Source organism: Anthonomus grandis, chromosome 13 (assembly GCF_022605725.1).
Source record: "Anthonomus grandis grandis chromosome 13, icAntGran1.3, whole genome shotgun sequence".
In the NCBI taxonomy this organism is placed as follows: Eukaryota; Metazoa; Arthropoda; class Insecta; order Coleoptera; family Curculionidae; genus Anthonomus; species Anthonomus grandis.
Window position 1 is genome coordinate 15,160,116 of NC_065558.1, and position 260,565 is coordinate 15,420,680.

The following is a 260,565-nucleotide window of genomic DNA, read 5'->3' on the forward strand; positions in this document are numbered from 1 at the left end:
GGTTATAATGAGTTTCGAGAAAAACTAAGGGAATTATAGCACTTTGAAAATGCGAAAAATCGATTTTCTTTAAACCCGAAAATAGCTATAGAAACCTCTATCAGCGGCTTATTCCTATCACCCACATTACGAAAACACCGGATTATAACAGAATTCGACCAGAACAAGTGGAATTATAGCACTTTGAAAATTCGGAAAAAAGTCAATTTTCGACCCCGTTTTTGAGCCCAAAAATTGGCCACAAAAATGCGAGATCTCAGCTAATATGGGAGCTACGACCTTGCGGATGGTCTCGTTGGATTCAGGAGGACGAAACTAAGTCAAAACCGTTGGAATTTTCCTGATAGGGCCCATAGAAGCCGAGATATGGACCTCCAAAGTTTGAGATTTTTCATTTTTAGGGTATACCCCCCCGTATCGAATTTTTCACCAAAAATTGAATTTTTTTAAAATATGAAATAACTTTACCAGCGGCTTGTTCCCATCACCTACAACACGAAAACACCGGGTTATAATGAGTTTCGAGAAAAACTAAGGAAATTATAGCACTTTGAAAATGCGAAAAATCGATTTTCTTTAAACCCGAAAATAGCTATAGAAACCTCTATCAGCGGCTTATTCCCATCACCCACATTACGAAAACACCGGATTATAACAGAATTCGACCAGAACAAGTGGAATTATAGCACTTTGAAAATTCGGAAAAAAGTCAATTTTCGACCCCGTTTTTGAGCCCAAAAATGGGCCACAAAAATGCGAGATCTCAGCTAATATGGGAGCTACGACCTTACGGATGGTCTCGTTGGATTCAGGAGGACGAAACTAAGTCAAAACCGTTGGAATTTTGCCGATAGGGCCCATAGAAGCCGAGATATGGACCTCCAAAGTTTGAGATTTTTCATTTTTAGGGTATACCGCCCCGTATCGAATTTTTCACCAAAAATTGAATTTTTTTAAAATATGAACTAACTATACCAGCGGCTTGTTCCCATCACCTACAACACGAAAACACCGGGTTATAATGAGTTTCGAGAAAAACTAAGGGAATTATAGCACTTTGAAAATGCGAAAAATCGATTTTCTTTAAACCCGAAAATAGCTATAGAAACCTCTATCAGCGGCTTATTCCTATCACCCACATTACGAAAACACCGGATTATAACAGAATTCGACCAGAACAAGTGGAATTATAGCACTTTGAAAATTCGGAAAAAAGTCAATTTTCGACCCCGTTTTTGAGCCCAAAAATTGGCCACAAAAATGCGAGATCTCAGCTAATATGGGAGCTACGACCTTGCGGATGGTCTCGTTGGATTCAGGAGGACGAAACTAAGTCAAAACCGTTGGAATTTTCCTGATAGGGCCCATAGAAGCCGAGATATGGACCTCCAAAGTTTGAGATTTTTCATTTTTAGGGTATACCCCCCCCGTATCGAATTTTTCACCAAAAATTGAATTTTTTTAAAATATGAACTAACTATACCAGCGGCTTGTTCCCATCACCTACAACACGAAAACACCGGGTTATAATGAGTTTCGAGAAAAACTAAGGAAATTATAGCACTTTGAAAATGCGAAAAATCGATTTTCTTTAAACCCGAAAATAGCTATAGAAACCTCTATCAGCGGCTTATTCCCATCACCCACATTACGAAAACACCGGATTATAACAGAATTCGACCAGAACAAGTGGAATTATAGCACTTTGAAAATTCGGAAAAAAGTCAATTTTCGACCCCCGTTTTTGAGCCCAAAAATGGGCCACAAAAATGCGAGATCTCAGCTAATATGGGAGCTACGACCTTGCGGATGGTCTCGTTGGATTCAGGAGGACGAAACTAAGTCAAAACCGTTGGAATTTTCCCGATAGGGCCCATAGAAGCCGAGATATGGACCTCCAAAGTTTGAGATTTTTCATTTTTAGGGTATACCCCCCCGTATCGAATTTTTCACCAAAAATTGAATTTTTTTAAAATATGAACTAACTATACCAGCGGCTTGTTCTTATCATCTACAACACGAAAACACCGGGTTATAATGAGTTTCGAGAAAAACTAAGGGAATTATAGCACTTTGAAAATGCGAAAAATCAATTTTCTTTAAACCCGAAAATAGCTATAGAAACCTCTATCAGCGGCTTATTCCCATCACCCACATTACGAAAACACCGGATTATAACAGAATTCGACCAGAACAAGTGGAATTATAGCACTTTGAAAATTCGGAAAAAAGTCAATTTTCGACCCCGTTTTTGAGCCCAAAAATTGGCCACAAAAATGCGAGATCTCAGCTAATATGGGAGCTACGACCTTGCGGATGGTCTCGTTGGATTCAGGAGGACGAAACTAAGTCAAAACCGTTGTAATTTTCCCGATAGGGCCCATAGAAGCCGAGATATGGACCTCCAAAGTTTGAGATTTTTCATTTTTAGGGTATACCCCCCCGTATCGAATTTTTCACCAAAAATTGAATTTTTTTAAAATATGAACTAACTATACCAGCGGCTTGTTCCCATCACCTACAACACGAAAACACCGGGTTATAATGAGTTTCGAGAAAAACTAAGGAAATTATAGCACTTTGAAAATGCGAAAAATCGATTTTCTTTAAACCCGAAAATAGCTATAGAAACCTCTATCAGCGGCTTATTCCCATCACCCACATTACGAAAACACCGGATTATAACAGAATTCGACCAGAACAAGTGGAATTATAGCACTTTGAAAATTCGGAAAAAAGTCAATTTTCGACCCCGTTTTTGAGCCCAAAAATGGGCCACAAAAATGCGAGATCTCAGCTAATATGGGAGCTACGACCTTGCGGATGGTCTCGTTGGATTCAGGAGGACGAAACTAAGTCAAAACCGTTGGAATTTTCCCGATAGGGCCCATAGAAGCCGAGATATGGACCTCCAAAGTTTGAGATTTTTCATTTTTAGGGTATACCCCCCCGTATCGAATTTTTCACCAAAAATTGAATTTTTTTAAAATATGAACTAACTATACCAGCGGCTTGTTCCCATCACCTACAACACGAAAACACCGGGTTATAATGAGTTTCGAGAAAAACTAAGGAAATTATAGCACTTTGAAAATGCGAAAAATCGATTTTCTTTAAACCCGAAAATAGCTATAGAAACCTCTATCAGCGGCTTATTCCCATCACCCACATTACGAAAACACCGGATTATAACAGAATTCGACCAGAACAAGTGGAATTATAGCACTTTGAAAATTCGGAAAAAAGTCAATTTTCGACCCCGTTTTTGAGCCCAAAAATGGGCCACAAAAATGCGAGATCTCAGCTAATATGGGAGCTACGACCTTGCGGATGGTCTCGTTGGATTCAGGAGGACGAAACTAAGTCAAAACCGTTGGAATTTTCCCGATAGGGCCCATAGAAGCCGAGATATGGACCTCCAAAGTTTGAGATTTTTCATTTTTAGGGTATACCCCCCCGTATCGAATTTTTCACCAAAAATTGAATTTTTTTTAAATATGAACTAACTATACCAGCGGCTTGTTCCCATCACCTACAACACGAAAACACCGGGTTATAATGAGTTTCGAGAAAAACTAAGGAAATTATAGCACTTTGAAAATGCGAAAAATCGATTTTCTTTAAACCCGAAAATAGCTATAGAAACCTCTATCAGCGGCTTATTCCCATCACCCACATTACGAAAACACCGGATTATAACAGAATTCGACCAGAACAAGTGGAATTATAGCACTTTGAAAATTCGGAAAAAAGTCAATTTTCGACCCCGTTTTTGAGCCCAAAAATGGGCCACAAAAATGCGAGATCTCAGCTAATATGGGAGCTACGACCTTGCGGATGGTCTCGTTGGATTCAGGAGGACGAAACTAAGTCAAAACCGTTGGCATTTTCCCGATAGGGCCCATAAAAGCCGAGATATGGACCTCCAAAGTTTGAGATTTTTCATTTTTAGGGTATACCCCCCCGTATCGAATTTTTCACCAAAAATTGATTTTTTTAAAATATGAACTAACTATACCAGCGGCTTGTTCCCATCACCTACAACACGAAAACACCGGGTTTTAATGAGTTTCGAGAAAAACTAAGGGAATTATAGCACTTTGAAAATGCGAAAAATCGATTTTCTTTAAACCCGAAAATAGCTATAGAAACCTCTATCAGCGGCTTATTCCTATCACCCACATTACGAAAACACCGGATTATAACAGAATTCGACCAGAACAAGTGGAATTATAGCACTTTGAAAATTCGGAAAAAAGTCAATTTTCGACCCCGTTTTTGAGCCCAAAAATGGGCCACAAAAATGCGAGATCTCAGCTAATATGGGAGCTACGACCTTGCGGATGGTCTCGTTGGATTCAGGAGGACGAAACTAAGTCAAAACCGTTGGAATTTTCCCGATAGGGCCCATAGAAGCCGAGATATGGACCTCCAAAGTTTGAGATTTTTCATTTTTAGGGTATACCCCCCCGTATCGAATTTTTCCACCAAAAATTGAATTTTTTAAAAATATGAACTAACTATACCAGCGGCTTGTTCCCATCATCTACAACACGAAAACACCGGGTTATAATGAGTTTCGAGAAAAAGTAAGGGAATTATAGCACTTTGAAAATGCGAAAAATCAATTTTCTTTAAACCCGAAAATAGCTATAGAAACCTCTATCAGCGGCTTATTCCCATCACCCACATTACGAAAACACCGGATTATAACAGAATTCGGTCAGAACAAGTGGAATTATAGCACTTTGAAAATTCGGAAAAAAGTCAATTTTCGACCCCGTTTTTGAGCCCAAAAATGGGCCACAAAAATGCGAGATCTCAGCTAATATGGGAGCTACGACCTTGCGGATGGTCTCGTTGGATTCAGGAGGACGAAACTAAGTCAAAACCGTTGGAATTTTCCCGATAGGGCCCATAGAAGCCGAGATATGGACCTCCAAAGTTTGAGATTTTTCATTTTTAGGGTATACCCCCCCGTATCGAATTTTTCACCAAAAATTGATTTTTTTTAAATATGAACTAACTATACCAGCGGCTTGTTCTCATCACCTACAACACGAAAACACCGGGTTAAAATGAGTTTCGAGAAAAACTAAGGGAATTATAGCACTTTGAAAATGCGAAAAATCGATTTTCTTTAAACCCGAAAATAGCTATAGAAACCTCTATCAGCGGCTTATTCCCATCACCCACATTACGAAAACACCGGATTATAACAGAATTCGACCAGAACAAGTGGAATTATAGCACTTTGAAAATTCGGAAAAAAGTCAATTTTCGACCCCGTTTTTGAGCCCAAAAATGGGCCACAAAAATGCGAGATCTCAGCTAATATGGGAGCTACGACCTTGCGGATGGTCTCGTTGGATTCAGGAGGACAAAACTAAGACAAAACCGTTGGAATTTTCCCGATAGGGCCCATAGAAGCCGAGATATGGGCCTCCAAAGTTTGAGATTTTTCATTTTTAGGGTATACCCCCCCGTATCGAATTTTTCACCAAAAATTGAATTTTTTTAAAATATGAACTAACTATACCAGCGGCTTGTTCCCATCATCTACAACACGAAAACACCGGGTTATAATGAGTTTCGAGAAAAACTAAGGGAATTATAGCACTTTGAAAATGCGAAAAATCGATTTTCTTTAAACCCGAAAATAGCTATAGAAACCTCTATCAGCGGCTTATTCCCATCACCCACATTACGAAAACACCGGATTATAACAGAATTCGACCAGAACAAGTGGAATTATAGCACTTTGAAAATTCGGAAAAAAGTCAATTTTCGACCCCGTTTTTGAGCCCAAAAATGGGCCACAAAAATGCGAGATCTCAGCTAATATGGGAGCTACGACCTTGCGGATGGTCTCGTTGGATTCAGGAGGACAAAACTAAGTCAAAACCGTTGGAATTTTCCCGATAGGGCCCATAGAAGCCGAGATATGGACCTCCAAAGTTTGAGATTTTTCATTTTTAGGGTATACCCCCCCGTATCGAATTTTTCACCAAAAATTGATTTTTTTAAAATATGAACTAACTATACCAGCGGCTTGTTCACTCTCACGAGATGTGTAAAACACCGGGTTATAATGAGTTTCGAGAAAAACTAAGGAAATTATAGCTCTTTGAAAATGCGAAAAATCGATTTTCTTTAAACCCGAAAATAGCTATAGAAACCTCTATCAGCGGCTTATTCCCATCACCCACATTACGAAAACACCGGATTATAACAGAATTCGACCAGAACAAGTGGAATTATAGCACTTTGAAAATTCGGAAAAAAGTCAATTTTCGACCCCGTTTTTGAGCCCAAAAATGGGCCACAAAAATGCGAGATCTCAGCTAATATGGGAGCTACGACCTTGCGGATGGTCTCGTTGGATTCAGGAGGACGAAACTAAGTCAAAACCGTTGGAATTTTTCCGATAGGGCCCATAGAAGCCGAGATATGGACCTCCAAAGTTTGAGATTTTTCATTTTTAGGGTATACCCCCCCGTATCGAATTTTTCACAAAAAATTGAATTTTTTTAAAATATGAACTAACTATACCAGCGGCTTGTTCCCATCACCTACAACACGAAAACACCGGGTTATAATGAGTTTCGAGAAAAACTAAGGGAATTATAGCACTTTGAAAATGCGAAAAATCGATTTTCTTTAAACCCGAAAATAGCTATAGAAACCTCTATCAGCGGCTTATTCCCATCACCCACATTACGAAAACACCGGATTATAACAGAATTCGACCAGAACAAGTGGAATTATAGCACTTTGAAAATTCGGAAAAAAGTCAATTTTCGACCCCGTTTTTGAGCCCAAAAATGGGCCACAAAAATGCGAGATCTCAGCTAATATGGGAGCTACGACCTTGCGGATGGTCTCGTTGGATTCAGGAGGACAAAACTAAGTCAAAACCGTTGGAATTTTCCCGATAGGGTCCATAGAAGCCGAGATATGGACCTCCAAAGTTTGAGATTTTTTATTTTTAGGGTATACCCCCCCGTATCGAATTTTTCACCAAAAATTGATTTTTTTAAAATATGAACTAACTATACCAGCGGCTTGTTCCCATCACCTACAACACGAAAACACCGGGTTATAATGAGTTTCGAGAAAAACTAAGGGAATTATAGCACTTTGAAAATGCGAAAAATCGATTTTCTTTAAACCCGAAAATAGCTATAGAAACCTCTATCAGCGGCTTATTCCCATCACCCACATTACGAAAACACCGGATTATAACAGAATTCGACCAGAACAAGTGGAATTATAGCACTTTGAAAATTCGGAAAAAAGTCAATTTTCGACCCCGTTTTTGAGCCCAAAAATGGGCCACAAAAATGCGAGATCTCAGCTAATATGGGAGCTACGACCTTGCGGATGGTCTCGTTGGATTCAGGAGGACGAAACTAAGTCAAAACCGTTGGAATTTTCCCGATAGGGCCCATAGAAGCCGAGATATGGACCTCCAAAGTTAGAGATTTTTCATTTTTAGGGTATACCCCCCCGTATCGAATTTTTCACCAAAAATTGAATTTTTTTAAAATATGAACTAACTATACCAGCGGCTTGTTCCCATCATCTACAACACGAAAACACCGGGTTATAATGAGTTTCGAGAAAAACTAAGGGAATTATAGCACTTTGAAAATGCGAAAAATCGATTTTCTTTAAACCCGAAAATAGCTATAGAAACCTCTATCAGCGGCTTATTCCCATCACCCACATTACGAAAACACCGGATTATAACAGAATTCGACCAGAACAAGTGGAATTATAGCACTTTGAAAATTCGGAAAAAAGTCAATTTTCGACCCCGTTTTTGAGCCCAAAAATGGGCCACAAAAATGCGAGATCTCAGCTAATATGGGAGCTACGACCTTGCGGATGGTCTCGTTGGATTCAGGAGGACGAAACTAAGTCAAAACCGTTGGAATTTTTCCGATAGGGCCCATAGAAGCCGAGATATGGACCTCCAAAGTTTGAGATTTTTCATTTTTAGGGTATACCCCCCCGTATCGAATTTTTCACAAAAAATTGAATTTTTTTAAAATATGAACTAACTATACCAGCGGCTTGTTCCCATCACCTACAACACGAAAACACCGGGTTATAATGAGTTTCGAGAAAAACTAAGGGAATTATAGCACTTTGAAAATGCGAAAAATCGATTTTCTTTAAACCCGAAAATAGCTATAGAAACCTCTATCAGCGGCTTATTCCCATCACCCACATTACGAAAACACCGGATTATAACAGAATTCGACCAGAACAAGTGGAATTATAGCACTTTGAAAATTCGGAAAAAAGTCAATTTTCGACCCCGTTTTTGAGCCCAAAAATGGGCCACAAAAATGCGAGATCTCAGCTAATATGGGAGCTACGACCTTGCGGATGGTCTCGTTGGATTCAGGAGGACAAAACTGAGTCAAAACCGTTGGAATTTTCCCGATAGGGCCCATAGAAGCCGAGATATGGACCTCCAAAGTTTGAGATTTTTCATTTTTAGGGTATACCCCCCAGTATCGAATTTTTCACCAAAAATTGATTTTTTTAAAATATGAACTAACTATACCAGCGGCTTGTTCCCATCACCTACAACACGAAAACACCGGGTTATAATGAGTTTCGAGAAAAACTAAGGAAATTATAGCTCTTTGAAAATGCGAAAAATCGATTTTCTTTAAACCCGAAAATAGCTATAGAAACCTCTATCAGCGGCTTATTCCCATCACCCACATTACGAAAACACCGGATTATAACAGAATTCGACCAGAACAAGTGGAATTATAGCACTTTGAAAATTCGGAAAAAAGTCAATTTTCGACCCCGTTTTTGAGCCCAAAAATGGGCCACAAAAATGCGAGATCTCAGCTAATATGGGAGCTACGACCTTGCGGATGGTCTCGTTGGATTCAGGAGGACGAAACTAAGTCAAAACCGTTGGAATTTTTCCGATAGGGCCCATAGAAGCCGAGATATGGACCTCCAAAGTTTGAGATTTTTCATTTTTAGGGTATACCCCCCCGTATCGAATTTTTCACAAAAAATTGAATTTTTTTAAAATATGAACTAACTATACCAGCGGCTTGTTCCCATCATCTACAACACGAAAACACCGGGTTATAATGAGTTTCGAGAAAAACTAAGGGAATTATAGCACTTTGAAAATGCGAAAAATCGATTTTCTTTAAACCCGAAAATAGCTATAGAAACCTCTATCAGCGGCTTATTCCCATCACCCACATTACGAAAACACCGGATTATAACAGAATTCGACCAGAACAAGTGGAATTATAGCACTTTGAAAATTCGGAAAAAAGTCAATTTTCGACCCCGTTTTTGAGCCCAAAAATGGGCCACAAAAATGCGAGATCTCAGCTAATATGGGAGCTACGACCTTGCGGATGGTCTCGTTGGATTCAGGAGGACAAAACTAAGTCAAAACCGTTGGAATTTTCCCGATAGGGCCCATAGAAGCCGAGATATGGACCTCCAAAGTTTGAGATTTTTCATTTTTAGGGTATACCCCCCCGTATCGAATTTTTCACCAAAAATTGATTTTTTTAAAATATGAACTAACTATACCAGCGGCTTGTTCCCATCACCTACAACACGAAAACACCGGGTTATAATGAGTTTCGAGAAAAACTAAGGGAATTATAGCACTTTGAAAATGCGAAAAATCGATTTTCTTTAAACCCGAAAATAGCTATAGAAACCTCTATCAGCGGCTTATTCCCATCACCCACATTACGAAAACACCGGATTATAACAGAATTCGACCAGAACAAGTGGAATTATAGCACTTTGAAAATTCGGAAAAAAGTCAATTTTCGACCCCGTTTTTGAGCCCAAAAATGGGCCACAAAAATGCGAGATCTCAGCTAATATGGGAGCTACGACCTTGCGGATGGTCTCGTTGGATTCAGGAGGACGAAACTAAGTCAAAACCGTTGGAATTTTCCCGATAGGGCCCATAGAAGCCGAGATATGGACCTCCAAAGTTAGAGATTTTTCATTTTTAGGGTATACCCCCCCGTATCGAATTTTTCACCAAAAATTGAATTTTTTTAAAATATGAACTAACTATACCAGCGGCTTGTTCCCATCATCTACAACACGAAAACACCGGGTTATAATGAGTTTCGAGAAAAACTAAGGGAATTATAGCACTTTGAAAATGCGAAAAATCGATTTTCTTTAAACCCGAAAATAGCTATAGAAACCTCTATCAGCGGCTTATTCCCATCACCCACATTACGAAAACACCGGATTATAACAGAATTCGACCAGAACAAGTGGAATTATAGCGCTTTGAAAATTCGGAAAAAAGTCAATTTTCGACCCCGTTTTTGAGCCCAAAAATGGGCCACAAAAATGCGAGATCTCAGCTAATATGGGAGCTACGACCTTGCGGATGGTCTCGTTGGATTCAGGAGGACGAAACTAAGTCAAAACCGTTGGCATTTTCCCGATAGGGCCCATAAAAGCCGAGATATGGACCTCCAAAGTTTGAGATTTTTCATTTTTAGGGTATACCCCCCCGTATCGAATTTTTCACCAAAAATTGATTTTTTTAAAATATGAACTAACTATACCAGCGGCTTGTTCCCATCACCTACAACACGAAAACACCGGGTTATAATGAGTTTCGAGAAAAACTAAGGAAATTATAGCTCTTTGAAAATGCGAAAAATCGATTTTCTTTAAACCCGAAAATAGCTATAGAAACCTCTATCAGCGGCTTATTCCCATCACCCACATTACGAAAACACCGGATTATAACAGAATTCGACCAGAACAAGTGGAATTATAGCACTTTGAAAATTCGGAAAAAAGTCAATTTTCGACCCCGTTTTTGAGCCCAAAAATGGGCCACAAAAATGCGAGATCTCAGCTAATATGGGAGCTACGACCTTGCGGATGGTCTCGTTGGATTCAGGAGGACGAAACTAAGTCAAAACCGTTGGAATTTTCCCGATAGGGCCCATAGAAGCCGAGATATGGACCTCCAAAGTTTGAGATTTTTCATTTTTAGGGTATACCCCCCCGTATCGAATTTTTCACAAAAAATTGATTTTTTTTAAAATATGAACTAATTATACCAGCGGCTTGTTCCCATCATCTACAACACGAAAACACCGGGTTATAATGAGTTTCGAGAAAAACTAAGGGAATTATAGCACTTTGAAAATGCGAAAAATCGATTTTCTTTAAACCCGAAAATAGCTATAGAAACCTCTATCAGCGGCTTATTCCCATCACCCACATTACGAAAACACCGGATTATAACAGAATTCGACCAGAACAAGTGGAATTATAGCACTTTGAAAATTCGGAAAAAAGTCAATTTTCGACCCCGTTTTTGAGCCCAAAAATGGGCCACAAAAATGCGAGATCTCAGCTAATATGGGAGCTACGACCTTGCGGATGGTCTCGTTGGATTCAGAAGGACGAAACTAAGTCAAAACCGTTGGAATTTTCCCGATAGGGCCCATAGAAGCCGAGATATGGACCTCCAAAGTTTGAGATTTTTTATTTTTAGGGTATACCCCCCCGTATCGAATTTTTCACCAAAAATTGATTTTTTTTAAATATGAACTAACTATACCAGCGGCTTGTTCTCATCACCTACAACACGAAAACACCGGGTTATAATGAGTTTCAAGAAAAACTAAGGAAATTATAGCACCTTGAAAATGCGAAAAATCGATTTTCTTTAAACCCGAAAATAGCTATAGAAACCTCTATCAGCGGCTTATTCCCATCACCCACATTACGAAAACACCGGATTATAATAGAATTCGACCAGAACAAGTGGAATTATAGCACTTTGAAAATTCGGAAAAAAGTCAATTTTCGACCCCGTTTTTGAGCCCAAAAATGGGCCACAAAAATGCGAGATCTCAGCTAATATGGGAGCTACGACCTTGCGGATGGTCTCGTTGGATTCAGGAGGACGAAACTAAGTCAAAACCGTTGGAATTTTCCCGATAGGGCCCATAGAAGCCGAGATATGGACCTCCAAAGTTTGAGATTTTTCATTTTTAGGGTATACCCCCCCGTATCGAATTTTTCACAAAAAATTGAATTTTTTTAAAATATGAACTAACTATACCAGCGGCTTGTTCCCATCATCTACAACACGAAAACACCGGGTTATAATGAGTTTCGAGAAAAACTAAGGGAATTATAGCACTTTGAAAATGCGAAAAATCGATTTTCTTTAAACCCGAAAATAGCTATAGAAACCTCTATCAGCGGCTTATTCCCATCACCCACATTACGAAAACACCGGATTATAACAGAATTCGACCAGAACAAGTGGAATTATAGCACTTTGAAAATTCGGAAAAAAGTCAATTTTCGACCCCGTTTTTGAGCCCAAAAATGGGCCACAAAAATGCGAGATCTCAGCTAATATGGGAGCTACGACCTTGCGGATGGTCTCGTTGGATTCAGGAGGACGAAACTAAGTCAAAACCGTTGGAATTTTTCCGATAGGGCCCATAGAAGCCGAGAAATGGACCTCCAAAGTTTGAGATTTTTCATTTTTAGGGTATACCCCCCCGTATCGAATTTTTCACAAAAAATTGAATTTTTTTAAAATATGAACTAACTATACCAGCGGCTTGTTCCCATCATCTACAACACGAAAACACCGGGTTATAATGAGTTTCGAGAAAAACTAAGGGAATTATAGCACTTTGAAAATGCGAAAAATCGATTTTCTTTAAACCCGAAAATAGCTATAGAAACCTCTATCAGCGGCTTATTCCCATCACCCACATTACGAAAACACCGGATTATAACAGAATTCGACCAGAACAAGTGGAATTATAGCACTTTGAAAATTCGGAAAAAAGTCAATTTTCGACCCCGTTTTTGAGCCCAAAAATGGGCCACAAAAATGCGAGATCTCAGCTAATATGGGAGCTACGACCTTGCGGATGGTCTCGTTGGATTCAGGAGGACAAAACTAAGTCAAAACCGTTGGAATTTTCCCGATAGGGCCCATAGAAGCCGAGATATGGACCTCCAAAGTTTGAGATTTTTCATTTTTAGGGTATACCCCCCCGTATCGAATTTTTCACCAAAAATTGATTTTTTTAAAATATGAACTAACTATACCAGCGGCTTGTTCCCATCACCTACAACACGAAAACACCGGGTTATAATGAGTTTCGAGAAAAACTAAGGGAATTATAGCACTTTGAAAATGCGAAAAATCGATTTTCTTTAAACCCGAAAATAGCTATAGAAACCTCTATCAGCGGCTTATTCCCATCACCCACATTACGAAAACACCGGATTATAACAGAATTCGACCAGAACAAGTGGAATTATAGCACTTTGAAAATTCGGAAAAAAGTCAATTTTCGACCCCGTTTTTGAGCCCAAAAATGGGCCACAAAAATGCGAGATCTCAGCTAATATGGGAGCTACGACCTTGCGGATGGTCTCGTTGGATTCAGGAGGACGAAACTAAGTCAAAACCGTTGGAATTTTCCCGATAGGGCCCATAGAAGCCGAGATATGGACCTCCAAAGTTAGAGATTTTTCATTTTTAGGGTATACCCCCCCGTATCGAATTTTTCACCAAAAATTGAATTTTTTTAAAATATGAACTAACTATACCAGCGGCTTGTTCCCATCATCTACAACACGAAAACACCGGGTTATAATGAGTTTCGAGAAAAACTAAGGGAATTATAGCACTTTGAAAATGCGAAAAATCGATTTTCTTTAAACCCGAAAATAGCTATAGAAACCTCTATCAGCGGCTTATTCCCATCACCCACATTACGAAAACACCGGATTATAACAGAATTCGACCAGAACAAGTGGAATTATAGCGCTTTGAAAATTCGGAAAAAAGTCAATTTTCGACCCCGTTTTTGAGCCCAAAAATGGGCCACAAAAATGCGAGATCTCAGCTAATATGGGAGCTACGACCTTGCGGATGGTCTCGTTGGATTCAGGAGGACGAAACTAAGTCAAAACCGTTGGCATTTTCCCGATAGGGCCCATAAAAGCCGAGATATGGACCTCCAAAGTTTGAGATTTTTCATTTTTAGGGTATACCCCCCCGTATCGAATTTTTCACCAAAAATTGATTTTTTTAAAATATGAACTAACTATACCAGCGGCTTGTTCCCATCACCTACAACACGAAAACACCGGGTTATAATGAGTTTCGAGAAAAACTAAGGAAATTATAGCTCTTTGAAAATGCGAAAAATCGATTTTCTTTAAACCCGAAAATAGCTATAGAAACCTCTATCAGCGGCTTATTCCCATCACCCACATTACGAAAACACCGGATTATAACAGAATTCGACCAGAACAAGTGGAATTATAGCACTTTGAAAATTCGGAAAAAAGTCAATTTTCGACCCCGTTTTTGAGCCCAAAAATGGGCCACAAAAATGCGAGATCTCAGCTAATATGGGAGCTACGACCTTGCGGATGGTCTCGTTGGATTCAGGAGGACGAAACTAAGTCAAAACCGTTGGAATTTTCCCGATAGGGCCCATAGAAGCCGAGATATGGACCTCCAAAGTTTGAGATTTTTCATTTTTAGGGTATACCCCCCCGTATCGAATTTTTCACAAAAAATTGATTTTTTTTAAAATATGAACTAATTATACCAGCGGCTTGTTCCCATCATCTACAACACGAAAACACCGGGTTATAATGAGTTTCGAGAAAAACTAAGGGAATTATAGCACTTTGAAAATGCGAAAAATCGATTTTCTTTAAACCCGAAAATAGCTATAGAAACCTCTATCAGCGGCTTATTCCCATCACCCACATTACGAAAACACCGGATTATAACAGAATTCGACCAGAACAAGTGGAATTATAGCACTTTGAAAATTCGGAAAAAAGTCAATTTTCGACCCCGTTTTTGAGCCCAAAAATGGGCCACAAAAATGCGAGATCTCAGCTAATATGGGAGCTACGACCTTGCGGATGGTCTCGTTGGATTCAGAAGGACGAAACTAAGTCAAAACCGTTGGAATTTTCCCGATAGGGCCCATAGAAGCCGAGATATGGACCTCCAAAGTTTGAGATTTTTTATTTTTAGGGTATACCCCCCCGTATCGAATTTTTCACCAAAAATTGATTTTTTTTAAATATGAACTAACTATACCAGCGGCTTGTTCTCATCACCTACAACACGAAAACACCGGGTTATAATGAGTTTCAAGAAAAACTAAGGGAATTATAGCACCTTGAAAATGCGAAAAATCGATTTTCTTTAAACCCGAAAATAGCTATAGAAACCTCTATCAGCGGCTTATTCCCATCACCCACATTACGAAAACACCGGATTATAATAGAATTCGACCAGAACAAGTGGAATTATAGCACTTTGAAAATTCGGAAAAAAGTCAATTTTCGACCCCGTTTTTGAGCCCAAAAATGGGCCACAAAAATGCGAGATCTCAGCTAATATGGGAGCTACGACCTTGCGGATGGTCTCGTTGGATTCAGGAGGACGAAACTAAGTCAAAACCGTTGGAATTTTCCCGATAGGGCCCATAGAAGCCGAGATATGGACCTCCAAAGTTTGAGATTTTTCATTTTTAGGGTATACCCCCCCGTATCGAATTTTTCACAAAAAATTGAATTTTTTTAAAATATGAACTAACTATACCAGCGGCTTGTTCCCATCATCTACAACACGAAAACACCGGGTTATAATGAGTTTCGAGAAAAACTAAGGGAATTATAGCACTTTGAAAATGCGAAAAATCGATTTTCTTTAAACCCGAAAATAGCTATAGAAACCTCTATCAGCGGCTTATTCCCATCACCCACATTACGAAAACACCGGATTATAACAGAATTCGACCAGAACAAGTGGAATTATAGCACTTTGAAAATTCGGAAAAAAGTCAATTTTCGACCCCGTTTTTGAGCCCAAAAATGGGCCACAAAAATGCGAGATCTCAGCTAATATGGGAGCTACGACCTTGCGGATGGTCTCGTTGGATTCAGGAGGACGAAACTAAGTCAAAACCGTTGGAATTTTCCCGATAGGGCCCATAGAAGCCGAGATATGGACCTCCAAAGTTTGAGATTTTTTATTTTTAGGGTATACCCCCCAGTATCGAATTTTTCACCAAAAATTGATTTTTTTTAAATATGAACTAACTATACCAGCGGCTTGTTCTCATCACCTACAACACGAAAACACCGGGTTATAATGAGTTTCGAGAAAAACTAAGGGAATTATAGCACTTTGAAAATGCGAAAAATCGATTTTCTTTAAACCCGAAAATAGCTATAGAAACCTCTATCAGCGGCTTATTCCCATCACCCACATTACGAAAACACCGGATTATAACAGAATTCGACCAGAACAAGTGGAATTATAGCACTTTGAAAATTCGGAAAAAAGTCAATTTTCGACCCCGTTTTTGAGCCCAAAAATGGGCCACAAAAATGCGAGATCTCAGCTAATATGGGAGCTACGACCTTGCGGATGGTCTCGTTGGATTCAGGAGGACAAAACTAAGTCAAAACCGTTGGAATTTTCCCGATAGGGCCCATAGAAGCCGAGATATGGACCTCCAAAGTTTGAGATTTTTCATTTTTAGGGTATACCCCCCCGTATCGAATTTTTCACCAAAAATTGATTTTTTTTAAATATGAACTAACTATACCAGCGGCTTGTTCCCATCACCTACAACACGAAAACACCGGGTTATAATGAGTTTCGAGAAAAACTAAGGGAATTATAGCACTTTGAAAATGCGAAAAATCGATTTTCTTTAAACCCGAAAATAGCTATAGAAACCTCTATCAGCGGCTTATTCCCATCACCCACATTACGAAAACACCGGATTATAACAGAATTCGACCAGAACAAGTGGAATTATAGCACTTTGAAAATTCGGAAAAAAGTCAATTTTCGACCCCGTTTTTGAGCCCAAAAATGGGCCACAAAAATGCGAGATCTCAGCTAATATGGGAGCTACGACCTTGCGGATGGTCTCGTTGGATTCAGGAGGACAAAACTAAGTCAAAACCGTTGGAATTTTCCCGATAGGGCCCATAGAAGCCGAGATATGGACCTCCAAAGTTTGAGATTTTTCATTTTTAGGGTATACCCCCCCGTATCGAATTTTTCACCAAAAATTGATTTTTTTAAAATATGAACTAACTATACCAGCGGCTTGTTCCCATCACCTACAACACGAAAACACCGGGTTATAATGAGTTTCGAGAAAAACTAAGGGAATTATAGCACTTTGAAAATGCGAAAAATCGATTTTCTTTAAACCCGAAAATAGCTATAGAAACCTCTATCAGCGGCTTATTCCCATCACCCACATTACGAAAACACCGGATTATAACAGAATTCGACCAGAACAAGTGGAATTATAGCACTTTGAAAATTCGGAAAAAAGTCAATTTTCGACCCCGTTTTTGAGCCCAAAAATGGGCCACAAAAATGCGAGATCTCAGCTAATATGGGAGCTACGACCTTGCGGATGGTCTCGTTGGATTCAGGAGGACAAAACTAAGTCAAAACCGTTGGAATTTTCCCGATAGGGCCCATAGAAGCCGAGATATGGACCTCCAAAGTTTGAGATTTTTCATTTTTAGGGTATACCCCCCCGTATCGAATTTTTCACCAAAAATTGATTTTTTTTAAATATGAACTAACTATACCAGCGGCTTGTTCCCATCACCTACAACACGAAAACACCGGGTTATAATGAGTTTCGAGAAAAACTAAGGGAATTATAGCACTTTGAAAATGCGAAAAATCGATTTTCTTTAAACCCGAAAATAGCTATAGAAACCTCTATCAGCGGCTTATTCCCATCACCCACATTACGAAAACACCGGATTATAACAGAATTCGACCAGAACAAGTGGAATTATAGCACTTTGAAAATTCGGAAAAAAGTCAATTTTCGACCCCGTTTTTGAGCCCAAAAATGGGCCACAAAAATGCGAGATCTCAGCTAATATGGGAGCTACGACCTTGCGGATGGTCTCGTTGGATTCAGGAGGACAAAACTAAGTCAAAACCGTTGGAATTTTCCCGATAGGGCCCATAGAAGCCGAGATATGGACCTCCAAAGTTTGAGATTTTTCATTTTTAGGGTATACCCCCCCGTATCGAATTTTTCACCAAAAATTGATTTTTTTTAAATATGAACTAACTATACCAGCGGCTTGTTCCCATCACCTACAACACGAAAACACCGGGTTATAATGAGTTTCGAGAAAAACTAAGGGAATTATAGCACTTTGAAAATGCGAAAAATCGATTTTCTTTAAACCCGAAAATAGCTATAGAAACCTCTATCAGCGGCTTATTCCCATCACCCACATTACGAAAACACCGGATTATAACAGAATTCGACCAGAACAAGTGGAATTATAGCACTTTGAAAATTCGGAAAAAAGTCAATTTTCGACCCCGTTTTTGAGCCCAAAAATGGGCCACAAAAATGCGAGATCTCAGCTAATATGGGAGCTACGACCTTGCGGATGGTCTCGTTGGATTCAGGAGGACAAAACTAAGTCAAAACCGTTGGAATTTTCCCGATAGGGTCCATAGAAGCCGAGATATGGACCTCCAAAGTTTGAGATTTTTTATTTTTAGGGTATACCCCCCCGTATCGAATTTTTCACCAAAAATTGATTTTTTTAAAATATGAACTAACTATACCAGCGGCTTGTTCCCATCACCTACAACACGAAAACACCGGGTTATAATGAGTTTCGAGAAAAACTAAGGGAATTATAGCACTTTGAAAATGCGAAAAATCGATTTTCTTTAAACCCGAAAATAGCTATAGAAACCTCTATCAGCGGCTTATTCCCATCACCCACATTACGAAAACACCGGATTATAACAGAATTCGACCAGAACAAGTGGAATTATAGCACTTTGAAAATTCGGAAAAAAGTCAATTTTCGACCCCGTTTTTGAGCCCAAAAATGGGCCACAAAAATGCGAGATCTCAGCTAATATGGGAGCTACGACCTTGCGGATGGTCTCGTTGGATTCAGGAGGACGAAACTAAGTCAAAACCGTTGGAATTTTCCCGATAGGGCCCATAGAAGCCGAGATATGGACCTCCAAAGTTTGAGATTTTTCATTTTTAGGGTATACCCCCCCGTATCGAATTTTTCACCAAAAATTGATTTTTTTTAAATATGAACTAACTATACCAGCGGCTTGTTCTCATCACCTACAACACGAAAACACCGGGTTATAATGAGTTTCGAGAAAAACTAAGGGAATTATAGCACTTTGAAAATGCGAAAAATCGATTTTCTTTAAACCCGAAAATAGCTATAGAAACCTCTATCAGCGGCTTATTCCCATCACCCACATTACGAAAACACCGGATTATAACAGAATTCGACCAGAACAAGTGGAATTATAGCACTTTGAAAATTCGGAAAAAAGTCAATTTTCGACCCCGTTTTTGAGCCCAAAAATGGGCCACAAAAATGCGAGATCTCAGCTAATATGGGAGCTACGACCTTGCGGATGGTCTCGTTGGATTCAGGAGGACGAAACTAAGTCAAAACCGTTGGAATTTTCCCGATAGGGCCCATAGAAGCCGAGATATGGACCTCCAAAGTTTGAGATTTTTCATTTTTAGGGTATACCCCCCCGTATCGAATTTTTCACCAAAAATTGATTTTTTTTAAATATGAACTAACTATACCAGCGGCTTGTTCTCATCACCTACAACACGAAAACACCGGGTTATAATGAGTTTCGAGAACAACTAAGGGAATTATAGCACTTTGAAAATGCGAAAAATCGATTTTCTTTAAACCCGAAAATAGCTATAGAAACCTCTATCAGCGGCTTATTCCCATCACCCACATTACGAAAACACCGGATTATAACAGAATTCGACCAGAACAAGTGGAATTATAGCACTTTGAAAATTCGGAAAAAAGTCAATCTTCGACCCCGTTTTTGAGCCCAAAAATGGGCCACAAAAATGCGAGATCTCAGCTAATATGGGAGCTACGACCTTGCGGATGGTCTCGTTGGATTCAGGAGGACAAAACTAAGTCAAAACCGTTGGAATTTTCCCGATAGGGCCCATAGAAGCCGAGATATGGACCTTTAAAATTTGAGATTTTTCATTTTTAGGGTATACCCCCCCGTATCGAATTTTTCACCAAAAATTGATTTTTTTAAAATATGAACTAACTATACCAGCGGCTTGTTCCCATCACCTACAACACGAAAACACCGGGTTATAATGAGTTTCGAGAACAACTAAGGGAATTATAGCACTTTGAAAATGCGAAAAATCGATTTTCTTTAAACCCGAAAATAGCTATAGAAACCTCTATCAGCGGCTTATTCCCATCACCCACATTACGAAAACACCGGATTATAACAGAATTCGACCAGAACAAGTGGAATTATAGCACTTTGAAAATTCGGAAAAAAGTCAATTTTCGACCCCGTTTTTGAGCCCAAAAATGGGCCACAAAAATGCGAGATCTCAGCTAATATGGGAGCTACGACCTTGCGGATGGTCTCGTTGGATTCAGGAGGACGAAACTAAGTCAAAACCGTTGGAATTTTCCCGATAGGGCCCATAGAAGCCGAGATATGGACCTCCAAAGTTAGAGATTTTTCATTTTTAGGGTATACCCCCCCGTATCGAATTTTTCACCAAAAATTGAATTTTTTTAAAATATGAACTAACTATACCAGCGGCTTGTTCCCATCACCTACAACACGAAAACACCGGGTTATAATGAGTTTCGAGAAAAACTAAGGGAATTATAGCACTTTGAAAATGCGAAAAATCGATTTTCTTTAAACCCGAAAATAGCTATAGAAACCTCTATCAGCGGCTTATTCCCATCACCCACATTACGAAAACACCGGATTATAACAGAATTCGACCAGAACAAGTGGAATTATAGCACTTTGAAAATTCGGAATAAAGTCAATTTTCGACCCCGTTTTTGAGCCCAAAAATGGGCCACAAAAATGCGAGATCTCAGCTAATATGGGAGCTACGACCTTGCGGATGGTCTCGTTGGATTCAGGAGGACAAAACTAAGTCAAAACCGTTGGAATTTTCCCGATAGGGCCCATAGAAGCCGAGATATGGACCTCCAAAGTTTGAGATTTTTCATTTTTAGGGTATACCCCCCCGTATCGAATTTTTCACCAAAAATTGAATTTTTTTAAAATATGAACTAACTATACCAGCGGCTTGTTCCCATCATCTACAACACGAAAACACTGGGTTATAATGAGTTTCGAGAAAAACTAAGGGAATTATAGCACTTTGAAAATGCGAAAAATCGATTTTCTTTAAACCCGAAAATAGCTATAGAAACCTCTATCAGCGGCTTATTCCCATCACCCACATTACGAAAACACCGGATTATAACAGAATTCGACCAGAACAAGTGGAATTATAGCGCTTTGAAAATTCGGAAAAAAGTCAATTTTCGACCCCGTTTTTGAGCCCAAAAATGGGCCACAAAAATGCGAGATCTCAGCTAATATGGGAGCTACGACCTTGCGGATGGTCTCGTTGGATTCAGGAGGACGAAACTAAGTCAAAACCGTTGGCATTTTCCCGATAGGGCCCATAAAAGCCGAGATATGGACCTCCAAAGTTTGAGATTTTTCATTTTTAGGGTATACCCCCCCGTATCGAATTTTTCACCAAAAATTGATTTTTTTAAAATATGAACTAACTATACCAGCGGCTTGTTCCCATCACCTACAACACGAAAACACCGGGTTATAATGAGTTTCGAGAAAAACTAAGGAAATTATAGCTCTTTGAAAATGCGAAAAATCGATTTTCTTTAAACCCGAAAATAGCTATAGAAACCTCTATCAGCGGCTTATTCCCATCACCCACATTACGAAAACACCGGATTATAACAGAATTCGACCAGAACAAGTGGAATTATAGCACTTTGAAAATTCGGAAAAAAGTCAATTTTCGACCCCGTTTTTGAGCCCAAAAATGGGCCACAAAAATGCGAGATCTCAGCTAATATGGGAGCTACGACCTTGCGGATGGTCTCGTTGGATTCAGGAGGACGAAACTAAGTCAAAACCGTTGGAATTTTCCCGATAGGGCCCATAGAAGCCGAGATATGGACCTCCAAAGTTTGAGATTTTTCATTTTTAGGGTATACCCCCCCGTATCGAATTTTTCACAAAAAATTGATTTTTTTTAAAATATGAACTAATTATACCAGCGGCTTGTTCCCATCATCTACAACACGAAAACACCGGGTTATAATGAGTTTCGAGAAAAACTAAGGGAATTATAGCACTTTGAAAATGCGAAAAATCGATTTTCTTTAAACCCGAAAATAGCTATAGAAACCTCTATCAGCGGCTTATTCCCATCACCCACATTACGAAAACACCGGATTATAACAGAATTCGACCAGAACAAGTGGAATTATAGCACTTTGAAAATTCGGAAAAAAGTCAATTTTCGACCCCGTTTTTGAGCCCAAAAATGGGCCACAAAAATGCGAGATCTCAGCTAATATGGGAGCTACGACCTTGCGGATGGTCTCGTTGGATTCAGAAGGACGAAACTAAGTCAAAACCGTTGGAATTTTCCCGATAGGGCCCATAGAAGCCGAGATATGGACCTCCAAAGTTTGAGATTTTTTATTTTTAGGGTATACCCCCCCGTATCGAATTTTTCACCAAAAATTGATTTTTTTTAAATATGAACTAACTATACCAGCGGCTTGTTCTCATCACCTACAACACGAAAACACCGGGTTATAATGAGTTTCAAGAAAAACTAAGGGAATTATAGCACCTTGAAAATGCGAAAAATCGATTTTCTTTAAACCCGAAAATAGCTATAGAAACCTCTATCAGCGGCTTATTCCCATCACCCACATTACGAAAACACCGGATTATAATAGAATTCGACCAGAACAAGTGGAATTATAGCACTTTGAAAATTCGGAAAAAAGTCAATTTTCGACCCCGTTTTTGAGCCCAAAAATGGGCCACAAAAATGCGAGATCTCAGCTAATATGGGAGCTACGACCTTGCGGATGGTCTCGTTGGATTCAGGAGGACGAAACTAAGTCAAAACCGTTGGAATTTTCCCGATAGGGCCCATAGAAGCCGAGATATGGACCTCCAAAGTTTGAGATTTTTCATTTTTAGGGTATACCCCCCCGTATCGAATTTTTCACAAAAAATTGAATTTTTTTAAAATATGAACTAACTATACCAGCGGCTTGTTCCCATCATCTACAACACGAAAACACCGGGTTATAATGAGTTTCGAGAAAAACTAAGGGAATTATAGCACTTTGAAAATGCGAAAAATCGATTTTCTTTAAACCCGAAAATAGCTATAGAAACCTCTATCAGCGGCTTATTCCCATCACCCACATTACGAAAACACCGGATTATAACAGAATTCGACCAGAACAAGTGGAATTATAGCACTTTGAAAATTCGGAAAAAAGTCAATTTTCGACCCCGTTTTTGAGCCCAAAAATGGGCCACAAAAATGCGAGATCTCAGCTAATATGGGAGCTACGACCTTGCGGATGGTCTCGTTGGATTCAGGAGGACGAAACTAAGTCAAAACCGTTGGAATTTTCCCGATAGGGCCCATAGAAGCCGAGATATGGACCTCCAAAGTTTGAGATTTTTTATTTTTAGGGTATACCCCCCAGTATCGAATTTTTCACCAAAAATTGATTTTTTTTAAATATGAACTAACTATACCAGCGGCTTGTTCTCATCACCTACAACACGAAAACACCGGGTTATAATGAGTTTCGAGAAAAACTAAGGGAATTATAGCACTTTGAAAATGCGAAAAATCGATTTTCTTTAAACCCGAAAATAGCTATAGAAACCTCTATCAGCGGCTTATTCCCATCACCCACATTACGAAAACACCGGATTATAACAGAATTCGACCAGAACAAGTGGAATTATAGCACTTTGAAAATTCGGAAAAAAGTCAATTTTCGACCCCGTTTTTGAGCCCAAAAATGGGCCACAAAAATGCGAGATCTCAGCTAATATGGGAGCTACGACCTTGCGGATGGTCTCGTTGGATTCAGGAGGACAAAACTAAGTCAAAACCGTTGGAATTTTCCCGATAGGGCCCATAGAAGCCGAGATATGGACCTCCAAAGTTTGAGATTTTTCATTTTTAGGGTATACCCCCCCGTATCGAATTTTTCACCAAAAATTGATTTTTTTTAAATATGAACTAACTATACCAGCGGCTTGTTCCCATCACCTACAACACGAAAACACCGGGTTATAATGAGTTTCGAGAAAAACTAAGGGAATTATAGCACTTTGAAAATGCGAAAAATCGATTTTCTTTAAACCCGAAAATAGCTATAGAAACCTCTATCAGCGGCTTATTCCCATCACCCACATTACGAAAACACCGGATTATAACAGAATTCGACCAGAACAAGTGGAATTATAGCACTTTGAAAATTCGGAAAAAAGTCAATTTTCGACCCCGTTTTTGAGCCCAAAAATGGGCCACAAAAATGCGAGATCTCAGCTAATATGGGAGCTACGACCTTGCGGATGGTCTCGTTGGATTCAGGAGGACAAAACTAAGTCAAAACCGTTGGAATTTTCCCGATAGGGCCCATAGAAGCCGAGATATGGACCTCCAAAGTTTGAGATTTTTCATTTTTAGGGTATACCCCCCCGTATCGAATTTTTCACCAAAAATTGATTTTTTTAAAATATGAACTAACTATACCAGCGGCTTGTTCCCATCACCTACAACACGAAAACACCGGGTTATAATGAGTTTCGAGAAAAACTAAGGGAATTATAGCACTTTGAAAATGCGAAAAATCGATTTTCTTTAAACCCGAAAATAGCTATAGAAACCTCTATCAGCGGCTTATTCCCATCACCCACATTACGAAAACACCGGATTATAACAGAATTCGACCAGAACAAGTGGAATTATAGCACTTTGAAAATTCGGAAAAAAGTCAATTTTCGACCCCGTTTTTGAGCCCAAAAATGGGCCACAAAAATGCGAGATCTCAGCTAATATGGGAGCTACGACCTTGCGGATGGTCTCGTTGGATTCAGGAGGACAAAACTAAGTCAAAACCGTTGGAATTTTCCCGATAGGGCCCATAGAAGCCGAGATATGGACCTCCAAAGTTTGAGATTTTTCATTTTTAGGGTATACCCCCCCGTATCGAATTTTTCACCAAAAATTGATTTTTTTAAAATATGAACTAACTATACCAGCGGCTTGTTCCCATCACCTACAACACGAAAACACCGGGTTATAATGAGTTTCGAGAAAAACTAAGGGAATTATAGCACTTTGAAAATGCGAAAAATCGATTTTCTTTAAACCCGAAAATAGCTATAGAAACCTCTATCAGCGGCTTATTCCCATCACCCACATTACGAAAACACCGGATTATAACAGAATTCGACCAGAACAAGTGGAATTATAGCACTTTGAAAATTCGGAAAAAAGTCAATTTTCGACCCCGTTTTTAAGCCCAAAAATGGGCCACAAAAATGCGAGATCTCAGCTAATATGGGAGCTACGACCTTGCGGATGGTCTCGTTGGATTCAGGAGGACGAAACTAAGTCAAAACCGTTGGAATTTTCCCGATAGTGCCCATAGAAGCCGAGATATGGACCTCCAAAGTTTCAGATTTTTCATTTTTAGGGTATACCCCCCCGTATCGAATTTTTCACCAAAAATTGAATTTTTTAAAAATATGAACTAACTATACCAGCGGCTTGTTCCCATCACCTACAACACGAAAACACCGGGTTATAATGAGTTTCGAGAAAAACTAAGGGAATTATAGCACTTTGAAAATGCGAAAAATCGATTTTCTTTAAACCCGAAAATAGCTATAGAAACCTCTATCAGCGGCTTATTCCCATCACCCACATTACGAAAACACCGGATTATAACAGAATTCGACCAGAACAAGTGGAATTATAGCACTTTGAAAATTCGGAAAAAAGTCAATTTTCGACCCCGTTTTTGAGCCCAAAAATGGGTCACAAAAATGCGAGATCTCAGCTAATATGTGAGCTACGACCTTGCGGATGGTCTCGTTGGATTCAGGAGGACAAAACTAAGTCAAAACCGTTCGAATTTTCCCGATAGGGCCCATAGAAGCCGAGATATGGACCTCCAAAGTTTGAGATTTTTTATTTTTAGGGTATACCCCCCAGTATCGAATTTTTCACCAAAAATTGATTTTTTTTAAATATGAACTAACTATACCAGCGGCTTGTTCTCATCACCTACAACACGAAAACACCGGGTTATAATGAGTTTCGAGAAAAACTAAGGGAATTATAGCACTTTGAAAATGCGAAAAACCGATTTTCTTTAAACCCGAAAATAGCTATAGAAACCTCTATCAGCGGCTTATTCCCATCACCCACATTACGAAAACACCGGATTATAACAGAATTCGACCAGAACAAGTGGAATTATAGCACTTTGAAAATTCGGAAAAAAGTCAATTTTCGACCCCGTTTTTGAGCCCAAAAATGGGCTACAAAAATGCGAGATCTCAGCTAATATGGGAGCTACGACCTTGCGGATGGTCTCGTTGGATTCAGGAGAACAAAACTAAGTCAAAACCGTTGGAATTTTCCCGATAGGGCCCATAGAAGCCGAGATATGGACCTCCAAAGTTTGAGATTTTTCATTTTTAGGATATACCCCCCCGTATCGAATTTTTCACCAAAAATTGATTTTTTTAAAATATGAACTAACTATACCAGCGGCTTGTTCCCATCACCTACAACACGAAAACACTGGGTTATAATGAGTTTCGAGAAAAACTAAGGGAATTATAGCACTTTGAAAATGCGAAAAATCGATTTTCTTTAAACCCGAAAATAGCTATAGAAACCTCTATCAGCGGCTTATTCCCATCACCCACATTACGAAAACACCGGATTATAACAGAATTCGACCAGAACAAGTGGAATTATAGCACTTTGAAAATTCGGAAAAAAGTCAATTTTCGACCCCGTTTTTGAGCCCAAAAATGGGCTACAAAAATGCGAGATCTCAGCTAATATGGGAGCTACGACCTTGCGGATGGTCTCGTTGGATTCAGGAGAACAAAACTAAGTCAAAACCGTTGGAATTTTCCCGATAGGGCCCATAGAAGCCGAGATATGGACCTCCAAAGTTTGAGATTTTTCATTTTTAGGGTATACCCCCCCGTATCGAATTTTTCACCAAAAATTGATTTTTTTTAAATATGAACTAACTATACCAGCGGCTTGTTCCCATCACCTACAACACGAAAACACCGGGTTATAATGAGTTTCGAGAAAAACTAAGGGAATTATAGCACTTTGAAAATGCGAAAAATCGATTTTCTTTAAACCCGAAAATAGCTATAGAAACCTCTATCAGCGGCTTATTTCCATCACCCACATTACGAAAACACCGGATTATAACAGAATTCGACCAGAACAAGTGGAATTATAGCACTTTGAAAATTCGGAAAAAAGTCAATTTTCGACCCCGTTTTTGAGCCCAAAAATGGGCCACAAAAATGCGAGATCTCAGCTAATATGGGAGCTACGACCTTGCGGATGGTCTCGTTGGATTCAGGAGGACAAAACTAAGTCAAAACCGTTGGAATTTTCCCGATAGGGCCCATAGAAGCCGAGATATGGACCTCCAAAGTTTGAGATTTTTCATTTTTAGGGTATACCCCCCCGTATCGAATTTTTCACCAAAAATTGATTTTTTTTAAATATGAACTAACTATACCAGCGGCTTGTTCTCATCACCTACAACACGAAAACACCGGGTTATAATGAGTTTCGAGAAAAACTAAGGGAATTATAGCACTTTGAAAATGCGAAAAATCGATTTTCTTTAAACCCGAAAATAGCTATAGAAACCTCTATCAGCGGCTTATTCCCATCACCCACATTACGAAAACACCGGATTATAACAGAATTCGACCAGAACAAGTGGAATTATAGCACTTTGAAAATTCGGAAAAAAGTCAATTTTCGACCCCGTTTTTGAGCCCAAAAATGGGCCACAAAAATGCGAGATCTCAGCTAATATGGGAGCTACGACCTTGCGGATGGTCTCGTTGGATTCAGGAGGACGAAACTAAGTCAAAACCGTTGGAATTTTCCCGATAGGGCCCATAGAAGCCGAGATATGGACCTCCAAAGTTTGAGATTTTTCATTTTTAGGGTATACCCCCCCGTATCGAATTTTTCACCAAAAATTGATTTTTTTTAAATATGAACTAACTATACCAGCGGCTTGTTCTCATCACCTACAACACGAAAACACCGGGTTATAATGAGTTTCGAGAAAAACTAAGGGAATTATAGCACTTTGAAAATGCGAAAAATCGATTTTCTTTAAACCCGAAAATAGCTATAGAAACCTCTATCAGCGGCTTATTCCCATCACCCACATTACGAAAACACCGGATTATAACAGAATTCGACCAGAACAAGTGGAATTATAGCACTTTGAAAATTCGGAAAAAAGTCAATCTTCGACCCCGTTTTTGAGCCCAAAAATGGGCCACAAAAATGCGAGATCTCAGCTAATATGGGAGCTACGACCTTGCGGATGGTCTCGTTGGATTCAGGAGGACAAAACTAAGTCAAAACCGTTGGAATTTTCCCGATAGGGCCCATAGAAGCCGAGATATGGACCTTTAAAATTTGAGATTTTTCATTTTTAGGGTATACCCCCCCGTATCGAATTTTTCACCAAAAATTGATTTTTTTAAAATATGAACTAACTATACCAGCGGCTTGTTCCCATCACCTACAACACGAAAACACCGGGTTATAATGAGTTTCGAGAACAACTAAGGGAATTATAGCACTTTGAAAATGCGAAAAATCGATTTTCTTTAAACCCGAAAATAGCTATAGAAACCTCTATCAGCGGCTTATTCCCATCACCCACATTACGAAAACACCGGATTATAACAGAATTCGACCAGAACAAGTGGAATTATAGCACTTTGAAAATTCGGAAAAAAGTCAATTTTCGACCCCGTTTTTGAGCCCAAAAATGGGCCACAAAAATGCGAGATCTCAGCTAATATGGGAGCTACGACCTTGCGGATGGTCTCGTTGGATTCAGGAGGACGAAACTAAGTCAAAACCGTTGGAATTTTCCCGATAGGGCCCATAAAAGCCGAGATATGGACCTCCAAAGTTTGAGATTTTTCATTTTTAGGGTATACCCCCCCGTATCGAATTTTTCACCAAAAATTGATTTTTTTTAAATATGAACTAACTATACCAGCGGCTTGTTCTCATCACCTACAACACGAAAACACCGGGTTATAATGAGTTTCGAGAAAAACTAAGGGAATTATAGCACTTTGAAAATGCGAAAAATCGATTTTCTTTAAACCCGAAAATAGCTATAGAAACCTCTATCAGCGGCTTATTCCCATCACCCACATTACGAAAACACCGGATTATAACAGAATTCGACCAGAACAAGTGGAATTATAGCACTTTGAAAATTCGGAAAAAAGTCAATTTTCGACCCCGTTTTTGAGCCCAAAAATGGGCTACAAAAATGCGAGATCTCAGCTAATATGGGAGCTACGACCTTGCGGATGGTCTCGTTGGATTCAGGAGAACAAAACTAAGTCAAAACCGTTGGAATTTTCCCGATAGGGCCCATAGAAGCCGAGATATGGACCTCCAAAGTTTGAGATTTTTCATTTTTAGGGTATACCCCCCCGTATCGAATTTTTCACCAAAAATTGATTTTTTTAAAATATGAACTAACTATACCAGCGGCTTGTTCCCATCACCTACAACACGAAAACACTGGGTTATAATGAGTTTCAAGAAAAACTAAGGGAATTATAGCACTTTGAAAATGCGAAAAATCGATTTTCTTTAAACCCGAAAATAGCTATAGAAACCTCTATCAGCGGCTTATTCCCATCACCCACATTACGAAAACACCGGATTATAACAGAATTCGACCAGAACAAGTGGAATTATAGCACTTTGAAAATTCGGAAAAAAAGTCAATTTTCGACCTCGTTTTTGAGCCCAAAAATGGGCCACAAAAATGCGAGATCTCAGCTAATATGGGAGCTACGACCTTGCGGATGGTCTCGTTGGATTCAGGAGGACAAAACTAAGTCAAAACCGTTGGAATTTTCCCGATAGGGCCCATAGAAGCCGAGATATGGACCTCCAAAGTTTGAGATTTTTCATTTTTAGGGTATACCCCCCCGTATCGAATTTTTCACCAAAAATTGATTTTTTTAAAATATGAACTAACTATACCAGCGGCTTGTTCCCATCACCTACAACACGAAAACACCGGGTTATAATGAGTTTCGAGAAAAACTAAGGGAATTATAGCACTTTGAAAATGCGAAAAATCGATTTTCTTTAAACCCGAAAATAGCTATAGAAACCTCTATCAGCGGCTTATTCCCATCACCCACATTACGAAAACACCGGATTATAACAGAATTCGACCAGAACAAGTGGAATTATAGCACTTTGAAAATTCGGAAAAAAGTCAATTTTCGACCCCGTTTTTGAGCCCAAAAAATGGGCTACAAAAATGCGAGATCTCAGCTAATATGGGAGCTACGACCTTGCGGATGGTCTCGTTGGATTCAGGAGAACAAAACTAAGTCAAAACCGTTGGAATTTTCCCGATAGGGCCCATAGAAGCCGAGATATGGACCTCCAAAGTTTGAGATTTTTCATTTTTAGGGTATACCCCCCCGTATCGAATTTTTCACCAAAAATTGATTTTTTTTAAAATATGAACTAACTATACCAGCGGCTTGTTCCCATCACCTACAACACGAAAACACTGGGTTATAATGAGTTTCGAGAAAAACTAAGGGAATTATAGCACTTTGAAAATGCGAAAAATCGATTTTCTTTAAACCCGAAAATAGCTATAGAAACCTCTATCAGCGGCTTATTCCCATCACCCCACATTACGAAAACACCGGATTATAACAGAATTCGACCAGAACAAGTGGAATTATAGCACTTTGAAAATTCGGAAAAAAGTCAATTTTCGACCCCGTTTTTGAGCCCAAAAATGGGCCACAAAAATGCGAGATCTCAGCTAATATGGGAGCTACGACCTTGCGGATGGTCTCGTTGGATTCAGGAGGACGAAACTAAGTCAAAACCGTTGGAATTTTCCCGATAGGGCCCATAGAAGCCGAGATATGGACCTCCAAAGTTAGAGATTTTTCATTTTTAGGGTATACCCCCCCGTATCGAATTTTTCACCAAAAATTGAATTTTTTTAAAATATGAACTAACTATACCAGCGGCTTGTTCCCATCACCTACAACACGAAAACACCGGGTTATAATGAGTTTCGAGAAAAACTAAGGGAATTATATCACTTTGAAAATGCGAAAAATCGATTTTCTTTAAACCCGAAAATAGCTATAGAAACCTCTATCAGCGGCTTATTCCCATCACCCACATTACGAAAACACCGGATTATAACAGAATTCGACCAGAACAAGTGGAATTATAGCACTTTGAAAATTCGGAAAAAAAGTCAATTTTCGACCCCGTTTTTGAGCCCAAAAATGGGCCACAAAAATGCGAGATCTCAGCTAATATGGGAGCTACGACCTTGCGGATGGTCTCGTTGGATTCAGGAGGACGAAACTAAGTCAAAACCGTTGGCATTTTCCCGATAGGGCCCATAAAAGCCGAGATATGGACCTCCAAAGTTTGAGATTTTTCATTTTTAGGGTATACCCCCCCGTATCGAATTTTTCACCAAAAATTGATTTTTTTAAAATATGAACTAACTATACCAGCGGCTTGTTCCCATCACCTACAACACGAAAACACCGGGTTATAATGAGTTTCGAGAAAAACTAAGGAAATTATAGCTCTTTAAAAATGCGAAAAATCGATTTTCTTTAAACCCGAAAATAGCTATAGAAACCTCTATCAGCAGCTTATTCCCATCACCCACATTACGAAAACACCGGATTATAACAGAATTCGACCAGAACAAGTGGAATTATAGCACTTTGAAAATTCGGAAAAAAGTCAATTTTCGACCCCGTTTTTGAGCCCAAAAATGGGCCACAAAAATGCGAGATCTCAGCTAATATGGGAGCTACGACCTTGCGGATGGTCTCGTTGGATTCAGGAGGACGAAACTAAGTCAAAACCGTTGGAATTTTCCCGATAGGGCCCATAGAAGCCGAGATATGGACCTCCAAAGTTTGAGATTTTTTATTTTTAGGGTATACCCCCCCGTATCGAATTTTTCACCAAAAATTGATTTTTTTAAAATATGAACTAACTATACCAGCGGCTTGTTCTCATCACCTACAACACGAAAACACCGGGTTATAATGAGTTTCGAGAAAAACTAAGGGAATTATAGCACTTTGAAAATGCGAAAAATCGATTTTCTTTAAACCCGAAAATAGCTATAGAAACCTCTATCAGCGGCTTATTCCCATCACCCACATTACGAAAACACCGGATTATAACAGAATTCGACCAGAACAAGTGGAATTATAGCACTTTGAAAATTCGGAAAAAAGTCAATTTTCGACCCCGTTTTTGAGCCCAAAAATGGGCCACAAAAATGCAAGATCTCAGCTAATATGGGAGCTACGACCTTGCGGATGGTCTCGTTGGATTCAGGAGGACGAAACTAAGTCAAAACCGTTGGAATTTTCCCGATAGGGCCCATAGAAGCCGAGATATGGACCTCCAAAGTTTGAGATTTTTCATTTTTAGGGTATACCCCCCCGTATCGAATTTTTCACCAAAAATTGATTTTTTTTTAATATGAACTAACTATACCAGCGGCTTGTTCTCATCACCTACAACACGAAAACACCGGGTTATAATGAGTTTCGAGAAAAACTAAGGGAATTATAGCACTTTGAAAATGCGAAAAATCGATTTTCTTTAAACCCGAAAATAGCTATAGAAACCTCTATCAGCGGCTTATTCCCATCACCCACATTACGAAAACACCGGATTATAACAGAATTCGACCAGAACAAGTGGAATTATAGCACTTTGAAAATTCGGAAAAAAGTCAATTTTCGACCCCGTTTTTGAGCCCAAAAATGGGCCACAAAAATGCGAGATCTCAGCTAATATGGGAGCTACGACCTTGCGGATGGTCTCGTTGGATTCAGGAGGACGAAACTAAGTCAAAACCGTTGGAATTTTCCCGATAGGGCCCATAGAAGCCGAGATATGGACCTCCAAAGTTAGAGATTTTTCATTTTTAGGGTATACCCCCCCGTATCGAATTTTTCACCAAAAATTGAATTTTTTTAAAATATGAACTAACTATACCAGCGGCTTGTTCCCATCACCTACAACACGAAAACACCGGGTTATAATGAGTTTCGAGAAAAACTAAGGGAATTATATCACTTTGAAAATGCGAAAAATCGATTTTCTTTAAACCCGAAAATAGCTATAGAAACCTCTATCAGCGGCTTATTCCCATCACCCACATTACGAAAACACCGGATTATAACAGAATTCGACCAGAACAAGTGGAATTATAGCACTTTGAAAATTCGGAAAAAAGTCAATTTTCGACCCCGTTTTTGAGCCCAAAAATGGGCCACAAAAATGCGAGATCTCAGCTAATATGGGAGCTACGACCTTGCGGATGGTCTCGTTGGATTCAGGAGGACGAAACTAAGTCAAAACCGTTGGAATTTTCCCGATAGGGCCCATAGAAGCCGAGATATGGACCTCCAAAGTTTGAGATTTTTCATTTTTAGGGTATACCCCCCCGTATCGAATTTTTCACAAAAAATTGAATTTTTTTAAAATATGAACTAACTATACCAGCGGCTTGTTCCCATCATCTACAACACGAAAACACCGGGTTATAATGAGTTTCGAGAAAAACTAAGGGAATTATAGCACTTTGAAAATGCGAAAAATCGATTTTCTTTAAACCCGAAAATAGCTATAGAAACCTCTATCAGCGGCTTATTCCCATCACCCACATTACGAAAACACCGGATTATAACAGAATTCGACCAGAACAAGTGGAATTATAGCACTTTGAAAATTCGGAAAAGTCAATTTTCGACCCCGTTTTTGAGCCCAAAAATGGGCCACAAAAATGCGAGATCTCAGCTAATATGGGAGCTACGACCTTGCGGATGGTCTCGTTGGATTCAGGAGGACGAAACTAAGTCAAAACCGTTGGCATTTTCCCGATAGGGCCCATAAAAGCCGAGATATGGACCTCCAAAGTTTGAGATTTTTCATTTTTAGGGTATACCCCCCCGTATCGAATTTTTCACCAAAAATTGATTTTTTTAAAATATGAACTAACTATACCAGCGGCTTGTTCCCATCACCTACAACACGAAAACACCGGGTTATAATGAGTTTCGAGAAAAACTAAGGGAATTATAGCACTTTGAAAATGCGAAAAAACGATTTTCTTTAAACCCGAAAATAGCTATAGAAACCTCTATCAGCGGCTTATTCCCATCACCCACATTACGAAAACACCGGATTATAACAGAATTCGACCAGAACAAGTAGAATTATAGCACTTTGAAAATTCGGAAAAAAGTCAATTTTCGACCCCGTTTTTGAGCCCAAAAATGGGCCACAAAAATGCGAGATCTCAGCTAATATGGGAGCTACGACCTTGCGGATGGTCTCGTTGGATTCAGGAGGACGAAGCTAAGTCAAAACCGTTGGCATTTTCCCGATAGGGCCCATAAAAGCCGAGATATGGACCTCCAAAGTTTGAGATTTTTCATTTTTAGGGTATACCCCCCCGTATCGAATTTTTCACCAAAAATTAATTTTTTTAAAATATGAACTAACTATACCAGCGGCTTGTTCCCATCACCTACAACACGAAAACACCGGGTTATAATGAGTTTCGAGAAAAACTAAGGAAATTATAGCTCTTTGAAAATGCGAAAAATCGATTTTCTTTAAACCCGAAAATAGCTATAGAAACCTCTATCAGCGGCTTATTCCCATCACCCACATTACGAAAACACCGGATTATAACAGAATTCGACCAGAACAAGTGGAATTATAGCACTTTGAAAATTCGGAAAAAAGTCAATTTTCGACCCCGTTTTTGAGCCCAAAAATGGGCCACAAAAATGCGAGATCTCAGCTAATATGGGAGCTACGACCTTGCGGATGGTCTCGTTGGATTCAGGAGGACGAAACTAAGTCAAAACCGTTGGCATTTTCCCGATAGGGCCCATAAAAGCCGAGATATGGACCTCCAAAGTTTGAGATTTTTCATTTTTAGGGTATACCCCCCCGTATCGAATTTTTCACCAAAAATTGATTTTTTTAAAATATGAACTAACTATACCAGCGGCTTGTTCCCATCACCTACAACACGAAAACACCGGGTTATAATGAGTTTCGAGAAAAACTAAGGAAATTATAGCTCTTTAAAAATGCGAAAAATCGATTTTCTTTAAACCCGAAAATAGCTATAGAAACCTCTATCAGCAGCTTATTCCCATCACCCACATTACGAAAACACCGGATTATAACAGAATTCGACCAGAACAAGTGGAATTATAGCACTTTGAAAATTCGGAAAAAAGTCAATTTTCGACCCCGTTTTTGAGCCCAAAAATGGGCCACAAAAATGCGAGATCTCAGCTAATATGGGAGCTACGACCTTGCGGATGGTCTCGTTGGATTCAGGAGGACGAAACTAAGTCAAAACCGTTGGAATTTTCCCGATAGGGCCCATAGAAGCCGAGATATGGACCTCCAAAGTTTGAGATTTTTTATTTTTAGGGTATACCCCCCCGTATCGAATTTTTCACCAAAAATTGATTTTTTTTAAATATGAACTAACTATACCAGCGGCTTGTTCTCATCACCTACAACACGAAAACACCGGGTTATAATGAGTTTCGAGAAAAACTAAGGGAATTATAGCACTTTGAAAATGCGAAAAATCGATTTTCTTTAAACCCGAAAATAGCTATAGAAACCTCTATCAGCGGCTTATTCCCATCACCCACATTACGAAAACACCGGATTATAACAGAATTCGACCAGAACAAGTGGAATTATAGCACTTTGAAAATTCGGAAAAAAGTCAATTTTCGACCCCGTTTTTGAGCCCAAAAATGGGCCACAAAAATGCAAGATCTCAGCTAATATGGGAGCTACGACCTTGCGGATGGTCTCGTTGGATTCAGGAGGACGAAACTAAGTCAAAACCGTTGGAATTTTCCCGATAGGGCCCATAGAAGCCGAGATATGGACCTCCAAAGTTTGAGATTTTTCATTTTTAGGGTATACCCCCCCGTATCGAATTTTTCACCAAAAATTGATTTTTTTTTAATATGAACTAACTATACCAGCGGCTTGTTCTCATCACCTACAACACGAAAACACCGGGTTATAATGAGTTTCGAGAAAAACTAAGGGAATTATAGCACTTTGAAAATGCGAAAAATCGATTTTCTTTAAACCCGAAAATAGCTATAGAAACCTCTATCAGCGGCTTATTCCCATCACCCACATTACGAAAACACCGGATTATAACAGAATTCGACCAGAACAAGTGGAATTATAGCACTTTGAAAATTCGGAAAAAAGTCAATTTTCGACCCCGTTTTTGAGCCCAAAAATGGGCCACAAAAATGCGAGATCTCAGCTAATATGGGAGCTACGACCTTGCGGATGGTCTCGTTGGATTCAGGAGGACGAAACTAAGTCAAAACCGTTGGAATTTTCCCGATAGGGCCCATAGAAGCCGAGATATGGACCTCCAAAGTTAGAGATTTTTCATTTTTAGGGTATACCCCCCCGTATCGAATTTTTCACCAAAAATTGAATTTTTTTAAAATATGAACTAACTATACCAGCGGCTTGTTCCCATCACCTACAACACGAAAACACCGGGTTATAATGAGTTTCGAGAAAAACTAAGGGAATTATATCACTTTGAAAATGCGAAAAATCGATTTTCTTTAAACCCGAAAATAGCTATAGAAACCTCTATCAGCGGCTTATTCCCATCACCCACATTACGAAAACACCGGATTATAACAGAATTCGACCAGAACAAGTGGAATTATAGCACTTTGAAAATTCGGAAAAAAGTCAATTTTCGACCCCGTTTTTGAGCCCAAAAATGGGCCACAAAAATGCGAGATCTCAGCTAATATGGGAGCTACGACCTTGCGGATGGTCTCGTTGGATTCAGGAGGACAAAACTAAGTCAAAACCGTTGGAATTTTCCCGATAGGGCCCATAGAAGCCGAGATATGGACCTCCAAAGTTTGAGATTTTTCATTTTTAGGGTATACCCCCCCGTATCGAATTTTTCACCAAAAATTGATTTTTTTTAAATATGAACTAACTATACCAGCGGCTTGTTCCCATCACCTACAACACGAAAACACCGGGTTATAATGAGTTTCGAGAAAAACTAAGGGAATTATAGCACTTTGAAAATGCGAAAAATCGATTTTCTTTAAACCCGAAAATAGCTATAGAAACCTCTATCAGCGGCTTATTCCCATCACCCACATTACGAAAACACCGGATTATAACAGAATTCGACCAGAACAAGTGGAATTATAGCACTTTGAAAATTCGGAAAAAAGTCAATTTTCGACCCCGTTTTTAAGCCCAAAAATGGGCCACAAAAATGCGAGATCTCAGCTAATATGGGAGCTACGACCTTGCGGATGGTCTCGTTGGATTCAGGAGGACGAAACTAAGTCAAAACCGTTGGTATTTTCCCGATAGGGCCCATAGAAGCCGAGATATGGACCTCCAAAGTTTCAGATTTTTCATTTTTAGGGTATACCCCCCCGTATCGAATTTTTCACCAAAAATTGAATTTTTTAAAAATATGAACTAACTATACCAGCGGCTTGTTCCCATCATCTACAACACGAAAACAACGGGTTATAATGAGTTTCGAGAAAAACTAAGGGAATTATAGCACTTTGAAAATGCGAAAAATCAATTTTCTTTAAACCCGAAAATAGCTATAGAAACCTCTATCAGCGGCTTATTCCCATCACCCACATTACGAAAACACCGGATTATAACAGAATTCGACCAGAACAAGTGGAATTATAGCACTTTGAAAATTCGGAAAAAAGTCAATTTTCGACCCCGTTTTTGAGCCCAAAAATGGGCCACAAAAATGCGAGATCTCAGCTAATATGTGAGCTACGACCTTGCGGATGGTCTCGTTGGATTCAGGAGGACAAAACTAAGTCAAACCCGTTGGAATTTTCCCGATAGGGCCCATAGAAGCCGAGATATGGACCTCCAAAGTTTGAGATTTTTTATTTTTAGGGTATACCCCCCCGTATCGAATTTTTCACCAAAAATTGATTTTTTTTAAATATGAACTAACTATACCAGCGGCTTGTTCCCATCACCTACAACACGAAAACACCGGGTTATAATGAGTTTCGAGAAAAACTAAGGGAATTATAGCACTTTGAAAATGCGAAAAATCGATTTTCTTTAAACCCGAAAATAGCTATAGAAACCTCTATCAGCGGCTTATTCCCATCACCCACATTACGAAAACACCGGATTATAACAGAATTCGACCAGAACAAGTGGAATTATAGCACTTTGAAAATTCGGAAAAAAGTCAATTTTCGACCCCGTTTTTGAGCCCAAAAATGGGCCACAAAAATGCGAGATCTCAGCTAATATGGGAGCTACGACCTTGCGGATGGTCTCGTTGGATTCAGGAGGACGAAACTAAGTCAAAACCGTTGGATTTTTCCCGATAGGGCCCATAGAAGCCGAGATATGGACCTCCAAAGTTTGAGATTTTTTATTTTTAGGGTATACCCCCCCGTATCGAATTTTTCACCAAAAATTGATTTTTTTTAAATATGAACTAACTATACCAGCGGCTTGTTCTCATCACCTACAACACGAAAACACCGGGTTATAATGAGTTTCGAGAAAAACTAAGGGAATTATAGCACTTTGAAAATGCGAAAAATCGATTTTCTTTAAACCCGAAAATAGCTATAGAAACCTCTATCAGCGGCTTATTCCCATCACCCACATTACGAAAACACCGGATTATAACAGAATTCGACCAGAACAAGTGGAATTATAGCACTTTGAAAATTCGGAAAAAAGTCAATTTTCGACCCCGTTTTTGAGCCCAAAAATGGGCCACAAAAATGCGAGATCTCAGCTAATATGGGAGCTACGACCTTGCGGATGGTCTCGTTGGATTCAGGAGGACAAAACTAAGTCAAAACCGTTGGAATTTTCCCGATAGGGCCCATAGAAGCCGAGATATGGACCTCCAAAGTTTGAGATTTTTCATTTTTAGGGTATACCCCCCCGTATCGAATTTTTCACCAAAAATTGATTTTTTTTAAATATGAACTAACTATACCAGCGGCTTGTTCCCATCACCTACAACACGAAAACACCGGGTTATAATGAGTTTCGAGAAAAACTAAGGGAATTATAGCACTTTGAAAATGCGAAAAATCGATTTTCTTTAAACCCGAAAATAGCTATAGAAACCTCTATCAGCGGCTTATTCCCATCACCCACATTACGAAAACACCGGATTATAACAGAATTCGACCAGAACAAGTGGAATTATAGCACTTTGAAAATTCGGAAAAAAGTCAATTTTCGACCCCGTTTTTAAGCCCAAAAATGGGCCACAAAAATGCGAGATCTCAGCTAATATGGGAGCTACGACCTTGCGGATGGTCTCGTTGGATTCAGGAGGACGAAACTAAGTCAAAACCGTTGGAATTTTCCCGATAGGGCCCATAAAAGCCGAGATATGGACCTCCAAAGTTTCAGATTTTTCATTTTTAGGGTATACCCCCCCGTATCGAATTTTTCACCAAAAATTGAATTTTTTAAAAATATGAACTAACTATACCAGCGGCTTGTTCCCATCATCTACAACACGAAAACACCGGGTTATAATGAGTTTCGAGAAAAACTAAGGGAATTATAGCACTTTGAAAATGCGAAAAAATCAATTTTCTTTAAACCCGAAAATAGCTATAGAAACCTCTATCAGCGGCTTATTCCCATCACCCACATTACGAAAACACCGGATTATAACAGAATTCGACCAGAACAAGTGGAATTATAGCACTTTGAAAATTCGGAAAAAAAGTCAATTTTCGACCCCGTTTTTGAGCCCAAAAAATGGGCCACAAAAATGCGAGATCTCAGCTAATATGGGAGCTACGACCTTGCGGATGGTCTCGTTGGATTCAGGAGGACAAAACTAAGTCAAAACCGTTGGAATTTTCCCGATAGGGCCCATAGAAGCCGAGATATGGACCTCCAAAGTTTGAGATTTTTCATTTTTAGGGTATACCCCCCCGTATCGAATTTTTCACCAAAAATTGATTTTTTTAAAATATGAACTAACTATACCAGCGGCTTGTTCCCATCACCTACAACACGAAAACACTGGGTTATAATGAGTTTCGAGAAAAACTAAGGGAATTATAGCACTTTGAAAATGCGAAAAATCGATTTTCTTTAAACCCGAAAATAGCTATAGAAACCTCTATCAGCGGCTTATTTCCATCACCCACATTACGAAAACACCGGATTATAACAGAATTCGACCAGAACAAGTGGAATTATAGCACTTTGAAAATTCGGAAAAAAGTCAATTTTCGACCCCGTTTTTGAGCCCAAAAATGGGCCACAAAAATGCGAGATCTCAGCTAATATGGGAGCTACGACCTTGCGGATGGTCTCGTTGGATTCAGGAGGACAAAACTAAGTCAAAACCGTTGGAATTTTCCCGATAGGGCCCATAGAAGCCGAGATATGGACCTCCAAAGTTTGAGATTTTTCATTTTTAGGGTATACCCCCCCGTATCGAATTTTTCACCAAAAATTGATTTTTTTTAAATATGAACTAACTATACCAGCGGCTTGTTCTCATCACCTACAACACGAAAACACCGGGTTATAATGAGTTTCGAGAAAAACTAAGGGAATTATAGCACTTTGAAAATGCGAAAAATCGATTTTCTTTAAACCCGAAAATAGCTATAGAAACCTCTATCAGCGGCTTATTCCCATCACCCACATTACGAAAACACCGGATTATAACAGAATTCGACCAGAACAAGTGGAATTATAGCACTTTGAAAATTCGGAAAAAAGTCAATTTTCGACCCCGTTTTTTGAGCCCAAAAATGGGCCACAAAAATGCGAGATCTCAGCTAATATGGGAGCTACGACCTTGCGGATGGTCTCGTTGGATTCAGGAGGACAAAACTAAGTCAAAACCGTTGGAATTTTCCCGATAGGGCCCATAGAAGCCGAGATATGGACCTCCAAAGTTTGAGATTTTTCATTTTTAGGGTATACCCCCCCGTATCGAATTTTTCACCAAAAATTGATTTTTTTAAAATATGAACTAACTATACCAGCGGCTTGTTCCCATCACCTACAACACGAAAACACTGGGTTATAATGAGTTTCGAGAAAAACTAAGGGAATTATAGCACTTTGAAAATGCGAAAAATCGATTTTCTTTAAACCCGAAAATAGCTATAGAAACCTCTATCAGCGGCTTATTTCCATCACCCACATTACGAAAACACCGGATTATAACAGAATTCGACCAGAACAAGTGGAATTATAGCACTTTGAAAATTCGGAAAAAAGTCAATTTTCGACCCCGTTTTTGAGCCCAAAAATGGGCCACAAAAATGCGAGATCTCAGCTAATATGGGAGCTACGACCTTGCGGATGGTCTCGTTGGATTCAGGAGGACAAAACTAAGTCAAAACCGTTGGAATTTTCCCGATAGGGCCCATAGAAGCCGAGATATGGACCTCCAAAGTTTGAGATTTTTCATTTTTAGGGTATACCCCCCCGTATCGAATTTTTCACCAAAAATTGATTTTTTTTAAATATGAACTAACTATACCAGCGGCTTGTTCTCATCACCTACAACACGAAAACACCGGGTTATAATGAGTTTCGAGAAAAACTAAGGGAATTATAGCACTTTGAAAATGCGAAAAATCGATTTTCTTTAAACCCGAAAATAGCTATAGAAACCTCTATCAGCGGCTTATTCCCATCACCCACATTACGAAAACACCGGATTATAACAGAATTCGACCAGAACAAGTGGAATTATAGCACTTTGAAAATTCGGAAAAAAAGTCAATTTTCGACCCCGTTTTTGAGCCCAAAAATGGGCCACAAAAATGCGAGATCTCAGCTAATATGGGAGCTACGACCTTGCGGATGGTCTCGTTGGATTCAGGAGGACGAAACTAAGTCAAAACCGTTGGATTTTTCCCGATAGGGCCCATAGAAGCCGAGATATGGACCTCCAAAGTTTGAGATTTTTCATTTTTAGGGTATACCCCCCCGTATCGAATTTTTCACCAAAAATTGATTTTTTTTTAAATATGAACTAACTATACCAGCGGCTTGTTCTCATCACCTACAACACGAAAACACCGGGTTATAATGAGTTTCGAGAAAAACTAAGGGAATTATAGCACTTTGAAAATGCGAAAAATCGATTTTCTTTAAACCCGAAAATAGCTATAGAAACCTCTATCAGCGGCTTATTCCCATCACCCACATTACGAAAACACCGGATTATAACAGAATTCGACCAGAACAAGTGGAATTATAGCACTTTGAAAATTCGGAAAAAAGTCAATTTTCGACCCCGTTTTTGAGCCCAAAAATGGGCTACAAAAATGCGAGATCTCAGCTAATATGGGAGCTACGACCTTGCACTCTCACGAGATGTGTGAACAAAACTAAGTCAAAACCGTTGGAATTTTCCCGATAGGGCCCATAGAAGCCGAGATATGGACCTCCAAAGTTTGAGATTTTTCATTTTTAGGGTATACCCCCCCGTATCGAATTTTTCACCAAAAATTGATTTTTTTAAAATATGAACTAACTATACCAGCGGCTTGTTCCCATCACCTACAACACGAAAACACTGGGTTATAATGAGTTTCAAGAAAAACTAAGGGAATTATAGCACTTTGAAAATGCGAAAAATCGATTTTCTTTAAACCCGAAAATAGCTATAGAAACCTCTATCAGCGGCTTATTCCCATCACCCACATTACGAAAACACCGGATTATAACAGAATTCGACCAGAACAAGTGGAATTATAGCACTTTGAAAATTCGGAAAAAAGTCAATCTTCGACCCCGTTTTTGAGCCCAAAAATGGGCCACAAAAATGCGAGATCTCAGCTAATATGGAAGCTACGACCTTGCGGATGGTCTCGTTGGATTCAGGAGGACAAAACTAAGTCAAAACCGTTGGAATTTTCCCGATAGGGCCCATAGAAGCCGAGATATGGACCTTTAAAATTTGAGATTTTTCATTTTTAGGGTATACCCCCCCGTATCGAATTTTTCACCAAAAATTGATTTTTTTAAAATATGAACTAACTATACCAGCGGCTTGTTCCCATCACCTACAACACGAAAACACCGGGTTATAATGAGTTTCGAGAAAAACTAAGGGAATTATAGCACTTTGAAAATGCGAAAAATCGATTTTCTTTAAACCCGAAAATAGCTATAGAAACCTCTATCAGCGGCTTATTCCCATCACCCACATTACGAAAACACCGGATTATAACAGAATTCGACCAGAACAAGTGGAATTATAGCACTTTGAAAATTCGGAAAAAAGTCAATTTTCGACCCCGTTTTTGAGCCCAAAAATGGGCCACAAAAATGCGAGATCTCAGCTAATATGGGAGCTACGACCTTGCGGATGGTCTCGTTGGATTCAGGAGGACAAAACTAAGTCAAAACCGTTGGAATTTTCCCGATAGGGCCCATAGAAGCCGAGATATGGACCTCCAAAGTTTGAGATTTTTCATTTTTAGGGTATACCCCCCCGTATCGAATTTTTCACCAAAAATTGATTTTTTTAAAATATGAACTAACTATACCAGCGGCTTGTTCCCATCACCTACAACACGAAAACACTGGGTTATAATGAGTTTCGAGAAAAACTAAGGGAATTATAGCACTTTGAAAATGCGAAAAATCGATTTTCTTTAAACCCGAAAATAGCTATAGAAACCTCTATCAGCGGCTTATTTCCATCACCCACATTACGAAAACACCGGATTATAACAGAATTCGACCAGAACAAGTGGAATTATAGCACTTTGAAAATTCGGAAAAAAGTCAATTTTCGACCCCGTTTTTGAGCCCAAAAATGGGCCACAAAAATGCGAGATCTCAGCTAATATGGGAGCTACGACCTTGCGGATGGTCTCGTTGGATTCAGGAGGACAAAACTAAGTCAAAACCGTTGGAATTTTCCCGATAGGGCCCATAGAAGCCGAGATATGGACCTCCAAAGTTTGAGATTTTTCATTTTTAGGGTATACCCCCCCGTATCGAATTTTTCACCAAAAATTGATTTTTTTTAAATATGAACTAACTATACCAGCGGCTTGTTCTCATCACCTACAACACGAAAACACCGGGTTATAATGAGTTTCGAGAAAAACTAAGGGAATTATAGCACTTTGAAAATGCGAAAAATCGATTTTCTTTAAACCCGAAAATAGCTATAGAAACCTCTATCAGCGGCTTATTCCCATCACCCACATTACGAAAACACCGGATTATAACAGAATTCGACCAGAACAAGTGGAATTATAGCACTTTGAAAATTCGGAAAAAAGTCAATTTTCGACCCCGTTTTTGAGCCCAAAAATGGGCCACAAAAATGCGAGATCTCAGCTAATATGGGAGCTACGACCTTGCGGATGGTCTCGTTGGATTCAGGAGGACAAAACTAAGTCAAAACCGTTGGAATTTTCCCGATAGGGCCCATAGAAGCCGAGATATGGACCTCCAAAGTTTGAGATTTTTCATTTTTAGGGTATACCCCCCCGTATCGAATTTTTCACCAAAAATTGATTTTTTTTAAATATGAACTAACTATACCAGCGGCTTGTTCCCATCACCTACAACACGAAAACACCGGGTTATAATGAGTTTCGAGAAAAACTAAGGGAATTATAGCACTTTGAAAATGCGAAAAATCGATTTTCTTTAAACCCGAAAATAGCTATAGAAACCTCTATCAGCGGCTTATTCCCATCACCCACATTACGAAAACACCGGATTATAACAGAATTCGACCAGAACAAGTGGAATTATAGCACTTTGAAAATTCGGAAAAAAGTCAATTTTCGACCCCGTTTTTGAGCCCAAAAATGGGCCACAAAAATGCGAGATCTCAGCTAATATGGGAGCTACGACCTTGCGGATGGTCTCGTTGGATTCAGGAGGACAAAACTAAGTCAAAACCGTTGGAATTTTCCCGATAGGGCCCATAGAAGCCGAGATATGGACCTCCAAAGTTTGAGATTTTTCATTTTTAGGGTATACCCCCCCGTATCGAATTTTTCACCAAAAATTGATTTTTTTAAAATATTCACGAGATGTGTCAGCGGCTTGTTCCCATCACCTACAACACGAAAACACCGGGTTATAATGAGTTTCGAGAAAAACTAAGGGAATTATAGCACTTTGAAAATGCGAAAAATCGATTTTCTTTAAACCCGAAAATAGCTATAGAAACCTCTATCAGCGGCTTATTCCCATCACCCACATTACGAAAACACCGGATTATAACAGAATTCGACCAGAACAAGTGGAATTATAGCACTTTGAAAATTCGGAAAAAAGTCAATTTTCGACCCCGTTTTTAAGCCCAAAAATGGGCCACAAAAATGCGAGATCTCAGCTAATATGGGAGCTACGACCTTGCGGATGGTCTCGTTGGATTCAGGAGGACGAAACTAAGTCAAAACCGTTGGAATTTTCCCGATAGTGCCCATAGAAGCCGAGATATGGACCTCCAAAGTTTCAGATTTTTCATTTTTAGGGTATACCCCCCCGTATCGAATTTTTCACCAAAAATTGAATTTTTTAAAAATATGAACTAACTATACCAGCGGCTTGTTCCCATCACCTACAACACGAAAACACCGGGTTATAATGAGTTTCGAGAAAAACTAAGGGAATTATAGCACTTTGAAAATGCGAAAAATCGATTTTCTTTAAACCCGAAAATAGCTATAGAAACCTCTATCAGCGGCTTATTCCCATCACCCACATTACGAAAACACCGGATTATAACAGAATTCGACCAGAACAAGTGGAATTATAGCACTTTGAAAATTCGGAAAAAAGTCAATTTTCGACCCCGTTTTTGAGCCCAAAAATGGGTCACAAAAATGCGAGATCTCAGCTAATATGTGAGCTACGACCTTGCGGATGGTCTCGTTGGATTCAGGAGGACAAAACTAAGTCAAAACCGTTCGAATTTTCCCGATAGGGCCCATAGAAGCCGAGATATGGACCTCCAAAGTTTGAGATTTTTTATTTTTAGGGTATACCCCCCAGTATCGAATTTTTCACCAAAAATTGATTTTTTTTAAATATGAACTAACTATACCAGCGGCTTGTTCTCATCACCTACAACACGAAAACACCGGGTTATAATGAGTTTCGAGAAAAACTAAGGGAATTATAGCACTTTGAAAATGCGAAAAACCGATTTTCTTTAAACCCGAAAATAGCTATAGAAACCTCTATCAGCGGCTTATTCCCATCACCCACATTACGAAAACACCGGATTATAACAGAATTCGACCAGAACAAGTGGAATTATAGCACTTTGAAAATTCGGAAAAAAGTCAATTTTCGACCCCGTTTTTGAGCCCAAAAATGGGCCACAAAAATGCGAGATCTCAGCTAATATGGGAGCTACGACCTTGCGGATGGTCTCGTTGGATTCAGGAGGACGAAACTAAGTCAAAACCGTTGGAATTTTCCCGATAGGTCCCATAGAAGCCGAGATATGGACCTCTAAAGTTTGAGATTTTTCATTTTTAGGGTATACCCCCCCGTATCGAATTTTTCACCAAAAATTGATTTTTTTTAAATATGAACTAACTATACCAGCGGCTTGTTCTCATCACCTACAACACGAAAACACCGGGTTATAATGAGTTTCGAGAAAAACTAAGGGAATTATAGCACTTTGAAAATGCGAAAAATCGATTTTCTTTAAACCCGAAAATAGCTATAGAAACCTCTATCAGCGGCTTATTCCCATCACCCACATTACGAAAACACCGGATTATAACAGAATTCGACCAGAACAAGTGGAATTATAGCACTTTGAAAATTCGGAAAAAAGTCAATTTTCGACCCCGTTTTTGAGCCCAAAAATGGGCTACAAAAATGCGAGATCTCAGCTAATATGGGAGCTACGACCTTGCGGATGGTCTCGTTGGATTCAGGAGAACAAAACTAAGTCAAAACCGTTGGAATTTTCCCGATAGGGCCCATAGAAGCCGAGATATGGACCTCCAAAGTTTGAGATTTTTCATTTTTAGGATATACCCCCCCGTATCGAATTTTTCACCAAAAATTGATTTTTTTAAAATATGAACTAACTATACCAGCGGCTTGTTCCCATCACCTACAACACGAAAACACTGGGTTATAATGAGTTTCGAGAAAAACTAAGGGAATTATAGCACTTTGAAAATGCGAAAAATCGATTTTCTTTAAACCCGAAAATAGCTATAGAAACCTCTATCAGCGGCTTATTCCCATCACCCACATTACGAAAACACCGGATTATAACAGAATTCGACCAGAACAAGTGGAATTATAGCACTTTGAAAATTCGGAAAAAAGTCAATTTTCGACCCCGTTTTTGAGCCCAAAAATGGGCTACAAAAATGCGAGATCTCAGCTAATATGGGAGCTACGACCTTGCGGATGGTCTCGTTGGATTCAGGAGAACAAAACTAAGTCAAAACCGTTGGAATTTTCCCGATAGGGCCCATAGAAGCCGAGATATGGACCTCCAAAGTTTGAGATTTTTCATTTTTAGGGTATACCCCCCCGTATCGAATTTTTCACCAAAAATTGATTTTTTTTAAATATGAACTAACTATACCAGCGGCTTGTTCCCATCACCTACAACACGAAAACACCGGGTTATAATGAGTTTCGAGAAAAACTAAGGGAATTATAGCACTTTGAAAATGCGAAAAATCGATTTTCTTTAAACCCGAAAATAGCTATAGAAACCTCTATCAGCGGCTTATTTCCATCACCCACATTACGAAAACACCGGATTATAACAGAATTCGACCAGAACAAGTGGAATTATAGCACTTTGAAAATTCGGAAAAAAGTCAATTTTCGACCCCGTTTTTGAGCCCAAAAATGGGCCACAAAAATGCGAGATCTCAGCTAATATGGGAGCTACGACCTTGCGGATGGTCTCGTTGGATTCAGGAGGACAAAACTAAGTCAAAACCGTTGGAATTTTCCCGATAGGGCCCATAGAAGCCGAGATATGGACCTCCAAAGTTTGAGATTTTTCATTTTTAGGGTATACCCCCCCGTATCGAATTTTTCACCAAAAATTGATTTTTTTTAAATATGAACTAACTATACCAGCGGCTTGTTCTCATCACCTACAACACGAAAACACCGGGTTATAATGAGTTTCGAGAAAAACTAAGGGAATTATAGCACTTTGAAAATGCGAAAAATCGATTTTCTTTAAACCCGAAAATAGCTATAGAAACCTCTATCAGCGGCTTATTCCCATCACCCACATTACGAAAACACCGGATTATAACAGAATTCGACCAGAACAAGTGGAATTATAGCACTTTGAAAATTCGGAAAAAAGTCAATTTTCGACCCCGTTTTTGAGCCCAAAAATGGGCCACAAAAATGCGAGATCTCAGCTAATATGGGAGCTACGACCTTGCGGATGGTCTCGTTGGATTCAGGAGGACGAAACTAAGTCAAAACCGTTGGAATTTTCCCGATAGGGCCCATAGAAGCCGAGATATGGACCTCCAAAGTTTGAGATTTTTCATTTTTAGGGTATACCCCCCCGTATCGAATTTTTCACCAAAAATTGATTTTTTTTAAATATGAACTAACTATACCAGCGGCTTGTTCTCATCACCTACAACACGAAAACACCGGGTTATAATGAGTTTCGAGAAAAACTAAGGGAATTATAGCACTTTGAAAATGCGAAAAATCGATTTTCTTTAAACCCGAAAATAGCTATAGAAACCTCTATCAGCGGCTTATTCCCATCACCCACATTACGAAAACACCGGATTATAACAGAATTCGACCAGAACAAGTGGAATTATAGCACTTTGAAAATTCGGAAAAAAGTCAATCTTCGACCCCGTTTTTGAGCCCAAAAATGGGCCACAAAAATGCGAGATCTCAGCTAATATGGGAGCTACGACCTTGCGGATGGTCTCGTTGGATTCAGGAGGACAAAACTAAGTCAAAACCGTTGGAATTTTCCCGATAGGGCCCATAGAAGCCGAGATATGGACCTTTAAAATTTGAGATTTTTCATTTTTAGGGTATACCCCCCCGTATCGAATTTTTCACCAAAAATTGATTTTTTTAAAATATGAACTAACTATACCAGCGGCTTGTTCCCATCACCTACAACACGAAAACACCGGGTTATAATGAGTTTCGAGAACAACTAAGGGAATTATAGCACTTTGAAAATGCGAAAAATCGATTTTCTTTAAACCCGAAAATAGCTATAGAAACCTCTATCAGCGGCTTATTCCCATCACCCACATTACGAAAACACCGGATTATAACAGAATTCGACCAGAACAAGTGGAATTATAGCACTTTGAAAATTCGGAAAAAAGTCAATTTTCGACCCCGTTTTTGAGCCCAAAAATGGGCCACAAAAATGCGAGATCTCAGCTAATATGGGAGCTACGACCTTGCGGATGGTCTCGTTGGATTCAGGAGGACGAAACTAAGTCAAAACCGTTGGAATTTTCCCGATAGGGCCCATAAAAGCCGAGATATGGACCTCCAAAGTTTGAGATTTTTCATTTTTAGGGTATACCCCCCCGTATCGAATTTTTCACCAAAAATTGATTTTTTTTAAATATGAACTAACTATACCAGCGGCTTGTTCTCATCACCTACAACACGAAAACACCGGGTTATAATGAGTTTCGAGAAAAACTAAGGGAATTATAGCACTTTGAAAATGCGAAAAATCGATTTTCTTTAAACCCGAAAATAGCTATAGAAACCTCTATCAGCGGCTTATTCCCATCACCCACATTACGAAAACACCGGATTATAACAGAATTCGACCAGAACAAGTGGAATTATAGCACTTTGAAAATTCGGAAAAAAGTCAATTTTCGACCCCGTTTTTGAGCCCAAAAATGGGCTACAAAAATGCGAGATCTCAGCTAATATGGGAGCTACGACCTTGCGGATGGTCTCGTTGGATTCAGGAGAACAAAACTAAGTCAAAACCGTTGGAATTTTCCCGATAGGGCCCATAGAAGCCGAGATATGGACCTCCAAAGTTTGAGATTTTTCATTTTTAGGGTATACCCCCCCGTATCGAATTTTTCACCAAAAATTGATTTTTTTAAAATATGAACTAACTATACCAGCGGCTTGTTCCCATCACCTACAACACGAAAACACTGGGTTATAATGAGTTTCAAGAAAAACTAAGGGAATTATAGCACTTTGAAAATGCGAAAAATCGATTTTCTTTAAACCCGAAAATAGCTATAGAAACCTCTATCAGCGGCTTATTCCCATCACCCACATTACGAAAACACCGGATTATAACAGAATTCGACCAGAACAAGTGGAATTATAGCACTTTGAAAATTCGGAAAAAAGTCAATTTTCGACCTCGTTTTTGAGCCCAAAAATGGGCCACAAAAATGCGAGATCTCAGCTAATATGGGAGCTACGACCTTGCGGATGGTCTCGTTGGATTCAGGAGGACAAAACTAAGTCAAAACCGTTGGAATTTTCCCGATAGGGCCCATAGAAGCCGAGATATGGACCTCCAAAGTTTGAGATTTTTCATTTTTAGGGTATACCCCCCCGTATCGAATTTTTCACCAAAAATTGATTTTTTTAAAATATGAACTAACTATACCAGCGGCTTGTTCCCATCACCTACAACACGAAAACACCGGGTTATAATGAGTTTCGAGAAAAACTAAGGGAATTATAGCACTTTGAAAATGCGAAAAATCGATTTTCTTTAAACCCGAAAATAGCTATAGAAACCTCTATCAGCGGCTTATTCCCATCACCCACATTACGAAAACACCGGATTATAACAGAATTCGACCAGAACAAGTGGAATTATAGCACTTTGAAAATTCGGAAAAAAGTCAATTTTCGACCCCGTTTTTGAGCCCAAAAATGGGCTACAAAAATGCGAGATCTCAGCTAATATGGGAGCTACGACCTTGCGGATGGTCTCGTTGGATTCAGGAGAACAAAACTAAGTCAAAACCGTTGGAATTTTCCCGATAGGGCCCATAGAAGCCGAGATATGGACCTCCAAAGTTTGAGATTTTTCATTTTTAGGGTATACCCCCCCGTATCGAATTTTTCACCAAAAATTGATTTTTTTAAAATATGAACTAACTATACCAGTGGCTTGTTCCCATCACCTACAACACGAAAACACTGGGTTATAATGAGTTTCGAGAAAAACTAAGGGAATTATAGCACTTTGAAAATGCGAAAAATCGATTTTCTTTAAACCCGAAAATAGCTATAGAAACCTCTATCAGCGGCTTATTCCCATCACCCACATTACGAAAACACCGGATTATAACAGAATTCGACCAGAACAAGTGGAATTATAGCACTTTGAAAATTCGGAAAAAAGTCAATTTTCGACCCCGTTTTTGAGCCCAAAAATGGGCCACAAAAATGCGAGATCTCAGCTAATATGGGAGCTACGACCTTGCGGATGGTCTCGTTGGATTCAGGAGGACGAAACTAAGTCAAAACCGTTGGAATTTTCCCGATAGGGCCCATAGAAGCCGAGATATGGACCTCCAAAGTTAGAGATTTTTCATTTTTAGGGTATACCCCCCCGTATCGAATTTTTCACCAAAAATTGAATTTTTTTAAAATATGAACTAACTATACCAGCGGCTTGTTCCCATCACCTACAACACGAAAACACCGGGTTATAATGAGTTTCGAGAAAAACTAAGGGAATTATATCACTTTGAAAATGCGAAAAATCGATTTTCTTTAAACCCGAAAATAGCTATAGAAACCTCTATCAGCGGCTTATTCCCATCACCCACATTACGAAAACACCGGATTATAACAGAATTCGACCAGAACAAGTGGAATTATAGCACTTTGAAAATTCGGAAAAAAGTCAATTTTCGACCCCGTTTTTGAGCCCAAAAATGGGCCACAAAAATGCGAGATCTCAGCTAATATGGGAGCTACGACCTTGCGGATGGTCTCGTTGGATTCAGGAGGACGAAACTAAGTCAAAACCGTTGGAATTTTCCCGATAGGGCCCATAGAAGCCGAGATATGGACCTCCAAAGTTTGAGATTTTTCATTTTTAGGGTATACCCCCCCGTATCGAATTTTTCACCAAAAATTGAATTTTTTTAAAATATGAACTAACTATACCAGCGGCTTGTTCCCATCATCTACAACACGAAAACACCGGGTTATAATGAGTTTCGAGAAAAACTAAGGGAATTATAGCACTTTGAAAATGCGAAAAAACGATTTTCTTTAAACCCGAAAATAGCTATAGAAACCTCTATCAGCGGCTTATTCCCATCACCCACATTACGAAAACACCGGATTATAACAGAATTCGACCAGAACAAGTAGAATTATAGCACTTTGAAAATTCGGAAAAAAGTCAATTTTCGACCCCGTTTTTGAGCCCAAAAATGGGCCACAAAAATGCGAGATCTCAGCTAATATGGGAGCTACGACCTTGCGGATGGTCTCGTTGGATTCAGGAGGACGAAACTAAGTCAAAACCGTTGGCATTTTCCCGATAGGGCCCATAAAAGCCGAGATATGGACCTCCAAAGTTTGAGATTTTTCATTTTTAGGGTATACCCCCCCGTATCGAATTTTTCACCAAAAATTAATTTTTTTAAAATATGAACTAACTATACCAGCGGCTTGTTCCCATCACCTACAACACGAAAACACCGGGTTATAATGAGTTTCGAGAAAAACTAAGGAAATTATAGCTCTTTGAAAATGCGAAAAATCGATTTTCTTTAAACCCGAAAATAGCTATAGAAACCTCTATCAGCGGCTTATTCCCATCACCCACATTACGAAAACACCGGATTATAACAGAATTCGACCAGAACAAGTGGAATTATAGCACTTTGAAAATTCGGAAAAAAGTCAATTTTCGACCCCGTTTTTGAGCCCAAAAATGGGCCACAAAAATGCGAGATCTCAGCTAATATGGGAGCTACGACCTTGCGGATGGTCTCGTTGGATTCAGGAGGACGAAACTAAGTCAAAACCGTTGGCATTTTCCCGATAGGGCCCATAAAAGCCGAGATATGGACCTCCAAAGTTTGAGATTTTTCATTTTTAGGGTATACCCCCCCGTATCGAATTTTTCACCAAAAATTAATTTTTTTAAAATATGAACTAACTATACCAGCGGCTTGTTCCCATCACCTACAACACGAAAACACCGGGTTATAATGAGTTTCGAGAAAAACTAAGGAAATTATAGCTCTTTGAAAATGCGAAAAATCGATTTTCTTTAAACCCGAAAATAGCTATAGAAACCTCTATCAGCGGCTTATTCCCATCACCCACATTACGAAAACACCGGATTATAACAGAATTCGACCAGAACAAGTGGAATTATAGCACTTTGAAAATTCGGAAAAAAGTCAATTTTCGACCCCGTTTTTGAGCCCAAAAATGGGCCACAAAAATGCGAGATCTCAGCTAATATGGGAGCTACGACCTTGCGGATGGTCTCGTTGGATTCAGGAGGACGAAACTAAGTCAAAACCGTTGGAATTTTCCCGATAGGGCCCATAGAAGCCGAGATATGGACCTCCAAAGTTTGAGATTTTTCATTTTTAGGGTATACCCCCCCGTATCGAATTTTTCACAAAAAATTGAATTTTTTTAAAATATGAACTAACTATACCAGCGGCTTGTTCCCATCATCTACAACACGAAAACACCGGGTTATAATGAGTTTCGAGAAAAACTAAGGGAATTATAGCACTTTGAAAATGCGAAAAATCGATTTTCTTTAAACCCGAAAATAGCTATAGAAACCTCTATCAGCGGCTTATTCCCATCACCCACATTACGAAAACACCGGATTATAACAGAATTCGACCAGAACAAGTGGAATTATAGCACTTTGAAAATTCGGAAAAAAGTCAATTTTCGACCCCGTTTTTGAGCCCAAAAATGGGCCACAAAAATGCGAGATCTCAGCTAATATGGGAGCTACGACCTTGCGGATGGTCTCGTTGGATTCAGGAGGACGAAACTAAGTCAAAACCGTTGGAATTTTCCCGATAGGGCCCATAGAAGCCGAGATATGGACCTCCAAAGTTTGAGATTTTTCATTTTTAGGGTATACCCCCCCGTATCGAATTTTTCACCAAAAATTGAATTTTTTTAAAATATGAACTAACTATACCAGCGGCTTGTTCCCATCATCTACAACACGAAAACACCGGGTTATAATGAGTTTCGAGAAAAACTAAGGGAATTATAGCACTTTGAAAATGCGAAAAAACGATTTTCTTTAAACCCGAAAATAGCTATAGAAACCTCTATCAGACTCTCACGAGATGTGCCCACATTACGAAAACACCGGATTATAACAGAATTCGACCAGAACAAGTAGAATTATAGCACTTTGAAAATTCGGAAAAAAGTCAATTTTCGACCCCGTTTTTGAGCCCAAAAATGGGCCACAAAAATGCGAGATCTCAGCTAATATGGGAGCTACGACCTTGCGGATGGTCTCGTTGGATTCAGGAGGACGAAACTAAGTCAAAACCGTTGGAATTTTCCCGATAGGGCCCATAGAAGCCGAGATATGGACCTCCAAAGTTTGAGATTTTTTATTTTTAGGGTATACCCCCCCGTATCGAATTTTTCACCAAAAATTGATTTTTTTTAAATATGAACTAACTATACCAGCGGCTTGTTCTCATCACCTACAACACGAAAACACCGGGTTATAATGAGTTTCGAGAAAAACTAAGGGAATTATAGCACTTTGAAAATGCGAAAAATCGATTTTCTTTAAACCCGAAAATAGCTATAGAAACCTCTATCAGCGGCTTATTCCCATCACCCACATTACGAAAACACCGGATTATAACAGAATTCGACCAGAACAAGTGGAATTATAGCACTTTGAAAATTCGGAAAAAAGTCAATTTTCGACCCCGTTTTTGAGCCCAAAAATGGGCCACAAAAATGCAAGATCTCAGCTAATATGGGAGCTACGACCTTGCGGATGGTCTCGTTGGATTCAGGAGGACGAAACTAAGTCAAAACCGTTGGAATTTTCCCGATAGGGCCCATAGAAGCCGAGATATGGACCTCCAAAGTTTGAGATTTTTCATTTTTAGGGTATACCCCCCCGTATCGAATTTTTCACCAAAAATTGATTTTTTTTTTAATATGAACTAACTATACCAGCGGCTTGTTCTCATCACCTACAACACGAAAACACCGGGTTATAATGAGTTTCGAGAAAAACTAAGGGAATTATAGCACTTTGAAAATGCGAAAAATCAATTTTCTTTAAACCCGAAAATAGCTATAGAAACCTCTATCAGCGGCTTATTCCCATCACCCACATTACGAAAACACCGGATTATAACAGAATTCGACCAGAACAAGTGGAATTATAGCACTTTGAAAATTCGGAAAAAAGTCAATTTTCGACCCCGTTTTTAAGCCCAAAAATGGGCCACAAAAATGCGAGATCTCAGCTAATATGGGAGCTACGACCTTGCGGATGGTCTCGTTGGATTCAGGAGGACGAAACTAAGTCAAAACCGTTGGTATTTTCCCGATAGGGCCCATAGAAGCCGAGATATGGACCTCCAAAGTTTCAGATTTTTCATTTTTAGGGTATACCCCCCCGTATCGAATTTTTCACCAAAAATTGAATTTTTTAAAAATATGAACTAACTATACCAGCGGCTTGTTCCCATCATCTACAACACGAAAACAACGGGTTATAATGAGTTTCGAGAAAAACTAAGGGAATTATAGCACTTTGAAAATGCGAAAAATCAATTTTCTTTAAACCCGAAAATAGCTATAGAAACCTCTATCAGCGGCTTATTCCCATCACCCACATTACGAAAACACCGGATTATAACAGAATTCGACCAGAACAAGTGGAATTATAGCACTTTGAAAATTCGGAAAAAAGTCAATTTTCGACCCCGTTTTTGAGCCCAAAAATGGGCCACAAAAATGCGAGATCTCAGCTAATATGTGAGCTACGACCTTGCGGATGGTCTCGTTGGATTCAGGAGGACAAAACTAAGTCAAACCCGTTGGAATTTTCCCGATAGGGCCCATAGAAGCCGAGATATGGACCTCCAAAGTTTGAGATTTTTTATTTTTAGGGTATACCCCCCCGTATCGAATTTTTCACCAAAAATTGATTTTTTTTAAATATGAACTAACTATACCAGCGGCTTGTTCCCATCACCTACAACACGAAAACACCGGGTTATAATGAGTTTCGAGAAAAACTAAGGGAATTATAGCACTTTGAAAATGCGAAAAATCGATTTTCTTTAAACCCGAAAATAGCTATAGAAACCTCTATCAGCGGCTTATTCCCATCACCCACATTACGAAAACACCGGATTATAACAGAATTCGACCAGAACAAGTGGAATTATAGCACTTTGAAAATTCGGAAAAAAGTCAATTTTCGACCCCGTTTTTGAGCCCAAAAATGGGCCACAAAAATGCGAGATCTCAGCTAATATGGGAGCTACGACCTTGCGGATGGTCTCGTTGGATTCAGGAGGACGAAACTAAGTCAAAACCGTTGGAATTTTCCCGATAGGGCCCATAGAAGCCGAGATATGGACCTCCAAAGTTTGAGATTTTTTATTTTTAGGGTATACCCCCCCGTATCGAATTTTTCACCAAAAATTGATTTTTTTTAAATATGAACTAACTATACCAGCGGCTTGTTCTCATCACCTACAACACGAAAACACCGGGTTATAATGAGTTTCGAGAAAAACTAAGGGAATTATAGCACTTTGAAAATGCGAAAAATCGATTTTCTTTAAACCCGAAAATAGCTATAGAAACCTCTATCAGCGGCTTATTCCCATCACCCACATTACGAAAACACCGGATTATAACAGAATTCGACCAGAACAAGTGGAATTATAGCACTTTGAAAATTCGGAAAAAAGTCAATTTTCGACCCCGTTTTTGAGCCCAAAAATGGGCCACAAAAATGCGAGATCTCAGCTAATATGGGAGCTACGACCTTGCGGATGGTCTCGTTGGATTCAGGAGGACGAAACTAAGTCAAAACCGTTGGAATTTTCCCGATAGGGCCCATAGAAGCCGAGATATGGACCTCCAAAGTTTGAGATTTTTTATTTTTAGGGTATACCCCCCCGTATCGAATTTTTCACCAAAAATTGATTTTTTTTTAAATATGAACTAACTATACCAGCGGCTTGTTCTCATCACCTACAATACGAAAACACCGGGTTATAATGAGTTTCGAGAAAAACTAAGGGAATTATAGCACTTTGAAAATGCGAAAAATCGATTTTCTTTAAACCCGAAAATAGCTATAGAAACCTCTATCAGCGGCTTATTCCCATCACCCACATTACGAAAACACCGGATTATAACAGAATTCGACCAGAACAAGTGGAATTATAGCACTTTGAAAATTCGGAAAAAAGTCAATTTTCGACCCCGTTTTTGAGCCCAAAAATGGGCCACAAAAATGCGAGATCTCAGCTAATATGGGAGCTACGACCTTGCGGATGGTCTCGTTGGATTCAGGAGGACGAAACTAAGTCAAAACCGTTGGAATTTTCCCGATAGGGCCCATAGAAGCCGAGATATGGACCTCCAAAGTTTGAGATTTTTTATTTTTAGGGTATACCCCCCCGTATCGAATTTTTCACCAAAAATTGATTTTTTTTAAATATGAACTAACTATACCAGCGGCTTGTTCTCATCACCTACAACACGAAAACACCGGGTTATAATGAGTTTCGAGAAAAACTAAGGGAATTATAGCACTTTGAAAATGCGAAAAATCGATTTTCTTTAAACCCGAAAATAGCTATAGAAACCTCTATCAGCGGCTTATTCCCATCACCCACATTACGAAAACACCGGATTATAACAGAATTCGACCAGAACAAGTGGAATTATAGCACTTTGAAAATTCGGAAAAAAGTCAATTTTCGACCCCGTTTTTGAGCCCAAAAATGGGCCACAAAAATGCGAGATCTCAGCTAATATGGGAGCTACGACCTTGCGGATGGTCTCGTTGGATTCAGGAGGACGAAACTAAGTCAAAACCGTTGGAATTTTCCCGATAGGGCCCATAGAAGCCGAGATATGGACCTCCAAAGTTTGAGATTTTTTATTTTTAGGGTATACCCCCCCGTATCGAATTTTTCACCAAAAATTGATTTTTTTTAAATATGAACTAACTATACCAGCGGCTTGTTCTCATCACCTACAACACGAAAACACCGGGTTATAATGAGTTTCGAGAAAAACTAAGGGAATTATAGCACTTTGAAAATGCGAAAAATCGATTTTCTTTAAACCCGAAAATAGCTATAGAAACCTCTATCAGCGGCTTATTCCCATCACCCACATTACGAAAACACCGGATTATAACAGAATTCGACCAGAACAAGTGGAATTATAGCACTTTGAAAATTCGGAAAAAAGTCAATTTTCGACCCCGTTTTTGAGCCCAAAAATGGGCCACAAAAATGCAAGATCTCAGCTAATATGGGAGCTACGACCTTGCGGATGGTCTCGTTGGATTCAGGAGGACGAAACTAAGTCAAAACCGTTGGAATTTTCCCGATAGGGCCCATAGAAGCCGAGATATGGACCTCCAAAGTTTGAGATTTTTCATTTTTAGGGTATACCCCCCCGTATCGAATTTTTCACCAAAAATTGATTTTTTTTAAATATGAACTAACTATACCAGCGGCTTGTTCTCATCACCTACAACACGAAAACACCGGGTTATAATGAGTTTCGAGAAAAACTAAGGGAATTATAGCACTTTGAAAATGCGAAAAATCGATTTTCTTTAAACCCGAAAATAGCTATAGAAACCTCTATCAGCGGCTTATTCCCATCACCCACATTACGAAAACACCGGATTATAACAGAATTCGACCAGAACAAGTGGAATTATAGCACTTTGAAAATTCGGAAAAAAGTCAATTTTCGACCCCGTTTTTGAGCCCAAAAATGGGCCACAAAAATGCGAGATCTCAGCTAATATGGGAGCTACGACCTTGCGGATGGTCTCGTTGGATTCAGAAGGACGAAACTAAGTCAAAACCGTTGGAATTTTCCCGATAGGGCCCATAGAAGCCGAGATATGGACCTCCAAAGTTAGAGATTTTTCATTTTTAGGGTATACCCCCCCGTATCGAATTTTTCACCAAAAATTGAATTTTTTTAAAATATGAACTAACTATACCAGCGGCTTGTTCCCATCACCTACAACACGAAAACACACTCTCACGAGATGTGTCGAGAAAAACTAAGGGAATTATAGCACTTTGAAAATGCGAAAAATCGATTTTCTTTAAACCCGAAAATAGCTATAGAAACCTCTATCAGCGGCTTATTCCCATCACCCACATTACGAAAACACCGGATTATAACAGAATTCGACCAGAACAAGTGGAATTATAGCACTTTGAAAATTCGGAAAAAAGTCAATTTTCGACCCCGTTTTTGAGCCCAAAAATGGGCCACAAAAATGCGAGATCTCAGCTAATATGGGAGCTACGACCTTGCGGATGGTCTCGTTGGATTCAGGAGGACGAAACTAAGTCAAAACCGTTGGAATTTTCCCGATAGGGCCCATAGAAGCCGAGATATGGACCTCCAAAGTTTGAGATTTTTCATTTTTAGGGTATACCCCCCCGTATCGAATTTTTCACCAAAAATTGAATTTTTTTAAAATATGAACTAACTATACCAGCGGCTTGTTCCCATCATCCACAACACGAAAACACCGGGTTATAATGAGTTTCGAGAAAAACTAAGGGAATTATAGCACTTTGAAAATGCGAAAAATCGATTTTCTTTAAACCCGAAAATAGCTATAGAAACCTCTATCAGCGGCTTATTCCCATCACCCACATTACGAAAACACCGGATTATAACAGAATTCGACCAGAACAAGTGGAATTATAGCACTTTGAAAATTCGGAAAAAAGTCAATTTTCGACCCCGTTTTTGAGCCCAAAAATAGGCCACAAAAATGCGAGATCTCAGCTAATATGGGAGCTACGACCTTGCGGATGGTCTCGTTGGATTCAGGAGGACGAAACTAAGTCAAAACCGTTGGAATTTTCCCGATAGGGCCTATAGAAGCCGAGATATGGACCTCCAAAGTTTGAGATTTTTCATTTTTAGGGTATACCCCCCCGTATCGAATTTTTCACCAAAAATTGAATTTTTTTAAAATATGAACTAACTATACCAGCGGCTTGTTCCCATCATCTACAACACGAAAACACCGGGTTATAATGAGTTTCGAGAAAAACTAAGGGAATTATAGCACTTTGAAAATGCGAAAAATCGATTTTCTTTAAACCCGAAAATAGCTATAGAAACCTCTATCAGCGGCTTATTCCCATCACCCACATTACGAAAACACCGGATTATAACAGAATTCGACCAGAACAAGTGGAATTATAGCACTTTGAAAATTCGGAAAAAAGTCAATTTTTGACCCCGTTTTTGAGCCCAAAAATGGGCCACAAAAATGCGAGATCTCAGCTAATATGGGAGCTACGACCTTGCGGATGGTCTCGTTGGATTCAGGAGGACGAAACTAAGTCAAAACCGATGGAATTTTCCCGATAGGGCCCATAGAAGCCGAGATATGGACCTCCAAAGTTTGAGATTTTTCATTTTTAGGGTATACCCCCCCGTATCGAATTTTTCACCAAAAATTGAATTTTTTTATAATATGAACTAACTATACCAGCGGCTTGTTCCCATCATCTACAACACGAAAACACCGGGTTATAATGAGTTTCGAGAAAAACTAAGGGAATTATAGCACTTTGAAAATGCGAAAAATCGATTTTCTTTAAACCCGAAAATAGCTATAGAAACCTCTATCAGCGGCTTATTCCCATCACCCACATTACGAAAACACCGGATTATAACAGAATTCGACCAGAACAAGTGGAATTATAGCACTTTGAAAATTCGGAAAAAAGTCAATTTTCGACCCCGTTTTTGAGCCCAAAAATGGGCCACAAAAATGCGAGATCTCAGCTAATATGGGAGCTACGACCTTGCGGATGGTCTCGTTGGATTCAGGAGGACGAAACTAAGTCAAAACCGTTGGCATTTTCCCGATAGGGCCCATAAAAGCCAAGATATGGACCTCCAAAGTTTGAGATTTTTCATTTTTAGGGTATACCCCCCCGTATCGAATTTTTCACCAAAAATTGATTTTTTTAAAATATGATTTAACTATACCAGCGGCTTGTTCCCATCACCTACAACACGAAAACACCGGGTTATAATGAGTTTCGAGAAAAACTAAGGGAATTATAGCACTTTGAAAATGCGAAAAATCGATTTTCTTTAAACCCGAAAATAGCTATAGAAACCTCTATCAGCGGCTTATTTCCATCACCCACATTACGAAAACACCAGATTATAACAGAATTCGACCAGAACAAGTGGAATTATAGCACTTTGAAAATTCGGAAAAAAGTCAATTTTCGACCCCGTTTTTGAGCCCAAAAATGGGCCACAAAAATGCGAGATCTCAGCTAATATGGGAGCTACGACCTTGCGGATGGTCTCGTTGGATTCAGGAGGACGAAACTAAGTCAAAACCGATGGAATTTTCCCGATAGGGCCCATAGAAGCCGAGATATGGACCTCCAAAGTTTGAGATTTTTCATTTTTAGGGTATACCCCCCCCGTATCGAATTTTTCACCAAAAATTGATTTTTTTAAAATATGAACTAACTATACCAGCGGCTTGTTCCCATCACCTACAACACGAAAACACCGGGTTATAATAAGTTTCGAGAAAAACTAAGGAAATTATAGCACTTTGAAAATGCGAAAAATCGATTTTCTTTAAACCCGAAAATAGCTATAGAAACCTCTATCAGCGGCTTATTCCCATCACCCACATTACGAAAACACCGGATTATAACAGAATTCGACCAGAACAAGTGGAATTATAGCACTTTGAAAATTCGGAAAAAAGTCAATTTTCGACCCCGTTTTTGAGCCCAAAAATGGGCCACAAAAATGCGAGATCTCAGCTAATATGGGAGCTACGACCTTGCGGATGGTCTCGTTGGATTCAGTAGGACGAAACTAAGTCAAAACCGATGGAATTTTCCCGATAGGGCCCATAAAAGCCGAGATATGGACCTCCAAAATTTGAGATTTTTCATTTTTAGGGTATACCCCCCCGTATCGAATTTTTCACCAAAAATTGATTTTTTTAAAATATGATTTAACTATACCAGCGGCTTGTTCCCATCACCTACAACACGAAAACACCGGGTTATAATGAGTTTCGAGAAAAACTAAGGGAATTATAGCACTTTGAAAATGCGAAAAATCGATTTTCTTTAAACCCGAAAATAGCTATAGAAACCTCTATCAGCGGCTTATTCATATTACCCACATTACGAAAACACCGGATTATATCAGAATTCGACCAGAACAAGTGGAATTATAGCACTTTGAAAATTCGGAAAAAAGTCAATTTTCGACCCCGTTTTTGAGCCCAAAAATGGGCCACAAAAATGCGAGATCTCAGCTAATATGGGAGCTACGACCTTGCGGATGGTCTCGTTGGATTCAGGAGGACGAAACTAAGTCAAAACCTTACTAAGTCAAACCATAGAAGCCGAGATATGGACCTCCAAAGTTTGAGATTTTTCATTTTTAGGGTATACCTCTCCGTATCGAATTTTTCACCAAAAATTGTTTTTTTTAAAATATGATTTAACTATACCAGCGGCTTGTTCCCATCACCTACAATACGAAAACACCGGGTTATAATGAGTTTCGAGAAAAACTAAGGGAATTATAGCACTTTGAAAATGCGAAAAATCGATTTTCTTTAAACCCGAAAATAGCTATAGAAACCTCTATCAGCGGCTTATTCGAACAAGTGGAATTATAGCACTTTGAAAATTCGGAAAAAAGTCAATTTTCGACCCCGTTTTTGAGCCCAAAAATGGGCCACAAAAATGCGAGATCTCAGCTAATATGGGAGCTACGACCTTGCGGATGGTCTCGTTGGATTCAGGAGGACGAAACTAAGTCAAAACCGTTGGAATTTTCCCGATAGGGCCCATAGAAGCCGAGATATGGACCTCCAAAGGTTGAGATTTTTCATTTTTAGGGTATACCCCCCCGTATCGAATTTTTCACCAAAAATTGATTTTTTTAAAATATGATTTAACTATACCAGCGGCTTGTTCCCATCACCTACAACACGAAAACACCGGGTTATAATGAGTTTCGAGAAAAACTAAGGGAATTATAGCACTTTGAAAATGCGAAAAATCGATTTTCTTTAAACCTGAAAATGGCTATAGAAACCTCTATCAGCGGCTTATTCCCATCACCCACATTACGAAAACACCGGATTATAACAGAATTCGACCAGAACAAGTGGAATTATAGCACTTTGAAAATTCGGAAAAAAGTCAATTTTCGACCCCGTTTTTGAGCCCAAAAATGGGCCACAAAAATGCGAGATCTCAGCTAATATGGGAGCTACGACCTTGCGGATGGTCTCGTTGGATTCAGGAGGACGAAACTAAGTCAAAACCGATGGAATTTTCCCGATAGGGCCCATAGAAGCTGAGATATGGACCTCCAAAATTTGAGATTTTTCATTTTTAGGGTATACCCCCCCGTATCGAATTTTTCACCAAAAATTGATTTTTTTTTAATATGAACTAACTATACCAGCGGCTTGTTCCCATCACCTACAACACGAAAACACCGGGTTATAATGAGTTTCGAGAAAAACTAAGGGAATTATAGCACTTTGAAAATGCGAAAAATCGATTTTCTTTAAACCAGAAAATAGCTATAGAAACCTCTATCAGCGGCTTATTCCCATCACCCACATTACGAAATCACCGGATTATAACAGAATTCGACCAGAACAAGTGGAATTATAGCACTTTGAAAATTCGGAAAAAAGTCAATTTTCGACCCCGTTTTTGAGCCCAAAAATGGGCCACAAAAATGCGAGATCTCAGCTAATATGGGAGCTACGACCTTGCGGATGGTCTCGTTGGATTCAGGAGGACGAAACTAAGTCAAAACCGTTGGAATTTTCCCGATAGGGCCCATAGAAGCCGAGATATGAACCTCCAAAGTTTGAAATTTTTCATTTTTAGGGTATACCCCCCCGTATCGAATTTTTCACCAAAAATTGATTTTTTTAAAATATGATTTAACTATACCAGCGGCTTGTTCCCATCACCTACAACACGAAAACACCGGGTTATAATGAGTTTCGAGAAAAACTAAGGGAATTATAGCACTTTGAAAATGCGAAAAATCGATTTTCTTTAAACCCGAAAATAGCTATAGAAACCTCTATCAGCGGCTTATTCCCATCACCCATATTACGAAAACACCGGATTGTAACAGAATTCGACCGGAACAAGTAGAATTATAGCACTTTGAAAATTTGGAAAAAAGTCAATTTTCGACCCTGTTTTTGAGCCCAAAAATGGGCCACAAAAATGCGAGATCTCAGCTAATATGGGAGCTAAGACCTTGCGGATGGTCTCGTTGGATTCAGGAGGACGAAACTAAGTCAAAACCGATGGAATTTTCCCGATAGGGCCCATAGAAGCCGAGATATGGACCTCCAAAGTTTGAGATTTTTCATTTTTAGGGTATACCCCCCCGTATCGAATTTTTCACCAAAAATTGATTTTTTTAAAATATGAACTAACTATACCAGCGGCTTGTTCCCATCACCTACAATACGAAAACACCGGGTTATAATGAGTTTCGAGAAAAACTAAGGGAATTATAGCACTTTGAAAATGCGAAAAATCGATTTTCTTTAAACCTGAAAATGGCTATAGAAACCTCTATCAGCGGCTTATTCCCATCACCCACATTACGAAAACACCGGATTATAACAGAATTCGACCAGAACAAGTGGAATTATAGCACTTTGAAAATTCGGAAAAAAGTCAATTTTCGACCCCGTTTTTGAGCCCAAAAATGGGCCACAAAAATGCGAGATCTCAGCTAATATGGGAGCTACGACCTTGCGGATGGTCTCGTTGGATTCAGGAGGACGAAACTAAGTCAAAACCGATGGAATTTTCCCGATAGGGCCCATAGAAGCCGAGATATGAACCTCCAAAGTTTGAGATTTTTCATTTTTAGGGTATACCCCGTATCGAATTTTTCACCAAAAATTGATTTTTTTAAAATATGATTTAACTATACCAGCGGCTTGTTCCCATCACCTACAACACGAAAACACCGGGTTATAATGAGTTTCGAGAAAAACTAAGGGAATTATAGCACTTTGAAAATGCGAAAAATCGATTTTCTTTAAACCCGAAAATAGCGATAGAAACCTTTATCAGCGGCTTATTCCCATCACCCACATTACGAAAACACCGGATTATAACAGAATTCGACCGGAACAAGTGGAATTATAGCACTTTGAAAATTCGGAAAAAAGTCAATTTTCGACCCTGTTTTTGAGCCCAAAAATGGGCCACAAAAATGCGAGATCTCAGCTAATATGGGAGCTACGACCTTGCGGATGGTCTCGTTGGATTCAGGAGGACGAAACTAAGTCAAAACCGTTGGAATTTTCCCGATAGGGCCCATAGAAGCCGAGATATGGACCTCCAAAGTTTGAGATTTTTCATTTTTAGGGTATACCCCCCGTATCGAATTTTTCACCAAAAATTGATTTTTTTAAAATATGAACTAACTATACCAGCGGCTTGTTCCCATCACCTACAACACGAAAACACCGGGTTATAATGAGTTTCGAGAAAAACTAAGGGAATTATAGCACTTTGAAAATGCAAAAAATCGATTTTCTTTAAACCCGAAAATAGCTATAGAAACCTCTATCAGCGGCTTATTTCCATCACCCACATTACGAAAACACCAGATTATAACAGAATTCGACCAGAACAAGTGGAATTATAGCACTTTGAAAATTCGGAAAAAAGTCAATTTTCGACCCCGTTTTTGAGCCCAAAAATGGGCCACAAAAATGCGAGATCTCAGCTAATATGGGAGCTACGACCTTGCGGATGGTCTCGTTGGATTCAGGAGGACGAAACTAAGTCAAAACCGATGGAATTTTCCCGATAGGGCCCATAGAAGCCGAGATATGGACCTCCAAAGTTTGAGATTTTTCATTTTTAGGGTATACCCCCCCGTATCGAATTTTTCACCAAAAATTGATTTTTTTAAAATATGAACTAACTATACCAGCGGCTTGTTCCCATCACCTACAACACGAAAACACCGGGTTATAATAAGTTTCGAGAAAAACTAAGGAAATTATAGCACTTTGAAAATGCGAAAAATCGATTTTCTTTAAACCCGAAAATAGCTATAGAAACCTCTATCAGCGGCTTATTCCCATCACCCACATTACGAAAACACCGGATTATAACAGAATTCGACCAGAACAAGTGGAATTATAGCACTTTGAAAATTCGGAAAAAAGTCAATTTTCGACCCCGTTTTTGAGCCCAAAAATGGGCCACAAAAATGCGAGATCTCAGCTAATATGGGAGCTACGACCTTGCGGATGGTCTCGTTGAATTCAGGAGGACGAAACTAAGTCAAAACCGATGGAATTTTCCCGATAGGGCCCATAGAAGCCGAGATATGGACCTCCAAAGTTTGAGATTTTTCATTTTTAGGGTATACCCCCCCGTATCGAATTTTTCACCAAAAATTGATTTTTTTAAAATATGAACTAACTATACCAGCGGCTTGTTCCCATCACCTACAACACGAAAACACCGGATTATAACAGAATTCGACCAGAACAAGTGAAATAATAGCACTTTGAAAATTCGGAAAAAAGTCAATTTTCGACCCCGTTTTTGAGCCCAAAAATGGGCCACAAAAATGCGAGATCTCAGCTAATATGGGAGCTACGACCTTGCGGATGGTCTTGTTGGATTCAGGAGGACGAAACTAAGTCAAAACCGATGGAATTTTGCCGATAGGGCCCATAGAAGCCGAGATATGGACTTCCAAAGTTTGAGATTTTTCATTTTTAGGGTATACCCCCCCGTATCGAATTTTTCACCAAAAATTGATTTTTTTAAAATATGATTTAACTATACCAGCGGCTTGTTCCCATCACCTACAACACGAAAACACCGGGTTATAATGAGTTTCGAGAAAAACTAAGGGAATTATAGCACTTTGAAAATGCGAAAAATCGATTTTCTTTAAACCCGAAAATAGCTATAGAAACCTCTATCAGCGGCTTATTCCCATTACCCACATTACGAAAACACCGGATTAAAACAGAATTCGACCAGAACAAGTGGAATTATAGCACTTTGAAAATTCGGAAAAAAGTCAATTTTCGACCCCGTTTTTGAGCCCAAAAATGGGCCACAAAAATGCGAGATCTCAGCTAATATGGGAGCTACGACCTTGCGGATGGTCTCGTTGGATTCAGGAGGACGAAACTAAGTCAAAACCTTACTAAGTCAAACCATAGAAGCCGAGATATGGACCTCCAAAGTTTGAGATTTTTCATTTTTAGGGTATACCTCTCCGTATCGAATTTTTCACCAAAAATTGTTTTTTTTAAAATATGATTTAACTATACCAGCGGCTTGTTCCCATCACCTACAACACGAAAACACCGGGTTATAATGAGTTTCGAGAAAAACTAAAGGAATTATAGCACTTTGAAAATGCGAAAAATCGATTTTCTTTAAACCCGAAAATAGCTATAGAAACCTCTATCAGCGGCTTATTCATATTACCCACATTACGAAAACACCGGATTATATCAGAATTCGACCAGAACAAGTGGAATTATAGCACTTTGAAAATTCGGAAAAAAGTCAATTTTCGACCCCGTTTTTGAGCCCAAAAATGGGCCACAAAAATGCGAGATCTCAGCTAATATGGGAGCTACGACCTTGCGGATGGTCTCGTTGGATTCAGGAGGACGAAACTAAGTCAAAACCGTTGGAATTTTCCCGATAGGGCCCATAGAAGCCGAGATATGGACCTCCAAAGGTTGAGATTTTTCATTTTTAGGGTATACCCCCCCGTATCGAATTTTTCACCAAAAATTGATTTTTTTAAAATATGATTTAACTATACCAGCGGCTTGTTCCCATCACCTACAACACGAAAACACCGGGTTATAATGAGTTTCGAGAAAAACTAAGGGAATTATAGCACTTTGAAAATGCGAAAAATCGATTTTCTTTAAACCCGAAAATAGCTATAGAAACCTCTATCAGCGGCTTATTCCCATCACCCATATTACGAAAACACCGGATTATAACAGAATTCGACCGGAACAAGTAGAATTATAGCACTTTGAAAATTCGGAAAAAAGTCAATTTTCGACCCTGTTTTTGAGCCCAAAAATGGGCCACAAAAATGCGAGATCTCAGCTAATATGGGAGCTAAGACCTTGCAGATGGTCTCGTTGGATTCAGGAGGACGAAACTAAGTCAAAACCGATGGAATTTTCCCGATAGGGCCCATAGAAGCCGAGATATGGACCTCCAAAGTTTGAGATTTTTCATTTTTAGGGTATACCCCCCCGTATCGAATTTTTCACCAAAAATTGATTTTTTTTTAATATGAACTAACTATACCAGCGGCTTGTTCCCATCACCTACAACACGAAAACACCGGGTTATAATGAGTTTCGAGAAAAACTAAGGGAATTATAGCACTTTGAAAATGCGAAAAATCGATTTTCTTTAAACCAGAAAATAGCTATAGAAACCTCTATCAGCGGCTTATTCCCATCACCCACATTACGAAATCACCGGATTATAACAGAATTCGACCAGAACAAGTGGAATTATAGCACTTTGAAAATTCGGAAAAAAGTCAATTTTCGACCCCGTTTTTGAGCCCAAAAATGGGCCACAAAAATGCGAGATCTCAGCTAATATGGGAGCTACGACCTTGCGGATGGTCTCGTTGGATTCAGGAGGACGAAACTAAGTCAAAACCGTTGGTATTTTCCCGATAGGGCCCATAGAAGCCGAGATATGAACCTCCAAAGTTTGAAATTTTTCATTTTTAGGGTATACCCCCCCGTATCGAATTTTTCACCAAAAATTGATTTTTTTAAAATATGATTTAACTATACCAGCGGCTTGTTCCCATCACCTACAACACGAAAACACCGGGTTATAATGAGTTTCGAGAAAAACTAAGGGAATTATAGCACTTTGAAAATGCGAAAAATCGATTTTCTTTAAACCCGAAAATAGCTATAGAAACCTCTATCAGCGGCTTATTCCCATCACCCATATTACGAAAACACCGGATTGTAACAGAATTCGACCGGAACAAGTAGAATTATAGCACTTTGAAAATTCGGAAAAAAGTCAATTTTCGACCCTGTTTTTGAGCCCAAAAATGGGCCACAAAAATGCGAGATCTCAGCTAATATGGGAGCTAAGACCTTGCGGATGGTCTCGTTGGATTCAGGAGGACGAAACTAAGTCAAAACCGATGGAATTTTCCCGATAGGGCCCATAGAAGCCGAGATATGGACCTCCAAAGTTTGAGATTTTTCATTTTTAGGGTATACCCCCCCGTATCGAATTTTTCACCAAAAATTGATTTTTTTAAAATATGAACTAACTATACCAGCGGCTTGTTCCCATCACCTACAACACGAAAACACCGGGTTATAATGAGTTTCGAGAAAAACTAAGGGAATTATAGCACTTTGAAAATGCGAAAAATCGATTTTCTTTAAACCTGAAAATGGCTATAGAAACCTCTATCAGCGGCTTATTCCCATCACCCACATTACGAAAACACCGGATTATAACAGAATTCGACCAGAACAAGTGGAATTATAGCACTTTGAAAATTCGGAAAAAAGTCAATTTTCGACCCCGTTTTTGAGCCCAAAAATGGGCCACAAAAATGCGAGATCTCAGCTAATATGGGAGCTACGACCTTGCGGATGGTCTCGTTGGATTCAGGAGGACGAAACTAAGTCAAAACCGATGGAATTTTCCCGATAGGGCCCATAGAAGCCGAGATATGAACCTCCAAAGTTTGAGATTTTTCATTTTTAGGGTATACCCCGTATCGAATTTTTCACCAAAAATTGATTTTTTTAAAATATGATTTAACTACACCAGCGGCTTGTTCCCATCACCTACAACACGAAAACACCGGGTTATAATGAGTTTCGAGAAAAACTAAGGGAATTATAGCACTTTGAAAATGCGAAAAATCGATTTTCTTTAAACCCGAAAATAGCGATAGAAACCTTTATCAGCGGCTTATTCCCATCACCCACATTACGAAAACACCGGATTATAACAGAATTCGACCGGAACAAGTGGAATTATAGCACTTTGAAAATTCGGAAAAAAGTCAATTTTCGACCCTGTTTTTGAGCCCAAAAATGGGCCACAAAAATGCGAGATCTCAGCTAATATGGGAGCTACGACCTTGCGGATGGTCTCGTTGGATTCAGGAGGACGAAACTAAGTCAAAACCGTTGGAATTTTCCCGATAGGGCCCATAGAAGCCGAGATATGGACCTCCAAAGTTTGAGATTTTTCATTTTTAGGGTATACCCCCCCGTATCGAATTTTTCACCAAAAATTGATTTTTTTAAAATATGATTTAACTATACCAGCGGCTTGTTCCCATCACCTACAACACGAAAACACCGGGTTATAATGAGTTTCGAGAAAAACTAAGGGAATTATAGCACTTTGAAAATGCGAAAAATCGATTTTCTTTAAACCCGAAAATAGCTATAGAAACCTCTATCAGCGGCTTATTCCCATCACCCATATTACGAAAACACCGGATTATAACAGAATTCGACCGGAACAAGTAGAATTATAGCACTTTGAAAATTCGGAAAAAAGTCAATTTTCGACCCTGTTTTTGAGCCCAAAAATGGGCCACAAAAATGCGAGATCTCAGCTAATATGGGAGCTAAGACCTTGCAGATGGTCTCGTTGGATTCAGGAGGACGAAACTAAGTCAAAACCGATGGAATTTTCCCGATAGGGCCCATAGAAGCCGAGATATGGACCTCCAAAGTTTGAGATTTTTCATTTTTAGGGTATACCCCCCCGTATCGAATTTTTCACCAAAAATTGATTTTTTTAAAATATGAACTAACTATACCAGCGGCTTGTTCCCATCACCTACAACACGAAAACACCGGGTTATAATGAGTTTCGAGAAAAACTAAGGGAATTATAGCACTTTGAAAATGCGAAAAATCGATTTTCTTTAAACCTGAAAATGGCTATAGAAACCTCTATCAGCGGCTTATTCCCATCACCCACATTACGAAAACACCGGATTATAACAGAATTCGACCAGAACAAGTGGAATTATAGCACTTTGAAAATTCGGAAAAAAGTCAATTTTCGACCCCGTTTTTGAGCCCAAAAATGGGCCACAAAAATGCGAGATCTCAGCTAATATGGGAGCTACGACCTTGCGGATGGTCTCGTTGGATTCAGGAGGACGAAACTAAGTCAAAACCGATGGAATTTTCCCGATAGGGCCCATAGAAGCTGAGATATGGACCTCCAAAATTTGAGATTTTTCATTTTTAGGGTATACCCCCCCGTATCGAATTTTTCACCAAAAATTGATTTTTTTTTAATATGAACTAACTATACCAGCGACTTGTTCCCATCACCTACAACACGAAAACACCGGGTTATAATGAGTTTCGAGAAAAACTAAGGGAATTATAGCACTTTGAAAATGCGAAAAATCGATTTTCTTTAAACCCGAAAATAGCTATAGAAACCTCTATCAGCGGCTTATTCCCATCACCCACATTACGAAAACACCGGATTATAACAGAATTCGACCAGAACAAGTGGAATTATAGCACTTTGAAAATTCGGAAAAAAGTCAATTTTCGACCCCGTTTTTGAGCCCAAAAATGGGCCACAAAAATGCGAGATCTCAGCTAATATGGGAGCTACGACCTTGCGGATGGTCTCGTTGGATTCAGGAGGACGAAACTAAGTCAAAACCGTTGGAATTTTCCCGATAGGGCCCATAGAAGCCGAGATATGGACCTCCAAAGTTTGAGATTTTTCATTTTTAGGGTATACCCCCCCGTATCGAATTTTTCACCAAAAATTGATTTTTTTAAAATATGAACTAACTATACCAGCGGCTTGTTCCCATCACCTACAACACGAAAACACCGGGTTATAATGAGTTTCGAGAAAAACTAAGGGAATTATAGCACTTTGAAAATGCAAAAAATCGATTTTCTTTAAACCCGAAAATAGCTATAGAAACCTCTATCAGCGGCTTATTCCCATCACCCATATTACGAAAACACCGGATTATAACAGAATTCGACCGGAACAAGTAGAATTATAGCACTTTGAAAATTCGGAAAAAAGTCAATTTTCGACCCTGTTTTTGAGCCCAAAAATGGGCCACAAAAATGCGAGATCTCAGCTAATATGGGAGCTAAGACCTTGCAGATGGTCTCGTTGGATTCAGGAGGACGAAACTAAGTCAAAACCGATGGAATTTTCCCGATAGGGCCCATAGAAGCCGAGATATGGACCTCCAAAGTTTGAGATTTTTCATTTTTAGGGTATACCCCCCCGTATCGAATTTTTCACCAAAAATTGATTTTTTTAAAATATGAACTAACTATACCAGCGGCTTGTTCCCATCACCTACAACACGAAAACACCGGGTTATAATGAGTTTCGAGAAAAACTAAGGGAATTATAGCACTTTGAAAATGCGAAAAATCGATTTTCTTTAAACCTGAAAATGGCTATAGAAACCTCTATCAGCGGCTTATTCCCATCACCCACATTACGAAAACACCGGATTATAACAGAATTCGACCAGAACAAGTGGAATTATAGCACTTTGAAAATTCGGAAAAAAGTCAATTTTCGACCCCGTTTTTGAGCCCAAAAATGGGCCACAAAAATGCGAGATCTCAGCTAATATGGGAGCTACGACCTTGCGGATGGTCTCGTTGGATTCAGGAGGACGAAACTAAGTCAAAACCGATGGAATTTTCCCGATAGGGCCCATAGAAGCTGAGATATGGACCTCCAAAATTTGAGATTTTTCATTTTTAGGGTATACCCCCCCGTATCGAATTTTTCACCAAAAATTGATTTTTTTTTAATATGAACTAACTATACCAGCGACTTGTTCCCATCACCTACAACACGAAAACACCGGGTTATAATGAGTTTCGAGAAAAACTAAGGGAATTATAGCACTTTGAAAATGCGAAAAATCGATTTTCTTTAAACCCGAAAATAGCTATAGAAACCTCTATCAGCGGCTTATTCCCATCACCCACATTACGAAAACACCGGATTATAACAGAATTCGACCAGAACAAGTGGAATTATAGCACTTTGAAAATTCGGAAAAAAGTCAATTTTCGACCCCGTTTTTGAGCCCAAAAATGGGCCACAAAAATGCGAGATCTCAGCTAATATGGGAGCTACGACCTTGCGGATGGTCTCGTTGGATTCAGGAGGACGAAACTAAGTCAAAACCGTTGGAATTTTCCCGATAGGGCCCATAGAAGCCGAGATATGGACCTCCAAAGTTTGAGATTTTTCATTTTTAGGGTATACCCCCCCGTATCGAATTTTTCACCAAAAATTGATTTTTTTAAAATATGAACTAACTATACCAGCGGCTTGTTCCCATCACCTACAACACGAAAACACCGGGTTATAATGAGTTTCGAGAAAAACTAAGGGAATTATAGCACTTTGAAAATGCAAAAAATCGATTTTCTTTAAACCCGAAAATAGCTATAGAAACCTTTATCAGCGGCTTATTCCCATCACCCACATTACGAAAACACCGGATTATAACAGAATTCGACCGGAACAAGTGGAATTATAGTACTTTGAAAATTCGGAAAAAAGTCAATTTTCGACCCCGTTTTTGAGCCCAAAAATGGGCCACAAAAATGCGAGATCTCAGCTAATATGGGAGCTACGACCTTGCGGGTGGTCTCGTTGGATTCAGGAGGACGAAATTAAGTCAAAACCGTTGGAATTTTCCCGATAGGGCCCATAGAAGCCGAGATATGGACTTCCAAAGTTTGAGATTTTTCATTTTTAGGGTATACCCCCCCGTATCGAATTTTTCACCAAAAATTGATTTTTTTAAAATATAAACTAACTATACCAGCGGCTTGTTCCCATCACCTACAACACGAAAACACCGGGTTATAATGAGTTTCGAGAAAAACTAAGGGAATTATAGCACTTTGAAAATGCAAAAAATCGATTTTCTTTAAACCCGAAAATAGCTATAGAAACCTCTATCAGCGGCTTATTTCCATCACCCACATTACGAAAATACCGGATTATAACAGAATTCGACCAGAACAAGTGGAATTATAGCACTTTGAAAATTCGGAAAAAAGTCAATTTTCGACCCCGTTTTTGAGCCCAAAAATGGGCCACAAAAATGCGAGATCTCAGCTAATATGGGAGCTACGACCTTGCGGATGGTCTCGTTGGATTCAGGAGGACGAAACTAAGTCAAAACCGTTGGAATTTTCCCGATAGGGCCCATAGAAGCCGAGATATGGACCTCCAAAGTTTGAGATTTTTCATTTTTAGGGTATACCCCCCCGTATCGAATTTTTCACCAAAAATTGATTTTTTTAAAATATGAACTAACTATACCAGCGGCTTGTTCCCATCACCTACAACACAAAAACACCGGGTTATAATGAGTTTTGAGAAAAACTAAGGGAATTATAGCACTTTGAAAATGCAAAAAATCGATTTTCTTTAAACCCGAAAATAGCTATAGAAACCTCTATCAGCGGCTTATTCCCATCACCCACATTACGAAAACACCGGATTATAACAGAATTCGACCAGAACAAGTGGAATTATAGCACTTTGAAAATTCGGAAAAAAGTCAATTTTCGACCCCGTTTTTGAGCCCAAAAATGGGCCACAAAAATGCGAGATCTCAGCTAATATGGGAGCTACGACCTTGCGGATAGTCTCGTTGAATTCAGGAGGACGAAACTAAGTCAAAACCGATGGAATTTTCCCGATAGGGCCCATAGAAGCCGAGATATGGACCTCCAAAGTTTGAGATTTTTCATTTTTAGGGTATACCCCCCCGTATCGAATTTTTCACCAAAAATTGATTTTTTTTAAATATGAACTAACTATACCAGCGACTTGTTCCCATCACCTACAACACGAAAACACCGGGTTATAATGAGTTTCGAGAAAAACTAAGGGAATTATAGCACTTTGAAAATGCGAAAAATCGATTTTCTTTAAACCCGAAAATAGCTATAGAAACCTCTATCAGCGGCTTATTCCCATCACCCACATTACGAAAACACCGGATTATAACAGAATTCGACCAGAACAAGTGGAATTATAGCACTTTGAAAATTCGGAAAAAAGTCAATTTTCGACCCCGTTTTTGAGCCCAAAAATGGGCCACAAAAATGCGAGATCTCAGCTAATATGGGAGCTACGACCTTGCGGATGGTCTCGTTGGATTCAGGAGGACGAAACTAAGTCAAAACCGTTGGAATTTTCCCGATAGGGCCCATAGAAGCCGAGATATGGACCTCCAAAGTTTGAGATTTTTCATTTTTAGGGTATACCCCCCCGTATCGAATTTTTCACCAAAAATTGATTTTTTTAAAATATGATTTAACTATCCCAGCGGCTTGTTCCCATCACCTACAACACGAAAACACCGGGTTATAATGAGTTTCGAGAAAATCTAAGGGAATTATAGCACTTTGAAAATGCGAAAAATCGATTTTCTTTAAACCCGAAAATAGCTATAGAAACCTTTATCAGCGGCTTATTCCCATCACCCACATTACGAAAACACCGGATTATAACAGAATTCGACCGGAACAAGTGGAATTATAGCACTTTGAAAATTCGGAAAAAAGTCAATTTTCGACCCTGTTTTTGAGCCCAAAAATGGGCCACAAAAATGCGAGATCTCAGCTAATATGGGAGCTACGACCTTGCGGATAGTCTCGTTGGATTCAGGAGGACGAAACTAAGTCAAAACCGTTGGAATTTTCCCGATAGGGCCCATAGAAGCCGAGATATGGACCTCCAAAGTTTGAGATTTTTCATTTTTAGGGTATACCCCCCCGTATCGAATTTTTCACCAAAAATTGATTTTTTTAAAATATGAACTAACTATACCAGCGGCTTGTTCCCATCACCTACAACACGAAAACACCGGGTTATAATGAGTTTCGAGAAAAACTAAGGGAATTATAGCACTTTGAAAATGCAAAAAATCGATTTTCTTTAAACCCGAAAATACCTATAGAAACCTCTATCAGCGGCTTATTCCCATCACCCACATTACGAAAACACCGGATTATAACAGAATTCGACCAGAACAAGTGGAATTATAGCACTTTGAAAATTCGGAAAAAAGTCAATTTTCGACCCCGTTTTTGAGCCCAAAAATGGGCCACAAAAATGCGAGATCTCAGCTAATATGGGAGCTACGACCTTGCGGATAGTCTCGTTGGATTCAGGAGGACGAAACTAAGTCAAAACCGATGAAATTTTCCCGATAGGGCCCATAGAAGCCGAGATATGGACCTCCAAAGTTTGAGATTTTTCATTTTTAGGGTATACCCCCCCGTATCGAATTTTTCACCAAAAATTGATTTTTTTAAAATATGAACTAACTATACCAGCGGCTTGTTCCCATCACCTACAACACGAAAACACCGGGTTATAATGAGTTTCGAGAAAAACTAAGGGAATTATAGCACTTTGAAAATGCAAAAAATCGATTTTCTTTAAACCCGAAAATAGCTATAGAAACCTCTATCAGCGGCTTATTCCCATCACCCACATTACGAAAACACCGGATTATAACAGAATTCGACCAGAACAAGTGGAATTATAGCACTTTGAAAATTCGGAAAAAAGTCAATTTTCGACCCCGTTTTTGAGCCCAAAAATGGGCCACAAAAATGCGAGATCTCAGCTAATATGGGAGCTACGACCTTGCGGATGGTCTCGTTGGATTCAGGAGGACGAAACTAAGTCAAAACCGTTGGAATTTTCCCGATAGGGCCCATAGAAGCCGAGATATGGACCTCCAAAGTTTGAGATTTTTCATTTTTAGGGTATACCCCCCCGTATCGAATTTTTCACCAAAAATTGATTTTTTTAAAATATGAACTAACTATACCAGCGGCTTGTTCCCATCACCTACAACACGAAAACACCGGGTTATAATGAGTTTTGAGAAAAACTAAGGGAATTATAGCACTTTGAAAATGCAAAAAATCGATTTTCTTTAAACCCGAAAATAGCTATAGAAACCTCTATCAGCGGCTTATTCCCATCACCCACATTACGAAAACACCGGATTATAACAGAATTCGACCAGAACAAGTGGAATTATAGCACTTTGAAAATTCGGAAAAAAGTCAATTTTCGACCCCGTTTTTGAGCCCAAAAATGGGCCACAAAAATGCGAGATCTCAGCTAATATGGGAGCTACGACCTTGCGGATAGTCTCGTTGAATTCAGGAGGACGAAACTAAGTCAAAACCGATGGAATTTTCCCGATAGGGCCCATAGAAGCCGAGATATGGACCTCCAAAGTTTGAGATTTTTCATTTTTAGGGTATACCCCCCCGTATCGAATTTTTCACCAAAAATTTAATTTTTTTAAAATATGAACTAACTATACCAGCGGCTTGTTCCCATCACCTACAACACGAAAACACCGGGTTATAATGAGTTTCGAGAAAAACTAAGGGAATTATAGCACTTTAAAAATGCAAAAAATCGATTTTCTTTAAACCCGAAAATAGCTATAGAAACCTCTATCAGCGGCTTATTCCCATCACCCACATTACGAAAACACCGGATTATAACAGAATTCGACCAGAACAAGTGGAATTATAGCACTTTGAAAATTCGGAAAAAAGTCAATTTTCGACCCCGTTTTTGAGCCCAAAAATGGGCCACAAAAATGCGAGATCTCAGCTAATATGGGAGCTACGACCTTGCGGATGGTCTCGTTGGATTCAGGAGGACGAAACTAAAACAAAACCGTTGGAATTTTCCCGATAGGGCCCATAGAAGCCAAGATATGGACCTCCAAAGTTTAAGATTTTTCATTTTTAGGGTATACCCCCCCGTATCGAATTTTTCACCAAAAATTGATTTTTTTAAAATATGATTTAACTATACCAGCGGCTTGTTCCCATCACCTACAACACGAAAACACCGGGTTATAATGAGTTTCGAGAAAAACTAAGGGAATTATAGCACTTTGAAAATGCGAAAAATCGATTTTCTTTAAACCCGAAAATAGCTATAGAAACCTCTATCAGCGGCTTATTCCCATCACCCACATTACGAAAACACCGGATTATAACAGAATTCGACCGGAACAAGTGGAATTATAGCACTTTGAAAATTCGGAAAAAAGTCAATTTTCGACCCTGTTTTTGAGCCCAAAAATGGGCCACAAAAATGCGAGATCTCAGCTAATATGGGAGCTACGACCTTGCGGATGGTCTCGTTGGATTCAGGAGGACGAAACTAAGTCAAAACCGTTGGAATTTTCCCGATAGGGCCCATAGAAGCCGAGATATGGACCTCCAAAGTTTGAGATTTTTCATTTTTAGGGTATACCCCCCCGTATCGAATTTTTCACCAAAAATTGATTTTTTTAAAATATGAACTAACTATACCAGCGGCTTGTTCCCATCACCTACAACACGAAAACACCGGGTTATAATGAGTTTCGAGAAAAACTAAGGGAATTATAGCACTTTGAAAATGCGAAAAATCGATTTTCTTTAAACCCGAAAATAGCTATAGAAACCTCTATCAGCGGCTTATTCCCATCACCCACATTACGAAAACACCGGATTATAACAGAATTCGACCAGAACAAGTGGAATTATAGCACTTTGAAAATTCGGAAAAATATCAATTTTCGACCCCGTTTTTGAGCCCAAAAATGGGCCACAAAAATGCGAGATCTCAGCTAATATGGGAGCTACGACCTTGCGGATGGTCTCGTTGGATTCAGGAGGACGAAACTAAGTCAAAACCGATGGAATTTTCCCGATAGGGCCCATAGAAGCCGAGATATGGACCTCCAAAATTTGAGATTTTTCATTTTTAGGGTATACCCCCCCGTATCGAATTTTTCACCAAAAATTGATTTTTTTAAAATATGATTTAACTATACCAGCGGCTTGTTCCCATCACCTACAACACGAAAACACCGGGTTATAATGAGTTTCGAGAAAAACTAAGGGAATTATAGCACTTTGAAAATGCGAAAAATCGATTTTCTTTAAACCCGAAAATAGCTATAGAAACCTCTATCAGCGGCTTATTCCCATCACCCACATTACGAAAACACCGGATTATAACAGAATTCGACCGGAACAAGTGGAATTATAGCACTTTGAAAATTCGGAAAAAAGTCAATTTTCGACCCTGTTTTTGAGCCCAAAAATGGGCCACAAAAATGCGAGATCTCAGCTAATATGGGAGCTACGACCTTGCGGATGGTCTCGTTGGATTCAGGAGGACGAAACTATGTCAAAACCGTTGGAATTTTCCCGATAGGGCCCATAGAAGCCGAGATATGGACCTCCAAAGTTTGAGATTTTTCATTTTTAGGGTATACCCCCCCGTATCGAATTTTTCACCAAAAATTGATTTTTTTAAAATATGATTTAACTATACCAGCGGCTTGTTCCCATCACCTACAACACGAAAACACCGGGTTATAATGAGTTTCGAGAAAAACTAAGGGAATTATAGCACTTTGAAAATGCGAAAAATCGATTTTCTTTAAACCCGAAAATAGCGATAGAAACCTTTATCAGCGGCTTATTCCCATCACCCACATTACGAAAACACCGGATTATAACAGAATTCGACCGGAACAAGTGGAATTATAGCACTTTGAAAATTCGGAAAAAAGTCAATTTTCGACCCTGTTTTTGAGCCCAAAAATGGGCCACAAAAATGCGAGATCTCAGCTAATATGGGAGCTACGACCTTGCGGATGGTCTCGTTGGATTCAAGAGGACGAAACTAAGTCAAAACCGTTGGAATTTTCCCGATAGGGCCCATAGAAGCCGAGATATGGACCTCCAAAGTTTGAGATTTTTCATTTTTAGGGTATACCCCCCCGTATCGAATTTTTCACCAAAAATTGATTTTTTTAAAATATGAACTAACTATACCAGCGGCTTGTTCCCATCACCTACAACACGAAAACACCGGGTTATAATGAGTTTTGAGAAAAACTAAGGGAATTATAGCACTTTGAAAATGCAAAAAATCGATTTTCTTTAAACCCGAAAATAGCTATAGAAACCTCTATCAGCGGCTTATTCCCATCACCCACATTACGAAAACACCGGATTATAACAGAATTCGACCAGAACAAGTGGAATTATAGCACTTTGAAAATTCGGAAAAAAGTCAATTTTCGACCCCGTTTTTGAGCCCAAAAATGGGCCACAAAAATGCGAGATCTCAGCTAATATGGGAGCTACGACCTTGCGGATGGTCTCGTTGGATTCAGGAGGACGAAACTAAGTCAAAACCGATGGAATTTTCCCGATAGGGCCCATAGAAGCCGAGATATGGACCTCCAAAATTTGAGATTTTTCATTTTTAGGGTATACCCCCCCGTATCAAATTTTTCACCAAAAATTGATTTTTTTAAAATATGATTTAACTATACCAGCGGCTTGTTCCCATCACCTACAACACGAAAACACCGGGTTATAATGAGTTTCGAGAAAAACTAAGGGAATTATAGCACTTTGAAAATGCGAAAAATCGATTTTCTTTAAACCCGAAAATAGCTATAGAAACCTCTATCAGCGGCTTATTCCCATCACCCACATTACGAAAACACCGGATTATAACAGAATTCGACCAGAACAAGTGGAATTATAGCACTTTGAAAATTCGGAAAAATATCAATTTTCGACCCCGTTTTTGAGCCCAAAAATGGGCCACAAAAATGCGAGATCTCAGCTAATATGGGAGCTACGACCTTGCGGATAGTCTCGTTGGATTCAGGAGGACGAAACTAAGTCAAAACCGATGGAATTTTCCCGATAGGGCCCATAGAAGCCGAGATATGGACCTCCAAAATTTGAGATTTTTCATTTTTAGGGTATACCCCCCCGTATCGAATTTTTCACCAAAAATTGATTTTTTTAAAATATGAACTAACTATACCAGCGGCTTGTTCCCATCACCTACAACACGAAAACACCGGGTTATAATGAGTTTCGAGAAAAACTAAGGGAATTATAGCACTTTGAAAATGCAAAAAATCGATTTTCTTTAAACCCGAAAATAGCTATAGAAACCTCTATTAGCGGCTTATTCCCATCACCCACATTACGAAAACACCGGATTATAACAGAATTCGACCAGAACAAGTGGAATTATAGCACTTTGAAAATTCGGAAAAAAGTCAATTTTCGACCCCGTTTTTGAGCCCAAAAATGGGCCACAAAAATGCGAGATCTCAGCTAATATGGGAGCTACGACCTTGCGGGTGGTCTCGTTGGATTCAGGAGGACGAAACTAAGTCAAAACCGTTGGAATTTTCCCGATAGGGCCCATAGAAGCCGAGATATGGACCTCCAAAGTTTGAGATTTTTCATTTTTAGGGTATACCCCCCCGTATCGAATTTTTCACCAAAAATTGATTTTTTTTTAATATGAACTAACTATACCAGCGGCTTGTTCCCATCACCTACAACACGAAAACACCGGGTTATAATGAGTTTCGAGAAAAACTAAGGAAATTATAGCACTTTGAAAATGCGAAAAATCGATTTTCTTTAAACCCGAAAATAGCTATAGAAACCTCTATCAGCGGCTTATTCCCATCACCCACATTACGAAAACACCGGATTATAACAGAATTCGACCAGAACAAGTGGAATTATAGCACTTTGAAAATTCGAAAAAAAAGTCAATTTTCGACCCCGTTTTTGAGCCCAAAAATGGGCCACAAAAATGCGAGATCTCAGCTAATATGGGAGCTACGACCTTGCGGATGGTCTCGTTGGATTCAGGAGGACGAAACTAAGTCAAAACCGTTGGAATTTTCCCGATAGGTCCCATAGAAGCCGAGATATGGACCTCCAAAGTTTGAGATTTTTCATTTTTAGGGTATACCCCCCCGTATCGAATTTTTCACCAAAAATTGATTTTTTTAAAATATGAACTAACTATACCAGCGGCTTGTTCCCATCACCTACAACACGAAAACACCGGGTTATAATGAGTTTCGAGAAAAACTAAGGGAATTATAGCACTTTGAAAATGCGAAAAATCGATTTTCTTTAAACCCGAAAATAGCTATAGAAACCTCTATCAGCGGCTTATTCCCATCACCCACATTACGAAAACACCGGATTATAACAGAATTCGACCAGAACAAGTGGAATTATAGCACTTTGAAAATTCGAAAAAAAAGTCAATTTTCGACCCCGTTTTTGAGCCCAAAAATGGGCCACAAAAATGCGAGATCTCAGCTAATATGGGAGCTACGACCTTGCGGATGGTCTCGTTGGATTCAGGAGGACGAAACTAAGTCAAAACCGATGGAATTTTCCCGATAGGGCCCACAGAAGCCGAGATATGGACCTCCAAAGTTTGAGATTTTTCATTTTTAGGGTATACCCCCCCGTATCGAATTTTTCACCAAAAATTGATTTTTTTTTAATATGAACTAACTATACCAACGGCTTGTTCCCATCACCTACAACACGAAAACACCGGGTTATAATGAGTTTCGAGAAAAACTAAGGAAATTATAGCACTTTGAAAATGCGAAAAATCGATTTTCTTTAAACCCGAAAATAGCTATAGAAACCTCTATCAGCGGCTTATTCCCATCACCCACATTACGAAAACTCCGGATTATAACAGAATTCGACCAGAACAAGTGGAATTATAGCACTTTGAAAATTCGGAAAAAAGTCAATTTTCGACCCAGTTTTTGAGCCCAAAAATGGGCCACAAAAATGCGAGATCTCAGCTAATATGGGAGCTACGACCTTGCGGATGGTCTCGTTGGATTCAGGAGGACGAAACTAAGTCAAAACCGATGGAATTTTCCCGATAGGGCCCACAGAAGCCGAGATATGGACCTCCAAAGTTTGAGATTTTTCATTTTTAGGGTATACCCCCCCGTATCGAATTTTTCACCAAAAATTGATTTTTTTTTAATATGAACTAACTATACCAGCGGCTTGTTCCCATCACCTACAACACGAAAACACCGGGTTATAATGAGTTTCGAGAAAAACTAAGGAAATTATAGCACTTTGAAAATGCGAAAAATCGATTTTCTTTAAACCCGAAAATAGCTATAGAAACCTCTATCAGCGGCTTATTCCCATCACCCACATTACGAAAACTCCGGATTATAACAGAATTCGACCAGAACAAGTGGAATTATAGTACTTTGAAAATTCGGAAAAAAGTCAATTTTCGACCCCGTTTTTGAGCCCAAAAATGGGCCACAAAAATGCGAGATCTCAGCTAATATGGGAGCTACGACCTTGCGGATGGTCTCGTTGGATTCAGGAGGACGAAACTAAGTCAAAACCGATGGAATTTTCCCGATAGGGCCCATAGAAGCCGAGATATGGACCTCCAAAGTTTGAGATTTTTCATTTTTAGGGTATACCCCCCCGTATCGAATTTTTCACCAAAAATTGATTTTTTTAAAATATGAACTAACTATACCAGCGGCTTGTTCCCATCACCTACAACACGAAAACACCGGGTTATAATGAGTTTCGAGAAAAACTAAGGGAATTATAGCACTTTGAAAATGCGAAAAATCGATTTTCTTTAAACCCGAAAATAGCTATAGAAACCTCTATCAGCGGCTTATTCCCATCACCCACATTACGAAAACACCGGATTATAACAGAATTCGACCAGAACAAGTGGAATTATAGCACTTTGAAAATTCGGAAAAAATTCAATTTTCGACCCAGTTTTTGAGCCCAAAAATGGGCCACAAAAATGCGAGATCTCAGCTAATATGGGAGCTACGACCTTGCGGATGGTCTCGTTGGATTCAGGAGGACGAAACTAAGTCAAAACCGATGGAATTTTCCCGATAGGGCCCATAGAAGCCGAGATATGGACCTCCAAAGTTTGAGATTTTTCATTTTTAGGGTATACCCCCCCGTATCGAATTTTTCACCAAAAATTGATTTTTTTAAAATATGATTTAACTATACCAGCGGCTTGTTCCCATCACCTACAACACGAAAACACCGGGTTATAATGAGTTTCGAGAAAAACTAAGGGAATTATAGCACTTTGAAAATGCGAAAAATCGATTTTCTTTAAACCCGAAAATAGCTATAGAAACCTCTATCAGCGGCTTATTCCCATCACCCACATTACGAAAACACCGGATTATAACAGAATTCGACCGGAACAAGTGGAATTATAGCACTTTGAAAATTCGGTAAAAAGTCAATTTTCGACCCTGTTTTTGAGCCCAAAAATGGGCCACAAAAATGCGAGATCTCAGCTAATATGGGAGCTACGACCTTGCGGATGGTCTCGTTGAATTCAGGAGGACGAAACTAAGTCAAAACCGTTGGAATTTTCCCGATAGGGCCCATAGAAGCCGAGATATGGACCTCCAAAGTTTGAGATTTTTCATTTTTAGGGTATACCCCCCCGTATCGAATTTTTCACCAAAAATTGATTTTTTTTTAATATGAACTAACTATACCAGCGGCTTGTTCCCATCACCTACAACACGAAAACACCGGGTTATAATGAGTTTCGAGAAAAACTAAGGAAATTATAGCACTTTGAAAATGCGAAAAATCGATTTTCTTTAAACCCGAAAATAGCTATAGAAACCTCTATCAGCGGCTTATTCCCATCACCCACATTACGAAAACACCGGATTATAACAGAATTCGACCAGAACAAGTGGAATTATAGCACTTTGAAAATTCGAAAAAAAAGTCAATTTTCGACCCCGTTTTTGAGCCCAAAAATGGGCCACAAAAATGCGAGATCTCAGCTAATATGGGAGCTACGACCTTGCGGATGGTCTCGTTGGATTCAGGAGGACGAAACTAAGTCAAAACCGTTGGAATTTTCCCGATAGGGCCCATAGAAGCCGAGATATGGACCTCCAAAGTTTGAGATTTTTCATTTTTAGGGTATACCCCCCCGTATCGAATTTTTCATCAAAAACTGATTTTTTTAAAATATGATTTAACTATACCAGCGGCTTGTTCCCATCACCTACAACACGAAAACACCGGGTTATAATGAGTTTCGAGAAAAACTAAGGGAATTATAGCACTTTGAAAATGCGAAAAATCGATTTTCTTTAAACCCGAAAATAGCTATAGAAACCTCTATCAGCGGCTTATTCCCATCACCCACATTACGAAAACTCCGGATTATAACAGAATTCGACCAGAACAAGTGGAATTATAGCACTTTGAAAATTCGGAAAAAAGTCAATTTTCGACCCAGTTTTTGAGCCCAAAAATGGGCCACAAAAATGCGAGATCTCAGCTAATATGGGAGCTACGACCTTGCGGATGGTCTCGTTGGATTCAGGAGGACGAAACTAAGTCAAAACCGATGGAATTTTCCCGATAGGGCCCACAGAAGCCGAGATATGGACCTCCAAAGTTTGAGATTTTTCATTTTTAGGGTATACCCCCCCGTATCGAATTTTTCACCAAAAATTGATTTTTTTTTAATATGAACTAACTATACCAGCGGCTTGTTCCCATCACCTACAACACGAAAACACCGGGTTATAATGAGTTTCGAGAAAAACTAAGGAAATTATAGCACTTTGAAAATGCGAAAAATCGATTTTCTTTAAACCCGAAAATAGCTATAGAAACCTCTATCAGCGGCTTATTCCCATCACCCACATTACGAAAACTCCGGATTATAACAGAATTCGACCAGAACAAGTGGAATTATAGTACTTTGAAAATTCGGAAAAAAGTCAATTTTCGACCCCGTTTTTGAGCCCAAAAATGGGCCACAAAAATGCGAGATCTCAGCTAATATGGGAGCTACGACCTTGCGGATGGTCTCGTTGGATTCAGGAGGACGAAACTAAGTCAAAACCGATGGAATTTTCCCGATAGGGCCCATAGAAGCCGAGATATGGACCTCCAAAGTTTGAGATTTTTCATTTTTAGGGTATACCCCCCCGTATCGAATTTTTCACCAAAAATTGATTTTTTTAAAATATGAACTAACTATACCAGCGGCTTGTTCCCATCACCTACAACACGAAAACACCGGGTTATAATGAGTTTCGAGAAAAACTAAGGGAATTATAGCACTTTGAAAATGCGAAAAATCGATTTTCTTTAAACCCGAAAATAGCTATAGAAACCTCTATCAGCGGCTTATTCCCATCACCCACATTACGAAAACACCGGATTATAACAGAATTCGACCAGAACAAGTGGAATTATAGCACTTTGAAAATTCGGAAAAAATTCAATTTTCGACCCAGTTTTTGAGCCCAAAAATGGGCCACAAAAATGCGAGATCTCAGCTAATATGGGAGCTACGACCTTGCGGATGGTCTCGTTGGATTCAGGAGGACGAAACTAAGTCAAAACCGATGGAATTTTCCCGATAGGGCCCATAGAAGCCGAGATATGGACCTCCAAAGTTTGAGATTTTTCATTTTTAGGGTATACCCCCCCGTATCGAATTTTTCACCAAAAATTGATTTTTTTAAAATATGATTTAACTATACCAGCGGCTTGTTCCCATCACCTACAACACGAAAACACCGGGTTATAATGAGTTTCGAGAAAAACTAAGGGAATTATAGCACTTTGAAAATGCGAAAAATCGATTTTCTTTAAACCCGAAAATAGCTATAGAAACCTCTATCAGCGGCTTATTCCCATCACCCACATTACGAAAACACCGGATTATAACAGAATTCGACCGGAACAAGTGGAATTATAGCACTTTGAAAATTCGGTAAAAAGTCAATTTTCGACCCTGTTTTTGAGCCCAAAAATGGGCCACAAAAATGCGAGATCTCAGCTAATATGGGAGCTACGACCTTGCGGATGGTCTCGTTGAATTCAGGAGGACGAAACTAAGTCAAAACCGTTGGAATTTTCCCGATAGGGCCCATAGAAGCCGAGATATGGACCTCCAAAGTTTGAGATTTTTCATTTTTAGGGTATACCCCCCCGTATCGAATTTTTCACCAAAAATTGATTTTTTTTTAATATGAACTAACTATACCAGCGGCTTGTTCCCATCACCTACAACACGAAAACACCGGGTTATAATGAGTTTCGAGAAAAACTAAGGAAATTATAGCACTTTGAAAATGCGAAAAATCGATTTTCTTTAAACCCGAAAATAGCTATAGAAACCTCTATCAGCGGCTTATTCCCATCACCCACATTACGAAAACACCGGATTATAACAGAATTCGACCAGAACAAGTGGAATTATAGCACTTTGAAAATTCGAAAAAAAAGTCAATTTTCGACCCCGTTTTTGAGCCCAAAAATGGGCCACAAAAATGCGAGATCTCAGCTAATATGGGAGCTACGACCTTGCGGATGGTCTCGTTGGATTCAGGAGGACGAAACTAAGTCAAAACCGTTGGAATTTTCCCGATAGGGCCCATAGAAGCCGAGATATGGACCTCCAAAGTTTGAGATTTTTCATTTTTAGGGTATACCCCCCCGTATCGAATTTTTCATCAAAAACTGATTTTTTTAAAATATGATTTAACTATACCAGCGGCTTGTTCCCATCACCTACAACACGAAAACACCGGGTTATAATGAGTTTCGAGAAAAACTAAGGGAATTATAGCACTTTGAAAATGCGAAAAATCGATTTTCTTTAAACCCGAAAATAGCTATAGAAACCTCTATCAGCGGCTTATTCCCATCACCCACATTACGAAATCACCGGATTATAACAGAATTCGACCAGAACAAGTGGAATTATAGCATTTTAAAAATTCGGAAAAAAGTCAATTTTCGACCCCGTTTTTGAGCCCAAAAATGGGCCACAAAAATGCGAGATCTCAGCTAATATGGGAGCTACGACCTTGCGGATGGTCTCGTTGGATTCAGGAGGACGAAACTAAGTCAAAACCGTTGGAATTTTGCCGATAGGGCCCATAGAAGCCGAGATATGGACCTCCAAAGTTTGAGATTTTTCATTTTTAGGGTATACCCCCCCGTATCGAATTTTTCACCAAAAATTGATTTTTTTAAAATATGAACTAACTATACCAGCGGCTTGTTCCCATCACCTACAACACGAAAACACCGGGTTAATTTTCCCGATAGGGCCCATAGAAGCCGAGATATGGACCTCCAAAGTTTGAGATTTTTCATTTTTAGGGTATACCCCCCCGTATCGAATTTTTCACCAAAAATTGATTTTTTTAAAATATGATTTAACTATACCAGCGGCTTGTTCCCATCACCTACAACACGAAAACACCGGGTTATAATGAGTTTCGAGAAAAACTAAGGGAATTATAGCACTTTGAAAATGCGAAAAATCGATTTTCTTTAAACCCGAAAATAGCGATAGAAACCTTTATCAGCGGCTTATTCCCATCACCCACATTACGAAAACACCGGATTATAACAGAATTCGACCGGAACAAGTGGAATTATAGCACTTTGAAAATTCGGAAAAAAGTCAATTTTCGACCCTGTTTTTGAGCCCAAAAATGGGCCACAAAAATGCGAGATCTCAGCTAATATGGGAGCTACGACCTTGCGGATGGTCTCGTTGGATTCAGGAGGACGAAACTAAGTCAAAACCGTTGGAATTTTCCCGATAGGGCCCATAGAAGCCGAGATATGGACCTCCAAAGTTTGAGATTTTTCATTTTTAGGGTATACCCCCCTGTATCGAATTTTTCACCAAAAATTGATTTTTTTTAAATATGAACTAACTATACCAGCGGCTTGTTCCCATCACCTACAACACGAAAACACCGGGTTATAATGAGTTTCGAGAAAAACTAAGGGAATTATAGCACTTTGAAAATGCGAAAAATCGATTTTCTTTAAACCCGAAAATAGCTATAGAAACCTCTATCAGTGGCTTATTCCCATCACCCACATTACGAAAACACCGGATTATAACAGAATTCGACCAGAACAAGTGAAATTATAGCACTTTGAAAATTCGGAAAAAAGTCAATTTTCGACCCTGTTTTTGAGCCCAAAAATGGGCCACAAAAATGCGAGATCTCAGCTAATATGGGAGCTACGACCTTGCGGATGGTCTCGTTGGATTCAGGAGGACGAAACTATGTCAAAACCGTTGGAATTTTCCCGATAGGGCCCATAGAAGCCGAGATATGGACCTCCAAAGTTTGAGATTTTTCATTTTTAGGGTATACCCCCCCGTATCGAATTTTTCACCAAAAATTGATTTTTTTAAAATATGATTTAACTATACCAGCGGCTTGTTCCCATCACCTACAACACGAAAACACCGGGTTATAATGAGTTTCGAGAAAAACTAAGGGAATTATAGCACTTTGAAAATGCGAAAAATCGATTTTCTTTAAACCCGAAAATAGCGATAGAAACCTTTATCAGCGGCTTATTCCCATCACCCACATTACGAAAACACCGGATTATAACAGAATTCGACCGGAACAAGTGGAATTATAGCACTTTGAAAATTCGGAAAAAAGTCAATTTTCGACCCTGTTTTTGAGCCCAAAAATGGGCCACAAAAATGCGAGATCTCAGCTAATATGGGAGCTACGACCTTGCGGATGGTCTCGTTGGATTCAGGAGGACGAAACTAAGTCAAAACCGTTGGAATTTTCCCGATAGGGCCCATAGAAGCCGAGATATGGACCTCCAAAGTTTGAGATTTTTCATTTTTAGGGTATACCCCCCTGTATCGAATTTTTCACCAAAAATTGATTTTTTTTAAATATGAACTAACTATACCAGCGGCTTGTTCCCATCACCTACAACACGAAAACACCGGGTTATAATGAGTTTCGAGAAAAACTAAGGGAATTATAGCACTTTGAAAATGCGAAAAATCGATTTTCTTTAAACCCGAAAATAGCTATAGAAACCTCTATCAGTGGCTTATTCCCATCACCCACATTACGAAAACACCGGATTATAACAGAATTCGACCAGAACAAGTGAAATTATAGCACTTTGAAAATTCGGAAAAAAGTCAATTTTCGACCCCGTTTTTGAGCCCAAAAATGGGCCACAAAAATGCGAGATCTCAGCTAATATGGGAGCTACGACCTTGCGGATGGTCTCGTTGGATTCAGGAGGACGAAACTAAGTCAAAACCGTTGGAATTTTCCCGATAGGGCCCATAGAAGCCGAGATATGGACCTCCAAAGTTTGAGATTTTTCATTTTTAGGGTATACCCCCCTGTATCGAATTTTTCACCAAAAATTGATTTTTTTTAAATATGAACTAACTATACCAGCGGCTTGTTCCCATCACCTACAACACGAAAACACCGGGTTATAATGAGTTTCGAGAAAAACTAAGGGAATTATAGCACTTTGAAAATGCGAAAAATCGATTTTCTTTAAACCCGAAAATAGCTATAGAAACCTCTATCAGCGGCTTATTCCCATCACCCACATTACGAAAACACCGGATTATAACAGAATTCGACCAGAACAAGTGGAATTATAGCACTTTGAAAATTCGGAAAAAAGTCAATTTTCGACCCCGTTTTTGAGCCCAAAAATGGGCCACAAAAATGCGAGATCTCAGCTAATATGGGAGCTATGACCTTGCGGATGGTCTCGTTGGATTCAGGAGGACGAAACTAAGTCAAAACCGTTGGAATTTTCCCGATAGGGCCCATAGAAGCCGAGATATGGACCTCCAAAGTTTGAGATTTTTCATTTTTAGGGTATACCCCCCCGTATCGAATTTTTCACCAAAAATTGATTTTTTTAAAATATGAACTAACTATACCAGCGGCTTGTTCCCATCACCTACAACACGAAAACACCGGGTTATAATGAGTTTCGAGAAAAACTAAGGGAATTATAGCACTTTGAAAATGCGAAAAATCGATTTTCTTTAAACCCGAAAATAGCTATAGAAACCTCTATCAGCGGCTTATTCCCATCACCCACATTACGAAAACACCGGATTATAACAGAATTCGACCAGAACAAGTGGAATTATAGCACTTTGAAAATTCGGAAAAAAGTCAATTTTCGACCCCGTTTTTGAGCCCAAAAATGGGCCACAAAAATGCGAGATCTCAGCTAATATGGGAGCTATGACCTTGCGGATGGTCTCGTTGGATTCAGGAGGACGAAACTAAGTCAAAACCGTTGGAATTTTCCCGATAGGGCCCATAGAAGCCGAGATATGGACCTCCAAAGTTTGAGATTTTTCATTTTTAGGGTATACCCCCCCGTATCGAATTTTTCACCAAAAATTGATTTTTTTAAAATATGAACTAACTATACCAGCGGCTTGTTCCCATCACCTACAACACGAAAACACCGGGTTATAATGAGTTTCGAGAAAAACTAAGGGAATTATAGCACTTTGAAAATGCAAAAAATCGATTTTCTTTAAACCCGAAAATAGCTATAGAAACCTCTATCAGCGGCTTATTCCCATCACCCACATTACGAAAACACCGGATTATAACAGAATTCGACCAGAACAAGTGGAATTATAGCACTTTGAAAATTCGGAAAAAAGTCAATTTTCGACCCCGTTTTTGAGCCCAAAAATGGGCCACAAAAATGTGAGATCTCAGCTAATATGGGAGCTACGACCTTGCGGATAGTCTCGTTGGATTCAGGAGGACGAAACTAAGTCAAAACCGATGGAATTTTCCCGATAGGGCCCATAGAAGCCGAGATATGGACCTCCAAAGTTTAAGATTTTTCATTTTTAGGGTATACCCCCCCGTATCGAATTTTTCACCAAAAATTGATTTTTTTTTAAATATGAACTAACTATACCAGCGGCTTGTTCCCATCACCTACAACACGAAAACACCGGGTTATAATGAGTTTCGAGAAAAACTAAGGGAATTATAGCACTTTGAAAATGCGAAAAATCGATTTTCTTTAAACCCGAAAATAGCTATAGAAACCTCTATCAGCGGCTTATTCCCATCACCCACATTACGAAAACACCGGATTATAACAGAATTCGACCAGAACAAGTGGAATTATAGCACTTTGAAAATTCGGAAAAATATCAATTTTCGACCCCGTTTTTGAGCCCAAAAATGAGCCACAAAAATGCGAGATCTCAGCTAATATGGGAGCTACGACCTTGCGGATGGTCTCGTTGGATTCAGGAGGACGAAACTAAGTCAAAACCGATGGAATTTTCCCGATAGGGCCCATAGAAGCCGAGATATGGACCTCCAAAGTTTGAGATTTTTCATTTTTAGGGTATACCCCCCCGTATCGAATTTTTCACCAAAAATTGATTTTTTTTTAATATGAACTAACTATACCAGCGGCTTGTTCCCATCACCTACAACACGAAAACACCGGGTTATAATGAGTTTCGAGAAAAACTAAGGGAATTATAGCACTTTGAAAATGCGAAAAATCGATTTTCTTTAAACCCGAAAATAGCTATAGAAACCTCTATCAGCGGCTTATTCCCATCACCCACATTACGAAAACTCCGGATTATAACAGAATTCGACCAGAACAAGTGGAATTATAGTACTTTGAAAATTCGGAAAAAAGTCAATTTTCGACCCCGTTTTTGAGCCCAAAAATGGGCCACAAAAATGCGAGATCTCAGCTAATATGGGAGCTACGACCTTGCGGATGGTCTCGTTGGATTCAGGAGGACGAAACTAAGTCAAAACCGATGGAATTTTCCCGATAGGGCCCATAGAAGCCGAGATATGGACCTCCAAAGTTTGAGATTTTTCATTTTTAGGGTATACCCCCCCGTATCGAATTTTTCACCAAAAATTGATTTTTTTAAAATATGATTTAACTATACCAGCGGCTTGTTCCCATCACCTACAACACGAAAACACCGGGTTATAATGAGTTTCGAGAAAAACTAAGGGAATTATAGCACTTTGAAAATGCGAAAAATCGATTTTCTTTAAACCCGAAAATAGCTATAGAAACCTCTATCAGCGGCTTATTCCCATCACCCACATTACGAAAACACCGGATTATAACAGAATTCGACCGGAACAAGTGGAATTATAGCACTTTGAAAATTCGGTAAAAAGTCAATTTTCGACCCTGTTTTTGAGCCCAAAAATGGGCCACAAAAATGCGAGATCTCAGCTAATATGGGAGCTACGACCTTGCGGATGGTCTCGTTGAATTCAGGAGGACGAAACTAAGTCAAAACCGTTGGAATTTTCCCGATAGGGCCCATAGAAGCCGAGATATGGACCTCCAAAGTTTGAGATTTTTCATTTTTAGGGTATACCCCCCCGTATCGAATTTTTCACCAAAAATTGATTTTTTTTTAATATGAACTAACTATACCAGCGGCTTGTTCCCATCACCTACAACACGAAAACACCGGGTTATAATGAGTTTCGAGAAAAACTAAGGAAATTATAGCACTTTGAAAATGCGAAAAATCGATTTTCTTTAAACCCGAAAATAGCTATAGAAACCTCTATCAGCGGCTTATTCCCATCACCCACATTACGAAAACACCGGATTATAACAGAATTCGACCAGAACAAGTGGAATTATAGCACTTTGAAAATTCGAAAAAAAAGTCAATTTTCGACCCCGTTTTTGAGCCCAAAAATGGGCCACAAAAATGCGAGATCTCAGCTAATATGGGAGCTACGACCTTGCGGATGGTCTCGTTGGATTCAGGAGGACGAAACTAAGTCAAAACCGTTGGAATTTTCCCGATAGGGCCCATAGAAGCCGAGATATGGACCTCCAAAGTTTGAGATTTTTCATTTTTAGGGTATACCCCCCCGTATCGAATTTTTCATCAAAAACTGATTTTTTTAAAATATGATTTAACTATACCAGCGGCTTGTTCCCATCACCTACAACACGAAAACACCGGGTTATAATGAGTTTCGAGAAAAACTAAGGGAATTATAGCACTTTGAAAATGCGAAAAATCGATTTTCTTTAAACCCGAAAATAGCTATAGAAACCTCTATCAGCGGCTTATTCCCATCACCCACATTACGAAATCACCGGATTATAACAGAATTCGACCAGAACAAGTGGAATTATAGCATTTTAAAAATTCGGAAAAAAGTCAATTTTCGACCCCGTTTTTGAGCCCAAAAATGGGCCACAAAAATGCGAGATCTCAGCTAATATGGGAGCTACGACCTTGCGGATGGTCTCGTTGGATTCAGGAGGACGAAACTAAGTCAAAACCGTTGGAATTTTGCCGATAGGGCCCATAGAAGCCGAGATATGGACCTCCAAAGTTTGAGATTTTTCATTTTTAGGGTATACCCCCCCGTATCGAATTTTTCACCAAAAATTGATTTTTTTAAAATATGAACTAACTATACCAGCGGCTTGTTCCCATCACCTACAACACGAAAACACCGGGTTAATTTTCCCGATAGGGCCCATAGAAGCCGAGATATGGACCTCCAAAGTTTGAGATTTTTCATTTTTAGGGTATACCCCCCCGTATCGAATTTTTCATCAAAAATTGATTTTTTTAAAATATGATTTAACTATACCAGCGGCTTGTTCCCATCACCTACAACACGAAAACACCGGGTTATAATGAGTTTCGAGAAAAACTAAGGGAATTATAGCACTTTGAAAATGCGAAAAATCGATTTTCTTTAAACCCGAAAATAGCTATAGAAACCTCTATCAGCGGCTTATTCCCATCACCCACATTACGAAAACACCAGATTATAACAGAATTCGACCGGAACAAGTGGAATTATAGCACTTTGAAAATTCGGAAAAAAGTCAATTTTCGACCCTGTTTTTGAGCCCAAAAATGGGCCACAAAAATGCGAGATCTCAGCTAATATGGGAGCTACGACCTTGCGGATGGTCTCGTTGGATTCAGGAGGACGAAACTATGTCAAAACCGTTGGAATTTTCCCGATAGGGCCCATAGAAGCCGAGATATGGACCTCCAAAGTTTGAGATTTTTCATTTTTAGGGTATACCCCCCCGTATCGAATTTTTCACCAAAAATTGATTTTTTTAAAATATGATTTAACTATACCAGCGGCTTGTTCCCATCACCTACAACACAAAAACACCGGGTTATAATGAGTTTCGAGAAAAACTAAGGGAATTATAGCACTTTGAAAATGCGAAAAATCGATTTTCTTTAAACCCGAAAATAGCGATAGAAACCTTTATCAGCGGCTTATTCCCATCACCCACATTACGAAAACACCGGATTATAACAGAATTCGACCGGAACAAGTGGAATTATAGCACTTTGAAAATTCGGAAAAAAGTCAATTTTCGACCCTGTTTTTGAGCCCAAAAATGGGCCACAAAAATGCGAGATCTCAGCTAATATGGGAGCTACGACCTTGCGGATAGTCTCGTTGGATTCAGGAGGACGAAACTAAGTCAAAACCGATGGAATTTTCCCGATAGGGCCCATAGAAGCCGAGATATGGACCTCCAAAGTTTGAGATTTTTCATTTTTAGGGTATACCCCCCCGTATCGAATTTTTCACCAAAAATTGATTTTTTTAAAATATGAACTAACTATACCAGCGGCTTGTTCCCATCACCTACAACACGAAAACACCGGGTTATAATGAGTTTCGAGAAAAACTAAGGGAATTATAGCACTTTGAAAATGCAAAAAATCGATTTTCTTTAAACCCGAAAATAGCTATAGAAACCTCTATCAGCGGCTTATTCCCATCACCCACATTACGAAAACACCGGATTATAACAGAATTCGACCAGAACAAGTGGAATTATAGCACTTTGAAAATTCGGAAAAAAGTCAATTTTCGACCCCGTTTTTGAGCCCAAAAATGGGCCACAAAAATGTGAGATCTCAGCTAATATGGGAGCTACGACCTTGCGGATAGTCTCGTTGGATTCAGGAGGACGAAACTAAGTCAAAACCGATGGAATTTTCCCGATAGGGCCCATAGAAGCCGAGATATGGACCTCCAAAGTTTAAGATTTTTCATTTTTAGGGTATACCCCCCCGTATCGAATTTTTCACCAAAAATTGATTTTTTTTTAAATATGAACTAACTATACCAGCGGCTTGTTCCCATCACCTACAACACGAAAACACCGGGTTATAATGAGTTTCGAGAAAAACTAAGGGAATTATAGCACTTTGAAAATGCGAAAAATCGATTTTCTTTAAACCCGAAAATAGCTATAGAAACCTCTATCAGCGGCTTATTCCCATCACCCACATTACGAAAACACCGGATTATAACAGAATTCGACCAGAACAAGTGGAATTATAGCACTTTGAAAATTCGGAAAAATATCAATTTTCGACCCCGTTTTTGAGCCCAAAAATGAGCCACAAAAATGCGAGATCTCAGCTAATATGGGAGCTACGACCTTGCGGATGGTCTCGTTGGATTCAGGAGGACGAAACTAAGTCAAAACCGATGGAATTTTCCCGATAGGGCCCATAGAAGCCGAGATATGGACCTCCAAAATTTGAGATTTTTCATTTTTAGGGTATACCCCCTGTATCGAATTTTTCACCAAAAATTGATTTTTTTAAAATATGATTTAACTATACCAGCGGCTTGTTCCCATCACCTACAACACGAAAGCACCGGGTTATAATGAGTTTTGAGAAAAACTAAGGGAATTATAGCACTTTGAAAATGCGAAAAATCGATTTTCTTTAAACCCGAAAATAGCTATAGAAACATTTATCAGCGGCTTATTCCCATCACCCACATTACGAAAACACCGGATTATAACAGAATTCGACCAGAACAAGTGGAATTATAGCACTTTGAAAATTCGGAAAAAAGTCAATTTTCGACCCCGTTTTTGAGCCCAAAAATGGGCCACAAAAATGCGAGATCTCAGCTAATATGGGAGCTACGACCTTGCGGATGGTCTCGTTGGATTCAGGAGGACGAAACTAAGTCAAAACCGTTGGAATTTTGCCGATAGGGCCCATAGAAGCCGAGATATGGACCTCCAAAGTTTGAGATTTTTCATTTTTAGGGTATACCCCCCCCGTATCGAATTTTTCACCAAAAATTGATTTTTTTAAAATATGAACTAACTATACCAGCGGCTTGTTCCCATCACCTACAACACGAAAACACCGGGTTATAATGAGTTTCGAGAAAAACTAAGGGAATTATAGCACTTTGAAAATGCGAAAAATCGATTTTCTTTAAACCCGAAAATAGCTATAGAAACCTCTATCAGCGGCTTATTCCCATCACCCACATTACGAAAACACCGGATTATAACAGAATTCGACCAGAACAAGTGGAATTATAGCACTTTGAAAATTCGGAAAAAAGTCAATTTTCGACCCAGTTTTTGAGCCCAAAAATGGGCCACAAAAATGCGAGATCTCAGCTAATATGGGAGCTACGACCTTGCGGATGGTCTCGTTGGATTCAGGAGGACGAAACTAAGTCAAAACCGATGGAATTTTCCCGATAGGGCCCATAGAAGCCGAGATATGGACCTCCAAAGTTTGAGATTTTTCATTTTTAGGGTATACCCCCCCGTATCGAATTTTTCACCAAAAATTGATTTTTTTTTAATATGAACTAACTATACCAGCGGCTTGTTCCCATCACCTACAACACGAAAACACCGGGTTATAATGAGTTTCGAGAAAAACTAAGGGAATTATAGCACTTTGAAAATGCGAAAAATCGATTTTCTTTAAACCCGAAAATAGCTATAGAAACCTCTATCAGCGGCTTATTCCCATCACCCACATTACGAAAACTCCGGATTATAACAGAATTCGACCAGAACAAGTGGAATTATAGTACTTTGAAAATTCGGAAAAAAGTCAATTTTCGACCCCGTTTTTGAGCCCAAAAATGGGCCACAAAAATGCGAGATCTCAGCTAATATGGGAGCTACGACCTTGCGGATGGTCTCGTTGGATTCAGGAGGACGAAACTAAGTCAAAACCGATGGAATTTTCCCGATAGGGCCCATAGAAGCCGAGATATGGACCTCCAAAGTTTGAGATTTTTCATTTTTAGGGTATACCCCCCTGTATCGAATTTTTCACCAAAAATTGATTTTTTTTTAAATATGAACTAACTATACCAGCGGCTTGTTCCCATCACCTACAACACGAAAACACCGGGTTATAATGAGTTTCGAGAAAAACTAAGGGAATTATAGCACTTTGAAAATGCGAAAAATCGATTTTCTTTAAACCCGAAAATAGCTATAGAAACCTCTATCAGCGGCTTATTCCCATCACCCACATTACGAAAACACCGGATTATAACAGAATTCGACCAGAACAAGTGGAATTATAGCACTTTGAAAATTCGAAAAAAAAGTCAATTTTCGACCCCGTTTTTGAGCCCAAAAATGGGCCACAAAAATGCGAGATCTCAGCTAATATGGGAGCTACGACCTTGCGGATGGTCTCGTTGGATTCAGGAGGACGAAACTAAGTCAAAACCGTTGGAATTTTCCCGATAGGGCCCATAGAAGCCGAGATATGGACCTCCAAAGTTTGAGATTTTTCATTTTTAGGGTATACCCCCCCGTATCGAATTTTTCATCAAAAACTGATTTTTTTAAAATATGATTTAACTATACCAGCGGCTTGTTCCCATCACCTACAACACGAAAACACCGGGTTATAATGAGTTTCGAGAAAAACTAAGGGAATTATAGCACTTTGAAAATGCGAAAAATCGATTTTCTTTAAACCCGAAAATAGCTATAGAAACCTCTATCAGCGGCTTATTCCCATCACCCACATTACGAAATCACCGGATTATAACAGAATTCGACCAGAACAAGTGGAATTATAGCATTTTAAAAATTCGGAAAAAAGTCAATTTTCGACCCCGTTTTTGAGCCCAAAAATGGGCCACAAAAATGCGAGATCTCAGCTAATATGGGAGCTACGACCTTGCGGATGGTCTCGTTGGATTCAGGAGGACGAAACTAAGTCAAAACCGTTGGAATTTTGCCGATAGGGCCCATAGAAGCCGAGATATGGACCTCCAAAGTTTGAGATTTTTCATTTTTAGGGTATACCCCCCCGTATCGAATTTTTCACCAAAAATTGATTTTTTTAAAATATGAACTAACTATACCAGCGGCTTGTTCCCATCACCTACAACACGAAAACACCGGGTTAATTTTCCCGATAGGGCCCATAGAAGCCGAGATATGGACCTCCAAAGTTTGAGATTTTTCATTTTTAGGGTATACCCCCCCGTATCGAATTTTTCATCAAAAATTGATTTTTTTTAAATATGATTTAACTATACCAGCGGCTTGTTCCCATCACCTACAACACGAAAACACCGGGTTATAATGAGTTTCGAGAAAAACTAAGGGAATTATAGCACTTTGAAAATGCGAAAAATCGATTTTCTTTAAACCCGAAAATAGCTATAGAAACCTCTATCAGCGGCTTATTCCCATCACCCACATTACGAAAACACCGGATTATAACAGAATTCGACCAGAACAAGTGGAATTATAGCACTTTGAAAATTCGAAAAAAAAGTCAATTTTCGACCCCGTTTTTGAGCCCAAAAATGGGCCACAAAAATGCGAGATCTCAGCTAATATGGGAGCTACGACCTTGCGGATGGTCTCGTTGGATTCAGGAGGACGAAACTAAGTCAAAACCGTTGGAATTTTCCCGATAGGGCCCATAGAAGCCGAGATATGGACCTCCAAAGTTTGAGATTTTTCATTTTTAGGGTATACCCCCCCGTATCGAATTTTTCATCAAAAACTGATTTTTTTAAAATATGATTTAACTATACCAGCGGCTTGTTCCCATCACCTACAACACGAAAACACCGGGTTATAATGAGTTTCGAGAAAAACTAAGGGAATTATAGCACTTTGAAAATGCGAAAAATCGATTTTCTTTAAACCCGAAAATAGCTATAGAAACCTCTATCAGCGGCTTATTCCCATCACCCACATTACGAAATCACCGGATTATAACAGAATTCGACCAGAACAAGTGGAATTATAGCATTTTAAAAATTCGGAAAAAAGTCAATTTTCGACCCCGTTTTTGAGCCCAAAAATGGGCCACAAAAATGCGAGATCTCAGCTAATATGGGAGCTACGACCTTGCGGATGGTCTCGTTGGATTCAGGAGGACGAAACTAAGTCAAAACCGTTGGAATTTTGCCGATAGGGCCCATAGAAGCCGAGATATGGACCTCCAAAGTTTGAGATTTTTCATTTTTAGGGTATACCCCCCCGTATCGAATTTTTCACCAAAAATTGATTTTTTTAAAATATGAACTAACTATACCAGCGGCTTGTTCCCATCACCTACAACACGAAAACACCGGGTTAATTTTCCCGATAGGGCCCATAGAAGCCGAGATATGGACCTCCAAAGTTTGAGATTTTTCATTTTTAGGGTATACCCCCCCGTATCGAATTTTTCATCAAAAATTGATTTTTTTTAAATATGATTTAACTATACCAGCGGCTTGTTCCCATCACCTACAACACGAAAACACCGGGTTATAATGAGTTTCGAGAAAAACTAAGGGAATTATAGCACTTTGAAAATGCGAAAAATCGATTTTCTTTAAACCCGAAAATAGCTATAGAAACCTCTATCAGCGGCTTATTCCCATCACCCACATTACGAAAACACCGGATTATAACAGAATTCGACCGGAACAAGTGGAATTATAGCACTTTGAAAATTCGGAAAAAAGTCAATTTTCGACCCTGTTTTTGAGCCCAAAAATGGGCCACAAAAATGCGAGATCTCAGCTAATATGGGAGCTACGACCTTGCGGATGGTCTCGTTGGATTCAGGAGGACGAAACTATGTCAAAACCGTTGGAATTTTCCCGATAGGGCCCATAGAAGCCGAGATATGGACCTCCAAAGTTTGAGATTTTTCATTTTTAGGGTATACCCCCCCGTATCGAATTTTTCACCAAAAATTGATTTTTTTAAAATATGATTTAACTATACCAGCGGCTTGTTCCCATCACCTACAACACGAAAACACCGGGTTATAATGAGTTTCGAGAAAAACTAAGGGAATTATAGCACTTTGAAAATGCGAAAAATCGATTTTCTTTAAACCCGAAAATAGCGATAGAAACCTTTATCAGCGGCTTATTCCCATCACCCACATTACGAAAACACCGGATTATAACAGAATTCGACCGGAACAAGTGGAATTATAGCACTTTGAAAATTCGGAAAAAAGTCAATTTTCGACCCTGTTTTTGAGCCCAAAAATGGGCCACAAAAATGCGAGATCTCAGCTAATATGGGAGCTACGACCTTGCGGATGGTCTCGTTGGATTCAGGAGGACGAAACTAAGTCAAAACCGTTGGAATTTTCCCGATAGGGCCCATAGAAGCCGAGATATGGACCTCCAAAGTTTGAGATTTTTCATTTTTAGGGTATACCCCCCTGTATCGAATTTTTCACCAAAAATTGATTTTTTTTAAATATGAACTAACTATACCAGCGGCTTGTTCCCATCACCTACAACACGAAAACACCGGGTTATAATGAGTTTCGAGAAAAACTAAGGGAATTATAGCACTTTGAAAATGCGAAAAATCGATTTTCTTTAAACCCGAAAATAGCTATAGAAACCTCTATCAGTGGCTTATTCCCATCACCCACATTACGAAAACACCGGATTATAACAGAATTCGACCAGAACAAGTGAAATTATAGCACTTTGAAAATTCGGAAAAAAGTCAATTTTCGACCCTGTTTTTGAGCCCAAAAATGGGCCACAAAAATGCGAGATCTCAGCTAATATGGGAGCTACGACCTTGCGGATGGTCTCGTTGGATTCAGGAGGACGAAACTATGTCAAAACCGTTGGAATTTTCCCGATAGGGCCCATAGAAGCCGAGATATGGACCTCCAAAGTTTGAGATTTTTCATTTTTAGGGTATACCCCCCCGTATCGAATTTTTCACCAAAAATTGATTTTTTTAAAATATGATTTAACTATACCAGCGGCTTGTTCCCATCACCTACAACACGAAAACACCGGGTTATAATGAGTTTCGAGAAAAACTAAGGGAATTATAGCACTTTGAAAATGCGAAAAATCGATTTTCTTTAAACCCGAAAATAGCGATAGAAACCTTTATCAGCGGCTTATTCCCATCACCCACATTACGAAAACACCGGATTATAACAGAATTCGACCGGAACAAGTGGAATTATAGCACTTTGAAAATTCGGAAAAAAGTCAATTTTCGACCCTGTTTTTGAGCCCAAAAATGGGCCACAAAAATGCGAGATCTCAGCTAATATGGGAGCTACGACCTTGCGGATGGTCTCGTTGGATTCAGGAGGACGAAACTAAGTCAAAACCGTTGGAATTTTCCCGATAGGGCCCATAGAAGCCGAGATATGGACCTCCAAAGTTTGAGATTTTTCATTTTTAGGGTATACCCCCCTGTATCGAATTTTTCACCAAAAATTGATTTTTTTTAAATATGAACTAACTATACCAGCGGCTTGTTCCCATCACCTACAACACGAAAACACCGGGTTATAATGAGTTTCGAGAAAAACTAAGGGAATTATAGCACTTTGAAAATGCGAAAAATCGATTTTCTTTAAACCCGAAAATAGCTATAGAAACCTCTATCAGTGGCTTATTCCCATCACCCACATTACGAAAACACCGGATTATAACAGAATTCGACCAGAACAAGTGAAATTATAGCACTTTGAAAATTCGGAAAAAAGTCAATTTTCGACCCCGTTTTTGAGCCCAAAAATGGGCCACAAAAATGCGAGATCTCAGCTAATATGGGAGCTACGACCTTGCGGATGGTCTCGTTGGATTCAGGAGGACGAAACTAAGTCAAAACCGTTGGAATTTTCCCGATAGGGCCCATAGAAGCCGAGATATGGACCTCCAAAGTTTGAGATTTTTCATTTTTAGGGTATACCCCCCTGTATCGAATTTTTCACCAAAAATTGATTTTTTTTAAATATGAACTAACTATACCAGCGGCTTGTTCCCATCACCTACAACACGAAAACACCGGGTTATAATGAGTTTCGAGAAAAACTAAGGGAATTATAGCACTTTGAAAATGCGAAAAATCGATTTTCTTTAAACCCGAAAATAGCTATAGAAACCTCTATCAGCGGCTTATTCCCATCACCCACATTACGAAAACACCGGATTATAACAGAATTCGACCAGAACAAGTGGAATTATAGCACTTTGAAAATTCGGAAAAAAGTCAATTTTCGACCCCGTTTTTGAGCCCAAAAATGGGCCACAAAAATGCGAGATCTCAGCTAATATGGGAGCTATGACCTTGCGGATGGTCTCGTTGGATTCAGGAGGACGAAACTAAGTCAAAACCGTTGGAATTTTCCCGATAGGGCCCATAGAAGCCGAGATATGGACCTCCAAAGTTTGAGATTTTTCATTTTTAGGGTATACCCCCCCGTATCGAATTTTTCACCAAAAATTGATTTTTTTAAAATATGAACTAACTATACCAGCGGCTTGTTCCCATCACCTACAACACGAAAACACCGGGTTATAATGAGTTTCGAGAAAAACTAAGGGAATTATAGCACTTTGAAAATGCGAAAAATCGATTTTCTTTAAACCCGAAAATAGCTATAGAAACCTCTATCAGCGGCTTATTCCCATCACCCACATTACGAAAACACCGGATTATAACAGAATTCGACCAGAACAAGTGGAATTATAGCACTTTGAAAATTCGGAAAAAAGTCAATTTTCGACCCCGTTTTTGAGCCCAAAAATGGGCCACAAAAATGCGAGATCTCAGCTAATATGGGAGCTATGACCTTGCGGATGGTCTCGTTGGATTCAGGAGGACGAAACTAAGTCAAAACCGTTGGAATTTTCCCGATAGGGCCCATAGAAGCCGAGATATGGACCTCCAAAGTTTGAGATTTTTCATTTTTAGGGTATACCCCCCCGTATCGAATTTTTCACCAAAAATTGATTTTTTTAAAATATGAACTAACTATACCAGCGGCTTGTTCCCATCACCTACAACACGAAAACACCGGGTTATAATGAGTTTCGAGAAAAACTAAGGGAATTATAGCACTTTGAAAATGCAAAAAATCGATTTTCTTTAAACCCGAAAATAGCTATAGAAACCTCTATCAGCGGCTTATTCCCATCACCCACATTACGAAAACACCGGATTATAACAGAATTCGACCAGAACAAGTGGAATTATAGCACTTTGAAAATTCGGAAAAAAGTCAATTTTCGACCCCGTTTTTGAGCCCAAAAATGGGCCACAAAAATGTGAGATCTCAGCTAATATGGGAGCTACGACCTTGCGGATAGTCTCGTTGGATTCAGGAGGACGAAACTAAGTCAAAACCGATGGAATTTTCCCGATAGGGCCCATAGAAGCCGAGATATGGACCTCCAAAGTTTAAGATTTTTCATTTTTAGGGTATACCCCCCCGTATCGAATTTTTCACCAAAAATTGATTTTTTTTTAAATATGAACTAACTATACCAGCGGCTTGTTCCCATCACCTACAACACGAAAACACCGGGTTATAATGAGTTTCGAGAAAAACTAAGGGAATTATAGCACTTTGAAAATGCGAAAAATCGATTTTCTTTAAACCCGAAAATAGCTATAGAAACCTCTATCAGCGGCTTATTCCCATCACCCACATTACGAAAACACCGGATTATAACAGAATTCGACCAGAACAAGTGGAATTATAGCACTTTGAAAATTCGGAAAAATATCAATTTTCGACCCCGTTTTTGAGCCCAAAAATGAGCCACAAAAATGCGAGATCTCAGCTAATATGGGAGCTACGACCTTGCGGATGGTCTCGTTGGATTCAGGAGGACGAAACTAAGTCAAAACCGATGGAATTTTCCCGATAGGGCCCATAGAAGCCGAGATATGGACCTCCAAAGTTTGAGATTTTTCATTTTTAGGGTATACCCCCCCGTATCGAATTTTTCACCAAAAATTGATTTTTTTTTAATATGAACTAACTATACCAGCGGCTTGTTCCCATCACCTACAACACGAAAACACCGGGTTATAATGAGTTTCGAGAAAAACTAAGGGAATTATAGCACTTTGAAAATGCGAAAAATCGATTTTCTTTAAACCCGAAAATAGCTATAGAAACCTCTATCAGCGGCTTATTCCCATCACCCACATTACGAAAACTCCGGATTATAACAGAATTCGACCAGAACAAGTGGAATTATAGTACTTTGAAAATTCGGAAAAAAGTCAATTTTCGACCCCGTTTTTGAGCCCAAAAATGGGCCACAAAAATGCGAGATCTCAGCTAATATGGGAGCTACGACCTTGCGGATGGTCTCGTTGGATTCAGGAGGACGAAACTAAGTCAAAACCGATGGAATTTTCCCGATAGGGCCCATAGAAGCCGAGATATGGACCTCCAAAGTTTGAGATTTTTCATTTTTAGGGTATACCCCCCCGTATCGAATTTTTCACCAAAAATTGATTTTTTTAAAATATGATTTAACTATACCAGCGGCTTGTTCCCATCACCTACAACACGAAAACACCGGGTTATAATGAGTTTCGAGAAAAACTAAGGGAATTATAGCACTTTGAAAATGCGAAAAATCGATTTTCTTTAAACCCGAAAATAGCTATAGAAACCTCTATCAGCGGCTTATTCCCATCACCCACATTACGAAAACACCGGATTATAACAGAATTCGACCGGAACAAGTGGAATTATAGCACTTTGAAAATTCGGTAAAAAGTCAATTTTCGACCCTGTTTTTGAGCCCAAAAATGGGCCACAAAAATGCGAGATCTCAGCTAATATGGGAGCTACGACCTTGCGGATGGTCTCGTTGAATTCAGGAGGACGAAACTAAGTCAAAACCGTTGGAATTTTCCCGATAGGGCCCATAGAAGCCGAGATATGGACCTCCAAAGTTTGAGATTTTTCATTTTTAGGGTATACCCCCCCGTATCGAATTTTTCACCAAAAATTGATTTTTTTTTAATATGAACTAACTATACCAGCGGCTTGTTCCCATCACCTACAACACGAAAACACCGGGTTATAATGAGTTTCGAGAAAAACTAAGGAAATTATAGCACTTTGAAAATGCGAAAAATCGATTTTCTTTAAACCCGAAAATAGCTATAGAAACCTCTATCAGCGGCTTATTCCCATCACCCACATTACGAAAACACCGGATTATAACAGAATTCGACCAGAACAAGTGGAATTATAGCACTTTGAAAATTCGAAAAAAAAGTCAATTTTCGACCCCGTTTTTGAGCCCAAAAATGGGCCACAAAAATGCGAGATCTCAGCTAATATGGGAGCTACGACCTTGCGGATGGTCTCGTTGGATTCAGGAGGACGAAACTAAGTCAAAACCGTTGGAATTTTCCCGATAGGGCCCATAGAAGCCGAGATATGGACCTCCAAAGTTTGAGATTTTTCATTTTTAGGGTATACCCCCCCGTATCGAATTTTTCATCAAAAACTGATTTTTTTAAAATATGATTTAACTATACCAGCGGCTTGTTCCCATCACCTACAACACGAAAACACCGGGTTATAATGAGTTTCGAGAAAAACTAAGGGAATTATAGCACTTTGAAAATGCGAAAAATCGATTTTCTTTAAACCCGAAAATAGCTATAGAAACCTCTATCAGCGGCTTATTCCCATCACCCACATTACGAAATCACCGGATTATAACAGAATTCGACCAGAACAAGTGGAATTATAGCATTTTAAAAATTCGGAAAAAAGTCAATTTTCGACCCCGTTTTTGAGCCCAAAAATGGGCCACAAAAATGCGAGATCTCAGCTAATATGGGAGCTACGACCTTGCGGATGGTCTCGTTGGATTCAGGAGGACGAAACTAAGTCAAAACCGTTGGAATTTTGCCGATAGGGCCCATAGAAGCCGAGATATGGACCTCCAAAGTTTGAGATTTTTCATTTTTAGGGTATACCCCCCCGTATCGAATTTTTCACCAAAAATTGATTTTTTTAAAATATGAACTAACTATACCAGCGGCTTGTTCCCATCACCTACAACACGAAAACACCGGGTTAATTTTCCCGATAGGGCCCATAGAAGCCGAGATATGGACCTCCAAAGTTTGAGATTTTTCATTTTTAGGGTATACCCCCCCGTATCGAATTTTTCATCAAAAATTGATTTTTTTAAAATATGATTTAACTATACCAGCGGCTTGTTCCCATCACCTACAACACGAAAACACCGGGTTATAATGAGTTTCGAGAAAAACTAAGGGAATTATAGCACTTTGAAAATGCGAAAAATCGATTTTCTTTAAACCCGAAAATAGCTATAGAAACCTCTATCAGCGGCTTATTCCCATCACCCACATTACGAAAACACCAGATTATAACAGAATTCGACCGGAACAAGTGGAATTATAGCACTTTGAAAATTCGGAAAAAAGTCAATTTTCGACCCTGTTTTTGAGCCCAAAAATGGGCCACAAAAATGCGAGATCTCAGCTAATATGGGAGCTACGACCTTGCGGATGGTCTCGTTGGATTCAGGAGGACGAAACTATGTCAAAACCGTTGGAATTTTCCCGATAGGGCCCATAGAAGCCGAGATATGGACCTCCAAAGTTTGAGATTTTTCATTTTTAGGGTATACCCCCCCGTATCGAATTTTTCACCAAAAATTGATTTTTTTAAAATATGATTTAACTATACCAGCGGCTTGTTCCCATCACCTACAACACAAAAACACCGGGTTATAATGAGTTTCGAGAAAAACTAAGGGAATTATAGCACTTTGAAAATGCGAAAAATCGATTTTCTTTAAACCCGAAAATAGCGATAGAAACCTTTATCAGCGGCTTATTCCCATCACCCACATTACGAAAACACCGGATTATAACAGAATTCGACCGGAACAAGTGGAATTATAGCACTTTGAAAATTCGGAAAAAAGTCAATTTTCGACCCTGTTTTTGAGCCCAAAAATGGGCCACAAAAATGCGAGATCTCAGCTAATATGGGAGCTACGACCTTGCGGATAGTCTCGTTGGATTCAGGAGGACGAAACTAAGTCAAAACCGATGGAATTTTCCCGATAGGGCCCATAGAAGCCGAGATATGGACCTCCAAAGTTTGAGATTTTTCATTTTTAGGGTATACCCCCCCGTATCGAATTTTTCACCAAAAATTGATTTTTTTAAAATATGAACTAACTATACCAGCGGCTTGTTCCCATCACCTACAACACGAAAACACCGGGTTATAATGAGTTTCGAGAAAAACTAAGGGAATTATAGCACTTTGAAAATGCAAAAAATCGATTTTCTTTAAACCCGAAAATAGCTATAGAAACCTCTATCAGCGGCTTATTCCCATCACCCACATTACGAAAACACCGGATTATAACAGAATTCGACCAGAACAAGTGGAATTATAGCACTTTGAAAATTCGGAAAAAAGTCAATTTTCGACCCCGTTTTTGAGCCCAAAAATGGGCCACAAAAATGTGAGATCTCAGCTAATATGGGAGCTACGACCTTGCGGATAGTCTCGTTGGATTCAGGAGGACGAAACTAAGTCAAAACCGATGGAATTTTCCCGATAGGGCCCATAGAAGCCGAGATATGGACCTCCAAAGTTTAAGATTTTTCATTTTTAGGGTATACCCCCCCGTATCGAATTTTTCACCAAAAATTGATTTTTTTTTAAATATGAACTAACTATACCAGCGGCTTGTTCCCATCACCTACAACACGAAAACACCGGGTTATAATGAGTTTCGAGAAAAACTAAGGGAATTATAGCACTTTGAAAATGCGAAAAATCGATTTTCTTTAAACCCGAAAATAGCTATAGAAACCTCTATCAGCGGCTTATTCCCATCACCCACATTACGAAAACACCGGATTATAACAGAATTCGACCAGAACAAGTGGAATTATAGCACTTTGAAAATTCGGAAAAATATCAATTTTCGACCCCGTTTTTGAGCCCAAAAATGAGCCACAAAAATGCGAGATCTCAGCTAATATGGGAGCTACGACCTTGCGGATGGTCTCGTTGGATTCAGGAGGACGAAACTAAGTCAAAACCGATGGAATTTTCCCGATAGGGCCCATAGAAGCCGAGATATGGACCTCCAAAATTTGAGATTTTTCATTTTTAGGGTATACCCCCTGTATCGAATTTTTCACCAAAAATTGATTTTTTTAAAATATGATTTAACTATACCAGCGGCTTGTTCCCATCACCTACAACACGAAAGCACCGGGTTATAATGAGTTTTGAGAAAAACTAAGGGAATTATAGCACTTTGAAAATGCGAAAAATCGATTTTCTTTAAACCCGAAAATAGCTATAGAAACATTTATCAGCGGCTTATTCCCATCACCCACATTACGAAAACACCGGATTATAACAGAATTCGACCAGAACAAGTGGAATTATAGCACTTTGAAAATTCGGAAAAAAGTCAATTTTCGACCCCGTTTTTGAGCCCAAAAATGGGCCACAAAAATGCGAGATCTCAGCTAATATGGGAGCTACGACCTTGCGGATGGTCTCGTTGGATTCAGGAGGACGAAACTAAGTCAAAACCGTTGGAATTTTGCCGATAGGGCCCATAGAAGCCGAGATATGGACCTCCAAAGTTTGAGATTTTTCATTTTTAGGGTATACCCCCCCCGTATCGAATTTTTCACCAAAAATTGATTTTTTTAAAATATGAACTAACTATACCAGCGGCTTGTTCCCATCACCTACAACACGAAAACACCGGGTTATAATGAGTTTCGAGAAAAACTAAGGGAATTATAGCACTTTGAAAATGCGAAAAATCGATTTTCTTTAAACCCGAAAATAGCTATAGAAACCTCTATCAGCGGCTTATTCCCATCACCCACATTACGAAAACACCGGATTATAACAGAATTCGACCAGAACAAGTGGAATTATAGCACTTTGAAAATTCGGAAAAAAGTCAATTTTCGACCCAGTTTTTGAGCCCAAAAATGGGCCACAAAAATGCGAGATCTCAGCTAATATGGGAGCTACGACCTTGCGGATGGTCTCGTTGGATTCAGGAGGACGAAACTAAGTCAAAACCGATGGAATTTTCCCGATAGGGCCCATAGAAGCCGAGATATGGACCTCCAAAGTTTGAGATTTTTCATTTTTAGGGTATACCCCCCCGTATCGAATTTTTCACCAAAAATTGATTTTTTTTTAATATGAACTAACTATACCAGCGGCTTGTTCCCATCACCTACAACACGAAAACACCGGGTTATAATGAGTTTCGAGAAAAACTAAGGGAATTATAGCACTTTGAAAATGCGAAAAATCGATTTTCTTTAAACCCGAAAATAGCTATAGAAACCTCTATCAGCGGCTTATTCCCATCACCCACATTACGAAAACTCCGGATTATAACAGAATTCGACCAGAACAAGTGGAATTATAGTACTTTGAAAATTCGGAAAAAAGTCAATTTTCGACCCCGTTTTTGAGCCCAAAAATGGGCCACAAAAATGCGAGATCTCAGCTAATATGGGAGCTACGACCTTGCGGATGGTCTCGTTGGATTCAGGAGGACGAAACTAAGTCAAAACCGATGGAATTTTCCCGATAGGGCCCATAGAAGCCGAGATATGGACCTCCAAAGTTTGAGATTTTTCATTTTTAGGGTATACCCCCCCGTATCGAATTTTTCACCAAAAATTGATTTTTTTAAAATATGATTTAACTATACCAGCGGCTTGTTCCCATCACCTACAACACGAAAACACCGGGTTATAATGAGTTTCGAGAAAAACTAAGGGAATTATAGCACTTTGAAAATGCGAAAAATCGATTTTCTTTAAACCCGAAAATAGCTATAGAAACCTCTATCAGCGGCTTATTCCCATCACCCACATTACGAAAACACCGGATTATAACAGAATTCGACCGGAACAAGTGGAATTATAGCACTTTGAAAATTCGGTAAAAAGTCAATTTTCGACCCTGTTTTTGAGCCCAAAAATGGGCCACAAAAATGCGAGATCTCAGCTAATATGGGAGCTACGACCTTGCGGATGGTCTCGTTGAATTCAGGAGGACGAAACTAAGTCAAAACCGTTGGAATTTTCCCGATAGGGCCCATAGAAGCCGAGATATGGACCTCCAAAGTTTGAGATTTTTCATTTTTAGGGTATACCCCCCCGTATCGAATTTTTCACCAAAAATTGATTTTTTTTTAATATGAACTAACTATACCAGCGGCTTGTTCCCATCACCTACAACACGAAAACACCGGGTTATAATGAGTTTCGAGAAAAACTAAGGGAATTATAGCACTTTGAAAATGCGAAAAATCGATTTTCTTTAAACCCGAAAATAGCTATAGAAACCTCTATCAGCGGCTTATTCCCATCACCCACATTACGAAATCACCGGATTATAACAGAATTCGACCAGAACAAGTGGAATTATAGCACTTTAAAAATTCGGAAAAAAGTCAATTTTCGACCCCGTTTTTGAGCCCAAAAATGGGCCACAAAAATGCGAGATCTCAGCTAATATGGGAGCTACGACCTTGCGGATGGTCTCGTTGGATTCAGGAGGACGAAACTAAGTCAAAACCGTTGGAATTTTCCCGATAGGGCCCATAGAAGCCGAGATATGGACCTCCAAAGTTTGAGATTTTTCATTTTTAGGGTATACCCCCCCGTATCGAATTTTTCATCAAAAACTGATTTTTTTAAAATATGATTTAACTATACCAGCGGCTTGTTCCCATCACCTACAACACGAAAACACCGGGTTATAATGAGTTTCGAGAAAAACTAAGGGAATTATAGCACTTTGAAAATGCGAAAAATCGATTTTCTTTAAACCCGAAAATAGCTATAGAAACCTCTATCAGCGGCTTATTCCCATCACCCACATTACGAAATCACCGGATTATAACAGAATTCGACCAGAACAAGTGGAATTATAGCACTTTAAAAATTCGGAAAAAAGTCAATTTTCGACCCCGTTTTTGAGCCCAAAAATGGGCCACAAAAATGCGAGATCTCAGCTAATATGGGAGCTACGACCTTGCGGATGGTCTCGTTGGATTCAGGAGGACGAAACTAAGTCAAAACCGTTGGAATTTTGCCGATAGGGCCCATAGAAGCCGAGATATGGACCTCCAAAGTTTGAGATTTTTCATTTTTAGGGTATACCCCCCCGTATCGAATTTTTCACCAAAAATTGATTTTTTTAAAATATGAACTAACTATACCAGCGGCTTGTTCCCATCACCTACAACACGAAAACACCGGGTTAATTTTCCCGATAGGGCCCATAGAAGCCGAGATATGGACCTCCAAAGTTTGAGATTTTTCATTTTTAGGGTATACCCCCCCGTATCGAATTTTTCATCAAAAACTGATTTTTTTAAAATATGATTTAACTATACCAGCGGCTTGTTCCCATCACCTACAACACGAAAACACCGGGTTATAATGAGTTTCGAGAAAAACTAAGGGAATTATAGCACTTTGAAAATGCGAAAAATCGATTTTCTTTAAACCCGAAAATAGCTATAGAAACCTCTATCAGCGGCTTATTCCCATCACCCACATTACGAAAACACCGGATTATAACAGAATTCGACCGGAACAAGTGGAATTATAGCACTTTGAAAATTCGGAAAAAAGTCAATTTTCGACCCTGTTTTTGAGCCCAAAAATGGGCCACAAAAATGCGAGATCTCAGCTAATATGGGAGCTACGACCTTGCGGATGGTCTCGTTGAATTCAGGAGGACGAAACTAAGTCAAAACCGTTGGAATTTTCCCGATAGGGCCCATAGAAGCCGAGATATGGACCTCCAAAGTTTGAGATTTTTCATTTTTAGGGTATACCCCCCCGTATCGAATTTTTCACCAAAAATTGATTTTTTTTTAATATGAACTAACTATACCAGCGGCTTGTTCCCATCACCTACAACACGAAAACACCGGGTTATAATGAGTTTCGAGAAAAACTAAGGGAATTATAGCACTTTGAAAATGCGAAAAATCGATTTTCTTTAAACCCGAAAATAGCTATAGAAACCTCTATCAGCGGCTTATTCCCATCACCCACATTACGAAATCACCGGATTATAACAGAATTCGACCAGAACAAGTGGAATTATAGCACTTTAAAAATTCGGAAAAAAGTCAATTTTCGACCCCGTTTTTGAGCCCAAAAATGGGCCACAAAAATGCGAGATCTCAGCTAATATGGGAGCTACGACCTTGCGGATGGTCTCGTTGGATTCAGGAGGACGAAACTAAGTCAAAACCGTTGGAATTTTCCCGATAGGGCCCATAGAAGCCGAGATATGGACCTCCAAAGTTTGAGATTTTTCATTTTTAGGGTATACCCCCCCGTATCGAATTTTTCATCAAAAACTGATTTTTTTAAAATATGATTTAACTATACCAGCGGCTTGTTCCCATCACCTACAACACGAAAACACCGGGTTATAATGAGTTTCGAGAAAAACTAAGGGAATTATAGCACTTTGAAAATGCGAAAAATCGATTTTCTTTAAACCCGAAAATAGCTATAGAAACCTCTATCAGCGGCTTATTCCCATCACCCACATTACGAAATCACCGGATTATAACAGAATTCGACCAGAACAAGTGGAATTATAGCACTTTAAAAATTCGGAAAAAAGTCAATTTTCGACCCCGTTTTTGAGCCCAAAAATGGGCCACAAAAATGCGAGATCTCAGCTAATATGGGAGCTACGACCTTGCGGATGGTCTCGTTGGATTCAGGAGGACGAAACTAAGTCAAAACCGTTGGAATTTTGCCGATAGGGCCCATAGAAGCCGAGATATGGACCTCCAAAGTTTGAGATTTTTCATTTTTAGGGTATACCCCCCCGTATCGAATTTTTCACCAAAAATTGATTTTTTTAAAATATGAACTAACTATACCAGCGGCTTGTTCCCATCACCTACAACACGAAAACACCGGGTTAATTTTCCCGATAGGGCCCATAGAAGCCGAGATATGGACCTCCAAAGTTTGAGATTTTTCATTTTTAGGGTATACCCCCCCGTATCGAATTTTTCATCAAAAACTGATTTTTTTAAAATATGATTTAACTATACCAGCGGCTTGTTCCCATCACCTACAACACGAAAACACCGGGTTATAATGAGTTTCGAGAAAAACTAAGGGAATTATAGCACTTTGAAAATGCGAAAAATCGATTTTCTTTAAACCCGAAAATAGCTATAGAAACCTCTATCAGCGGCTTATTCCCATCACCCACATTACGAAAACACCGGATTATAACAGAATTCGACCGGAACAAGTGGAATTATAGCACTTTGAAAATTCGGAAAAAAGTCAATTTTCGACCCTGTTTTTGAGCCCAAAAATGGGCCACAAAAATGCGAGATCTCAGCTAATATGGGAGCTACGACCTTGCGGATGGTCTCGTTGGATTCAGGAGGACGAAACTAAGTCAAAACCGTTGGAATTTTCCCGATAGGGCCCATAGAAGCCGAGATATGGACCTCCAAAGTTTGAGATTTTTCATTTTTAGGGTATACCCCCCTGTATCGAATTTTTCACCAAAAATTGATTTTTTTTAAATATGAACTAACTATACCAGCGGCTTGTTCCCATCACCTACAACACGAAAACACCGGGTTATAATGAGTTTCGAGAAAAACTAAGGGAATTATAGCACTTTGAAAATGCGAAAAATCGATTTTCTTTAAACCCGAAAATAGCTATAGAAACCTCTATCAGTGGCTTATTCCCATCACCCACATTACGAAAACACCGGATTATAACAGAATTCGACCAGAACAAGTGAAATTATAGCACTTTGAAAATTCGGAAAAAAGTCAATTTTCGACCCCGTTTTTGAGCCCAAAAATGGGCCACAAAAATGCGAGATCTCAGCTTATATGGGAGCTACGACCTTGCGGATGGTCTCGTTGGATTCAGGAGGACGAAACTAAGTCAAAACCGTTGGAATTTTCCCGATAGGGCCCATAGAAGCCGAGATATGGACCTCCAAAGTTTGAGATTTTTCATTTTTAGGGTATACCCCCCCGTATCGAATTTTTCATCAAAAATTGATTTTTTTAAAATATGAACTAACTATACCAGCGGCTTGTTCCCATCACCTACAACACGAAAACACCGGGTTATAATGAGTTTCGAGAAAAACTAAGGGAATTATAGCACTTTGAAAATGCGAAAAATCGATTTTCTTTAAACGCGAAAATAGCTATAGAAACCTCTATCAGCGGCTTATTCCCATCACCCACATTACGAAAACACCGGATTATAACAGAATTCGACCAGAACAAGTGAAATTATAGCACTTTGAAAATTCGGAAAAAAGTCAATTTTCGACCCCGTTTTTGAGCCCAAAAATGGGCCACAAAAATGCGAGATCTCAGCTAATATGGGAGCTATGACCTTGCGGATGGTCTCGTTGGATTCAGGAGGACGAAACTAAGTCAAAACCGTTGGAATTTTCCCGATAGGGCCCATAGAAGCCGAGATATGGACCTCCAAAGTTTGAGATTTTTCATTTTTAGGATATACCCCCCCGTATCGAATTTTTTACCAAAAATTAATTTTTTTAAAATATGAACTAACTATACCAGCGGCTTGTTCCCATCACCATTTCCATTTTGACTTTTTTGACAGTAAATTTAAAATATCTGTAAAAATGTGAATTTTTTGTTTTGTAATTGTATTGCGGTCTTCTGTAAAATGTAAGCAATAATTATAGTAATTTTTAAGCAATATTACTAAAGATTTACTGTAGTCTTGTACTTTTACAATGGTTTTAATGTAACGATTGAATGAAAAATCATTGGAAACGTATATGCAAATTATTGCAGCCTAACTTAGCGAATATGCTAAAACCAAAAGATCCACTTTTTGTATCCAAACAAGTAGCCATATGTGTGTTTAAATACTGCAGTTGTGCAGAATATAGAGTAGTGGGCTCGGTATTCTGGATCCACAAATCCACAGTAAAAAAATGTGTATTCAATGTAACAGAGGCAATCATTACTCTCATGCTGGCAAGCTATCTATATATGCCAAATTTCCTTGAAGCCGAAGAAATTGCCTCACATTTTGAGAAATATCGTCCATTAAATTTCATGTTACTATCTTGCATTTCAAAATTCAAAACAAGAAATATAATAATCAAGATATCATGTAAGCAAATTTTGAATTTGAAGGTTATATTGCACCTGACTTAAAATATTCGCGTGAAATTTAAATTTAATGCTTCAATAAAGTCCGAAGTGTTTACCACGTAAATAATAAATTTAATCTACCCTATGCAGGAAGGACCAAATTGGAGGACTAAAATTTAATCCACTAGTGTTTACATCGATTAAAAAATACTAATCTACACTCTTCCAAGCCTCAAAAATTGTTTTACAAACTTTACCTTACTTTAGCTCGGACTCGAATAATGATGGAGTGGCTGAGAGGATTTTTTTACGCCAGGGTCAATTGAAAGATGGTTTACTTCAGCTCTTCTAAACATACAGTCAGTCAGAAATAAGGTGGATGAGTTGAGTTTGTTTTTTGTTGAAGAGAATAATCCTGATATTGTTATTTTAACCGAGCATTGGCTCAAGCCAAATGAACTTTTTTTCATGGAGGGCTACATTTTGGTGTCCATCTTTTCTCGCAGTCAGTATAATCATGGTGGAATACCGATAAGGTGCAGGAATTACTTTTATCATGACTTCCGTTTTGTTAATGTTGATAAGTTTGATTCTTTTTTGGATGAAAAGGCTTGTCAATTTTCCATTGTATACTGCAAGAAAATTAACTGGTACATCCTAAGTTTCTACAGATTTCCTTCTGCAAATGTTAAAGTATTTATTGTTAGAGTGTATTTTGAGTGAAATATCAATCAGCGCCTCAATAGTTCTCACTAGTGACCTAGATGTGGATTTATTAGACTCTGGTTCCTCTGAGACTAGCTTGGCCTTGAGTGGGATGTTTAAATCTTCTAATCTTATACTATGTACGTGGATCGGCCCACCCATCTCACAGCTCAGTCAGAAACACTTTTAGACTATGTTTGCTGAACTTATGGTAACACAAAGGTTATTTCTAATGTGCTAAATCCTGGGCTACCCGAGCACTATGCTGTGTTGTGCTCCTTTCTGGAAAACACCAATCATTCTGTGGGCATAGATAGGGTAGGAAGATTGTACACTAGAAAAAATTTTCATAATTTTAAAGAACTTTGTAATGCAGCAGACTGGGAAAATTTAATGTTGGAGGATAGTAATGAACCCCCTTATAAAATTTCACAATAAGTTGGTACATTTTTTCGATTTAGCTTTCCCCTTAGTTAAAATTAAGAAAAAAAAGAAATCTCTGGTACACTAAAAGACTGCTAACTTCGGGTAAAAATCTCAAATCGTTGCATTACATTAGAAAATTTGCAATTGGTAATGCACATTTTGGGTCTTATGTTAATAAGTACCACAGGATTTACCGAAACTCTATTAAGCTGGCAAACAACCTATATTACTCTAAAAGAATTGAACGATCATCCAACAAATCTCCTTTGACTTGGAAAATTGTTGACAACATGAGGGGTAGTGTACAATGTGATCCTGTTTCTGAAGCTTTATCAGCTAAGTCCCTTAACACTTATTATCAGGGTATTTCCTTGTATCTCTCTGAGCATTTACCCCAGTGTAATGTCGATCTAGTCCCTTACTAGCATTCAAGTCCCTGAAACATTTTTCCTTGGACCTACAGATCCAAATGAGATTAAAGATGTCCTGCGTGACATAAAGAGTAAGAATTCTGGTGAGTGGGATGGAGTTTTGGTGAGAGTACTTGCTGCATTGCCACAAACCTCACCCTTTGCACTTTCTGAAGTAATCAATATTTCTTTTTCATCTGGATCTTTTCCTTATTCTCTTAAAGAGGCTTTGGTGATTCCATTGTACAAAAGAGGTGACCACCACAGTCTATCAAATTTTAGGCCAATAGCTCTGCTTCCCACTCTTGGCAGGGTAATTGAGAGACTGGTTAAAACTCGTGTGATGGACTTTCTTAGAAGGCATGGACTTCTTAGCGTCTATCAGTTTAGTTTTCGGGAGAAAGTCGACACGGGCGATGCTATTTTCAACCTTTTGGAGAGTCTCTACTTGGGGTGAATTCTGGTGAGTGTGCGGCAACAGTTTTCTGTGACTTTTAATTGTGTAAGTCACAGAATTCTGCTGCGGAAGCTCGAGATCTATGGTTTCGGTCCTATCTTTCCCGTAGAACATAGAGAGTGCTCTTTGGCGACACTAAGTCTGGTATTCATTGATGCTGGTGTGCCTCAGGGCTTTGTCCTCGGCCCCATTTTGTTCTTGTTATACGTCACTAGTCCGCCTCTGGTCCCTGTTTCTGGAAAGCTTACACTTTTTGCCGATGATCACTATACTTTGGCATTATATTAGCCCTGAAAGAATGAGAGTTACCTTTTAACATCGCTAAAAACAAAATTCTATCCTTTAGGTCTGGTCTAGAGGCAGTTATACTTTGCATAATAATTTAATCAGTCCATCTGTCGCAAGCAAATTTTTGGGTGTGACGATCGATAAGTTTTTAAAGTTTGAAGACCACAACTCTTGCAAAAAAAAATTGTGATCTAACTGTTATGCAATTAGTGTAATTCCTAATTCCCTTAATTCCCTTTGTTGTAGCCAAAAATGCTTAACATGCATCTCATTTAATCCCATCTTATGTATGGAATTGTCTTCTGGGGAGTTTGTTCCCAGTATCTGTTTAATTCTTTATTTGTTATGCAGAAGAAGGTAATTCGCTATATGTGCCATCCTAACCTTGCCCTCCTTATTTATAATGGAAACAGCTTGTATTGTTCATAAAAAATACAAACATGAGCTTAATTCTCCACCTGAGTACAATCTTCCTAACACATTTTCTCTGCCTCTTCCTATTCCAAGATCTGAGAGGGTAAGGGCCTCGTTTGTATATGGTGGCAGCAGGAAGCTTTTTAATCATTTATAAATTTATTCATTCGTAAATTTAGGAAAGAATTAAAGACATTTTGACAAAGTGAAGCTTTTACTCATTGGATGAATTTTACGCCAGACATTTTTATTTACTGACTTGATACAGGTATTTTATAAGTTTTAAACAACTTTAATAACTTTTAGGATTATAACAATAAAGTGATTTTTGAATTTGAATTGATGACGTCTTTTGATCCAAGCACCAAATATTTGATACTTCCGGTGTAAACTAGGCGATTATTGATTAAGCACTCACAAAAAATGATCAAAATAGCATTTTTGCCAAAATAAGTGAGGCGAGTTCCAAATTGCCTAGAGGCGGTGAGAGTTCAAATCCGACACTATTTATTTAAGATTTTACTTTTTTTTTTAAACTCATTTTTGACTGACTAGTCCAAAATCATTTATTTACTTTTGCAACTGCCCTCGTATTTGGGCCACGCACAGATGCAATTGACACTTACCAAATCTATCTACGGTACCAACCTAAGAAACTCACATAAGCCCAGTTAATTGCCCTTTTTGTCCTAATTAGGCACAAATAATGAGCTAAACCTTATAAAGACACTTAAATATAAGTTATTTACGTATATATCTGTAATAAACTGAGCAAATTTTAATAAAAAAAAGTTAAGTCTGACTAATAATTAAGCATCTTAGGTTGGCGACCCTGTCGGAAAAAAATGGCAGTAAACAGGTGTCGGTCAAAAATTGAAGCCAAGAAGTGGCGATGGCATAAAATTAAAAAAAAATAGTAGGGGGAGGATAAACAGAACAGAGCACACAACAACAGATGGATTTTTCTCACGTAGCGCGGTTCCCGTGGAACTGATAATTCAATTCGCTGTCACCGATGCTCTCGGAAAGTCTATCCTACTTAATTCCCTGTGTATGTGTTTATATTGATAAAAAATGTGCGCCCCATAAAACTAACCCCTAAGATGCCTCATCAGTACGGTTTGCCGGGTATCGCCCATGCCCAATCACCCCCAACGCCTCCGCCCCAACATGGGGCTATGTATCCACGATTCGCGGGGGCAGTAGTCCCAGGGGGCTATAGGGGCGAAGACCAACGTCTCACCAGAGAAGCCATGGAGAAGTACTTACGTGAGAGATCTGATATGGTAATAGTGATTTTACATGCCAAAGTGGCCCAAAAGAGTTATGGAAATGAAAAAAGATTCTTCTGCCCTCCACCTTGTATTTATTTGTTCGGTGACGGTTGGAGGTTGAGGCAAGAAAAAATGCTTAGAGAGGGTGAATCTGAACAGGCAGCACAATTATGTGCTTTTATCGGAATAGGGAATTCAGACCAGGACATGCAGCAGCTTGATTTGAATAATGGAAAACAGTATTGTGCTGCAAAGACTCTGTATATATCAGATTCTGATAAGAGAAAACATTTTATGTTGTCAGTGAAAATGTTTTATGGTTCCGGGCATGATATTGGTGTGTTTCACAGTAAAAGAATTAAAGTGATATCAAAACCTTCAAAGAAGAAGCAGAGTTTAAAGAATGCAGATTTGTGTATAGCTAGTGGTACTAAAGTGGCTCTATTTAATAGGTTAAGGTCTCAAACTGTCTCGACTAGGTACTTGCATGTAGAAAATGGACATTTTCATGCCAGTTCCACGCAATGGGGCGCTTTCACCATTCATTTGCTAGATGATAATGAATCTGAGAGTGAGGAGTTTCAGGTGCGAGATGGCTACATACACTATGGATCTACTGTTAAATTAGTTTGTTCAGTTACGGGTATGGCTTTACCAAGATTAATTATAAGAAAGGTTAGTAAAATTTCTAATATAGGTATGTATTTTTAATTTTTATTTATCAATACAAAGAAAAAATAACTATAAATAAGTTACATATAATACAGAAAAGTTGTAACAAAAAAGAGGTTAGTAATATGAGTAAGTATTACATAAAATGCATTATTTTTTCTCTTATATTATGAATTTATTCAAAACAAGTTATCCTTCCACAATAAAGAAATATTTCCACAATACCGAAAATGATTGAAAAATATTAGTCTGTTAGCGGTTATAAAATAATTTTATTTTAATTTGAACTATAACCTCAATACACCACTAAATTCTAAAGTCTTGGTCCTTAGTGTGGTACTTACAGATGATTTGATTTTCCCCTTGTAGCACTATTCTGAAATATAATCCTTAATTACCACCTCATACTAATATTCCACACTAGAAGAGGTCTGTACCTTATAATTTATAAAATAACTATTAATTGCAATATACAATTATTCCGAAATACTTATTTCAATTCACTTGTGTCTTCAATAATATTAATAGTAGTATATATAAGTAGAGGCTACATGATTTTTATTTATGTTCAGAGTTAATATAAAGATATTAAGAAAGTTGTGAATTTGTCCAAAGCCAATTATCAGCTTTTCACTCAGTTACTCCCAAGGTTGAAAAACTTGGAAAATCATCTGCATAGGCTGTGAATTTTTTCTGATATTTTTATTTCTTTAATTCAAAAGGTATTAAATTTTTTTCCTCATGATAGTTTTGGTTCCCATTAGTCCAAAAAATTCAATTCCATTCAAGATACCCTCAAATGGGTCAAAAATGTATGAAAAACCATGTACTGTACTAATAGGGTACTGTACAAAAATAAAATTTTTTTTATTTGCATCAAAAACTAATACAAAGTTTCAGAGTTTGAAAAATATAAATTATCTTATTAAATTTTACAATTAAGTTAACAATTATGACATGAACTTACATTATTAAATAAATAATGTCTTTTATTATATTAGAGAGATCCATAAGAAAAATACAAATAGAGATTGAATTAGCCTTGTTCATCCCTCATTGAATTGTTGTTCAAACCACTCTCAGGTACTTGATATGAGTACCAAGACTTAGTTATAGATAATAATCATATTGTACATTTACAACTTATAAAATATTAGAATAAAAACTGAAAAAAAAACAACAATAATCTCTTTTTGTACTTAAATTTATTAATACTCAGTTGTCCTGTTATTAAGAATTAAAAATGTTTTGTACATTTTAAATAAATAGTAGATTCTTGGTTCCAGGTTTTTTTGTTTCGATTCTGTGAAGATTTAATTTGGGTTTTGCTTTTAAAGAGCATTAATAATAAATTTTGTTATTAAAAGTGAGTGATTATATGTAATACTTTAGCATAATGACAAAACAAACTCTGTATAAAATTACAGCTTAAACAGCATTTTATACTGAATAATAAAATAAAATTCAGTAATTTGAATGAATGGCTAGTTTATAAAAGTTTATAAGATAAATTTTAGTATCTAACAGGATAAATTTATTTTTCTCTGTAACCTTTTCATAGGGGTGTAACAAACGATTCATGGGTGTAACATCTTCTTAAGGAGTCAATGGAAAACTCAAAATATTCAATTTCTTCCCTGAACTTTTCTCTTATTGTTGCCAATATTACATATTCTTTTCTGGCGTACATAGAATAAATTGTGTCCCGAATTCTATGTTTCAAATATGTTGTAATTTTGGTTTTTGCTGTCTTTTGCTTGGAAGATATACGGGCTGCATAATCCTGATCTGATTTTATCCCATTCTTCTTTATATTTGCAATCGTTGTTGTGCTCAATTTTGTTGCATCTGCGGCTTGCTCTATAACATTCTCAATTTGAAGTGCAATTCCGTTTTGGACCGGTTATTTATGTCCCATTATTTATGATTAATTATAATAATATTTGTTAATTGTTAAGTTTGTTAATAATACAATACATACTACAAGATTTTTTTAAATTTTTTGGGAATGAAAGTATATACACGAATATAAAAATATAATAATATGCTGCTAAAATAAATCATTTGTTAATTTCTAAACATATAAAAATACATAGCAGACTATTAATTTCTGAAGGCGATGGTAAAGTTTCTAACCTAATATTGATTGGCAAAAATATCTACGCCATACGTTTTTTCTCACCTGGATGACGTAACTACAAATGGGTATAATTTCGACTTTAATAATAGAATATTCTCAGTCAAAAATTCTTGCCGAGAGTTTTCTAAACTATCATCTATTTTTTTTGTTCTTTAATTACTTCACATTTACAGAAGCCGAAATAAATATAGAAATTAAAGAAGAGGGCATATCAGACAAATTATTATAATCTAAAAATATAATTCATGGAAATAAATATAGTTATAATTTATGCAAATATTTACAAAATTAACACACAATTTATTGAAGTAAAGCAAATTTTGCTACAAAACTTGTTAGGTCACAATTTCAAATTTTAAAAGTTAACTATTGTAGTCAACATTTATAATTATTTAATATCATTATTCCTTGTTTAACTATACTAAAATACCACCATTTTAGGTTGACAAACAACAAGCACTCCTAGAAGCAGATGATCCAGTCTCCCAGCTTCATAAGTGTGCCTTTTACATGAAAGACACTGAAAGAATGTACTTGTGTCTCTCCCAAGAGAGAATCATCCAGTTCCAAGCCACTCCTTGTCCCAAAGAACCAAACAAGGAGATGATTAATGACGGAGCCTGTTGGACCATCATTTCCACTGATAAGGCTGAATATCAGTTTTATGAAGGGATGGGTCCTGTTAGATCTCCAGTAACACCTGTACCAATAGTCCACAGTCTTCATTTGAATGGTGGCGGTGATGTGGCAATGCTGGAACTGACTGGAGATAATTTTTCTCCCTCTTTGCAAGTTTGGTTTGGGGATGTGGAGGCTGAGACCATGTACAGGTGTCAGGAGAGCATGTTGTGTGTTGTACCTGATATTTCTCAGTTTAGAGGAGAGTGGTTGTGGGTAAGTTAATGATCATTATTTTCAAATTAATTTGAAATTGAATATTATATGTAAGGATATAGTAAAGAACTGAAATACAGAACAATTTTATCTAAATATAGAATGTTTTTAAAAAATCAGTATTCTGTATCAAATTCTTTACATAATTCATGTGACATACATTTTCATATCTTTTTTAATAACGTTTTTACAGAAAAGGAGACTTTACGAAAAGAAATATATATTTGATTAAGAATTATTGAAACTGCCTAAACTATTAACTTCTTCTATTTATTTAAAAATTATTATATAACATCAAATTTTTTACATGTTAAAACAACAAAATTGTATCTTTCAATATGTTTTGTTTATAGCAAATTTGATTTACCCATACAAATAGTTGATTCATGCTATAACAAATTACAGTTTTACACACATATCACAAGAAGATTTATGTAAAGAACATTAAAATATGTACTAATAGAAATATTTCAAATCATACAAAAAATTTATAGAAATACTTTTATTTATTTAATGAATGCGACCTTATTTATATTATAGTCTATTTAAAATGAATTCGAACGGCGCTAAAATTGGGGAACGGTCAAGAATCCACAACAAGGTACTAAAAAAAATAAACAAAATATATGGGAACCGTCCTGGTATACTTTAGGCTGTCTGGCCCCGGAATCACCAGGCTCCGGACCGTTCAACGATCAATTTTTTGGCAGAGAGAGATACGACGATGAGAGCGCAATATCGCGTAAAAGACGAGGAAAAAGACTGCGAAGTCGAGTTTGAGGGTTAGATTATTGGACGGGCCGTGGTTTTACATGTGCGGGCGGCTGGGGATGATATTTTATTTCTAATTTCTATTATTTTATATTTAAATATCTGTTTGGCAGGTACTTAAAAGTGTGCTCCCTTATTGTCGTTTCTTTATCGCTTTATTTAGTAGTTTTTGGCAGTTCTTTTTATAAGCTGTTTTTTGTTCTGTTTTTGCTGTTGTTGTTGTTGTTGCTGCTGTGTTGCTGTTTTTGTTGTTGTTGCTGTGTTGCTGTTTTTGTTGCTAAATGCGTTTTTTATCGTTAATTTTCGTAAATTATACGACCAAGATGGCATTGTGGACACCCTTTGATGTGTCAGATAACGAAGCTGAAAGGTTCGGAACATAACGAATTTTTAAATAAAGACCTACATGTTCAATCACAGCGGCTAATATTAAATATTTTTAATTGCTTGAAAAGTGAAATGCCTGAAGCCTCACAAAATCAAATTTTAACAAGAATTTGTGAGCTTACTAAGCTGGCTCGTACCACCGTTTACAGTGTGATAAAAGCAGGAAATGTCATTGATCATTCTGTAAAACGAAATGTGATAAAAAACTTAAAAAAATTGATGATAGCGACAAAAATGTTATTCGTCGATCTATTTATCAATTTTATAGTGAAAACAAAGTTCCATCATTAGAAGACATTCAAAGAAAGCTACTAATGGATTATCTCGACTAAAAATATAAAAGTCTTGCTACATTACGTTGTGTATTAGTAGAATGTGGATTTAAATATAAAAAGTTAGATAAAAGGATGGTTATTATGGAATCTCCTCGAATTGTAACATGGCGACAGGAATATTTAGAAAAAATAAAGGAATACCGTCAATTAAACAGGAACATAGTTTACCTAGATGAAACTTGGTATGATACTCATGATGTCGTTAAGTATGGTTGGCTGGACGACACTAAAAAGTGCTCACTAAGTGGACCAAGTTCTCGCGGTAAACGTGTTATAATTTTACACGCAGGTGGTGATAACGGCTTCATCCCCAATGCGTTGTTGTTGTCGACCAAAAATATAAAGGATTCGTCGGCTGATTACCATAAGGACATGGCAGCCAATCTATTTGAAAAATGGTTTGCTGAGCAATTGATTCCCAATTTACCTGAAAACTCGGTGATTGTGATGGACAACGCGTCGTACCATTCGCGTTTATATCAAAAAATCCCAAATAATTCCACAAAAAAGGATGAAATTCTTAAATTTATGGGAAGCAAAAATATAAGCATTCCACAAAAAGCCACAAAGAAAATTTTATTAGAATCCATAAAAAATGAGCATTTAAAAAAAAAATATGTTATCGATAAACTCTGCGAGGCAAATGGCCACACCGTATTCGTCTACCGCCGTACTACTGTATTTTTAATCCCATAGAGATGATTGGGGCTACTTTAAAGGACCGAATTAGAAAATATAATCAATCTCCAACTAACGATACATTTGTATTAGAAACTATAAGGGCAGTTGTAGAAGAAATTAATAAAACAGACATATATGGAGAAATTGTGTTCGGAGTGTTATTGAAAAAGAGAATGAGTATGGTATTTCACCTCATGTTAACCCCATTGTTATAAATCCAAGTTTAGACTCCAGTTCCGAAGATTGAAACAGTGATTTTTGAGTTTTTTTTATAAACATTTTAATTACTAAGTATAATGAATAATAATAAATATAATAAGTTTATAAATCCTCGTATAAATCATTTGAATTACATTATCGCTTACTTTTACTGAATATAACTAGTTTTTATCTATACAAGGTACCTATTCGAATTTAAGTTCAATATGTTATAACAAAACTACTAAAAAAAGTATATAAAATATTAGCTAAATAATAAAACATGCGTAACATTACAGGCAATAACTATCCTAAAATAGAGTGATTAAAATTTTATTAAATATAACCAATTAATGGATTTTTAAAATATTTTAGGAAATAATAGCTCTGCATTTTTTGCACCCCATGCTTTATAAAGAAGATGCCGTTTATTCATTGTGAATTGGTTTTTTTGCTGTTTGAATTCATTTTAAATAGACTATACAGACAAGGAACTCAGACTCAAAGACAAAAAATGTTTAAAAAAGATAGTTAGTGGAAGATATTAAAAGGTAACTTATGAAAGAATTTCATACCTATATAATCAAGCCTAGATTGTAGCAACAGAATACTGGCTTTACATCTTCCATGCAACTGTGTGTTTGAAACTGCATTATATTTTCTTTAACATTCACAAATAAAACGGCTCGAAAAGTGAGAATCTCCAAATCCTTAAAAGCCTATTGGCAATTTTCCCTATAATAAAAGCCACTTCATATATAAGCTTATTTATTTAAATTAAGTTTCATGTTAAATCTACTTTTTCACATAGAAAGAAGAAAGAAAGAAAGAAAATGTGCTATATTACGTAAGAATAATCTTGTGTACAAGCATCCTACAAGCTAAAAAAACAAAACAAAAATACAATTTCAAAAATTGACAAAACAATGAACAAAATTAAACACAAGAAGACAAAACTTTTTGAACATACTTGAATTAAAGATAACTAAATAAAACAATCAATTACTAAATAAAGGTAAACTTGTTGACAAAACTAGAGAAGAAAAAAGGAAAAAAAACTTTCCAAGAATTTCTTAACTTAGCAGAACACAGGTGATTAATTTAATTTAACTGCCTTTTTTTGAATAACAAAGACAATGTTAAGTAGCCCCTTATTGGTTAAACCCCAAAAAGGCAAGCCATAGCGAATATGAGATTCAATAAGTGAAAAGTACACTGAGCGTGCAACCACCCCTCCCAGCTCTTGTTTTGCCATTCTTACTGCAAAACATCCAGAAGATAATTTCCCAGCTAAATGCAAAATATGATCTTCAAACCGATGGCGACCATCAATGGTAATTCCTAGGAATTTGCAGCACTCTTTATTCTGCAAGAGGGAATTTTCATCAAACATCAGACCCTGAACATCGCACTTAAACCCCATAATAGACGTCTTTCTTACATTAAACACAAGCCTGTTGGAAGCACACCACCCTGATAAAATCTGAAGGTCATCAAGGATACAAGTCTTAATATAATCAGAATTTTTATGGCTCCATAGTATGATGGTATCATCAGAAAACTGAACGACCTTGCCCTGCAGTTTCAATGAACTCAAGTCATCCACATACAGTAAAAATAACAGTGGTCCCAACACTGAACCCTGGGGAACGCCGCATTTTAGGGATCTAGAAGCGGACAAACGCCCAGACACTGTAGCCTTCTGAGTACGATTTGATAGATAGGACTCAAGCCATCGCAACGCTGCGCCCCTAAAACCATATTTATCGAGCTTAGATAACAGTATTCCATGATCCACACAGTCAAATGCTTTGGATAGATCACAAAACACTGCCGCCGATGACTCTCCAGAATTCAAGGACACATAGATGCTCTTCAAAAAGCTAAACACAGCATCATGAGTCCCTTTATCGGCTTGAAATCCAAACTGATTTGCAGACAAAATGCCATTATGATGTAAAAAGGACAAAATTCTGCTTTTTGCAAGTTTTTCAATTATCTTAGAGAGGGTAGACAAAATAGAAATGGGACGGAAATTACAAGGCTGATCCAAATCTCCACTCTTATGAAGAGGGATAACTACTGCCTCTTTTAAACATGAAGGAAAAATGCCAATATGTAAAGAATCTTTTGTGGCAGAAACTAAAGCATTTAAGGCTGAATCAGGCAAAAAGAGTAACAACCTCGAAGATATCCCATCAGCTCCAGATGATTTATGGTTTTTTAGGCGTTTGATTTCATTTTTTACTTCGGTAAGTTCGACAGGATGAAAGAAAAATGAATGCTCAACCGACACTTGTTGAAGATAGTGTAAGGGATCAATGTTACTATGAATGCCCTTGAGCAAGATATTAGGTATATCACAATAATAGTCGTTTAAAATGTCAGGTCTTAACTCCGGTTCAGATACTTTTCTAGTATGCATATTATATTTCTTTTAGTGCAAAAAATGATAAAGGATGCACTAGAATTTTTTTTTTAATTTAACAAAAATATTTTTATTATATTTTAGAATTATTGATTATAAAATTTTATTTATTATTAAAGTGTACTAATCACCTATCAAAATATTTAACATTTTTGTTACCTAAATCAACTTTTTAATTAAATATTTCATCATTCATTCCATCAGTGGTATAAAACTTACATCTGATGTTAGTATTTCTTTTTTTCAAATTATCACATTTTTGTATTCTATATACTTTATTTTCAACAACTACAACGTTTGAAGTCTAATATGTATGCATCTCTTATTTTATAATATCTTATTTTAACATTTATGTACTTATCTCCAAAATCTCAAAAAATATTATTTAACAATTAATACAATATCAAACTTAAGTGACAAGCTCACTTGAGTGACATTTATAAAACATTTATAATTTATGAATTATTGCTTGCACATTTAATCTCCAGACTGGGCTATGTGACCAGTTATATTGCCTTAGTATTATTAAAATCAGTATGTTCTTTTACATTCAATTTTATTAATGTTTTCTGTGTTTTAGGGTTACTTAATTGGGTATTTAAATTTTAATGATATGACATACATATTATATTTTAGTAAAATAAGTATAGTAGTGTGACCTTATTTATTTACTGACATTGACAAGTTCTAATTCTATATCTAGTTAAAAGATTTGAGTTGTGATGAAATTGAATTTTCTTAAAGTCATACATATTTGCAAATATTCTTGGTATGAGTATGCGGTTTATTTATGTATGTCCAATTTAACTTCTTGTTAGAATCTTCTTGCCAGTTCTTGGTTCGAATAATTTATTTTCAGTTTGATATTTAGTTAATTGTGAATTATTTACTGGAAGTATCTATTAAGTCCCTTATTCTTTTATTTCCTTCTCGTGCTGTAAGTTTATATGTTGCAAATATAGTGATTACTTTTATACAGTATAATTTGATAGAATCTGAATAATCTGAATATAGTGTAAAAAGGTCATAACTTTACCAGTCTAAAATCTAAAAAACTTTTGAATTTTCATAACAATGACTTTTTCTTCTCATAAATCTTCACAACTAAAGTATGACTGCATCATGCCTCATGCCTCATGCCTTCCAACGTTGCCAAATACTTTCCCTGGTGACGCTATCATATGCCTGGAAACTTGAAGCAGTTGGTGGACCTCTCTGTTAAACTTCTACTCCTTTCCTCTTGGCGCTGTCTTATTGTGAATATTTGATCTGTTGTTCATGTCTTCGGTCGGAACCCGCATTGGTAGTCTTCTAAGTTGCCTTCTGCATATAGGGGATATGCGTCCTCTTAGTACATTTGATAGCACCTTGTATGTTATATTTAGCAGGGTTATTCCCCTATAGTTTGTTCGGGTCAGCCGGTATCCTTTCTCATGAATGGGGATGATTAAGGATAAAATTCCTCTTCTTTGGTAGGGTTCACAGGAATATCCATTTTTAGTCGTTGATTTGAACAATATTTGCGATGATAAGGCGTACATCCAGTGCTGCCACTTAAGTCATATCTTCCTGCCTTTAACTTTTTTTTATGTCATACATCCTAGGTTTACGGTTAAATGACCTTACAATTTCTTTTTTGTTGCAGGTAAGACAACCGACACAAGTACCAGTATCCCTGGTAAGAAACGATGGTATAATTTACGCGACCGGTTTAACGTTCACGTATACGCCAGAACCGGGCCCGAGACCGCATTGCGACACCGCGGACGAAATTATGAGGCAGCAACAGGGCCGGACTCAGCAGCCTCAAGTAGCGCAGGCGCAAACTAGTCACCCCGCGGCAATTTCCGATTCCGCTTGGATGCACTGAATGCTGTAAGTACGCGTTTAATGAACATTATTTAAGATGTTTGTTTTTCTTTATTTTTTAATTGATAGTGTGTAAGAGTGGGGTTGTATAAACTGTAAAATACTCAAAAATTACGATACTAATAGCAATAATATTCGTCACTACGTTTGTAATTTGATGAACAACGACACTGTAAATATTTGTTTGTAATTTTTTCACAAGACGGATTTTTATATTTTTATGTGTGAGTAGCTGTTTAGAATGTACAGCGAAATGTATTGTCTCAATATATTTAATGTATTTTATAAAAAAACATACATTTGTTGTCTTTTTTCAACCTTTCTTACGTAGTTAATTACTGGGTCTTATAAATGATAAGGTTATAATTGGGATTTCCGAACAATCATACAAAAGTAACGAAATTGTTAAAAATCGTTTTTATTTCTCTATGGCTTTGTTTAAAAACCAATATACCTGATTTCATAAAGGCACTTTTGGCTACCATCAACATTTTTGGTCAAATCACCACTATATTTTTTTAAACGTCTTGCTTATCCTTTTTACTGCCAGGTAGGAATGGACAAAAATACACAGGTATTTAATATTTAGGTATAATTCTTCATAAGGATGGGTCAGAATGTGCAGTCATGAATTATAGGCCAATTTCTACATTAGTGTAAAAACATAGTGGAGCAGTTCAACTCGCCGCGCAGCTATGTTAAATCAATCTAGCCAAGCAACTAGACGTGCATCATGCCGGATCCAAGCAATCAAAATAATTTGTTCTTTCGTCAAGCAGTTGCCTGAAAGTAGCTTTTTGATTGGCCCTCTCAAGGTCACACATTGTGAAGCACATGGCGGCGAAATCGTCTGACGTTTAGACTTTGAGTATAAATAATACACGCGGAATATTTCTTTTAATATGGACAAAGAACAATTAATTAGTGCTGTTTATCGAAAACCCGAAATATGGGATCAGCGTCACAAATCTCATCACAACAGATATGTTTTGGATAAGTGCTGGGCACAAGTCGCTGTGAGTTGTGGAATTACAGGTAGGCATAAAGAAATTACGATAAAAACGTATAGTTTATTGGTATTTTTTATATTTATGATAATAATTATGTGAAACTAGTCCAATGTGAATTATTTTATGTGCATCTAATGTCCTAATGACCATATTTCTGAAAGTCTTAACCTAAGAAATGTAAACAGACTTAATAACATAATATCAAATATTATTTTTGTTAACAAAATATTCCTTAAATGAATTTCTGACCGAAACAGCCTCTGTTGTGGAACGATTGTTTCTTCTTGTTGCTTGGACATCTTGCAGCACCCCACTTATTTTGTCCTCCGCAAAGTCATTAAATATTATGTGTTCTTTGTCAATTATAGTATTGTGGAGAATACATATAGCCTTAATAATTGCATCAGCGGTGTCAGGATGAGTTTCAATAGCTTTGGTTAATATTCTCCATTTCATTGTTATAATTCCAAAGCTACAATTCAATTGTTTTTCGTGCTCGAGAAAGTCTTTTGTTAAATAGCTCATTTTCTTCATTTAGTTGGTTTCTACAGTATGGCTTCATTAAATTCTTCAACAAAGGGTACGCTTCATCGCCTATAAAAACAAAAGGCGCCTTAATATTTGAACATGGAATGTATGCTTCAGCAGGTATGTTCAGCCTTTGCCTTTCCATTAATTTATACAGTTTAGAACTCCGAAACGTTCCTCCATCGCTCTGTTTGCCATATGCCTCAATTTCAATAAATAAAAACTTACAGTTAGCATCACTGACTGCTTGTAATACAATTGAAAAATATTGCTTATAGTTGTAAAACATTGTTCCTGACCGAGTTGAGTTGAGTTGGGTTGGGTTGGGCATTTGATTCGAACATGTTTACCATCCATTGCATCTAGACATTGTGGGAAATTCCATTTGTAATAGAAACCATTGGCAATTTCTTTGAACTGTTCTTCAGTGGGTTGCTTCATATGTAAAGGCTGCAAAACTTCCCATAATAAAACAGTGATTTCTCGTACAATACTCGCAATAGTAGAGGCTCCCAATCGAAATGAAAATGTGAAACTTCTAAAAGAATTTCCACTTGCTAAGTACCTGAAACAAATTAAAAAAAGAATATTGTCTGCCAGTTAGATTTAAAATAACTTTTTTTAATAATTTATCCGAAAATAAAAATTAAAAGACAGTCCTCTTTTGGGCCTTTTTACATTATAGTTTTAAGTAACCTGTAAAATATTTGTTTTTTGCAGTTGAATCAGCTAAAAAGACGTGGAAAGTGCTAAGACAACGGTTCAAAGTGCATTTTGATAAACTTCCACCCCAGCCAGTTGCCAGCCTTTTGAAAAAAGGCTGGCAATTGGAAATTTAGATGCAGAAACTCAGGACGTTGAGGATCATAGTAATGAAACTAACAATACTATTACTGAAGATAACACACCACACGAAACTGATAGTATGTTAGCAACCACTTTTACACCTTTTTCAGAAACCTCAACTTCAGCTTCAACAAAAGCTACACCTTCGACATCATCTGCACATACAAATTTGGGGTACAGAAAAAGATTTGTCCCGAAGGACTCCATAGGACAAGGATTGCTAGAACTAGAGAGGGAGAAATTAGAAATAAAAAAACAAAAAAAGATTTCAATAAAGATGAGGACGTGGCCTTCTTTACTTCGTTATTACCTCATGTCAAAAAACTGCCTCCTGCTGAAAAGCTGCATTTTCGACTTCAGGCTCAACAAATACTGATGGAAATGGCGTATGGTTATGGGAACAGCAAAAATAAATGTTTACAACCAAAGCCAATTCCATCAACGTTACGCTCACAAGAGATTCCTGTGGAACAGCAGAACACATATTTTGATGGAGATAAATTTTATACAATTATGAAATCTCTTTAGCAAGCTCTACAAATTTAAAGGATATGTATTTGTCTCGTTTAACTCAATAAAAATGTAAAAAATGTCTGTACCTGAGTGTTACTACTAATCTTTCCTCTGCGCTAACAGGTTGTTTATGTATGTTGGTATACCTACACCTTTTCAATTCTAGCTGTAGAATATAACTAAATGTCGACTGAGACATTCGCAAATATCCGTAGAACCTATCCGGAAAACTTTTAAGACGTTGATTCAATGTATAGAATTCACCAAGTTTAGTACGTTCTTTGTTCAATGGATGCACACCCCATTTTCTGAATCTTCTTCTGGAAAGCAACCACCAGTTTACACCATTTACTTATGGAATCACTGTCACTATCGGAGCTTGAAAACATTTTTAATAAGAATTTGATGGTATAACCTTCAACAGACTGACAGCTCACTCAGGCCATGGTGGGAATTCCTCGCGAAATTCTTTCACTATGTTTTAAGCAGGCGAGTATAAATGCGCGGCGAGTTGCGATGTAAGCTGCATGGCAATTTATATATTTGTTTAAAGTGAAATTAAAGGAGTGGAGTCTAACTCAATCTAGAGATTATATTGAATATATCACCTAGACTCTAAAACTAAGTAGATGTATACATGTTTTTACAAAATTGCCAGCAGAAGCATAAATAAACCCTAATTTATTATTATTCCTGATTTAGACACAAAACTCAATTTTACAGATATCACTACTTATTTTCATCGTTAGACTTCCAAGACTTTATCAATTTTTTATTGCACAATATATATATATATTAACAATAACAATCAATAACAATATATATATATATATATATATATATAAATTGTTATTTGAATGTATTTTAGCATTGGTTAGCATTAAAATTTCGAATACAAGAAGTACATGTTATCATTATTAGTGTAATAAGTTTGATAGCACCAAATTAAGAATTTTGTTTAAACTTTTTTATTTAAAAAACTACTTTGTTTAAATTATTACTCTGTTTATTTCATAAACCCCTGACAAGGTTAACCTTTTGGGTGTTTTGTTTATTCAGACATTTTAATTTTAAACTTTATTTTACTGTATTTTGTTGAATAAACTTATTATTATTAACAAATATAATAATAATAATAAATATATTCTCCTAAAGCTTTGCCACTACATTAGAGGGCTGATATCTTCTCTTCGCCATAAGAATGATTTTGACCATAAACTCTGCTTGTCTTGGAAATCAGGTTTTTTAGATCTCTTTTGCCATTATTCATATTTGTTGCAACCCCACATATATGCACTCTATAGCACCAATTATCTGGCTTTAAATTAGATTGTTGTGAATTTTGCCTTCATGAATTTCAAGAAAAACTATTACCGACTTTTGAACATACTAATTTTTTATATGCTATTTTTTATGAGTTATATTTTAATTATATTTTAATGAATACATGGTTTATTTACCCACCCTTTTCTGGCGGATAAGTCTTTATCCACCTCTATTAAACATTAAACCAACCATACTTCCTGATTGTAGGTAAAATGTAGGTTTTAATCTCGCCTGGGTCTGTTAAAACATAAATAAACTGTGGAATCTGCTTTTGAGAGTTAACAACGTATGTTTGCAGAATATTTATTGCTTACATGTTGTGAGCTTTCCCTCCTCATCTTAACATAATGGCAACTCCTTTACGTTACTTTATCTTTTTGTTAATAATAGTACAGACAAATTCATTTCATCATTCATTAGTAACTACGGGCAGTATGCTGGAGCCATAGAAATACTCCCATGGTCACTTTTGGGTACTTCTCTCCTTTTATAAGATAACCACAATATTTGTCGATAAAGTGAAAGTGCTATATAATTTTAAAATCATATCTAATAGTAATGTTCATTGTATGCTACCTATCTATCTTAAATATTGTTAAATAAAGTCAATTAAAAATGGCTTTGCCACCTCACCAAACATAGCACATGTTCAGAAGAACCTGTGCAATAAATTGGTAAATTTAATAGAGTCAACAAGTCTTAGGTGGTACAACGAACTATATGTGAAATGAGACACAAAACTATAGTTGAACTTGATCTCATTTTATCAAAAGGCTTTGAAAGTGTGTTCAAAGGTTTAGGTCTGGGAATGGACTAACAAAGATAAGATACATTAAAAAATCCTTTGGGAAATCTGTAAGATAAGTTTATTTAAAAAAAAATCTAGATAAGGAATCAGGGTTCTATGAGATTGCAGTAAGAAATATATAGGGCAAACTAGATCAAACCAGGTTTGAGATACCAGGTTTATTTTACCATGTGAAATATGGTCGGATGGCAAAGTTAAGTTTTGATACTCATCTCTTAAATAGTGGCCATTCCATAGAAAATAAAAATTTAAAGTTGTTAAGACTCCTTAGTAATAATAGAAAAATAGGAGCATATCACAGTTTAGTATATATGTTACGGTTAATGTAATAAAGTGGTTATTATGTATATTCTGGTAATATATATAATCATCAGACAGTAGTAAATTTGAAAAATATCAATATATTTATTACTTTCACCGGTCATTCTATATATTTTCCAAAGGGTATTGGGTTGGGTTGGGTTAGAAACGAACGGTTAATGTAGCAAATTTGTATTAATACAAACGAATTTATTACATTCGCCAAACTTGTTGGCTAAAATGAATATTTTCCGGTTATTCTATACAATCTCCCGATTAATTACATTAGCCGTAACATAAGAATAAAAAATGTTTAGATTTTTGAAAAGTGTTTTGGTAAAGTGGTAATATTTTAGGTATGTTGTAATATTTTAGTATGTTGTAGTATCCAAAATTCTGAATAAAAATATTCAGATAAACAGGAGACATGTGTAATCTCAATAGTTGCTAAGATACAACTATTTGCAGTTGGTCTAGCATAGCAGAAGGAAATTGATCATACGTGATTAAGTAGGCGGTGAATGACAAATGTCGTCGTGGGTGACAGTTGGATTCATCAGTTAGCATTTACAGTATTGTCATCGCAAACTGTCAAAGTGTTAAAAATGCCGCGGATCTTTATGCACGCAGGTGCCTGCAACGGAACTGCCGAAGCATCTTCTAGAGAATATGAGGTTCGTTCGACCAGAAAACCGGTCATCGTACTGTCACGCGTTTGCGCAAAAGTTATAATACGTTCTAAGAGGCCGTTTACTGAACGATCCTAAATGCGATCCAAGCGAATCTAGGACCCTTCAGAAATTGGTTTCTGAATGGACATTTCGATACATCCCTTACTTTTAAGTTTTACTGTGTGCGAGTTTTAAGTTAATTAAATTTAAAATTTAAATTTAAACGTTAAGATAAAATCAAGGTATTTCCCACTGTCAACAAAACAATCCAAGATAACAAACACGCCGGGAAAACTAGTTTGAGGTTATACTAACTTTACCAATGAGTTCCAAGCACGTTCGTTTCTCGTAACGACACGAAACCGTACAAAATTTGCGCATGTGTATAAAACTGATCCATGCGATTTCATGATGATTCAATGAATGGTGCATATCTGGTCGCTTGGAACAAACCTATGGTCGATGATTTTCGAACAAACGACTACTGAGTCCAGGAGTATTTACTCGTGTCTTCGTCAAACTGCGTGAGACTGGTAGTGTACCCAGCAGGTTTAAATATGAACGTGCAAATCAAAAAAGACTTGGATGAATTAGAACAGATCTTTCAATCGGTGGAACGTACTCCTGGTACGAGTACACGGTGAATTGCTGTACGCATCGGTGATCCTCACCTAAAGGTATGGCAGACGTTACATGAGCAAAGTTTGAATTCATTTCATGTACCACGGGTACAACACCTGGAACCCAGTGATCTCGCTAGTAGACTGGAATTTTGTCATTGGGTAAATGCTCACCCTCAATCAATTTCATCTATATTATTCACTGATAAATCAACTTTCACTCGCGACGGTATTAACAACCATAACTGACATCAGTGGTTTGATGAAAATCCACATCAGCTGCTGCTGAATCGAATTTTTAGATGTGAAATTATTGACAGAACGTTGCTTGGACCCGTTTTATTACCACAGCGTATATAGGAACTTAAACCCACGTCGGAGCTTGCGCACATTACCGCCGTCAGTTGGCCACCAAGGTCGCCTGACCTTATTGCCCTAGATTTTGGATTGTGCGGATGGCTCAAAAATGAAGTTTATCAAGACAAAATAAATACGCGAGACGAGTTAATCGTTTTTACAAACTTCAACCTATCCTAAAGCCTGGCATATAAGTAAAGTCATTCCAATATTAAAAAAAGTGCCAGGAATGAAGTAATAAATTATCGACGTCTTAGAACTCTGTATCTAAATTATTTGAAATTGTATTGTTTGATAGACTATATGATGAAGTAAAATATACTATATCGGAAAATCAACATGGTTTTTTACCAAAAAAGATGACATTGACTAACCTAATAACATTTTGCCAATGTGTACATAATGCCTTCAATAACAAAAAGCAAGTTGATGTAATTTATACTGATATGGAGAAGACTTTTGACAGAGTGAAACATAGTCACATAGTAAAATCTCTCTATAAAAGTAATGTTACAAATATTTTAATAAAATTAATAATTTCTTATTTAACCGATAGGCAGCAATATGTTGAAGTCGGGGGTGCAAAGTCTAATATCTATACTAGTACCTCTGGGGTTCCCCCAGGATCCAATTTGGGACCCTTTTTGTTTTTAATATGCTATAAATGCCATATTGTATGCTATAGGTCTTATGTTTTGCTGATGACTTTAAAATTTATATGGAAATTAGTACACTAGAGGATTGTCATGTTTTGCAAAGAAATTTACAAGTGTTGTAGACTGGTGTAACTTAAATGATTTTAGTTTTAACGAAAAAAAGTGTTGTTCTATGTCTCTAACTCTTAATAAAAATATGTTTAAATATGCGTATAGCATTAATGGTACACTAGTCCAAGACCGTAAGCATGAGAAAGACTTGGGTATTATTGTGGACTGTAATTTGACTTTTACAGATGACATTGTTGAGTTTGTAAATAAAGCACATAGAACAATGGGATTTATCGTCAGGTCTACCAAGGGTTTTAGTGTTGAGTGTTGTCATTATATATTTGTAGCATTATATGGTCACCACAATATGAGGTGTGAACTAAAACTATAAAACGTGTACAACGTAAATTTCTGAAATACATGTTTTTCAAAAAGTATGGATATTATTCAAGTCAGGGCTATAACCATTTATTGTTATTGCAGGAATTTAATAGGCTCTCCCTGGAAAATAGACACCAAAAAATTTGCCTTGTATATATGTATAAAATCTTAACAAATAAAATTAACTCTCCAGAAATACTTTCAATGCTTCCATTTTTTGTCAATGCTGGGAACACTAGACAAAGAAAGACTTTCAATTTGGATTTTTCAAGGACAAATATTTTTAAAAGCTTACCAATATATAAAATGTGCAATTCTTTTAATATTCATGCTAGTGACTTGGACATAGATTTGATAAGCTTAAAAAGTTTTACTAGAATTATAAATGATAGGTTGTATGCTTCTCAGATACAGGATTTAAATAGTTTATAACGTTAGTTCCTGTGCTAGTAGGTATTTAGATAATTTTCTAAGAGCTATGTAGAATTTTGTATTGTTTGCTTAGTGCTTTTAATTATTTTGAATTTATTAGCTATAGGTAATTTCGGTATCTGTAATTGGCTATTTGGCTGTTGATGCTGTAATAATAAATAAATAAATAAATTAAGATTATGCATTGTGCTGTCCGCATTAAGGAATGTCATGGTGCACTCCAAAGAACTACACGTGAAGTTATTCCTAGAGTTGAGTTTGTTGAAGTTTGCGATGGGATTTTTGAACAATTCCGCTGAACTATTAACAGCAAGTTTTGATTGAGATTAGGATACATGTTTATATGAACTTTTTTATTCAGAATTCTGGATACTACAACATACCACTATTCCTCCCGAAACACCCTGTATAATACACGATAATACATTTCATAATAATAACTCCTAATTATCGAGGAACAACATGTCGCTTTCTTAAAGCACTATTGATTCCAACTTGTTAGCTTACTCAGAATATGAATGTAATGGTTGACAAACTGGAGATAGATTTTAATAAGTCATTTGAGGACATTGATCATGATAATGTTGGTCATAATTTATTGTCAATAGTTCACATTACGTTCCGTATAAATGGGACACCAGTCCTCCACTTTTCAAGTAACCTCGGGTACACCTCAAGGATCACAATTAGCACCACTACTTTTTGTGATTTATTTGATCGATTTTATATATATATTTTTTTCATTTACGAAACAACGGCGAAAATTACGGCTTTGAAATTATTTCAACCTACCTTAAGCAAGATCAATTATTTTATCTTGAAATTCGGCGCTCTGACACTGACGTATGTTTAAATTAATTAATAATTAACATCATAGTTTCGCCCCATTTATTGTCATATATAGATTTTCACATTCCCTAACGCAACTTTAGTAATTCTTAATTATTTTCCCGTGATTAGAATCAATATAGTTAAGAATTTATCATACAAAATTATCATATATCTTTCTTATTCCAACTCCACTTTTAGCAGTAAAGATTTATTTTGTACTTTCCATATTTAAGAAAGGTGTTAATATTATCTAATGACTTTATCTGTTTTATTGGTTTACATGACATTTTTTAATTTAGCTATACTCTATAAATTGTTGCTTGTGGCTGTTGTGGTCTAGACTAATCTAAAAGTACCATTATAAAGATAGGGATAAAGTGACAATAAAAATGTGACATTATATAAGGAAATTTGAAAAGTTTAAAAACAAATCTTCGTAAGTTTTGAACCATTTTCGAATCCCTTGCAGTTACCGGAATCCCAACGATGATCCTTGAATTTGTAATAGTCTGTACATATATTTGGCTAATTCTTTGATTTTCCAGATATACATGAACATATACATGAACGTTTTTATAAGAAATGTAAATAACTAGAATTTATTCTTGTAAAAATAGAATACGAATGAAAACAATTTTCTCCAAAAAATAGTTCCAAAAACATTAAATATTTTTTTCGGTTATTCTGAACCTAACTGAACCAATTTGTTTTGTAGTCCTATAAAATATAAAATTTTCTATACTTTGAAAAAGACATACACCATTTTCACAACTTGACCTAGGTATAATGTGGGTCAACTCTTAAACCTATTAAATGAAACAAACAATTTCCAACTTAAAAATAGAAAATATATGTATTTTCTTAGCATGAGAACGGGAGCGACTAATTAATATACGGCAGGAAGGTAATTATACATAAAAAATAATACTATTGTTTCGAAAGTGTTCCCACATTCAGCGGGCCTCAAATTGCTATCCTTAAAATGCGAGATTTCATTTTAATTTAACGTGGGAACGGAACTGAATTATGATCGTGCGAAAAATCTTCGACTTCCTTATGGTGCACTTTGAACTGTTGTACATTCAAGAAAGGCCATTCATATAAAACGGATGTTTTGATTTTTAAGTTATTTGACTTGAAGAGTTTTTAACAATTTCTCAGCAGTAAAGTTTATTTCGAACAACGTGCTTTTACGAATGTAAGTTAAAAGATTAATTTGAATTGCCTAGTAGTGGATCTTCCAAAGAAAAATAAGGGTTTCATTTTCTAGGAACAAAATTTAGTACTGAAAAAATGTACAAATTAGGTCATATTCTAAATTTAGACGTTATAATTTTTTTCTTACAAAAATGTAACGTATCAAAATAATTGGCAGAACACATTTTTGCAAAGCAAAAGCTGACTATCTCAAAAATTGCTTCAAAATATTACGCTTTAAGAGAGGTAATGGTAAAAAGTATATCGTTCTCAGAAAGTAAAGTCCAAGACCGCGATGCTTAAAAATATTAAGCACTGTTTAGTGTCCGACAATGTGATTGCCTAGAATTCCCGCCTATGCGTTAAGGTTTAAAGGACGCTGGGTATGTACACGGATTAAATAAGGGTTACTGTCGCTTCAGTACCTGCAGTTGTGACGGTTTACTTCTCAATTTAAGCAAAACATCGCTTTGCCAGAAAAGAAAATAATGACAAGTCATTGGTCACAGGTTGTTCAATTTTTCCGAAATATTTTCACAAAACTCTACTCTGCGATCAAAGTCATCTTCGTTCATTTCGTCAACCAACTGATATGATATTTAATGAATAATATTTTTGATCGTCTGATTGTTTGATTATCAGATTTTTATTTAAATGTTTGAAATAAATTTTATTGATTAATTTTAAGGGAAAGTGGTTGTTAGAAGCAATTTGTTTTATAGTATTTAATCCATTTTTTTATCCAATCCCCCTTTTGGGGTACGATTTCATACCAAATCAAAAACATATTTAATTCGTATATCGATACTAGCTTTCAAACTAAACATACATTAAGATCTTTTGTTATCAACTGTAAGGACAAAATCCCGTCAGAACAAAAATGAGGAGTCTATTAGATGGGGTGCTCGAGTGAGAATTGCAATGCATTTTACATTAGACAGACCGGTAGAAGGTTTTCTACACGTATCAATAAACATTGTAGAGAGATTGAGAAGAGCAAGAACCGAAATATTTGTCCTACAAGCATTAAATCTAACTTTGCAAGAAATGTTTATACTAACAACCAGTTTTAATCCAGCTACTAACTTAAAGCTTTTACATTTCTGCCGGAAAAGTAATAAACTTGATCTGTTGGAAATACTCGAAATAAATAAAGCTACACAAAACAACCACCATTACTGCGGTAATGATCAAGTAAATCATTCTTGTACTTACTTTTTTAACTCACTGTGTCTTAACTCTTCATAGTCTTAATACATCGTTCTTACGCTTTACAATTTTTTTTTATTAGTACTTATCCGTTGTTTTCCTTCTTCACAACGTACGAATCATTATGTTAACCGCACCGTCTAAATGTTCTCTTAATTTTTAATAACTAAATGTTTAATAAATAAGTGGAGAAAGACTGCAGGATTTTCATTTTACCTTAACCTACGACTCCACTGCAAGTATGGACTATTTATTCACAACTGATATTTGTATGGTCGAAGCTTATGTGATGTTAAAATTCGACGAACGCTGCTTCGGGATACGTCTGAAACTGTAGCTGTTTCTCTGAGGGAGTTAGTTGGACATAGCAACAAGGCCAACGACTGCGGCTTTAGCCTTTTCATTTCGTACAAGTCGTACTCTTTCACGTTTTTTGTTGGCAACTGATCCGGTTTCTGTAAATTTTCTCCACAATTCTAACATTCTTTTATGAGTCAAAGAATGTTCAGGATGAATTTCATTAAAACTTGCAGCTTAGCTGTCGCGCTATTATTGTTTCTAAGGTAAAAAACAAGAATTTCGATTCTTTCTTGTGACGTAAACGTCGTTTTGGAAATTGTTAAAAAACTTTGTGTTTAGGACTTCAATGTACGAAATGTAATCTACCAAACGTATAAATGATTGATAGGTACTAAAAAAAACGGTATTTAACATTCTTTTTTGTTATTTTTGTTATTGTTTGTAAAGAAATGATCTGAATAAATTTTACCTGAATAATAAATTCTATTTTAGCTAATTTTTTTAATTTTTGTAAATTAAGGTATCAGTTAGCATTCGGTCGTCTTTTTATATACAATTTGTAAGAAGGAATTTTTTTAATTTGACAAGCAATGAATGGAGCAAATAATTTTACAAGGAATGACAGTAGACGCTTTAAACTTCGGGTCCGAACTTTTTTCTTATTGGGAGGATAGGCAGTTATTTGAGGTGGATAGTTTTAGTTGGGTCACCCCAACTTTCTTGCTAAAGCAGAAAACATAAGGAGAAATAATAATGCAAGAACTGTGGAGCAGTTCTAGTGTGGAGACTCTATATAGGCAAAACTAAATGTCCCTTGAACATCGAAAATTGATTAGATAGGTTAGGTTTACTGTAAGTGGTCGATTTACAGCGACTAACTGGTTTATTGCGGCTCATACCTATTTAGGTTGTGGAGTGAATTCTTTTAACATTTTTGTGAGGTTCTAATATGATATACTTAGTATATATCATATTATTATAATAATTCAGAATGAAAGACTCTCGTAAACGACCAACACTGGAGAAAGAGACAGTTCATAGCAACCTACATATCGCCAAACACATCCAAACATTCAGAAGTCTTCAGCCAACAAATTGTAAACATCCCAACATTACGAAGAGGTTCCTGTAAAATATAGCGAAGTATATTCAGAGTTGACGTGAATATACAGACCACTGCCCACACCTAGAATATATTAGGCTTGAATAGAATAGAATTAGAATAGCTTGACAATGTTTGATGCGTCAAGATAGTTGCTAACCGAAAAAACGTTGTTTACCTTGGAAAATAAAAATCCGACAGTCAGCTGCAAACATTTAAATAACAAATTTCCAAAAAAACTTATAATAAGGGAACTGCGAAAACGATTTCCATTCAAACTCCAGCTTCCCGAATTTTCGTGATTAAGACGTTAGTGACAGAAGATCATGATTAAGTAGGATATATCATTGAATTCTGCATGAACCACGTGCTTTATTTTTTTATCCAGTTCATAAATAAACATGTGATAACTTTTCAAATATGAATTGACGGATAAATCTTACCTTTTTATAGGGGGATCCTAAAAATGGACTTGGACTTTCTGATGTAAGCATGAGTAAATATAGTTTTATTATTTGTTTGAATTTACTAATTTTATTTATCTTATACAGTTCTTAAAATCATATCAATAGAAGCTCAAAAGTCAAAGGATTGATTGCTGAATAAAAGGAAATAAAACACAGTCTTAAAATCGCTAACAATTTTATTGCCTGCTATTTACATTGTAAAATATAGTGATGTAAACGTTATATACAGGATATATAAATAGGGACGTCTAAAAATAGAGATTCTTACATTACCACAACAAGTTTCAAATAAATATAAAATTTGTTCTCACGATCTACCATAAAATACTGACAGAATCTCGCCTTTTAATTTATAAAATATAATAATTAAAATATCTACGGACTTTAAGTGTACACCTCGTAGTTAGCAGCCCCAACGCCAATCAGCGGTTGCGGTTTCAGTAATTTGCAACGTGGCAGTGCTACAGAGGATATTCGAAAAGTCATTTTAATTAAAACTATTTAATTCGTATGCTCCTCTGTTTATTCATGTTGGTTAACATTAGGGATATGTAGGAGGTGAGCAAATCATCCATTTTGTACCCTAGAGAGGTTTCGCACAACAGTTTTGATCCTCTAACCAAATTGCCAATGGTCATGTGGAAGTAGGTGTTGCCGGAGGACCAGTTAGATATTCTGGTAAATGGATTTGTAACCAATATGTCCTGTAAATTACATTAATTACAGCTGTATATTTAACATCAGATTACAACATTATTATTGCATTTATGTCTGTTTTACAATATCATTACTGTTGATTAGAAAGCAAAATTTTAATAACAGTTATTAACTTTGTAGAATTAATACGCCGTAATGAATAGAGTTCCCACGAGGTAAATCGTTTCCTGTTTTTTAAATTATAATCAGAACATTATATAACGCGGCTAATTATTATTAAAAAAACAACTTACCTTCGTCTGCGGATGAATCAAACTGACTCCGTGCTTATTAATGGCGATAAGCAACATTTCGGGATAATTCGGATCAGTGGTTTGTTTAACTTCGAAAAATGCAGATCCAAAAGTGGGCCACCGGTAAACCACTTTTAAAAAGCTGATTTTTGCGTCGTCCGGGGACATTCCTGCATCCTGATTGTACGCTGCCACGATCGCACGTTTCCAGTCGTTTCCTGATTGGATTTTTACTAGGTCCGCTGGGATTAGTTCCCGTAACATTTGTCTAAAAAACACCCCAACAATTTTAAAGAACATAATTACACCCGTTAATTCTGTTGTAATAGCTATCTTAAGAATGGGTAAAAGATATGGAATTAAATAGTGGTACTATTCTTTTGGCAAGAGAATTTTCTCCAATATCATTAAAGCGTTGAATTACCAACAAATTGAATACCTAACTGAGGGTCTATTTAAATAGCATTTTTAGTATTTAAGACATTTATTATACAGGGTGTCCGAAAAATGGACGTCCAAACGAAAGAGGCGATTGCAATCAAAACAATTATATACAGGGTGTTACAAAATTCGGTGCACATATTTTCAGAGCGTATTATTGGAGTCAAAATAAGATCCAAAATTATTGTTTTCTGCATTTTTTCGAATCAATTAATTTTATTTGGCAAAAATTAAAGCAGTCACGGCCCACTTCGTTTTTTTCTTATTTGGTAGTTTAATTGGGCTTAATAATGCTCCTCTTTCGTTTACCAGCGATTTTCCCAAAAACCGTTTTTTTTTTTCTTTTGGGTAAACTTGGTTTGTAAACTTGGTTGGGTAAGCTTTCCCTGAATCTGGGTTTACACCATTTTTGAGACGGAAAATACCAAAAGCATTAAAAAAACCCAAAAAAAGCCGACTGAGTATTTTAAATAATCGATTTTCTTTAAGCAATTTGCGCGAGGTGTAGCTCTGAGAGGGAGCATTTTAGGACATGTTTATATGAAAAAAAGGACTTATTTTGATTCCAACAATACGCTCTTAAATTGTTTGCACTGAATTTTGTCACACCCTGTATATTATTATCCGTACAAAATTTATAGCAAGAATATCATAATTTATTTGTTTGTTAATTGGCACGAGTGTGGCCCTAAAGAGTGCACCACTTCATAAATATGATTTGGATTCGTAATTGATTCTTTCAGTAGTAAGAAAAACATTTTTGCTCAATATGCTTCATTTTATCATAAAATTATTTGCGTTTCAAGTGACGCCGGCAGAAATAAATTTGCTATAAAAAGTTAACAACTATTAGAAAAGATTATTTATTTAATGAAGATTTTTATATAAAGAAATACTTTCAAGTAAGTGATACAAGTCTTTTTTCATTTACATTTTATTAAGCTAATCGTTTCTAGACAAAATCAGTTACCCTACAACTAATTCTAAATACCATAAAAAAGAAATTTTATTGATGCAGTTTAATAGCACATTTATTGTGATATTTCACAATAAAGGTGCGTATTTTCAATGGCCTTTCAATATTCTAAGATATGAACCACCTGCCCTAATACACAAGGAAGGCTCTTTCATCGTTGGTAATAACATTGGCCGCTTCTGTTATTTTTCTTCGCAGTTCTAGTTTAGTTTGGCTTTCATTGATGAAAATAGTTCTTTGAATTATCCCCATAGGAAAAAGTCTATGTGGTTCAGGTCAGTAGAGCGCGGCGCCCATTGGATGGTTCCTCCCTATCAAGTCCATCAATTATTAAAAGTAGTATCGAGATGTTGCCTTATGATTCAGGCAGAGAAATTGAGGGTTTTGTCTATTACAATGCAGTATTTCCCGACAAAACTAAATTCTTTTTTCATAGTCAGTGGCCAGCAGTGCTTGTACACATTGGAAATGATAAGCATATAACAGACTCCTTTGTAAAATTCGATGAATAGTAGATTTGGAAAGTCCCGAACCGCTTGATATGCGACGAACGCTTGTTATTCGATTCTCTGTTGTAATATTTACAATATCTTCTTTATTGTTATCATTCCTAGGCCTTCCTACTTTCCGCGGCTCACCAGGAATGTTGCCTTCCAAGTAACACTGATGAACATTTATGAATATTGCCCACATATTCGCGAGAAGTATAAGCCGTTTGTGAAGGTTTACTTGTAATAGTAGCAAAGGACTGAACAAACACCAAAAAGAGAAACAACCTAAAGTGTAAGAAATTTGACAGAAGGTAAAACTACTTTTAACAAAACATGAAGCAACTCACTATCCACGCGACGAAACATGGTTGGTTTTAAAAATTATTTGAAAAACCATCTTTATTTTTCTTAATGTCAAATGTTTGACCATAATAGGTCAATCATATTATCATATCATAATCTGTATTAAATAAGGTAACTTTTTCTAAAAAATGTTAATTTTTCGTACATGTGCTTCAAAGCAGCATCAATTCAAACGCAAAAATTTGTATGTAAGACTTAAACACATTGAACATTATATTACACAAGATTACAAATATTTTTGTAAGTAGTGAAAACAGCAATTATGCATGCAATTAATACTTATAAAAAGGTACACTCTTCAAGCCAACATTCGTAACAAATACAAAGCAAATACGTGAGGGCATTCTTTCTATAATTTTAAACACAAAACCAGTAGTAAATTTTTAAACCATCAACAACTGGATAATAATACATATGGTTGTTTTGGTTGCAACTGAGTTTCTCTATCTCCTCCTTTCGTTTGGACATCTACTTTTGGGACACCCTTTATAAGAGAATATTAAATTCAAATATTCTACAATTATTATATCAATGAACGTAATAGAACATCCTCTAAACCTGCTATAAGGGTTCTATAAAGAGTTTTTTTGTATTCTTACGGTATCGCCTGCAGCTCCTGTTTACTTTCCCCAAACCGAACCCGATAAATGAGGGCGGCCAACTTAACTGCCTCCTCTTTGCTGCACTTATGATAACCCCGGATTAGTTTTGGTAACTCCTGATGGAAATGGAATATCAAGTCGGCATTCCTGTCTTTACCCGGCACGGTGTTTGTCCATAGTTTTTTCATGAAGAACACTTGATAGGAAAATTGCGGAGTAACACCATCGCGGCTGGGGCGCGCTTTTCTGATCCAATCGGTCAAATGACGTACGAAGTCGAAGAAAAAGTCACCTTCGGGTACGGAAATGACCTAAATAAATTTAATTTTACAACACATCAAAGTGGAAAAAAAAATTAGAGCATACCTTATCAGCAATTTTCACGAATAAACTGAACCCTTCACTAGAGCGCAAGCTTAACCTCTGACTGATATTCTGGCAAAAGTCTTTGGCTCTTGTGCTTGAGTCAACCTCAAAGGCCTCATCCGTATCATCTGGAAAATAGACTTTATGGAAGATCTGGGTGGTTTTGTGTTGGATGGCCTCCACCTCCACTTGGTGCGGTGGGTATTTTCTTTGCCCATTTCTCAAGGTTTTTTGGAGCCGCTGAAGGGAATCTTGGGAGATCGGGTGACGTCTGCTTCGGAGAAAAGCTGTCAACTCCTTTAAAAGGCTTTGGGAGCATGTGAATAATCCTAAAAAGTTGTTTTTATTAAGAAGTGACTTTCAAAGCTTTATAGGAAACCAGCAATGAATGTTTCGGTAATCCTTCATTTAAGGTTAGGTTAGTTTTTATTTAATTTTTAATAAATAATAAAAAGAATATTCTGCAAGTCAGGAGTAGAACAAATAAGGATACTACTTGCCGATATTGTGGGTGCTTATTGGCCTCTTTAGGACAAAGCAACCAGAAAGAAAAAACCAACAATAGAAAAAAATATATAAGATATCACATATTTGAGATCTACTCGGTACGCGCTTTCGGAAAACGCTTGTTAATGGATTAGAAGTTTGTACCTGTTGCTAGCCACATAAGTTCCCATCCTCGCTCTTCAGAAATCCGATTCCTATTATCGGTCAACTGCTTCATGATCTGGCAATAAATCTCGTCCCGTAAAATTTCATGCTTCAACGGGCCATCGAATATATGATCGGTGTATTCGTTACCAAGTCTCGGTCGTTTGCTTGGCAAATCGCCCATGTATTTTAAGATGGCGCTGAAAGCGAAGCATGCTTCTTCAGCCAGTTCTTCTTTCGTCAGCAGTTTCTTTAGCAAGGGTTGTTTAATAGGGTCTCTTGAATGCTTCCAAAGTTCATCAGTGACCGTTCTTCTTCCACCACTTAAAGTGAGTGCTTTCGATACGGTTCTTTTCAATGGCGGTCGGAAATGGTCTATGGCATACTCTATTAATGTGTGAGGTCGATCTTTGGTTTCTACGCCGTTTAGTGAGTGATGACTGAGGCGTCTCTGGTGATCATGGACACCTAAATGAAACTCATAAGAAAACAGGAAAAAAAGCCATTCCGTTGTATTACCTTCGACAGAAAACAATTGTAAAATATCAGCTGGAGGTTTGCTCATGCAAGGTAACACGTAAACGGTTTCGGCAGGAAAATCGCCCTTTTCTTGCGTGCGCTCACATCTAAAAACGAAGCAAGACATATACATGCATGCAGAAGCCTTAAAAAAACGCCTGCTACATACCTGCCGACGCACCAACCGGAATTAAGGACTGTTTCTCCCGTGCTGTCTTCTTCTAAGATGATCAAATCGCCTTTTTGGAAGGTGAGAAAACTGGAACCTTCGCCGGGCGCTTTGTAGTCCTGTAGAGCTATGACGTATTTTGAACGTTTTTTCAGACCCTCTGTAAATAGATTATTTATATCAGAATTGAAAGATTATAGTGCATCGGATGATTAATTCATGTTCAATACAGAGTTTTCTATACATCTTTATTATTTATGAAATAAGGGGTATTTAAGAGAGCGAACATATATCGTTCGTGGCTTAGCGGGCGTTGATGTTTCGAACTTTGAAACATTTTCCTGGAATATAATATTTAAAATGGTATAGATGGTATATCTAAAACTTTTTTAAATATACCATCAACGATTATTGCAACACGTGATCTTGGGTTAACGATATTGGCAATGAGACCAGTTTTGGATACAGAAATGTTTTTGTTAATTTTATTAAAAGCAAAACATTTACTATTCTTAAAATTAGCTTTATGAAATGAGTGGAATATATTTAAAAAGGTTTTAGTAAAGGAAAGAGCCAGTCATAAATGTTTCTTGTAAGTACCTAAACAACTTTCTTAGTTAAAGATAGTTTTTATCCACATGTTTCAAGAAGCACCAAATCGGAAGTACTTAAGCGAATCAACATCAAGATTTTTATTGATAATATATACATATTACTCGATATAATCGGATATAAATTAGTAGGCTAAATCAAATCTTTAACTAAACTTAAAAACATAATTATGAGTTACGAACTTATAATAGTGGTAAAACTTGACATATTCAGTAAACATTCAATTTGCTGATTCACATAATTCCCTAAATTCAAATTCAAATATGCTTTATTGTTTTCAACAAAAAAAAATTTATAAACAAAGCCTTATTGTGTCTAATAAAATAAAATAATACTAAAATTAAAAAAGCCACAATATACAAAAGTCATACATTAAATATGCACATATATACTAAATACTATTCTTTTAACATTAGCATTTCTCCACTAGTTAGCTACATTATGAGTGTCCTTGAAATATTCAAGCGCTGAATAGTAAGCCCGAGTACATAAGAATTTTTTTAATAGTAATTTAAATTGTTTAGGTGATCTTGCCTCCCTAATGCTTCTCGGCAAATGGTTAAAAATTTATATATCTTTATAAAAAACTGATCTATTGACTAAAGCAGATGTTGGCATAGGAAGACGTAAATTACCATGTTGGCGAGTAACATATTTCAGATTTTGGGTGACAAACTTATGTTGATTTAGGAAAATCAGGCATGCTACTTCCTGTATGTAGAAACAGTAGATAGTAAGACTCTTTCATAAAGCATGGCCGACAAGATTCTGTAGGTGATATCCCGCATATATATATCACAGCACGTTTCTGAAGAAGAAACAAAATTTGCAGAATGTAGTTACTAGCGCTCCCCCAAAAGCGGATGCCATGCTTGAGGTGGCATCTGCTTTTGGGAAAAGTATACTGTCCTTTCAATTTCTCCTCCAATCTTTTGACAAGCCACTCTAGCAGCAAAACAGCCGGCAGAAACTCGATTGTTGAGGGACAGTAAATATTTCCCAATTTTAAGATCCTTGTCAATAACTAGACCCAGAAATTTATTGACACAGTACTGCTGGACGGGACAGTTGGTAACAAGAATGTTATCAAGGCTATGGTTATTTGTGAAATATAATAGCTTAGTCTTCGGTAGATTCAAAGATAGTAAATTTGCCCTAAACCACTCAAATATAAATTTAAGATCAATCATTATGGCTCTCCGTAGGGAGTCGATATCAAAAGCATGCCAGAGAATGGTCGTGTCATCCGCAAACAATGTAATTTTTTTCTGGATACAGAGTTGGGTAAGGTCATTTATATATAGGAGAAATAGTATTGATCCCAATATAGACCCCTGAGAGACAGTTTTATATTTAAAAAACTTAGACCCCACACACACTCGTTGACAGCGACCTTTTAGATATGAAAAAAACTAGGTTGCCATAACGCTCCTGAAGCCATAGTGGAAGAGCATCCGCAGAAGAATCTCGTGACTGACGCAGTCGAAAGCTTTCGATAAGTCACAAAACGCGGCAGCAGAAATTCCTCCACTGTTGATCTGACAGTAAAAATCGTTTAAAAGATTGTACATTGCATCTTAAGTGCTTTTATTGAAAGCCAAACTGGGAAGCACTAAGACTATTTGAATAAGTTTGAATCCTCCAAATAGGACTCCTTAGTACCCAAGTGTACTTTGGCCTCCTTGTAGACCTAGTAGTGGACTGTATATTTTTTAACCGTTACCAAACACCGTGAAATAAAACACTCCCGGTGAATTGTTTAACACAGTTTATTAACCCTTAAACTCGTATTAAACAATCACACTGCAAACAGAAACTTATGAAACTAAAAATTTAACAAAAAACATTTAGATTTAGCCACATGCAATTTTTTTAGAGCCTGAGTGCAATTACATGTTCTTACTATCGGCGAGTCAACAGACAGACTGACTATTTTTTAATAATACATCTTTTATTTTGGCGGTCTGCAGGCGGGGTGGCGCACGGATGAAGATGAGATACGGATCGGCAAGCTTCAAACGACGCGGTTTTTTTAATACGAACTACGCAGTGAGTAAACATGCCAACTTTGTTGATTCCAAGAACACTGAATTCAAAAAAATGAAATAGGTAAAATTAATTGGCGCTCTAACACTATTCTTGGATTCTAAAAAAGACAGCACATGACTGCTAACCACCTTGTTAATGATTTTTGAAACCGTGGACAAGAGCGAATGTGTCTAAAGTTTGATGGTTTATCAAGAAGTCTTATGAACTGGGATAACCTTAGTGGATTTTAAGCAAGGCGGAAAAGTTCCCACAACCCATGATGCATTAATAGCTTCAACGAGGACATTTAAAGTTGTATCTGGCATATTAAGAAATATTTTAGCAGCTTGAAATATTCGCATACATTTGAACATCTATAGGATGCTTGTTAGGTTCCTCGTAAACATTTCATTTTGGTGTATGTTTAAGAAATATACTCTGAATCCTTCCTAAAATTTTATATACACCATTTTTGGGACGGAAATGTCAAAAGCATCCAAAACAATGGGAACTTTTCAGAAAAAAGCAAGTTTTCAGAAAACGCACTAGTCACGGTTCCAAATAATCAATTTTCTTCAAAAGACATTTGCGGGTGTACCTCTGAGGCTGTGCATTTTAGGACCCATGTTTATAAGAAAAAAAGTCTTATTTTGACTCCAAAAATACGCTCTTAAAATATTTACACAAAACTTTGTAACCCTGTATGTGAATGGTTTAAGGTGATAAATATTAAGGCCTTTCTTTAGTTTCGTTGATATTCCATCGTGCCCTGAGGCACTGTTATTTTTTAGGGTATTTAAATGTTTTATTATGGACATTATGATTTTGGATAGTTTAATATTGTTATTTTCCTGTTTTTTATATTTCATATATTGTTTTTTGCTATTTCATATATTCTCTTTAAATTCTTTTTATAGTTATCATTTTTTTCTCTTATAATATAAATTTTTTGCCTGATTAATAACTTTTTTTAAATATTGCGGTTGGTTTCATATTCTATTTCATTTTCCTCGGTGAAATGACGAGTTTATCTCGTTTTATTGGTGTAATAATTAAGTTTGATATTCTAAGTTTAATTTTTTTGTACTGTACGTAATATAATAGTTTAAAATTTTATAATATATAAGTCTGAAATTTTGCCAAAAAAGAAAACTGAGTTATTCACAGCAATAACATCATTCCAAGTTGGTTCAAATAAATAATTTAGTTTTGCAATATTAACGTTTATTTTGAGTATATATTTTTTTGTTAGTTGGAAAAGTTCAGCATTATTCGAGATTGGTCTGTAATGTTGTAACTAGCTATTATATAAGAATCTGGCAGAAATTACTAATTTTTAGATTATTCTTAACAAAGGAGTTATATCTAAACAGCCTCCAAATTCCAATCTAGTTATTGCATTTAGTTATTTAATGAGTCATTATTTAATTATTTTAGTTATTATATTTTTGTATAAGTTTATTATTATGATTATTCTTTCTTAGACCAGGACCATCTTGCAATATGAAAATGCTTTGCAATAAGTTTAAATTTTATTTATTTTTCGTCATTAAATGGAAAATTGTATTATTAAAGAAAATCATATATGACGATTTTTGTTGCTTCGTTAGTGCACATTTGAATATTATTATCCTTTACAGACGACTAACAATATAGAAAATTAACGTGATTTTAATTTACATGATACTTACTGCAATTCAATCAATACTAATCCCCATCAGAGCCGTAGGAATAAATATTATAATATTATAGTGCAAGTGGGTTATAATGAATACCATTATCGTTGATTGAAAAGGGAAAAGATGCGCAAATACTGTATAAAATTTCGTGACCGCGGCAGCCAGCCGTTCTTTGCTTTATCTAGCAATTTAGAAGCTAAGAGGTGGCGCCCCCATACGTAGGAATGATGAAACTCGCTTGGCAGCATTGGTATAAAAAATTACGAGACATAATATCGCAGAGAAATGGGAGTTTTCGCATTGCGCTATTTCTGTTTGAGGACATATTGGCATATTCCATAGTATAAATTTGGGAGAAAATATTGAAAGGTTTAGTTTCGTATTTTGTTTTTTTTTTCTAATTTTTAAGTATAAAATCTAATAAGTAATATAAGTAATATAATTTTGCTTATTTTTAAAAGTACAGTATATTATAGAGTTTGTCTACATTTCGGCAGAACCAGAGGCTGTTATTTTTTATACAAGGTGCAAAAATATACATATGGTAAAGTGTTTTAAGCTTTTGGGCCTACGGCTTATAAATTAAAAAAAAATACCTTGAAAAAAAATTAACCTTAAAAACATATACAGGGTGTTCCGTTGATTATGTTACAAACTTCTATGGCAGATAGAAAACGTCAAAAGAAAAACAAAAGTTCATATAAACATAAGTCCGGAAAAGCTTCCTCAGTGAGCTAGATCTCTTTGAAAATAACCTTTAAAAACTAGTTTTTTTTTTAATAGCTCTGGAACTACTTTAGCTACCGCAACCAATTTTGGGAATTAAATTATTGTTAGTACGTTTAATCTTTTAAACCTACTAAATAAAAAAATATTTACCAGGGGCTTCAGAATCAGGGGAGTATTTGGTAAATTTGGGCCCATTTCTTTAAGACTTTAATTTCTGCCCGTTTGGGTATTAGATTATGATGTTCCTATGCTTTTTACATAAAAAAGGTGCTCTTAGTAAAAGTCGGTAAATGATAAATATCACCGTTTTTGTGAAAATTGACGAAAAGCAAGTTATGAGATCCAAAAATGAATTATCTATTATTATTAATAAACAATTAAAAAAAAATCTGGCGTAAATATAAAATAAATGTTTAAAAAAAGTTAAGGTAGCCACTTTATTAAATTGGTACTCAAATTAATTAACTGTCACTTTAATTACCTTGAGGCATAAAATGTTTAAATGATTTTAAGTGTACCAAAAAATCAACAAATTAACAATTTTAGAAACCTAAACAAATTTTATTAAAAATTGGTATTACAAAAATAAACTTAAAATATTAATTGCTCAAAATGCCGGCCGCCTCGATCGATACATTTATTGCATCTACGCACCATATTAAGGTTGACGTGGTTAAAAATATCAGGCGTGGTTTGGATTACTTCAGCAGCTGCGGAAATTCTGGCCGCCAGGGCTTCTTCTGACTCGACTGGAGTTTCATATACGAAACTTTTCATATGCCCCCAAAGAAAAAAATCTAAGGGTGTTAAATCTGGTGAGCGCGCTGGCCAGGTGACAGGGCCTCCGCGGCCAATCCAGTGCCTTCCAAAATTTTCATTTATAAACTCGCGGACAATAAGTGAAAAATGAGCTGGCGCTCCATCGTGTTGTAGCCATAAGTTCTGTCGTATATTTAGGGGCAGATCATCTAAAAGTTCTGGCAGTACATTTCTTAAAAAAAATAAATAAATATTTCGTTAAACGAGGAGGCAACATAATTGAACCAATTAAGCGTTCTCCAACAATGCCGGCCCACAAATGACCGAAAACTTGTGTTGATAGCTGCTAAAATGAATACCATGGGTATTCATCTCGCCTCTTCAATCAACGCCATTATGCTATCGACTAGTAAGGGTTGTAAGTGGCGTAATTATCGAACGGATTTATCCAATTTTTAAGTGTTTTCGGATTCTAAATGAATAATATGTATATTATGTGCCTTAGGTAATCAAATCCACCGCTAATTTGTTACTAGAATCTGTAGCAATATTGCGCGAAAATGATGCCACTTCAAAATATAAAAAATCAGAACTGATAATCCGTTAAATTTACCGTACACGAGTGAGTTTATATTATGTATACCAATATTTTTAGGAATTATTTTACTCACCCAAAAAGTACACAACCAAATCCCTGATATCCTCGGCATTGGGACTCTGAAACGTAAACTCCTCTCCCCTCACCGTACTCAAACTGAAAGTCTGCGTGAACACTTTATTAGTTTTCTGACTAGAAACCATTGTAATCTCGGGAAAAGACAATTCCAAAAGCACCTGCTCCTGATCATCGACTACGTACACCCCTGTCCAGTTGACCGCAATAATAACATCGTTCTTCGGCAAGTTCGGCCCGGAATTTCTGTACGCTTCGTAGAACCGCGAAAATAACAAGGGCCACTTAAACTTGGCATAACTGACTACATCCTCTTTCACCCTTAACGTGTTTACTTTTTCTTTGATGTAGTAGCTCTTCTTGTATGCCTGGACCACCAAGGCCGCCCATCGATCTACAGCTTTTTCTATTCCGGTTAAACAATAGTCCGGGATGTAATTGGGCAGTAGAGTTAACAATCGTTCTACGTTCATATCTGTGTTGTATTCGATGTAGTATTGTTGAGCTGCTATCATTGCTAAGTCTTCTTCTTTGTCACATCTGTAAATAAATGTATATTCAGTAGGAGTAATGGAAGAGTCATACATATATATGTGAAGGATGTTACATAAACAGGGACAAGCGTCTCAAGGGCAAATAAGGGGGAAGATTAATTGAGTCAGATTGAAGTTTAAGGAAATTGGGAAGAAAACAAATATAAAACAGCATACTATACATGAATGGACAAATAAAGAGTATAAATCTAATAATACAGTGTATGTTTTCAAAGTAGAGAATTACTTCTACGATATCACGATACGACAACTCTTTTGCCCTATCCATCCATTCGGAAACTCATTATTTAGATGTTCATAAACTTCTCATTTTTAAACTTTTAAAATGTGGTGGAGCCTTATCATGTTCTGACCTTATGTATCATGTTCTAACCTTATTCTATTCACCCCATATTCTGTCTCATATTTAGAAGAATATCTTCTAATAATTGTAGCAGTTTGTGTCGAAGAAACCTCAATAAATTTGACCGGTCAGTGGAGGTGGAAAAAAGTCGGATCGAATAAGAATGCCATCCATTTACCATGCCAGACCAAACATTAATTTGATAAAAATCTATGTTAAAAATAATATGTTTTTACCGAATGCGGATTTTCTACTGCCCAAACATGATTGTAGTTAAAATTTTGCATTCCATCTCGTGTAAATGTAGCCTCGTCTGTGCACAAAATTAATTTTGTAAAATCTTCATTTCTGCCAAACTGTTCTAAAAGCTACTGTCAAAATACAACTATTCTAGGATGATCTTCAGGTTGTAACGCTTGTACCCCTTGATAATCTTAGGGGTAATACTGTTCTTGCTGTATTGTCTTTTACACTTTACTATGAGAAACTTTAACTTGAGCTGCTATGGCGCTAGTACAGATTGTTGGGTCGTCTTCGACCATTTCTAAAATGTCTTTCCTCAATTGATTTTTTTAAATTTAGTTATAAACAGGCAAAGCCCAATTACAATTCTGTCAAAGTTTTAAATTCACAACAGTTATACATAATATACAGAAATAAAAAAATCATTAAGTAATAATAATTAATAATATCTAACCTAAGTTTACTAAAACTTGACGCAGGCATTTGTTATAAGTTTCAAAAAGGTCAATATCATGATATTGGTTTGCTAATCTCATTGTTCTAGTGAGGAAGTTATTAAGACCATAGTTAGTACGGTGGATTGAGTAATGAAAGCTATCAGTGGCTCTAGTTGTTCTTAGCTGAGAATGAATATTGATTTTTTGGAGTAGCTCTGAAGCTCCAGATTTCCCATGTAGGATATTGTAAAAATTAATAAGATCCCTTCTCTTATGGCGGATAGTGATGGGAGCCATATGTAGCATATCAAGTATATCTGCATCATTGTAAATTTCTTAATTAGTTTAAAAAATGTGTGTTCAACTAGTGGAAGAGCATCAATATGTATAATCAATATATACCCCATAGAAAGGAGACCACACACAGGAGGCATACTTCAGATTAGGATGGACCAGGGCACAGTAGAGTGTTTTCAAAGCGGCAATACTTGTGAAGTCTTGAGTACATCTCCCAACAAAACCAAGCATTCGGAAAGCTTTATTGATAACACTATTTAAGTGATGAGAAAATTGTAAGCTTGTATCGAAAGTGACACCCAAATGCTTAAAAAGAAGAGCTCTTTAAAGGGTATAGCGACCGATCTTGTAGTCGAAATTAATAGTAATTCTAGAACGACAAAAAGTCATTATTTTACGTTTTAGCTGGATTAAGTTCCATAGCTTTTCCTTCACACCAAACTACCAAATTATTTAGATCATATTGTAATTTGTCACAATCATCAGGGGACTCGGTTATACAACTCAATTTCAGATAATCGGCAAGCAACAAAAATAGGCAGCTTGTCAAGCATTCATCTATATCATTGATAAAAATATTAAAAATAAGTGGGCCGAGATGACAGCCTTCAGGCACTCCAGATGGAACCTGAATAGTTTTAGAAAGAAAATTACCAATTTTAACAATTAGTCTACGATCAGATAAATAGCTCTTGAACCAGGATAATAAAAGTTCATCAATATATATATGCAACAAAATATTGTGAGTTACCCTGTCGAATGCCTTGGAGAAATCTGTGTATATTGTATCTACTTGATATCGCTTCTCCAAGGCATCCAACAAAAAGTTCACTTGAGTAAGAAGGTTCAACTCCGTAGATTTGCGTGGTCTAAATCCAAATTGCCGATCAGTTAATAGCGGTTCAAGAAGGGGGGTGATGATGTTACATACTAAGCTTTCAAAAACTTTGGGAACTGCACTTTGAGTATAGTGACAGGCCGGTAGTTGGTAGTACTGGTTTTGTCGCCCGACTTATGAATAGGAATATATATTTTAGGAAACTCTCTTTCCAATAGTCTGGGAACATTCCAGTTCGATGTATTATTGTATTATTATAATTTGTATTATTTCAGGTAAAGCAACTCTTCCAGCGTAGCCTTCTCGTTGTTGTAATATAAACAAGCAAGTAAAGGCACTAGGAGCACTATGGGAAATGTAAAGAATATGAATGACAAACAAAATCAAATTTGAAATGCAGATGCAAAATGAAAGACTGAAGTTGAATGGAGAAAATTAAAAATGCATAATAGGAGGGCGAGTGGAAGGAGTGACGTGAACAGGAAGAGAGAGTGGAGGAAAAAATTGGTAGTTCTAGTATAGAATAAATAAAGAATTCTTTACAATAGTCAAGAGGAAACGTACTAAATCTATTAAAAAAATAATAAGAATTAACAGTAGAATCGGGAAGGACCTATAGCAGCCAGAGTTATAGCCAAGCCGCAAAGGCCATCTTCCCCTAATTTTGTCAAAAAAAATAAATGGAAAGATAGGTAAATTCATGAATAAATAAAAAAAGGAAATTTGGGAAGCAAAAAAGGAGATCATTAGAACAAAAAAAGGAGACGCAGCAGTATGATCTGAAGCTAAACGAAGAAATTAGGTAATTAATATAGTAAGGGAATAGGATAACTACCGGTACCGGGCACGACTATGAATAGTGTGTGGGGATAGTATAGGTAGGAATTATTATGTAAAGAAATATTGGGCTATATGGTCAAATAGAAAAGACCCCATCATTTTCCCTATTTTTCTCATTATTTCTTTCTTCTCTTCAATATTTCTCTTTTTCATTTTGATACCGCTAGGCTAGTTTCTATCATTTTTAGGCTAATATGGTTAATATTTCTTAGTTTATAAAGAACACATGAAATCTTACCTATATTCTCCAAACTTGACTCCCCTAACAACTTGCTGATAAATCAAATTAGTGGCCACCTGATCCTCGGTCGGTTCATGCCAAGGAGCAAAAATCTCCTTCCTAAAGAACAACCTCCAAGGAGCGTTTCGCTCCTGAGCTCCTTGTTCCTTCGCGTACTGTTCGCACTGCGAAATCGCATCCATCACATGATCTCCTCCACTACCCAAAGAGGACACCTTATCAAACAACGCGATATACAAGGAAAATCCAAATTGGTCCTTCAATCCGATCTTGTCGGATAACTGATTGCATAACTCCCTCGCGGTGGTTGCGGAATCGGCCAATAAAGTCTTGGTGTTTCCGTCCATGAATGTGATGGGCAACATGATAGGTTTCTTGGACTTGGTCGCTTGTAATTCGAGCCAGCTGGGCGGTTGGTTCCTGGTGCCATTGTTGAAGGTGCGCTTCAGACGGTCCTCGCAGTAGGGGGCGTAGCCCGGGGGGCCCTCGCGAATAAACGCCCGTAGATAATTGACGAATTTTTCGGAGGGGGCGAAACAACCGACGCAGAGGGACAGTAGGATCCAGCCTGGAAAAGATTGAAAGTGATTTTTTTATTATATTAATGAAAAGAACTATAATGACAGTTTTAATTATCAATTTGACATTTTATCTAAAAATCAGATATAGAGGACAGAATTGGGAGGATTAACGAAGAAACGCAGCAGTGCGTAGATATTTTTGGGCAAAATTACGTCGCAAAGAAATGTCCATTCAAATCTCAAAAAATCCAAGATATGGCGCTCGTAGCGTCAAAGAAAAATATTTTTTAGTTGCCAGCACTATTAACTATAGAAAACGATGAAAGTTTCAGCTTCAACCTTTTACGTAGTACCATTTCTATTGTCGATTAAACTAGCAAATTATATTTGTTTATAACAATGAAGAAAGGCCAGTTGAACGGTGATTAAACATTTTTATTTTAAAGTTGAGATGGTTGCAGTTCGTGGCACACCTGCTTGGGATTGCAACTGTTTAAAATTGGATAAATGTGGCCGTTCATCCACAAAAGATGAACATCCTTCAAGACATCCAGTGGAATTGATTACTCGCTTCAATTTTCTACACTCGCTTTAATTTTGTATGAAAAATTGTCTTTAAAAATGTTGGCAAGATGGATGCCGCGTTTGTTGACAGAGGAGAATAAGCGCAATCCTGTAGTTGAATCTGAGGCTGTTTTGGCGCTCTTCCGTGACAATCCAAACAAACAAGTTTCTTCAGAACTGTGAATCAAACATGGATTTACTACTACATTCCAGAGACGAAGAGACAGTCACCACAATGGATTTTCGGATTTTCCTACATACGGGCTCTGAAGAATGCGAAAACGATGAAATCGGCCGGCAAGGAGATGGTTACATTCTTTTGGAATAGACCCGGCATCATTTTCATTCATCGATTATTTGGGAAAAGAAAGCACGATAGAAGTGTATTATGTGTCGCTATTGCACCCGTTGAGTGAAAAAATAAAAAAAGTGTCGATATTTAAGGAAAAAACAGAAGAGAAAAAAACAGATCAGGCAACACGTGCGAAATTAGCGTCTGGAAGAGAATCAGGTGTTCAATTAAAGAAAGCAATAGAAATAGCAACCTGGAATATCCAAGGCTTATTAGATTATAGCAACCAAGAAAACTACATATAGTAGAAGAAGTTGTAACACAGCACATAGACTCTCGGAGACCCATTGGAAAGGACAAGCCATTTCCGAACGGCGGATAATGTTATATACAGATTGAGATCAATTAACACAGAAAGGAATGGAGTTGCTATTATGGAGACTAAACAATTTTCACAGTATGTCCATCATTATCAACCAATAAACAATAGACTAATCAAAATAACCTTATTTGTATCTCCAAACAAAATACACATTCTCTAAGTTCACATGCCAACCTCAGACGCATCAAACAATGAAGCGGAAGACGTATACTGCTCTATAAGAGATGTAGAAAGAAATATTCCATTTAAAGAACCACTCATAATCTTAGGTAGAGATATAAGGTAGGAGACACAAGAAACGATAACATCCAAAATGTAGGTAAATATGGGTTAGGCACTAGAAACAGCCGAGCATAACGTCTAATAGATTTTGTAACCGAAACAATTTGAACTTTGCTAACATCATGCCCGCCGTTTATCGACGTGGACGAGCCTATATGGATAATACAAGAACAGAATTGACTACATATTGATTAGAAACAGATGGAAGATATGCTTTACAAACGTAAAACCAAGATCAAGAGCATAATGTAGATCCGATCATATATTATTATAGGCTTACTTTAAGTTGAAACTAAAAAGAATCAAGCCGCATCAGACCCACAGATAATTTAGTATTTTAGAGATATAAGACAGTCCTGAGGAAATGTAGAAAGTATTCAGAAATGTCATAAAAACTTCTGTAGAAAAAAACAGAAAGGAGGTTTGGAGAATACTGAATGACAAAGACTGTATGCAGGTGATGCTCAGGATACAAATCACGACGAGTTCACTAGAGAGAGAGAACCCAACATTCTATAGTCAGAAGTAGTAAAAGCAATTAGAAAGCTAAAGTATCGAAAATCAGATCACAGCAGAGGTTTTAAAAGAGGTAGGAGAGGTTGGAGTAAATGTTATATACCTGATCTGCAAAAACATTTGAAAGACTGGCGAGTGGCCCGACGATTGGGCAACGTCCACTTTCATCCCTAAATTAAACAAAAAGGAACTCTGCTAAATTGCAACAGCTACAGAATAGTAGTTCTGGTAGTAGAATGGTTAGGTTATAGAACAAGCGGGATTTGTCCCCGAAACTAATAAGTGGACAGTAAAAATAAACAACACGTATTCCAATAATTTCAAATCAGACGCCAGTGTCAGGCAGGGCTGCATAATCCCTTTAACTTTATTTTATTAAAGCTATTAGATGGATGGAGGGGTGGAATATCAGTTGGTCAGAAAACCAGTGATCTCAAATATGCCGACGACACATTGATTATCTCTTCAAAAAGAAAGGGAAAACGTAATGAGAAATAGGAGAACAGCAAAGAGTATCGGCTAAAGCTTAATAGAAGTGAGACAAAAATCATGATAATTGACAGAGCACAGAACAGTCTTCAACACATTAAAGAAATTGGAGCCTTCGAAGTAGAAAATAGTTTCATATATCTAGAGTCTGTTCTCTTATAGAGGACTTACTATTCCAAGAACAGCTATGATGAAACTGGTACCAATTTGGAAAAATTCAAATATAACAATACACGCGAACCCTGAAGAAAGCAGATAAAAATAAAATAAAGGCTTTTGAGATGTGGGTATACTGCCACATGTCAAGAATATCCTTGGTTGAACATCGAACAAATGTATCAATACTACAACAAATCAAAGTAAAAAATAGACTTCTTAAACGAATACAAAAAAGTATTTGCAGTATTTTAGACAGATTAGAAAAAGACCTAGGGGAAGATCTCCAAGTCGTTGGATGGATCAAATAAAAATACTGATTAATCGAGGAATTATGAAAGAATTGTATAAATATGATGGTGTCACCACATCACTAAACGGGATTAGGACCGAGGAGGAGGACAGACTTATTAAACGACTCTCATACTATTTAAATTTCATGTTATAGGATAATTTAGACTTAAGGAAAGTTCAAACTAGTTAACTTCAGGGCATACTTTTAAATTATTTCTCACTTATATCGAATGTTTTGGAAACTATCAAAAGCGGTTAGTTTATTGAACGAAAAAACTAACTGCTGATGATAACCTAATATAGACCGAAACTTCGGTGAAAAAAGTTTTTCCTTAAAAATAAACTACCTGCTATTTTCTATAATGACAAGTTATACAAATGCTGAAATAATGAATAAGTGGCATTATAACAACAACAAGTGGCACTGTGTACTCGTTATCTTATCCCTTTGAAATATCCAAGAGATGCAAATTTTTATGAACAAGTTAAATGGAACCATGGTATGGTCTTCCATCATGTATTTTGTTTTCATGGTCAAGAGTATCAGCATTCCTTCTTACTACTAGACAATTAGTTGGCTACAACTGTAGCTTAATGTTAGAGACCATTAAGGTATAGTATATAAGGTAATGTTAGAGACCAATAGGTATCATTATAAATAGGTAACCATGTTTAAAAATAAAGAATTTTTTAACATCCTCAACGTATAGAAAACTACAACGCCTCTAAGTGTTACAAAAATTATCGTTTAACCTTCCAAAAGTTACAAACTGTAGACTGGATCTTCAAACTAGTTGCAATGGGTTATACCAAAAAATGAAAAATAAAAATATTGCAATATACATATAATTTTATTAAATATATTTATTTATTTTTAATTTTTCTGGTACTGTAGGAACACTAGCAACGTAATTTTTAGCCCATTTATACCATTATTTAAAGTTTTTTGAAAACATGGTTTATTTATTTTGTTCAGGTTCTTAAAAAGTTGATGTTTTGATCCACATAACTTTAAAAATTTATTCGCTTATGTATATTTTAATTTTCTACTTTATGACTGTATTTGTGCTCTCTATACTTCCAAAAAAACACTAGCTTGGTCAAATAAAAATAAAATCAGATCATTACAGTATGTTCCTATCTATCATCCTTATCGTTTAACATAGTTTCTGCTAAATATCCTAAACTTAGTACTTTTTCTACTGGGATTAATAACTTTTCTTACCTCTTGCATGTGAAGATTTAGAAGGATTATTCGACAACTGTTTACATATTTGACAATAAATCTCATCCCTTAATTCGGCTCTTAATATTCCATGTCCGATAATAAAATGCAACTTTTCCAAATTACTTGTCGGCCGAGACTCGAGCCACGACTGGTAACTGTCCGCCGTATACTCCTCCTCTTGTAACTTCCTCCTGACATCCTCTCCTAGTTTGTTTTTGCGTTTTAGTGTAAGGGAAACCAGTTTATTTCTTATTGACCTAAAAAAATGTCAAAAGTAGTTACAATGGTATATTAAGTAATAGGTTCATTACCTGGGTTTCTGTTTAGTAAAGGATTCAGGATCCATTCCCATCAGTTGTGCCTCCTGAAACTCTTTACTTTTAATGAAATTTCTTCCTAAGGTTGCTGTTACTTTGGACATGACTGACGTGGTATCCCGTTCCATCGAATGGTACCTGGGTTCCGGTAAATCACCGGTAAAACGAAGTATGGTGATCCAAAGTGCTTGCGCAGCCTATTAAAAAAATATTATTATAACTTGCAGATTTTTATTAGTCATATAGTATGGTATTTAGGAGGAAATTATCACTCATTTATAACTAGATGAATAATTTCTTCAGTCTACATGTTCTTTATTTCAGGTCAAACAAGTAGGTTCAAGAACTCACTCCAAATGTTAAAGAATAAAAGTTTGATTATCAATATTAGCTAAGTAATGATACTCTTTACTGTTTTTTATTATTACCCAATTAAATAAAATCAAATCTAGAATCTCTTATCTACTTTCCACATGTTCCTAATCCATATTTTATGTTTAATTGCAATATATCATTTTACTCTAAAACTACCTGGAAAATCGTTACAAATCTTTGGACTGTTTGCTAAGTAATAGATATGCCTTTGTAAGATAGATGACCTAACTTGGGGTAATGCAACATTCTATCGATTTACATTTCACGTATCTAAGTTGTATTGTAAATCACTGTAAACTTTTTAAAACAACTACGTCGACGTGGAGTACGAGTATACAACTTAATGAACTCCACTGCATTACAACAGAACCCATCAAAATAAAAAAAAGCATATTTCAAGGAGACGAACTGAGTCTATTATAGTTCTGCCTGGCAATGAACCATTTGTCAACAAGATTAAACTCCATATGGATGTAACATGTAAAACTCTTGGCAGGCACTAAACATTAACTTTAGCAATAACTAGGAACTGCAGATGAGTTACCAACTGAAATAAGGATACATTTTGGGATGGATAAGTATCAAACATTAAGCATTCAAAAAGAAAACGTATACCATGGGAACAGATTGAATTGATACAAGCAGAAGAGACCTACACGTATTTAGGTATAAGGCAAGCACAAAAAAAAGATCAACGGACAATGAAAAAAGTAATAACATCCAAATTTGATAAAAATGTAAAACAGTTTTTAAAAAATGGACTGAATAGAAAAAACCTGTCTAAGGCTATTAACACATATGCCTGCTTAGTGCTGGTGTAATCATTTGGCATTATCGCATAGAGCCAACGCCATATTAATCACCTCCAAAGGAAAATTAGGAAACTGTTTACTAACCACAAAAATCTTGCTTCCGCGATATAAGGGTGAAAGAGGACCTGCAAACTTACTAACTAAATCGACGAATTACTAATCTAAGAAGTTATTTTTACAGAAAGCCTGCTGAATCACCTCTATACAAGTTGATGAATTCACCCCACTCAGGTTAAAAGATTCATGATATTCAAATACATCACCAAATCACAGCTGAAAAAGTACAGAGCTGAAAACAAAAACGCCTACATGGAAGACATATTAAAGGGGTCATGCAAGAACATGCTGTCAAAGTCGCATCAAACTATTGGCCTCGAGGTCAAATGTTTCCTGAAACAGGGGCTATTAGTTACACAAGATCAATTAAATCGTACTCATAACTATTTAAAATGTATAGCAAAAGATACAGATGTTTTTGTATCTTTTTGATTGAAACCATCCAGTATGTAACAGGAGAATGTCAAATATTTGCACTTACTGATTATAAAGAAAGACATGATGCGGTAGCGAAAATTATACACCAGGAGCCTTGCTTTAAAATTAAATCTTTTGTAGGGTAAGAAATCTCCATAGGTCTCTCCCTGAAACTATTTTAGAAAACGATAACTACAAACACTGGAATCGCACCATCTTGACTGATCAAACAGTTAGACTAACAGTTCTGACATAGCGCTAGTGGGTATAAAGAATAGGAAGATATGATAGGGGTTGACTTTTTTGGAAGGAAGACGTTGATTGAGATGATTTGAGGCAAATACAATCTGCTTCAAAAACATGCAGAGAAACTTTGTAAATACTGCAATCTAGAATTTATCTACAGCGACAATAGCAAATGGCGAAAGTTAGGACTGTCCCAATCATATTGTCAACCACAGAAATTGTACCAAAAAACCTTATAACAGAAAAGAGCTAGGACTCAATCAGCATTTCTATAAAGAGTTACGGAAAGCGGTGCTACTGTCTACAGGTAGGATCGTTCAATTTTTGGGATCCAATATCGTCGATCGTCCCCATGGGCCCGATAATTTGAAAAAGGCTCTCTAAAGTAATGTAAACAAAGTGTTTCATCAAACTATGAAATTAAATGATTCAGTAAACACAATGTAGAGATTGGGAATACTTTTTGCTTAATTTGTCTGTAGAGTAATGTGACAAAAAATAAAAAAATATTAATTTATTCAGAATATATATTGCAGAAAATATTCAATATCTACGAACCAAGATGATGCAGACGGAAAAATGACTAATTTAAATACAGGAAACATTCTTATAAGTGTTTAAGACTAAATTAGTCTCTTACCAATTGATCTCCTTGAGTATGCAAAGGCAACAAAGGATGCTTCAACGGCTTTCTAGAATACTGGTGTCCCACATTACCCTGGAAATAAGTCGCTGCAAACTTTTGAAATTTGAACTCGCTTAAGTCCTCCTCATCATCCGATACAGTTTGCATCGGACTAATAATTTCGTTTTCATTGGTTTGCGTTGGTAAGTCATTAAACACAGAAGTTTCTCTGCCAGGACCCGGTGCCTCGCTCGAACTGTCCGGAAGAAAATCGAACATGGCCTCGACCAATTTTGAGTCGTCCACCGGTTCATCCGCTTTTCTCGCCGCGTCGTTAATAATATTTTTTTTGATTTCCACTCGTTTTCGCTCTTCCAGCTCCAACTCCATTTCTTTCCTTTCCATTTCGTACATGCGTTCGCGATAGTTTTGTTCGGCGATCTCTTTCGCTCTCTTATTGCCCGCATCTTTTAACTGTCGTTCCTCTTTTTGTTTCAATTTTAGCGCTTCGACGTGTTTCTTATGTTCAAATTTCAGTTTTTTGTATTTACGTTGTGCGATCATTCTGCGTACGTGTGATTGGATTTTGATTATCGCCCACATCTTATGACCGTATTCGCGACGTACCAGGAAACCTCTGGCATGGGCCTAGAAAGAAATTTAGAAGAAACATTATTTTGATATGTATAGGAGCTTAGAAAATTAAAAGGCCCTTCAATGTTCTAAGTATAGGAGTTTAAATGATTATAGGAGTGTATATCAATATACTGAAATACTAGAAGTTATTAAGTAAACACGAACTGATAAATTGGGAAGATATGTTGGTCAAAGAATAATGCGAGTATTTAATTTATAACAAGATGATATTTCTATTAGAAATTATTGCTCAGACCTCAAACTAGTCATTCAGTAATATCTTGTAGCGTATAAGCAGATATCGAGTTTAGTGTTGTTAGGTTATCCTAACAACAGCGTATGGTGTGTAAGATTCAGCACGAAAATAGCTGGGAACATTGTTAATAGAGTAAGGCGAATCTCTGTACCACCTGAAAAAGAAATACGTACTTCACGAAACTATTATGTGATCCAGGGGTCAATCCTCGAAGCATGTTTTATTTACGTATTAAACTAAGAGACACTGATGCTCTCGTGTGTAAGCATGAAGTGCGAGCAAAGAAGTGAAAGATGTCGTGGTTGAAATTTAAGCGAACCATTCAAATAGAAATTTTACACAAATTTAGAAATATAAATACACATTTGTAAATAGGTTTCTTACCTGTAATCCAACAATATGCCCTCTCAAATGCCTAAACCGATGAGACAACACCCTTGCCCTGATCAAAGCCTGCAACCTCATGTATCCCACTTTCATCTTCTTATATCGCTGCCGTTGAGCATACCCCTTCCAATACTTCTGCACGATCACTGTGGCTGCCTTCAATCTTAAAAACCTTCTGCGATAGACCCAACCTCGGATATTTCGTTGCAAAATTAGTATTTTCTTAGTTAAAACTCTATCGCGTTCCTGCTCCAAAAATAAATCGTGCGCATCCTTAAGGAACACTTTGGTGTTTCCGAATTGATAGTCGGATCGGCCCAAGACAATTTGACATATGCGAGTAGTGGCCGCTCTACAATCGGTTTTATGCGCCGGTGGCACTCCAGATATTAAAAATCTATAGCGGTCGACAAACTCTCCGAAAGTGTGTCTTATGGGGTATCCAGCTCGTCTAATACGAATAGTTTCCATCATTCCAGAGTACCTCAACTGCCTGCAGCATAACGTTCTATCAAAGACCATGGGTCTTTTTAGTTCATTTGGTTTAATGCATCTTATAAAGAACGGTTGGCAATTCGATAAAGTCCTCATAAGTAAGTCCAAAGATCGTTTAAACTGAGTTGATAAAGTCGGAGCGCGTTTCCTAGTCTCCGACCCCATACCAATCTCGTCGTGGAACAATTGTTGCAAAAACTTATCGCCACTGATCGCCACAAGCTGCAACAGATCGGCACTAAAAGTATCCCGGTTTTTTTCCAAAAAACTTCTGGTATCATAAAACACGATGCCGGCAAAATGGTTTAGGCCAAAACTGGTGTTTATATCTGATTTGGGTTTTAAATAGTTGCGATGCGCGCCGTGCTGCTTGTGAAGTTTCGCGAGCATCGTTTGGTCGGTGCCTTTGGGAAATTTGCTTTCTTCATCGATCAGAGCCATGATGTTCAGCTGTTTGATGGCTATTAGGTCCAGGGCATCTTGGTTGTCCACGAATTCGATGTGTTGCCAATTGATACCTAAATGATAAAATAAATTAATTAGACAAAAATGTCAATGGTAAGATCGGTAAGGTTAATATTATTAAGTGAGATCAACACTATCAGCAGATACTTCTATTTTAAGTATGAAACTATAATTTTTATGAAGAATAAAATATAGGTTGGGGAATTGAAGATTACGCATTATCCAAATTAATGGCACACTGCTTCCTCTCGTTGATGAGCGGTCGTCTGACAGGCATTTGCTGTTTATATTTTTTACAGTGTAACAATAATAATATCGGCGCTATTATTTTTCTCTCAACTTATTATGACTAGTAGTATAAACATACTCCTTTCGACAAAAATGTTCAAATTATTAAGTAACTTTATGGAGGAAATTCGGCAGTACAATGCATTTGTATGGGATTCGCCTTCAACTACATTTAAAAATAGATTGTTTCCTTGCGACAAACAATTTTAAATATTATTTCGAATTTTGAGACACTAAAGTACAAGAACCTTCTATCAAAAAGGCCTAGAAGAAATACTTTAATTTTCATTATGCGCAGTATGCAACATATTAAATATTTTGATCTATGATTCTATGTGGGTTGTACATTGATGTATATAAAGTATGTATGTATGTATGTTTTAAAGCGCTTATCAGAAACCTATTTTAGAAAATTTTGCGAAATTTTATTGCCAGTCACCCACACCATAATGGTACAAAGGCGCTTACCAATGTCGTACTGAAAAACAAAGACGTAGCAGAGCAAAATGCTCACGTAGGAGTTGCTATATTTCGCTGTTAAGTACTTCTCTATGCATAATGATCAATTTTCCAACCTGTATGTTAACTCCTAGTTATAAAGCGTATTTTAAGCATCTATCCGAAATTGTCTACTCCTCTTGTAAGCTGTAAAATCTATTTTACGTAAATATATAAATTAATAGAAATCGTACTGAGAAACGCCTCCGTTTTGATGTAAAAAAACCAAACATTTGGCTTATTTAAATATTAGCAGAACATTTGTATCACCATAAATGTTGCACCCCATATCACCCTCAATACTTCTCCGTGCTATCAGAGTAGTTTTAGCCTTTTTAAAATATGTTATTTTAAAGTTTTTATAATTGGTAGCTTTAATAAGCTAAAAACCCAGTTTTTAATATTTTGAGTTGTTTAGATTCTTCTAATTCAGTGGTCAAGAGGAGACATATCTGCTGATTTTATAGATATTGTCAAAAAAAAGAAAAAAAAATGGAAATTTGAGTTTATGCTGTATCTTTTATTTACTTTTTTGAGGGTTTTCAAATCCGAAAAAATATCAACTCGAATATAGTATAAATGTATATAGCACAATTGGTTTTTGTTAAATCATTATCAATTGGTTTATCTCTTATGGTTGCCATGTCGAAATTATAAAGACAAAAAAAACAAATTCTTATTAACTTTTGTAACGCTAATTGAAAAGAGTAGGAGGAGGACTTTTCAATCAATGGATAGTATACAATCTAGCCTCCCTCAAAAATTTGATCGCGTGTCCATCTAATTACATCTTACATGGCTGTTTGCAGTGGTTCTGGATTGGTTATAGAAGTATGACAGAGTAGACCTGAGCATACCTGAGTAGACCTGAGCTAAACCTACAGCAATTTTGTCAGGTATATATATAAAGTACAAAATACCACTGAGAAATTCAATGTGAATTTTAAAATGCTTCTGATAAATAAATGTCCGACAACTTCGTCAACGACTGGATTGGATAGGAATTGTGTGTTTGAAGGAACTTTTCTGTTACATTATAAAAATACATTAATGAAGTCACTTTATTCTTTTGTTACTTATAGCTATTATTGCTTATGTACGGCGAAAATTATAGGCAATACTTAAAATTTCAAATATTTTTTTTAAATAAAAGTAACTCATGCGACACCATTTTGAAGGTTTATTAATCATTAATTTAATCCTCAAATTTGGAAGCATTTGGTTTTTGAATTTGGTCACTGGACTTGGCATGCCTTTGATGCCTTCTATGGGGTAACGTCAATCCTCAACTTCATAAAATTGTTCCAGATTCTCGCAATGAATCAATGTATTATTATCACTGTGTTTGCATGAATAACCACTGCAACTCACCATAATGATAGTATTGAAAGAGTTACATACGCACTCGGTAATCTAACCATCAAATCCCCTGCAATTTGATACCCCATGAGCAAAATTATCTAAACAGTTTTAGATGACGGATCCTATATAATGAAAATGATAATGTATCCGGTGATGTATGTAATTATTCTTAAAAAAAATACGAATATTCTTAACAAAACCAAACCCCCTTACCTTCCAAATTGTACTCCTCCTGCTCCAACTTAAAAATGTGTCTAACGAAAAACTGTTGCAAGTTCTCATTGGCATAATTAATACAAAATTGTTCGAAACTATTATGATTGAAATTTTCAAATCCGAAAATATCCAAGACCCCAATTGAACTCCTTTGCCTCTCTTTCGGTCTGTATATGGCCGCATTGATCTTTTTTACAATAAACACGAACAACCTGCCATAAATCCCTTTAACGAATGCATCTCGTACATCAACGCTCTGCTCTCTAGACAGCGTTGAAACAACCGTTTCGCCATGGGCAATAAGAGTTTTTCTTGTCAAGGCGTTTATTAAAGGTTGAACTGGTACACCTAAAAAATATTTACAAATTATAACAAACCTACTAAATATTCTTCCAATGCAAACCCAGCAAGTTGGCAACGCGATGCACGTTGGTTGGATCAGGAATTTCAGTCGCGTCTAAATTGTCCACCACGGTAGCCTTGTATTTAATGTTACCGATGTGCAAGAGGGCCGCCAAGAGTTTCATGATTTCCCAAATTTCTTGATCGGAAAATAGTAAAACTTTCATGGCGCTTCGGATGTCTGCGAATTCGGCAGTGTCATCTCGGCCTTCACACGTTATACTACCACCCTGGGTAAGAACATTTATAGTAAAGATTAAAAAAAAAAGACACATAATTTAGTAAATGTTAAAGTCAAATTAAGGGTTCTTCGGATTAAGAGAATTTTAATGCAGTTTTTAAAAGTTCATTTTTTTAAATTTCTTGTTGCTATGGATTATACTATATAAGTAGCTAGAGGTCTGGGAATTAGCAAAAGATGCACTACCTTTCTGAATTCTCCATAATAAATTCCAGGGTTTCTATTGATATACTTTTATAATTATTGGAAATACTTTGAATAAAAGCCGCTGTGAAAATATCTTACTATATTTAGACGGTTTCGCTAAGACATATTCACCACATGAAATTATGATTTATATGTCTTATGGATATTTTCATGTAATATCAAATAAAAAATTCCAATCTATCCTTAGACATATCGGCCTAACTCTTATGATATATAAACTATCGAAAAGTTTGATAATTACATCATAACAAGAAATAGGGGTTTACAAAGATACATTGTTCCTCTTCTACATTTTAGTCACAAACTTAAAAAAAAAAACACAAAATTTTGGATAAAAAATGGATCTATATAAATTTTAAATCAAAGATGTGTAAGGAAATAAGCTAGTTATAGAATGTTAATTATTTTGAAATAATAAACTATGCATATTATTTGTATAAAGAAAAATATAGATTTTACTGTTTCTTTTTTATCTATTTTTAATTTGTTGTATACATATAAGTAATATCTATTTTTTTTTGTTAATTATTTATGTTTTTAGAGTAAATAAGTGACAAACATACATGGAACACATTATGTTGTACCTAGCAGTATTTGGAATTTTGCAAGTACTAATATAAAGTATACTGAAACATACATACATGCTGTGTCAAAAGTGTGTTGACATGAAACATATTTTTTTAAATAGAACAATTTCTATCTCGAATTGTTATTAAAGAAAAAGTTAAAAATTGTTAATTTAGCAAGTAATATACAGTGAGGACGCGCAGGTTGGCACAAATTTATTTAAAATGGAGAGGTGTGTTCGAAAAAAAACGCTCGGACATTTTTTTGATGATGAATTCATGTATACAGGGTGAACCAAAAATAAGCAACGACCATCAACTTCAATTTTTTAAATGGAAAGACCTATTTTTTATTCCATTTTTTAATTCTGCATAGAATTTTAAGTATATTTTGTATACCATGTCTTATACCTAATACTTACATTATTAATAAATTTGCAACTGTTGGGGTCATAGTTTTTTAACAGGTTTATTTGATTGTTAACACCTTGTCACCATTTAATCGCATGGAAATAGTATGTATTACTTTACGTAAATGTTAGTAAGTGTCAAGTGCAGTTGCAAAGTTTAAAATTATGGCACGTTTAACTGAAAAACATAGAATTGAAATTTTGATGATGGTAGGATATAGCGACAAAACTCGAACACAGGCCGAAGCCTGCGATCTGTTTAACAATAAGTACCCGGAGAGGCCTATTACATGTTCGGTAGTAAGCAAAATTGAAAAAAAGAGCTTAGAGATTTTGGTCATGTTAAAGACAAATATGACCTTGACCGTCACACGCTCCCAGAAACAGACAATTAGATATTTTGCTCGATTTACAAGAAAATCCACATAAATCAACTCGACAAGATGCTGCAGATCAGTCGGTTAGTAAATCCTGTGTTCTAAAATATTTGCATAGGAATAAATAGCATCCATATAAAATTCATTTAATTCAGGAGCTTATTGAAAATGATCACATCCGCAGAATAGAGTTTTGTGAAATAATGATGAATAAATGTAATGCAAACCCACAATTCTTAAGTAAGATTGGGCACCAGAAAATCCACATTGGAGTATGAAAAGTCACACACAATTTCCCAAGAAGTTAAACGTATGGGCAGGAATTGTGGGCACGTCAATTGTGGGTCCCTATTTTATTGAAAGCGCACTTACCTCTGAAAAATATTTAGAGTTGCTTCAAAATCAGATAGTAACTAGTTTAATAATTGCACTTTATCGAAATGGTGAAAACTCATTTATACCGGCAGATTCGATATGATTTCAACAGGATGGCGCCCCTCCACACTATTCGCGAACAGTACGAGATTACCTTACCAACATTTTCCCAAATAGATGGATTGGAAGGGGGGGAGTTTTATTGAATGGCCAGCAAGGTCGCCAGATTTAACCCCATTGGATTTTTATCTATTGGGGAATCTAAAATCTAAAGTTTATTTTGATAAACCTGAAAGTTTAGAAAAATTAAAAAATAGAATTAGAGCCAAAATACAACAAATCCGGCCTCAAACAATAAGTAAAGTATTACAAGAATTTGAATATCGACTTGGTTACTGTCAGGAAGTTAATGGTCAACAATTTGAACATTTATTTTAATTTTTTTGTTTTATTTTCTTTATAAACTGTTCTAAAAATTCATGGTTTTTATAAAAAATTTAATCGCAAATTTCTTCATAAATATTGAGGTTAGGTATAGGACATGGTATATACAAAATATACTTAGAATTTTGTACAGAATTAAACAATAAAATAAATAATGGGTGTTTCTATTTAAAGAAAGTTGATAGTCGTAGCTCATTTTTGGTCCACCCTGTATACATGAATTCATCATCAAAAAATCGCTGTTCCAACTTGCGCATCCTCACTGTATAAAATAAAAAAAAAAACAAGTAAACTTGGCAGGTACTATTCATAATTCTCTACGGTTATAATTGATTTTCTGTGGTTTATAATTATATAACATTGGTACCAGAAGAATGGCCAGCAAGATTTCCAGATCTTACACTGCTGAATTTTTCTCTCGGGTTATTTAAAATTAATTAAAAAATAAGTGTATAAGAAAACATGGGCAACTTCAAAAAAATCGAATTTGTTGAAATACTATTAATAATATGTTGGAACAATTTATAAATAAATTAGCAAGTTAAGTATTGTCAAAACTGGCTGGCGTGTTCAACACATGATAAAATTATTTTGAATCGAATTTATGCTTTTATTTTATATTTTTCTTTAAATCTGTTAAAGATATACAAATTATATGTACCAACCAGAATACTTTATTTTGATGTACCAAGAATATTCCCAAACTGGACTATATATATCTGTATATGTATGCACCTTTTATTTTTTGTCAGTCGTTAGTGGTATATGAGGAAAGCTTAATGAAAACTTTTTCTTTAATTTTTTTAAAGTTAGATTTTCTTGTTCTTTTAATATTTAATCAATATACCCATCAAATGTTTGATAATGAAAATTTAGTGTAAGTTTTCCTTGAATATTTCAACTGTTTTAAGAATATTCTTGGAAATTAATGAATAAATCAGTACATCAGTTTATTCGATGTGTATTCGCGTCCCGTAGTTTAACGGCTGAATGGATTTTTTTAAACCTACAATTTAAAACTACAATATAAATTTAAAACTATTTGTTTAAAGTACCAAAGTAGATGTGTATGATATAGATATGTATGTCCAATGTATGATATATAAATCGCTAACTGCAGAAAGGCTACATTTCCATTTTTTTAATAAATCAATATTTACATATATTGCGATTCCAATATTGTAAATACATCAGTTACTGCAGAAATCGGACATCGCTTTACAGTATCAGCATAGTTACGCCTGATATTGTAAAGCGATTTAATTCTTACTTCAGTGCAATCAGATGAAGTTGCGTGCAATACATTGGCTAGGCTAGTGCGAATTGAAAGTATTGTTATCTCATTTTAGTACTATGTCATAAAAAAGATACAAATATACTCAAACGGCATTAACTTTGTCAATCTGTGTACAATACTGCGTGTCATTCAGTACACAAGACAAAATTCAACACAAACAATCAAACAACTTGGAATATTGTACGAAAATAAAAAATGAGTTCCAGTTCAGAAAGTGAAGTAGAAGTTTCGAAGAAACAAAAAAAAGGTATTGTTAATATTGATGAACATTAAAGAAATATAATAAAGAAGGCAAAAGTGCAAGTGTGGTTGTTGATCAATGGTAATTTGTAGCTACATTTTGAAGTCGATATTGCTAAAACTATTTCTGTTAGTTGCTTCAAAAAATGTTTAAACTATGTGAGTGAAGAGGAAAAACAAGGAATGTTTAATTTTTTTTGTTTTTTTTTTACTGCCAACAATTCTTGTACATCTAAGATCTCTATTATTTTAGCTTACTGTTTATACTTTTGAAATTCATAATTTGAAATCTTAAAATATTGCTTGATACGTCTACCATGACGGAGAGGGTATTAACAGTGCAAATGAAGTATGTTCTTTCCTTAAGCATTACTTAAATCAAAAAGTCACAAAAGATTTTTACCACTACCAAAACTCTTTATTTTACTCTCGACACGCGTTTCGCTAACGAGGTTAGCATCTTCGGGAGCAGATTAAAACTGTTAAACTGTTTTGTGATTTAAGAGTCACTCCAAAAGTTCCAACCATAGGAGTATTACATCAAGAAGGTTTGCAAAACTATATAAAGCTTCATAGTTTTTGCAACAACTGCAATGGGTAGAATAAAAACAACAGAGTGTAAGATTATAATTGTTGGTGGTCACAGTTTTACAAAAAAACCTGCCTGACTGATGAATGTTACGGAAAAAGTGTGCTATGATCTCAAATGAAAACCTTTTCTATTGCCTCCTTCCATCATTTGACTATTTCTACCACAACTGAAGTAGTTTGCCGTGAATTTATAAACTGTCCTATTATTTGACATTTACCAGCTCAAGAATGGCAATAAGAATTTTTCTTAATGTTCAAGAAAAGTCTACTCCGAGACGATACCTATTAACAGTAAAATTCGTTCCCAAGGATTTTTTGAAATTTTGGAGGAGTATTGCAGCATTATTTTATTGAGGGTGGCTCCTAATATATTCCAATTTTCCAATCAGGCTTTGGAAATTTCAGGGCAGGTGGATGTTGTGTATACTGATTTGCTTATATCTATCTGCATCTGATTGGTACAGCGACTGACAGGGTTTATTATGAGATTCTTCGTAGGAGAAGGATCACATCTGTAGAAAGCCCCTCATCTACTCATTAACACATTTATTAATGAAGTGATATATAAAATCTGGTAATGAATACCCTCTTTATGCAGATTTCATGTTTATTTATAGTATATACGTGACTTTGATTATTAGGAATGCAGAATGATCTTAACATATTGTATATAACTAAGCATATTGAAATATGAGTAATGTGCTGGATGGAACTACATACAGAAATATATACAATATTTTAATTGTCATCAAATGATATATAAAAATAGGAATATTTTATTACAAATTAAATAAATCTGGAAAAAGTAATATTTATGTGGTAATTTCACATTTAATCTTATTATTCGTGTTTTAAGAATTTTAACTTTATTTTGGTTGAGGATTTTGTATTATATTTTTATCAGGATATTCTTGAATATGTAAATCCCATATAAAAAGTGAAAGCGAAAAATGATTTGGATTTTTTTGTAAATTTGAGGCTCTTTAGTCTCAATGGAAAAACTTTAATTAGTAATATTGTATTTTAGTTAAGGTGTTTTTCTTAAATTTATATGATAGTTTTAATCGGAAATCGCCAACAAATATTTTATTTTAGAAATCACTTAGATATGCATCTACTTCATAGACCACATATTGTGAATGCATCCTATGAACCTACTTTCAAAAATTTCCTGTGGTATACGTGGAAATTAGTCCTAACAGGTAGAATTTACGTCAATACCACCTATAATATTCCAAAGGGGGTATTGCGTAGGTGCATTTTATATTAGGTTCCATTTCGGCTTTCAATCTTTACAAAAATCCGTTAAAATTTTAACATGCTTACCCCGGTTAAATATCGATACTGTCCGGCATCTCCTAACTCCAGCTTTCGCTTCTCCTCCCTACTAAGCCCGGCCAACAAACAATAGAAAATATGATAATTCCGCTCCTCTTGATTCTGTGACACTATTCGACTCTTTTCTAGTAAATATTGTTCGATTTTGGCTCCCTCTATGACACCGTTAGCATTGAAGTGGATGTCGATGTACTTTCCAAATCTGGAACTGTTGTCGTTGCGCACGGTTTTAGCATTACCTATAAAATTTAAAATAGTTTAAGGGGTCGAATAGTTTTTAGAGGTACTTACCAAAGGCTTCTAGTATGGGGTTTGCTTCGAGGATCTGCTGCTCGATCCAGGAATGTTTGCCACTTATGGCCGCCAAATATTGTAAAATTAATTTGGTGCTTTCGGTTTTGCCTGCGCCAGACTCTCCTGAGATTACTATGCATTGGTCTTGGCCATACCTAAAAAGGAAATAACGAGAATTTTTATATTCTTTTAACTCTTATTTCTGCGAAAGAATTATTTATGAGTTTTTAATATTTTGCATTGGCATTGATTTACCATTTGCGTAGGATTATCCGATAAATGAAAGTTTCTAAGCTGGGTTTTTATGACACTTTATTATTTTGCGTTTTTTATTTCATTTTTAGTTGGTAGTTGGATTATAGATTTACAGTTTTTATAAAAAGGAAAAACGACGTTTAATTACAAAGTTTCATGTTTAATTTTTTTTGTATTGCCCATTAAGTTTAAGGGTAATTTACTCTTTTGCTAATATTTTATGACAGAGAGTTGTTTGACAAAAAATATGAAAATTTTGATTTTAGCTTTTTCATATATTTTTTGTGGAGTATTTTTTATTAATTTTTTTGAATGATTGATAGTATATCTTGGAAATAAATACTCCTCAAATATGTGACTAAGAGATTAATGCAGATTGATTATCCAGAAACCGCATTGTATATACTACAAGAAAAAAAATCTAAAAATTCAAGACTATACTAAAAGCAATAGGAGCAACTCAGCCAGCAGACCATTTCTGATTCCTCCAATAGTCCATGCACCTCTTTGTAGCCATTTGAAAGTTAATACCAACGATGGTTTTGCGTATGATGTATTGTACAGAGATTTTAGAACAGCAGATTATCGTGCAATTAATCAGTTGTTGTTCCTTCTCAAGAAATATCCAATTTTATCAGTCATATCTATTCTTACCATATTATGATTTCAAACATAATCAGGAAGCTATCTTCTCTCAAATCAAAATTTAAATCTCTCTCTTCAAACAGGGGTGTATACAGATACAGTACACTCTGTAGTATTATTCCTAATTATAGTTCCCGGTACTACAATTTTTAAAAATTTGGTCTATTCCAATCCCACTGTTATTATTGTTGTTATATTTGTTGTCATTATTGTTGCAGCAATAAATTGAATTTAGACCTTATAAATCTTATAAGAGTTATTATAATTTAAACAGAGAGACTAAATATTGATTTAGATAATTTATACATATGGGTAGCAATCAAAATCTTAAATTAAATACTGCCAAATCTAAAATTTTAATTTTATCATCTAAGTCAAACCTCTCGCCAGACATGGAAAATACGCTGCATATTATTTATATATGTTTTACTTCACATGTTCAAATCAAACAGACGACTGTTACTACAATAAACATATTTTAAAATTTTGAACATTAGACCCAACTCGTAAAACAATGACTCTGTCCTACCTATGCACAAGACTGAGGCCTTTAACCGTTTTTTTAAATAAGCTAAAGAAACGGAAAGTATGGGTTCATAATTTGATACTCTTTAACAATTTAATTTTTTTACACAATTTTTTAATGTTGACATACATGTGTATAGGGCATTCAGTAGCCAACTTTGTTATTGGTATAATTTATATCTAAGTGTATTTGATTTGTTACGTCTTCTGGATATATTTATTTGATTTCTTATATCTTCTATTTTTATAGATTCCAGGCTATTAGTAAGGGCTAATATGGGGTATTAAAGTTACCCGCTTCCTTCCTTACAAATTAATCCACCAATAACCCAAAAAAAAATAAAAAAATTTAACAGAAGCACTGAAATTAAATACACTATCTCAAGTGTGATTCAATTAAATGGAAAATAAGTAGTTCTTGCAATAGTGCAGTACCAAGTTGTCGGAGAACTTGTACATTCTAACATGCTGAAGCCATTCTTTTATATAATAAAATAAAATGAAACCTAAATTTTAATTCGTAATGTACAAAAACATTACGAATTAAAATTTAGGTTCAAATCAATATATTTCAAAGCTTTAACACCTTTAAAATTTAAGCTACTATGCTAAATGGTAACATTCCTCAGGTCCATATATCTAGAGATGCTTATTCTATTCTATTATACAGGCTGTTCCGTTGATCATGTTACAAACTTCTAGGGCAGATAGAAAACGTCAAAAGAAAAACAAAAGTTCATATAAACATGGGTCCGGAAAAGCTTCCTCAGGGAGCTAGAGCCCTTTGAAAATAACCTTTAAAAACTAGTTTTTTTTTAATAGCTCCGGAACTACTTTAGCTACCGCAACCAATTTTGGGAGGTAAATTATTGTTAGTACGTTTATTCTTTTGAACCTACTAAATAAAAAAATATTTACCAGGGGCTTCAGAATCAGGGGGGTATTTGGTAAATTTAGGCCTATTTCTTTAAGACTTTAATTTCTGCCCGTTTGGGCATTAGATTATGATGATCCTATGCTTTTTACATAAAAGATGCTCTTAGTAAAAGTCGGTAAATATCACCGTTTTTGTGGAAATTGACCGAAACCAAACTAAGATACAGCACCTGAATTAATTATTTTAATAATAATAATGCTAATTCATTGCCACTCTCAGTATTTTTTAAATTTGTCACTGTCGGTATTTTTTACATAATATTAATTCCCTTTTTATTACGGTTAAGTAATGGAAGATTACACTTTTGCTGAATACGCCGATATGCTTTTAATTTATGGGGAAGTTCGATGTAATGGTAGAGCTGCTTCTCGACTATATGAAGAGCGGTTTCCCGAAAGGCGAATCCCAGCTCACACACTTTTTGAAAGGGTCAATCAACGGCTCAGGGAGACTGGCTCCGTTGAAATAAAACGCCAAGATAATGGCGCGCAAAGGAACATCCGAATCCCGGATTTTGAGGAAGAAGTGCTTCAGCGATTTGAAGATAGCCCATCAGTAAGTACTCGAGCAGTAGCTGATGCGATGCATGTAAATCATGTTAGGGTATGGAACGTTGTTAAGCAACAGCTTCTTCGGCCCTACCACCTGCAAAAGGTGCAATCATTAGGACGCATTTATGCCCCGCGTGAATTTTTGCCAGTGGTTTCTTGACCGGTGTACAGAAGAATCTCAATTTCCAAAATATGTCCTTTTTACTGACGACGCTTTATTTACAAAAGAAGGCATTTTTAATTCTAAGAATAATCATGTGTGGAGTGAGGAAAACCCTTATGGTATTCATTTTAGGAGCTATCAACATATTCATTTTAGGAGCAGTCAATATGTGGGCCGGCATTGTTGGAGAACGCTTAATTGGTCCAATTATGTTGCCTCCTCATTGAACGGGAAATATTTAATTAAATTTTTTAACAAATGTACTGCCAGAACTATTATGAACTATATGATCGGCCCCTAAATATACGACAGAACTTATGGCTACAACACGATGGAGCGCCAGCTCAGTTTTCACTTATTGTCCGCGAGTTTATAAATGAAAATTTTGGAAGGCGCTGGATTGGCCGCGGAGGCCCTGTCACCTGGCCAGCGCGCTCACCAGATTTGACACCCTTAGATTTTTTTCTTTGGGGGCATATGAAAAGTCTCGTATATGAAACTCCAGTCAAGTCAGAAGAAAACCTGGTGGCCAGAATTTCCGCAGCTGGTAAGCAAGTAATCCAAACCACGCCTGATATTTTTAACCACGTCAACCTTAATATGGTGCGTAGATACAACAAATGTATCGATCGAGGCGGCAGGCATTTTGAGCAATTAATATTTTAAGTTTATTTTTGTAATACCAATCTTTAATAAAATTTGTTTACGTTTCTAAGATTGTTAATTTCTTGGTTTTTTATTACACTTAAAATCATTTAAACATTTTATGCATCAAGGTAATTAAAGTGACAGTTAATTAATTTGAGTACCAATTTAATAAAGTGGCTACCTTAATTTTTTTTAAACATTTATTTTTTATTTACGCCAGATTTTTTTTTTAATTGTTTATTAATAATAATAAGTAATTCATTTTTGTATCTCATAACTGGCTTTTAGTCAATTTTCACAAAAACGGTGATATTTACCATTTACCGACTTTTACTAAGAGCACCTTTTTTATGTAAAAAGCATAGGAACATCATAATCTAATGCCCAAACGGGCAGAAATTAAAGTCTTAAAGAAATGGGCCTAAATTTACCAAATACTCCCCTGATTCTGAAGCCCCTGGTAAATATTTTTTTTATTTAGTAGGTTCAAAAGAATAAACGTACTAACAATAATTTACCTCCCAAAATTGGTTGCGGTAGCTAAAGTAGTTCCGGAGCTATTAAAAAACTAGTTTTTAAAGGTTATTTTTAAAGAGCTCTAGCTCCCTGAGGAAGCTTTTCCGGACCCATGTTTATATGAACTTTTGTTTTTCTTTTGACGTTTTCTATCTGCCCTGGAAGTTTGTAACATAATCAACGGAACACCCTGTATATTATCATATCTCTAGAGATTGCTCTAAAGATAAATATTTAGCAAGTATTGATCAAAATGAAGAAGTGTTGGCCCTTTCAGACACTTGATGCATGCCATTAGAAATGATTTGTTAATCTGATCTTTTATAGAGACCTTTCTGAGCTCTTTTAGAGAGCTATGAGTTAAAATAAATTCAAATTCAATATATTACTTAAAATTGTACAGTATTGTTACAAAGTTAGTGTTTGTGCCCTAAGTCAGATTCTTGGCCCCACATAAGATATATGACGTTGACAAATTGTAAAATCAACCTTAGTCAAAAACACATGTTCTCTCGTGACAGATCTAGTAATATTAAGGCGTTGGGGTAGAATCTTATAAATGTTTTTATTCTTCATAAAGTTAAGGGTGCTCTTCAGGTAAAGTTCTCTTACAGTGAGAGCACCACTTTCCAAAAACAAATTGGATATCTTTTTGGTTTTTTATTTATTATTTTTAGTATATATTTTTGAGTGATAACCAGGTTTGTTAACATTGTGCTACACGCACTACCCCAAATTCTTATACCATAATTTAGAATGGATTCAGCCAGGGCCTGATAGACCACTTCCAACAACTCACGAGGCATAAATTGACGTAGTTAATAAAACTTATAAATTGTTTTCCTTATCTTTTTAGTTATGTAATCAATTTGCATATTGTATCTTAAATTTCTATCAATATAGACGCCATGGTATATTGTGTACGAAACTGAAGAAATCTTAGAATCACAATTTTCCATTTGATTTGCAAAACAAGATAAGTATGTATTGTTAGTTTCACAGATTCCTCTTGTTGATTAGTGTTATAAATCGAGAAATTTATAAAGTGGGTTTTATTACTATTTAGAGTTAGAAGATGCTGGTCCGTCCAAAGTTTAATTAATGTGATTTCTTTTTACTTAAAGCTTGACAAGAGCTGTATTCTGTGATTCAACTGAATGCTTTTGACAGGTCACTGAATATTGCTGCAGAATACTTTCCATTTAGATATTTCTCATTAGCAGTGCTTTTAGTCTTAAAAGTCAAAGTGTTTACAGGTTTGGAGTTAGTAAGCATGACGCGTATATATTCCAGGCGATTACATTAGATAGGCTAAAAAGTAATGAAATAGATCTTATTAGGAAAAAAACTGCCTCGTTTATGTACGAGTATAATAGTACAAACTTTAAGGAAAAAGAAAGAAACTCTTAAGTGAAGGAGGAATTCACAGCAAAGGCGAATGGGAAAAAAAAGAATTGATATAAATTGTTTTTCACCTTCAGAATAATGTTATAACCCTCTCCCCCCTTCACCAACAAAAAGAAAACCTAGATCCGTGCCCTTCGCTATTGGAGCCATTTGATATTTTATTTCTAATTTAATAATATTTATTTTATTCATTTTTCCAGAAGAAGTAATTTAGATCCTTCCTTGTTTGCTACACTAGCTCCATTAACCTTATTAACTAACTCTTCTAACTCATGCATTTCGATCCTGTGTAGATTGGATCCAGTTTCCTGCAATCCGTTTTATTTGCTCAATGTGTGGGTGGTCTGCCTCTACATTTAAAAGCTTCGGATCTTGGTCACCACTCTTACTCTATATTCTTTTTCGTCCATTTACCATGCCTTATTCTTGTTAAGTGGCCGATATGGTTCGATTAGTCATTTTATAAGAATGTTTCATTCCTAGCTTTGCTCTTTCCATTTTTCGTTGCCTCATTTATATTTTTGTGAGCCTTCTTCTTCGTTAATGTTAGAGTTTCCTGTATATGTCAATACAGGGATGACACACTGCTTGAAGACTTTTCTCTTAAGACATATTGGCAACATGAACTTTAGTACTGTGCTTGTCAAAAGCCGCCCATCTTAAACTTATCCTTCGCAGAATCTCGTGTGTATGGTTGCTTTGTCCAATATAAATCTCTTTGTGTCCTAAATATTTATATACGTATGTTCGTTCTATATTTTCGTTATTAATTTTTAATTTGTCACTTAGTACCAGATTGATCATTAACTGTGTCATTTTTTTAAATTTATCTTTTTTGTCTCGTTCTTTAGCCTTTCTAGCTTTATTTGACCTTGGATTTATTAACACGACGTCATCTGCGAAGGATAGGTGATTTAGTCTTTCTCCATCTATGTTTGTGCCTCTGTTTTTTCAGTTTATTTTATTTATATATATCTAAATACATACTTTGATTAAAAATGCTCAATTCTTTGTTTTCCTCTCTCTTTTTCTGGTTTTTTGGGCATATTTTTCTTTTTTGTTGGACAGTACCTTGCTCACAATATATTCGACAAGTATGGATTTGCACTACAGCCTACACATAAACTTCAAAAGAAATAAATATGCCAGTCATATACTCAAAATACGCATTTTCCACTTACGAGTACCTATAGCCAATCTCTTTGATGATTTTTCCCGTTACAGTTTTAGGCAACAACTAAATAACATTATTTATAGTAGGAATTTTCATTGAATAACAATAAATTCATTTATAATAACACAGAAGAGGTAACATATCGACTTCACAACCTGTCATTACCGCATTGCATCGCGAGCTCATTGTGCCACTTATCCACTTCTTTAAACAAGATTAATAAATTATAAGTCTTCGGCGTGTGGAAATTTATTTCATTCATTAATTTTATTTTATTACATGAAACAGGTTACGGTATTTGCATTCTTTTATCAATGCGGTTTAATCACTTACCTTCTCATGTTTCCATAAGCATTATCCCCTATGGCAAATATATGCGGAGGTAACTCTCCAATCTTCCTCTCCTTATAAAGCTTAATCTGTTCAGCAGTGTATATGGGTAATATTTGATACGGATTAACCGCCACAAGAATAGACCCTGTGTAAGTCTAAAAACCACGATTTAATTGCAAACATATTAAAATAAAATAACCAGGCACACTTACATAAATGAGATTCTCATTGTAACGGATAAGGAGATTCCTTAATATTCCAGCTTCGTGGAGGTCTCCCAAGCCGATCATATCCTCCACCCCATGAGCGGAGGTCGCGTGCATCGCCTTGATCCGCCTGTCGTGGGCCAACCATTGTTCGTTACCATCATCATCACGCACGAAGACTCGCCTACCTTCTGCCTGGATAACTCTGGCTCCGATTGCCACATCGAATTCACCATTGGCGGTCGGTTCGATCCAGATATAATCACCCTAGAATAGAGAAAAGAGATTTTTAATTTAGGAATCTTTTTTTGAATTGAAAAACTAGTCTCTTGTCTTGGTGGTAAATAAAAAAGGTGAGGTTGTTCGAAAAAGTGGGATGTCGAAGAGATAGTTTTTAAGTAAATTGGTAATCCTTACTCCTTACTTTATCCCAAGTGTTATCTGAAAAAATATTGCTCTGTCGTCGGCATAAGATATTACAAATCCGTTCACAATTTTTAGATCTGGTAGTGAATTAATATACAAAAGAAGAGTAATGATCCGAGTACGGTTCCTTGAGGAATCCCAATCTTCACTTTCAGGTGATCACTCAAAATATTTTCTATTTTTAAAAATTGTTGTCTACTTGTTAAATAGTTTCTCAATAAATTGAAGACCGTGCCCCTCATACCGGACCTGGACAACATATCAAGAAGTCGGTCATGGGACACGGTATCAAAGGCCTTTGCCAGATCTAAGAATACCCCAATACACTTTTTATTATCGTCGAGTGAATTTGTAATTTATTTAGTAAGCTGACAGAGGGCGTCTATGGTACTAGATCCACTAAGAAAACCATATTGGTGTTTGGATATTAGGTTTTTTTTCTTTAAATATGTTAATAATCTGTCTTTAAGGCACTTTTCAAAGATTTTTGAACAATTATTTATTACGCTAATAGGTCAATAATTGATGATATTTGCCTTGTCTCCGGATTTAAAATTAGGCGAAACAACTGAAACATTAAATTGTTCAGGGACTTTACCTGTGCCAAAAGTTAGGTTAATAATGTGAACTAGGGGACGAGTTAAAGATTGATGTACCTTCTTAATAAATCTAGATGTAAAATTATCAATTCCAGGAGAACTATCATTCTTAAGATTATTTATTTGTATGATTACTTCGTTTTCATTTCAAATAAGGTAAACTACTCAATCAAGTTTTTGAGACAGCATGTCCTCTTAGAAAAGAAAGTGCCCGCAAGGTACCATGGTATAACAAGGCTCTCAATAGCCTCTTAAAGGTAGAAGATCGCTGGACAAGCACGAAAGAGAAGACACTAAAGCATCTCCTCGTGACTCACTTCCCAGAAGAGTGTGATGCGGTTACGAACCTCTTTGAGAACTATCAGCAACTTGATTGCCTAAACAAATAGTTACCGACACGGCTATCAAACGGGCAGTGAGTAAGTTTTGTCCATACAAGGCAGCTGGGCCAGACAGAATATTCTCAGAAATGCTGCAGTCGGGGCTAGACATAATCCTTCTTTAACTGAAGGATACCGAAGATCTGAAGAGCGGCAAATGTGGTCTTTGTCTTCAAAACGGGCAAAAAGGACTACTGCCTAGCCAAGTCTTGTAGGCCCATCAGTTTAACGTCCTTTCTAATGAAAGCCTTAGAGAGGATAGTTGACAAACATTTATCTGAGGTAATTCTGAAGGCAAATCCACTCCATGGGTCCGCGTATCCCAAAGGGCGAGGTACTGAAGCTGCTAGTTCAAAAAACCGATCAACAAAAAGGCGGTTGTACGAAAAATCTTTCAGGGCTAAGATCACAATTAATGTACCAGAAACCTCTGCAAATCAAGCAAGAGGTCAAGTACTTAAGCGTGTACCTGGACAGGAAGCTAACGTGGAGTAAGCACGTCACAGAGGTGGTTCACAAAGGAATTGCCATTTTGTGGCAAGTTCAAAGGGTAGTTCAAAGGGTAGGAAGTGGGGTATGAAGATTAACATCCTATATTGGCTATATACTGGTGTGATCTAGAATAATGTATGGCTCGGTGGTCTGGTGGACGGTAACAAAAAAGGCCTCAAATGCTCAAAAATTGGCTAAGCTGCAAAGGCTTGCCAGTTTCGGCATTATAGGTGCGATGAGAACCACACTAGATGCAGCGCTGAACATCCTCCTGAGTTTGCCGGAACTCCCATTGTGGATTCAGAGGGAGGCGCTGGCATCCTATGTAAGGATGAAGGATAACGCCATTTGGCAGCATTAACTCGGGGTATACATCAATCACGAACTGGTGAAGAAAAAAAATGCTTATTCTGCTACCTCTCAATGCAGAGGACATTGTATGGCTAGGAGGTTCCTTTCAGGTTGACCTAGCAAGCATGGAAGAATGGCCTAATAAAGGGTGGGCCATCTATTGGTCCGATTTTGACAGCCTGTCGATAGTGGCACTGTTGTTGATTATAGGTAAGTTCTATCCTTCCTGAACAAATATGAACCGGTTTTCTTTAGAACAACGCTTTAAAATACTGAAAACTTATTTTAAATGTCTCTCATGAGTGAAACAGTGCGAAAATTGCGTACAAAATTTGGAAGAAATCAAGCGCCCATCGCCCGTGCTATTGGAAAATTGGTGCGTAAAGTTCGTGAAACTAGGACGTGTACCGCATACACGTCCAGTGCGTACAGCTAAAGCAATCGCTGCAGTGACCGAAAGTGTTCGTCAAAACCCCAGAACATCGACCCGGCGCAGAAGTCAACAAGTGGCCATTTCACGAACCACTCTGAGGAGGATTTTGCACAAAGACCTCGGTATGTTTGCGTACAAAATCCAACTCATTCAGGAATTGAAACCGAATGACCTTCCACAACGTTTACGCTTCGCAGAGTGAACTTTAAATGAGTTGAACGATGACCCAAATTTCGCACGAAAAAATCATCTTTTCTGACGAAGCGCATTTTGATTTCGGCGGCTACGTTAACAAACAAAATTGCAGAATTTGGGGAACGGACAATCCACACGTCGTCGTACAAAAGCCAATGCAGCCAGCCCGAGTCACTGACGTGTGGTGTGGATTTTAGAGTGGTGGCGTGATTGGTCCTTTCTTTTTCGAAAATGCGGAAGGTCGCGCCGTGACAGTCGATGGTGAACGTTATCGCAACATGATAACTGACTTCTTGTGGCAAGAATTGGACGATATCGATCTCGACGAATTATGGTTTCAACAAGATGGCGCAACTTGTCATACCGCCGGGCATAGCATCAACCTTCTGCACAAGATTCAACAACCATGTGATTATCCGTTTCGGCGATGTCCATTGGCCTGCTCGCAGCTGCAATTTGACGCCGCTAGACTTTTTTCTGTGGGGTGCATTGAAGAGTGCAGTTCATGCCAACAATCCCCAAACAATTAATCACTTGAAACAGAATATTCGTGCCGAAATTGCCCAAATTGACCTGGAAACAGTGGACAAAGTGCTTGAAAATTGGTGTTCCAGGATGACCTAGTGCCGAGCCAGCCGTGGCCAACATTTCAATGAAATCATTTTCCATGGTTAGTCGGAAGAAACACTGCATCAAATAAAGCGAAATTTGTCGAAAAAAAATCAACTTTTGTCTATTTAATAATCTAATCAAAATGGGACCAATAGATGGCCCACCCTTTACAAAGGCTCGGTTTCGAAAGGTTTGCAAATGTGGTACACAGGCGGTACCAGAATGGTCCATAGAGTGTTGTCAAAAGTGTATCGTAGCGACACCGATCGAGGACAATTACTTACGCTTATTCGCTTGAAAGATATTCGATAGTTTTTCAACCGGAGGTATTGGTATTCGTCATTCTTGGAGATGTCTACAGGGAAATATATTAGACACGGCCGGGAAACGGAAATATTCATTAACTCGGAGAGCCAGGCTGCCTTAAAGGCCGTCCAAGCACCCGGGATCAATTTCAAACTAGTCCAAGGGTGCAGGGCACCTTAGGTAGGAGAAAAACAGTTCGACTGTGGTGGGCTCCGGGACACAGCCGAGTGGAGGGATTGGTATTACGTCACTTATAGAAAAAATCAATTTATACTCTATTTCAGAAGTGTGTAGAGCAATAAAACCTCATTAGGTATGCAAAAGTGGTACCTGGTGATCCACCAATATTTTATGCCACTACCTTAGTTGGGTATTAGTTTCAATGTAAAATTCTTTCTTTTCGTTGATTGCAGGTAGTGCCACCCGGTTTTGGGTCAATTTATGAGTTTTGCCCATTGTTACCCACTGATAAACATTGAAAACGGTTCGCCAAAGGCGTGCAACTGGGACTTGTTTTTTACCTTATAATTAATGTACTTAAATGCTATTTTATTTTAGAAAGTTACTTTTGTTTAAATGGAATAATATATTTTTTTCACAAATTTATTGAACATAATATGTAGAGTAAAACAGTTGAAAATGTCACTTTTGGATCTGGCACTTTTTGAACAGTGTATAACAATTTTAAATTATAATAGATTGTAGTCTTCTTCGTCATCTGACGAACTGTCATCACCTCTTGACATTATAATTAAAGGATCGACTGTCTGATCGATGAGGTTGTCAAGATCCCACATTTTGTCCTCTTGCTTAATTACATGCTGGACTGCTTTTCGCCAATTCTCTGGTGTCGCTTCCGTAATGGCTTGATCAAACAGTAGCTTAACATCTTTCATTTTAAAAGTCGTGTTTTGTCTTGCTACAAATCCTTTTACCTGCGCCCATATCAGTTCTATAGGATTTAGTTCGCAATGATATGGCGGTAAGCGCAGTACAGTTATATTATATTTTTCGGCTATATCTTCCACGGCGTATTTCATGAAACGAGTTTTGTGTAAGTTTGCTATTGCCAGCAGTTCTTTTTTTATCAAATTTGCTTCAAACGCAATACCTTTTGCAGTCAGCCAATCGATAATTTCTTGCTTTCTCCAACTTGAAGTTGGCGTCTTCTCTATTCGCCGTGAATGATAGCTTGCGTTATCCATAACCACCACCGAATTAGCCGGAAGAAATTTTATCATTTCACCAAAATAGTCCTCGAAAACGTCTGAGTTCATGTCTTCATGGTAATCTCCTGTGCGAGTCGACTCAAAGGTTAGCAGACCTTCTTTTAAAAATCCCTCTTCGCTTCCAATATGTGTGATTATAAGTCTTTTTCCTTTTCCCGAAGGTACTTTAATACCCGTAGACAGGCCTTCTATGAAAGCTTGGCGAGCACTGGTTATATTTTTGTCTTGCCACATTTTTTGGACTATATAACCTTCGTTAATCCACGTCTCATCAAGATAAAAAACTTTCTTTTGCTCCCTGCGGTACTGCTTGATACTTCTCAAGTATTGTCGTCTCCAACAAACAATTTCGTCGCTCTCCAGTAAAAGTGCTTTGCGGTTATGCTTTTCCCAGGCAAAATCCATATTTTTTAAAGTTTTCCATAAAAGTTTTCTACTTATCAACGGAATACTGTCATCTCGGCCAAGCTCCATTAAAATTTTGTCTAGGGTGGGTATTTCCTTTTTAAAATAAAAAGAGTGAACTTTTCTTCGAATTATACATTTAGCATTTTCATCAAGGACTTTTGTAGGTCGTCCTGGCTTTTGCTTGGGAGATTCCACTTGACCTGCTACTTTTCTTTCCCGCAACAATTTGAAAATGGTGGACTTTCCAATTCCACTCATTCGAGAACATTCTTCAACAATTTCTTGCATAGTAAAACTAGGGTAATCGTGTTTTATGCAATCATGTACATTTAAAATAATAACTTTTTCACCCAGCGATAGTGGAGAATTTTTAGTACATCTTTTCGTTGGACTGAATACCTCCATTTTTTAAATATTGGGATAATAATATTGTGATTACACTACAGCGTAGCAGTGACTACTAACGTTTAAAATATGATTTAAAAGTATTTATAGTCTGTATATATTACCTGACCCCATTTTATTTAGTATTTAATCTCTTTCAAAATAAAGGCATATAATCCGTGAAAATTAAATTCATAAATATTATAAGTACCTGCGCCTATGAACTACCACGAAATGTAGCCAAACAGAACGGAATTCCCCAGTTTATTGCTCTATACACTTCTGAAATAGAGTATAGAAATTACTATCTCACAAGCTCAAAAATTGAAAAGAAGAAGAAAATAGACTTATTCACGTATTTAAAAGAAATATGAACTCAAATCTGTAATGATACCGTTCGATATACTTAATTTAATTTAAGTTCAATAAGTTTTAAATACAATAATTTACTATAATAACAATAATAATTTATGATAAAAATACTTTGTCAAACTATTAATAAACCGTGAAATCATATAAAAAAAGTATTTTCGAATTAGGAAGGAGTTTTGATGGTATTATATAGCTGAAGATTTGCAAGATGGGTATATTGTGTTTATATTTTTAATTTAATTTAATTTTACTTTAATTTACTTTGATAACGGTAGTACATATAACTACCGAAACGTTGGTTCAAAATAGGTATTTTTTTAAAAAGTAGGTCTTCTCGTTGTTTTTATCGTTTTTTAATCTTAATATTCATAACAAAGTTAGGTAGGATATTGAAAAGAAGAAACGAGCTCAGAGATTAATAGAAATTAAACCTCAGCTCCTAAGTAAATAAAAAAATCTATTATACCTCAAGTAAATTATTGTATTTAAAACTTATTGAACCTAAATTAAATTAAGTATATCGAACGGTATCATTACAGATTTGAGTTCATATTTCTTTTAAATACATGAATAAGTCTATTTTCTTCTTTTTTTCAATTTGTTGAGCCTGTGAGATAGCAATTTCTAAATTGATTTTTGCTATACGTGACGTAATACCCAATAAAATAAGTATCTCCTGTTGTGCCCTAGTTGTGGCGTGGCAGAGGAAAAGGCATATCATTTTATAGGATAATGCAAGTGATGGTGTAGGATTAAGAGAGAAACTGGGAACATTAACGAGAGTAATATTTAAACAATTTTTAATCCTTTTAGATAATCTATAATATGGTGTTCTTAAGTTAGATGGAACGCGGGTGGAAATTCCACATGATGAAGCCGTTTTGTGATTGGAACGATTTGCATAAATCTCTAATAATATATAAAAAATCAATGCTGAAGACATTATTCTTAAGAGAGGAAAGATGTAACAACATGACTCTAATGTTCCCAAGTGTATGATAATTCGTTTAGTCTTGTTTTTAGTTTGTGAATTTTGTCAGCATTTTATAGCGGACTATTTGCACAAAACCAGTCTAGGGTCCGCTCATTGGCTAATAAAATCACAAAATTTAAATCGGGCTTAGATTTTCCCTTAAAAATCAGTGCAGAAGTAAAGCGCTATAAATATGATGGTAAGTCATTGATATATAAGTATGAAAAAGGAGCGCACCCAAAACGGATTCCTGAAGCACCCCATGCCGCTGTGGTAACGAATTTGAGAATTCATTATTAACTAAAACTCTCTGCTTTCTATCAAAGAGATAAAAAGTAGAGAGTGAAATTTGTACATAAAGTTGTAAAAGATGTTGAAAAAAGAAGACTGAATAATTTCTCATTGAGAGATATTACAAATGCCGGAAGCGATTTAAACAGCCCAGGGGGCTCAGATGGTTTACCGATTTGATCTCTTGTACTTGCTTTTCTCGTTGATTCAAAATGATCGTCGTAATGCCCTGAAATTCTTTTAACAACAACTTTTTAGCCGAAATTGGCGTTTTTTTTGTTCAGGAAAAATTCATAAAAAATTACTTTTAATGGATTTCTGCGTAACTGTTGTGTGCCTCTATTATGTCTATATTAACCCATTTAAACTGAAACAACCGTTAAAGCAATAAAACAATAATCGTAATTTCAAAGTTACACTTGAACTTTACAATCCAAGGCGAAAAGGTATACGACAGGTGACTGATGAATAACAGATGCTCTTGGAAGAAGTGGGCTTGGCACTTTGTTGAATATTTTAATAATAAATAAATATTGATTGGCCGCGGTAAAGAGAAAATTAAAATTCCCAGCCACGTTCAGGTTTCTTTTGCGTGCAGGTATTTAAACAAATTTGTCACATTAGAAGAATCAATGGACTGCAAGATTTTTATGGTTAACTCTTTGTTGATATTGTTACTATGGTGAACCTTAACAGGTTTTAGAGAATTACAGAAACATTTTTTAACAACAAATTGTAAAAAAAATGCATATCTACAGTAAAAAGCTATTTCGAGTGAATTTTAATTTTTTATGAATGTACAAAAATTAATTATTAATATCTTTAAAAAGGAAATTAATCATAATAAAATAACACGCTATTCGATTCAAATACAGGAATGAAAATAAATAGATAATATACAGAGTGGCATAAAAGACGCGCATAATGCATATCGTATACGAAAAAGGGACTTGATGAATGCTGTTTAGAAAAATAATCCCCACATTTCTATTTGCTTGAATTTTTTCATGTCATTTCTGCTTTCATGGCCTTTGAGACCAACTATTGTATTTTTTAGTGACTCTTGAACAGTAATAACATTACTTAAACAATATATCTACCTATGTAACTCTGTTTCATTTTAACTTTGCCGCTCTATGGATAGGATTGTGGACTATCTTGTCAGTTACTATATTTAAAATGTACTTCTTTTTTTTATTTACATTATTTATTATATTATTTATTGATTTGTATAGGTGTTGTTTTTTAGACAATTATTTTTTTATTATTTTCTTTTTTTTGTTGACTTTAAACTTTATGTTTCTACGATATTACTTAATTTTTTTTTGTATTTCCTGTAATTATTATATATAATATACTGTTTAAATATATCCCTATTTATATAGTACCCTTAATACTTTTATTATAGAGAAGCTGAAGAGCCAGTTAGGACATTTTCGCTACCTTAAGATGAGCTATAGTGTAAATAAATTTAAAATCTTCAAAAGAAAATTAATCAGGAACTCAAAATAGGCACCTCTTACTTAAGTCACTGTCAAGAAAACATCTTGACTTAAATGGTAAGTAGGTAGTAAAAGAGATTTCTGCTCTCTAGTTCGTAGTTCTCTATTGTCTTGAAAATAGTTAAAAATAAGTGAAAATTTTAAATACAAATAAAGTTGTCCCAGTAATGTAACCAAACCATGACAGAACAAATTCATGCAGGTAGAAATAAGGGGAATAATTTACTGAACAGTTTTTATAAATAAAGGTCACTTTTTCGTATACCAGTAAATTAAAAAAATTACAGTGAATATGCGGACTTTTAGCCAGTCTGTACTTAAGATGAACTAATCTGTTTTTGAAGGTGGTAGACAATGGTACAGTGAAAACATCTTGTCGGACTTGCATTGTCTTATTTATTTATTGTAACACGACGTTTCGGTTGGTAAGTATCTCCAACCGTTATCAAGTGTAAACTGAAAGCAAACTATTATTCTATAGGCTTATATACTAGATGTGTGCAGCGATATGGAAGGGAAGGGAAGGGAGGGAAAGTCATCCGTGAAAAAGAGTTGGAGGGGGGAAGGACACGCGTCTCTCTAGATCCTACACTGTCCTGAGAGTAGAGGCTTCCAGATGTTGGGTATATCGACGCTTGGCTGGCTGAAGATCCTCTGATTCTGTGAAATGAAAGCTGCCTCTACGAACTTCCTCTTCCGCCAGTGCTGTTCCTTGTGCAGAATCTTGGCTTCTGACCAATGGATATTGTGTCCATTATGCCACGCGTGCTCTGCTATCCCGGATTTGGAAACCTCTCCTCTTTGGGTCCAGCTGCGATGTTCCTTCGCTCTGATTTCTAGGGGGCGCTTCGTTTCACCTATGTATGAGTCACCGCACTCACATGGGATCCGGTAGACGCAATTTTTGGTATCCACCATGCCATCTGGTTTGGTCTTTGAAACCACGCTTCTGATAGTGGTGCTAGATCTAAAGGCAGTTCTAATATTGTACTTGCTGGCAATGCGTCGGATTTGTTCCGATGTACCCCTAATGTAAGGTATGGGTAGAAGTCTGGTTGTCGTGGTGGCCTCGTCTCTGATTTGATTTGGACGCGTCCTTTGGATGGTCCTACTTATTAGCTTCTTTGGATATCCATTCTGTTGTAGGTCTTTGTAGATGGTATCCACTTCAGTCTTGAGATCCTCGTCGTTTCTACAGATGGTTCGAGCTCTATTGTAGAGGGATCTTATGATGCCTACTTTGGTGGTTGCAGGATGGTTGGACTCATAGTGCAGATACTGGCCCGTGTGTGTTGGTTTTCTATAAACTGAAGTTCGTAGATTTCCGCCGACCTTTTTAACGAGAACATCTAGAAAAGGTAGAGCTGAGTCCTTTTCTGTCTCCATCGTGAATTTGATTGTTGGTCTGAAACTGTTGAGGTGAAGCAGAAACTCCTGAAGTGCTTTTTCCTCTTTGTCCCAGATGATGAAGGTGTCGTCCACATATCGAAGCCAGAGCTTCGGTTTGCACCGGGAGGCATCTATTGCATGTTCCTCAAACCATTCCATGAAGATGTTTGCTATTACTGGGGAAAGAGATGAACCCATCGGAAGTCCTTCGTCTTGGGCGTAGAATCTATCCTTGACCTGAAAGTAAGAATTACGAAGACAGATCTCCAAAAGTTCCATCACCCCGTCCAGAGGCAGTGTGGTCCGAGTTGAGAAAGCTGCATCCTTGCTTAGTTTGTCTCGGATGATGTTAAGAGACTCTCCTATGGGTACATTGGTGTAGAGACTTTCGACATCAAAACTCACCAATCTGTCATTGGTCTCGACTTCGATCCCTCCAAGAAGGTCTACAAAGTGGGCAGAGTTACGCACGAAAGACGCTGCATTTCCCTGGATCGGTCTAATGATCTCCAAAAGGAATTTCGAGAGTTCTGATGTCGGCGAATTTCTAGAGCTCGTGATGGGCCGCAGAGGCATTTGCTCCTTATGAATCTTGGGTAGTCCGTATAGGTGTGGAGGTTTGCTATAATGTGGTGTCAGCCTAAAGCGTACCGCATCCGACAATGTTGAGGAGTACTTTTTAAGTGCTCTGTAAATTCGACCTTCTATGGTTGTCGTCGGATCCTTAGATAGTAGCCTGTATTCGCCTTTGTTCAAAACTTCCTCAACTTTGTTTTCGTAGGTTTCCAGGTCCATAATCACAGTTGCATTGCCCTTATCTGCAGGAAGAATTTTGATGTTCTTTTCACTTCTGAGGTTCCTGAGAGCTGTTTCCTCTTCTTTGCTGATGTTCTGCAAAGGTTTCTGTTTTTTAAGTGAGTCTAGAGCAACCCTTACCTCGTGTCGAAATTCATCGGCCACAGGACGTGGTAGGTGGATTGATTCTACTGAGGACACTATGTCTATAAAGGATGGTTTTGAGGATATAGCGAAGTTTAATCCTCTGTTTAACACCTTCTGTTCAGCATCGGTAAGGGTTCTTTTTGACACATTAACGATGGTGGCGGGGAGGTTAGAGGTTGGTGCTGGTTGAGTCCTGTTGGTTCGTCTGGATTTAAGGTTTTGGAGTTTTGAAAGGTGGCTTGCTCTTAGCTTTTCTCTTAGTTTTTGGCAAGTGAAGTCTATTTTGTCAAAGATTGGTTGATAGTCTTCCTCCAATGTAACTTCTTTGATTTCTTCGAATCGCTGAATGCATTCGATTTCTATTTTTGCTTTCTTCCAACGGTGGTAGCTAAGTTGAGATCGCAGCAGCTCCATACTAGCACGTTCAAGAATACGTTCTGATCTTCTACCTGGTATAGCGGTTTTGAGACGTAGACCAGTAGGAATGACATTGGCGTCTCTTGTCTCTCGCAGGAAGCTGATGTGTTCCTCCTCCTTGGTCATCTTTATCTTGGTTTTCTCAAAGCCTCTAAATAGGTTGCTGGTTCCGGGTCCGTACCGGTTATCCAATCTGTTTTTGAAGGTGGTAGACAATGGTACAGTGAAAACATCTTGTCGGACTTGCATTGTCTTATTTATTTATTGTAACACGACGTTTCGGTTGGTAAGTATCTCCAACCGTTATCAAGTGTAAACTGAAAGCAAACTATTATTCTATAGGCTTATATACTAGATGTGTGCAGCGATATGGAAGGGAAGGGAAGGGAGGGAAAGTCATCCGTGAAAAAGAGTTGGAGGGGGGAAGGACACGCGTCTCTCTAGATCCTACACTGTCCTGAGAGTAGAGGCTTCCAGATGTTGGGTATATCGACGCTTGGCTGGCTGAAGATCCTCTGATTCTGTGAAATGAAAGCTGCCTCTACGAACTTCCTCTTCCGCCAGTGCTGTTCCTTGTGCAGAATCTTGGCTTCTGACCAATGGATATTGTGTCCATTATGCCACGCGTGCTCTGCTATCCCGGATTTGGAAACCTCTCCTCTTTGGGTCCAGCTGCGATGTTCCTTCGCTCTGATTTCTAGGGGGCGCTTCGTTTCACCTATGTATGAGTCACCGCACTCACATGGGATCCGGTAGACGCAATTTTTGGTATCCACCATGCCATCTGGTTTGGTCTTTGAAACCACGCTTCTGATAGTGGTGCTAGATCTAAAGGCAGTTCTAATATTGTACTTGCTGGCAATGCGTCGGATTTGTTCCGATGTACCCCTAATGTAAGGTATGGGTAGAAGTCTGGTTGTCGTGGTGGCCTCGTCTCTGATTTGATTTGGACGCGTCCTTTGGATGGTCCTACTTATTAGCTTCTTTGGATATCCATTCTGTTGTAGGTCTTTGTAGATGGTATCCACTTCAGTCTTGAGATCCTCGTCGTTTCTACAGATGGTTCGAGCTCTATTGTAGAGGGATCTTATGATGCCTACTTTGGTGGTTGCAGGATGGTTGGACTCATAGTGCAGATACTGGCCCGTGTGTGTTGGTTTTCTATAAACTGAAGTTCGTAGATTTCCGCCGACCTTTTTAACGAGAACATCTAGAAAAGGTAGAGCTGAGTCCTTTTCTGTCTCCATCGTGAATTTGATTGTTGGTCTGAAACTGTTGAGGTGAAGCAGAAACTCCTGAAGTGCTTTTTCCTCTTTGTCCCAGATGATGAAGGTGTCGTCCACATATCGAAGCCAGAGCTTCGGTTTGCACCGGGAGGCATCTATTGCATGTTCCTCAAACCATTCCATGAAGATGTTTGCTATTACTGGGGAAAGAGATGAACCCATCGGAAGTCCTTCGTCTTGGGCGTAGAATCTATCCTTGACCTGAAAGTAAGAATTACGAAGACAGATCTCCAAAAGTTCCATCACCCCGTCCAGAGGCAGTGTGGTCCGAGTTGAGAAAGCTGCATCCTTGCTTAGTTTGTCTCGGATGATGTTAAGAGACTCTCCTATGGGTACATTGGTGTAGAGACTTTCGACATCAAAACTCACCAATCTGTCATTGGTCTCGACTTCGATCCCTCCAAGAAGGTCTACAAAGTGGGCAGAGTTACGCACGAAAGACGCTGCATTTCCCTGGATCGGTCTAATGATCTCCAAAAGGAATTTCGAGAGTTCTGATGTCGGCGAATTTCTAGAGCTCGTGATGGGCCGCAGAGGCATTTGCTCCTTATGAATCTTGGGTAGTCCGTATAGGTGTGGAGGTTTGCTATAATGTGGTGTCAGCCTAAAGCGTACCGCATCCGACAATGTTGAGGAGTACTTTTTAAGTGCTCTGTAAATTCGACCTTCTATGGTTGTCGTCGGATCCTTAGATAGTAGCCTGTATTCGCCTTTGTTCAAAACTTCCTCAACTTTGTTTTCGTAGGTTTCCAGGTCCATAATCACAGTTGCATTGCCCTTATCTGCAGGAAGAATTTTGATGTTCTTTTCACTTCTGAGGTTCCTGAGAGCTGTTTCCTCTTCTTTGCTGATGTTCTGCAAAGGTTTCTGTTTTTTAAGTGAGTCTAGAGCAACCCTTACCTCGTGTCGAAATTCATCGGCCACAGGACGTGGTAGGTGGATTGATTCTACTGAGGACACTATGTCTATAAAGGATGGTTTTGAGGATATAGCGAAGTTTAATCCTCTGTTTAACACCTTCTGTTCAGCATCGGTAAGGGTTCTTTTTGACACATTAACGATGGTGGCGGGGAGGTTAGAGGTTGGTGCTGGTTGAGTCCTGTTGGTTCGTCTGGATTTAAGGTTTTGGAGTTTTGAAAGGTGGCTTGCTCTTAGCTTTTCTCTTAGTTTTTGGCAAGTGAAGTCTATTTTGTCAAAGATTGGTTGATAGTCTTCCTCCAATGTAACTTCTTTGATTTCTTCGAATCGCTGAATGCATTCGATTTCTATTTTTGCTTTCTTCCAACGGTGGTAGCTAAGTTGAGATCGCAGCAGCTCCATACTAGCACGTTCAAGAATACGTTCTGATCTTCTACCTGGTATAGCGGTTTTGAGACGTGTTAACAGAAGGTGTTAAACAGAGGATTAAACTTCGCTATATCCTCAAAACCATCCTTTATAGACATAGTGTCCTCAGTAGAATCAATCCACCTACCACGTCCTGTGGCCGATGAATTTCGACACGAGGTAAGGGTTGCTCTAGACTCACTTAAAAAACAGAAACCTTTGCAGAACATCAGCAAAGAAGAGGAAACAGCTCTCAGGAACCTCAGAAGTGAAAAGAACATCAAAATTCTTCCTGCAGATAAGGGCAATGCAACTGTGATTATGGACCTGGAAACCTACGAAAACAAAGTTGAGGAAGTTTTGAACAAAGGCGAATACAGGCTACTATCTAAGGATCCGACGACAACCATAGAAGGTCGAATTTACAGAGCACTTAAAAAGTACTCCTCAACATTGTCGGATGCGGTACGCTTTAGGCTGACACCACATTATAGCAAACCTCCACACCTATACGGACTACCCAAGATTCATAAGGAGCAAATGCCTCTGCGGCCCATCACGAGCTCTAGAAATTCGCCGACATCAGAACTCTCGAAATTCCTTTTGGAGATCATTAGACCGATCCAGGGAAATGCAGCGTCTTTCGTGCGTAACTCTGCCCACTTTGTAGACCTTCTTGGAGGGATCGAAGTCGAGACCAATGACAGATTGGTGAGTTTTGATGTCGAAAGTCTCTACACCAATGTACCCATAGGAGAGTCTCTTAACATCATCCGAGACAAACTAAGCAAGGATGCAGCTTTCTCAACTCGGACCACACTGCCTCTGGACGGGGTGATGGAACTTTTGGAGATCTGTCTTCGTAATTCTTACTTTCAGGTCAAGGATAGATTCTACGCCCAAGACGAAGGACTTCCGATGGGTTCATCTCTTTCCCCAGTAATAGCAAACATCTTCATGGAATGGTTTGAGGAACATGCAATAGATGCCTCCCGGTGCAAACCGAAGCTCTGGCTTCGATATGTGGACGACACCTTCATCATCTGGGACAAAGAGGAAAAAGCACTTCAGGAGTTTCTGCTTCACCTCAACAGTTTCAGACCAACAATCAAATTCACGATGGAGACAGAAAAGGACTCAGCTCTACCTTTTCTAGATGTTCTCGTTAAAAAGGTCGGCGGAAATCTACGAACTTCAGTTTATAGAAAACCAACACACACGGGCCAGTATCTGCACTATGAGTCCAACCATCCTGCAACCACCAAAGTAGGCATCATAAGATCCCTCTACAATAGAGCTCGAACCATCTGTAGAAACGACGAGGATCTCAAGACTGAAGTGGATACCATCTACAAAGACCTACAACAGAATGGATATCCAAAGAAGCTAATAAGTAGGACCATCCAAAGGACGCGTCCAAATCAAATCAGAGACGAGGCCACCACGACAACCAGACTTCTACCCATACCTTACATTAGGGGTACATCGGAACAAATCCGACGCATTGCCAGCAAGTACAATATTAGAACTGCCTTTAGATCTAGCACCACTATCAGAAGCGTGGTTTCAAAGACCAAACCAGATGGCATGGTGGATACCAAAAATTGCGTCTACCGGATCCCATGTGAGTGCGGTGACTCATACATAGGTGAAACGAAGCGCCCCCTAGAAATCAGAGCGAAGGAACATCGCAGCTGGACCCAAAGAGGAGAGGTTTCCAAATCCGGGATAGCAGAGCACGCGTGGCATAATGGACACAATATCCATTGGTCAGAAGCCAAGATTCTGCACAAGGAACAGCACTGGCGGAAGAGGAAGTTCGTAGAGGCAGCTTTCATTTCACAGAATCAGAGGATCTTCAGCCAGCCAAGCGTCGATATACCCAACATCTGGAAGCCTCTACTCTCAGGACAGTGTAGGATCTAGAGAGACGCGTGTCCTTCCCCCCTCCAACTCTTTTTCACGGATGACTTTCCCTCCCTTCCCTTCCCTTCCATATCGCTGCACACATCTAGTATATAAGCCTATAGAATAATAGTTTGCTTTCAGTTTACACTTGATAACGGTTGGAGATACTTACCAACCGAAACGTCGTGTTACAATAAATAAATAAGACAATGCAAGTCCGACAAGATGTTTTCACTGTACCATTGTCTACCACCTTCAAAAACAGATTGGATAACCGGTACGGACCCGGAACCAGCAACCTATTTAGAGGCTTTGAGAAAACCAAGATAAAGATGACCAAGGAGGAGGAACACATCAGCTTCCTGCGAGAGACAAGAGACGCCAATGTCATTCCTACTGGTCTACGTCTCAAAAACCGCTATACCAGGTAGAAGATCAGAACGTATTCTTGAACGTGCTAGTATGGAGCTGCTGCGATCTCAACTTAGCTACCACCGTTGGAAGAAAGCAAAAATAGAAATCGAATGCATTCAGCGATTCGAAGAAATCAAAGAAGTTACATTGGAGGAAGACTATCAACCAATCTTTGACAAAATAGACTTCACTTGCCAAAAACTAAGAGAAAAGCTAAGAGCAAGCCACCTTTCAAAACTCCAAAACCTTAAATCCAGACGAACCAACAGGACTCAACCAGCACCAACCTCTAACCTCCCCGCCACCATCGTTAATGTGTCAAAAAGAACCCTTACCGATGCTGAACAGAAGGTGTTAAACAGAGGATTAAACTTCGCTATATCCTCAAAACCATCCTTTATAGACATAGTGTCCTCAGTAGAATCAATCCACCTACCACGTCCTGTGGCCGATGAATTTCGACACGAGGTAAGGGTTGCTCTAGACTCACTTAAAAAACAGAAACCTTTGCAGAACATCAGCAAAGAAGAGGAAACAGCTCTCAGGAACCTCAGAAGTGAAAAGAACATCAAAATTCTTCCTGCAGATAAGGGCAATGCAACTGTGATTATGGACCTGGAAACCTACGAAAACAAAGTTGAGGAAGTTTTGAACAAAGGCGAATACAGGCTACTATCTAAGGATCCGACGACAACCATAGAAGGTCGAATTTACAGAGCACTTAAAAAGTACTCCTCAACATTGTCGGATGCGGTACGCTTTAGGCTGACACCACATTATAGCAAACCTCCACACCTATACGGACTACCCAAGATTCATAAGGAGCAAATGCCTCTGCGGCCCATCACGAGCTCTAGAAATTCGCCGACATCAGAACTCTCGAAATTCCTTTTGGAGATCATTAGACCGATCCAGGGAAATGCAGCGTCTTTCGTGCGTAACTCTGCCCACTTTGTAGACCTTCTTGGAGGGATCGAAGTCGAGACCAATGACAGATTGGTGAGTTTTGATGTCGAAAGTCTCTACACCAATGTACCCATAGGAGAGTCTCTTAACATCATCCGAGACAAACTAAGCAAGGATGCAGCTTTCTCAACTCGGACCACACTGCCTCTGGACGGGGTGATGGAACTTTTGGAGATCTGTCTTCGTAATTCTTACTTTCAGGTCAAGGATAGATTCTACGCCCAAGACGAAGGACTTCCGATGGGTTCATCTCTTTCCCCAGTAATAGCAAACATCTTCATGGAATGGTTTGAGGAACATGCAATAGATGCCTCCCGGTGCAAACCGAAGCTCTGGCTTCGATATGTGGACGACACCTTCATCATCTGGGACAAAGAGGAAAAAGCACTTCAGGAGTTTCTGCTTCACCTCAACAGTTTCAGACCAACAATCAAATTCACGATGGAGACAGAAAAGGACTCAGCTCTACCTTTTCTAGATGTTCTCGTTAAAAAGGTCGGCGGAAATCTACGAACTTCAGTTTATAGAAAACCAACACACACGGGCCAGTATCTGCACTATGAGTCCAACCATCCTGCAACCACCAAAGTAGGCATCATAAGATCCCTCTACAATAGAGCTCGAACCATCTGTAGAAACGACGAGGATCTCAAGACTGAAGTGGATACCATCTACAAAGACCTACAACAGAATGGATATCCAAAGAAGCTAATAAGTAGGACCATCCAAAGGACGCGTCCAAATCAAATCAGAGACGAGGCCACCACGACAACCAGACTTCTACCCATACCTTACATTAGGGGTACATCGGAACAAATCCGACGCATTGCCAGCAAGTACAATATTAGAACTGCCTTTAGATCTAGCACCACTATCAGAAGCGTGGTTTCAAAGACCAAACCAGATGGCATGGTGGATACCAAAAATTGCGTCTACCGGATCCCATGTGAGTGCGGTGACTCATACATAGGTGAAACGAAGCGCCCCCTAGAAATCAGAGCGAAGGAACATCGCAGCTGGACCCAAAGAGGAGAGGTTTCCAAATCCGGGATAGCAGAGCACGCGTGGCATAATGGACACAATATCCATTGGTCAGAAGCCAAGATTCTGCACAAGGAACAGCACTGGCGGAAGAGGAAGTTCGTAGAGGCAGCTTTCATTTCACAGAATCAGAGGATCTTCAGCCAGCCAAGCGTCGATATACCCAACATCTGGAAGCCTCTACTCTCAGGACAGTGTAGGATCTAGAGAGACGCGTGTCCTTCCCCCCTCCAACTCTTTTTCACGGATGACTTTCCCTCCCTTCCCTTCCCTTCCATATCGCTGCACACATCTAGTATATAAGCCTATAGAATAATAGTTTGCTTTCAGTTTACACTTGATAACGGTTGGAGATACTTACCAACCGAAACGTCGTGTTACAATAAATAAATAAGACAATGCAAGTCCGACAAGATGTTTTCACTGTACCATTGTCTACCACCTTCAAAAACAGATTGGATAACCGGTACGGACCCGGAACCAGCAACCTATTTAGAGGCTTTGAGAAAACCAAGATAAAGATGACCAAGGAGGAGGAACACATCAGCTTCCTGCGAGAGACAAGAGACGCCAATGTCATTCCTACTGGTCTACGTCTCAAAACCGCTATACCAGGTAGAAGATCAGAACGTATTCTTGAACGTGCTAGTATGGAGCTGCTGCGATCTCAACTTAGCTACCACCGTTGGAAGAAAGCAAAAATAGAAATCGAATGCATTCAGCGATTCGAAGAAATCAAAGAAGTTACATTGGAGGAAGACTATCAACCAATCTTTGACAAAATAGACTTCACTTGCCAAAAACTAAGAGAAAAGCTAAGAGCAAGCCACCTTTCAAAACTCCAAAACCTTAAATCCAGACGAACCAACAGGACTCAACCAGCACCAACCTCTAACCTCCCCGCCACCATCGTTAATGTGTCAAAAAGAACCCTTACCGATGCTGAACAGAAGGTGTTAAACAGAGGATTAAACTTCGCTATATCCTCAAAACCATCCTTTATAGACATAGTGTCCTCAGTAGAATCAATCCACCTACCACGTCCTGTGGCCGATGAATTTCGACACGAGGTAAGGGTTGCTCTAGACTCACTTAAAAAACAGAAACCTTTGCAGAACATCAGCAAAGAAGAGGAAACAGCTCTCAGGAACCTCAGAAGTGAAAAGAACATCAAAATTCTTCCTGCAGATAAGGGCAATGCAACTGTGATTATGGACCTGGAAACCTACGAAAACAAAGTTGAGGAAGTTTTGAACAAAGGCGAATACAGGCTACTATCTAAGGATCCGACGACAACCATAGAAGGTCGAATTTACAGAGCACTTAAAAAGTACTCCTCAACATTGTCGGATGCGGTACGCTTTAGGCTGACACCACATTATAGCAAACCTCCACACCTATACGGACTACCCAAGATTCATAAGGAGCAAATGCCTCTGCGGCCCATCACGAGCTCTAGAAATTCGCCGACATCAGAACTCTCGAAATTCCTTTTGGAGATCATTAGACCGATCCAGGGAAATGCAGCGTCTTTCGTGCGTAACTCTGCCCACTTTGTAGACCTTCTTGGAGGGATCGAAGTCGAGACCAATGACAGATTGGTGAGTTTTGATGTCGAAAGTCTCTACACCAATGTACCCATAGGAGAGTCTCTTAACATCATCCGAGACAAACTAAGCAAGGATGCAGCTTTCTCAACTCGGACCACACTGCCTCTGGACGGGGTGATGGAACTTTTGGAGATCTGTCTTCGTAATTCTTACTTTCAGGTCAAGGATAGATTCTACGCCCAAGACGAAGGACTTCCGATGGGTTCATCTCTTTCCCCAGTAATAGCAAACATCTTCATGGAATGGTTTGAGGAACATGCAATAGATGCCTCCCGGTGCAAACCGAAGCTCTGGCTTCGATATGTGGACGACACCTTCATCATCTGGGACAAAGAGGAAAAAGCACTTCAGGAGTTTCTGCTTCACCTCAACAGTTTCAGACCAACAATCAAATTCACGATGGAGACAGAAAAGGACTCAGCTCTACCTTTTCTAGATGTTCTCGTTAAAAAGGTCGGCGGAAATCTACGAACTTCAGTTTATAGAAAACCAACACACACGGGCCAGTATCTGCACTATGAGTCCAACCATCCTGCAACCACCAAAGTAGGCATCATAAGATCCCTCTACAATAGAGCTCGAACCATCTGTAGAAACGACGAGGATCTCAAGACTGAAGTGGATACCATCTACAAAGACCTACAACAGAATGGATATCCAAAGAAGCTAATAAGTAGGACCATCCAAAGGACGCGTCCAAATCAAATCAGAGACGAGGCCACCACGACAACCAGACTTCTACCCATACCTTACATTAGGGGTACATCGGAACAAATCCGACGCATTGCCAGCAAGTACAATATTAGAACTGCCTTTAGATCTAGCACCACTATCAGAAGCGTGGTTTCAAAGACCAAACCAGATGGCATGGTGGATACCAAAAATTGCGTCTACCGGATCCCATGTGAGTGCGGTGACTCATACATAGGTGAAACGAAGCGCCCCCTAGAAATCAGAGCGAAGGAACATCGCAGCTGGACCCAAAGAGGAGAGGTTTCCAAATCCGGGATAGCAGAGCACGCGTGGCATAATGGACACAATATCCATTGGTCAGAAGCCAAGATTCTGCACAAGGAACAGCACTGGCGGAAGAGGAAGTTCGTAGAGGCAGCTTTCATTTCACAGAATCAGAGGATCTTCAGCCAGCCAAGCGTCGATATACCCAACATCTGGAAGCCTCTACTCTCAGGACAGTGTAGGATCTAGAGAGACGCGTGTCCTTCCCCCCTCCAACTCTTTTTCACGGATGACTTTCCCTCCCTTCCCTTCCCTTCCATATCGCTGCACACATCTAGTATATAAGCCTATAGAATAATAGTTTGCTTTCAGTTTACACTTGATAACGGTTGGAGATACTTACCAACCGAAACGTCGTGTTACAATAAATAAATAAGACAATGCAAGTCCGACAAGATGTTAAGATGAACTAACTTGTTAATACAACTGATTTATTATACACTTCATCTACACTATAATGTTTACTTGTATTACTGTGATTAATTCATATATTATTATGTCGGACTTTTAAGTAATATGTATATAGTGTTTTTATTTAGTAATAGCTTATATATTTAATAATTAGTTTTCATATCTGTTTATATTACATTTTTATTTTGGTTTGTGGTCTTGATGATCTATGTTTTATTTAATTATTTACGAAACGTGGCCGATACAAAAATATTCATTTTATTATTTATTTTTATTTATTACAAGAAATATAAAAATATCTTTTAATAAAAATTTCGAACTAATTTGCGGTGGCTTGTATTCGATTTTTAATGATTTACACATATAGCAGTGAAAAAATGCATTAAAGCTATTGCATGGTTTGCTTTGATTGCTTTGCATAAAAGCTTTTTTAAGCCATTATGTCAAGTGTATAAATTATAACAAGTTCATAAATTTATTTTGTTTCTAAATTCTTATGCTTAAATGTAGCAACCTTTTAAATTGTATTTGATCACTGGTTGTAAAATAAAGTCAGAGTTTAGTAAAAATGAAAAATTTGTTCAGATAGCACTTGGATTAAACAAGAAGTTCTTGATTTAATAAATAAAGAAATATTATTAATAGATAAAAAAATTAATCATCCTTAAAATGCCTGTTGTATATTTGAGTTTAGAAGTATAAAAACCATATAAATAATAAAATAAAAACTTGCTAAAAATTGCTTCTTTCAAAGAAAACAGAATTTAGCTAGTAAGAATTAAAAAAAAAATAGGAATTTATTAAAAATCTAGTGCTCTATTCTATTTCTAAATATTTCATGCTCTAAAGTTTCAGTATTTGTCCTACAGTATAAATATTATATTTAATATTAATTTATCAAGATCGTTATTTTTCATCTGATTGATGACTGAACAATTGAGGATAAATTAAGAATAGGGAGAAAAAAGTAGTTGATTGCGAAGTCTAAAATATTTGTAAAAGGGAAAAAATGGGAAAGCAATGAGTCATTTTTCAATAACAGATCAACTTAGTATTGCTTATCCTCATCTGGTTGATAATGAATTTTACTTTTTTGACACAGGTCACTGACTCAAATGTATTTTTAATAATTGGGTTGATTCTAAACCTGATCAAATTTTATATTTTTCTGATTTCGACACTGTCTAAAAGCACTATTTCCTTCATCTTTAAAGTGACAAAATGTCAAGCTTTCATTAAAGATCTTTAATTTTTTTGTAGTGGAGGCTTTTTTTCGTAGTCGTATACCCTAGTCTCAAGATACTGCTGAAGTTGTCAACATTATACCATATCGTGGAAGTAAATGGAACAACTCCAGTCAAGGGCAAACATCAACGTGACATATTTTAAGATACCTATTATAAGAAAACCAGTGATAAACTAGTTTGGCCCAATTTTTGGCAGCCCAGCTGTAATTCAAAGACTTTAATCCGACAGACCCGAATTGCCTTAAGGGTTGCTTGAAATTACCAAATACTATTTTGATAAACTGGATGTAAGATGTTTTCTTAGGAAAATTTTAGACCCTCTTGACGACAGATTTGGGAAATCCAGGCGGTCATCAGTTATATGAGACAGAAAAGAGGCTTATAGTTCAATCTATATTCCAACTTCAGTCTCGCAATTTTGGCCCCATTAATGCCTCTAAGTTATTAATGCCTCTAAACTATTATATATCTATAAAGCAGGCAACCAACAACTGTTAAGATATCTGGAATCATCTGGACTAATCAGCGATCATCAATACGGCTTCCGAAAGCTTAGATCCACCGGCGATCTTCTGGCCTACGTCACACACTTGTGGACGGAGGCCATGGAAAAGCACGGCGAGTCTCGCCCAGTCGCTCTTGACAGAGTGTGGCATGAGGGACTACTAACCAAGCTCTCCTCAATCGGCATGCAAAACTCATTATTAAATTGGATCAAAAGTTTTCTTGAACAACGAACAATCCAAGTAGCCGTCGTGGATACCTCTCCGACAAATTTAACATTAACGCTGGAGTCCCTCAAGGATACATTCTATCCCCCACCCTTTTCTTGGTATATATCAACGATTTGCTAGGAACCACTGTCAATTAAATCTACAGCTTTGCGGACGATAGCACACTTATTTCCACATTTAAGTCGGCCAAACCAACGACAGCCGCAAGTTCTCAGAATCTTAGGAAGCAACAAGTAGCTTCAACCAACAATGATATTAGAGCAATCTTGGAGTGGGGCGATAACAATTTGGTCAATTTTAACGCTAAACAAACGCAGGCTGCATATTTACGATGAAGACTAACCTTGGTGGCCCGGAGCTGGTTATGGCAGGGAAAACATTGCCAATGAAATCATCTTTACATCTTTTAGGAGTCGAGGTCACCAACAGTGTGTCCTGGCATGACCACGTTGCCGAGGTCACCAGGGCGGCTTCCAAAAAACTCGGAGTGCTTTTCAAAACGAAAAAACTGTATACACCAGAGCAGCTGCTGACTCTTTATAAGGCTCAAATACGCCCTTCCCTCGAGTATTGCTCGCATATCTGGAGCTCTGTACCCAAGCATAGTTTAAACCTGCTGGATTCTATACAGAAGAGAGCTATTCGTCTTATCGATAAACCAGAACTGACAAAGAGTCTGGATAGTCTGGAGCACAGGAGAAAGGAGGCTGATCTCTGTTTATTCTACCGTTATTATCACGGTAAGTGCTCCTCTGAGCTGGCAGGCCTGATTCCACCCAGGGCTGTTCCGGCAAGAAGGACGCGTCTAGTAGTTGCGGCTCATCAACATCGAGTCCACCTGCCTACCCCAAGGACGTCGCTGTATCGGTATACTCATTCATTTGGAGAACATCTTCTTTGTGGAACGGGCTTCCACCTCACATATTTCCCGACGCATACAACCTACAGCGATTCAAGATAAATGCCCACAAATATCTTCGCGCAAGCACCACTCCAAGAGTGACATAGGACTTTCCTCTTGTGCTTGTGTTTACCATTAAAAAAAAAAACTATATATAGATATATAATAGTTTATATATCTATATACTATAATTTATTATTATTTTAAGAATATCAGAGGTTGATTCCAGAAAAACCTCCAAAGAAACTAATTATGAAATCTCATTGAAATTAATCTTAAGTGACAAGCAAAACCGTAAAACATCATCTACTCGATGAAAGTTTTTTTATGGAAAAGTTGCTGTTAAACAACTGCTTCTATCAGAGAAGAATAGAAAAAGACCGAATGGAATATAATTCACGGCTAAGAAACCATATTTTAAAATAAAGCTAACGAATTAACTTCCGGCTTTTTTCCTTCAATTTAATCATAGTTTTTCTACCTCATAAAAATCAAACTAAAATCGTCCCTTTTCGATCTTTATAAAAAATCGTTCTTAACTTAAATTTGTACTTCATTCAGTACTCCACTAATTTAACTAAATTTGACTAACGATTTGATACCTATAATATTGTAACATACCAAAAAAATCATATTCCGAAATTAAAAGATTAACATGAGACGTTCTTTAACTGCTCTTTTTCTTTTTTCAACATAACCATCTACCACACAACTTTATGCCATACAAATTCGACTTAATTTAAAAAAAAAGACTTCATTTTTCTTGAAAACTGTTAACTGCGTTGACTATGGATGCTTTTACAAAATTACAATGCTACAATTTCTGTCATCGAAGCATAAACCTAATTATTAACTCATCTCGAAAACAGAATACAGTCTGTGAGGGTTTTTGGGGTGTTATCACTGTTATCAGGGAAGAGTGTTGCTAATATTCGTGTTCCTCAGGGCTCTGTCAATACTGTAATATACATTAAGGATCTTTCAAACATTAAATCAAATTCAATAATAATTTATACAATACGATTAATACAAATTCGCAGCTGATACACTTGAGGATACTCTTGAGGATTCCATATTAGCGCACTTTGTCACCAAACAATGGTTCTGTATAAATAGACTTCTGCGTAAAGAAGCAAAGGTACACAGAGCTTTTCCTCCCAGAAACAGTAAGCCTGAGACAAGGATAATGATGTGACCATTGTAAGGTTTCTTGGAGTAAACTTGGATCGCATATTGCAATGAGGTGAACATTGACTATCTTAGTAAAAACCTATTTTTTACTTAGGATTTCAACTGTTTCCCGTGAAGTCCTGGGAGCGGCCTACTATGCACTTGCACTTAGCGATATTCGATATCTTACTGTGCCCTCCCTGTATATTTTTGAGATTCTTCTGTTGGTCAAGTGGGAAGTTCCGTTTATAATCTGCGCCCTGCGGAGGGGTCGAACTGGACTTGAGTATAGCGCAGTTAAATTTTACAAGTTGCCTGCTAACTTAAAAAATCTCTTAACAGCTCAATTTAAAACTACTAAATTTCATTGAGAAAAGCTCTTTATAGTAATGAGGAGTATTCAAATATGAATTAACGGTACCTACTCGTATATGCAGCCTAATTCGCAGCGTGTTTGCCATATTTAATTATTTTAAAACCTAAACTCTAATTTTTAGTTTCTTTAGAAGGTGACCATTGGAAATGGAAATCATATGGCAATTCAAAAAAACTGAAGTTATTATTTATGTATTTGACTCTAATTTAGATATCTGACTGAATATTTCTTTAATAGAATCTTTATATACACGAATTAGTAAAAAAAACTACAAATTACAACCCCCTAAGATCAAGTCCCATCTTATCACTGAACTAAATCAATTAATTACCTTTAAAATTGTATCTAATGCACCATAAGTCTCAATAATCGACTCACAAGGCCTTAAGATGACCATCGTTTATACCAAACATTAGTCCCACAATTAAACACCTCAGATACCCGATTTAAACTAACAAAAAGAAACAATCGATCAATCAAATTAGTGTCATAAGCCTAAATTGGAATGAGTGACCCGCTATTGAATAAGGTTTATGCGGTCACAAGAAAGTGATTGTGATGTGGTTATACATTAAATAAAAGAAAAGAAAACCCTTTCTCCTTCTCTTCTTGCTTCAAATTAGAATATAAAATAAGCTTAAACAGAGGTCGAACAGTCCATAAATCCCCAGGAAAGCCACGATAACAAAATATAATGCGTAATCGTGCAACGTCGGCTGAAAAGTAAATTAACAAAAAGGGAAAACGGAAATGCTTTTCACGGTTTGATGGTCTGTTTCGTATTGTTTATTCGTCTATCTTGCTATTATTCCATTATTCCGGTCGGAAGTTCCGGGGGCGATATGATGATGATGGTGGTAGAAATGACCGCAATTCTCTTCTTTTGTTTCTGATCATATACAGGGCTTAAATATTTTACTTACCCGTGTCACGATAACCATCTTGCTGCATATAGTACTGAAACAAAGAAAAAAACATAAAATAAATGATTTTCGAATTAAACAGATAATATTGTAGGATATTACAGCTAAAAGTAATGAAAATTGAATCTAATTTGGGGATCGCATCATCGGTCAGGTTTATGAACAACCGTTTTTTTATGTAAGTTCAAAGGTGGGTGATGATGGTTGCGTTACCCAGAAATTAGCGACAAGTAAAATTGTTTACTATTAATTGGATAGTTTTTATGTCTTGACACCGACCAATGCACGTAAGACAGTAGATAGATTTTGTATAGTTCTGTTACAGTTTTTACGATATATAGATTAAATAAATATGGAACGGGATTTGATTGATATGAAAGGATATACACAATTTTTTACTTTACGTAACCGAAGAGGAAAAAATTCAGGGTCCTGGGATCTGGGACAAACCAGGAATGAAATGCTGAGGATTTTGGTATAGACGAATCCTTCTTTGGTATAAGGTGACTAACGTTATAGTTTATTAATGGAATGTCAACTCATTAGGAATACTGATATCGAGGGCAGAGGGAAATTGTATTTCACCAACAACATCATCTCCTCCAATGCGATAAAATGAACAGTCGAATCAATACCCTTTAAATCTCGTAGATCCTCTTTAGACCTAGATTTTCTAAAGCTCTAACTCTTATCAGAACCATCATAGTATGGAAGTTTATCCCAATTTGCTGGAAAATGACTATGGTAATTTATATGCTCAAGACTGGCCATACAACAAATGAGATAAAATAATTCACACCAAATGGTCTCTAATTTTTACTTACTTTTTCTCTATGAATAGTATACATATAAAAGATTATTGAGGATAATATGAGAAGGGACATACTCGCTTTGCAACTTTTGCTCTAATGCTCGTCAACAACTTAACTTGTTACCAGCGTCCACAGATCGCGCGCTTTCTTGAATATAGAGGAATCATTCAGTAATGCTTTACCAACGTGACTTTATTAATCCACACTGGCAAGAGACGTCATCTGTGAATTGACCAAAGTGATGCTAGAATGCTAAAGACCAAAGTAAATGCTGATGAAGAGACGTAAAATAAGAGGTAGTAAAATTCAGAACTGCAAGTCGATGGGAGGGGCTCTAACTCTTTTTCTGTGGTCGCTACCAGTAGTGTATAGGAAAACTAGAAGCCCTAGTATATGCTGATAATCAGATAATCCTAGTCAAGGGATAATGTCATGAGAATGAAATATCTTCAATCATTCGAAGGGTACTGAACGTCGTACTTAAAGGAGAAAAGGAATAAATGCTGATCATTCTGCTGAATAAGACCTTGCACCTTGAAAAACTCATCAATAGAACAAAAGGGCACTCTAGAACTATTATAGAATATGCGGTAAATCTTGGGGAATAAACGCAGAGTAGATGATCTCGCGCTACAGACATGTTAAAAAATCTATGCTAGTTTATGGTTCTGTAGTGTGGTGAAAAAAGGTTTCTTAACAACTTGCCAGCAAAAAACCGAATAGTCTTCAAAGATTGTTTGATTATATATTTACTGGCCAGTCTGTCCAGTGTGCACTGATCTAATGCTACTGAAATCCAGAAAAGTTACACCTGTATGGAAAAAAAAATCCTCCTGGAATATATTCAGTTCCTAAATATCCAAAATTCCTTAAATATTTTGGTTTGGACTTGCAGGCATGGTCTACCTAATATATAAGGAGCCCACGCCGCTAGGAAGCAAGTTAAAGTCTAAACAGGGGCGCGACTCTTAAATCAAAATAAATACACTGTAAATAAATCTTTTGAATGTGCTTAGTGTTTAAGTGTATAATAATTATTATATAAGTGTGTAATAAATCAGTGGACTATTTTTTGAGTGTTTTAATTCATACCTAAACGAAGAGCAAAAACACGCTACAATATTTTTGTTTTAACCCTTAGGCATAATAAATTTTAATAATAAAGCTCAGGGATTTTTAGGGCATTCCAGAGAGAAATAGTTCTTAGGGAGGGTATTGCGTAGAGTATATTTATTTATTTATTTAAACTCTGACAAATATCTTAAAGGTTACATCTTTAACTTTTAATATTAAGGGATCTTAAAAATACATTTAATCCCACTATTTATGTTGCATTAATCCAAAGTCAACATGTAAACATTTTTTGAAATAAATATAAGAAAAGTAGGATCTTCCTACTTATAATAAATAACTCATACAAATCTCTTCTTAGCTTTTTCATTACCATCAATAAATGTAAATTGCTTAAGACCCTATCATGCATTCAATTTTTGATCTGACAAGGACATAATATAATGTTAAACATGTTTTCCAGTTAAAGAACTCTCTAGGAAATCTTAAGACAAGATTTAAATTTCGATAGCATTATACACAGAGATCGTTAATACGAGATATCAAATTTAAATTGCGTGAAAATGTAATACCCAAGTCAGATATCTCTTAAACAAAAGTAAATTCTGTATTGTTTATAATATTTATGTCTAACTACTGAAGAGGATGTATAAAAGCTCCTATCAGGATATCATATATTTTCATGAACTTAGACTATTTTTGCTGAAAAAATCTGCAAGTCTCAAAACTTTTTAAATAAATAAAAAAAAACCTCTTAACTAATATTATATTTATTTACTAACCTTGCGGCACAAAAACAAAATGATTTCTGAAAAATCGCATGTGAATGTGATGTTGGGGTATATCGAACTTTAATCCGTGCGTGTTGCTTGAATATGTTTATTATATAAGTGACAACGATAATTATTTTTTAAGAGTTTAACCGAAAAAATTAGTGTTAAAGTTTTTCCCTGTCTTGCACATTGAGCCAGTTTAAATCTTTTAATTTGTACGTTATATGAGCTGATTTTTTTAAACGATAAATAAAGCGAATGCAAAAGTTCTGTACCTTTCGTAATTTGGAAATACTGAAAACATCAAAATATGGTTCATAAACAAAATTGAAGTAATTACAGTATGTAACTTCATACAGTTGCTTTTTTAACATAACATCTAACACGTCCTTACTTTTATACTGTTTTAAGTAGTGGTACACCTGTGCTTTAAATTTAACACGTTGAGCTCCGCGTGTCCACCGGTGGGCATTTCGAGTTTGCTTTCTGGAACCACATGCCCACCGGTGGGCACATCGCATCGCTTATTCAGGGACCGCGTGCTTACCCGTGAGCATGGATTACGTTGATTCTGCCTATACCAAACGACGGTCTGGTCAGGATGAGCCAAAAAATATATTGGGTTGGGCAGTTTGGATAGTTTAGGTATTTAGTTTATAAGAGTAGAAAAAAACAACATTTGAGTTAATATTCCATGTTATATTACCTTAAAACTGAAAAAATACTCTTAAAACTTAAAAATAAATTGTCATAAAAAAACAGTCGTTTTCTTATGTAACCAAAACTTAAAATACCATAAAAATAACTAACCTAAATATAATAAACCTTACTGAAACGACCTAACGTTTGACGAAATACACACTGCCACAAAGAAACTGCTGACACTAAAGTTTTAAGCCAAATGTTTTTGGAAGCAAGTAATACAAAGGGGAATATTACACGGTACACAAAATGTATTGACCTTTTTCGCATTTTTTCGGGCGTACGCAGCATTGTGAGCCATTGACATGGTGCTGTAGCATTTAGTGCATCTCTTTCGAGTAACTCGTTTTTGGCCTTCCACTTCCTTCAACGTGCAGCGTTGCGTTCTTGACGTGGAAGGACGAGAAACAGTATTAAGTTTTTCGTCGTTTTCAATGAGACCTGAAGCTACCTCTTCTTTGAAAGTGGTGATGCTGATTTTTTTCTTGTTTATTTTATTGTAAAGATGTAACGCGTTTACTATTGTTGTAGCAGTAATGAGATGAAACACTAGGCGTTTGTACCATTTTGAAGTTCGTCTAAGAAAAGGCGCGTATGCTGACATTTGATCCGACAAGTCGATAAAGGCCTTGCCCTGATTATAGTCAACGATTACTTTCGGTTTAATAACTTCCTTTGCTAAAGTAACGGTAGAATCATCGTGTTTGGGGCTTAGCATGATGACGTCTCTCTTATCCTTCCACTTCAGGACTACAGTTTTGTCATTATCTTGTCGTGCTACAATTCCACCTCGATTCAACTTTTCCTTTATTACTTCCTGAGGATTACCTTTGCGGTTTGCTCTAATTGTACCAATTAAATGCGTTTTTTGGTCAATCAGTATTTTGGCTAATGATACGCTCATGTACCAGTTGTCAGTGTGAAGTGTGCGGCCACTGTCCAAAAGACCTTTCATCAATTCCATGACTACCTTTTCAGAAAATGCAAATTCACTTGATTTTTCTCTGCCGGTATATACTTTGAAATCCCAGGTAACCTCCAGATACACACAACTTGAAAAGCTTTATACCGTAGCGGTGTCGCTTATTGGGTATATATTGTCTGAAATAAATGCGTCCTCGAAACGGGACGTTACTTTCGTCGATACAAATGTCTTTTTCGAGCATGTAGGAGGACTTAAATTTATTTTGCAGCATGTCAAGAAATTCGGACATTTTGTAAAGTCGGTCATCAGAGGGTCTGTCCTTCTTATTATCACTTACATGGAACATGCCCAAAATACCTTCAAATTACTATACCATACACCTTGGCCTTCCGGTTTGGATCTGCTATTGCCGCAGCAATTCGCTGTAAAGCAAACCTATTGGTTTCAGTCACAAATAGATTAATCATCTCATCGTCGATAAAATAGTTAATGAATTCAGTTGGTTCTTCCCTGCACAGTCTGCACTAACAGCTGGAACAACACCAACATTCTGAGGGCATTCACTGAAAGACGGTCTCCTTGAACGTGATCCCATTTTTGCTTAGTAGTTAAGGTCGCTAGAGGTACGTTATCGTCTAGATCTTCGTCTTCGGATAATAATATGGCAGAATTATCTGAATTATTACCGGATGAATCATTATCGGATGATAGATCACTTTCAATAGGAATAAAATCTTTATCTACGAGCGAATCATCTGAAAATCCGCTAATTTCGTCTTCTATTATATCTCTTGACTCGTCGTCGGACAGATTCTCCAGCTCCTTTGCCAACTCCTGATCCGATAGATATTTCTTAGCCATATTTGCTTAACTCTTAAACAAAAAATCACATTAAAGCTAGTGTCTACGGGTGGGCATTCGGTCCCAAAATGTAAAATAGCATTCTGGGACCACGTGCCACCCGTGGGTCACCGCAAAAAAATTACAAAAACAGCCAAAAGTCGACAGAGTATTGATCCACAAACAACATAAACTGCAAAAAAATAACTATTAACAAAAAATATCCAGAATGAAAATTTGGACCCTGGAAGTAAAATCCAAATGCCCACCGGTGGGCACGCGGGGCTCAACGTGTTAAATTTTGTAATAAAATACAACACCCAAGTTCTTGTGTTCTTTTAGATTTAATATGTTTTACCCATCTATTAGAATGTCAAGATTCATTTGAAGCTATGATAATCTTCTTAATAAAACTATAAACCATTGTCAACCATTCAGTTGACAAAGAATGATAAATATATTAAATAATAGTGGAGATAGTATGAAAACTTAAGATATCTCTGAACTAGCAATAGTAAGAGGCTATTATTCACTTTTACAAATAATAATATCATTAAAATTATACACTTTGTATTTTTATATTATGATTTTATCTCTCTCACTCTGTCAAAACCTTTTAACATATCTTACGTGAAATGATACATTGGGCAATGTGATTTGCTAAAAAAAAATTAAAAATAGTTTCGGGGTGATAGTTTTTATCTCTCTTATATCCTTTTTCTTGTATGGAATGTATTGCAATTAAACGACCAATTAACAAATAAATATTCTGACGAAGATAGAGTAACGAACCAACTTTTTAAGCCAGCCAACCATCTTCTTTAACGGGTTAGACCAGATGTATCACTTAAAGTTAAATAATGTTTGTCATATCCATAATAATAGTAATAAGATTACTGCTACTAACTCCCTGGCAGTGCTAGTGATACACTACAGCATCATTATAATAAAATGGATCCAGACAAAGATCAGAGCACTAGACACCCAAACCAGAAAACTCATATCCCAGAACGCAGAAGTATGACAAAGTGGGTTCCTCGAACTATCTAAAACTGAAAAACAAAGACAAATACTTAGGTATGCTGTATCGACAAGGGCCAACAACAAACACCAACCAAACAACTCAACACCGATAAACGAATAAATATGAATAAACCTGAAACAAATAGAGTCAAAAAGTTAAAACAGAAGACGAAGAAATAGATAACAGAAAAGCTAATAATACAATGAAAAGTCTAATCTCTACAAGGCCAAATAGCAAAGGAAGCACAGAAAAAAATCATCAGAGTCAAGAATCATCATAATCAAATATGGACGTGGCTCGTAAAATCAAATATCAAAGATAAAACCGAATCACTTATAACGGTTTATCAAGACTAGGCTCTAGCAACAAATTATTTGAAGATAAAAATTCTGAAAACTGGAAATGACGTTAAATGTAGACTTTGACGGTCTTTCAGTGAGACAACATCATTTAGTATCTGACTGCTCTACCTTGGCGACCTAACAAAATGGCAAAGCAACTACGTTGGAATATATGCAAGCAGTAAAACATCAAAGTGAAAGAAAAGTGGTACGAATACCAACCAGATCCAGTAGTCGACAGCCCAGACTTAAGACTTATATAGGATAAGAAAAGAAATAAAAGCTATATTAAACCCAACCTGGTACTGAAAGATAAAAAAGCAAAAAAATTTCTTATAATAGACGTCGTTGTTCGATTAAACTACAACATCACTCAAAAAGATGCAGAGAAAAACTTAAATACAAGAATTTATAAATGAAATTGAAAGATAAGATAAATATAATTGAAATTCAAAGAATATGGAAGATGCACACTAGAGTCATTCCAATAATCATTGAAACAACAGGATTCATGGGGAGCCATGCAGAAAGCAGTAGTGCTGAATACAGCAAACATAATACGTCAACAGTACTATAAAATTGCTATGACTGATTAAAATTGTAAAAACTGTTTTCAAACATATATGAAATGGCCTAGGTGCATGGTTTGCACTAGGTGTATGGTTTGCACTAGGTGTTACTAACATACAAAATATCTTAACCTAAAAAGAGCTAGGCGAAGACCAGAAATAATAATATTGATTTTAGAAAATGCATAACAAAAAATAACTAAAAAAACATATAAAACATATGTAGAATTGAAACATGCCTACTAATTGTATGTAATATAAAAATTAGAAAAATAACTTTAAAAATAATTATGATATTAAAAAATAAATAATTTCAAAACTCAAAAAACAAAAAATCACAAAACAGTTTTACTACTAACTAGAACTCTCTCTAGTTGTAAGATGTTTTGGTATATTTTAAAGGTTATTTTGGCTTGTAATATAATTGAAAATCTAAAACGTAAACGCTCTCTAAGATTCTCAGGTGTTCCACTAATCAAAATTCTGTGAACAAATCATGCGAAATGTACTGTCTTTCGATCCTGCATATTCAACCATTTTAGAGCAGGTAAGTTGCATCTGAGGTGATCACGTATCCTTAAATTGTAAATAAAATAAAAGTCATGTAGGGATGCACCACAAAATCAATATGCGGTATGAGAGAGAACCAGGGTTTCACACAAAACATTTCTTAACTGCAGTCCCAGTAGGGATATCTTTACTTTTGTATAGATTGCAATGATTGGCGTTATTTTAAAATGTAATAATGCCTTATGCTTCTCTTTAAAATCCTCAAAATCTTCAGTTAAAAATTATAAGACCTATTATTATACTCTATATTTTCAATTAAAAAATATTTATTGGAATAATATAAATGCTGATTTATGTTTAGCATGCAGGCTGCACTGAGGTTTTTCTGTATTATATAGGGTGTTTTTTTAATATTGTGACAAAATTTAGCGACGCGTTCCTTGGACGCAATCAAGCGAAAAACCCAAACGTCTTAGACTTTACACTACAACAGGGTGGTAAAGTTAAAAGAAAAAAAAAAAATTTTACGATAAATTTGATACCCCTGTAGATATTTTTTTTTTAAATTGGTACGCAGTTTCTGAGCATCTATAGCGTTTTTTCTATACACAGTTTAAATTTTTATATTAGCCATTGGCGTTCATGCGGGCTTTGAAGTGAATTTTTTCAAAAGACAAGGAGACGCCACTAGTTTTTCTTGCAATAAAAAATATTTTGGAATTCTTTATTTCTTTTAGAGAGATACAAAACTAAAGATGTGTCCAGAAAATGTTTGATGTGAAGTTTGAATGGTTTCCAGGGGGCCATAAAATGACGTCATTGGTTTGACCTTGAGTGAACGTCTTCAAAGTCAAATGAAGGTCAACTTCACTTTTTTGAATAGCAACCTCTATTTTTTTAATAGTATTTGATTTAGCGTTAAAAAATAAGTAAGTTTCATCTGACACTTTTTTACATGCGACCTCTCTTTTTCAAGATAATAATTCTTGATTCTTTTACGAATTTCTTCCTTGACAATGACATTAGAAACAGGAATAGCTTTGGTTCAGCAATTCTTCAATATTGTTGTGACAAGGCATAGTTGATCAATGATCAATGCAATTTGTTTATTCAAGGTATTTCAGGCGATTGTAAACAAATACTGATGAATAAAGTAAATGAGAGATTATTTTGGTTCACAGTATTCGTTCAGTTATCAAGTTATTTGACTATTTTGTTGAGTGACTATGGAATGCCTAACAATAAATGAAAAAGTTGAAATGGTCCTTATCTATGGTGAATCTGAACGGAATAGTAATAGAGCCATTGAACTGTATACCATGCGACATCCTCAGCGGCGACTTCCATCGCGAGCATCATTTTATCGTGTAGTGACCCACTTTATAGAAGATGGAATTGTGAGAACGATAAATCGATCATAAAAAAGAAGCATTATACCAGTCAAAATAATGAAATTGCCGTCTTAGCTGCAGTTGCCCATAATCCTGAAGTCAGCTCACGATCAATTTCTTCTGCTTCTGGAATCTCCAAAACAAGTGTCCTGAGAATTTTAAAACGCCACAAGTTTCATCCGTATCACTTGTCGTTACATCCAGAGCTTCACGGGAATGAGATCCAAAATCGAGTGTTGTTTTGTGAATGGGCCCAAAATCAGTTGCATGAAAATAACAATTTCTTTATGCGCGTCTTATTCACCGATGAAGCTTCATTTACAACCTATGGTGTAGTTAATCATCATAACATGCATTATTGGGCAGTTGAAAATCCCAGGTGATTTCAAGCGATAGAATATCAGCGGCCATAGTCTGTAAATGTCTGGTGTGGCATCATCAATGATAAAGTCATAGGACCTTATTTTATTGAAGGTGTCCTTACAGGCCAAAAATACCGTAATTTTTTGCTGGAGATTCTACCAGTATATTTTATTGTGTGTTTTAAAGTGAGACTAAATATGTGGTACCAGCATGATGGTTGTCCTGCACATTATTCACGCGTTGCGCGCCAAGTGTTGGATCGTGACTTCAATAGACGTTGGATAGGTCGCGGTGGAGCAGTCCACTGGCTGCCACGGTCACCTGATTTGACGCATACATTTTTTTCTATGGGGTTATTTGAAGGAGATTGTATATCGCGATCCACCAACGACTCCCGAAAATATGCAGCTGCGAATTACGGAGGTTTGCGGGCAGATAACTCCACAGATGCTGCACTCTGTTCATCGATCGTTTAGAAAGCGAGTCGAAAAATATATAGAAGTGGAAGGTCAACACTTTGAACATTTATTGAAATAATTTTCTGACTTTTTTTGTTTCAATTTCTTTTATTTGAACTTTGTACGTTTTATTTTTAAGTTTTCGATTCTGATGATAATAAAAAAGTATCATAAGATTCTTTCACTCCTTTTGATAGATCATCAGATACTACCTACAAGGGTAAATGTTATTGTCAAGGAAAAAATTTGTAAAAGAATAAAGAATTAATATCTTGAAAAGGAGAGGTCGCATGTAAAAAAGTGTCAAATGAAAACTAGATACTATTAAAAAAATAGAGGTTTCTATGCAAAAAAGTGAAGTTGACCTTCATTTGACCTTGAAGACGTCCACTCAAGGTCAAACCAATGACGTCATTTTATGGCTCCCTGGAAACCATTCAAACTTCACATGAAACATTTTCTGGATACATGTTTAGTTTTCGAGATATTACGATGTGTCAAGTTAAATAGACCACCCTGTATATATATCATTGGTGTTAAGACATCTACATATTATCATTATTTTACCACAGTTCTTTTCCCATTGTTCTGCAGACTTATGTGAATCAATAATTAAATAATAATAGTTATGTATAATTTTAAAGAGGATGAACTCTGAACAATTTCTAATTTCCTTCTTTGCAATCTATGCATTCATTTGGTTATTGCTTAACTGCATTGCGTAGTGGAATTATTGCAAAATAAGTTATTATATTATTATTTTCATCTTGTTCATGGCTTACTGATATTCTTACACTGAAGTACTGAGAAAACAATTCAGTTTCTTCCATGAGTTCAGAAATTTCCACACATTATGGCAGTTCTGCAAGGAATCAGCATCATATGATAATGATCTTCTAGGATAATTCTTTCAAATTGGATAAAACCAATGGCAATATAGTGAGTTTTGTCGCTAGATAACACATATGTTCTTCTTTCTATTGCCTAGTTTTCGTACTTCGTAATTTTTTCCGAATCCTGGTTTATGATGTTATGAATCAGTGGCACCGATGTCGATCTAAATTTAGAAGTTTGTTGTCAGGGTTGTCCTTTGTTCCAGGTATTCTAGTCTTTTCATTGTTTTTGTTAGTATTCTCAAATGCCATATCATATTGTAGATTTAAAAGCGTGTATCTCTTTTTTCTCTTACCAATAGTTTCATTATCCTATCTTCCGTTGCGAGAAAAATGTATCGTCTATAAATGCTTAATAGTACTCACTCGCTGTGAACATCTCGCTGGGAGATTAGAGCTGGTTTTTTAACTGATGTCCCCGAGTTAGTCGCCTAGTTAATTAAAACTAGTATCTAACCACTTTAAGATTCCAAAGGTATAGGTGAGAATTGAAACTGATTTTCGTAAATATGACTCCAATGTGAAAACGTTTGTTTTAAAGGACCTTACTAATCCATATAAGTTTTGATATTTAGGAGTTGGAATTTTAACTAGTATGATCAATCAGATTGGCAAATTAATTATAACAGTTATCTAATACAGTAATACCATTTTTATAATTTGATTCGTTAATTCCATTAAAAGACTCATTGCTGACACCCTTATTGCTCTGAAATTATTTTCCTCCAAGCCATTTTTTAAGGTTAGCAAACAGATGATAGTCGCTTGGAGCTAAATCTGGTGGTTGAGAGAATATCTAACTTGAATTCATTGATTTTAGTCATTGCAACGACAGACAAGGCAGGTGCATTGTCATGGTAAAATAAAATTATTTTCTTCGCAAATGAGGTCGTTTATTTTTGACTTTATTCTTCAAACGTTGCAGTAATCCTGCGTAGTATTTATTAATGATGTATTTTCAGATAATCAATGAAATAATTCCCTTGCCAAAACACAGCCGCTATAGCCTAATCCGCCTATAAAATTGATTTTTACCTTCATTGGTTTCGCTTAGCCCAATCCATTGTTTAGACTGTTATTTTACTTTCAGGAGTGAACTTTTATAGACAGTTATAAGTCGACGCAAACATTTCTTGGGATTCTGCTTGTACAGCATCAAATCTTCGATTAAAATAGTTTTAGGGGTTCATACATTAACAGAATTTCTTTGAAACACTAACCGAATGCCGCATTGACCATCGCTACTCTATATAGCAATTAAATAAATATATACAAGACTGCAACAGCAAAAGTGAAAATTACAGAAAACAAATATGCAGATAAATTTAAAATCGAGAGAGGATTGAGACAAGGAGACGCGTTTGCTCCCAAACTATTCAGAGCTTTATTGCACAGTATACTAATTAATGAAATAAACTAGAAAAACACAGAAGAAAAGCTAAACTACTATCCAAGGAAGATAGGGCTAAAATAAATCGAATAAAAAACAGTTCATAACAAATCTAGTACTAAGCGACATATTAAAAATTAAAAACGAGTATAGAACAAACATGCGTATATAACCAAACATAGAGATTCGACGAAGGATAGGTTTAACGTCAAAGGCTTTTGTCAAGTTAAGTACAGTATAAAAATGCAACCAGCCAATAGGTTTCAAGAGAAAAATCTTTAGTGTGTCTAACCTTAACGGTGCAACAAAAAATTGAAAGACGTGCTAGGAATCAGACTTTCTGACAAAATCTCTAATCGAATCATATGAAACAAAAAAACAGCAGTCTCATACTCTTGTTATAAGCCGTTCAAATCAAAATCAATATATGCTTTATTGTCATAAAAGTAAATTTGTTGACAAAGCTGTAAAAAAGAAAAACATATAGACAAACATGTAAAAAGGTTATTTAGCATGCTATGGTCCATCATCCTTAAGGCATTCTGCTTCCATGAATATGGTTTCTTATACCGTTAAAACCAACAACATCCCCATTCTTCAGAAATACTCCTCCAAGACTCTGAACCAAAACATACAAAGCTAATGTAATGTCAAGAGTATCAATATGTATAACACAAACAGATATTATTCACTCCCGAAATATACAATTTTATTAAATGTAAAACTGTAAAAAAAAAGATTCACAGAAATATATTAGGCGAAATGACATTGTGTAAAAAATATAAAGAATATTCCTAAAGTCCTGCAAGAAAAAGGTAAAAATGACTAAAATCTATCCGACAATAATTCAGTTATTTCATAATAGCCCTTTGCAACTAAGAGTTTTTTAACACGTTTTCTAAAAAGTTTCCAACTACCTATACCTTTCAAATCTGCAGGAAGATGATTAAAGAGTTTTTTACCATAAAATATAAAAGTTCTTTTGATCAGTGAACTTGTAGGCATAGGCAAGAGCACATCATTAGCTCCTCGACTGCTATATTCATGCCTATTAGTTGTGTTCACATTTCTAAATTTCTTATGAACGAGGCAAACAGCTTCCAATATAAATAAGGCAGGAAGGGTTAGGATTTTATGAGTGATAAATAGCTGTTTGCAAGACTCTCTCATACTTACATTACACAGACGTCGGATCGCTCTCTTTTGCAAAACAAAAACACTATTAAATAAGTAATGTGTGCATACACCCCAGAAACACAAACCATACCTTAAATGGGACTCAATTAAAGAAAAATAAATATTTCTCGCCATGTCAAAATCAACCTCTCCTGCGACCACTTTAAGAGCATAACAATTTGCTGATATTTTTCTACACAATTGCGTGATATGGCCCTCAAATTTTAGTTTATTATTAATAAATAAACCTAAAAATGTATTTTCGTCTAAGTTGTTTAGAATGTGATTCTCCAAAAACACATTGTTTAAATTGCATTTAAAATTCATAACACTAGTTTTTGAAATATTTAATCACAGTTTGTTGGAATCACACCATTTCTTGATTTTAACAATATCTCTGTTAACTGTGGTATTTAGATTCATCGCACTCGTGTCATGCCATAAAATTGTTGCATCATCCGTTCAATCTATTCTACATTTTTTACAAATGAAACTGGGCAGACGACGTGGCCAGAATGAGAGAATGTAGATGAACGACAAAGAATATATAATGGCGACCAAGATAGCTTTAGAGGCAGATTACCCACGCAGTGCACAGATAACTTAAAACGGACTGCACGATATTAAATCCAATCTGCACAAGATCGAAATACGTAGCAAAATTTGAGAGATGCTTTTGTTCAACAGTGCATAAGCTCGAGATGATGATGTTAGCAAATGCCGAACCCACCTAGCACAGACCTTTCATCCGAAAATGTTAATGTAAAATATTACATTTATGTGCATACAATATTCATTTTACGAATGTTATCAGTCATTTCGGGAGTCATAACTTTAACGGAGCGACCTCAATATGGTTCTTCGAAAGTGCTTCGAAGAGTCTTAGGAATTCAGCTCTTCTTAGGCCTATTAAGTAGAAATATGTGATAAACCGCAGAATCCTCTAATTTTTTCACTTTCACGTAAAAAATCGAGGCGTTTTGTGGGTTTCAAATGTATACTAACAGAGCAATCGACTTGAAAATGTTGAGTGTGAAGTGAGGTATTTTATCCGTTTTGCTTTGTTAAGAAATTTTGATATTACAGACATCTCTGATTTATAAATGAGTTTGTACTTTTTAGAGCATAAACACATAATGCATTTTTTGTTTCGTATTATTAAAATGTATTTAATTTCTGTATTAGGTTTAACAAAACTCCTATAAAATAACAAATAGTTTAACGATAGAAAGTCAGAGAATTTGTGGGTGTGACGAAGTGTGACCAAAAGCGCGACTGGTTTGTCTTATTTGTCGTTTTTTCCACGGGCATTATGTACGCCTATTATAGTTATTATTGTTCTTATTTATGAAGACAAGTATTCGCTTTCATATCTAAAAAGGCTTAATAAATCTGGGAAACAATGAAGTAAACGCCACTGAACAAAATACATCTACAAATATAGAAACCTTAAATTTTAATTAGGCAAAAAAAGTCATCACTTTCTCCAGTGTTAATGAAGAAAAAAAATTATTTGTCGACAGAATATTATGGTTGTGCTAATGAAGATACGTATAGTAACATCAAACTAAAAATATAAAATCTTATATGCCGGTGGCGAGAAATGAAGTAAAAGTCCGCCATTCGACACAATTCTCTCGATTTCAACTGCTCGGGGCAAAACGGTATTTTCTGCACAAGTGTTCGATACAACAACTGTTATAATTCCTCGATACGCACTAAATTTCTTAATATTTTTTAAATAGCGAAATTTAAGACTCGTTTGCGACAACAATTGTTCAATTTACACGTGCATAAGGGCCTTTGAATTTTTAGTGCGTGAAACTCAAAGCTTGGCTGCCCACGGAAAATTATGTGATGTTATGTGAAACACTAACTAGTTTAATGAAAATCAACATATATAATTATAGTTCTAGTTTACCTTACAGGTATTATTGTCATAACCTTGGTCAATAATCTATATACTTATCGATATGTTATGTCTATTATTAATAAAACAGTGTTTATTTTAATTTTAATAAATATTAAAAGAAATTTTTCTTTTTTGATAAAATGGCGTTTTTTGTACAGATTTTAAAATAATTTAAATAATATACATATATTATGTATTTTAATGTGTAGAAAAACTAAGGAAAATTTGATGTCTGAAAATGTCAAATAATCAACCAACCAAGTAAGCTATGACAGATCAACCTTAAGAAATAATAATAATAATAAAAATATTAATAATAATGATAATAAAAGATAAATACTCAAAATCAGAGAAGCAGTTATAACAGACATACAAATGAAATTCGGTATAAGTAAATGTAAACCATTACATATCGAAAAGGATAATTGGACAGAAAGTGAGAACAGAGAAACTATAAATAATGATATATTTGACAATATTACAGAAAACTAAACTTACAAATATCATGGATTTCAACAAAACAACTACCACCCCAATTCTTGTAAGGAAAGAATTACAATAAATAGAAGAAGGAGGAAGAGGCATGGTCGATATCGAAGCACTACATACAAAACAGATCCAGTAACTTCGAAAATTCTTCCTTTGTAAATAAAAATCCCTTTACTAAGCAGTCTGTAAAGCTGACAAAAATTACACACGTCTTCATCTATCCTCAGCCAGAGTCGTCCATCACATATTTATACCCCAAAACAAAATATAGATATACCCCAACAAAAAAGGACTCGAAGGCGGAAACCTTTTTCCTGAGACTGAATATTTTCTCCTTACAATACATGACCAAGTCATAACCACGAGAAACCACCAAAAACATATAATGAAAGATCCAGACGTACACAGCGATATATGCAGAAAATGTCATCAATATATAAGGAAACGATATATCATATCGTCCCTACAATGTCCAACTATCGAATGTGAAAAAGAGGAATTTTCAAATTCGATACATTGCTGTTATACTAGACGTAATACGTCTTGTGCCAAATTATTGAATCCGTAGCTCCTTTAGAACGCGTTTTAGAAGTAGCGAATATATATGTATTTCTATATTTTACAGAATCAAAGTATCGAATATTCACATTTGTTTTTTTGTACCGAGATTACATAAAACTTGTTATATTTGTAAATCTACACACTATCGAATATGACACATTTGTTAGTTAGACACTGCAAATATCAAATAATCTTCAAAATCTTGAATATCATAGTATTGAATTTGCCATATTTGATAGTTAAATTTGGGAAAAATCATGTAGGGTTTGCAATTAATACAAAGCATAATATCGTGTGTATCTGTTGATATTAATAAAAAAGGTATTTTTATTATCTGCTTTTTAAATTTCTTAGATCCATCCATCCTATTTCTATAATATACCATTTTAATTTTTTTTTAGTTACTGATAACATAAATGAAGTGCAAGATAATGATTGCGATCAATTAACTAATATGCGCTCTAGTAAAAATCTTCTTAAGGAAGGTAATATTAAATATAAAACAAATAATTGAATAATATATTTTTGAAGACATCTTTATTACTTTTTTTAGATCGTTTATACCTAAGTCCCGAAAAGAATTCTGATTTAGATGATTCAGACTCTGACCCTACTTTTTTGCCTGAGCAAGTAAATTGCAAGGAGTCTGATGATGAATCTGAAAGACAAGGTATTTTTTTCTTTGTAATATATTTTTTTGTCTAATAATTTTAATTTTAGTTAAAAATAATGAATGCCCTAAACGGAAGAAAGATAATAAAAGGGACAGAGTAATCAGCTCTAGTGATGAAGAGGATATTGATAATCAACACCTACAAACAAATAAAAACTTGACAAACAGTACTAACGTGCAAGATGTAAGTAGCGCATCCACTAGTACTCGTGATTGTTTATTGAGCCACCTAAAAAACGCTGTAGATCCAATCCTAATACCTGGAAGCGAAATGAAAATAAAAAGCTTCGTCTAAAAGGTGAAGCATACGTTACCAAAAGTGGCAAAAATATTCCTGCTAAACATTTAAAACCTTCTGCGTGTTTAAACAAATATAAATGTCTCACAAATATTCCCGAAAGTGAAAGACAAATTATATTTGATAATTTTCATTCATTGTCTTCACTTCATCTGCAGCGGGAGTTCTTTATTAGACATATTCTTGTAGAACACCCTAAAAGACGCGTTGTCGATGGGATTTTAAGAAAGAGTGTGACAAAAAATATTTATTGATGAGCAATAATGAAAAACATGTGGTTTGCAGACAATTTTTTCTCGATACGCTTAGCATCAGTAAAGGCTTAATTAAAGGGGCCTTTAAAAAGTTATCACCAATGGCAGTATTAGCGCCTGAAAGGAGAGGCGGAAAAAGATCTAAAGCGGGAGATAACGACCAACTCAATGCAAACGATGAAGATAGATTAAAAAATCACATATTTTCATTTCCCGCGTTAGAATCTCACTATTACCGAAAAAAGTCTGACTATAAATATTTGGATTCAAATCTAAACATAAAATGCATGTATGAGATGTATAAGACACAATGCCAAGTTCAAGGCACAAAAGTAAATTGTTATGGAACCTACAGGAAAATATTTAAATCTTATAAATTGAAATTTCAGTGCAAATTCTGCATTGCATTTAAAGAATGCTCAGAGCCAGACAAAAATAAAATGGCTGAATCGTATGCCAAGCACCAGGAAAGAAAAGAAGCAGTCAGAGCAAAACGAAATGAAGACAAAGAGTTGGCTCAAGTTAATAAAAATATATTGGCATTTAACTTTGATTTGCAGTCAGTTTTATCAACTCCTAAAGGAGCCGCAGGACCTTTTTTTATGTAAGAAAACTTCCTATTTACAATTTAACAATATAGGACTTGGGAGACTCAAGTGTACATTGTTTCTTGTGGGATGAAACGGAGGGAAAACGGGGAAGCACCAACATGTTAAAATGATGTCGGGACAGAAACTTTTTAATACTCACCCAAATTTGAAAAAAAAAAGATCATGTATACTTTGAGCCAGGACACAGTCACATGGAGTGTGACTCTGTACATTCAAAGATCGAAGTTAAATCAAAAAATTGTCCTGTTTACACCCTGAAAGGATGGGCTCAAATTATAAGGCTAGCGCGGAAAAGCCCAACTCCATTTGAAGTTACTCAGCTACTCCATGATGATTTCTTGGAGTTTAATAAAAATCATATTAAATTTGAAATGGAAAGACAAAAAAAAAGCTAAGAAAAAGCAAAAAAATTAAGTAAATGAAATGAACCAGTTATTGACGATCATTTTACTTTCATTGATGGTGTATGGTTTCAATAAAAAGAATGAAAACAAACACATTTTAATGAAACGAAACTATAACGAGAACTTTTTGAAATTAGTGGCTACAAAAAAAAAAGAGGATAATATCAAACAACTCCTTCTACGCCTTATAATAATAGACTTCCCATAACCGATGAAAAAAAAGAGATCTTTTGTCAATGTTCTCACAAAATTTGGTCCCAAAACCCTACCACCAATACTACTACTCCCTACCAACATCAAGCGAAGTAAGGGACTGTCTACCAGAGCCAGATGCTAATGAAGATGAAAATGAGCCCGAAGAGATTTAAAGAATATTTCTAATTATAATTTAATTTCATGTTTAAATTTCCGTGAGAATGATGATTCTTCTATCATTTAATTCCACTTAACCATATTTTGATTTTGTTCTTGGTTTTGTTTTCTAATGTGTTTAATACTTATAATAAATAATTTGTATGTCAATTTTTGTTTTATTACTTGACTTTTATTAAAAACAAAAAAAATTAAATTTTTATAACACAAACAATCGAATATGTCACATTCGATTCTTTGAAGTAAAATTTTTGACAAAGCCGTAAATTGGTACCCATTTTTAATAAGATGCAAAGTGATGAATACAGATTTTTAGCCTATAATAAGAAAAAAAACTATAAGTGTTGCAAACCGTTGCAAAACGTTGAAAACCTGCATAGCAGTAACATAAAAAAAAATAAGTTGATATAAGCGATAATTTTTAAATGACAATTAAATATGTTTTTAGCTCTCCTGAAAAGTAGGCATTTTCACATTCGACATTTGGACATTGTAGGGACGATATTACCGGTAAATGCAAAATCTTAGCAGGCACAAAATACACCAGTAGGCACGAGATGGGAAGGAAAATTTATTCATCAGGCACTCGCAAGCTCATTAAAGAAGAAACACCATACTACAAACATTCCCCGAGCACGATTATAGATACCAACAAATACAAATTATACTTGAGTTGTAGAAATTCGCACAGATAAAACAATAGTATACAATATCCATAGACCAGGCATCGTTTTCGAAAACAAAAAAGAAAAAATCTATCTCATAGATATCAAAACCTAACTGTCCCCACATTCAAAAAAACAATGAAAAAAATATAAATTTAATGAAAAAATAGCAAACTTTGGAAAAAAGTTATTATTATACCACTGATTATTTCAAGTACCGGCATCATCACACATATCTTTAATACTCATCTTGAACAACTTGGATCAAAATATCTTTAAAACATGCAATATAGTACGATCATTTCTCAATTCGGGTAATAGACTTTGAGACGACTCGGTACAGCTTATCATCTCAGAAAAGAAATACCAAATATCACTTGATAAAGTCAGAAAAAAATATAATAAAAGGAAGAATGGGCTCAGAAAGAGCTACATGGTCGACACTACCATGATCTTAATCAACCTCATAGGGACAAGGAGCATTCAGTAAGTGCCTCTCTTGAGGCGAACTATTTTTTGGGATAAAGGGCCTTATGATGGCAATTAAAGATTAAGTAATCTATATTAACAACTATAAAAATGCATTATTATATAACATACTACAAGTATCAACCCCAGAAGATACTTGAGAATGACAACTCTAAACTCTACTACGATAGACCCATTATAGTCATGATATAGTGTTGGTAAATAAAGGAGGCAACTCGGTCCTTCTAATAGATCGCTATGCCAAATATCAGCAACATACTGATACTTATTTAGGAAAACGTAAGTGTATATGTAAATCTAGCCTTCGAATTCCGATAGATGTGGCATGATGAGGAAAAGTGGATCTTAGGATTAAATTGAACCAGCATATACAAAACTTAAAAAAAATATATCTATAGAACTGCAGGATCGTCAAACCTCCACCAAGCAATGTGCCAAAACTAAAAGAGCGAGAAATTCCTACTCACCATTTTACCAAAAACGAGAAAATCCAGATGTGGAACCACTGGCGAAATAGAAGGTCTCCACTTAGAAATCCAAGATCAAATAATTGCAACAAGAAATTACCTTAGGTATATAATAAGTGGCGCAGGTAATCATAAATGCAAATCGAACATCAGAAACTATCCAGCATATCACGGGGGAGCTTCCAAATCTTTATCGTCACTGACTACAAAGAACGACATGATGACGTAGTAGCAAGAAATGTACAATTATCGCAAATAGAGAAAGTACTATACTATACATACAATCCTAGCTGCATCCTAGAAAAGTTTCAATCCGACCATAACCGTCCAAATATTATACTCGTGGATGAACAGAAGAAGAAAATTTCGTTTATTGAAGTAAGCATTTCCAATAATATCAATATGGTGGAAAAGCAGGCTAAAAAGATAGCAAAATACTGAGAACTTGAAGTCCAAATTATGAGACCGAATATGGCAAAGGCATGCTGTTTGTATGATACCAATTATAATTCTAACGACGGTGAATCTGTTAAGGTATTTGAAAGAACTCGATTTAGGCGAGAATTTATAGAAACTAATGCGAAAGTCTGTTCTCTTAGCGAAATCGAGCACCGTTAGAAAGTTTTTAGGTAACCACCTACAAAAGAAAGAACCCGACATCCAGCTCTTTTCTTCTGACATCTAGAATGTCTGGGATAAGTAAATAATCTCCTAAAAGGGAGTAAGAATGGCCGAAGATGGCCCAAGTCGACAATAAATTATATGATGGAAAGGCAAAGCTCCAGATAAGGACTAAAGGTCAGCAAAATACTAGTTTATTTAAAAATGTACATAGGGGCAAGCCTACATGTCACAAAAAATAGAACAGACTAACATCTATAAAAATAGTTGAGAGCCGATCAATAATAGTGTCAAAATTCAAACAAGCATTCTTGATCATGAAAACATTCTTTCAAAGATTAAATCTCAACTTCGAATTCTAATGATGAGATGTTACATTATTACTGTTTTACTTTATATGACAATGCAATGACGACGTCCTACAATTTGAAAATCTATCATAATTGTTATTTCAATCGCTAACTTTGTGGAGAAGAAGGCGCGATAATTGAGAGAAGAAGAAGAGACAGAAACCACTCAATCTAACAAAAACTGGTTCAAAATAAAAAATATATATACAACGTTAGATATCAGTAGATGTAATATTTTATTTAAAAAGCAGAATGACCGCGATAAGTCAAATCTGTTAATGTTTTCTTTCATTTTCTGCGAATGTCACAATTTGTTTTTAGAATAAATTTATTGAGAGAAGATTTATAGACAAAATTTAATTGAGAATCTTAGTTTCTGCGGTAATTTTACTAATATTTTGACGGTTTGTTACATTTTTTTGAATATCCCTTTATCCGGATCTGGCGCACCTCTCCAGGCTATTAATTCAAAACCAGATGGCATGCATAATGTCAAATTTATCATTGCTAAGCAAAAAATTAATTAGATCAGTGATATAATTTAATCAATACGTAATCTAATGTATATCACATTATATTAAGTTACATTTTGTTTATGCAACTTAATAAATACTTTTTTATTTCTTTTTATTTGTTTTGTCATACTGACCACATACTCCAGCAATTTTATCACTAAGCCTCCGAATTTTATTTAAAAAGCAACTATATTTGTAAAGCAATTTTGATTTTAATTCGTTAAAAGATATGTTTAATTTATAAAAAGGTTACAGTTTATACAAAGTTGTTTTTTACTGTTATCGAACATCAAAAATTAGCATTTTCTCATAATTAACGTCATGTCATTAAGTACATTTGTCCTTTACATTTTTGTAGCTTTTAACCATTTTAATTTTAGTCTGTTAGTACTTTCTGTTTAATAAAATATTTAAATTTAAATGGTTCAAGTTCTCAACTAATTAGGGAAATATTCAAAAAAATTACGCTCCTGCATGAAAATACCAATATCATTTTTTGATTCAAGGTGTTTTGTTACAAATTTCAACCGTTTATTTTCACATTTTACAACAATGTCCTCATCCTGCGAAGTTGGGCTTTTTCTTTAATTACTTTATTAGTCAGTAATTTTAATCTACTTGTGCAATCACCCCCAAATATTAATCTTAATAAAATATGGTAAAAAAATTGTGTACAATTTTATAACAAAATGTTAAAACATACAAGAAAAGATTTTTTTTTGCAAAAAAATATAAAAATACTGCTCCAAATAATGTATACAATAAAGTTCCCTTTAACGTAACAAAAAGAGGCAGAAAATCCAATTAAAAAAAAAAAACAATTTTATCAAGCATCAATTCTCTTATATTGTATTTGTAATTTTTCTTGCCAGAAAAAAATCTGAATCTAGCCATTCTTTTTTTTTTTAAACTATAACTACCCTTACACATGGCAAGCGGTAGAATCAAAAAGTTTTCAATAAATGTTGATGAGAGAATAAAAGGATAGGAAGTTTATTGACAAATGTAAAATGAAAAAGAGATGTTTTATTTAATCGGAAAAAAAATTAACTTGTTGATGAAACTAGCCTTTTAAGACCCCATGTTTACGTCAAGCCATGGAACACATGTGCCCCTGCATTAGTTTCTCCCCTCCCAAGAGGGGGAACCACTGATGCATTTTATGTTACAACCTGAGGATAATTTAAGCAGAATTTGCATATTTTATTTCCTAAATGATATATTGTACATTTAACATTATTTGATAAAGAAATTTAGCGCAGAAAAATTGAAAATTGTTTTTTTCCGGATATATCCGGAAAATTTTTTTGAAAATATCTTAGGGTAGTGAACTTTTATAATAACCGAGATTCCCATGCTTAAACCCCAAAAAGGTATCTCCAGATAGTACTTTTATTATTATAATAAAGAATTTAAAAAACCTCATACACGATTTAAATCTATTGTAGACTTTTAATAGATATATTATAATTAGCAGAAGTTTTAACTTTAAAAAAGCCTTCCAAAGTACAAACGTTGACTGAAAAACCGTTCTTCCTATTTTTCAGTCAACAGTACAAATCCCTATTAACACAATTTACTGCAATGCTTCATATAAAGAACAGAGAAGATGACGTGATGTCAGGCGTGATGGTATGGGTCGGATATTTTTGAAACGTTTCTGGATAAAAATATTTTTTTTTTGACTATTTTATTACCTAAAAGACATTTTATTGCTTAGGGTGACCATTTTATTAGGATTACATCTTTTTTCAAAATCTACAGGCCTCAAACAAATTTAAGTGCTATAGGTGTCTTAGCTTTTACATTTTTGCTTATACATGGTTGTTTGCTGGGTATGGAGACCAATTTTTCCTTTTTAGGATATTTTATATATTTTATTTTAACTAAAATCGGTTTTGTTATATTAAGTGGTGCTCAAGCGAAGTAGCTTCAATGACTAATAATAATTCAGATTTTTTTTTGGTTTGGCTCTTAAAAGATATTTTGGGCCCTTAAGATCTATAATGCTGTACCTCTGTAAGAAGATGACATTCAATGAAAACTTTCAAGATAAATGGATTGGTCGCAATAGTCCTTTTGTAGCAATGTCCCCTAGGTCTCCAGACCTCACATCTCTGGATTGTGATGTGGGATATGATTGGGCTGGATTGTGATGTATATGTGGGATGCTACCAAAAATAAAGTTTATAAAACCCGTCCACCAACATTAGAGGCTACGAAAAGTTTGATTAAGAAATAGGAACATTCATGAAAAATATATTAGAAATTATGGTGGTTTGATCGAAGACGTTAAATTTTAGTTTTTTTTATCCAGTGGGATCATAAGTATATACTTTTAATGACACACCCTAGAGCAATATCTATCAACATTAGAACTTAAGTATCTTGGTATAATTAAGTATCATAAGAACGGGGGGTCGAGTGATACCTTATTTTGAAGGTATTTTTATGTGGATTATAACCCTGAAGTTTTAAATCGTTACTATTTGCCTAGTCGATACAGGGGCTAATAAAAGTTACAAAAACATGTCAACATTTTTTATGAAAAAAAATGCTTGTAAATTTAGCAGTTAAATAAATACAAAAAATTTTGTTCTCCTACATTGTGAACCGTACTTTCTGTTGTTTTTTTTAATACCCGTAGGTATCTATGCCAATTATGCAAGGGAACTCTTGGTTATTGTTGAGACTGTTATTATAGCAACATTTTGAAGTTTAATAGTGGTTGTCAATTACTGCTGTCAGATCATAGTGTGTCAAACAAATAGCTCTTTAAAGTTAGTTACAACATTGATAATGGTTTATTCACTTGCTGAAAGAGTTTAAATAATTTCTCTTTTCTTTGCGACCAATGAAAATGCTAATAGAAGTGCCCAGCTCTTTAACACACTACAAAACCCTAATCGACAGGTCCATCGCAAGTACATTTTGGAATTGGTTCAAAAATTTAGGGAAACTGGGTCTGTGGCTAATAAAAAGCGCGAAATGGATAATCTAGTGGTGAATGAAGCTTCAGAAGTAGCTATTTTAGGCCATATTGTGCAAGATCCTACACTGAGCACAAGGAAGTTATCATGTCTGGTATTAAGAGAAGCAGCATTCAGAAGATATTAAAAAAAACAAGTTTCATCCGTACAAAATGCATCTCGTACAAGAACTAAACGAAGACGATTTTGATAGGCGAGTACAATTTTGTGCAACTATATCTGAACAAGCCGCCAATGATCCACACTTTCTATTTAATGTAAGTTTTTCTGACGAATGCTCCTTTTTCCTAAACGGTACTGTGAATCGTCACAACTGTCGCTATTGGGCTGATTCAAATCCCAGAATATTTCGTGAGGTGCATACACAACATCCTGGAAAATTAAATGTTTGGGCTGGAATTCTTGGTAAACATATCGTAGGCCCCTTTTTTTTACCTGGCAATTTAACAGGAGAGATGTACCTGGAGTTATTAGAAAATACAATTCATCCAGCATTAGTGGAAATACTAAAAAATAACAACGAGTACTTGGAAAATCGTCTAGTATTTCAGCAAGATGGGGCGCCACCCCACTATGCTGCAAGGGTTCGTCAATATTTGGACCAAACGTTTCCAGGACAATGGATTGGAAGAAGAGGAGCTATAGAATGGCCTCCTCGTTCCCCGGACTTAAGCCCGTTAGATTTTTTTTATGGGGCCATTTCAAAACTAAAATTTATACTAGTCAGCCAACATCGCTAGACCATTTGCGACAAATAATAATTGATGAATGTCGTCAAATCACCCCAGAAATTTTGCAAAATGTACAAGAAAGGTTTGAACAAAACCTTTATTATTGTATGGAAGTCGAAGGCCAACATTTTGAACATTTACTTGATTGATTTTATCTTTAAGCCCTTTATTTAAAATTATACTTTTTAAGATTTTTTTGTAACTTTTATTAGCCCCTGTATCGACTAGGCAAATAGTAACGATTTAAAACTTTAGGGTTATAATTCAGATAAAAATACCTTCAAAATAAGGTATCACTCAACCCCCCGTTCCATTTAAAATTTTGGGGGCCCTTGTCACCCCCGCTAGGGTTTTGCCTTCAGAGGGGCGAAACTAGCCAAAAAATTTTTCCCCCTTGAATCAAAAATTGACGGGTCCGAGGATTTTTTCGCAAATGTTCTGAGGGGCCCAAAATAGGCTCTGTTTCGTTTTCAAATGGCCACCCTGTATCTCTTGCCTTATGGCAAAATGTGCGCCTTATATAATATGGCGTCCTACCAAAAAGATTGATCAGCAAACAATCAAGATATTGGCTTGTCTCCATCTAAGTGGGATACCTTGCATACAAGTCCAATTATTTTTAAAATCTTACAAAAAGTTTCAGCTCTAATAAAAAAATAACATCAGAGTATCAATCAATCCACTGGATTAAAGGACATTCCGGAATTCAAGGAATTGAAACTGCAGACCATCTTGCTAAAGCAGTTATTGACAGATCTGTTCATGGATTACAATTCTATAACATATTTCCTAGCTTCAAGGAAACCATAAACAAAAATGGAGACAACATTTTGGTGAATAAAGAGACAATGACTGTTTTTTATACAAAGACCAATAAGCAATTTACCTTAAAGCCATCAAATAAAAACACCAATTTTAGTAGCAGTAACTATACTTTTATTACAGCTATCTATGGTCATGACATAGTCGAAAATCTATATTATGTAATATGCAATTTTAAAACTACTGTGGCATTATCTTTTATGAATCAAGAACTGGCAAATTTGAATCTGCTACCAACGAGTGCATGTTATTTGGTATATATCGCAGGAAGACAGTAGAATTAATCCGTTATTAGTTAAATTTGAACGACTGGCGAAATAAAACCTTTAATTGAGTTTTCGTATACAAGTAGAGTAGATAGCATACATGTCGATTAGATAGATTAGGTTAAGGTAGTAGCTAAAGGCACTATTCGAAAAGCCACAAGAAATTAAGCAAACTTTGATTTTTTTTTATTTGGACACCATTTTGGACATTTTGGACACCAGGGTGGTTTTTTTTTATCAGACACATTATATATTGTATTTTTGCTTTTAAGTAAGATAGTTTTACTTAATTCATTTTAACTTTATTTTGATATGAAGCGTAAAAAAGCCATAGTGACTAATACAGGTACGGCACGGTGAGTCTTAAATAATGGAAGTTCATTATATGATATATTTGGGTAAAACTATGAGCTCCTGAACTCGTTCCCAAAGTTTTTCCCATTACATAAGACTCACTCTGTGTAAGTAAAGATTTAATGTCATAAAGTTAGTTTGTATGTCAAGTATAATTTTGATTTTAATCTCAAGCTTTTTATCAAAATAACTCCCTGTAGATTCTGAGAAATAAAAAATAAAATGCCCACCTTAGACAAATTTTCAGAAGTAGTTGGGAGTTTTAGATCAAAATGGGAAAATACGAAATTTTACCTGATTTGATTATGTTTTTCGTCATACCAAGTCTTATTATAACAAATAAAATAATAAGACCGTAAAACGTAAGATCTTCTTGCTTTACTCTTATTGTCCCTCTAACCCCATTAGTGTTGATAAGTTCAACATAAAATAGGGGAACATGCTGAAGTAAACCAAATAAATATAGTTTAAATATGGTAATGGAAGTTTGAAGTTCTCCGTTATACTGAATTTTCTGGCGTAATTAGCGGAAGTATTTTTTCCAGTGTAGTTAAACACATTATTCCTTGTTACTGCAACGTTATCTTAAAACCAGTTTGTGTCATGAGGAATTAAGATAAGAGCATATTTACCTGGCAAACTTGATATAGTGAAAAACAATACAATTACTTATTAAAAATTTGATCAGGTATCATACAAAAACGTTTCGAAACTAAACCGTCTTCAGAGAAGCAAGTCAGTTGTCAAAAAAAAAATACAGTAAGCTATTTCGCAACCCAAACATAACAATTTATTTCCACCTTGACCACCACCAGAGAATACCGGTATAAAGGAATTTCTTTACAAGGACATACCAGAAGTTGACTTGACCCGTTTACAGGTTTCTTTCTCCATATAAAATAAGTTTTTAAAATAATAAAAAAAATAAACAAGACTTAACAACCCGGACTAGCTACGTGTCCAATTAACACTTTTATTATATTTACTTTTTCGGTTATAAATTCTAATTAACAGTTATATACCTGCAGCAAAATCCAGTCTACAGATACTCCAACTATAGTAGTTTATAGTGTCCTCTCATCATTCAGTTATAGTGTTCATTTCTAGCACATTATGGGATAAATCTTGTGACACACACCACACACTAAATTTTAACGTCGCGTCGGAGGTCACTCACCACACCGCCACACGGTCACAGTCAAACCGAGTTCTGCTACCTTTAATTGCATTACCTGCGTGTTTGACTGTGGCGACCCCGTCGGACAGGTGTAGAACCTCTTTATTAATAATCTTAATATTAGTCAGCCCCATCAGCCGTTGTGGAGCACTGTTTTGTTGAGTGGGTTGCATGTTATCCGGCTCGAAGGACCAATATTCTTTATAAGATGGTGGTGGTGCAGTAGGTAATACACAAATATATAGATATAACCATAAAAAATTATTTTTTTTGTAGGACGTTCGGTTTTAATTATAATCACGTTCAAAAGATATATATATATATATATATATATATATTTTGAATAATAGTGGTGACGAGAAAAAATTCCCAAGATAGTTTGAAAAGGACATAGGACTTTCCTCTTGTGCTTGTGTTTACCATAAACAAAAAGACTAACAGTCCTACCAAACTAATAAAAGCCAACCAACAATCTACAGAGTATAATACTAAATCTCACTACAAAACAAGCTTCAGCTGATAACTGCGATTTGAAAATATTACTTATTCTTAGTTGGATATCTTATACGGTATTCAGCAAATCATGGCTATCAGGAAACTTTCTGGAAACAGTATTGCAGTTGTTTGATTATGACATATACCTCAAGGTGGTTAATTTTCTGAATTTTCCTGGAATGTTTTGATATTTCGTAACATTCATATATTATTGGTTAATATTCTAGGAGTTATCAGCGAATGAAATTTTATTAAGTTATTCGGGAAGTAAAGGTAAACAAATTTAATAGGTCTGAAAGTTGATCATATTTATATTTTGTAGACGTTTCGATCTGTATAGTGTATATCTGGCGGCAGTGTTTTGTGATCTATCCAAAGCATTTGACTGTGTGGATCATGGAATACTGTTATCTAAGCTCGATAAATATGGTTTTAGAGGCGTAGCATTGCGATGGCTTGAGTCCTATCTATCAAATCGTACTCAGAAGGTTTCAGTGTCTGGGCGTTTGTCTGCTTCTAGATCCCTAAAATGCGGCGTTTCCCAGGGTTCAGTGTTGGGACCACTGTTATTTTTACTGTATGTGGATGACTTGAGTTCATTAAAACTGCAGGGCAAGGTGGTTCAGTTTGCTGATGATACCACCATACTATGGAGCCATAAAAATTCTGACTATATGAAGACTTGTATCCTTGAAGACCTTCAGATTTTATCAGGGTGGTGTGCTTCCAACAGGCTCGTGTTTAATGTAAGAAAGACGTCTATTATGGGGTTTAAGTGCGATGTTCAGGGTCTGATGTTTGACGAAAATTCCCTCTTGCAGAATAAAGAGTGCTGCAAGTTCCTAGGAATTACCATTGATGGTCGCCTTCGGTTTGAAGATCATATTTTACATTTAGCTGGGAAATTATCTTCTGGATGTTTCGCAGTAAGAATGGCAAAACAAGAGCTGGGAGGGGTGGTTGCACGTTCAGTGTACTTTTTACTTATTGAATCTCATATTCGGTATGGCTTGCCTTTTTGGGGTTTAACCAATAAGGGGCTACTTAACATTATCTTTGTTATTCAAAAAAAAGCAGTTAGATACCTGTGTTCTGCTAAGTTAAGAGATTCTTGCAAGCCCCTCTTCATTTCTGAAAAAATCCTAACTCTTTTTTTACTCTTTATCTTAGAAACAGCTGCTCTTATTCCCAAAATTCCCAAACTACCCTCTGACACTGGCCATTTAACTCGTCGTGTAAATGATGTTCCCCTACCTATTCCTACACACAAGATTATTCTTACGTAATATAGCACATTTTCTTTCTTTCTTTCTTCTATAAAATCATTCTTAGTAGTACGTTAAAAAGTTAATCTGTTTTTGTAGCTAACGGTGGTTTAATATGAATTACATCTTTTCCGACTCGAAGAACCATTCTGTATTATATGGCGGTAACGATAAATGCGTAGTTTTATACAGGGATATCTATTACTTAGTGTTATGTCATATTTTAAACGAAGCATTTTCGAGCCTATTTAAGTCAAGTTCATATAAATGTGAGTCCTAAAATATTTGATTTTTAAGATACAGGATATCAAAGATTTATTTTATGTTCAATAAAAACCTATATTTGTTAATGACAATTTAAATTAAAGTATAAAATAAATGCACTGAATTTTATGGAATAGAAACACAATTTTTAGATATTAATTTTTTTAGCTCTGAATAACGTAGTTATATCTAATTATTGTTTAGATTCAACATTTAAAATATTTAAATACTTTAATGAAACTGACATTTATTCAGATTAATAACAATATACAAATGTACTCTAAAATTGTTTCAAAACTTGCTGTGGGATTACCTTAACCTTATATTTCTTAGGTTCTATTTTTAACATTTCATCAAATAGATTTTCAAAATTATATATACTTACATTGTTTACTAACAAACTCGTACTATAACTGTTATTTACAAAATCTTTGTTACAACTAATTTTATACTATCTGTCGATTCATGCTATCCAGTAGGTAGCAAATAGTCTTCAAGCGAGATTTCCATTCAGATGCGGCCTTTTGCCATTTAACAATTAAAATATTATCAGTTTTATTAAAATATTTCTTAAGAACAAATATCTGATTTTGCATTTACTATCAATCAATTACAAACAAAAAAAAATCTTTTACATCAATCTTTTACATTTGGCGTAAAACTTATTGTTTGGGAGAAATCGAAATAAATGTTTTATTTACATAAATCGTATTTTAAAAAAACTATTGAAATAACGTTAAGCTTTGCATGTTACCAACGGTTGTAATTAATATCAATTATTTGACACTGCAAAGTCCAAATCAGTCTTAAAATTTCTTAAGAAGAAACTAGTTCATCAAAAACAAGAATCTCATCAATGATAAAACCAAATATACAATAAGCGACGAAGATTATAATATGATGTATGAAGACTGTGGCATGAGATCAGTGGAGGTAATGTTGAATTTGCTATAAGTTGGTAATACAACAAGCAAATAATTCTCCAGCTATGATGATGAATAATAATGTGAAGTGTTATCAACTGATAAATTATTCAAACATAATATGGTTGTTTCAGTGGCGGTGGTCCTGGATTTACACTAGGGGCAGTCGGGGCAAGTGCCCAGGGCGGAAAAGAAAATATTTTCAACGGTTATACTTATAAATTACCATGGGGAATGTTTTTACATGTTAAATATTAAGAGTAAAATTTGTTTTAATAAAGTAAATCGAAGGCTTCTTTCAAGTTCTTCAAAAGTTATGTTAGGTTTTTCTCAAAGTTAACTTAGGTTAAAAAAGGATCGTTTGACTCTTAAAAGTGTAAAAAAAAAGATGGAATAAAAAAATATTCATTCAGCTTATTGCAGATCGTATGAAGCAAGAGATAGATCGAACGATAAAATATAAGTTTATTTACATACAAGTATTTTTGTCTGTAGAAACTTGAATAGAATTTGCTACTTCTAGATCGTTATTGATAAGGCACAGTTCACAGGCCACATAAATAAAATATAATCTTGTCACTTTTTACTGTTTATTTTGCTATTCCTGTTTTGCAGAAAACAATAATATGTACATCTGTGATATAAACGTAAAGGTACAAAATAAATCAGTTACCAGCAACAAACAACAAACTTCAGCATACGATTTTACCTACCCTAACTTCGCAAGCTAAAATCACCTCAAAAAAAAGGGCGGCATTTTTCACAGTGCCCAGGGCGGTGTTTTTTGTAAATCCTGGCCTGAGTGGCGGATTTGATTGGTCACCGCTAGGCAAGTTAGAGCTCACCCCTCTAAATTTTAATAAAAAAATGCGAATATGATAAAAAAAACTGTGAGTACTTAATTAATAATATTATTGACTATTTTAAGAGGATTATAAACATTAATAAAAAAACAATGCTCGGAATCGTCTTTATTTTACTGAAATTATTACTGCCAAGTCAAGCCCTTTTTTCAACACTCACATTCACAAGTTTTTCCCTCTTAATTTTTCAGCTGCAAAATCACGGATAATTTCCTCACAATCCATTGACAGGCACAAATCTGATAACTGTCATCAACGCAAGAGCATTGAACTTGTCTATCGCCAATGAAGATCGATAATATGTGTTTCAAAGCAGATCATGATCTTTCAGAACTACAGTTTAAAATAGAGAGTTGAAACACATTCTCAATGTAATGAACACAATATATACTTTTTCAATACGTAAATAGCCCCTAAATTCTGTCGCCTCAGGCCATCATGGCCTATATTGCCTTTACAGTAAACCCGCTACTGGGTTAATTGCATCAAATATGTTGTTGTTGTGGTTGAAATTTCTTCAACCACTACCAGAATCCTTCTCAAACGTTGAACTATTCAGAATCATTAGTATTTTGACTAATAAAACCAAGTGACCCTCTGCTACAAAATTGTTTATTTAATATGTAAAAGAGAGTTTGCTATCAAACACTACTCCACGATATACTCGAATCTCCTCGAGGTAGAGTGACTCCATTTACCCTATATTTGAATAGCAGTTGATTTCTTTTTAATGAATATGTCATAACGTTACGCTTATTAACATTAAAAATAGGTATTATTGGTATTACACCACCCAACCACTTTATCAACCGTTGCTTGAAGTCTATACACGTCCACGACCTATATACATGTAAAGATCTTTGGATCATCTTCATATGTAAGCATCTTACCGTTTTGCATAATACTATATTAGTAAAATTATTAAATAGTATAGATCCTTGAGGGATCCCTGAAGATAATAAATGACTGACCACCAACTATCAGCTTGTCTGACTATTTAAAAGAAAGAACATTTGCGAGTAAAATACTCAGTAAGTAAATTTCTAGTAAAATGTTCAGAAAAGTCTGTATCTACTTTAAATGCTTGACTTAACTGACTAATTGGTTATTGTCGACTGTGTAACCCCATGCTGAGAGTAACTGAACTGATATTTTAATTGAAAAATGAGTTTTTTTACGTAATTCCCAAATACACACAAGATGATAGTTTTCAATGTTTTGTTTATATTATTTTTTAAATATGGTAAAGAGTTTTTCAAATATTGCAAAAATGCTCGTTTTGCAGGTATTTATTCACAAGAATAGAAAGTGGGCTTGTACCATGCATATGCTTTTAATCGCAATAGAATTATATAGCCCACTCCCTGTATTTTCTGGAATATCCAGAGGATATGGCACCCGAGACGCTGCGGATTTAATATACGCAGTTTAAGAAAAGTTTACAAATGCATTTACGAGGTCTAGCTGTTAAATAAGTAGACTGCCCATGCAGCTTGAACCAGGACAATGCACATGCTATAATACGCTATCTGTGAAGGGTTATTTAGCCGTTAGGAACTTCAGGGCTCGAACACGCACCATATTCACTTGATTTAGCATCCTGCGACTTTTTCTTGGTTTCAAAGATTGAATCTGCCTTGATTGAAAAGAAACCCGATTCGAGTCGATGGAAGAATTGCAGCGAAATTCAACGTAGCTCCTAACTGCTTTTACAAAAGAATACTTGCTTTGAGTCTTTGACTAAAAGAAAAACGACCGGTGTGTGGTGAGGGGAGAGGAGTACATTGAAGGCAAGCTTTCGATTGGAGAATAATTTTTTAACTAAAACTCAAGAGAGACTCTCTTGAGTTAATAGCCAGAACGAGTGGAATGTCTCATTTTTAAATTCTTGACCAGTTTTTATCTCAAGTCACTATAATAATATCTCAGGTAGATCTTCATTGTTTCTTTTTAAATTGATAAGTTGATAGAAATTAGAGTAACAATAATTATTATTTTTAACTGTTCAAAATTTTAGATATTCCTACCGACCACACATATAACACTTCGTACTTGCTGACTTAAAAAGCAGTCTAAAACAAAACAATATTCTTATTTAAGATAAAAAATTACTTAAATCTTGAATGGCCTGGAAAATAAAGAATTCTTTTGTGTACATATTATGATAAATGTCGGGTAAATTTGAATGTGATTGTGAGGCAGTGGGTAGCCAGAAGGGCTGTTATGCACATAGGTCTCTTAATAGACTCGTCATGCCCCACTGAGGGTTACCAGAGACGAATGTATTGGAAAAATCAAGAGACACTCTGACTTAAAAAACTTAATGTTCCTGCATAAACTGTAGGTATTACCCAGATATTTGAACTTGCGCGTGCTAGGCACTTTCCGATAACGTGGTCTGCAGTTTCATCTTCCCCTTAAGACCACCAGCATTTGTCCGCAAGGGTGGAGATGGCGTGATTAGATGCCGGTGTTCCGGTTAAAGATCTGTCACTAGCCGTTAAATAACAGGAAGAAAATCTAGTTTAAACAATTGATTTTATATTTATTTGTAGGTTTTTATATTTATTTGTATGGTTTTTACTCCTTCGTTAGGTGTAAATTAAAACAATTAAAAAAATAGTTAACTAACTTATTTACACACTTCCATTACGAAAGCCGATCACTTACTCTTTATTACTTCTCGAAATATTTACATTTACAACTATTTATGTCTAATTTATATCGCGCGCCAATATTTTGAACGTTACTGCAATGAACTGACAACTATTGGCGATGCTGCTCCTTATATACTCGGCAGAACTCTATACTGGAAGATTCTCGCTAACCTTCGAGACATCGTGCGGTGTGCAATTCAAGTTTACAATATCATTACATACTATTTTAGTTCGACAGAAATAAGAAAGAGAAATTTCTACAATCTTATAAGTTCTTGAAAATGATGTCCATTTTCCTGTAAACAATAATAAAGTCTGTTTTTGAACTTCTCTCTATCATTTCCAAAGACTTCACCGGGAATTGACCGACATATTCTGGTGTAATTCGTCTTGATCTGAAAATCAGCAATATCAGCAGATTGTGTTTTATAAATAATGGATTTTAGATGTCCTCAAAGAAAAAAGTCTAAGAGTGTTAAATTGTTAAGTTTGGTGATCTTGCAGATTATTCAATTGATCGCCTTCTGCCCTCTCACGGGTAGATGACACCTTTAGCTTTTACCTTAAAACGAGAGGTCTAAAAATATCCATTTAAATGTCCTCCTTACAAATTAAATTGACGTGTTTTTCCGATTGTTCATATTTTTACTGCAAGAAAGTTACTAAGGATAAAAAGTTTTCAAATTGACACCCCACAAAGTAACCATATTATAAAGAAGCAATTCGTTCAGCTCTAGCGTAGCAAATGAAAAACGTCGTCAGAAAGGTTGGAAAGAATACGTTAGACACTCCCGTTGTCAATGGTCAAAACATCACGTCAGCTGTCATCCGTCAAACTTCTCTCATTCTTTTTCTCTGTTTTGAGAAGCGACCAAAAGTACGTTTTTGTAAATATTCTTAAGAAAATCCGGTAATTTTACGTTAATCTCAACATTTTTTCATAATTTAATTTAACAAGTGTTAAGTCTTAAAGCCATCGAATCTTATTCAAATCGTATTTTAACCGACCGTCAACTTTTTAGGTAAGAAAAAATGGGTCGTGTTATAAGGGCCCAGAGAAAGGGTGCCGGATCCGTCTTCAAATCCCACACCAAAAAAAGGAAAGGAGCGCCTAAATTGCGTTATCTCGACTTTTCCGAGCGACATGGTTACATCAAGGGAGTCGTGAAGGATATTGTCCACGATCCAGGTAGAGGAGCCCCATTGGCATTCGTACATTTTAGGGACCCCTACAAGTTCAAGACCCGTAAGGAACTGTTCATTGCTCCCGAGGGAATGTACACTGGACAATTTGTTTACTGTGGAAAGAAGGCTAATTTGCAAATTGGTAAGTTATTAAATTGTGTATTTATGTTAGGTTAGCCATCTGTTTATTCCCTTAAATGTCATAATGCTATACCATTTTATGAATTACATATAAAATTTGTTACACATTAGTCCTATGGTTGGAACTTTTGCTTTGGTGTGACATTCAAATTACAAAACAGTTTTACCACTAACCAGAACTTTGATTTATTCTTGACATGTTTATAGGAATAGACAACTTCTAATCAATTGAAAATTAGATGCATATGAAACCATTCTTAATAGGGATAAAGATTCATTCCCTTATTGTCAAGTGTATAGTTTTGTTGGTGTTACATCTTTAGTACATAAGGCCACCTTTAAGTAGTTTTAGTTTAGCTGTAATCTTCTCCTGAAGATACTATCATCATTAGCAAAACACATGTCGAGAATAAAATAAAGAGTTTGGTTAGTGGTAAAACTGTCTTGTTATTTGGTTACACATGAATACTACCAAAAAAAGGTGTGAATAAACCTGTTGCAATATGTTATTGAGAAACCAATAGGAATCTTCATCTTAATAACCATATTCTACAATTCATTTTCCATATATACCACTTTATGGGAGACAAAACTGTGATTAGGGTATTCTTTTGCAGAACTTTCTTGAACTGTATGGCATGGAACAGCAAAATGTTATTTCTAATCAGATGCAAAGAAAACTGAATCTTATACTTTTTAATCTTATGATCAACAATTTAAGACACTGAGCATTCTCTTGTAACAGAGGATTTATGCCACTCATCTCTCTTTTCTTGTATTGACAACATACCCGCATATATTTTTAAGGGATGTGTTGATTCTCTATCTCAACCCCTGGCAAAAATTTTTAAAATTTTTAACCCTGTGCACTCGAGGGCTCCAGAGCAGAGCCATTTAAAATTTATCTTCAAATTCAAGGGCTTCGCTACAGAGCCGTCGAGTACAAAGGGTTAATATTGCCTAGTGAACTTAAGACAGCAGTCATTACTCCAATTTATAAAGGTTCTAGTGATACAACTTCAGTGCAAAATTACAGACCAAGTTAGTGTTTGTGTGCAATAGCAACAATTTTTGAAAATATTTTATTTAATGATATGTTACAAGCTTTTGATGACAAATTTGCTATTCAACAACATGGGTTTTTACCTAGCAGATCCACTGTAACAAACCTTTGCACATTGACCGATACAGCCTCAGAAGCAGTTTGTAATAAAAAGGCTCAACTAGATGTTGTTATGACTGTGCGAAGGCATTTGACAGGCTTGATCATAGGTTATTTATTAATTGATAAATGATGTGCAATTCACTTTTCTGGATTGGTATGTGGCTTTATGCAGTCTTCAGAATAGAAATCAAAAGGTGAAAGTAGGAAACTTATTTTCAAATACATTTGTCTCAACATTGGCAGTGCCTCAGGGTAGTAATCTTGGCCCCTTACTGTTTCCAATTTTCATTAACAATCTACCATTTTCCCAAAGGCTAGTTTTTGCTTTTGCTTTTCATGATTTTAGAATATTTAAACAAATTACTTCTCTTAAGGATTCTAAAGACTTACAGAAGAGTTTACATAATATTAGCAAGCATCATGTAATCAGCTTTACCTGAAAAAATAGTGCTATATTATATGACTATAAATTATACAATATTGTAATTAGTAGAAAGACTGAATGCCAGGACTTGGGGGTTTATTTGCAATCAAACCTAAAATTTAATAAACAGGATATTATTATTAAAAAAGTACTGAATTTTGTTATTAGAAACTCAAGGTGGTTTAAAATAGATACTGTAATTAGACTGTTCAATGTAATAGTTTGACCTCAAGAAAAGGTTCCTTGTAACAACATTGAAAAAATTCAGAAGCAATTTTTAAGGTATCTTTATGTAAAACAATAATATGTATCCATATTTATGGTGTCTTACAGAAGTATGTTGACTACTTTCAACATAGTATCTTTAAGTTTAAGGAGAGATGCTCAGTCTGTTATTTTTATATATAATCTAGTGAAAACAAAAAATATAGTAATCTGAATTTAATTAATAGAATAGATTTTAATGTCCGCAAGGTAGCCCTTAGACATACAAACACTAAGTTATGTGTATTTGGCTAATCACCCCTTAAAACCATGCTAACTAAGTGCAATAAAGTGATCCAACTCTGATATAGATATTTTTAATATAAATGTTTTAAAGCTTCAAGAAATACTACTTTGTGTGAAATTAAATGAATTTTATAATCCACTGTTTTATAATTCCTTATTATTATACTCAATCTTATTTTATTTTGCTATGTATCTTAGTACTGCCTTTATTGACCTGTAAACTTTTCCCTATAGGTTAATTTTGTTTTATTTAGTAATTTTACTGTTTCCTTTTTATTAGGTTAGTTTGATTTTGTTTAGTTGGTAGGCACTCCCTCATTGTAATTACATTATTAATGTGTTTTGATTGGAGTTTAAATTTAGAAAAAAAAAAATCTCCATAAAAAAGTTAAAAATTAAAAGTTAATTTCTTTAAAAAATATCACATTTGAACTTGAGTTTATTTAATTACATATTTTCCTTGGGGCTGGTGATGCTTTGTTGAAAATGTTGTAAATGTTGAAAATGCATAATATTATGTTACCATGTGCTTATGAAGTTACCCAAATGGGTTGGAAAAATATCTCAACAATCAAAATTGTTAACTAATCCCTATGTAAAGTAGTTTCCTAGGCAAAAAGTAAGGAGTAAAATAATGCATTAAGCAAGAGTTTTTTGTTTGGTATATAAGATTGTCATTATTTTTTTGAAGTCACCATTGTTGATGCAGGCATTTTCAGAACCTATTTTGAGGTTGTTGTGAGAATTCTATATCTCTATAAGATCCATCCAAAGATGAGCCTTGCGGGAGTCTTTACACATCACCAGATCTGTTTCATTATTGCCAATGGTCAACGAATGGAAACTGACAACAAAAAGTTTTTTTTAACAACTTACAACACACATGATGGTGAAATTAAAACTTTATATTCCATAAGTTTTCTATAAATTAGAGTGGACCCTGCAAAGGTTGGATTGAATGAGTCATATCATCTCTTTCCAGTCAAATAGTTTCTTGGTGATCAGGCTAAAAAATAGTATATTGTACTAAATATACTCTCATTTGAAGTATAGAATTATTTCCTAGGGTGACAGTGCAGAAACTGATAGAATCTGTCCTTTGCATTAGAAACATATTACCTAAAATGAACGGAAACCTGCAAGCAAAAATTTAAAGATACTATGATATTAACACTGCTATCTACCAATAATGTTCATTACAGCAAGTCCAAATCTATTTTCAGAACTTAATAGAAAATATCTTCTTAATAAAAAAAAGCTAAATGCAATTTTAGCTTCATTGCAAAGAGCATTCAATTTAATCTGGTAGAGATATTTAATAGAATGTCCATAGAAATAACTGTGGCAAACAAAAAAAAAATATTTTATTGGAAAAATTGAATATTATTTGCTATATGAATTTGTTAAGACATACTTTTCTTTGATTAAGCAGATCAATAAATTGGTATACTGGTCTTTTTTTGTCTCTTAAATTATTGTAACTATGCTATTTTCATGGTATAATAACCCTTCTCCTAACTATAAATTGTTTTTACAATGTTCTAAAATTATTCCATATCCAAGTGTGTTGAGATTGTAAAGTGGTCTTTTAAGATTGTTGCTTGACTTTAAACTCAAATAAATGTTCAAATTCATCACTATAAACCCAAAAAGAAATCCAAAATTACCTAATTTTAAGCACATGTGTGCTTGGTCAAATCAATTAGGTAATTTTGGATTTCCTTTTGAGATTTTAGTGACAAATTTTAAAATTTATTTCCTTGCGGAAGATTCAGTATTTGTTGTGCCACCATGAACTGTGAATTCACATTTTCCATTAAAGAACACTTTTGCTTGGGAGTTTTGGGACCAAGTTTTAAATTATTAGATTTTACTTGGACTTAGTAGAATTCATTTATTTATTGAAATAAATTAATATTCTCTCCATCCAGATTGCATTGGATTTGCAAGGTTTAAAACGAGGCAAATTTATTCAACAACCTAAAGACAATAACATATTAAGAACTTACTACATTGCCTTTATTCATGGCCTGGAGAAATGTCAATGGTATGTGGTTGTATTCAAGTTTTAAAGAACACCTGCTCTTCAATTTTGGTCCTCTTTACTACTTTAAAGTTAAAGAAGTAAAGGCCATTTTATGAATGGAGTTTGTACATCTCTGACTATCATTAATTGCCTACAGTTTTTCCATAATATGTTTTTAACATCAAGAGCCTCTTGATATAACTAATGACATTTATCTAGCTGGGTTATGGCATTCGACAAATTGAGTTATCATACTAGTGATGCTGATACATCTAAGTAAAACAAAAATATGTGATTTTTTTTAATCTGTTATCAAATAAATGTTGAAAGAACAAATAGTTAAATGGCATAAAGTGGCCCATACAAATCAGTAATTAAATTTTATTTTATTCCCTAAATGTGGGTTTCAAAAACATACCTAGCAAAAAAAAATAAAGTTTTTACACCTGTCAACAATTTAGGGACTATGCTTGTTAAAAACTTCAATTTTTGGCGAGTTAACTGTACATCAGATCACTACACAGTACACTTTTCTTTTTCAGGTAATGTACTCCCAGTTGGAACCATGCCAGAAGGTACCATTGTGTGCAACCTGGAAGAAAAAACCGGTGACAGAGGTCGGCTGGCCCGCGCATCTGGCAACTACGCCACCGTAATCGCCCACAACCACGACACGAAAAAGACCAGGGTCAAGTTGCCGTCGGGCGCTAAAAAAGTCATTCCCTCAAATAACAGAGCCATGGTCGGCATCGTTGCCGGCGGTGGTAGGATTGACAAACCCATCCTGAAAGCCGGTCGTGCTTACCACAAGTACAAGGTGAAGAGGAACTGCTGGCCGAAGGTACGTGGTGTTGCCATGAACCCCGTTGAGCATCCTCACGGTGGTGGTAACCATCAACACATTGGTAAAGCTTCGACTGTTAAGAGGGGAACCTCGGCCGGTCGTAAAGTTGGTCTTATTGCTGCCAGGAGGACTGGTCGTATTCGTGGTGGAAAGGTCGACAGCAAGAAGGACGATTAGACGTATTGATTTAATAATATGATTTTTAAGTTATTTCAGTGTTTTATTTTGAATTTACCTCAAATTAGCTTTCTCCATTTTCTTAAATGGTTAGAAATCCATTGCAATCTCGGAAACAGATGAGGAGAGAATATTGGTTGAATGGGATACATTTTCAGCGATTGGAATTTTTTTTTACAAGCAAGTGCTGCTTAGTTTGCGATTGTCTATTGGCGCTTTTATAATGTTTGAAAAAAAAACTTGTGATATAATAATCGATTAAGAAAATATTTTTTGAAGTGATGCATTTGATTTGTGACAATTTTTATCTTCAGTGCCATACCGTTCTTCGAAACCAGTTTGATTTATCGATATCTTGCTACAGATAAGTATAGTGTAATATATAATAAATATGTAAAAATGTATATGTAATATACAGGGTGCCTCCGATTAAGTCGGCACTATTGGTATCTTTGTTAATATTTAAGATACAGGGTCGTTTAAATTAGCAAACTAGTAGGATTTTTTCTGTTGATTAAAATGGTAAAAACAGAAAAAAAATTGAACATCGCGTTTTCGAAAAAATGTGAAAAATGTACTTTTGTTAAATGGAATCCCCTGTATATTTTTACATAAATCAAAAGATAATAATTTTCTTAATAAAAAAGTTTATTTACACTAATAGCCTAAACCTAAAAATTACAGAGTTATAGCGATATTAATAATTTTGTCAAATTTAGGCAAGTTGGCCTTGAACTTTTTAAGAGCAAAACAAATAAATCATTGTTTGAATAATAAAATGACAGTAGCCGTAGAAATTTTATTAAATAAAGAAATACTGACAGTTACATGTTAGCAAAGTTTGTGACTTTTGTAAAATCTAAATTAGTAAAATGCCTTTTACCCATATTGAAAAATGTGATATGTTAGAATGTTACCTTGTATGTCGAAAAAATAGTGACAGAGCGCTAGAAGAGTACCGCCAGAGATTCCAGACTCGTAACTTGCCAAACCGTAGATACTTTTTAATTCTCTACTGAAAATTTAGAAGTAACGAAAACGTGTTTTAAAGAACTAGAAAAAGGAACCAATTTATAGTAAGCGAGGATGTTGAAATTTCTATTTTGGCATATTTTGAAGCTCATATGGAAAGCTCAACTAGAGATTTAGCAAGAGCTTACGGTGTGAGCTTAGTAACAATTTGACGGGTCTTAAAAAAACACAAATTTGTGCCATATAAGTATCGACCAGTACAAACATTGTTGCCTGGCGATAACGAAAGAAGAATTGCTTTTTGCAACTGGTTATGTAATGCATATGAAGCTAATGATAATATTTTAAGCCATATAATTTGGAGCGACGAAGCTAATTTTTCAAACAAAGGTATGTTTAAACGTAAAAATCTACACTATTTGTCCCAAGAAAATCTTTTCCTTACTGATCCCAGAAATCGTCAAAATCAATTTAGTATAAACGTGTGGTGCGGCTTAATAGGAAGCCAAGTAATAGGACCTGTGTTTTATGATGGCACTTTGACTGGAAGGAGATATGTTATCATATTATCTGGAGCGCTAAAAGATTATTTGGATAATGTTAACTTGGAGAGTCGGCAACAAATCTATTTTCAACAGGATGGAGCACCTCCCCATCAACTAAATGATGTAAGAATATTACTTAATAGACTGTTTGACGATAAATGGATTGCGACACGTGGCCCGATTCGTTGGCCACCTAGGTCACCAGATCTAACCCCTCTAGATTTTTATTTTTGAAGTTACATAAAAAATGAAATGTATAAAAAAAATACAGATCCGTTGATGAACTTCAAATACATATTAGGCAAATAATTGGATCAATAGATAGAAGATCAATCTTAAAAGCTACAAGGCGTGTGCTCAGAAATGTATTGAACAAGATGGCGATGTTTTTGCTCATTTATCGTAAATTAGTAGTTTTACTTGATGTTATTTATTTCAAACCCAACTTGCCTAAATTTGACAAAATTACTAATATCGCTATAACTTTGTTATTTTTAGGTTTAGGCTATTAGTGTAAATAAACTTTTTTATTAAAAAAATTATTATCTTTTGATTTATGTAAAAATATATAGAGGATTCCATTTAACAAAAGTACATTTTTCACATTTTCTCGAAAGCGCGATGTTCAATTTTTTTTCTGTTTTCACCATTTTAATCAACAGAAAAAATCCTACTAGTTTGCTAATTTAACCGACCCTGTATCTTAAATATTAACAAAGATACCAATAGTGCCGACTTAATCGGAGGCACCGTGTATACTGTATAAGTTGGTATACTCTTATGCATAATAAAAACTTTTATTGCCAACAAAATTAAATTACAATCATAAAGCAACGTCGAATACAGCGCACCGTTTTGATGTTTATGAAAAAAATAGATTACAAAATGTATGTACAGGGTGTCCCATTTTGGGTACTTTTGCAGGATATCTCGCGTTATTTTTAGAGATCGAGTTTCGGTTTTCGCAACACTGCTACTTTTTCGTAAAACTAAAGATGCTGTTAACAAAATTTTCATAGTCGTTTTATTTTTTAAAATACAGGGCATTTTGGGACCCCCGTCGTGTCTCCGTTATTTTTGCAGTTTTTGCAAAAGTAAAAACTTATAGATTTTTTTCCATAGAATCTAGTGATATACATTTTTTTTTTGATTAATAGTTTTTGAGTTATAACCCAAACTTATGTTTTTTTAAATGGAACACTATATATTTATAGTTCATAAAATTGGCCTTTTTTTACCTTTTCAAAAATATATAACAGTATGGACTTATTTTCAAAAATACGCAAATAACTAAGAATTTTCTAAATTAAATGCATAATAGTAGGCCATGAATAACAATAATAGACAAATAAAAAGTTACAAATTAATAACGACGAATGGGGAATTGCATAATTTTTTATTTTATTAAATTTACGGGAATCCCCATTTTACAAAATAAATGTACAAAATAGATTATTACATAATAGATAGCTTAACCTAGTGAGTTGATACAATGTAAATAAATATATTGTTAGAAATTAAACGACAAACACTCTTAATTAATACTTTATAATCCGTCTCACGTAAATTAAACCAAATACAATTATTTTATATTATAAACACGAGCGGCTTCTATATCCGAGCACGGAGAAGCACAGAATCGTCCTGATATAAAAATCCACCATCATAACAAAAAAACAATTCCTCGGAATTCAGCGAAAAATATATCGGATCTCAATGGTGTTTCAGCATTCTGGCTTCGCATGACCGGCGGCGGCTCGATGAGGTATTTCTTATCGGATGATTTCTTATAATATATATATCTAAGAACTGAGTTGACACCATTACAGCCATAGTCTGCTCAGGCTATTCTTAAAAACGGACAGTGAACTACTACATAAATCAATGTTATGAGCGTTTAAGACACTCAGAGATCTATCGATAGAAGAATGACAGCCATATTCAGTTCTGTGCATAGAAACATGATAAGGTGAAAATTGCGTAGAGTTCTATTTGGAACATAACATTAAGACCCACTTTAGAAAGAAGGTCAGGACCATTAATCATGCCATTACACATTCACACGCCTTTTGGCCAATGTATCCAGGTTAAGTCTTACTCTCATGTCCTCACGATGGTACTCGTCAAAGCTAATGCCTTATTCTGATATAGAGGAGACCACACTACTGAAGAGAATTCGAGATTAGATCTAACCAGGGAGACATAAAGGAGTCTATAGGCTTGCAGAGAGGATTGTGTTTAATATCTGTTTACAGCACCCAACTTAGTCCCTTTAAAGTTAATTTTAGACATGTGATGAACAAATCTCAGATGTTCATCGAACCACACGCCCAAATCCTTGACTACAGTCACATACTGCAAGGACTTACCAAGGATACTATACGTAGAATGGAATCTCTTCGAACCTCTATGAAATGATATGTAGCAACACTTGGAAATATTGAGCCTCAATCCGTTCATCACTGACCACTCATACAAAGCATCAAGGTCTTCCTGAAGTTTGGCTATATCATTCACCTACTTAATCTGCATGTAGAGCTTCAGGTCATCAGCAAACATACTTACAGAACTATGATTGATGATCACATTAACAATATCATTCACAAATAGATTGAAGGGCAGAGGGGCACAGTGAGATCCCTGAGGAACCCCTGAGACTACATTAGTAGGTGCAGAAGTACAGCCATGCACCTTCACACTCTGAGTTCTTCCTATCAGAAAACTCTTTAGCTATTTTAAGAGGAAGCCATGAAAACCAGCACTTTCCAACTTGGCCAGCAAGAGACCAAAGTTCACCCTGTCGAAGGCCTTGGAGAAGTCGGTATAGACCGCATCAGTGACATCAGTCTGAATCCCCCCCTCCAAAGCCCCCAACAGATCACACTCGTATTGAACCAAACTGCTGGTTGTGGATTTCCCAGAAGAGAATCCTGACTCTTTTTCACTAATGATTCCTTTGCATTGCCATGTTAGCTGACCGCAAACCAAACTATCAAACAATTTGGCCAATGAGTTTTGAATACATGCTCCACGATAAATAGGGAGGATATTGCCAGCTTTAAATATCGGCATGATGAAACTGTGCTTCCAAGCTTCTGGGAAGGTAGAGTCCTGTAAAGACGTATTAAAGATCATCTGGAGAGGCCTACTAATTGTATAAATACAGTTCTTTAAAAAGAAATTAGGTATATTACCTGGCCCACAGATAAACTTGTTAGGTAATTTCTGGATCTTAGAAAATACCTCTGAGCTGATTGAAGCGTCCAACAATAATATTCTGGGAACCAAATTCAAGAGAATCAGGAATGGAATAAGTAGAGTTATCGTAAACTGTAGCAAAAAACTTTGCAAACAAATCAGTAATTGCTTCCCTAGACTCTGCCATTTCCCGGCCCAAAAACATCGAATTTGGAAATGCATTGCTCTTTCTTTTGTCATTGACAAACCTCCAAAAGTAACGACTATCATCCACCACTGACGTCTTCACTTTACCAATATATTCACTAAAGCAACGATCGTGTTCTACCTTACATCGAGATCTAAGGGTCGAAAAACGAGCATAAGAGTCAGGTGAGGGAGTAGACGTATATTTTCTGTGTGCAGCCTTCTTTTTACAAATTAAGTCTTTAAGTAAAGGACTAAACCATTTAGGAAAAGATGAAGACCTTAGTCTCTTTTTAGGAACATACAAATCAAGGCAATACTGTAAAATATCATTTAACTTACCCGCAGCACCATCAACATTCAACCCTTCAAAATCCCTTTTAGAAGCCCTTC

The 260,565-nt window shown here is 36.5% G+C and overlaps 3 protein-coding genes across 5 annotated transcripts; 2 read left to right on the forward strand and 1 right to left on the reverse strand.

Annotated features, from left to right (window-relative positions):
• The first annotated feature begins 120,504 nt into the window (after positions 1-120,504).
• On the forward strand, positions 120,505-131,615 carry LOC126743546 (suppressor of hairless protein). Of its 2 annotated transcripts, XM_050450688.1 has the most exons (4): positions 120,505-121,618; positions 124,197-124,649; positions 131,095-131,324; positions 131,388-131,615. In XM_050450688.1, exons 1-3 carry the CDS (start codon positions 120,773-120,775, stop codon positions 131,317-131,319), a joined length of 1,524 nt encoding a protein of 507 aa, XP_050306645.1. In that variant the 5' UTR covers positions 120,505-120,772; the 3' UTR covers positions 131,320-131,324; positions 131,388-131,615. The 2 variants fall into 2 exon arrangements, with proteins under 2 accessions (XP_050306645.1, XP_050306644.1); XM_050450687.1 differs by having other exon boundaries at positions 131,095-131,615.
• Positions 131,616-145,081: 13,466 nt separating this feature from the next.
• On the reverse strand, positions 145,082-242,337 carry LOC126743537 (myosin-VIIa). The gene is made up of 21 exons (XM_050450671.1): positions 242,178-242,337; positions 214,074-214,107; positions 187,049-187,309; positions 186,837-186,991; positions 179,680-179,837; positions 179,377-179,627; positions 173,304-173,532; positions 172,898-173,248; positions 169,574-170,589; positions 168,313-168,945; positions 165,760-165,962; positions 165,446-165,705; positions 160,722-161,292; positions 156,930-157,471; positions 150,452-150,611; positions 150,283-150,389; positions 149,764-150,231; positions 149,113-149,441; positions 148,744-149,057; positions 145,874-146,141; positions 145,082-145,627 (listed from the first exon to the last, which is right to left on the reverse strand). Exons 2-21 carry the CDS (start codon positions 214,089-214,091, stop codon positions 145,421-145,423), a joined length of 6,501 nt encoding a protein of 2,166 aa, XP_050306628.1. The 5' UTR covers positions 214,092-214,107; positions 242,178-242,337; the 3' UTR covers positions 145,082-145,420.
• A 7,242-nt stretch (positions 242,338-249,579) lies between these two features.
• Positions 249,580-255,304, forward strand: LOC126743552 (60S ribosomal protein L8). 2 transcript variants are annotated; one of them, XM_050450695.1, is made up of 3 exons: positions 249,580-249,676; positions 249,822-250,126; positions 254,793-255,304. In XM_050450695.1, exons 2-3 carry the CDS (start codon positions 249,832-249,834, stop codon positions 255,269-255,271), a joined length of 774 nt encoding a protein of 257 aa, XP_050306652.1. In that variant the 5' UTR covers positions 249,580-249,676; positions 249,822-249,831; the 3' UTR covers positions 255,272-255,304. The 2 variants fall into 2 exon arrangements, with proteins under 2 accessions (XP_050306652.1, XP_050306653.1); XM_050450696.1 differs by having other exon boundaries at positions 249,633-249,709.
• The last annotated feature ends 5,261 nt before the right edge of the window (positions 255,305-260,565 follow it).

Bases quoted from the DNA above. Each gene is read 5' to 3' on its own strand.
- LOC126743546 (XM_050450687.1), top strand. From the start codon at position 120,773: ATGCCTCATCAGTACGGTTTGCCGGGTATCGCCCATGCCCAATCACCC. The intron at 121,619-124,196 runs GTTAGTAAAATT...CCACCATTTTAG, and splicing joins CAAGATTAATTATAAGAAAG to GTTGACAAACAACAAGCACT. The intron at 124,650-131,094 runs GTAAGTTAATGA...TTTTTGTTGCAG, and splicing joins TTAGAGGAGAGTGGTTGTGG to GTAAGACAACCGACACAAGT.
- LOC126743537 (XM_050450671.1), bottom strand. The intron at 165,706-165,759 runs GTAATGAACCTA...ACATTTTTTTAG, and splicing joins TTTACTAAACAGAAACCCAG to GTCAATAAGAAATAAACTGG. The intron at 150,232-150,282 runs GTAATACAACGG...AGTTTCATTTAG, and splicing joins ACAATTGTTTTCTGTCGAAG to GTGTCCATGATCACCAGAGA.
- LOC126743552 (XM_050450695.1), top strand. From the start codon at position 249,832: ATGGGTCGTGTTATAAGGGCCCAGAGAAAGGGTGCCGGATCCGTCTTC. The intron at 250,127-254,792 runs GTAAGTTATTAA...TTTCTTTTTCAG, and splicing joins GAAGGCTAATTTGCAAATTG to GTAATGTACTCCCAGTTGGA.